General features: G+C 45.7%; 1 protein-coding gene across 2 annotated transcripts; it reads left to right on the top strand.

The window, feature by feature from the left end:
* The first annotated feature begins 87,234 nt into the window (after positions 1-87,234).
* On the top strand, positions 87,235-266,105 carry TLR7 (toll like receptor 7). 2 transcript variants are annotated; one of them, XM_069639432.1, is made up of 3 exons: positions 87,235-87,368; positions 233,903-234,129; positions 261,776-266,105. In XM_069639432.1, exons 2-3 carry the CDS (start codon positions 234,109-234,111, stop codon positions 264,923-264,925), a joined length of 3,171 nt encoding a protein of 1,056 aa, XP_069495533.1. In that variant the 5' UTR covers positions 87,235-87,368; positions 233,903-234,108; the 3' UTR covers positions 264,926-266,105. The 2 variants fall into 2 exon arrangements, with proteins under 2 accessions (XP_069495533.1, XP_069495534.1); XM_069639433.1 differs by lacking the exon at positions 233,903-234,129 and having other exon boundaries at positions 87,248-87,368.
* Positions 266,106-288,358: the final 22,253 nt, after the last annotated feature.

Genomic DNA, 288,358 nt, shown 5'->3' with positions numbered 1-288,358 from the left:
TCAAGTTTCTGTTAGTAAGAAAACTTTTAAAACGTGTGCAATTATTTTTCATGAGGGGGCATCCATTGAATCTGGACATTTCATTACATGGTGCTTACAGAAGTAGATTGGCTTGTTTGTAATGACTCTTTTGTCACACACTTGGCTAGATTGCCAAAGGGTTTAAAGAATGCTTACTTAATTTTGTAAGAAGCAAAGATTAAAAATATATGTTCAATATTATTTGTGAATATAAATATGCAAAATAGAAAAATGTTGAATAGAAAAATAAGGCAAATAAGTGTTTTATGTAAAATAGGACATCGTTTGTTACTAGGATGTTAAAATAAATTACTAAATACATGTCAAGGTAGTATTGTGAAGATTATATAATTTAGAAAAGAAAATAGTATTCTGCAATCTTCTACTTCTGTTTTATTTTGTAAAACACTGTATATTTGAATATGTACAAGTGTTCCCTATAAGTGCGAGGTTACATAAATGGCTCCATGTACATTATTTTGAGTGTGAGGGAGTGTTCAAGCTGATGACTGTTTACATATGAAACAAGTGAACAATAGGTTGTAGGCAATAAAAATACAAAATCAAAATAACTGACTGAAAAGTTTACTTTGTTAAATGTATAAATATGTTTTATGTGCAGTGTGAATTTAAAAGAAAATGGCAGATGATGTATTCAGTCATTAAACTGACCATATTCTTTCATTTTGTATGGTAAATTTAATATAATCGTGATTAGCTTCTAAGGTTTGCAGGTGGTCAGAGAAAGGATACACATCAAATTCTGAAGGAAGATATAAAATGGCAATGTAGATATCATTTTTATAATTTAGAATACATTTAATATAGTAAAAAAGGTATTCCACACTGTGTAGCAGTACCAGTGCTAACAGAAGGTTATTTAATAATTTGTTTTAAGCATTTTTAAAATATTATGTATATGATATGAAATGTCATTAAGAACTTCTCATGTGTTTAGGTGGGCAAACAAAGGAAACAGATTTTATAAGATGTATGAAAATGACATTGTGTTATGTTATTGGTGTAGTTTTTGATTAGTATTATGTTTATTCACAACATTTCGTTGTGTCTATATATTTATAATATAGGTTTGACTATAGTTTAAAAAGATCAATAATCAAAATAATGTTAGTGTTAGCATGTCTTCATTTATTTCTTTGTAGAACTGAAGACAAAGTTATGTTATGTCTTGGTGAAGTTTACATAGAGTAATCTTTGTATAGTATTGTAACATCTGTGCATTGTAGTGAAATGCATTTATTGGTGTACAAACTATGGATGTTGTAGGCAATTCTTTTTGAATTTGCTGATGCAAGAAATAGTTAGTAATGACTTAAATATTTAAAATAACAGAACAGAGGTTTTTTCCATTGAGAAGTGTTTCCCTCTATAGCATGATTAATTAACACAACTTGGCAATGGTTGTGTACTTGGAATCCAATCAGTATTCTTTTAGTATCATTATGAGATAACAAAATAAATACATTATTTATGTTTTTTTATGATGAACACCATAGTACCACTGCAGTGGTGATAGTGAATGGTATAAATGGCCTTTACCATTAATATTAAGTACATTTTAGTTATTTTCAGAGTTCATATATGGGAGAAATAGACGAGGGCATATAAAGGTATTTGGTAGGCGTTTGGGTAAATATGTGTAATATATATATGCACATAAAAATAATTGTTTATTTTTTTTTAATAATCTTTCTAGCTGCCACAAGACAATGTCTGCATTCCCCAAAATCATACAACAACTGCAAGGTTCTTGCCCTTTATAGACTAATCCTCATTCCTAAAGATCATTCACTGTATGAAGATATTAATGTCTATTTTTTGTGCACAAGAATTCCTATGTGATAAACTTCCATCGTGATGCAGAAGCAATCTTATGTAGCTGTGAATGTTATAAATCTATTCTTATAGAAAACCCAGACAAGATAAAGCGAGCATTGATGCAAGCAGACTGGATACATACTAGAGCTTTGATCAGTAATCTAAAAAACACTAATACATTTACGTTATGTGAAAAACGTAGCAAATATGTTCTCCCATACATAAGCCGTTTTCCCAATCCTGTTTGGAGAGCCGAATTGTTGCGCTTCTGACTTAATCTTATTAAAACCAATGAAAAACAGCAGAAATGGTTAAAACTCGATCCATCTGCAGATCAATTTACTCTGTATGGAGAAGGGTTAATTCAAGATCTGAGACATCTTGTCATAGTGTGCTCTTTTACCCTTGCCCTTAAAGAAAAGCACATCTCGCATTTTGTTCATAATCCAATCTGGCTCTCCACCCAGTACAGGATCTCATCTGGCAAGGAGATCCCTTTCTCTATCACTGTGCTTAAATGTCTGAATGAATTGAATCTTATAGTATTCTCACTGTAATTGCACAGATTGTATGTATCTAATAACAGCAATCATTTTGTCTTTCATATTTTAGATTTGTTGATAAGTAATTTAGTTGACATGTTATTTTTAAGCTTTTGTATTGTTAAAAAAAATGTTGTCTGAGATATACCGTTATGAAATTGGGATGTACCAGTGAATTTATTTTACCTTTCTGATGGAGACTCCGTAAAAAGTACTTTTTGTGACTATGTGTACAATAAACATTTTTTTTAAAAAAGTAATAGCCAGTGAATAGCAGGATTTTTTGGCGCAGCTAAGGTGAGCAACGACTGGAGAGCTTTTAATCGTGGCTCTGTTAACTGTGTATATAACTACATAAAATAAATTACAATAGATATTGTTATATATTTCTGCAGTCTGTTTAATTTTATTTTACCTTAAAAGGGCCATTTTGGGGGTTGGAAAGACGCAGGTATAATAGGGGAGGGAAATACATAAGCAAGAAACATTTAACAAAGGGAATTCAAATACAATCCAACGTATATTTTATTTTGAATTTTTTTAGAAAAAAAGGGGGGATAAATGCTCAATTAAAAAAAAACAACTAAGCATGACCGGTAATCTGATGTTTGGTGATTAACTTCAGCCGTTGCTCAATTATGTCATCTCCCTTGACTACCCATCCCCAGCATTTTGTACACATGACTTTCATCATGGTTATATTGGGTGTCGGTAACAGTGGTATCTGTGTCGTGGATACCACTGCTAATGTAGAGGCTTCATTTCCACTTGCCATTGTTGATGCACTGGTGGATGGTAGTTCTGCAGGTGGTGCTGATCTCGGTCTATACAAGGAATTGGTCCTATGCCTTTTTCTTTTGTGATGTTTATTGGCTATACGCTATTCAACATCAGCATCTTCCCAGTGGACTTTCACCAGATGGCTGATCATTATCCATGTGCCCAGACTTTGGGATGGAATATTTGAAGGCCCATGGCATAGTCTCTTTTTGCAGAAGGTGCATAGTACCTTCACCACAGATTAGTTGTAATGTCCAACTGTGGAGGAAAATATAAAACAATAAATATAACAACACGAAAAAGACAATGCTGCAAAAAATGAAAAAGTTAAAAAAAGAAAACCAAAAAAGTAACAAAAAATAGACAAACTAGACATATCACAAGAAAAAGGAAAATTGGATATTGGGAACACTGGGAAAAAGGGATGAAGATATTAAGGGGTAAAGTGCCAAAAGCGTTTGCAATTACTCAGATTCCCTTTCACTAGCAAGTACAGACAGCAATGATTAATGTAAAGTTATGTTTTTGTGGGTGTGGTGGTGCGCCATCTGATTAGACAGTCTTGTATGCGTGGATGTCAAACGGTGTAGGTATAGTCGCGTTGTTACAGCACAACGTGTGATTGGATGGTTCGTTGATGTGTATAAAAGTCACGTGTAGATGCGGAGCCGGAGTGCATGCCACGATTTGCTGGTGCATTTTGTGAGAAGAGGCATAGCCATGTTACAGGAGTTCTACGTCCCATTGCCTCATTCGTACATGCGGGTTACGTCAAACTACAAGTGCATACTAGTGTCCATACTCCTCAATGTGTCTATTGCTTCATTTGTTGGCGCGTATAATGTGTAGGCATGAAACTGCAGCACGTGAAACAATTGGCTGCAGTATTAGGCGTGAAGATGCGTAGCCAAGTCAAAGAATGCAGACATGCTATTGGCTCATTTCGCACACCTGGGTAGCCCACTTTCCCCAGTCATTGCTATGCATAGCTGCACATGTATCCTTGGTAGATGCGGTTATAATAGTTTAAAATACATATATTTATATAATGGCCTCCCAAAGGATTTGTTGAACATATTGGCAGATTTTTTGGTATTGGGGGGTCGGGTATTTCCTGTGCTAGCATATGCGGATGACACCGTATTGCTAGCCAGGACCCCAAGAGCTTTACAGACCTTGATTAATGCGTATGCAGCATTTATGAGCAATTTAGGGTTAAAAATTAATTCTAGAAAATCAGCTGTAATGACCTGTGTGGACAGAAAACGGCCAGCTGCAATGCGACCCATGAATTGTGCTGGAGAAGTTATCCCCAGGGTGAAGGTCTTTGACTACCTAGGGATGAGATTCTCGGAAGCCCTTACAGGGAAAGCACATCGAACTGAACAGTTGGCTAAAATGAGCTAACAAATAGGGGGCATTTTTCGTTTTATGTCCCGTTGTGAGGGTCAACCGCTTGATGTGGTATCTAAGATATATGTTGCACAATCAAAGGCAATTACACTATATGGAGCCCCATTGTGGGGTTTTCCGAAGGCTGATGAGTTACAAGTTAAGGAGAATATATTTGTGAGGAGATTATTGGGACTCCCGAACTCTTCAGCCTGCACTGCTATTCATAGAGAACTGGGCCTGGAATTCTGGGAGGATACGTGGGCATTGGCCTCTATACTCCTTTGGGTCCAATTATGGCCGAATGTTCATGCCTCTTTTTGTCACTTCATCATTAGTTCTGTTTTGGGGAGGACGGAGTGGCAAAAAATTCCTTGGCTGGATTATATAGCTAAAGCCTTAGAAGAGGCCAACCTAAGTATTCTTTCCTCCAGCTGCTCTTCCATCTAAACTAGAGGTGAATGGGTACAAACTTGTTCTGGGTGAAGCGTTTGCTAAGCAGAGAACACTTTTGGAGTATGAACATAATCCTGCCAAACTGCATGTGACGATTAGCCAGCCCTTTGTGATTCAACCGTATTTAATCTGGGGTGCCCATAAAAACGATTGTTGGTTAATCACTCGGGCAAGGTTCGACTGTCTCCTCTTGCGAGGGAACACTGTGAACTGGAAAGGTTATCCGGATTCCGCTGCTTGCCCGGTGTGTGGGTATAGTATTGGAAATATTCCACATTTGTTAATATTTTGCCTGGGGTACTTTGGGATCCGGAGAGCGACATTATTTCCAGTTCTTAGGGAGTCTAAGATTCGCCATTACATAGAGGCTATTTCATTTCTTTTAAGTGCAGATTCTGATTTGCTTGCATGGGCATTACTCACCTTTCTGAAAAGTGATGTATTTTAGAAAGGGGTTACTAAGGATTCAGTGTGAGGACTGCCGTTGATTCCTCTGTTCAGCGGTATTGAATAGGGCATATTGTTCTTTGATATGTTTTAAAATTTGCATCGATATTGGCAGTATATATTGTATTTTATGTTTTGTTTTGTTTTACTTTGTGACTGTTTTAAAAAATGTACTATGTGGTTTTTGTGGATGCTCCTAAAGGATGGGTTTTACCATTTTATGTATTATGTTGGTTTTATGTGTCTTATGGATGTTTGGAATCCGAAATAAACATTTTGACTGACTGACATATATTGACATATACATATATATGGGCAGTAGTCTTGTAAATATGTCTTGTAAATATGTATTTTAAAATATATTGACAGTTGCTGTAAGACTTTAATAACTATTCATGAACAGTACATCTACATGTAAATACTTAAACAAGTGAAGTACATATGCAAACTTATTGTAACAGCTTTATGTGGTTGTCCAATTGCTTTTTATTTTACTTTCTAGACATAATACAGTGTTTGGATTAGCTGAATTGTCTGTATTATTAATGTTAATTATGTATGCAATAATAAAATCCTTGAAATTCAAGGAAAAAACTTTAGTTGCTGGAACGTTAAGGTGAGAAACTTAATGCAACAAAACCCTGGAAATTCAGCTAAAGCCACCTTAACTTCATGCCCTCTGTTGCCCAGCCTATGACCACAATGATGACAACGTTCTCACCTTAACACCCCTGTAAATAAAGTGTGTATATATATATATAGATATATTGTCAAATAAAAAGGGCCTATACTAAAATAAAACTGTTGCCAATCCTTACTACCAAAAATCAAAAATAGTGTGGGATAATGTTCACCAGAAATGAAAGAAGTGTTCACAAAATGATAAGTCAGGATGGTAAGGCTGGGTCTCCCTTTCCCACGTTTGAAGCATGGGACAAGATGAGCACGGTACGCTCTTTGGCCTTGTCAGCACGAGGTGCATGGTTCAGTTCAATGATATCAAAAAACTTCAGAGGCTAAGTCTCCTTCTTGCAAAAGTCTCTTGCCTTAGAAGGCCCGTGGTGTTTCACAAAGACAAACAAACAAAAAGTTCTCTCTGTGATCTTGCGCCTTGTTTGATTGTTCTTCACCCCCCAGGCTTGGATCCTCCACACCGTTCGGGCCTCCCTCCATCGGATTCACTACGGCCTTTCTTTAACACAGTTCATGTATTTCTAATACAGTTCATGTATTGCTAATTGTCATCCGAAAGCAGGGTTTTCTTTCTGCTAGCTTTTATTTTTTGACCGGGTTTACACTTGCCTTATTTCACGGTTCACAATCTTATCGGAAAGCGGGGTTCCCTGCCCCTAGCTTTCTTTCATCATCCCTCTGTCGTGCTCATACTTGCCTTATTTAAAAAAAAGATTCCTATGTTCCATTCGCTTGTCGGTGGGGTGATGGCTTTTCAACCCTGGATCCCCCTCTTCCAGGCTCAGACCCTTCACCAATGTTTGCCTCCCTCTGTCGGGTTCACTACGGAATTTTTGTCAACTCAATTTCCCTTCTGGCATTCACAAATAGTAATGTTTTTTTTAAACAGTTCATTGTGGACATCCCTCTGTTGGGTTCACCTTTGTCAAGCCACTGTTCATTGGGACTTTAGGCTTCACCCCTTTCCATCAGCAATGTGTCAGAGACTTTATATTGTACAAAGGATTTGACATAACCGTTGTACATTCACTCTGACACCTTACACCACCCTTTTCTAGGACCTTCTGGTTCTTGTAGTTTCAAGAACAGGTCCCGCTCAGAGTCTTTCGAATTAACGGCCACGTGGCACCGGACCCCTCTGCACCTGGACCTCAACTGGGCTTTCTTTCAAGTTCACACACACAAGTTCTTCCTCTTGCAAATTCCATGTGTTCAAAATGTTGCTACTTGTAACCTTGGGCTCAATACAGTTTGGTTTGTTATCAGCTTTCTCTGACTCACCGGCTGTGCTGAACCCATTGGCTTCTTTTTTCTTTGGAGTCAAGGATAGTACCACGTTAGCCAGCTTGCCTATCCGCCTGTGTTATCAACATGTGAAGCCCCTGTGCACCATTGACAACTGCTGCTCTGCATGCCAGCTGTAACTCACAGGCTTATGATTTTCCCTTTCGGAGGCTTTGCAGATCTGAGTTAAAAAGGGCAAGGGCAACTACCCCTTCGCCAGTGGCGGCTGGTGAGTTTGAAACCTGGTGGGGCGTAAATTTCCCCAGGGCAATTTATGAGCGAGCGCGCAAGCCTACACCACCCAAGGGAGGTGGGGGGGGGTGGTTTCTCCATCATGAAATCTTTAGAAAAATGGCCTCCAAAATGTGCAATTTACTGTCCAAAAAACCCACCGAAATATGACAAAAAGCATTAGGTTTTACATACTAATGGTGGTACATTATTCTTACGTGTGCATTTGTGATGGTGTATTTTGCAGCAGCTGATCTGAGAAAGGGCAACATACACTCAGAGCAGTATTAAAATGGTTTTCAGACATGAAGGAGAGGGTTAACGGCTTGTAACATTGAAGCTGCACCAGAATACGCATTACAATGTGTAAAGAAAGTACCAGCAACTATAATGCTGCAATATATTAATTTCTATGTTTTCGTTCTGGGGCTTTAAATGTGTGCTTTGCGGAGTTCACATTACAAAATTCATTTGCTGCAGCCCTTCAGGCACCCGATTTATAAGCACTCTGCGTGTCCTTCACTGAAGTCCTGTTAAAAACAGCTTTGGCAAAGCCACTGAGGTCCTGTTTGAACACGTTTTTATTTCAGTCTCAGAAGAATACACAGATTGTGTGGCCATCACAAAACCAAGGAGGAGAGAGAGGGTACGTTCCGCTGCAGCTATCAAACTATGCTTGCCAAAATGACCAAAGAGATTGCAGGGGGAAGCACCCCATTGAGGGGTTGCACACCTTTAGGTGGTCTATCCACAGAACCACATCAGTCTGTATAAAAAATGTGGTTCTGTGGAAAGTCCACATAAGGGTGTGCAACCCCTCAGTGGGGTGATTCCCCACTGCAATCTATTTTATAAATTCATACGCCCATTAAGCCACATGATTTGCACAGATGGTTTTACACCCCCGAAATCCCTCTATTTCAATGTGAAATCCAGCGGGACTTCAAAATGTTGCAGGTTGCTTTTGGTCGCTATAAATAACATATCATATCAACTTGCACTGGAAAGAACAGCCAAACAGCCCCCTTTTCAAGCTCACTGCTTGTCTTCCCCTTTCTTACTGTCACTGCCATATTCCGCACACTGGCGGTGCCATAAAAAAACAGCGAACATTTTCACCAAAAGAAAAAGCCTTCAAACTATCCACACAGACCCTTGCCAGGCAATCCATGATGGATGCCATATCGTGTCCTGTGATGTCTTCCCAGAAATGCCCTTACTTGTCCTTCTCTTACGTGGTACACTTACTAGTCCAGCCACTCAACATTCGCTTAAGCAAAATGGAGTACAGCAGTTTCTTCCAGCTCAAGCCTAAGTAGGGATTTCGTCACAGAAACAAACTAGTGAGAAGTGTTTACGTCCAAGATAGGGAGTTCAAGGAACGCAGAACACCACGGAGTGTGAAACGTAGTAATAGCTAGCCACTGGAAGGGCAGTCAGCAAAAAAGAGTAAACATGGAAAAGCACGGAATAAAGAAACGACCCCCCCCCGCGACAATCCATGTACTTTAAGATAATACCTAAGTTATTAAAGAAACGTCATTTTATTCATGTCGCAACAAAGACCTAATTCTCCAAGTCTCGAGTGCTTTTCCATGTTTACTCTTTTTTGCTCACTGCCCTGCTCACTAGTTTGTTTCTGTGAATTCCAAAGCCCACTTCCTTGCTGCGCTTGGAAAATTCTACGGCAGCGAAGTGAATCTCTTCTGGCACGGGTCATTAACGGCCGCGGATCTCATCCAGCACACGTGTCATTCATCACAAGAAAGCAATGAAAACAGTCCTGGCCTGGTAATTCCGATTACATATATATAATATATATATATATATATATATATATATTGAACTCTCTGGGCCTCTGAAAGATCGTAAAGCACTACATGCTTTTGATTTATGATGGCAGAGTGCAGACTGCATGGAGCAAAACAGCTCGGCATGCTGGGATCCTTTCTGCGCCCTCCCCCGCTTAACACCACCAGGCCCTGCTAGGATGCACTCACTCACCTTGACCACACCAGAGTCGGAGAGGGCAAACTTCTTCGGCCTGCAGGACCGTTCTTTCTCTCTGTTGGGCAGCAGGGCAGGGCAGGGCAGCTCAAAAAGTTCCAACTACGAGGACGATGGAAGAGAGAGAGGACTAGTGTGGGTGGATGCAGCCTGGGCCATCACCCCACCCCCACACTGAAGTCATTGGCTGCCACCAGCGTAGATACTGTAATCTCATTGGCTGTTTGCCAGCCATTGGCAAACAGCCAATGAGATTACTGTATCTATGCAGGGAGGGAAGGAGACTCCCTCCCTCCCTGCATATTACAGATCTTTGCTGCGCTGTTTGCGCACATAGTGATACTGGCGGGGCCACTCCTCGAGCGCCCCGCCAGCATCCTACTTAAAAGGGTTACGTAAAGTGCGTGGAGCTACGAGCTCCACGCACTTTACTATAAGCAAAACCAATGCAAAACGGGACGCGCCCCGCTGTTGCAGCCGACCCATGAAAAGGAATCCTATTCAGGGGCCGGCTGCAACAATAGGAATGTAATTGCCGCCAGTGTCTCGCCACAGCGCCCCCATGAGGTGGAAAATACTAACAAATTCAGAAGAAGAACTTCTGAACTTCTTCTGAATTTGTTAACAGTACTCACACCTGGTGGGGGGCATAAAAGGGGGGGGCGGCGCCCTGCCGCCCTATGATAGCAGCCGCCACTGCCCTTCGCTGTCCTTCCAGGTCTCACCGCCTTTCTTCTCCGTTTGAACTTCCGGTTTGGTGTAGCTGTGTCTCTGTGTGCTCGGCCTTTCTCGAAGTGTGCTTTCATGCTCTGACATTTTATCCCTGTGGGGAAGGTAAAGGGCCGTCAGCTGTGCATGATTGTCAATTGCCTGACTCTGCCTGACCCGTGTGTTGAGAAATGTCAGGTAAACAGCTCTGGTGTTAGTCCTTTGTCAGTTACAGTGTAAGAAAGTGTTTGTGCGGGAAAAGGGGGCCAGGGGGCAGAGCTACTAAATATCCTACAGCGTTGGATGGGGAAAAGGTGTTACAGGGAAGGAGATACCGCCTTTCAACCCTCAGTGTCCCACTTCTACTCCCCGAAGACTCCTTGCCCAAGAGATCTTCCCCCCCTTGCTCCCCCCAGGAACTTTATCCAATAGCAGTGGCTGTGTCCTGGCCACCTGTATGACAGATCCCTGGGGACGAGTAAGTGAGACATGCTCGGATTTCTCACAAGTTCATGATCTTGCTATTATTGTTGGAAACATATGTATGTTTACAATGTCACAAAGCATTTTGTAGTGGTCCCAGGGCAGCAGCAGGTTGGTTGAATGTACAAGCAGAAGCAATCAAAATATGGGCAGTGAATAGGGAGGAAATTAGGGTGGAGCTCACTGGGTGAGGCCAGCATATGCACAAATGGGACAGAGAGTGGTTCAGTGCCCAGGAAGGGAAACATATTGCCACTAAAATATTCTTTATAGCTGTTCAGAAAATGTGCAAAACCCTGTATCTAGTCAAAAAAAACTTAAAATACTCAAATGGAATTTATACTGATGCTCCTTGTCTGTGGGTGAAAAACATGAGATAACAGAGGCTAATTACAGCAATGATCTTTTACCTCAGATGCTCAATGTCAGCTTTAACTAAGTATAGATTTGACTTTTGAAGTTTGATACATTGAATTATTATTTTAAATATATTGTAAGGGAACAAGTCACAACTAAGGTGAGATTCTATTATAAAACGTATCCAGGCATTGTTTCGAAAACATGGCTTCGAATGACAAAAGTTTTGAAAAAAATGCATCGAAAACATTTTTTCAACACATTTTTATTCGACACTTTGACATTCGAAACTATCACTAGGAACCTTATAAAAGTGTCAATGACAGCGGCTCTGTAGTTTTGGTTAAGTTGATCTCCACTGAGGAAGAACATTTTATCAGAGACTTATGACTTTGGTGCCATTTTATGAACCGCAACAAAACATTCCCAAAGAATACACCCAAAGGTTTTGGGAATCGGAGGGTCTGCCAAGGAAAGTCGAAGTATGAAAGGGTGAAGGGAACTGCCCTTATTAAGTGCATGTCCTGGATCTAGTGGTTACGTTATTGATTAGAAATGCAGTGGACATATATGGAGTCAAATAAAGTCCATCTTTAGTCATGGCATAAAAAAATGCTATTTGTTTAATCTTGTGGAGAAAAAAGCGCAGACATGGACATGAGTTTCGCACGCAGATCTTTGTCAAGGCTTTTGCAAATCAAATTGCTTGACCATTGTTTAGAAATACGTTACAGTGATTGTGTGGAACTTATTCCATTAATTCCCTATATATTGTGATATCAAGTCTAGCTATGTTCATCAGTATTCCTATTATTTCCTTTGAATGAACTGTTAGGAAAGTCTGTATACATTTTCAATTAACAATTTCTGGTTCTAGTATAGAATCCAGTATGTGCAGTTGAGAGACATTGTCATGTTTGATTTAGTCGTTAATGATACGTCATTGATTTGTAGACCTGCTTATGCTCATTGAAATAAATCTTCTTAGAAAATTGGATGATATTACCTCCTGCCGCAATCGGCATACTTTGGTTTTCAATGTGTGCCGATTTTGGCAGGATGTAATATCGATCACGTATCACTCGAAGGAAATAATGGAAATATAGATGAACATTGCTAGACTTGATATCACAATCTATAGGGAATTACTGGAATAAGTGCCACACAATAACTCAAATGCATTTCTACACGTCTATCTTGTTACTAAAAAGGACTTTATTTGACTCCATATGTGCAATGAATTTCTGATCAATAATTTAACCACTAGATCTGGGGCGGACATGCAAGAACAATCCACTTTACAAAAATAGTTAGAAAAGGGCACAGGGGTTATATGACATGCTCTTCAAGTTGCCCTGCAGCCCCATTCTATAAGTAGAACACTATTTAATACACATGTTTCAGACGTCAGGGAAGTCTAATGGCGCAGACATACAAACTGATGACCCACCTTTCTTGAAAAGTCTTAGAGGGGCCCCAGAAGTTGCATTGGAAATCCTTTATTTTCTGCCTCTAATTAGAGTAGGAGGGTTGCTGATTATGTCCCCTAAGTTATCTTTTATATCCCTGTAAACTTCACCCTGATAACCTAGTGCTGTATATGGTGTGCAAGTGCTGGCATTGTATAGTGTGTGATAATGCTTCCACCTGTTCAATTAGGTGAACAGGCACCCCGAGTATGTAGAGCGGCAGGTGCATCACTTTCTCAGTATAAGAAATCTATTGCACAACTGAGCAGGTCAATACATACAGGGCTTTAAGTGGGCCGGGGCCTGCCGGGGCTGGGCCCCGGCAGGCTCCAAAATTTCGTTTTGAGGCGGGGCCCTGCCGGGGCCCACTAATCTCCCGTGGCAGCCCCGGCCAATACACGAAAAGGCATTTTTTTCTACAGCCTGAAGCTCTCGCTCGTGTGCGAGAGATTCAGGCTTCAGAAAAAAATGCCTTTCAGCCATAATGGTGGCGCCGCACCTGCGAGACATCCCTTTAATTAAGTGATGCACGTGGGCCGGCGCCACCATTATGGAGAAAACGTGAGGCCGCTGGAAGCAGAGGCCTTGCTTTCTAAATACTGAAGCTCCCGCGGATTCGCGGGAGTTTCAGTATTTAGGAAAAAGGCCTCTGCTTTCTGCGGCCTCACCCTTTCAACCTTAATGGTGACGCTGCCCCTCCCCAGCTGGCGAGGGGCAGCACCACCATTAAGGCTGAATAGGCGAGGCGCTGTCCCCTGCCAGGCAAGCCTATAGAAAATAAATATAGAGATTAGCACCCTCTCCCCCACAGGGGAGAGGGTGCTAATCTCTACAAAAGGCTGCCTGGCAGGGGTGCCAGTAGGCCATTGAGCCGGGGCTCGTCAAGGGGGCGTGGCCTAACGGGCCATCAAGACCCCCGCTGTTAGGCCACGCCACCTCTATGAGCCCCGGCTCCATTTGTAGTGCCACTTAAGGCACTGAATACATATATACATCCTATGTTAAAAAATCTGGACACCACAAATGAAGGGCCACACAAGAAGTATATAAATCTATTTAGGTCTGTATGATTCACCATAAAGTACATTAGACTCACACTGGAAATACTTAGTTATCAATTATCGTCATATGTACAGGTAAAGTAAGATCTCGAGGACCTCAGTTTTTCTTATCAGACATGAGGTGACAACTACACCCAAGATATCTGTGGAAAATCAGGAGTTCAATACACACACATAGGAAAAGTGTATGTGGGTGGTTCTAATCATAATTTCTTTTGTATCTTAGGTTGAGATGACTGTACTATCTTGGAGAGAAACTGCCAGATGCATTACCAGATCATTCAGTGCAATCTCACAGACCAGTTAAAATGTGGGGCAGGCTCAGCTTTGTCAGAAGTTATAAAGGGCTGGCTTTGAAAAACATATTTCAAGCACTGTTGCATTTGGTTTCCTGAGGTAGGAACTAAAGTGGGCAGACCTCTAGAAGGACGGCTATTAGGCACAGCTGCATTTGGGTGTTATTAGACAGAGTGGACTGGGAAACAACACATGATTTCTTTAGCACCCTTAGATCAGAACAGTCTTAGTCAAAGGACTCGGCGGGCACCATAGTCTCTCCAGAGGCTCAGCAGGACTAACCCCTGCCCAACATCTTTCTCTCTTTCCTCTATCTCTAACTCGTGGCTCTTTAGTGAGTCAGTCATGCCCACGGCTAGTGATAGCATGAGTATGGGACCTCTTCCTGCACTAGTAGAAGGGAATCCATAATGAGGGGGGCTTCTGACACAAACTTAGCATTGGCCCTTAACTTAGTGTTGTGGGAACTGTACAGTGAAAAACTTCAAAAATGCCTTCCGACCTTGTTTCATTTTCTCCTTAACCAGATCTTACCTCTTTTGAAAACTAGGGCACTCCCGTTTGTCTGGATCATCCACCTCAAGAGGTGAGGAGCTACTTGGTGGTAATTGTTGGGATCCCCAGAGTCAGTATCTAATCAAATCGTATACTCTCCCTAACCTACTCTATCATGTATTTATAAACATAACAAAGTTAATCAAGGACTGCTTCGAAAAAGAGGAATCCAATGCTAACCACAAGTGGGAGCAATGGCTGCCACAAATTCAGAGAGATGAGGGAACCAGTCATGGATACAGGTCCCTTTTCAGAAGGAACATTTGCTTGGGCTATGCATGTGGGTCAGCAGTTACACCAGAAACAGATCAACAGAAGAAGAGTAACCACTTTGACCCTGCACTTCTTCACTCTCCTGGGCCAGAATGTCAGTGAGGAGGCATTGATTTGTGGGGACCTGGCCAAAAATGTTTTTAGAGCCACATACAGGAGGTTGGACTTCTGCCTGACTTCAAAATGTCCATCCAAAGCCTCTCAGGTACGCTCTTGGTGTAGAAAAGAAACAAACAGCTTAATTAAGCATAAACACATCTAAGAGTAGGACAAAGCTCCACAATGCATAACTATTACAAAGCATGGAGGGGACTGGGTGCTCTGTAACAGCTAGGTCCACTGCCACAGGGTTAGCATGGGCCCTTAACCTTCTGTTGCAGGAATTCTGCTGCACTGCCTTCTCTCATCGCTATATCCAGATTTCATTTCATTAGAGGTGCTGTACACTCTCCTTGGGCTTGGGCACTACACCCACCTTCTTGTATTAAAATAGGCTTTTGCTGGTGATGTCACATCATTCCGAAGTGTGCCAAAACCAGGGTATTGACAGGATACAAACACCCAAATAACATAACATAACTAACAAATTAAAATCATGTCTAATGAAAGACACATTTCCAATTGCAACATAGATTAGCCAATTGTTAATACCTTTAAATTCAAAGATACATAATACAAAACAAATATGATTCTTTGCAACAACTGTGAACTGTAAACAGATACTGGATTGGCTTCTTTTAGAAACCAATTAAAACAAACCATGTGAAATATAATTTAACAAACTGTATAATATCACAATCTCAGATGACTTCATTTACCATTTTAACTAGTAAAAGTAAGAGCTTTCCTTCATGCGTGCATGCCAGCAAAATGATCACCAATAGCATCACCAGAAACTGACTGTAGCACTCTTCTCTCTACTCAAGGTACAGCAAGGTCCTGTACTATAGATTGCCCCATTGTAAATATGAGCCAATTGTGAAGCTTGCGTAAAGCACTGAAACATCTCACAGCTACAACTGCTCTCAGGGACAGCTGAAGCAAATCGAATATTTTTTTTTACAGTTGGAAAAATTAGACGATCTAAAAGCTTATATGCTTGATCCATGGAGAGAGTTCAACCTTTCTGTTTGTTTTTTAGAAAAATCATTTTTGCTACAAGTGCTTCCTCAGACTTACATTCTATTTTGTAATTGTTTGCAATTTCCCTTAAATCCTCAGATAGGAAGTTTGGGGAGAGTGGATTGGAAGCCTGAATTTCTTTCATCATCTCTTCTTTGACATTAGAGAACTTCAGAGTTCAGAGATCAACCGACCCAAGCACAGGAAACATAACATTGTTCTAAAGTCATCTTTTGTACGGACATGTTCCAGAGAAGTATTTTGTTCAACCACAAAGCCTTCCATGCTCTTTTGCTTTTTTCTTCATTCAACTATTTTCTCGGCTTCAGTGTTGGTATCACTGAGCAAGGATTCTATTTATTGCAGTAGCTCCTAAACTTTCTGTAGTTTGCATAGATTTTACCGTATTGCACACAGCTTCTTTCAAATAAACTGCTTTAGTATTTTGTGGAAGCTCTATGTGGTGATAAAGAAAGACTGCAACTTAAAGGGGCACAAATAATGACTTTTATTTTACTCAAACAATAAACCAGTTGCTGTACTGGATTCGATTTCTGAAGGGCATGGATGGACAGTTGTGAAGTTAGTTATCAGTGCATTTACAGAGCGTACCTGACAAGACCAGTTTGTGTCTGGGATCAAAACAAGGTGAACTTGCCCAGCTTTTTAGAGTGTTTTGAGACACTTTGAATTTATGGTGATGAATAAGAGAAGTACTGAAAAATGTATATAGATTTTCCATTGTACTGAATAAATCCTTGGCATCCTTTATTGCTTTGCAGGTGTGACATAACCCAAGGGTAAGTTCATGGGCATAGCAATGAACATACATAGCTTCTGGATTGTATTTATGGAACTTTGCTTGTGCACCACTGCTTACTCCACTCATAACAGCTACACCATTGTAAGTTTGAGCAACACATAATGTACTGTCTACCACATGTTCTTTTAGGCATTACTGTAAAGACTCTGTGATAGCATCTGCATTCAAATCTTCCAATTACCAGAACCATAGAAATGTTTTTAATTTCACCACTTATTGGTAAAACATAGCAAACACAGATTGCAATTGCTCCTTGTGATGATCTCTTGCTTCGTCTGCCACTATTGCATACATGCCAGAAGCTTTAAGCGCATTTACTATTTTAAATGTCATTTTCTCAGAGCAGCTCTGGAATATTGAATTCTGAGATGATGGGCGAAGTGTAGGTATCCTTGTCAGGTGGTTTATACTTTTTAAGAAAAGGGTCAAACTTACAAAGTACATACACAAATTCTATGAAATGTCCCTTTTTCTCACTATCCTCTGACTCATGCCCCAAAATGAAATAGATTGTTTAACAAGGAGCTTTATTACTGCCACAATATGGAGAAGCTTCTGCGCCTTTCTTTGATTTGAGGTTATCTGCCTGTTTGCATCTGATCTCCCTCATTGCGATGCACTAGAGCATACTTGTACATTACCTATGCTAACCTACTTCATTTGTGCGCTGCTGTCATTTCTTGGTCTTTATGTGAATGTAAGGCACATTTCCAGTTTTTACATCCACTTGTACACAATGAATATACTTTCAACCAGTTATGTTTTGACAGAAAATATCTACAAGCAAAACAAAGAAAGGTATTTCCTTTGATGGAATATTCCAGCCAAGAGTATTTTAAAATGTCATAAGGATATTTTAGTAATTTGACCCCTACTGAGCCCTAATCAATATCTTCTACATCTGTGGCCTCACTAGATCTTACAGCCACAGGTCCGCAACTTAATCTTTCTGCAACTCTACTCTGACTTGTGTGAGTACTTGAGACATTCCTCAGCATGTTGCGAATAATCAACCTAGATACTCTGTACTGCACTCTCAGATTCTTCTTGGTGCTGCTGAGATTCATTGGATGAACCCTTACTGCAAAAGTACTTCCTAATATACGTTTCCTAAAATAAAGAAGATTAATTACAGATTCTGGCTTGCCCTTGTGTGTATTATCTCACTTTTTTGACAGTCTGTAAATACAGTCCTAATAATATGTAATCTGCATAGAGTATAGCAGTACAGACTAGAGGTTGTATCATTAGGAATTGTATGGTAAAAACGACTGCAGATCTCAGAAGGTGCACATAAAGAAGCAACATTCTCAAATAAGCAACAGCAACACTTCAACTGTTGCACATAGCTATCCATGGTGATCGGGCAGAGACCTTGTCCTACCAAGGAGCTAGAGATGCTGCAAATCTGAGATTACATGGTTATTGTGTTGCCCCCTTTTTGGCCAAGAGATGGTACCTCCAGCTTGTAGGCCTCTTTGAGAAAAAAACTCTACATTTAATCTTTTTCTTCCATATTTCATCATGAAGGACCCCCTACAGGGATTCAGCATCATTCTGAAACTGACGTTATGGCGCTGACACCTGGCGAGGGGGCCAGTGATTGTGTATAAGGTGTGCATAGAGATTGAGGCAAGTGGGCGACACTAAAAACGTAGGGATTTTGGCACCTACCGCGATTTACTGATGCACACCATTTTCGGCCAGGTGGGTGTTGCCCTTGTGGGCAAAGGTGGCATGATAAGGATGGTGAAAGGGGTGCCTAGGGTCTGCATATTGCTACCTTCCTGTCTCTGACCACATTTCTTGCTTCATTATAGCCCTACTCCACCTATAGCCCTCAGCATGAAGCTTCTGGTCAAGGGTGAAGTCTTCCCTTACCCACACCTATCCACCAATTTACATGCTCTTCTTGCATATGGGTTACAACATATCTATTTCGGGACCGAGACAAGGAGAGAGAGAGAGAGAGCGAGAGAGAAGAAAACAAGAGAGCAGTGTAAATAAAATTAAGTTTCCATCAGTGCAATCTTTAATAGTTCTGTGAGGATAAATTATGATAGAGATAAACTATGATGTGAATCTTCAAAATACCACATTCTTATCAGTTTTGCATCTCTTTTGACAATCTTCAGCTAAGATTTTAATTGGTACCTTGATGCACACTTAATTCAGATCTTCAATCTTGCCATACTAGAACCCCATCCGTCTGTTCACTGAACTACCATTACATTTTTAGTTTGGGCTATTAGGTGGCAGTGCCACCTATAGTTTGTTTGCTTGTATATCTAGGGAGAACTGGCATATGAGGAGGGACACAAAGCTTGAAAGTGTTTGGATATTTGCCCACCCATTGACCGTCCATGCCGTGCTAATCCCTATGGCCAATCCTGCCCATTTCCTTCCCCTCACAGCCCAAAACACCTCCTTATGGGAACTCCTTGTGCTCACTTTAATCAAGCATTACCATCAAACATTGCATTCGAAGAGCCGGACAGTGGTTTTTCAAAGCAGTCTGCTGAGAGTTAATGACTTATTTGGCGATGTAAACATGCTACTGATGTAATAAAGATGTCTTAGCAGGTCTGACCTCAGCCACTCTATTTATAGGCACCACAAACGTCCTTTATTGAAGTCATGTTAAACAAGTATTAGCAAAGCCAACAGTTTAGGAGGCTTGTGTATATGTATTAGGCATTTGCCAGGCACTGCTATTAGATGCACAGGTACTTGTACCATTTGCACCTGCTATCATCGATGGCCACTTAATACCACTATGGCAGTGCCTGACAAGTGCCTTTTGCTTGCTTATACAAAAGCACAAAAAGTTGGCATTGCCAATGCATGTTTGTAATGAGCTCCATAACATTTATCGATTGGATGCCAGGCATGGTGATCACATCTCACACTATGTCGGGTCACTCTAATGGCTTTATGTGGAATTCCTACCAAGGTCCTTTTAAAGGCTCATGGGGGATGATTCAAGCAATGGACTTGCATCCTGAATAATAGGTTTACAACCCACCATACGTGGCAGGCATTGCCTATCTCAGCACGTCACCACATCCATTCTGTGCAATGCTCTGTTACATGTAAATGGGTTCTGGATATTTTTCAGTCCTTTCATATTTATTAGGGAATTTCCTCTTTCATTCTTTATGAGCCAGAACAAACGTTGTGGTGCTCAGAAGAGTTTTTAAGAGAGAGCTCTTTTCCTTACCATTATGAAACTTCTAAACACGTTTCTGTCCTCTCTGGTTTGAGAGATGGAACTCATTTGCAATCTTTAATTAAATCATAATCCTTGTTAAGTCCTTGAAGATGCGACAGGCATGTACCAAGCATAGAAAGTGTGGGTTGTTAAAATAAATATTTACTATTCTGCTAGGGCTCAAGAGAGCCACTGCATGCTCTTTGCCACACTGGGAAATATATGCTTTTAGAGCTGTGAGTGGAGGTCTACTGAGCGCATTACCAAGGACATCAATATTTCAGAGTGGGATGAACTCAGGAATGTGCTGCCACTACGGTAGTTGTATGTTGCCATTCACTGCTAATTGCTTCACCTGGCCCAGACCAGTCATATTTTGAAAGTGAAAGGCAGACGGGTATCTTTTCAGAGCCATGCTTGTCCAAACTTGTTTTGCGTTCCACGCCAGAACAAATGGCGCAGTGTAAAAGAGGCATTTCATGTGACAAGTTGTGTTACACTGCCAATATGAGTGTTGTGAGTGTGGGTGTTCGGTATGAATGAAGGCTGCTATGTGCAGCACTTGCAGCCTTACCCTCTACTACATACAGATCCCATCTTTGATCCCATCTGTGTGTGGCTGCTGTTGGCCACAGCATGCAATGAGTTATCTCCTAATTGATCATGACTCAAACACAAGCGCCTGGGACCAATTCCATTGGTCACGGTGCGCTGTATAAGTACCTATAACATAACATAACAATGTAATGTTACCTTGGAAAACCATTTTTTGTAAATGTTGAAGCCTTGTTAACAAAAGCAACTGGTAGGACATTTCGGCAATCGGATTTCTTAAGGGAGATCTACCTCATATATAGAAATGTCACAGTAGATGTAGCCAAGATGTTGATGAGGGAGCAGCTCCCCTGCATCTTTCTGCTGTCCTTCCCCCTTTCTCTCTCCATTTCCAATCCAGATTTGCTCTGCTCTTCTTCATGGAATGTTCCTGTCCCTGTACGCTAATGTCAGGACTTGGGGCTAGCCTTTTGGTTGCAGCCCCTGAGCTTCTATCCGGGGCTACAAACAAAAGAACCCCAGCTATGGACCCCTAAACCACATTCGCTTAGCAACGCCTCTGTTTGCATAGAAGTGCAAACATAAGTGGTCCCCTACGAGCAATATATGCTCATTATAAAAATGAACTCCTATATGTATTTATATGGAGGATATGTTATTACCATTTTTATGCTGCTGCAATTTGTGTTGCCATATTTTTTCCCTTTGCCTCTCTATGTTCACTTTAGCCACAGACATTGTATTCATTCACTTTAGGAAATACATATCTTTCTAAGTATGCCGTGTGGATTTGGCATTGTGGCCTTGGCAGGGGAGTATATCTCTGCAACACTATGTTTCAAAATCGTGGTGGAAGTTTGAGTAGGGGGGGGGCATGGAGTATTTTTTGAAGTAGTGTGTGCTGCCGAATCTTGAAGTATGTGTGCTTAATATACATTTTGCGGTGTTTTGGTGCATGTCGATGAGCATACACTATGTCCCCTGTCAGTAACTATGAGGATTGTTTATTGGTAAATGGGTCAGGCATTTGGAACTGTGTGGGACTTCAGAGTATTTCATAAGAGTGCAGATTTCCCATAGGTATAGACCAGCTAACACTTGTAGGCATGTGTGCTGTAATGTGTGTGGCTGGGGTTTTGTTGAGGTATTAGTTGTCTGAGTGCTTTGTGGGGGAGTGGTTTTGCTATTTAGCGGTGCAAATGTGTTTGGGGAATCATTTCAAAGTGGGTTTGTTTGTGTTCATAGTATCGGGTGTTGTGTCGGTTGTCATGTTTTACGATTGATATTAGTAGGATGGTATGAGCGTATGTGGTGTGTAGGTGGGTTACAAGTGCATTAGTGGTGGTACCCTAGGTGAAGGTCATTTATAGTTGTACTTTCTGTTTTTATTTGTTCTGTTTGTGTTAAAAGGATTAATTAGATGAAATTGCTAGATTACGAATTCATGTAGGCCAATGCCTCTACTACAGCACACCGGCATCCAGCAACCTCAAAGGTTTGGGATTGCTCATATGCATATAAAATGGATCTGGAGCAACTTCGTTTGTTATTGACCCAGGTTCTGTTGTTAAAACTGATATAATATTGTTGTATCCTCATTGTATATGTTGGCCTATGCCCATTCGCTCTGCGAGGAAATCCGCATTGCAAGGTCGTAACCTTAAGTTAATCGAGCCTCCATTTTAGGTCAAAGCCGCCATTTTAGTTATTCGTGCAAAGTCACCCCGTGGCCTAAAATGGCCGACCTGTGTTCTCTTGTTCTTACTTAACCTCTTCGACCTCTGTAGATGAGTTAATGTCCAACCTGCCTGCAGGCTACATGTTAGGGTCATGTAGACCTTGTCCTTTGTTGACCTCGGGATCAGGGGATTACTTGAATTTGCGATTTTAACCTACAAGTATAAAAGAACAATATTGCTATCTATACATGACATGCAAAACATCTGTTTGACCTGCATTGAAACAAATGTGTAAAGAGTGTAAAGTTAAACCAGAGAATAATAGTGCTTGTTAGTAAAATGTATTACGAAGTAAACAGCATGCACGAGATATGCAAATTAGGAATGAACCTGGCGCGACCCTAGCCCAGTACATGATTAACTTGTAGGAGGCTGGACATCGTTATGAAGAAAACTGTATAAATATGCTGATGTCCAGCTAGCAATTCCTGTTCACTGCTCACATTGAACCTTCTGGTGATCTCTGTGAAGTACTGACAGCCAAATAGCTATTTGTGTACTTTGTTTTGTAAACTGCTCAGTATTGCAATAAAGATTCTGGGAATCTTTACAAGCCCGTGTTGGTGTATTTCTCTTTGCATGGTGTAAAAGCCTTAATATTGTATTGTCTGATTCCACACTGGGTTAATGTATTTTATGTTTTAGTTTTACTTTGTAACTACCAACAGTTTGTTCAGGCCTTACTGACTTTAACTGATTTAGCAATATTGTTTTTTGCTGTGGTTGCTGGATATGTATCCCTTGTATTATTTTAGGTATTCCAACTGTAGTTATTAATGTGTACTTCTGAGCTGTATTTATTGCCACTACTATGGCCTTTTGTGTACAGTGGATGATATTTCGTCAATGGTGGTTTGAATGTGGTGCACATGTGAAACTGCTCGCGTAGATAGATGTACGCATGATGCTAATGTTTACTGCTGTAGAGGTAAATTATTTGTAGTGTTACATAATTTTACTAAAATAGTTAAGCTTTATTATTCACACAGTTATGCTTTGCCACTAACACAGTTAGGGTTTACTATTAAATAGTGGCACTGCAAGCTTTAGCCATTTTGCGTTGTTTGGTAAAGGCAGAGGTTAAGCAGTGAAATGGTTTACTTACATGTATGGTGCTTGTGATGTGTTTAAAAAGTATGGCTATGGTGATTTGTTAGCTGTTGTACTCAGCTGGTACATCTGGCTGGTTTTCAGAACTGTAGTAATGTGTTTTGGAAGCACCGTTTAAATTGGGTCACTTTTTTGTGCATTTATCAATTAGTTCACTTTGTCACAACTGTCAATTGTTTCACACGTTTTGCACATTCTCAATTGGTTAACTTTTTAGACAAATTCTCAATTGTTTCTCTTGCCACAAACTATAACGTTAATATCTGTGACAATATTTATGTTGGTAATAGTGGGTTTGGTCTGGTGTTGGGTTTGTTTTTCCTGTACTCCCAGCTTCTCTTATGTTTCTTTAGTTGTATTTTTTACTTTTTTTCTGTTTATCAGAAGGAGCAGTGCTGTCATGTTTGAAATCAATTTTGGATGGCATGAAGCTATGTTCTTGTTTTGTAGAATGTTAATACACTGAAATTCTCTTGTTTCATCTTCGTAGAGGTTGCAAATAAAAATGTAATAGTTATTGCGATTCCACCTTCATCGTGCAACATTACTAAATGTTGCAAATTAAAATAAAATATTCACACAATATGTTAAGTGTGCATTTGTGGTATTCATAAGTGGTGTTATGTTTTATATCAATTTAGTGTACTATAGACCTGTGATTCATGTTTGTTTATTTATGCTTTACATTATGTTTGTTAGCTTCCCCCAGATTAATGACACATATAGTAAATAAAATTTGGTTACACAATGTTACGTTTGGGTGCTCTGTCGCTGAGCTTAGCGGGATTGTGACCTCAGTATGTTTCTAGGTCTTTTGTGCTATCTTAAGCGGTTGTCTGCTGATTAATTGCACATTCTGCTGCAGTGTTGTGTTTGCATGATGCAGAGGTTGCCAGAAGGATTTCCTGTCATTAAGTAATGGTGGCTATGGTTTTGTCTTGATGGGCTTTGAAGCTATGAATTCAACATGTTTGGAATTCTGTGTGTGAATTGTAGGGCTGTCCATTACAATCTATAAACAGAACTAAATATTTAATTTGCAATTTTTGGTGCAAAGTAGCTTTTTGAGGTGTGAGGGAATGTTGGTGGATGGTCATGAGAATTGTGTCATTACAAGTGTTAGAATGTTTGGGTGTGGTTTTAATGCAGTGTGCAACTATGGTGTATGTATCTTAAAATTGTCCACATTACAAATACATTTTTACACTGTGTTGCTATTTGGTGGGGTGTGAGTGGGTGCAGTTGGGTGTCACAACTGTGGGATTAATAGTACATGCCAAAACCAAGGCCTCAGTGTTCAAGTGTATTTATTAAACAACAGCAATGCTAAGGGATTAGGTGAATCAATGTTGGAGGATCAAAGTAACATAAGCAATTAACCTTTTCCTAGGGGACCACAGCCTGTCCATCTCTCCCTCATTCTCTGTCAACTGGCAGTCAACAAATTCACTCAGACCTTTTGGTTTAAGTGCCATAACATGTCTCTCTTGGCTATTGTGATTGAATGCATGGCATTTGTAGAAGTTGTCATGAGTCAATCTCCTCTTACAATGGAGCTCATACTACTGTTCTTGGTGCTCTGAGTCACCTGCAAGAAAGACATGCATCCGATTCCTCTGAATCTAATCAAAGATCATAGTGAACGCCTGTGAGGAATTGGAGTATACCCTTCTGAAATACTAGGATGGGTAGAGGCTAAAATGCCTACACAGCTTTCACACTGCTACAAACCAAGAGCCAACACAATTATAAAGGTAAAACAGGCAAAGTTAAGAGCAATAACTCCTTCACCTTTTGTGGTAATATGGGCCTAAGGTAGGCTATGCTTTAAAGAGGGGTGTGAATCTGATTCAGTAGCGAACCAAACAGTAAAGAATAACAGTCCAAAATCAAGGCAATGTCCAATCAAGGGTCTATAAAAATAGATATGCTTTAATAAAATGCATTAATAAAACACACCATCTGAAAAATAACTCTATAGAAAAACACTACATCTAACCCACCCCTGAGGGAAGACCAGAGAATAAGCAAAAATGGCACAATGTAGCATACTGGATAATGAATCAGGGATGTGAGGTCAGTTAAAACCACAACGTTATTGAAAAAGGATATGTTTCTTGAATGCAAAAAGGGATTTAGTGACCTAACCAGTCTATTGGAGCCATAACTGGATCAAGGGGGCATTTACCGGTCATTTGCAGTTCTTGGCTCAACGTTGTCAAACCTGGCTTGAAGCAATGGTGTGAGCTGATCAAGCTCAGTTTGGGTACTGTAGATCGTGTGGGCCCAACAAACAAGCAGTCGTCAAGCAGGTTTGAATGCTCTAGCTCTTTGCTGATCAAAGGCAGCATTCAGTGAATCAGGGCAGAATGCACACCAGGATCTCTTTGAGATCGAGCCAGGGTGAGTCGGGTTGTAACCGCCGGGATGGGTCGATGAGTGATGGCCTAGCGGTTTAATTCGCAGTGTGGCAGTTGTTGAAACACTGATCCTGTCGCTTCGATGTGTGTTTCGGTGAAGTAGCAGTTTGAAGTCTAAGCGGGTCGAGCCCTGGCTTAAAGGCATGGTCTAGTAAAAAATGTTATTGTCCCTACGGGTCGGCCATGTTTTTTAAGCCTAAGTGGCTGGATTTTAGAAAACTTTCCTATGGACCTTACCCGAGTTTTCGTCCATTAAACGCACGCGAAAACAAGCACCAGGGAGCCGAAATTTTCTGATAATACTATCTTTTCCCCGATCGCCCTGGCTGACCTGCTTTTGCGGCACTAAATCAATTCCCCCGCCCCTGAGCCTGACATTATCAAAACATTCATATTCCCCGCCTCTCCCCGTGACGTTACTGTCCTGCGTAGGCAAACGCACCCAGTCGTCTTCTGCGCGACTCCACACAGAACCCGGAAACCAACACAGATCAACTCACAACACAGCGCGCCAAAATTCGGAATATGAAACTGTACTTTAAAATGAAACGGCAACACGGTACATTTGGTAAAGTACATTTATTTCACATTAAATGTTTAGAGAATATTCAGCAATTGCCATATGAACTCCGGAAGCCATTTATTTTCTTTTATCTGTATCCGCAATAACTGTTCCGTTTCATCTTGAGTCACGCGCTGTTCCTTTATGGTACACAGGGTGTTCATTTTCGTAAAATGAATCACTTTGGAAGCAAGGTGAACCGCAAGGCTGTTCCATCAACTAGGCACTAGTCCAGCCTAAAGGTTGATATGTTGCTTCTAGCCACTAGTACAGCGTAAGGGCATGTGGGCCCTTGGCGATCGTCCCATAATATGGTGATCGTGCTCCAGTTGTTGACACGAAGCTGCAGGTGTCTGCTGAAGAATCCATCCGCCGGTGTCTCAAACAGATGGCAGTGGCAGAATGGGATCAAATACCTGTTATGAAAACAAAAAAATGATAATTAGTCTCGCTAGCCGAACTTCATTAATATTACTCATTTTATTTATTACGGCCGATCAGAAACTATTTGCTTGCAAGGATAGTTCAATGGAGTATGTTCGTCTCTAAAATCAATGCAAAAAGTAACGAGATAAATCGAGTCCAACACACAATGATAAACGACAGTTAGTCTACATGCGTGAGGAATGATATGATATATGATATGGCATTTGTAACGCGCCTATACTCAAGTGTTTCTAGGCGTGACGAGGCAGGTGGGGAACAAGGGCAGACAGACAACGATCCTACTAGGCCAGGTGTCTTTCTGATCGCGCACGGGGAAGGGCTGTACATGGGTAGTTGAATACAAATTAAATAATAGGGCCAGCTGGTGGCAAGTGCAAGGTAAATGCCGGGAGAAGGGGCTGAAGGATACAGAGACAATCCCGTAGTGCAGGTAGGCAGTGCAGGGAAAAGTGGCTGGGCCAAGGACCGAGATCGGTGAGACCAGTGGACCTGCATGCCCATGTGCCCACTACGAACAGTTTTACTTGCTTTTCCTAGCTCTTCATTCATTCATTTATTCATGCATCCATTCATTAAATCTTCATTCCGGTATAAAAGCGTGTAAAGATTTACTTACATTATATTTGAAATTTCCATTGTGTCTCTTCGTAATGCAGTCTGTAAAACGGACCGTGCTCTTGACAACGATTTTTCGTATACTGACCTAAAATGAAACTCGGTCTAGTTTCTGAATTTTCTGCCTTATCGTCTCTTACGTTATTGCGCACTCCCTTCAAATGTAGTTCTTCCGGCATGGTCCCTGTCTCAAGGTCAAAAAACAATAGACCCTTATACTTCCAGTGCGACTTGTGGGCCTCATCTGGGCGCTGTCCTTCGCATTCTTTATTTGCAATATCACGTAGTATAGGCATCTGTGAGAACTTGAAGTTTAGAATCCGTCTATGTAGTGCGCCTCAATGTGCAAATGCGAACTGGCTTCTCTCCCAGAATTCCACGGCCCGCTTGGCTGGCGCGTTCTAAGTGCCCCAATTTCGTCCCCGTTGTCTGCGAGCTTTGCAGCCCAAATTGAGACATTTAATTTTTGGCGGAAGGTCAGGGAAAGTATAAAGTACCACAGGAGTTGAGTTAAAAGTGAGGTTTATTGTTTGTTTGTTTGTTTTATTATTTGCAATACGCAAGCCTCCCCTCCGTTAACAGTGCGCAGCATTTACATTTACATGAGATGAGACATGAGAAAAATATATACATACACATATGTGAGGTGAATAGAGAGAATTCAAAGATGACACCCAGCTTGTTCGCCACCCATGATGGTGAAGGTAGGGGTTAGGTTTACAGGTACACTGTACAATAACATTTATTTACAAAAAGACAATCGTATTGCAATTATTTAAACCGGGATTTGTACTTCACAATCAGCTGTGCTTCGGGTGGGCATGGCACAGTCGCAATGTTCGGTGGCAATGGATCACTGCTCTGCACAGAAACGTCCAAAATTCCATATCTGTGCTTCTCTAACACAGGAACAATAAGGCCTTTCACAAAGTCGAACTGCATTTCATCATAGATTGGTTTGATCACCATTGCTTACTTTGTTTTGAAAACACCTTAGTGTAGCAAGGCATCCTTACTTTACCCCTAGTCCTAGATTGTTCACGTCCGACATTGCTGTTATGGGCCAAGACCGCTAGTAGAGTGCGATGTTTCATGCCCCGAAAGCTAAAATGCAAGCGCTTTGGCCTGTACTTTAGGCACATATTGTGGAACACCTCCAAATCTCCTGTGTGACAGAATTCTGTCAGTCCCCTCAAATCTCTTGATAGAGTTTTGTCGAAAACAATCTTCTCAATGGCTTTGTGTGTCGGTGAAGATGGAATCAACCACTTCTTCTTCCGTGCCTCCTCTGGGGACAGGGCCATGTTTACATTGGTGGAAATGTTCATTTGCTGTCCAGCGGTGAACGTTGGTACAGTGGTGCATCAGTGACCGCCATTTTTCAAGTAGTATTTCCAATGACCCCTCACAAGTTTTTGAGCTCCACCAAAGATGGTTGGTGATAGAATGTGACCACTGCAAAATACTTTCAAAACCTTTTTTTTTCCCTGCAGCCGAGATTTTCTTATTGATTGATTTAGCAAGATGCCATACGTCAAATTGATGTTTAATATGTGGGAACTGCTCTCTCATTGTCTTGGCAATTGAAACGTGTCTATCCCTGGCTATGAGGTCGATGTGCATTCCCCTCGATTGTAGATATTCCACTGATTTTATAAAACCTAGTTTCTCCATGGCCACTGAGGATGTACATTGTGTTACCTGCACGACCACCGAACTCACAATTTTCTTACTATCCATGTCCTGAAAGTGGTAGGTGCAGTACTTGGCAGAAAATCCAGGGCTGTCGCACTGTCCATCGCCGGCTAGCCTGAATCGTTTGCCTTCGAATGTACTTGCTAGAGACAATTGTTCAATTTTCCAAGCATCACTAATGGCGGGAAACAGATAATCACGTTGGTATATGTAGTACAGCGCTTTAGAAATTAAATGGAGTCCCACAAACTGAAAGAAAGCCTCTAACTTTCTAAAACTGGAGCCACTAAAAAGTGATGCAGCTGCACACAGTAGATTGCCTGCTGGCAGTTTCCCCAGCATCGGTTGTGCAGACAATGAGAACCTATGATTTAATCAACAGGCGGCATTTATTTTGACGTTACTGCCTTTTATTTGACGAGTCACATTAATCAATGGCTTCCCACATACTTTCTCTCTAATGGAATGCACACATTTCAGCATACTTATAATTTCCATCAAACAACTGTTGAATACAATGTATTTGCTCTCTTTCATTAGACTGTCATCCTGCGTCAACGTTGTTTCGGCCTGTGACGTTGTGGAGATTTCAACACATTGGAAAGTAATATCGCTGATATCAAGTTCTGATGCATCTATGGATGCTGCGGCTGGTTCATTCTCTGTCATTTCAACATCTATTACTTCAACATTGATGGGAGAACACAACAATGTCGACAGGTTTTTTGGTGGCAAATTTTTGGCGGGTGTAGATTGTGTAAATTGATTTGCAATTACTTCAGAGCTATCTTCAATACATTCCATAACATCTTCTTGTGGTGGTGCGGTCGCACTGTAGCTATGGCCCAATGCAACTTTGCTGTAGTCTCCAAACACAGTTAATTCATGTTCTGGCCATTGGACATGAGCATCTGGAGCCTGAACACGCCTCGCCTCAATTAATAGTTCCTCCATAGTGTACACGGTCTGGCAAGCCACATCTCTCATTTGCTTCACTGTCTGTGTGTGTATAGTTCTGACACCCACGGGTAACTGGAGGAGAGATTGGAAAAGGGATGTTCAGTTTAAACACAAGATGCAGTGTAGTAGAATTGACTGGAAAAAAACATAACATAGTCCCCAGCACAAACATTTTTTTAAAGTTATGAACTGTTTGTAACTAACCTTTTTTTGGTTTTTTGTCTTTGCAACTTTTTTCACTCGACCTTCAACATCTGCACGCTGTAGCTCCGATTCGTTTCCGCATGTCCTCCCTTCCTCTTGCGCTGCAACAACTATATTTTCTGTATCCGCATAGACAGCACGGAATGAGGCTCCATCATCTCCCTGAAACATAGTACTTTCATTACTATGTATCAAAATATTGTTAGCATAAAACACACGTGAGGACGAACACACAGGTACATCTCAATAGCCAAACACAATTTAAACATTGTGTGCAACAATCAAACGACAAGTATTCGACCAGTGATGATCTATTTCGATGGAACTGTCAGTATCCATACCTCTGGCTCTGCATGGACTGCCATGAATGGTTGTATTGGAGAGGAGGCATCCGCATCTCCCTGAAACACAGTACTTGCATTAGTATGCTTTTCAATATTGGAAACACAACACACACTTGGGGTCGAAGGCACAGGTACATATAAAGAGATAACCACAAATGATGCATTGTCCGAAAGAATCAAGGAAAATCCAAATATGATCACATTTCATCGACTTATTTCAACGATTCCTTTACATCTGCATCATGTAATCAGATGTTGTGATTGTGGTGGAAGCTCCGTCGTCTCCCTGAAACACAGTACTTGGATTAGTATGGTTTTCAATATTGGAAACATAACACACACTTGGGGTCGAACGCACAGGTACATATAAAGAGATAACCGCAAATGATGCATTGTCCAAAAGAATCAAGGAAAATCTAAATATGATCACATTTCATCGACTTTTTTCAACAAATTATTTACATCTGCATCATCTAAATTGGATGTTGTGATTGTAGTGGAAGCTTCGTCGTCTCCCTGAAACACAGCACTTGCGTTAATAGGGAAGAAAGTATAGCAAATGGAATCACGTTATATGATCACGCATGATGGAGCTGTCAGTATCCATACCTCGTGCTGCTGAAGAATATCTATGGATGTTGCAAATGTAGTGCGCACTTCCGAAAGCTGTTGCGCCGATTCGTATACATGAATGTCAGGCTCTGCATCAAGTGCAGGGGTTGACGCTCCATGAACTGCCTGAAACATAGTAGATTACAATTGTGAAAACATAACACACACCTGGGGTCGACAGCACAGGTACATATCAACGGCTAACCACGAATGAAACATTGTGTAGAACAATCAAACGACAAGAATTCCAGCTCTGATGATGACGCTCGATGGAGCTGTCAGTATCCATACCTCGTGCTGCTGAAGAATATCTATGGATGTTGTAGATGTGGCGGACGCTTCAGCATCTCCCTGAAAGACAGTACTTGCATTAGTATGGATAACACTAATTATAACTGAAAACAAACACCAGTGGACGATAACTAAGGTGTATATCTATTGGAAAGCAGTAACCAAACATTCGGTAAAATAATTACACGATAGAATAAAACTATTACTTGACATGCATAAAACAAGTATGTAGCGGATTAGCCTAGTAAGATTACCTGATACGTGCTAGAAGTGGTTGATAACTGCGACCACATCAAGGATGTAGAATGTTCTTGCTTCAGATTCAAGGGATAGTCAAGAAGTTGTAAAGGTCAATTAATGATTGATAATGAAATGCCAATATTAAAAATAGCCATGTAAGGCGACAGAATACTTGAAAAATGCTCAATACAGCACAGTTCCCTGTCCCCATATATATATACATTGCGTTTGTGGGTTATGAAATTGAAAAAGAATATATTGGTAAATGTCATTATTCAAAAAACTATACAATCATATCAATATCGAAATAATTACAAGGGATAGAACACCTACAATATCAATTAATCCGTTCGGATACCTACACACTACCCCAAGGCCTAAAGCTAAATCCGGACACTTGACTCACCGGTGGCGGAATGTGGACGAATAGAGTCGTTCGCCGTTTATTCTTCTTTGTTACCCAAGATGTTGTGTACATGTCCAAGGAAAAGTGCCGGCGGCAGATGCGGTATCGATCACCCCTCTTGTCCTGTAAGACTTGTTGGACGTTGGACTCTACTTTCCAGCTCATCCAGTGGATATCCGCAATGTCTGACCCATTCACTTATTCGATCAACAGTTTTCGGGAATACATGCATTGTAGTGCCTTCAGATTTCGCATGGGTCTTCGAAGGGCAACCGCTAATCGAACAGGCAGGCATTGTTGATAAATCTGAAAAGTAAATATTGACATTATTATACAATCTTCAAGAATAAAGATTTGATACAAAAGTAAATGAATCATACAATGATCAATGCAAGGTTTGTTTTGGTCGCAGGAACTATACCAGTTCATTATGTGCGGCTTAGTATTTGCATAAATTGCAGAAATGTATAAATGATGTGACTAAAAACTGAACATGTGACTCATTCCTTGGATGTTCTGTATTGCACGAGAAGGAAACATGCTTACATCATAGACTGGATCCCCGAAGGATGCAATTCGATGACAATTGACACAGAAGAAAATAAATAGATCTATTGATAGCATAGCAATGGAAATTCAAGTCAATAGCAATGAGACCAATGAACATAGCACTAATGGGTACTCTACTCGCAAATAGATAGAAATTTAAAAATCTGCGAAATATGACCAGGATACATGGCCTTACCTTGACCAACAAACAGTTGGATTCAGCAAGCAGAGCAGTATGCTGCGGGAGAATAGGTGGATGGCCACAGGTAGCGCACTGATGGGTATGCTCGAAGCGGTCACAGAAGTTCACGGATAGCACGACGACGAGCTGATTAGCATAGATCTCAGTGGTTCCCAGGTAGCACGTTCAGGAGTTGACTTGCAAAGTACAAAGATGTTCTCATGAGACATATCGAGTGGTTTTTAAAGTATTAGAAACTGGGGTGTGTTTGTGAATGAATGACGTATGTATGTCGTGGTATTAAGGGGGCGGCCTGCTTGAAGGGGAGGCCTGCATGGAGACACGGGGTCTGAGGAGGCCATGTGACCAATGGCCCCTTGGCGTGGGACACCTTTTGAAGTGTACATGTAGTTTGGCACCTTGGCCTTTCGCGCCCCTGACAGCCCCCATGCCAGCGCTCATCCACTGGCGCAAACCGCCTTTGATACAGGGGGCTGGGATGGATGGCCCTGGGGCGTGCAGATAAGGCACAGGAAGACTGCTGAATGGAGACACACTTATGTGGATTGCAGGGGGGCGGCCTGCTTCAAGGGGAGGCCTGGCTAGAGACACGGGGTCTGAGGATGCCATGTGACCGATGGCCCCTTGGCGTGGGACACTTTTTGAAGTGTACATGTAGTTTGGCACCTTGGCCTTTCGCGCCCCTGACAGCCCCCCATGCCAGCGCTCATCCACTGGCGCGAACCGCCTTTGATACAGGGGGGTGGGATGGATGGCCCTGGGGCGTGCAGATAAGGCACAGGAAGACTGCTGAATGGAGACACACTTATGTGGATTGCAGGGGGGCGGCCTGCTTCAAGGGGAGGCATGGCTGGAGACACGGGGTCTGAGGAGGCCATGTGACCGATGGCCCCTTGGCGTGGGACTCCTTTTGAAGTGTACATGTAGTTTGGCACCTTGGTCTTTCGCGCCCCTGACAGCCCCCCATGCCAGCGCGCATCCACCGGCGCGAACCGCCTTTATATCAATATACAGTATATCGCCTTTATATCAATGATAGTATATCGTTGCTTATCAATAACAAATGCCACATACCGGAGATTCTTGTGAGCACAGACCCACACTTTAACCGGTGTATTATAGTGGTCAAGACCCTAAGGCCTGTATAATCCAATGGTAATTGTTAGTATAGATATATGTGTGACTTTTATAGAGACATAACCTACTGAAAGACTTTGAACAAGTGTTATTTAGTGCATGCATTATCGAGAATATGTTATGTTAGCTTAGATAGATAGTGACCACCCTGCTTCACAGCGACCAGACCTTCACCCATTCGGAGCACAGATGTCTGACGTCCATCCTTGAATGGAGACACACTTGATTCATTTAAAAAATCGAGACAACCGTTGTTAAAATATATGTGGTGTTTTATTTTGTATCTTATTTTCATGACACAAAAATACAAGACTTTAAAGATTATACAGGTCAGGTTGCAGCACAGCGAGAGAAAATCCCCTGTACTGACCGCTGTCACTCGGGAATGTTTCTCTAATGGCACGAACGGCACAGGCGGGTATCACTCTTCGAACGCGGTGTCCAAGCCTCCCGTGAAGCCACCATGTAAAGGAACGATAGGCCACCAGCCTGTACCACCTGTGAAAAGTAATGAAACAAACTGTTTTTAAATGACCAAGATAAGTTTAATAAACGTTTGTTGTCAATGACAATTCTTGTAACTAATGGCATTTTACACGGACAAATGCTATCTAGACAATGCACACTATTGAACGACTTACATGCGTTACAATGATATGTAGATGTATTTTTGGATATAGTAGAAGAACATGAAATAGGAGTGGCATGACAAGCAGAGTGTACTTACTAGTTACTCGGATTACGAGGACGAACAGTTGCTCGAAGTTCGTGCATAAGCACCATCATTATTCTCAACACGGCCCGTGTGAGGCAGGCTGCCCTGAAGTCTGGCAGCTCGGTAATGCATTGCGGTCGTGGCTCGCCGTCCGAATTGTAGGCCAGGCATCCCGAGTTTTCTCGGCAGCAGCAGTTCTCGTCCTCAGTTGGCATTAGCTTGCACCGATTTGCATGTGCACCAGGTGGAGACGCCGTCCATTCGACTAGGCCCAGGCTCTTCATCTGTTGATTCGTCCTGCCAACTGCCGTCCGAATCCCCATCGTTTCCCTTTCCAGTAGTTCCTCCACGGTATACTCAGGCTCGTGCATGTAGGGCATTATTGTAGCCATTGTGTGTTAAACAAACTAAAATAATTTATAGCGGTGGTACTGGTATCTGTTCACACGGGCTACAAGCGGCGAAGGTAGCTGACCAGAGCACTGAAACGAGTCACAGAATACTCAAAGTAGCACAGAGAGAGGAATGGAATCGGAAATCTGCTGCTGTCTGTTTATACTTATTGAGGAAAGAGGCGTCCTGACATTTCCATGGCGACACGTCATTAGCTGAAGCGCAGCGAATGGTGACACGAGACGTGCTTTGGCGTTGTGAAATGGGCGGTACGCGTCTGCTGATGACAGGCTCAGGGGCGGGGGATATGATTTAGTGCCGCAAAAGCAGGTCAGCCAGGGCGATGGGGGAAATGATAGGATTATCACAAAATGGCAGCTCCCTGGTGCTTGTTTTCGCGTGCGTTTAATGGACAAAAACTCGGGTAAGGTCCATAGAAAAGTTTTCTAAAATCGAGCCACTTAGGCTTAAAAAAACATGGCCGACCCGTAGGGACAATAAACATTTTTACTAGACCATGCCTTTAACCCCTGGTTTGAGTCAGCTAGTGACCCTGCAGCAGTTTGAGTCGGGTCCCAGTGTCGAGCAGTTGCTTAGATACTAGCATGTGAAAGGCTCAACCAGGGCATGATACAGCATCAACCAGACTCAATATGCAGGCACTTGTTCGAAAGTTTGGCACAGTGGCAGGAAGCAGCACCTGCAGGATCCCTAGTTCAGGTTCGATGGCAGTAAAAACAGGTTTTAATCGACAGAGCAGGGCAGGGAGCCTTAACTGATCCGGTCCTCCAGATGCTGTGAGACCCAATTCAGGCACTTGGGGAAAGGGTGAGTCCGTTCAGGGTCTGGTGCAGAGTGGCAGGTCCTGGTCCACAGCATGGTTCACCCCAAATGTGCCCTCGGAGTGGATAAGGGGCAGGGCTCTGCTCTGCCTGGAACTGCTTTTCACTTCAGTGGTTGAGGGGTTTGGATTGTGCAAGGTAAAAGCCCACAGGTGATTGCAATAAAGCTGGCCTGCTTTAGGAGGGGTCCAGTCCCTGCTCCTAAAATAAGTGGACTTTGCCCTACTGACGTCACGCCCAAAGTGTTTTGTGCTACAAGAAGTGGGGGGGGGGGGACAAGGAGAGATAGAGGCAGCGAGAAACAAGATGGTGAAATCTTCCTTCATCTGTACAGAGCTCCCCCTGTCTACACAAACCCGCTCACTTCCATTCTCAATAGGATTAAAGGCCCTTTGAAATGCAGCACCATGGCATGAGGCCAAGCCTTTTGTGGGTAGGTGTTCATTTTGATTCCTGTTCCCAGGCCAGCGTCCTGTGGATTGGCTATGTTCTAGGAAAGGCGTTACCTACCTTTCCAAAAGAACAAAGACGGGCAATCCCCCAAGGCTACAGTCTTGTCAGGAGTGGCAAGGTACAGCTTGTCTGTGGACCATATACATAATCCTCCCACAGCCGAGTATGGGCTCACAGGGCTTACGCATGTGTGATATCAAATTGATGTGGCTGTAATCATTATAATACCATCCTTCATACCATAACTCGGGTATGGCTTATATTTACAGATTATTCTGCCACCAGGATGTAGACTCATAAATATGCAGTTTGGAACCGAGGTGCATAACTTAAAAGCAGCCCCTGCGCTGCAGAGACTTGGCTGTCACTGAATTTGTCTAATGGTCACATGTGACATCGGAACCTGCTCTATACCACTTGTAGAGCAGGTGCTGCAGATCAGGCTACTGATGCAGTAGGGGACAAGTACGCCCTGTGCCTTTTTTCATGGAGCTTATGAAAGGAGAATCTGAACAACAGAGATGGAATTACCTGCATCATTAAATCAATCAAAAAAGTAAGGGCTCATACACCCTAGCCAAATGGCAATCCGTCGCAGCCCCTATATAATCAGCCTTAGGTTGCAGGCTGATAGTCTCTCCCAGCCCCTGCATCTTGAGTAATTTGTTACCCTATTGCCCCTTGCCACCTCTTTGTCTTTAGCTATCTCTCACTTCTTAATGTTTTACTTTTTCTTTCCATTCTCACATACCTCCGTTGTCCTTCCTTCCTCAATGCCTCGCTATATTTGTGTCCTCTCCTCCTTCCCTCTTGAACCCTCTCCTCCTTCCCTCTTGAACCCTCTCCTCTTAACTTTTCTTCATCTCTCCCTGTTGTCACCACTGTTTCTCCTCCTACTTAGATTGTTTGCTCCCTCCTCGCTGTCCTAATCTTCACCCTGTTCCTCTCTTATTGTCTCTCAGCTCTGGTATCTTCTTATATTTTCTTTCTTACATTTCTACTTCTTTTTCTTCTTCTGATAGATCTTCTATGCTTCCTTCACCTGCAGTTAACTCTTTGTATTTTCCACCATCTACTGTTCCTTTGTTGGTCTCTTCATCCCTCTGTCTCCCCTTACCCTCCTTCACCACCTTTGTACTCTCCACTGTCGTCTTAGTTGTTCCCTGCTTGTTCTCCCCCTGAAAGCTCCTTTAACCTTTCACCTCCTCTTTGCTCCTTCTACTTTCCACCCGATTTACTCTACATATTGGACTCTTTGCCACATCCTACCCATTTCTCTTACTCTTTGTTATCTCCTTCTGCCTCTCTGTTGCCTTCTTTGTTGCCTTCTTTGTCTTTAACCTTTGTCTTTAACCTTGTCACTGCACCATCACTCACTACACAACACATTCCTCACTTTTATACCACTCCAACAATACCCCTTTTCAATGCCCAGCAAGCAAACAGGCTGATACTGGAATTTCCTGAATACCCTCAGCTGGGGTTTTGTTTCAGATGAGTCTTGTAATTGAATGACTTGCCACAGGAATTACAAGCCCCTCCTGTCTCTGATTCCTTGGTGTGCAGTGAAGGGTCTCCATTTTCTAGGTGGCCCTAGTTTTGGTTTCGTTCAGTCCAGGTCTGTGGATTATATTGTTCCTCTGAAGCTTGCAGTCCTGGGTCCAACTATTCGGTAAGCATCCACATCCTCATGCTAAACCTCCCTGTCCAAATATCTGCAATGTGGGCATGGCAACAGCTTTGAAGGGAGGCAGTAGGACCTGTACATGTGTCCATTTGAACCTGCATTCAAAATTCTGATTGTCCTGATCTTGGGAACTTGTCAACATATCTCATTCTGAATATGGCAGTGCAGTACAAAAATTGCGGTAATTCTATTAACACCACCTTTTTGGTGGTAACAGAATTACTGTCATGTTTACCACATCACCAAGTTCTGAGTCCAGATGTGTAGTGGAGGATTTAGCTCCAGCGTATAACTGGGGTTAAATCATCCACTTTGCTTGGAAAGGTTGTTGGCTTTAACTTGGCAGAATATCCACTACCAGCAAATCTGGCAAAACACCCCTGGACTTCAAATATAATGATTAACTTTGCTGTTAGCCCACCCACAATTTGGCAGTAAGTCCACTGAACCGAGTGCTGGTTATTGTAATTCTGTTAAGAAAAAAAAAAACGTGCAGAATTGTGACAAATTAGAATGTGACTGAAAGTATTTTCTTAAGTTTGACCACAACTGACCACTAAGGCTACATCACGTAACTAGCCGGTTCTGTGGCTAAGTTAGGATGGGTTGTTATGATGTGTTTATGTGGTCCTGTCCCTGTTGGCCATCTATGAATGCTGTGGGAATGTTGGTGCTAGGAGGGATTGGCAGCTCAGTAGAACGTTGATGAGTGTTGTTATGTGTGACTGTTCTGAGAGTGTCGGTTGGGGCTAAGCTGGGTGTGCTAGTGGATGGCTGGTGGGTGGTTTTGATCCATGTCTCTCTGTCCTTGTATATAGCTGAGAGTAACTGGAACCCTGCAATGTATATAGGTCAATAAAGCTTACCTGGTTTCCTACATCACAGTGCTCACAGCTTGTCTGTGCTTGGACTATTCCTGCCCACCAGGTTACAACACATGTGCTGGCATTATCAACATCTCTGATCATGGGCCACTGCTACCTTCTTATTGCCACTAGGGGGCTTCATGGGAGCCAGCATGTAGGTGTTTGTATCGGGATGTGTGGGTCTATGAAGGTTGGTGTCAGCTTCTCTTCCTGGGTCTGGTGGGTTATAGGATGTCCCTTGCTTAATCTTGGATGACAATGGAACGCTTTTGTGTTGGCTATGGATAAATGTGGAACCTTGTCTTCTTTTATGGGACTGCTAGTTAGTGGGCCCTTTCTGTTAACCCTTCCTTCCTTGATCCGTCTGCTGTGGGTACTTAAAGACCTGTAGGTGCTGGCAGGCTTGAGGGTTTCCAAAGCTGTCAGAGCTATGGCTTTCAGGGATCCAGACTTTAGGCTTTAGACTGAGGCTGGTGATGGACCAGGAAGTCTGTGGGATTCCTCATGAACAATATCCAGGCCTTGCAGTACAGAGCGGGTGTTGATATCCTGTGGCCAGTCTTGCCCCAGTACCATCACTTAGCCCGCAGCATGGAACTTCGTTACAGGGTGTAGCTGTGAGTAATTAGGTGTTGTAATGTTTTTGTATGTTTTTGATGTGGTGTGTACCTAGGTTTTTACTATATGAGCAATTTATTTGTGAGCAGTTGCATATAGAAAAATAACAGTGTTGGGAGGGCAACAGGTCTGGTAACAACCCCCAGCCAGAGCCAAAGTAGGCCAGAGGAAAGGAAGGGTTGCTGTAAAGGCTAAATGGTGGGGTGGAGAGCTGAAAAATATTGGGGGAGGTGCGAATAAGGCACAGGGACACCAGGCTAAAACATAATGGTTGACCTGCTGGGGCGGCGCACAGTTTGCCATGAGAACACAGGCAGTTACTCACAGATTTTGCCGGCGTTCCTTGCGATCTGATAGGTCAGCTAAACTCCCAGAATGCTAATAAGAGATGTTGTAGGCCTGTTACATTGGTGACGATGTGCATGCTTTAGTGTGGCATATTTTGTTTTTAGTGTGTGCTTTTTCATGTCATGTTTGTTTGTGATTTGCATGTGTGATGTTTTGGTAGTGGAGTTGTAGGCCTCCCTGTTTGTTATGGTTTATATTTTAGGGGACCTTTCTCAGGTCTTCACATGTTTCTAAGCACAAGTGTTCTCCATTCCATCCTCTTTGTCGATGTTGAAGTATGGGAGCGAGTGGTAATTTTGACAGAATTGACAAAATGGACATAAAGTAGAACTTCGAAGTTGCACGAGTTTAGGTGCCACTATCGCTATGAAGTTTGGGGTGGTCAATCAAGCTCCTGCATGCTGGGTACAGCCGAATGGACAGAGACTCTGATCAACTTACCAAGCAACATGCTATCTATAGCCGAGATATATTGCAAGGTTTACACTCCCACTACTAACTTAGTCTGGATATTGCAGATAAGCTGACACTAGCGAACCTTTCACCCATATCATCATATGCATGAGAGGATCAACTGATTACCTGTGGACCACTGAAGAAGATTTTAAACTGTTCTTGCTTAGTGCCAGATCATTATTAAAAAATAGCCGTGACTTATTCTTCGAAAAACTCAGATATTCAGAGGCCGATTCATGGAATAATTAGCGCGGCGCAAGTGGGCAAAAACGTGCGAATCGCAGTGGAATAGCGAAAATCGCAGTGCAATTGCGAAAATCGCACGAAAAGCAGCGCACGTCGATTCATGGAAGGCCGTGCGCGAGAAAACCAGCGGATGTGCGATAAAAAAGTGCGCGGCGCACGTTGGCGCACAGGCCATCTAACAGCGTGCGCCAGGTCACAGCGAAAATCGCACAGGCCACAGCGAAATTCGCACATAGCGCGGCGCACGCAACAAAAGTAGGCGGAACACGGGCGTAACACTCGGAATGGGGAACAACTTGCCAAAACGTGGGCGTCACGGGGGAAGTACAGGGCACAAGTGCGCGGAACGCCCACACGCTCGCCTACAACACGTATTCATGGAATAGAATAGGGGAAAAAAGCGCACGCTCAAACCAGCGCACAGGCACAAACACGACCGCCACAAGAAAGCAGGCGGTAGCGTCTCTGCGGCTGTAAGAAATGTGGCCCTCCAGGAAAAATGACGTGCAAAGGGGTACCCACAAACACGGACACCCGCTGACAAAAAATACGTGTGCGTGTATACCGGGGTGCGCGGGAAGTCTAACACGCGATTACAGCAGGGTACGTGCATCACAGGGGTTCGCGTGAAGTTATTCACGCGATCGGGCCTGGGGGAGCGTGCTACGTGTATTTCAGGGGTTCGCGTGAAGTTTCACACGCGATCGGGCCTGGGGGAGCGGGCAACGTGTATTACAGGGGTTCGCGTGAAGTTCCTCACGCGATCGGGCCTGCGGGAGCGTGCTACATGTATTTCAGGGGTTCGCGTGAAGTTTCACACGCGATCGGGCCTGGGGGAGCGGGCTACGTGTATTACAGGGGTTCGCGTGAAGTTCCTCACGCGATCGGGCCTGGGGTAGCGGGCTACGTGTATTACAGGGGTTCGCGTGAAGTTCCTCACGCGATCGGGCCTGGGGTAGCGGGCTACGTGTATTACAGGGGTTCGCGTGAAGTTCCTCACGCGATCGGGCCTGGGGTAGCGGGCTACGTGTATTACAGGGGTTCGCGTGAAGTTCCACACGCGAATAGCCTGGGCGCGTGTATTTCAGGGGTGCACGGGAAGTTCCACACGCGAATAGCCTGGGGGCGCGTGTATTTCAGGGGTGCGCGGGAAGTTCCACACGCGAATAGCCTGGGCGCGTGTATTTCAGGGGTGCGCGGGAAGTTCCACACGCGAATAGCCTGGGGGCGCGTGTATTTCAGGGGTGCGCGGGAAGTTCCACACGCGAATAGCCTGGGCGCGTGTATTTCAGGGGTGCGCGGGAAGTTCCACACGCGAATAGCCTGGGCGCGTGTATTTCAGGGGTGCGCGGGAAGTTCCACACGCGAATAGCCTGGGTGCGTGTATTTCAGGGGTGCGCGGGAAGTTCCACACGCGAATAGCCTGGGCGCGTGTATTTCAGGGGTGCGCGGGAAGTTCCACACGCGAATAGCCTGGGCGCGTGAATTTCAGGGGTGCGCGGGAAGTTCCACATGTGATTTGACAGTGTGGGTCCTCCCAAGTGTACCCTGTACACCCTCCACGGCCCCTGCAGGCAGCCCACACCACAGGGGACTACCCTGCATCCCTGGTCATGTCCCGCAGGCAGCCCACCCACCATGGGCATGCCCCCCAGCAAAGGCACATGTCTCCTTGAACTAATGAACACCAACTCATGTCCCCTTGCACCCCCACCCCCCAGCACTGTGGGGCACCTGCCAGCAGGCCCCCACCCATGTCCAACTCATGTCCCCCACCACCCCCACCCCCCAGCACTGTGGGGCACCTGCCAGCAGGCCCCCACCCATGTCCAACTCATGTCTCCCACCACCCCCACCCCCCAGCAGTGCAGGGTCACCCTCCACCAGGCCCCCACTCATGTCTCCCACCACCCCCACCCCCCAGCCACCAGGGGCACCCTCCACCAGGCCCCCACTCATGTCTCCCACCACCCCCACCCCCCAGCAGTGCAGGGTCACCCTCCACCAGGCCCCCACTCATGTCTCCCACCACCCCCACCCCCAGCAGTGCAGGGGCAGCCTCCACCAGGCCCCCACTCATGTCTCCCACCACCCCCACCCCCAGCAGTGCAGGGGCAGCCTCCACCAGGCCCCCACTCATGTCTACCACCACCCCCACCCCCCAGCAGTGCAGGGGCACCCTCCACCAGGCCCCCACTCATGTCTACCACCACCCCCACCCCCTAGCCACCAGGGGCACCCTCCACCAGGCCCCCACTCATGTCTACCACCACCCCCACCCCCTAGCCACCAGGGGCAGCCTCCACCAGGCCCCCACTCATGTCTCCCACCACCCCCACCCCCCAGCAGTGCAGGGTCACCCTCCACCAGGCCCCCACTCATGTCTCCCACCACCCCCACCCCCCAGCAGTGCAGGGTCACCCTCCACCAGGCCCCCACTCATGTCTCCCACCACCCCCACCCCCCAGCCACCAGGGGCACCCTCCACCAGGCCCCCACTCATGTCTCCCACCACCCCCACACCCCAGCCACCAGGGTCACCCTCCACCAGGCCCCCACTCATGTCTCCCACCACCCCCACACCCCAGCAGTGCAGGGTCACCCTCCACCAGGCCCCCACTCATGTCTCCCACCACCCCCACCCCCCAGCCACCAGGGTCACCCTCCACCAGGCCCCCACTCATGTCTCCCACCACCCCCACCCCCAAGCAGTGCAGGGTCACCCTCCACCAGGCCCCCACTCATGTCTCCCACCACCCCCACCCCCCAGCCACCAGGGGCACCCTCCACCAGGCCCCCACTCATGTCTCCCACCACCCCCACCCCCCAGCCACCAGGGGCACCCTCCACCAGGCCCCCACTCATGTCTCCCACCCCCCCAAACCCCAGCGGTGCAGGGGCAGCCTCCACCAGGCCCCCACTCATGTCACCCACCACCCCCACCCCCCAGCCACCAGGGGCACCCTCCACCAGGCCCCCACTCATGTCTCCCACCACCCCCACACCCCAGCCACCAGGGTCACCCTCCACCAGGCCCCCACTCATGTCTCCCACCACCCCCACACCCCAGCAGTGCAGGGTCACCCTCCACCAGGCCCCCACTCATGTCTCCCACCACCCCCACCCCCCAGCCACCAGGGTCACCCTCCACCAGGCCCCCACTCATGTCTCCCACCACCCCCACCCCCCAGCAGTGCAGGGTCACCCTCCACCAGGCCCCCACTCATGTCTCCCACCACCCCCACCCCCCAGCCACCAGGGGCACCCTCCACCAGGCCCCCACTCATGTCTCCCACCACCCCCACCCCCCAGCAGTGCAGGGTCACCCTCCACCAGGCCCCCACTCATGTCTCCCACCACCCCCACCCCCCAGCCACCAGGGGCACCCTCCACCAGGCCCCCACTCATGTCTCCCACCACCCCCACCCCCCAGCAGTGCAGGGTCACCCTCCACCAGGCCCCCACTCATGTCTCCCACCACCCCCACCCCCCAGCCACCAGGGGCACCCTCCACCAGGCCCCCACTCATGACTCCCACCACCCCCACCCCCCAGCCACCAGGGGCACCCTCCACCAGGCCCCCACTCATGTCTCCCACCACCCCCACCCCCCCAGCACTGTGGGGCACCTGCCAGCAGGCCCCCACCCATGTCCAATCCATGCCCCCCTGCACCTGGGTCCCAACATTCCCCAATCATGTCCGTAATGCCCATCCTCCCCTGCCAAAAGGCCCAACCAACTATCACACCCACCCACATATCAAAGGCAATTACATGTTACACCCCCAATTTAAATAATGCAAGTGAACACATGTCTGTCACACACAATGGCTGCAAGTGAATGACAAAACACCCAACATGACATGCCTGAAAGCAATGAGATGATACGACACATTGAAGAATAAAAAAAAATATGTATTGAACAGCAAGTACAATGGAAATGAAATAAGAAAAAACACAAAGCAAATCAAACAAAACAAGATGAATGTCCAAGAAAATTATCTGAAAAATTAAAATAAGCCAATGAAGAACCATGAAGAAGATCATCCTGGGTCCATGAGCCCAACCAAATTAAACCTAACTATGACTACTAACTAAAAACTGAACTATATACAAAAAAGTGGTGCATTGTCCAATCACAACCAAAAAAAAATCAAAAAAACAAAGGAAACCTAACCCTAACTATACAACTATATACAAAGGCAGCGGGCTATTCGGACGGCTCACTGGTTGTTGTCATGGGCCAGGGCATCATGGAACTCCTGGTCAATGGCTTGGAGGCGGGCATGTTCCCTGGCCCCGAGGTCCCGCAGGGATAACGCAGTGTCAAGCTCAAACTCCCTGCGAAGACCCTCGAGGCACTCAGCCCGCCTCAGCGCCCTCCGCATGGAGTCCTCCGCCCTGACCATCGTGAGCCGTTCCTCCTCTGCCCGCTGCCGCTCCGCACCTATCCGCTGGCCCAACCGCTCCCACACGGAAGCCACTCCCATTCCAGGGTTCTCCTGCCCTCCGGCCGATGCCTGCACCCCTGATGTTGATGGCCCCGAGCCATGATGCCTCCCACGTTGAGCCTGCTGCTGCCTCCGACGCAACTGCCTGTGCCAGCACGACGGCATCCAGGCTGATGGAAACCACCGACGCCGTCGTGCACGTGCCCTGCCCGATGATGCCGTCACATCCTCCATCTGCTGGGGTCCAGTTGCTGTGGTGTCCACCCCTGTTGGATCTCTGACTCCCGACTGTGGCAGGGATGGGATCCCCACCGAGCTGGCTGCATTGGTCGGGGCAGGTCCACAGGGGGCCCTGGTGGCATCTGGGCTGGAAGACGGCAAGGAGAACGACTGGTGGATAGCCTGCACAGAGGAGGAGAGGGCCGCCACATTGGCCAACACATGCAGGAAACCCCCGAACATGGCCGATCCCAATTGGGCCACGTCGGCACGGTGCACTTCGTGATGACGTGCGTGCTCCTCCCGGGAAGCACGCACGGCATCACGAATCACAGCCGTGCGCATCGCGACCCCAATCAGGACCTTCTCCGCACGGCCAGGGGTTCCCACGTCCGCAGGTGGAGGGGAGTCAGGTGACATGGACATCCCCTCTACCTGCGGACAGGCCTGGGACGGGGCATCCCTGCTGGTGCATGGTGGTGCACTCACAGGGTCAGGGACAGCGACATGCACAGGCCCCTCCACTGTGACCTGTGCTGCCTCCTGCCCCTGGCCCTGGACTGCACCACTTGCACCAGCAGGGATGCCCCCACCAGGCCCCATGTGTGCCCCAGTGGCGGCCTCCTCCTCCTCTGTGCAAACCACCAACCTGGATGGCTCCTCACCGTCTCCCACCGTAGCAGGCCCCTGTGGGGGCTCACCCACCCCTTCCGCTGCAGCCGTGGGGGCATCCCCGCCGCCTTGCTCCACAGCGCCGTCTCCGCCCTCTTCTTCACTAGCCGCTGCGTAGAGGGAGACAAAGAACACAAGCATCAGGGCACTGTACAATGGTCCCCTAGACAAGAAGCAATAGCAGATGAGCACCACTGTCAAAGTACACTTCCATCATGTCCCTCCACAACACATGGGTCAGTCCAGGCAAAACACACACAGTAACAGGCATGGTGCATGCCATGGACATTTCCATGCATGTCCAATGGACTCTTGAAACATTCAATGATATGTAACTCACATGCATCATGGCTCATGCCTATCACATGCACACACTTCACCTCAGTCACATCCATCTGGCCCCAAACACACCAAACACAGCGGATACAAGGGTAATTTGGCTGCTTTACTGAATCTGTGCATTGTCACACACATGTGTCATGCATCCATGGCATGCACAAGTCACAGACACGCAGGTCAGGCACACAGACATGGCTACCATATATGTACCTGGCATCAGCACCCATCCCTCACCCCCACCCATGTCCAGGTACAGAGAGTGGCATGCTCTCATGTTCAAAATCTGCATAGGGCTCCCCATGCGGCATTTCAACACATGCAACAACCATGTGCATCACACATCACTGGTCGCACATGCATTACCATGATGTCCCTGCACACATACATGCATACATGGCCTATGGCACACATACAGGCAAGTATCATAGAACCAGCACACCGCAACATGCCCTGTCTCACACAGTAATGCATGGACACTTACCGCTCAACTCCAGACGGGCCTCCCTCTCAAGGATCTGGGCGTGGAGCGCTGGGCGTACGCGTTCCAGGACCCTCATCTGGATGGAACTCATGCGGCCCCGGCCCCCCTCCACGAGGCGCCGGGCCTTCACAAGGGTCCTGGACCTCAAGTCCTCCCAGCGCTTCTTGATCTTCAGGACGTCGCGGGTTGCCACCCCCTCCGCGTTGATGGCAACCACACAGTCGGCCCAGATCCTCTGCCGTCCTTCCTTGCTGGCGCGGGACGATCCAAAGAGGGCATCATACTGCCCCAGGACATGCTCCACCAGGACACCAACTTCGGTGTCAGTGAAGCTGGTGCCCCTCTGCCCCTCTGGCCTGGGGTTGCCACTGGTGCCAGATGTGGAAGTGCCCGACATGGCAACCCCAGAGGCAGGTGTGGGTGGGCAACTGGGGCTGGGCTGTGGAGCGATGTAATCCCAGTCGGGAGTCTTCAGTTCCAGCAGGGGTGGACACAGCAACTGGACCCCTGCAGATGGCTGATGTGCAGGCACCAAATGGCAGGGCACGGTGGCAGCAGGCAGGCAGGCAGGCAGCAGCAGATGGCACGTGGGAGGCTGCTCGGGGCACTGGGGGGCAGTAACTCGGCCTTCTGGGCAGGAGCGTGGTCTTCCGTGTGTTTTCGCGTGGCCAGCTTGATACGGAGTGATTTGGCACGTGAAAATCCTGCACGTCAGCGTGAAATCCGAGGAAAGGCCCTTAGCGCGTAAGCGCGTCAGCACGCATACGCGATTCTATTGGACCAGAGTCCCTCAGCGCGTAAGCGCGTCTGTGACGTGACCCGCACGGGTGTTCCCCACTCAGCACGTGATGACGGGGCACACGTGGAGATACTGCACGTCAGAGTGTCACCGCGTGTAATTGGACAAAAGTGCGCGTACACGCGATTGGCCTATGTACGTGTATTTAATGGGTGCGCGGGCACTTACACACGCAAGTACGTCAGCGAACCTGTATCCCGTGGTGCGTGTGAATTTCCACACGCTATTGGACTGGGAACTGGATTCCAGGGGTGCGCGGGTCACACGCTGTATCCCGTGGTGCGTGTGAATTTCCACACGCTATTGGACTGGGAACTGGATTCCAGGGGTGCGCGGGTCACACGCTGTATCCCGTGGTGCGTGTGAATTTCCACACGCTATTGGACTGGGAACTGGATTCCAGGGGTGCGTGGGTCACACGCTGTATCCCGTGGTGCGTGTGAATTTCCACACGCTATTGGACTGGGAACTGGATTCCAGGGGTGCGCGGGTCACACGCTCGCCTAGAACACGCGCAAAGCATAAATTTGCGGACTTTAACAATAACAAGCTCAGACGCCAGGATGAACATACCGTTCCTAGCAGCAGTGGCAGTGGGCTACCAAAGGAGGAGGAGGAGGATAGTCAGGGCCAGAATATTCACACCCAGAACCAGCCTTTTCGGGATGCCTAATGACCAGGTGTATGGGAGGTACAGGTTTCCACCACACATTATACTGGACCTGGTGAGTGAGTGGGAGGATGACCTCACATCACCCACCCTGTGCTCCCAAGCACTCAGCCCCCTGGAGAAGGTCCTCAATGTACTGCACTTCTTAGCCACTGGATCATTTCAGCGGACAAGTGCCATAGTGGGTGGGGTGTCACAGGCCACCCAGTCACGCTGCCTACACCAGGTCTTGAACATCATCACTGCACGCCCATCAGTCCGCAGGCACATATACCTGCCCAGAACACCTGCAGAAAGGCATGCTGCCGCCCTGGATTTTTACGCTGTGGCACGATTCCCCAAAGTGCTAGGTGCCATCGACTGCACCCATGTGGCTCTACGTCCCCCCAGGGCATCTGAGCACATCTATAGGAACCGCAAGCACTGGCATTCCATCAACGTGCAGGTAGCATGTAATGCCAAGGGAATCATCACCTCAGTATATGCCAACTATCCCGGCTCCACCCACGACAGCTTCATTTACCGAATGTCCACCCTAAGCCGGGACCTAGAAGCTGGGCGGCATGGCGATACATGGCTGCTTGGTGAGTATGTATGCCACTGCACATGCATGCATGTTGGATACTGAGCAAGGTCACAACCCCACCAATGATACCAATCACCACCTCCACAGGGGACAGTGCCTACCCTCTCAGCCCACACATGATGACGCCAATTCGGAACCCCACCACGCCACCCCAGGTAAGATATAACACAGCCCACATTACAACCAGGGGCATAGTGGAGCGCACATTCGGAGTGCTAAAGTCACGCTTTCGCTCCCTTGACCGTTCTGGCGGGCAGCTGTTATACGCTCCCCCAGTAGTGTGCAGGATCATAGTGGCAGCATGTGTCCTGCACAACGTTGCAACACGCCGGGGCCTGGCCGTGGACATGGTGGTGGCCCCACATCCCCAACCACATGCACAGCCGCTGCGCATGGGAGGGGAAAGGGCACGGGGGGAGGCAGCCCGTACACAGCTAGTGGCTAATTACTTCACATAGAAATCACACCCCTGTGGAGTGCACACTGCCCTGGCACATTCCATCTGACAATCAATGATGACTCAACCTGACACTGATCCTGAATGTCTGGAGAATGAACCGGGAATACCAAGTCAGCCTGAGATTGTTCACCTGGAAGTGTCACAATGTGTGCATCCCTACCCACACAGACACCACCAATGCAGTTTTGTGAAGTTACACATTGAAGCAGCTAAAATGAATACCCACTTGCAAAATGCAACAAGAGGACAGTGCCATGTCAGCCAACCCAACCCCAGCACCGCCACACGACACACCGTGCCATGTCATGCTAATTGCAGGTAAACAAAGTAATCCCCACAACATGACATCAGTCTCACTATGTACAGTGGCACTATTAGAAACCTGCAACACCTGAAATGCTCACAGCAATGCCGGACCAACAACATACTTGAGCACGTAGTACCATTAACATGACATCACAAATGTTACATATTAGTAGTCTCACCACCTGGAAATGCCTGCACTCCCACCACTACCAACTGTGCAGTGTTGTCGCCATGTAGAGTTGTAGGTGCACTGCTGCCAACATGGACCCCATCTCCAGACTAGAGGTCCTTGTGTGGACATGAGGAAGGGACCTGCAAATTGGGAGGTAGACACAGAAGAAGAGTTACACATCAATGCAACATGCAGTGTACAACACAACAGCAATATGCACTAGGAATGTATACACAGTATTGACTACAGACTGGCCACACAGCTCATGGGAGTCCAACGTCACTGTGTAATTCACTGTCACTTGGGCACACCCTTTGCAAGCCCATGGAAACGGGAAGCAGGAGGGGTGTGTGTGACTCAAACCCAAGCATCTGAACCAAATACATTACAAGCCTGCATGTGCCCAGCCACAATGCAGCGTATGCCCACAGGAACCACGGAAGCCAACAGATCGTCCCAAAAAAATTGGGAATAAAAGAAATCAAAATAAAAATAAAAATAAGAAACAATCAAAAATGGCCATTGATGGGCCCGGGGGGTTGGGGAGGCCACCCAGGAGGTCCGAGGACAGGATGCACACCAGAACCCACCTGCGTGGATCCTGGGAAGATAAAACACCTCCATGGGCTCATGGCCCACACGGCTACCCTATTGTGGGAGTATCACTGCTGTCGCTATTATCACCCTGTGCAGCTGCATCCGGAGGTGGTTGCACTATGGGAGGCAGCCCACGCAAGGCCCTAGTCTGCTCCTCCATGGCTGCAAGCATGCGGGTGTGGTAGGTCTGGTTCTGGAGGATGAGTGTGCGGAGGTCCCCATGCAACAACTCACGGGATGCCCGGACCTCCGCCCTCGTTGCCTGCATCTCAGCTGAGAGCGTACGGGTGAGACACTCCAGCTGCTGTTCTGTCCTTTGGTGTGTTGAAGCCTCAAGCTCAACAAGAGTCGTCCTGAGGTGAAGGAGCTCCTGCCTCAGGGCTTCCCTGTGGCCCTGGGACTCAATGGAGATGGCCTCCTGCAGAGTCGCCAGTGCCGCCCGCCTGTCCCTGTTGGACCCCAACATGTCCTCCCTGTGTGACTGGCAGATGGAGTCGGTTGCCTGCTCTAGTCGCTCCATCAGCCTTTCTGGGGGGACAATGGAAGTGGCCACCCTATCCATGGCCTGAGCCATCATCTCGGATGATGCAGCCTGTTGGGTTGCCATACCGTAAATGGATTGCTCCCATGCGGTATTGCCGGGTGGCGTACGGCCACCACGTCGGCGGGCACCACACCTGTCTGGGGCAAGGCGAACTGCGCCTTGCTGTGCCGGCACTGCCTGAGGCTGCAGGACTGCATTCCCCCTCTGATCTGCTGGCCCAGGAACAGGATCAGATGTCGCGGAGTGTGACCCTGCATCCGTAACCACCGAAGGCGTAGCTGCCAACACTGACATCCCCATGGAGGGTTCTGACCCTGGTGCAGGTGGGTGAGACAGAACAGAATCCCTCCCTGGAACACTCACCTGCGACGGCACGTAGGTCTCATCCGAATCAACACCTGAGTACAGCTCGGGGGAGGTGCAGCCAGAGACACCCCTTGAGAGCACGACCTGCAGCACTTGTGGGTTCTCCCCCACCACCACACCACGTCCCTCACTGGTGGTTGGTCGGCCCTCGGACCCCTCCTGGGTCTGCACCATCTCCACAACCCCAGCAGTATCAGGTGCGTCTTCCCCTGCAAAGACATGAAAACAAAGAAATGGAAACAGGCATTAGCACCATGGCACACATTGAGGGCTGAGAAGCAAGAGAACCAGTACTTGATTGACACATGTCCCACATGACTAAAACCCTCCCATGCATGCACCCTCACTGCGTATGAAGTGCAGGCAAATGGCACACACTGATGACACCAAGATGGAAGATGAACACATTTTCTGCATGCTGCCTGGCAGTGGCATCACACATTGGCCTGTGATTGGCAGGTGAAACACACATGCCATCACACAGATGGCATGTACCATTGCTATTGAGTGAAGATGGAGAGGAGGGCAGCACCTATTCATTCAGTCCAGTTCCCGCATGTAATTGCTTTTCTAATTCTAACAGGTCAGATTTTTCACCTGGAGCTGCCAGTCTGAAATGGTCCAATTGCACAGGGACATGTGTGTACTAATGATATCCAGGTAACAAAGTCACTCCACTTTACCATACCCATGTCAGACATGTGACTAGTGGACAGCGACATGCCTAGTGAAAGTGGTGGAATGCAAACAAACTGACTGAATGAACAGTGAAAAAGAAGCAAATATGTTGTGGCAAGGTGACACTTCATGGGCAACTGGCGTGCAGTTGGGCTAGATGTCTACTGTTGGCAGAAGGGATACTGCTATGGCCAAATGCAGCTGCGCAGGAAGGATTGCATGAAGCACATGGCTGACCCATACGACTCAGGCGCACACACTCTCACCTGGCACCCGAACAGCAGCCCTCACACACACACCATGCACATGGATGACACACACATGCATGTGCACTCACCGGACAATGCCTCGTAATCAGCCAGATCTCCCACGCCTTGGATCTGTTCCTCCGTGACGTAGGTCCCAGCGACTGACTCATGTGGAGTGAGTTCCATGTCTACTACTGGAGACCCACCTCCAGTCACTAGAGTTGCGGCATGACTTGAGGCCAGCTTACTCTTTGCCCTGCGCTTTAGGTCATTCCAGCGCTTATAGCAATCATTGGCTGTGCGCCTCACGATTCCAAGGGCACTTACGATGTCCGCAACGGTCTGCCAGTGTGCCTGGCGTTGTGCAGGTGTGGTCTTGGATCCTGCAACAATGACCATCTCGTTGTCATGTCCGGACACATACTCGACAAGTGCATTCAGTTCGTCATCCGTGAAGCTGGGCTTCCTGGACGTGCCGGACTGTGTAGCCGTGTCTGGGGCATCAGCCTGTGCCGGACGAGCACTCTTCCTCTTCCGCTTGGAAGGTGGTGGTGATCCTGAGTGTCCTGCGCCGCTCTGGACACTAGGGGCAGGAGCCCTGGTGGACTCTGTATCAGGAGTGTGGGATTGCACACTCAGCATGGGAGTTGGTGCAGGCATTGGCTCTAGTGTGATGGTGTCAGGGGGAATGTCAGCAGCATGGACTAGGACCGACACTGTCCTGGCTGGGTGTGTGAGGGCTGGGGTGGATGGAGCCGCAGCTGCCCCTGCAGCCTCTCCGCCCTGCCTCCTTGGTGCAGCAGATGACCTTGCTGCCCCAGATCCGCGTGGCATGATGGCATCAACGTGCACCAGCGCACGTGTCGTAGCCCTGCTGACCTGGAAGTCAGCCATGGAGTCAGCCAGGTCTGGTGCCACAATGGGCTGGTCCAACAAGGGCTGGTCCAACAAGGGCTGAGCATGGATGGTGTCAGCCACATCAGCCTCAATGGGAGGGGGGGGGGGATTATGGGTGCCCGTGACTGGTCCTCCACACATGGGGGGACAGGCTCACCCTGCAAGTTACGACCACGTCCCCTACCGGATCCACCACGGCCACCACTTGTGGCTCTTCCACCTTTGCCACCCTTACGGAATCCTCGCCTCCCAGCCATGGCACTGATGTTAATGTGCGTATGGGAGTGGATGTAGACTATTGTCCTGGGCAATTGGGGGTCAAAGGGGTTGGGTACCAGATGGTAATTGTACCCTAGTGCTCTAGCAAGGCTGAATGTAACCCCTGGGGAAAGATGACGGGTCACGCAACGCACAGGAGGCCCAAAAAAGGGAGATGACGTGCACGCAACCCCTCCTAGACCACGTGTGCAGAAAGAAAAACCTGCACTACGCTGTGGCACCCAGAAACACAAGAATGAACGTATGCGTGTCACACGCAGCCTAGAATGACCTCTGAAGGGGTAGGCTACACACGGGGCAAGCACAGATGTTAGATACGTGCGTGACTCACCGTCTGCCTGGTAAACAAGCGTGTAAAAGGAGCACGTTTGGTTGGCAACACCCCCGCCAAAAGAAGATTTGTCCGCTGTCTGAGGAGACAGGACAACAGTAGAAGGGAACACTGTTTGAGGGAACAGGCCCAGGTAAACCAGTAAAAGAGAAAAAAGAGAAAAAGCTGTCAGAGGTAACAGGGAATACGAACTTGAAACGCCGTGAAGTAAATCGCGTGTGAAACGACAAGAAGTACAGAATTCACCCGCTCGCTCTCCACGAAAAGCACGTACAAGGAAATGGTGTTCTACACGTACCTTTTATGCAGGCCCACACGTCCAGCGTCACTTACACGGCGTGTACGCGCTAGGGCCATTTCCACCTATTACATGCTTTGTCACTTCTGCGTGTAGGGCCATTTCCACCAATTACACGCTTTGTCACTTCTGCGTGTAGGGCCATTTCCACCAATCACACGCTTTGTCACTTCTGCGTGTAGGGCCATTTCCACCAATCACACGCGATTACACTCTGACGTGCAGTCTTTCCACGTGTGCTCTGTCATCACGTGCTGTGTGGGAAACACCTGTGCGGGTCACGTCACAGACGCGATTACGCGCTGAGGGCCTTTCCTCAGTTTTCACGCTGACGTGCAGGATTTTCACGTGCAAAATCACTCCGTACCAAGCTGGCCACGCGTACGCACACGGAATACCACGCTCCTGCCCGGAAGGCCGAACTACTGCCCCCCAGAGCCCGAGCACGCTCCCACCTGCTGCTGCCTGACTGCCTGCTGCCCCTGCACTGCTGGGGGGTGGGGGTGATAGGGGACATGAGTGGGGGCCTGGTGGAGGGTGCCCCTGGTGGCTGGGGGGTGGGGGTGGTGGTAGACATGAGTGGGGGCCTGGTGGAGGGTGCCCCTGCACTGCTGGGGGGTGGGGTGCAGGGGGACATGAGCAGGTGTGCAGGGTAGTCCCCTGTTTTGTGGGCTGCCTGCAGGGGCCGTGGAGGGTGTACAGGGAACACCTGTGAGGACCCACCCAGCCTAATCGCGTGTGTAACTTCCCACGCACCCCTGTAATACACGTACCAAGCCAAATCGCGTGTGATAATTCCCGCGTACCCCTGTGATACACGTGCCCAGGCTAATCGCGTGTAAAACTTCACGTGTACCCCTGTAATACACGTACCCTGGCCAATCGCGTGTTAAACTTCCCGCGTACCCCTGTAATACACGAACAAGCCAAATCGCGTGTGATAATTCCCGCGCACCCCTGTAATACACGTACCTGGCCAAATCGCATGTGAGAATTCCCGCGCACCCCTGTAATACACGTACCCAGCCGAATCGCGTGTAAAACTTCCTGTGTACCCCTGTAATACACGTACCCAGCCAAATCGCGTGTGATAATTCCCGCACCCCTGTAATACACGTACCCTGCTGAAGTCGCGTGTAAAACTTCCCGCGCACCCCTGAAATGCATGCGCCCAGGCTATTCGCGTGTGGAACTTCCCGCGCACCCCTGAAATACACGCGCCCAGGCTATTCGCGAGTGGGACTTCCCGCGCACCCCTGAAATACAAGTAGCACGCTGGGAGACATGAGTGGGGGCCTGGTGGAGGGTGCCCCTGGTGGCTGGGGGGTGGGGGTGGTGGGAGACATGAGTGGGGGCCTGGTGGAGGGTGCCCCTGCACTGCTGGGGGGTGGGGGTGGTGGGAGACATGAGTGGGGGCCTGGTGGAGGGTGCCCCTGGTGGCTGGGGGGTGGGGGTGGTGGTAGACATGAGTGGGGGCCTGGTGGAGGGTGCCCCTGGTGGCTGGGGGGTGGGGGTGGTGGGAGACATGAGTGGGGGCCTGGTGGAGGGTGCCCCTGGTGGCGGGGGGGTGAGGGTGGTGGTAGACATGAGTGGGGGCCTGGTGGAGGGTGCCCCTGGTGGCTGGGGGGTGGGGGTGGTGGGAGACATGAGTGGGGGCCTGGTGGAGGGTGCCCCTGGTGGCTGGGGGGTGGGGGTGGTGGGAGACATGAGTGGGGGCCTGGTGGAGGGTGCCCCTGGTGGCTGGGGGGTGGGGGTGGTGGGAGACATGAGTGGGGGCCTGGTGGAGGCTGCCCCTGCACTGCTGGGGGTGGGGGTGGTGGGAGACATGAGTGGGGGCCTGGTGGAGGGTGCCCCTGCACTGCTGGGGGGTGTGGGTGGTGGGAGACATGAGTGGGGGCCTGGTGGAGGGTGCCCCTGCACTGCTGGGGGGTGGGGGTGGTGGAGACATGAGTGGGGGCCTGGTGGAGGCTGCCCCTGCACTGCTGGGGGGTGGGGGTGGTGGGAGACATGAGTGGGGGCCTGGTGGAGGGTGCCCCTGCACTGCTGGGGGGGTGGGGGTGGTGGTAGACATGGGTGGGGGCCTGGTGGAGGGTGCCCCTGGTGGCTGGGGGGTGGGGGTGGTGGTAGACATGAGTGGGGGCCTGGTGGAGGGTGCCCCTGGTGGCTGGGGGGTGGGGGTGGTGGGAGACATGAGTGGGGGCCTGGTGGAGGGTGCCCCTGGTGGCGGGGGGGTGAGGGTGGTGGTAGACATGAGTGGGGGCCTGGTGGAGGGTGCCCCTGGTGGCTGGGGGGTGGGGGTGGTGGGAGACATGAGTGGGGGCCTGGTGGAGGGTGCCCCTGGTGGCTGGGGGGTGGGGGTGGTGGGAGACATGAGTGGGGGCCTGGTGGAGGGTGCCCCTGGTGGCTGGGGGGTGGGGGTGGTGGTAGACATGAGTGGGGGCCTGGTGGAGGCTGCCCCTGCACTGCTGGGGGGTGGGGGTGGTGGGAGACATGAGTGGGGGCCTGGTGGAGGGTGCCCCTGCACTGCTGGGGGGGTGGGGGTGGTGGTAGACATGGGTGGGGGCCTGGTGAAGGCTGCCCCTGGTGGCTAGGGGGTGGGGGTGGTGGGAGACATGAGTGGGGGCCTGGTGGAGGGTGCCCCTGGTGGCTGGCGGGTGGGGGTGGTGGTAGACATGAGTGGGGGCCTGGTGGAGGCTGCCCCTGGTGGCTAGGGGGTGGGGGTGGTGGTAGACATGAGTGGGGGCCTGGTGGAGGGTGCCCCTGGTGGCTGGGGGGTGGGGGTGGTGGGAGACATGAGTGGGGGCCTGGTGGAGGGTGCCCCTGGTGGCGGGGGGGTGAGGGTGGTGGTAGACATGAGTGGGGGCCTGGTGGAGGGTGCCCCTGGTGGCTGGGGGGTGGGGGTGGTGGGAGACATGAGTGGGGGCCTGGTGGAGGGTGCCCCTGGTGGCTGGGGGGTGGGGGTGGTGGGAGACATGAGTGGGGGCCTGGTGGAGGCTGCCCCTGCACTGCTGGGGGTGGGGGTGGTGGGAGACATGAGTGGGGGCCTGGTGGAGGGTGCCCCTGCACTGCTGGGGGGTGTGGGTGGTGGGAGACATGAGTGGGGGCCTGGTGGAGGGTGCCCCTGCACTGCTGGGGGGTGGGGGTGGTGGAGACATGAGTGGGGGCCTGGTGGAGGCTGCCCCTGCACTGCTGGGGGGTGGGGGTGGTGGGAGACATGAGTGGGGGCCTGGTGGAGGGTGCCCCTGGTGGCTGGGGGGGGTGGGGGGGTGGTAGACATGGGTGGGGGCCTGGTGGAGGGTGCCCCTGCACTGCTGGGGGGTGGGGGTGGTGGGAGACATGAGTGGGGGCCTCGTGGAGGGTGCCCCTGGTGGCGGGGGGTGGGGGTGGTGGTAGACATGAGTGGGGGCCTGGTGGAGGGTGCCCCTGGTGGCTGGGGGGTGGGGGTGGTGGTAGACATGAGTGGGGGCCTGGTGGAGGGTGCCCCTGCACTGCTGGGGGGTGGGGGTGCAGGGGGACATGAGCAGGTGTGCAGGGTAGTCCCCTGTTTTGTGGGCTGCCTGCAGGGGCCGTGGAGGGTGTACAGGGTACACCTGTGAGGACCCACCCAGCCTAATCGCGTGTGTAACTTCCCACGCACCCCTGTAATACACGTACCAAGCCAAATCGCGTGTGATAATTCCCGCGTACCCCTGTGATACACGTGCCCTGGCTAATCGCGTGTAAAACTTCACGTGTACCCCTGTAATACACGTACCCTGGCCAATCGCGTGTTAAACTTCCCGCGTACCCCTGTAATACACGAACAAGCCAAATCGCGTGTGATAATTCCCGCGCACCCCTGTAATACACGTACCTGGCCAAATCGCATGTGAGAATTCCCGCGCACCCCTGTAATACACGTACCCAGCCGAATCGCGTGTAAAACTTCCTGTGTACCCCTGTAATACACGTACCCAGCCAAATCGCGTGTGATAATTCCCGCACCCCTGTAATACACGTACCCAGCCGAACCGCGTGTACAACTTCCTGTGTACCCCTGTAATACACGAAACCAGCCAAATCGCGTGTGATAATTCCCGCACCCCTGTAATACACGTACCCTGGCCAATCGCGTGTTAAACTTCCCGCGTACCCCTGTAATACACGTACCCTGGCTAATCGCGTGTATAACTTCACGCGTACCCCTGATATGCACGTTACCCGCTTTGCGTTCCTTGTTTGGAAGCCCTGTAAACTGGTCCAGGGTTAGCGCAGCCCTTTGCGATGATTTAGCGATTTTGATGGCTTTTCCTTGCGCGAGGGCGTTCTTGGGGGCGTTACTGGCGCTGCTGCAGGGTCGCTGCGATACTCTGCGCCACGGCTGGTTTGGGAGCCTAAAATCCATGAATACGCTGTGCGCGGAAATCGGTTTTAGCGCACGTGCCTGGCGCAGACAATCGCACGCGGACACTCTGCGTCAGCCGCTTGCGACACTTTTCTGCGAAATTCTATGAATTACCCTGTCAATGTCTACCCAAGACATGGTTGCCTGACAGTATCCTTTTTCCAACTGCTGACTTCGTCCCCTCTAAATAAAAAAGTGTGGCTCACTCCCATCATTATATAGTCAGAAGTGGAGTAGAAATGTATCTATAATCTCATTTTTCTCAAAATACATTTTCCAATGAACTAGAAGAGGTAATTGCAGGTTTATGATTTGAGAGCTATCACCTTGTAGTTCTGAGAGAGTTAAATAACTTGTGCAAGTAGAAAACGGACCCCTGGCACAGCCAATTTCTAGAACTCTCTTGTGGACCTGGGACTCACTGCCGTGGTCCAATACACTACGCATAAAGCGGGACACATGTTAGACCAGATATTTGATTCGATTCCAGGGGTCGAGATGCTTAATTTCCTAACCATTTCATGGTCTGATCATTCCAACATTCCTTTCATTCTCCCATTCATTAAATATAGAGAGGAACAGTTGAAACTTAAAATATGTCCTTGGAGCTTCTCGTGTGGGAATTGGGTGTTAAACTTGTAACTTCCTATTGGAACAATCAAAATTCAACTGACCCTAATACCTTTCTGGCCTTCTGGCCTTCTAGACTTTACAGTTCAATACAAATTAGTGCAAAAGAAAAGTACAAGTGAATGTGCAAAATGACTTTCTGAATTGATTACTTTGTTATGGTAAAATACCAGAAATATTGAAAGAAAATGGGAGGCTTCATATGCTTATAATTTGAAAATCTTACATAAAAACAAGATGGACTCTAAGAGTGTGACTTAGAAAGCTAGGAAGCCATTTACAGAAATAAAATGGATAATGCTTCTAACATACAAAAATAAATCGTCTCAGTCCTGGATGAATTCAGAAACCCGTTGGTTGCTGTTTCAAATATTATTCCCTCCCAAGTTCTGGTCAACGACCAGTCCAACATTTTAGTTAAAAAAATTGAAAATATTTTATCTTAACTATCTTCTCTCTCTTATGTTTAAACCTAAGTTGCTTAGGGCATAGTAGGACAGAAAAAGGTGTAGCCAACCTTTTATTACTTTAAATCCTTAAGCAGAAGATATGATTATCCTCCTAATTCAGTGAAATGGTCAGAATCTGCATATGATACATTACCACCTAATATAGCTTAGACTGTTTTGCCTCTACTTACTAGCAAGAGATAGCTGGTATTTAGCTCTTCCATAGGTTCTGGAAAATGTCCACTGGCCGGATAACATGCAATTGTTAAGATGACTTGGGAAAACCCAAATTACACAGAGGTTCTGGAGCCAGATCAAACCAGACTCAATAAAGGGAATAGACAAAGTGCAAGGCAAAACCAAGCTTTATTATCATCAAAATAAAGCAGGGACCGCATACAATCATTAAAATGTTGTCGCTCTCAGCGTGCTTATCAAAAACGGGTTTTATATTCAAGATTTGTCCTGACAACATACTGTAATGTTGGTTGCACAAACCTATGGGATATGGGGACTGGATCATAGTGGTGACTCCAAATACATTCTATAGAGGTTACATTTCTAATTGGGTAAAGCTTGTCTGATGGCTCCTCCTGAGACCACCTCTAAATTGATACTAGTAAAAAGACATCTATACAATAAACTTTTGGTTGGCATAATACATAATGGGCGGCATAACATTAGGGTTTTCATTGGTTGGCTTCATACTTCCCAACCTTGGACAACTGACAGGTCATCAAGACATGAGCTAGACCGGAGTAGGGGGGAGCGAGGTCAACAAACCGTTTTCCATCGAATTACAGAAGATATCACTCATTTTTAGGCTATGAGCCAGGGTGATCCCTTTGTATTTGGCCTTGTGTGGCGTCTTGTGTCTGGTTGTAGGGAGTGTAGCAGGTATCCTATCTGAGTTTGTGGCTAATGAATACACAGTGGTGTTCAATTATGGGTCACCTGTGATGAGACCATGTTTGGAATTATTTCACACTGCATTTATTATGATTTTAGCCAATATTGGTGCATGTGTTATGGTTTCCTTCAATACTGGGGACACTATTGGGCTATCCCCCGTAGAGGTTTTGGGCTTATAATTATCCTGTACCTGGCTTACAAAGGCTTGTTGTTCTCTTGTAAAACTTCACCCTGCACCCTGTGAATTGCTATCTTGTGCGCTCAAAGCAAGGTTCTAACCCTCCCTTAATTCATGGTAACCTTGGCGGTGGTTGTCGGCTCCTGTCTGAGCTATGCACAGATCTGTATTTTGTTATTTCAGCATTTTTGAGTATTATTTTTGAGTATTCTGCTGTTTGAGCTCTGCACAGATTAGTATTTTATTTCAGCATTTTTTAGCATTCTTGAAGCCTTTCATTTACTTAGAAGCATGTTGTGGCTTCCATTTTGGAAAAGATGGCTGCCTGCTACTGCTTCTGTTGCCTTTCTATGTTAGTGAGCCATATTCACGTACCGTTCATGTTGCATTCGGCTTATACATTGCTTCTGTTAGTATTCTTCATATCTTATAGATGACATGTTAATATTCTTCAAGTATTTCTGTGAAAGTTGAATTTAGAAGTGCATTTAGAAGTTGAATTTAGAAGTACATTAGAAATTGAATTTAGAAGTGTGCCCAATAGCCTCCCTGTGAAAAGTGCATTTAGAAGTGTGCCCAATAGCCTCTCTGTGAATTTAGAAGTGTGCCCAATAGCCTCTCTGTGAAAAGTGCATTTAGAAGTGTGCCCAATGAATTTGTGTGACGTAAATGGTATGGGTTGGAATGCATGGAACGTTTGAAAGAGCATATAACCCATCATATCTCACCTCCACGCTTACTCTCTTCTTTACACCACCACTCAACTAGAACACAGAGATACTATGACACCATTCGGTATAACTGTTCTCATACCAACATCCGCTGCTCACTCCCCATCATTCTAAGTAAACACTGCTGGTTACACACCCCCAGCCAGGTGTTCTCTTCAGGCCTAACGCAGCCACATTTGGTCTGGATAAATCCTGCCAGAACGAACACATACTACTAATCTCTCAACCACCACACCTACCGCTAAAAAGCAGCTATTACATGAATCCCGCACCAGCTGCACATATACCCGGTGCTCACATGCACCTCTCTCTACTGACCTGAACTTCGGTTCCCAAGGTCGTTCAACCTACCAGCGCCTTCAGACCATATCAATGGTATATAAGGCGCTATATAAATGCAAAATAACATAACATAACATAAATGCTTGTGCTACCTGGTGTTCGCTTTCATGTTGAGGGCACATTTGCTTCGTGTATAATGCATGCACATGTATTGTTGTAACGTTGGTTTGGTTTTACTCGTGCCATCTTTAGCTTCAGATTGTATCCATCTCCTCCTGTTCCTGCCTGGGATAAGGGCAGTATGGTTGCCTTAGTGAGTCACGTTTCGCACGTGACCTGTGCAACATTGAGCAGGGGGAGGGGCAGAACCTATAGATGATGTATTCATCTGCCTCTCAACACACTGGACAGACATATTTTAAGGAAATACTCCTTAGATCCGACCAATCTAGAAAGCTTCAGGCCAGTGAGTTGTGGTATGCCAGCTACAGATATTCGTGCAGAAATCTGATCTGTTAAAACCAGCCCATCTAGAATGAAAACTAGGCTGCGTTACAGACTAGTGATTGGAGTCACTTTGGATTGATTGAGAGAGGAGGATATTGATAGCGGTTCCAATGCGTGTCATTTTGCACACCTATCAGCCGTGTTCGGTACAGTTGACCATAAAATACCTGTAACCAGATTGGGCATAGGGGTGTACAGTGCACAGTACTAAAATGGCTACATGCTTTTACTTCCAATTGCACTCCACTAGAGGAATTGGGTCCATCTATATCTGAGCGTACACTGACCACACTATGGGATGTGTGTTATTACCTTTTTGATCTATACACGCACACTCTGATGCATATACTTTGGCAAAGGGCTCTTCTATTCTGTAAGTATACTGACAATACTCAAATTATGGTTAAACTGTCTAGAAATAGAGATCCCACTTTGGTTACGGTGAGGGATTGTCACCTGCTTTTAGAACAGTGGATGGATGAGAACCATCTCAAGATTAACTCCAGTAAAACTGAAGTGCCAGCCGTTGATGCCACCCTGAATCCATGGAACTCCTCCTTCTGGCCTGCCCCATTTGGCAGTTTTCTTAGCCTGGTTACCAGACAACCCAAATGTCTAACTCTTGCTTTTTCCATCTGAAAAAGTTGAAGGGTTTACTTCCTTTCCTGACTTTTTCTCACCAAGGACGGGCAGTAAATGCTTTTCTTTCCTCCCATTTAGATGCATTAGCCTGAGAATTCAGAACGGGTATGTGAGGATGTTGCTTAACTTGGTGAATATGATCATTTCTCAACAGGACTGACTTCTCGTCACTGGTCACGTTAAAAAAAGTTTTTTTTAAAGCCATTTAACACAGTGGCGAGCTTTCTCCTAAGCTGTTCTTTCTCTCACATATATTTCCCCATTGTCATCCTAGTCAGACACACACATTACAAGCTGATAACACTCTAGACACCTACCTATAAAAAAGAAGAGCCTGTTGGCCTTTCTTTTTCCGTTATTGCAACAAAGTTGTATAATAATTCACTCTGTTATTATTCTAAATATATCTTAACTCTGTGAAACTGTTATCCACTTTCAGAATTATTACTGCATATATACTTCTCCAGCGCCAAGATGCCCTCGATGTCAATGGTATGCGCTATATAAACTTCCAATACTTAGATATATATGCCAGAGTGCAGTTTCATATGTGTGATATAGGATGGAAGACACCATTTTTATGCAACACAGTGCATGGTCTGTTCAGCGTAATTTTTTATTTACTTCAAATCACTGCTTGCATGTGGTGGTGCAAATCCGTTGGCATGTGCAGGCTGGATGGGTGTGAGTAGATTTATGTTGTAAATGTGTTTTCTTTTCATATATCATGCATTAGAGTTTATTCCCTGTTTTGTTCCTCATTGAGTGGAACATGTTGCCTATTTGTTGTGTTGGATCCTGTTTTTCTGAGCAGGGGGTTGGCGCTCGGTGGGGTATGTGTGTGTTTTATGTTTATTTCGTGTTTAGTGCTGTATGAACAGTTTGTTTCATTCAGTGCTGTGCCGATGACTGGTTCATGGCGCAGTATATTCCTTAATTTGATTGTGTCCTTAACTTAATTGTTGGGTGTGCTATTTGCAGGTGTTTGTGTGTTGTCGCATAGGCTTAATTTTGTTTAGCCCTCAACATCTACTGCACACGTTTGGATACTTTGTTGGATGTTTTTATGCTTAGAAAGCCATTACCTCATTTTTGTGAGGTCCAATATTCACATTTTCTTTGGTGTGTACAACTTCAATGAAAGCACTATCTGTGTGCAAAGACTCAACACAATTGAAGTGGACAATTTTTAAATATGGGCTTTGGAAGTGTGAATTGTCTGACTATTGAAATTGAAGTACAAAAACAATGTTTGCTTAGCATTTACTGTGGACATGCAAATGTTTATGACAGTTTGCAAATTGGGTACGAATGTTAAGGCTTGGCCATATCAATTGCATGACACATTTATTGAACTTTCATAATTGTGAACAAAAGTTGCAACAGAAAGCATTCCTGTGTGTAAAGTAGAATGTGGTTTGGAGAGTTGGCATGTTCATCGTTCCATACGCACATGTATACACACCCTGCTTTGCCTCTCACACCTTCAAAAATTATGGCTCAAGTGGGTCCTAACTCCAAAGAGGTGACAGATGTCACATCCATTTTATCCTCACATGCAAATCTTTGCGCTGCCTAAACGAGTATACGAGTTATGTAGTTCATTGGTACAAACATCTTTGTTAGGAAAGTATAATGAAAAATCAAATGAGCACCAAGCCAAATGAGCATTATGTACTCAGTAATTCAGGCATACACATCTTTTATGATAGGCATATTTCTCATATATAAAGATATGGGTACATTCTTATGTTCCCAAAATTCTCCTGGATTTGGTGCAAATTATGCAGGAACCCATATTGGTGCTATTTGTCCCCTTCCCCTTCCCCTTTCTCATACAGATATTTTAAGAGTGCAATAGGAGGACCACAGACAACTTGGTATGATAACCTTCTATCAAATAATGTATACAGTTATTCTAGGTTTTATAATGTGCTTTGCCCGATAAGACAAGTGACATTCTTATTATGAATGCAATAAATACTAGAAGTGATCATTTAAAATGTACATTATAACATTTTAAAAAGAGATGGTTTACAATGGTAGTACAATTAGTTAATAACCTATTTTATTAGCTTCTTTTGGTGAATTAAACATATGAAAATAGGAAACAGTTTAAGGCCTTGCAGCCTGGTCCTGTGGCTGCTTAAATGGTTTCTCAGATCCCCAACAGCCCCTGCAGAGCCTGCCTCCATCCTTCACCTTCAGTCTTAAGGGCAATGCAGTCTCAGTGTGATGGTGACATTGCAGCAGGGCAAATGCGATTACAATGCATGTCTCAAAATACAAGGATTTTGCCCACCTCCGGGGGTGCCTATGCCGCTGATGGTCTTATTCTACTGTTAAGCATACAAAGCCCCGCCCTGTTCAAGATATGTTTGTTCCTGGCATTTTCTACAAGCACGGGTTGTGGTGACTCTAGCAAATGTACGCGGGACAGTGCACATCTCACCCTCAAAGAGACAGGGACATAGAAGAAGCACAGGGAAAAAAAGAGAGGGGGAAAGTTAGAAAGTGAGGGAGAGCCCTGGAACGGACTACGATACTCTTGGTGCAGCTACCTTTCATATATGCTAATAAACCATTAGAATACAATGAATAAAATAAAATCCTTAGTGGAATTTATTTCATAGCAGCTAAAGAGAGTCGAGAGGATATCTCAGGGGGCAATGCCTTACTTTGAAACAAGACTACACTGAGCAGCACAGGTTCGATACTGAGTGCCAGTCCCGTGCTTGGAGGCTGGTATCCGGCATGAAGCGTGATATAAGAAACAAATAACATTTTTTAAAGAGATGCTCCTAAACGCATAAATGAGCAATTGGATCCAGTAGAGCTCCTTGAAATATCCTGCGCTATAGCCAAATTGCAAGAATACACTATTGAACCATTCTTTGGTGATTCGGTGCAACCGTGCCACTTCGTTCATGGAGAGTAAGGGCGATGTAGAAAGTCTTACCACTTGACATGACTTGAACAGTCAAAATCGCCAAATAAAACCATCATGATTATGAATTTCACTCCTCTGTATTCTTCCATGTAAAAGTCACTGGAAAGAATATGGTCCTCAGAAGGCTTTACCAAACAAAATTCACTATTGCCTGCTAGGGACAGATTTCACATGTTAATGTTCCAGCGTTTCATTGACATGTAACTGATTAACACCGGAGATCATCCAGTTTCATAGTCACTAATATTACTGGCAAATCAATTTACATGAAAACCGGCGAGAGTGCAACACTTTTGTAAGTACCTACTCGATTTGTGGATCTTTGACCAGAATCCGAGAGAAATAATCAAACCGATGTATCTATTACTTCTGAAAACCAGCACATCCAACTTCTCACACTTCTTTTGTTCATTGGCAACAGCTAAATCAAGTTAACAAGACAGATTGGTTATATTTATAAACTGAATTTCAGAAACAAAGGTGTCTTTAAAATCTCGCTCTTTGTGAACCTGAATAACAGCAAAAACGAAACAATGGTATACCCTTTTTTGTAAGAGGCCACTAATGCCTACATAGCATAAGTCTGGAGCGGGTGGGAACATAGACAAAGTACTGACATCATCTGAGAATGCTATTCTTCCTGGTGGCGTAACACAGAATGTGGGGGCCCCCCTGGGAGACCTGCTGATGGCCTCCCTCCAAACTTCTTGGAGAAGCACAGGCCGCGACAGACTCTCGGAGCCAACTGGGCCACCAGGCATGTGCAAAGTGCAGGTGACCATGCTGCCTACGGGAGGAGCCAAGCACTGCACTAGATGAAAGATATATGTTTTTTAATCAAACTCTTCATCTTTCCCTTGTGTAGGAACAAGAGAGTGGCAGCGTCGTCTGGCACCCAAAAGTGCCATCCACCGCTCTGTGTAAACCAGTAAAATTATTATGCACATGCTAAAGGTAGAGACATGGTTCTGGAACCATGTGCGGGTACTGAGAGGGCATTAACATTGGAAGCTATTTACAGTCAGTGCTGGCAGGTGAATATTGATAGTGGAGGGGCATTACCATCGTCCACAAATTAGTGTGAGCGACTGAGTGTAGTGAGGGAGCCCCAGTAATATAGGAGGCATGGATGGGGGATATCTCCCAAGAAAATGTTTAAAATAGGGTTTTGAAATGGTCAATTTTACAGCAAAAACTTTGAGAAAATTGTAGTAAAAAGCCATACAATTTGTTCTCTAGGTTAATACATGGAAATAAAACAGTAGATGATATTACGCCAACACTACATGTAGGGATTCCAATTCACCAAAATTCCAGAAGTGCCATCACAGGATGTGATGTCATATGACCTATGACCCTTGTGACATCACACACAATGACATTTAACCGTGATATCATCCGAAGTGACTGACTGGTGTACAACATAAGAAAGCTTACATTTAATAAAATACCAAACCAGCATTAATACAAACATAAGACTTTTTAGAAACCAAGCACATTTTCACTAGGGTGTTGCCTTCTGTAACGCTCACCTGATTCTCGCAGAGGCGCCGGTCTTGACTGGGCGACTACCGTATCTTCAAAGGTGATGTGTAGCACCCGGTTGGCTCTTTGGGCTGGACCTCTGTGCACTGTATGCCTGACGTGTAGAGTAAGATGTCTTAGGTAAGTGAATGCCGAGCTCTCCATCTGCCTCGGGGCAGGGTGCTGTAACCAGTTTCTTCCCTGGATAGGTAGCGCAGGCCTCTTGACTTCAGAGGACTGCTGTCCGTCGTTTACTGCACGAACGGTAAGTTTCGAGTCATTCAAATGTCTTTAAAGTCTTTAGTAATGATGTCTCTTGTTTTGCAGGGTTCCGGCGATGGCGGATGACGGGCTGAAGTGAGTTGAAGATGGAGCCCGTGTGATGAATAGAAGCGCCTGGAAGCACGTAAGTAAGCGCTTGTTGCCTGCTTCACGATGCGCTCTAACTGTCTTTTTATTTTGCAGGTACGAGTTCGGAGCGGCTGCAGGGTGCCGGAATACCCACTGGATTAGATGTGGAAAGGAGTAATGGCACGTGAGTATTAAAGTTCCCCAATGTCTTTAAACGCACCTTGTTTTGTCTTTCAGATGCGGGATGCAGCGCCGAAGGCCTCCGGAGCGTGCAAAGAGTTGGTAAGCTTTTGTCTTTCAGATGCCGGAATGCAGTGTGAAGACCTCCGGAGCGCACGAAGAGTAGGTAAGCCTTTGCCTTTCAGATGCCGGAATGCTAACCTGTTCTTTCTTGTCTTTATAGGTGATGCTGAAGACTGGATTCAGAATGGTAAGCCTTTGCCTTTCAGATGCCGGAATGCTAACCTGTTCTTTCTTGTCTTTATAGGTGTTGCTGAAGACTGGATTCAGGATGGTAAGCCTTTTTCCTTAGGCCCAGGACCGGATGCAGAAGACACGATGAGCGTCCTGCTGCAGAGGTTGCAGAATAACGCAAAGCAAGATTCATCCACCGGGAGTGGTTTAAATAGCCTCCTGTAGTGCTTAGGTGTCTCCTTCCACAGCCACGCCCAGGTAAGAAAAGAGTTCCTGGTAAGAAAAGAGTTCCTGCCTTCCAGAAGAGTTCCAGTGTTCTGAATCTAGGGAGTGGCTCCAGCCCCACCCAACAGGAAAAGTAGTTCCAAACAGAAGAGGATCAGAGGCTCAACTGGCAGGCAAGTAAGCAGCATGGTCTGCTGCAGGTAAGTCCACCCAAGCATTATGAGCCCGGCGCTTCCAGCGCTGGGACTGGGCATATTTATGAGCCTGGTGCCACTGGCGCCAGGACTGGGTCCAAAAGGTCCCAATTGGGACTGGTTGGCACTCGTAACCTGGGTTATGGATCTGCTTCCAAGGGAGTTGGGAAAACCCTGACCTTTTGGAAGCAGAGATCATGACAGTACCCCCCCTCAAGGCCCCTCCCAAACCGGGCTTCTCCGGGGGTTTTGGCTTGTTAGGAAATGTTCGGTGAAATTTTTTGATTAGGCGAGGAGCGTGGACATATTCAGCAGGTTCCCAGGATCTCTCTTGGGGGCCGTAGCCTTTCCAGTCAATTAGGTAGAATAGTTTAGATTTGGAGATCTTGGAGTCCAGAATGCTTTTGACTTCAAACTCGAGTTCTCCATCAACTAGGATAGGTTTTGGAGATTTGGTTAGTCGGGTTTGAGGTTGCACGGGTTTTAATAGAGAGACGTGGAAGACCGGATGTATCTTCATGTGCGGGGGCAAGTCCAACTTGACCGCTACTGGGTTTACTATGGTAGTGATGGAATAGGGACCAAGGTATCTTGGGTTGAATGTGCGTGGCCCTTTTAGAGATAGATATTTGGTGGATAACCAGACTTGATCCCCTACTTGATAGTGAGGGGCTTCCTTCCGATGTTGATCTGCTCCTTTCTTGTATTGTTCTTTAGCCCTTTGAAGGTGAGAAACAGCTTCTTTAAAGGCTTGGGTGATTGTAGAATGCAGGTAGTCTACTGCTGGTGTTTCAAGATCTTGGAGGGGATCCAACTCCGAGGTTCGAGGGTGACTGCCGTACAAAAGAAAAAACGGGGTTTTCCCAGTTCCCGAATGGACAGAGTTATTGTAGGCATATTCGGCTATCCAAAGGATATCTTTCCAAGTTTTTTCAGTTTGTTGCAGCATGCAGCGTAAATACTGTTCCAGAGTTTGATTGGTCCTCTCGGTTTGTCCGTCGGTCTGAGGGTGGTGACTGGTCGATAGTCTCACATCAATTTGAGCCGACCGACAGCAACTTCGCCAAAAATGAGAAATAAATTGACTACCTCGATCCGAAATTAGAACCGAAGGAAAACCGTGCAGTCGGACGATGTTTTCGAGAAATTCTCGGGCCAGAGTTGCTGCTGTTGGCAAGCCTTTGAGCGGAATGAAGTGCGCCATCTTGGAGAATAAGTCCACGATTACTAGAATCGTATTGTATCCGGAGCATGGAGGTAGATCGGTGATGAAGTCCATAGAAAGCGTATGCCAAGGGCGAGGTGGGATGTCAATAGGGCGTAAGAGGCCTGCTGGTCTTTCCTTTTGACTCTTGTTTTGGGCGCATACTCCACAGGACATTATAAAGTCTCTGATATCTTTCTTCCAAGACGGCCACCAGAAGTAGCGCTTGATCTTTTCTGAGGTCTTGGCCATACCGGGATGACCTTCCATTAAAGAGTCGTGATAACAAGAGATTACTTTTTTCTGTAAATCTGTGCTGGGTAGGTATAATCGTTCTTGGAAATACAATAAGTTGTCCTTTACTGCAAAGTCCTTTCCCTGCAGATGCCAATTCTGTATGTCTGCTGGAGTTACAAGTTGCCTGGCTTTATCCTTAACTTCCTCTATGGATTCGGTGGCGATTACACCCAGAATTCTTTGTTCGGGAATGATTGGTACAGGTTTAGGGTTGATCAAGTGTTCTTCCACTCCCATCCGAGAAAGGGCATCACCTTTACCGTTCTTTGTACCAGGTCGATAGGTAATTATGAAGTCAAACTCGGCAAAGAATAATGCCCAACGGAGTTGTCTAGAGGATTGGGCTTTTGCGTTTTTCAAATATTGCAGGTTTCGGTGATCCGTAATCACAGTAACGGTGTGTCGGGCCCCCAGCAGATAATGCCGCCAAGCCTTAAAGGCAGACTTGATAGCCAGAAGTTCCTTGTCAGTAATCGTGTAATTGATTTCAGGAGGCGAGAATTTGCGGGACCAAAATGCCACGGGATGCAACTGATTGGTTACCGGGTCCTTTTGTGATAGAACTGCCCCCATGGCAAGGCTTGAAGCATCAGTTTCCACGATGTAGGGGAGTTCGGGGCGAGGGTGTTTTAAGATTGGTGCAGAGATAAATTTAGTCTTCAAATCCTGGAAAGCTTGTTCCGCCTCGGTAGACCATTCAAAACGTTTGTTTTTCTTTAACAAGGCAGTGATGGGCTGGACTATTCGAGAGAATTCGGGGATAAACCTGCGGTAAAAGTTAGCGAAGCCTAACATGCTTTGCACACCTTTTACCGAGGATGGTGATGGCCATTTGAGAACTGCATCGACCTTCTTTGAATCCATACGCACTCCGCCAGGTGATAATATGAATCCCAAGAATTCCACTTCAGTCACGTTGAAAACACATTTTTCCAACTTAGCGAAAAGTTTGTGTTGACGCAATCTTTCGAGGACCATTTTCACGTGTTTCCGAGGTTCAGATTCCGATGAAGAATAAACGAGGATGTCGTCAATGTAAACAACAACACATACATCTATGAGCTCTCTGAGGACATCGTTCATAAAATATTGAAAGGCGGCTGGGGCGTTGCAAAGTCCGAAGGGCATGACCTGATATTCAAATAGCCCATACTTGGTGCGGAAGGCCGTCTTCCATTCATCGCCCTCTTTTACTCGTACCAAGTGGTAAGCGCCTCTAAGATCCAGCTTTGTATATATGCATGCTTTTCTGACTTGGTCCAGGAGTTCAGGGATCAAAGGTAACGGATATCTATTCTTAACGGTGATCTGGTTCAGGGAGCGATAATCGATACAAGTTCTAAGGTCTCCTTCCTTTTTTGGAACGAAGAACAAAGCTGAAGAAGCAGGGGACTTGGAAGGACGAATAAACCCATTTGCCAGGTATTGATCCAGGTATTGTCGAAGGTGAAGGTTCTCAGGCTCGGTGAGGGCATAAATTCTACTACAAGGAGGAGTAGATCCAGGTATCAGGTCTATCTGGCAGTCATAAGACCTATGAGGAGGTAGAGAGTTAGCCTGATCCTTCCGGAAAACATCTTGGTATTCTAGGTATTCGGGAGGTAACTGGGGAGTCTCTGAAGAAATTGCGGCCAGTGCAACACCAGGTGGAGGGTGACAAGTAGAGACACATTCTGGAAACTGGACCGTTCTTGCTCGCCAATCGATCAGAGGATTGTGTTTCTCTAACCAAGGTATTCCTAGAATAATCTGAAACTGAGGGGCCTTGATCACATCGAACACGATCTTCTCATGGTGTCCATCTTGACTTACTAGCGTCACCTCTTGAGTGGTATGCGTTACTGGCCCGGAGGCTATCTCCGTACCATCCACCGTAGTAATGACGTCCTTTACAGCCTTGGGACAAAGAGTTAGATTCATCCTCAAAACCATTTCATGATCCACATAATTGCCGATGGCACCGCTGTCGACGTAAGCTTCAATTGCATGTAATCGATCCGGATTATCAGAGCTAATGAGGACCATAGGTATCACGAAATGCGAGGTCACGGAACTGGTTTTCACGCTCGGCAAGAGGACCTCTATTCTTGTCGGGCGAGGTCGTTTCCCTGCTCAGAGTTTGTAACTTTGGTAACTGCAGCTCCTACTGTCTTCTTGGCAGGTTTCACCGGACAGTCTCGAAGAAAGTGCCCTGAGTTTCCGCAATATAGGCATAATTGCAACTGTTTCCTCCTTTCCCGCTCCCTTTGTGTTAGAGGACCTTTCAGACCCCGTATTTGCATGGGTTCCCCGGAGTCTACTCCTTTGGAAGGAGTTGGCAGTTTGGAAAATACTCGAGCATCAAACTTGGAACGATCGGCCTTCCTGTTCTGCAGCCTGTGATCTATTTGAACGACCAAGTCTATATAATCCGAACAGTCTTGTGGGGGATTCACTACTTGGGCTAAAACGTCTTTGAGCTCTCCACGTAGACCTCTATAAAACAGCGTAATCCTTTTGTCCTCAGGCCATTGAGTTTCCACTATTAGTCTATTGAAAGATGCAATATAAGCCAAAAGGTCTTGATTACCCTGTCGCAACGAAAGAAGCTCATTGTCCAAGGCCTGCCCCTGTGAATGTCTTGCGAACAGTTTTTTCATACTAAGCTGAAAGGCTTGAAAATCATGGAGAACCGGATCATCTTGATTAACTAGAGGGATCGACCAGTCTGCCGCATTGCCACTAAGGTACGAAAGTACAAAAGCTACTTTTGCTTGATCAGTTGGAAAGGCTGCTGGCCGGCATAAGAAGTGCAACCGGCACTGATTGATAAATACTGCAAACCTCTTTGGGTCACCAGAAAATCGTTCGGGCGGAGCCAGAGGTACATTCCCAGGTAGGTTGATCTGCACTGGATTCATAGAGGATGTTGAAGGAAGATTTGCCCCTGATGCGGGTAACGGGGTCTGTCCGGCTTGTGACTGTAGCACTTGTCTAGCAAGATTGTCTGTTCTCTCCTTGGAAATAATGAGTTCCCTTCTTAGAGCATTCGTTTCCTGACGAGCTGCATGCACTTCTGCCCTTAGTTCCCCAAGTAACCGGGCTAGGGGGTCAGTATCCGAGGTTTCCATAGCGCCTGGGTGAGAGTTTTGCGGTAGGCTTTGCGTTCTGTAACGCTCACCTGATTCTCGCAGAGGCGCCGGTCTTGACTGGGCGACTACCGTATCTTCAAAGGTGATGTGTAGCACCCGGTTGGCTCTTTGGGCTGGACCTCTGTGCACTGTATGCCTGACGTGTAGAGTAAGATGTCTTAGGTAAGTGAATGCCGAGCTCTCCATCTGCCTCGGGGCAGGGTGCTGTAACCAGTTTCTTCCCTGGATAGGTAGCGCAGGCCTCTTGACTTCAGAGGACTGCTGTCCGTCGTTTACTGCACGAACGGTAAGTTTCGAGTCATTCAAATGTCTTTAAAGTCTTTAGTAATGATGTCTCTTGTTTTGCAGGGTTCCGGCGATGGCGGATGACGGGCTGAAGTGAGTTGAAGATGGAGCCCGTGTGATGAATAGAAGCGCCTGGAAGCACGTAAGTAAGCGCTTGTTGCCTGCTTCACGATGCGCTCTAACTGTCTTTTTATTTTGCAGGTACGAGTTCGGAGCGGCTGCAGGGTGCCGGAATACCCACTGGATTAGATGTGGAAAGGAGTAATGGCACGTGAGTATTAAAGTTCCCCAATGTCTTTAAACGCACCTTGTTTTGTCTTTCAGATGCGGGATGCAGCGCCGAAGGCCTCCGGAGCGTGCAAAGAGTTGGTAAGCTTTTGTCTTTCAGATGCCGGAATGCACTGTGAAGACCTCCGGAGCGCACGAAGAGTAGGTAAGCCTTTGCCTTTCAGATGCCGGAATGCTAACCTGTTCTTTCTTGTCTTTATAGGTGATGCTGAAGACTGGATTCAGAATGGTAAGCCTTTGCCTTTCAGATGCCGGAATGCTAACCTGTTCTTTCTTGTCTTTATAGGTGTTGCTGAAGACTGGATTCAGGATGGTAAGCCTTTTTCCTTAGGCCCAGGACCGGATGCAGAAGACACGATGAGCGTCCTGCTGCAGAGGTTGCAGAATAACGCAAAGCAAGATTCATCCACCGGGTGTGGTTTAAATAGCCTCCTGTAGTGCTTAGGTATCTCCTTCCACAGCCACGCCCAGGTAAGAAAAGAGTTCCTGGTAAGAAAAGAGTTCCTGCCTTCCAGAAGAGTTCCAGTGTTCTGAATCTAGGGAGTGGCTCCAGCCCCACCCAACAGGAAAAGTAGTTCCAAACAGAAGAGGATCAGAGGCTCAACTGGCAGGCAAGTAAGCAGCATGGTCTGCTGCAGGTAAGTCCACCCAAGCATTATGAGCCCGGCGCTTCCAGCGCTGGGACTGGGCATATTTATGAGCCTGGTGCCACTGGCGCCAGGACTGGGTCCAAAAGGTCCCAATTGGGACTGGTTGGCACTCGTAACCTGGGTTATGGATCTGCTTCCAAGGGAGTTGGGAAAACCCTGACCTTTTGGAAGCAGAGATCATGACAGTACCCCCCCTCAAGGCCCCTCCCAAACCGGGCTTCTCCGGGGGTTTTGGCTTGTTAGGAAATGTTCGGTGAAATTTTTTGATTAGGCGAGGAGCGTGGACATATTCAGCAGGTTCCCAGGATCTCTCTTGGGGGCCGTAGCCTTTCCAGTCAATTAGGTAGAATAGTTTAGATTTGGAGATCTTGGAGTCCAGAATGCTTTTGACTTCAAACTCGAGTTCTCCATCAACTAGGATAGGTTTTGGAGATTTGGTTAGTCAGGTTTGAGGTTGCACGGGTTTTAATAGAGAGACGTGGAAGACCGGATGTATCTTCATGTGCGGGGGCAAGTCCAACTTGACCGCTACTGGGTTTACTATGGTAGTGATGGAATAGGGACCAAGGTATCTTGGGTTGAATGTGCGTGGCCCTTTTAGAGATAGATATTTGGTGGATAACCAGACTTGATCCCCTACTTGATAGTGAGGGGCTTCCTTCCGATGTTGATCTGCTCCTTTCTTGTATTGTTCTTTAGCCCTTTGAAGGTGAGAAACAGCTTCTTTAAAGGCTTGGGTGATTGTAGAATGCAGGTAGTCTACTGCTGGTGTTTCAAGATCTTGGAGGGGATCCAACTCCGAGGTTCGAGGGTGACTGCCGTACAAAAGAAAAAACGGGGTTTTCCCAGTTCCCGAATGGACAGAGTTATTGTAGGCATATTCGGCTATCCAAAGGATATCTTTCCAAGTTTTTTCAGTTTGTTGCAGCATGCAGCGTAAATACTGTTCCAGAGTTTGATTGGTCCTCTCGGTTTGTCCGTCGGTCTGAGGGTGGTGACTGGTCGATAGTCTCACATCAATTTGAGCCGACCGACAGCAACTTCGCCAAAAATGAGAAATAAATTGACTACCTCGATCCGAAATTAGAACCGAAGGAAAACCGTGCAGTCGGACGATGTTTTCGAGAAATTCTCGGGCCAGAGTTGCTGCTGTTGGCAAGCCTTTGAGCGGAATGAAGTGCGCCATCTTGGAGAATAAGTCCACGATTACTAGAATCGTATTGTATCCGGAGCATGGAGGTAGATCGGTGATGAAGTCCATAGAAAGCGTATGCCAAGGGCGAGGTGGGATGTCAATAGGGCGTAAGAGGCCTGCTGGTCTTTCCTTTTGACTCTTGTTTTGGGCGCATACTCCACAGGACATTATAAAGTCTCTGATATCTTTCTTCCAAGACGGCCACCAGAAGTAGCGCTTGATCTTTTCTGAGGTCTTGGCCATACCGGGATGACCTTCCATTAAAGAGTCGTGATAACAAGAGATTACTTTTTTCTGTAAATCTGTGCTGGGTAGGTATAATCGTTCTTGGAAATACAATAAGTTGTCCTTTACTGCAAAGTCCTTTCCCTGCAGATGCCAATTCTGTATGTCTGCTGGAGTTACAAGTTGCCTGGCTTTATCCTTAACTTCCTCTATGGATTCGGTGGCGATTACACCCAGAATTCTTTGTTCGGGAATGATTGGTACAGGTTTAGGGTTGATCAAGTGTTCTTCCACTCCCATCCGAGAAAGGGCATCACCTTTACCGTTCTTTGTACCAGGTCGATAGGTAATTATGAAGTCAAACTCGGCAAAGAATAATGCCCAACGGAGTTGTCTAGAGGATTGGGCTTTTGCGTTTTTCAAATATTGCAGGTTTCGGTGATCCGTAATCACAGTAACGGTGTGTCGGGCCCCCAGCAGATAATGCCGCCAAGCCTTAAAGGCAGACTTGATAGCCAGAAGTTCCTTGTCAGTAATCGTGTAATTGATTTCAGGAGGTGAGAATTTGCGGGACCAAAATGCCACGGGATGCAACTGATTGGTTACCGGGTCCTTTTGTGATAGAACTGCCCCCATGGCAAGGCTTGAATCATCAGTTTCCACGATGTAGGGGAGTTCGGGGCAAGGGTGTTTTAAGATTGGTGCAGAGATAAATTTAGTCTTCAAATCCTGGAAAGCTTGTTCCGCCTCGGTAGACCATTCAAAACGTTTGTTTTTCTTTAACAAGGCAGTGATGGGCTGGACTATTCGAGAGAATTCGGGGATAAACCTGCGGTAAAAGTTAGCGAAGCCTAACATGCTTTGCACACCTTTTACGGAGGATGGTGATGGCCATTTGAGAACTGCATCGACCTTCTTTGAATCCATACGCACTCCGCCAGGTGATAATATGAATCCCAAGAATTCAACTTCAGTCACGTTGAAAACACATTTTTCCAACTTAGCGAAAAGTTTGTGTTGACGCAATCTTTCGAGGACCATTTTCACGTGTTTCCGATGTTCAGATTCCGATGAAGAATAAACGAGGATGTCGTCAATGTAAACAACAACACATACATCTATGAGCTCTCTGAGGACATCGTTCATAAAATATTGAAAGGCGGCCGGGGCGTTGCAAAGTCCGAAGGGCATGACCTGATATTCAAATAGCCCATACTTGGTGCGGAAGGCCGTCTTCCATTCATCGCCCTCTTTTACTCGTACCAAGTGGTAAGCGCCTCTAAGATCCAGCTTTGTATATATGCATGCTTTTCTGACTTGGTCCAGGAGTTCAGGGATCAAAGGTAACGGATATCTATTCTTAACGGTGATCTGGTTCAGGGAGCGATAATCGATACAAGTTCTAAGGTCTCCTTCCTTTTTTGGAACGAAGAACAAAGCTGAAGAAGCAGGGGACTTGGAAGGACGAATAAACCCATTTGCCAGGTATTGATCCAGGTATTGTCGAAGGTGAAGGTTCTCAGGCTCGGTGAGGGCATAAATTCTACTACAAGGAGGAGTAGATCCAGGTATCAGGTCTATCTGGCAGTCATAAGACCTATGAGGAGGTAGAGAGTTAGCCTGATCCTTCCGGAAAACATCTTGGTATTCTAGGTATTCGGGAGGTAACTGGGGAGTCTCTGAAGAAATTGCGGCCAGTGCAACACCAGGTGGAGGGTGACAAGTAGAGACACATTCTGGAAACTGGACCGTTCTTGCTCGCCAATCGATCAGAGGATTGTGTTTCTCTAACCAAGGTATTCCTAGAATAATCTGAAACTGAGGGGCCTTGATCACATCGAACACGATCTTCTCATGGTGTCCATCTTGACTTACTAGCGTCACCTCTTGAGTGGTATGCGTTACTGGCCCGGAGGCTATCTCCGTACCATCCACCGTAGTAATGACGTCCTTTACAGCCTTGGGACAAAGAGTTAGATTCATCCTCAAAACCATTTCATGATCCACATAATTGCCGATGGCACCGCTGTCGACGTAAGCTTCAATTGCATGTAATCGATCCGGATTATCAGAGCTAATGAGGACCATAGGTATCACGAAATGCGAGGTCACGGAACTGGTTTTCACGCTCGGCAAGAGGACCTCTATTCTTGTCGGGCGAGGTCGTTTCCCTGCTCAGAGTTTGTAACTTTGGTAACTGCAGCTCCTACTGTCTTCTTGGCAGGTTTCACCGGACAGTCTCGAAGAAAGTGCCCTGAGTTTCCGCAATATAGGCATAATTGCAACTGTTTCCTCCTTTCCCGCTCCCTTTGTGTTAGAGGACCTTTCAGACCCCGTATTTGCATGGGTTCCCCGGAGTCTACTCCTTTGGAAGGAGTTGGCAGTTTGGAAAATACTCGAGCATCAAACTTGGAACGATCGGCCTTCCTGTTCTGCAGCCTGTGATCTATTTGAACGACCAAGTCTATATAATCCGAACAGTCTTGTGGGGGATTCACTACTTGGGCTAAAACGTCTTTGAGCTCTCCACGTAGACCTCTATAAAACAGCGTAATCCTTTTGTCCTCAGGCCATTGAGTTTCCACTATTAGTCTATTGAAAGATGCAATATAAGCCAAAAGGTCTTGATTACCCTGTCGCAACGAAAGAAGCTCATTGTCCAAGGCCTGCCCCTGTGAATGTCTTGCGAACAGTTTTTTCATACTAAGCTGAAAGGCTTGAAAATCATGGAGAACCGGATCATCTTGATTAACTAGAGGGATCGACCAGTCTGCCGCATTGCCACTAAGGTACGAAAGTACAAAAGCTACTTTTGCTTGATCAGTTGGAAAGGCTGCTGGCCGGCATAAGAAGTGCAACCGGCACTGATTGATAAATACTGCAAACCTCTTTGGGTCACCAGAAAATCGTTCGGGCGGAGCCAGAGGTACATTCCCAGGTAGGTTGATCTGCACTGGATTCATAGAGGATGTTGAAGGAAGATTTGCCCCTGATGCGGGTAACGGGGTCTGTCCGGCTTGTGACTGTAGCACTTGTCTAGCAAGATTGTCTGTTCTCTCCTTGGAAATAATGAGTTCCCTTCTTAGAGCATTCGTTTCCTGACGAGCTGCATGCACTTCTGCCCTTAGTTCCCCAAGTAACCGGGCTAGGGGGTCAGTATCCGAGGTTTCCATAGCGCCTGGGTGAGAGTTTTGCGGTAGGCTTTGCGTTCTGTAACGCTCACCTGATTCTCGCAGAGGCGCCGGTCTTGACTGGGCGACTACCGTATCTTCAAAGGTGATGTGTAGCACCCGGTTGGCTCTTTGGGCTGGACCTCTGTGCACTGTATGCCTGACGTGTAGAGTAAGATGTCTTAGGTAAGTGAATGCCGAGCTCTCCATCTGCCTCGGGGCAGGGTGCTGTAACCAGTTTCTTCCCTGGATAGGTAGCGCAGGCCTCTTGACTTCAGAGGACTGCTGTCCGTCGTTTACTGCACGAACGGTAAGTTTCGAGTCATTCAAATGTCTTTAAAGTCTTTAGTAATGATGTCTCTTGTTTTGCAGGGTTCCGGCGATGGCGGATGACGGGCTGAAGTGAGTTGAAGATGGAGCCCGTGTGATGAATAGAAGCGCCTGGAAGCACGTAAGTAAGCGCTTGTTGCCTGCTTCACGATGCGCTCTAACTGTCTTTTTATTTTGCAGGTACGAGTTCGGAGCGGCTGCAGGGTGCCGGAATACCCACTGGATTAGATGTGGAAAGGAGTAATGGCACGTGAGTATTAAAGTTCCCCAATGTCTTTAAACGCACCTTGTTTTGTCTTTCAGATGCGGGATGCAGCGCCGAAGGCCTCCGGAGCGTGCAAAGAGTTGGTAAGCTTTTGTCTTTCAGATGCCGGAATGCAGTGTGAAGACCTCCGGAGCGCACGAAGAGTAGGTAAGCCTTTGCCTTTCAGATGCCGGAATGCTAACCTGTTCTTTCTTGTCTTTATAGGTGATGCTGAAGACTGGATTCAGAATGGTAAGCCTTTGCCTTTCAGATGCCGGAATGCTAACCTGTTCTTTCTTGTCTTTATAGGTGTTGCTGAAGACTGGATTCAGGATGGTAAGCCTTTTTCCTTAGGCCCAGGACCGGATGCAGAAGACACGATGAGCGTCCTGCTGCAGAGGTTGCAGAATAACGCAAAGCAAGATTCATCCACCGGGTGTGGTTTAAATAGCCTCCTGTAGTGCTTAGGTGTCTCCTTCCACAGCCACGCCCAGGTAAGAAAAGAGTTCCTGGTAAGAAAAGAGTTCCTGCCTTCCAGAAGAGTTCCAGTGTTCTGAATCTAGGGAGTGGCTCCAGCCCCACCCAACAGGAAAAGTAGTTCCAAACAGAAGAGGATCAGAGGCTCAACTGGCAGGCAAGTAAGCAGCATGGTCTGCTGCAGGTAAGTCCACCCAAGCATTATGAGCCCGGCGCTTCCAGCGCTGGGACTGGGCATATTTATGAGCCTGGTGCCACTGGCGCCAGGACTGGGTCCAAAAGGTCCCAATTGGGACTGGTTGGCACTCGTAACCTGGGTTATGGATCTGCTTCCAAGGGAGTTGGGAAAACCCTGACCTTTTGGAAGCAGAGATCATGACACCTTGACATGTCATGGAGGTGGTAATGTGTTGACAGAGGTCGACCAAGTAGAACCAACATGGACCTGGGGCACTCCCATGCATATGCCACTGTAGCCATTCACTGACAACGTATACCAATTATTGCTACACATGTCATGTCTAGTAACCATTTGCCAAGTAAAGCCCCACGTTTGCAGCCAGGTACTGTCACAATACAGTGTGGCTGATGTAGCCTTTGAGGATAACACCGTCCCATGTCTGGTATAGCTTTAAATCCTAGGTATTGTCAAAATATGTAAGCTAAGGGTTTGTATATTCAGTCACTTCTTTCATATGCCAGGTGCATCCTCAATTATCCAGTAATGCCTCCCAATGTAAGTTTATGCCCCAGACACCTGGTATGGGACAAAGTCAGAGGAATAACCAACTGCAACAAAACCCCAAACACTGTAATAAGTAGCAAAGAACCCTTTATTTCATTTTACCACAGAAAGACGTGCATCTAAATGTCAGGTTTATTGAGGCAATATTGATCAATCCATTTTTAATCCAGAAGTTCATAACAAACAAACTGAAAGACAACCCATGGCATGTTTCAATCCATACGTAGCTCATCATTCTGATGAACAAGAGGCAGACCCCAGAGCATTACACTCTTATTTGGTGCTGAACATAATTGCCATTGACCATGCATTCCTGAGCTATATGGTGAGCGTCATATACATTGAGTAGACCTTGCTACAATTCACACCTGTAACCTGCAGAACACACATAAATACCAGTAGTGATCACTTAACACGCTGAGCTATCTTACCAGCTAATTTTTCTTAAATGTGAATACCACAGCATTTGGTAATGCATTGGCTCTGGTGGTTACGTGTCTGAGCAACATAACACTTATATTCCTACTGTTTCTAAGTACTGTAATGAAGTGATAGTCCACTAGTAATCTTGATAACAGTAGTGCTTTATTTTATTTTAAAAATCACTGGAGGGGACAGGAGAGGGTGATGGGTACATATCCTGAAAAATGTTTTAACTGCACAATTGATTAAACAGCATTATGTGTCGCAATAGTATACCTCAGCGAGTTAAAAGCTCATCCCTGACACGTCCCAGCCTGCACTTTCCATGTTCATATTTCAGCATGGTGAAATCAGTCATTCATCCTTCTAAGATGTATACACTAAGTACTATTGCAGTTGGTACTAACACCGCCTGTTTTTACAGTGCTTAAAAACAGCAAGCATCAGGAGTCAGACATAACGTGCTATACATAAATATATGATATAATACTAACGATTTTACTTGGATATGGGAAAATCTATGCCACAGTAGCATCAAAATGTGGTGTATTTAAGACAAACAAGTTGACTCTAAATAAGTAGCTCTTTGTCTGGAGCATCCAGTCTGACTGGCTCATACAGGCAAATATGACATTTCTTGCCTTTGCGAATATAGCATATTAGAGAGAGCCAAAATTCCCAGTGTAATTTCCAAAAATAAAGCGTATTCTAAGAACCCACTTTATGCTTGTTTTCACACTGCCAGTGGTGACTAGTGAATCTTTTAATTGGTGAATGGCAACTATTTGCGACAAATTTGCAAGAGCGACCAATCACAGTAATGGAGCCTGAACCAACCAAAGATGGTCAAGGGGGTTCTCCCCCTGAGAAAATGTTTTGAATAATAGGTTAAAATGGCACATTATACAGCACACTGCAAGTCACCAACAGTGCATAGGAGCATTTCCCAACACATTTGTATGATGCCTTTCCCCACAGTATATGCTAGTGCTCCTGTGTCCATATATTTCCATGCATCTATATATGACAGTATTCCCATGTAAGAATATACTCAAGTTGCGCATAATGCCAGTAAGGATACCATAAGAAAACATGTCTAAACTGGCTGTACCAATATATGCCAGTACTCGCACATAACTCCTGTTGGCTTTGCCATTAGGAATGGCATGCCACAATAAGAAAACATGTTTCACCTGGCTGATACCATGCATGTCAGTCCAGCCACATAACACTTATCATGTTTGCTTTATCTTCGATGATCAGTTAAAAAATACCATGCCACAGTAAGATATTATAGCTAGTCTGCCTGCACCAAAATGTCAGTTTAGTCATACAATAATGTTTATCATGTCTGCTTTATCATTGATGCACAATAAAAAATGTCATGCCACAATAAGAAATGTCAAGACTAAAACTTCAAATTGACAGTGTAGCCATGTAATAACCCTCTTCATGCTTGCTTTATCATGCTTTTAAATCAAGCATGATAATTGTTATTATGTGGCTAGACTGCCATTTTGATGCAATCAGTCTGGCCATGTTTTACTGTGGTATGACATTTAGTACTGAGCATCTATGATGTGTATCATAGATGCCAATAAAAAATGCCATTCCACAGTCAGAAATGGCTAGAATGATTCCATCAAAATGCCAATCTAGCCACGTAATAATAATTATCATGCTTGTTTTTCTAATTTTTTTTAAACCAAGCATGATAAGTGTTATTACATATCTAGACTGCCATTTTGGTGTAGAATGTCTAGCAATTTCTTACTGTGGCGTGACATTTTTTATTACTGCCCATCTATGATACTGTATCATAGACATCCAGTAAAAAATGTCATGCCACACTAAGAAATGGCTATACAGATTGCGTGAAAATACCAGTCTAGCCACGTAATAATAACCATCGTGGTTGCTTCATCATGTTTTTAAAGCAAGCATGGTACGTGTTATTACGTGGCTAGAATGCATTTTTTTATGAAATCAGTCTAGCCATTTCTTAATGTGTCATGACATTTTTTACTGGGCATCTATGATCACGTATCATAGATGCCCAGTTAAAAAGCTCTCCTACTCTCCCCTCCTCCACCCCCCCCCCCTTCCACCCTGCCCATATCAGCCTCCCAGGCTGACACAAATCAAACACAAGCTCACCCACATTAATTCACTCATGCAAACAAACACACATTTATGCAACATTCACACAGCATTGACTTGCTCATTCAAACACACATTCACACATTCGAACAACATTCACACACCATGTGTTTGCTTATTCATTCATGCATTCAAACATCATTCACAAAGCATTTACTTGCTCATTCAAACACATACTCACGCATACATACAGAATTCATACAGCAATCGCTCGCTCATTCACATGCACCCAACCACCCATACATCAAATACTATCTAATTTGGACATGGATACATACCTAAAACTTGCACATACAAAATTACACCTTCTTTCCATGCCGGTCCGGATCATGCTTCTGAGCTCCTCTCAGCTCCTGCGCACAAGAACAAAAACCAGGAAACACAGTGCGCTTCCCATTTTCTGCAGTGGTCACAGTGGCAGTTGCAGGGGTCGCAGGGTCTCACCAGCACTTGCAGCTGTGATCCCAGGTGACACACAAATGACATCTCTGAATACATGGCAGTATATCACTAAATGTTCATGCCTGTATCCACAACATGTGCTAGAATTGCTACTGTAAGTCATTTATATTAAGCTGCAGCCACAATCTATGCCAGTAATGGTCACTATAAAAAGAAGTCATGAAGCTGCAGCCACAATCTATGCCAGTAATGGTCACTATAAAAAGAAGTCATGAAGCTGCAGCCACAATCTATGCCAGTAATGGTCACTATAAAAAGAAGTCATGAAGCTGCGGCCCCAATCTATACCAGTGTAGCGACTGGCTAATTACTTTCATGAACAGGCAGACACAATACATGCCAGTATGGTGACTGTTTTTGCAGCTTCATAAGAGCTTTACAATCTATGCTAGTCAAATAAATACAGTCCATAACAATCACTTCTCGTTTTCCCCCCTCCAACGAAAAAACACACGTTTATCACTCCTGCATGTATCGGGGCAATTAACTTTTTTTAGTCAAGAGGTCCAGTGCCTCGTGTGGCTCTGAGCAGCTGTCCATTGTTGAAGTCTTATAACACAGCAACATTTTCATTTAATTCAGGAAATTAAATGTGCCCTTTGCAGCATGCACATTACAGGTGGCCTCTGCTAGCAGCTGTAGGCCATTTTATCCCTTTGACCTCTTGAAGTATTCAACAACATTCAAATGATCTTGTTGCCTTTTTACTCTGGATTCCCTTACATTAGCACCCTGCTGTTAAAAAGTGGTTATTAGCTTTTCAGTGGGCATATAGTATTTCAGCTGCCTGCTGGCTGGCTATCCTATTATCCGCTACATTCTTTTGACTTGTTATAATGTAAGCGCTCCATGGGTGTTACACGTGAGCCACTAAAATTCAAACCACAACAAAATGGGCAATGAGGCCAAAAGAGAGTTGTTTTCTGATTTGTGGACATGATTGGGGAAAAGGGAAACAATTCAATCTCAGCCCATCAGTACGACCATGAAGACATTGCTCTATTACTCAAGGCTGTGCAGACTTGATTTAACAACAGGACACAATCTAATATATAAAGAAAAACAAAGATAGCATTATGTTTAATGTACACACACTCATATGTATATATTCCCATGCATAGCCTTCTAGCTCCAAGCACACTTTTTTTTGCTGATATTGATTGAGCTGCTAATGGATGACAGAAATTGTCAAATAGGTGGCAGCTAGAGGCTGCGAGAACCTCCACCCAGGTTCTACAAGTTGAATAGTTGCGTTAAGAACAAATGCTGAATCCCCTCCCTATATTTATTACACACATTAAAAAGCTACAAAGACAAACCGAGCAAAAAAGGAAAGGTGCAGGTATTACAAATGCCCTGCACGTTTCTTTGTTATTATTTAGATTGGGTGACCAGATTTTCAAAATAAAAAAAACAGAACGGCCACATAGCTAAACGTAGGACTACCTTGACACCATCCTCTCCCAGGTATCCTCTGTAAATGATTCCCATTTCCAACAATGCTCCTGGAATTACACAGTGTGATGTGATTTGGCTGTAAGACTGGTAAAACAAAAATGTGTTATCCTGATTCTTATAACAGGCCTTTTTAAATATGCTCTTTTCTAAAGCAGTCCTACTGACACAAGCAGTTGATGCAGGTGAAAGTATAATTTGTGGGGATAAGGGGCTTGTCAGGGCTCAGCCCTGGCACTGTTTTCAGAGCCCCTGCACTTATTGCTGATTCCAGCTTGATTATGTTCTGGTGTTTTGGCAACTTTATTATTTTATCTGGCAGTCATAGTAATATATCAACAACAGTGCAGGTTCAAAATGTCTGGGAGCTGTTTAGCTTATCATAGGAGAGCCTGGTTACCTTGAAACCAACAGTTTACCAGGAACTACTTTTGGCTCCCCAGTCCAGCTGGTGCCTTACACATATGCATATGTAACATTAACTTTTAGTGTTTGAAAATGTTAATACAGAACTATAAACATCTGTGACACATTTAAACATAATGGATTGTGTACAATAGCTAAACATGTAAACTGTGCATCTCGTGAACGATTTGTGGTGCACTGTGGTTGCCTAGGCATAACTCCTGCTTACTGGGTGACACATGACACCCAGAAGCTGGTTTTAGCTCCCGCTCATTGAAACGTAATTTTGAGCCCTGCAGTGTGCACTGGCCCGGGTCTCTGCATGGCCTGGCTCGTTGTTATTCATGAATCTGATGACTCTGGTTGGCTGGGCTATTCATCCACTTTCATGAATAACAATGAGTTGGACAGTGACAGTGCTGGGCACTGATGATGGCCATGTCTGCATACTGCTCCACTCAGCCTGCATGACATTGCTGCAAGTCTCTACTGTAATAACCATCAGGGTGGGTTGGCATCAGCAGGACACACGGCATCCCAAACATGGGCAAAATCAGCAAATAGGCCAAAATTGAGGAGGTGTTACCCTCATGAGTGTCAAGCAATGTAAGACAATCTTCCTTTAGTGTTTGATGGGCAAGTTCATCAGTTAAGTAATGATTTTGGCTGCATTTGTGCATCAATTCACCATAGTAGGAAAGCATACTTGATCTTTTTTCCGTGTGGATAGATGGTTAACACGTTCCACTTACCACTGATAGGATCAGAGCACAATGTTAACAATTGTGTTTTACAGAAAAACAAACATTTAGTTTATTTCAAGACACAACTAATATATTATATCGATTGATATGTGTAAATCGCCCACAATGAATCGGTGGGAGTTACAGCTTTAACCACAAATAAGTTGACACAATATGGAGCAGCCGTGGGTAGTTTCAACTGTGGGCAGGGAGTCGCCCACCCCGATGTGTAACAGGCGTGCTCGATAATATTCAGGCACTGGCACTGATTTCGTTCCAAGTTACGCACTGGACGTGTTCAATAGATTGCAGCAAAGAAGTGAACTCAAAATAAAATAGAACCGGGTTTCAAAAACCTCCTGTAATTGCTCAAGCACGAGATGTGCACATCCCAGGTTTTCCCCTGTTGTGCAATCCGTCATGTTCTCAAGACAGACCAGAGACATGTATTTACAATATTTAACACAAAAAATGTACGCTCTACCAGTCTATTGCCGGAGGAAAATATAAGTTCATTCTTCCTTCTTCGTGATGCTAAAGTCTTGTTCTATAACAGACAACTAATTCCATGTTCCTACACAATACAGCTGGACCGTGGCTCAGACCATAGCATTATTATGAAAGGTTCAGCACGCCTGGGATTATGCTAAACTATCAGATTCTGAATGAAAAGGCAGCACGAGAGTGATCCTAGCAGGCCTCATGTGATGCAAAACAGTATTGCTCAAGCTTCTCTTGCCTATTTTTAACAGATAACTACAACTTGAAGTAGCAGCGACTGAAACACGTGGACCGCCTTTGAGGAAGTGGGTAAAAGTCATTGTTTCATTGCATGCTGTCTGAGTTGTGGTCTTTGTCTTGGCTCCATCTGCGCCGAGGATGGATGGTCTTCTCCGAAGCCGCTCTTCTACCGCTTGGCTCAGAGTGTAACCAAAGGAGGCAACAACTATGGTAGGTGCCAATCCTTCTTTACCCAGAAATATACTCATAACTTCGTATCTTCTAAGTTCTATCAAGAATGTGCTCAGTGTTTTAGGGCCTAGGCAGTCAAAGACGTCCAGAGATTGCAGTGTGTTTAATACACCTCTACCAGTTGGGGAGCATCAGAAGAAATGTTAGATAACATGCTGATGTCATGTGTGCTTTCCTTGCATGCCTCGCCAAGTCACTCTTTGCTCTGCCCTATCGCAAGGAATTTCTCAGATAATCTTGCTAACTTTTTATGCTTTGCTCACAATCTTGAAATTCAGAAGGAAAGAGAATTCTGCCCGCTTTTTAACTAACAAACCAAAAATGCACTCATTTGTTTGACTGTCATTTACTCCCAAAATGAAAAGCATGACAAAATGTTGACTTCCAAAAAATGGATTGACTTTTGATGCATTCAGCCTTGTGGCTTTCTCTGCCAAAAGTGAACTGAAGCTCTGAATGTGTCATTTGCTTTGTTCACGTGGCACATATGGTGCATGCAATGGTTGCAAAACAGTAAAGGGGATTTTAGGTAATCTTCATCATGGATTCAGGTGTTTGCAGGGAGGGACTCTGGGGCCGTCATTTCTAATCTCGTTTCCAATCCTTTTGCTGTTCTACACGCTTTACTGTTTAATTCCCATGGAACATATCTCGGTAATTTGATTCAGATAATCCCGCTAACGGGAATTAGGAACGTTAATGGCAATGCTGTCAGATACAATGATTTGATTTTGTCTAGTATTAGACATCTGCACCAAAGTACCATTTTGCAGCACCGTTCTCTCTTTTCATGACGTCTACTGTGCGCTCGACAGCATGTTGTATATAAGGACTGCTGGTTCGCTTTTCTGCATAGTCATGCAATGTCCAGTGTTCCAGATGTGCAAGGCAGTGACTGCACCTGGCCCTCACCTCCAATCAGTCGTGCATGCATCACAAATTCCACAAGTTGTTTATAGTGAGGGACGTGAATTCAGAAAACCCTCTGACCCAGGGCTATTTCGATGCACTTTGGAACCGTTTCTGCATCACTCGTGTATGTACGAAGCAGATGTGCAGTAAATTCGTTGTGCAGGTAAAGGCAGGATATACATCACACACATATGTGGAAATACCCGACAAAGGCAACTTCGTGTGGGTGTTCGCCTGATTGGCTATGCATGAAGACCTCGCACACACGGACTCTCCTCACGGAGCACCATCGTTTGCTGACGTACTTTGTTTTGACATATGAATAATGCACACATTTGGTGCCCACGTTGCCCGCACATTTTCAGCCTTTGCAAGTATATTTCTCTACTTTTGAGTCATGGCCAAATTACACCCTTTAGAGGTGTAAGCCTATCTCCTTTTGTGAATCGTCTCCTACATTTATATCCCACCTCTTCCACATGGCTGGTGTCTGTTGAGTCCTGTCCCGGCCGAGGCATTGGCAGGAGACAGGGATAAAAGGCCTCGCTTGCGCAGCTCCAGCGGGAGCATTAAAGACACGGACACGCTCGGCTGGTTGTTCTGCCCTGGAACTGCCTCCGCGGCGCGGGGGCGGGGCTTTTATTGGACGCCTTGCGTCACCGCGCAGCGGGACACAAGGCAGACATAACATTCCGCCTTTATTTTAACTGAACAAGTAAACAAAACATACATTCTCAGCCAACGTGCTGCCCCCTTTTTATCGAGTCACTTGTGGGGATCATCTACCACTCATAGTCTCTTAGCCTGGTTGGAGGCCTGGTGGCGGTTCTTAACCCATATCTTCCACCCCTGGAACTGGGCCCCAGTGTCCCCTCGGGCTGCTCACCTTCATTGTCCTGATTGCCCGGTTCTGGTTCGCTCAGTAGTTCCTCGGCTCCTCCATCCATGCTTTCTCCGCCGTAAGGGTCCGCTGGTCCCTCGTCGGATCCTCTTTTTCTTCTGGGGGACACTTGCCGTCTGTCCACAATTTCCTTGGCACTGCCTTAAACCATGACGCATTTCTCGTCACTTGCCTTTGCCCCCTTTTTGCGGTTATCATCGTGCCTTGCCGTTTACTTACTGTCCACGGGGCTGCGTCATAGCGGGTGTCCAGTTTGGATTTAGACGGATTCCTCATCATGACCACTTGATCGCCCACTCGGTGATCGGACTGCTTGGCACGCTTCTTGACGCTCATGTGTGCGTTGGCTCCTGTCCTTCTTGACTTGGTTTGCTCATTGTCGAGCGTGTCCGGGCTCCTGCTCGGGTGATGTGGTATGGATGAGTTTATGATGGTGCCGAACATCAGGTCTGCTGGCGGTATGTCTGTCGTGCTGTGCGGTGTGACCCTGTAGTTCCGCCCGCAGGAATCGGTAGAGGTCGACCTGCCATGGGCTAGTGTTGACACGTGACAGGTGCAGTACCTTGTTAATTGTCCGCATGAAACGTTCCACATTGCCGTTTGCCTGCGGCCATCTCGGCATAATGTGGTGATAGCGGATGTTGAGCTCTTTGAGATATTGTTTGAACTCTTCCCCTTGGAAAGGTGGGCCATTGTAGCTCCTGATTCTTCTTGGCAGTCCGTGCGTTGCAAAACAATTTTCAATCGCGGGTATGACCGCCTCCGCTGCAGTGGAGTTGACAATCTCAACTTCCGGGTACCGGGAGTGGTCGTCAATGGCCACCAGTAGGTGGATGCCTTCCTGTAATTTGCAGAAGTCTATTCTTATTGCGTCCCATCTGCCGGACCCTCGCACTGCCGATTGGATGGGCTCTGGGTTGGGCGGAGCACCTGTTATCTGGCATGGGAGGCAGGTGCTGACCCACCGCTCGACTTTGTCGTCTATCTGGGGGAACCATACGCGGTGTCTGATCCGGGGTTTGGTTCATAATATCCTTTGGTGGCCCTCTTGTGCCAATGCCACGATCTTGTCTTGAAGGCTTAGGGGGACGATGATTCGAGTTCCACGGAGGATGAGTCCTTCTTCCGTGATGGAGAGGTCCTGCCGGATCGTGAAGACCCCTGTGAGGAAATCTTTCGCCTCTGCTGTCTTGTTGCGGATGTTCCGCAGGAACGACCTCCACTCCCCTGAGATGATTGTATCCTTTACAGGTTGCAGCAGGGGTCTTTTTGTGTGGCCTCAACTATGTCGTCCAGGCTGATTGCTCGAGGCATCATGGTGTGTATCACCTGGCGATGTGTTCTTCTGTCTCCTCTGCCACTTGGATTTCCTTTGGTGTCGCCGCACTCGGATGTCTTGACAGGAAGTCTGCCGGGTTTCCACTGCCAGGCTGGTATGCCAGTTCGAAGTTATATTGTTGGAGGTGCAATAGCCATTTGGCGATCCGGGCCGGAGGGTGAGAGGACGTGCCTATGAATATGGGGAGCAGTGGTTTGTGGTCTGTATAAGTTGTACATTTTCGGCCGTACAGATATAGGTGGAAATGTCGGCAACCCCATAGCACGGCTATTGCCTCTTTTTTGATGTGGGAGTATCGTTGCTCCATCGGTGTTAGTGCCCGGGAGGCATAGGCAATCGGCCTCTGTTCACCCGTTTTTGTCACTTGTGTGAGGATGGCCCCTAGGCCCACGGGGCTTGCGTCCACATTCAGTTCAGTTGGAAGTGCTGTGTCATAATAGGCCATTGTGGTGTCGGCTGACAATGATGCTTTTATGTGCTTGAACGCCTCTTGGCAGGCAGGTCCCCACTCCCACTTGGTGCTGGCCTTTGTGAGTTCTCGAAGGGGCTCCGAGAGCGTGGCCAGATTTGGGATGAACCTCCTGCAGTAGATGGCCATTCCTAGGAAACTGCGCACCTCAGTTGGTGTGGTGGGGGGGGTAGCAGCTTCGATGTCCGCCACTTTTTGTAGGTCTGCTGTGCTATTGAACGTGTACCCAAAGAACGATATCTCGTCCTTCAGAAATTCACATTTTTCTTTATGAATCGTCAGTCCTGCGCTTTCTAACCTGCCAAGGAGCATGTGGAGTCTTTTCATGTGTTCCTCTCTGTTGCTGGCATGAATCAGAATGTCGTCGCTGACATTTAGGACCCCTGGTATGTCGCGGATCACCTCCTGTATTGTTTGCTGGAAGACCTCGGTGGCCGAAGAGATTCCAAAACTCAGGCGCTTGTACCTGCGTAGGCCAATGTGCGTTGAGAAAGTTATGTACCGGGAGTCCTGGTGTAGCTTCAACTGGTGATAGCCAGCGTTCAGGTCTACCTTGGAGAATATCCTGGACCCGGTGAGGTCTGCCACTATCTCGTCCAGTGTCGGGGTGATATGGCGCTCCCGCTTGATTGCTGCGTTTGGTAGGCGCATGTCTATGCATATTCTGACCTTGCCAGGTTGTTTTGGCTTATTCGTGACCACCATGGGGGAGACCCAAGGCGTGGGCCCCGTCACTTCTTCGATTATTCCAGCTTTCTCCAGTGCCCTTAGTTCCTTCTCCACTTGGTCGCGCATGTGGAACGGCGTCCTTCTGTGTCGTACTGCTCTTGGTTGGACTGACTCATCAATGTGTAGCCTGATCGATTTTCCCTTTAGGCATCCTATCCCCTTGAGTAGGTTGGGGTATTTTTCTAACACGTTCTCGACCTCTCATGAGTCAGTCACTTCGCAGATGAAGCTCACCAGCCCCAGGTCTTCACCTGCGTCTCCACTCAGGAGGCATTTGATGCCTGCATTCACCACGTAGATTTTTGATTGTAGCGCCTTCTCGCCGTGGTTGATGGTAGTACGGAACCTGCCTACTATGGCTAGTGGGGTCTTACACCCATATGCAAATAGTGGCGTGTCCGTCGCTTTCAGGTCAGGTTGGGGCTGGAGTGTCCTGAACGTTTTCAGTGGCATTACGTTTACCAAGGCCTCGGTGTCTATTGTCATCCGTACCTTCTGGTTCTGGATCGCCACCTGGCATTTTCGTCTCCCGAGCTTCTTCCTTGGTGTGGCGTTTCCATGGTTGAGGGCTTACACCAGGTAGACTTTCCTCCGTTTCTTCCACTGTTCGTTCACAGAGTCTTGTTGGGCACGTGCTGCGTCATCACCGTCTTCCTCCGTGGAGGAGTTTGTGGTTTCGATTCGCCGGACGCTGGCCTGTTTCTTTTTCTTTCCCCCACTCCTTTCCTGGGGTGCTTGCAGTGTCTGTTGCTGTGGGCCTGACGACCTGCATACCTTGGCATAATGGTCTTTCCTGCCGCATGCACGGCATGTGGTCCCCTGGGCCGGGCAGTTGCGTCTTCCGTGGCGAAAGCCTCCCCATCCAAGAACACGGCCGACACCCACATGAGCATGGGGAATACAATTCTGGGCCACTGTCTCTAAGTGTCCACACTCCACTCCTGACTCTATCCTGCAGCCTTGCTGCCCCCATGATGAAGTGTCACAGCCATGAGCATTGGCAGCCGCAGCCTGCCTGACAACATGCACGAGACAGGCTCTGTTCCCCTGCCCCTGAGGGTTAGGAGGATGACTCACAAAGCCCCGGGCCAGCTTTGCAGGCCCATCCACAGGAGACATCGGCCCTCCCCTGAAGCAAATGTGATACACAGGCACAACATGAGCCGAGAGAAAGGCACAAGCTCAGCCTCTCTCAGCTTCCACGACCGGCCCACCCACCCCGAGAACAATTTGCAACGTGTTGTGTACGTGTTAAATCATTACAACAATACTGAAGGGTGAGCGGCTGCCTCAGCCTCCTGGTGCCACGCCGGCGGACCTGGGTGGGGCACTCTCAGTGTTAGCAGCCAGCACAGCCTAGCTATTGATGCATTCATCAAGGCAAAGGTAACACTTAGGTGTGTGAGTTGGCTGCTGGAGGGCCGCAGACCACAGGTAAGCAAAGTAACTTAGGTTACTGAAAGTAACGTATGTTACTATCTATGAAAAAAAATATTCTTAAATGCAAAACAGTCCCCAGGTGACCTATGAAACTGTTAGCCCAGTCCGCCCCTGGGTGTCGCAAGCGACACCAAATTAAAAAGGCAGATGCAGAGAGGCAGTTTTGTGCACACCCATGAACGTGCTGGGTTAGGTAATTAGAAAAGTAAAAGATATATCTTATAATTAGACGTGCATCAAAGTCATCTTTACATGGGGTGACAGTTACAGGAGAGCCCTCTACACTATGGCACTGCCTTGTTGGTTCCATGTTTTACAACTGTTTTACAACTGTGGATTTACATCTTTATGCATTTGCCTTGGTGCATTTCCATCTGTGCATTTGCATTGCTTTCTCTTTTTAATGCTAAAAGTATTCCCCCAGCCCCCTTTTATTTCTTCTAAACCTTCTTACCCTTTTTGCTTGTTTCATGAAAAATAACCAAAATTGATGTAAATGCATAAGAATGAAATGCACAGGTATAAAGATTCAAATGCATCAATGTGAATACATGGCAGTGTTTCATCAAAATGCAGCAATATTTGTCCTCTTTACTGCTGCAAGTGCCAGCAAAGAACCATACTAAAATAGCAGTTTTACACCACATCTCAGTGTGTCTTAAACATTGTTTTTCGGGCCTCTCTTCACACTTGCGTCTCCAGTGACAGTGATGCATTTTGCTTCTCAGCACATTTGTTTGACCGTTTTCTCGTGGTTCCCCTACCCTATACTTTCTGCCAAAAAAAGCTGCTGAGTTCTACACTTCTGTGTACATTCTCACGCCTTAAGTCTACCTTGGTTATTTTCTTTCAAAGCATCTTCCTCTTTCTTCTGTCTGAGGACTGCATGTTCCTTCTTTCACATTATGATTTTATATTTGTTGAAGTAGAGCGTGAAATTAGAACCAGAAATATTCTGCAAAGGAACAATGCAGAAGACAGAGGCAATCCATAAGTAGGGTGCTTTCACGATCATTTTAAGATAACTGAGTTTGGGTGACCATTTGATGTAGGGTTAGGGTGACACCTCACTGTACCCTAAACTTAATCTGGTCTACTTTCTTCTCTTGATTTTTCAATGCTCGTGCATTTAACCCATTCTTCACTTTTTGTAAAACATTTTTTGAAGATTTCTATAATGAGATAAGATGCACGTGAATCCAGGGATGCAGAACTAGAGTGTCCCTATTTAGAAATCCCAGCAGTATTATGTTAATTGCTACACTATTGTACATTGCTTTTGTGGAAGCGTCAGACCTGCTCAGATATGGCTGAAGCTGTGTTTGAGGCCCTTTTTAGGACTGGCCTGAGCGAGATTTGCTCACTGCAAGCGATTGTTTATAAAGATACATTGAAGAGTTTGACCACAGTGTCAGCTGCTCCTTAATTCTTAACCAGTGCATCCTACTCAAAGCTTCATTAGAGCAGTGGCCATTTTGTTAGACTGTTTAAGATGGTGAGAGATTTGCTGAATGATTCTTTAAAAGCATTGGTGTGTTTCCTTTCAGCTTGATTCAATGACATGTTTCTCATTTCTGTGATTCATCTTGTTTTTTTAACATTATGCTTATAGTGGGTATCCATTGAGCACACATCATAATACGTTTAGATATAGTAACACAACTTCTTTGTATTGGCGTGAATGGAAGTCTTTACACTATGCCTAATATTATTGTACTGCCCTCTCTAAGATGGCAGCTAGGTGTTGAGCTCTAGCATGGAGTCTTCACGGTTTTGCAATTGTCTTTAAAGTCGGAGCTGGCATCCTGCTTCCTCCTCTGCCCATCATGTAGCGCTGCAGCCATGGAGTTGAAAGTAGGGTAAAGAAGCAGACAGGCCCCAACCCTTCTTTATCATGCGCTCTGTAAGTCTTAGTTGCTTCTGACCTTTATGAAGATCTCAGTAAACCATACTAGAGCGTCCATGTCATTTTAATCAAAACCTGATGATTACACAGAATGGTGTCTAAATCTGCCTACCTCCTTAATGTGTTACTGCACCCGCCTCTCTCTCTCTCGAAATTCAGTCGTGCCACACCTCTTCTGTTACCCTTCTGGAATGTTTCTCTGTTCAGATGTAGAAAATATTGTGTCTGAAAAGTTCATGAACTTGACAACCGGTGCTAATGGTTTGGGTGCCTGGCCAGTTCTGCCACCAGCCCTGGAATGGGGCTGAAAAACAGGCCCAGCATTTGTTCTCACCAGAGGTGTCTGCAGCGGCCCATGAAATGGCGTCTGTCTGGCCAGCTCAGCTTAGGCGAGCTGGACAGCATACCTTGGGCTGCTCCTTTTATTCTGAAACAAATATGTATTATACGTAAACAGACAGTTTAAAATTGCAATGGGTGGTGAAACATTATTTAACTTCTCCCACTTATCCTTAGGGTCTAAGCACTGGCAACAAAAAGACAAAACTAAATCAAAGTTTCTGTAAATTCACAAAGAAGTACTTGAGTGGTCCTTAGTTGTAATTTTGAAAACAAACATGCTGTGACATCTGAAGTAAATTGATCCAAGTGACGTCCTCCAAACCACAAGCAGCAGCACAGTAAGTGATTAAAACAGCCAATGTTTGCTCCAAGAGCTGGCCCGCACTGGACCGGTTGGACAGGCAACTCTGGCATTATTCCTTTAACTATATGCCAGCCCAGGTCTGTTACTCTCACACTCTTTTTATGTGGAATGTAATCTTAGATGGTCTTGTATACTGCTGTTCTACCATTTGTGTTGGACTCGCTGTGCGTAGTGCAGTAAGAAAAGGTGGGTGTGTTAAGTGGGAGTGGCAGATGCGAAACGTGGTGTTGATGTATGCAGGTCTGACGTACCTGGATCATTGGGGTGAATCTGATTTGTATACTTTTGACAGAGATATTTGGCAGTATGTTATCCAAATGGGAGAGTTCAGGATCTGATAAACTACAACACTGTGTAGCCGCTTTTATGGAAGAGTGTGATGGGGTTAAAAAGATGATTTGGTTATAGTTTGATTTGTGTTGGTGCGCTGATGGCGAGGCCTGTGGGGCATTTGTGTACGCAGAGTAAGGTGGCAGTAGATCTTAGAGGGGAGTCGGTCAGTCGGGAGGGAGGAGGGGAGTAGGCCTTACAACGCAAAACACCCTGATGTCCTCTCTTCACTCCTATTACTGGCCTCCTGCAGACAGGTCCAATTTCACTTTCTTGCATTGCTGTTCTCAATTAACCTCTCTCTCCAACTCTGTCTCATTCTCTGTCTCTCAAATAGATACATTGTACCCCATGTGTAAAATGGATCTGGGTGCTGTCACAAGGTGGAAGTCTGGAGACTCCATTCATTACCAAAATGTACATGCAAAGTGCCATGTGAGGTAATAACATTTGATTTAGAGAAATATTAGCTTGAAACGTGAGAACCCGAGACATCCGTTTAATTTTCCTTAGTATGTTGGTTTGTCGACTGAGAGCCGCCAATGACCTCATTCTAACTTGCCATGGTACTCTGGCCTTTGGCCAGCTGGGGCTGTGCCTGTCCAGATATCAGATAGCATTCATCAGAGATTTGTCAATTTACTGGGTCGAGGCCATGCCAGAATCCTTGGTTGTTTCTCTGAGGTCTAACTCTGTGTCTCTGACAAGCCTCAAACTCCTCTCACACAGTGCAATTTGCCCAAGTTCCTTGTAAAGCTTTGCACAACAGCTAAATAATGGAACCGTTATAAAGCAATGATGCCGTATGCTTCTCATTTTAAGGGTTGTTTTACAGTACATGAAATAGTGATGTGTTTTCAAGTAGTGTCATTGTGTCTGGTGGGGGAAGGAAGTCAACGCCTCACATATTATGAACTCTTTGACTATAAAATGGTGTGGAAAGGGGAGACCATTCATGATTTGGTGTGGTTTTTGGGATGAGTGTACACAAATTGTTTGCATATATTTGAAGCTGGTACCAAAAGCTACACAAAGACACATGTTTCGGCTATGTGAGCTCTGTTTGGTTGCCTGGTCATATTCTGCCTCCTTGTGACACATGGACCCTTCATTGAACCCTGATCTTTTATAATGAGTTGTAAGTGTTTATTTACACACAGGCTGCTCCCCTCTTTCTGCACCCTGATATTTGAAAACAAGCTCTAAGCATTGCTTTGCACAACACCAGCCACCTTTTTGCTGTACCTTGATCTTTGATAACAAGCTGTAGATGTGTGTTTACACAATACCGGCCACCTTTTTTCTCTCGCTATACCTTGATCCTTCATAATGAGCTGTAGGAGTTCCTTTACACACAAACAGCACTTTCCCCTGCACCCTGATCTTTGCTAGCAAGCCTCAAATATGTACTCGCACACAACCAGGCACCGTCTCTCTATAAAGTAATTTAAAGGGGTGTTCTATAGCACCCTGCCATCATTTTGGTTGGTCTTGCTGTGGGTGGCTGTGTAAGAAGAGGGGACGTTCTTTAGTGGGAGAGGGTGCGGGTTGGTAGTGCCCGGGCCCGGAGTGTGGATCTATTTTCTATGGGTTTGGCAGAGACTCTTGGAAGGCTGTTATCCGAGGAATGGAGGTCAAGGGCCTCATTAATTGATTTTGTTCTAGTTAGCCACTGGTGTTGGAGACTGTGACAAGGCTCAAGATGAGTAGTTCAGTTATAGCTTGCTGAGTGTAGATGTGCTAACTGCTGGTCATGCAGTGTCTGGGGATTTGTGTTGTGGAAGGAGATCGTAGAGGGGAGTTGGTTAATTTGTGGGGAAGAAGGGAGTATGCCTTACAAGGCAAAACAACATGGTTTTGTTCCTGCACTCCTGCCACTACCCTCTTGCAGACAGGCCCCATTTCACTTTCATTGCCACTGTCAATCTCTCTCTCTCCCTTTCTCTCATGCTCTCCTTATCTAGCTCTAATGAATACATTGCAACCCATGTGCAAAACTGATCTGAGATTTGGCATATTAGGGAAGGGGCCAGTCGGGAGACCCCCCACCTCACCTCATTACCATAATCTACATGTTGAAGTTTATGGGAGGCAATAATCTTTAGTTCAGAGAAAGGCTCTCTTGAAATATGTCAGTGCCACACCACCACAGTGGACTGGCCTTTGTAGAGTCATACACTGTGACCTATAGACAATTTTGACCATTATCAACAATAGATGAGTTCTGGGGAAATGCGTATCTCGCAACTGACGTAGACTCGAAACTGGGTGAAATCTGATTTTCATTTTTGTGGGTGAGAGCCCAATGGTGTCTGTGGAGGAGTGTGGGGCTTGCTGTTAATATCAGCTGAGAATGAGGGGAGTGACACCTGCCAATTCAGGGTGAGTTGAGGGGTTTGGGTTTAAACTCAAGCAGTTTCAGCAAATATGAGAGGGCCTGATACACCTCAAATGCGCATCTTATGGTTGGACATTATCACTACTTACCTTTATAGGTGAAGCAAATGATTTCCCATTTGTGGGCACACAAGTCCTGCACTGCGAATTTTGTCAGGAAATCGGATGTCTTCGCAGGCAACTTGTGTATTTAACCATTCGGGCAAAAATTCAAAAAATTTTACTTTTTTTTTTTTGTAACGGGCCCAAGGATGATTTTTGGGCTAACAATGGAGAAAAGTGGTGTGGAAAGTAGTAGAAATCAGTTACATGTCTTATTAACAAATGAATTACTAAAGAATTCATCTATAACAAAAAATAAATTTTAAAAAAAAAACACGCGTTTATCCCAGTTAAAAACCAAGCCCAAATGGATCGCCACAAGATTTAACCCTTAATCCCACATATATTTTCATTATTTTTTCGTTATTTATTTTTCGTTATAAATTCATTTGTTATTTATTTTTCGTTATAAAGACTGTATACCTAGAAATCCTGGTTATGGAAACATGAGACCTGGACTTTTATCCCGGATGCCAAACTTGGTCACTCTGTGCGCTCTTGGAAACATTTCCCTTGAAGCCATGCCATCCAAAATGTGCAACCGCCTACATAAAAAGTGCACATTTGTATTTCTTCCGCTCTCTGTGGAATTCAATCACTCACAATTTAAGCCTTTGCGGCAGTAAAGTGTGCACTGGCAGCACACTCTGTTTTACGGTAGGGGAAGGTGGTGAAGGTGGCAGTCTCATGGTGTATCTGCCCAAAAAGGGTCAACCAGGTTTTCTGTCTCACAATATCAATAGGTAATGGCCACTGCCAAAATATTGATGAGGCACAAGCAGCAGCTAGGCCTCCCATCTAAGCGGGTGGCTGTGGAGTGGACATACATTAAGGCTAGACAGGGGTACCCGCTCAGCAGTCTCCTTCGTATCTGCGGCACTGCCTCTGGCACCTACCCTGTAGGCGATCACATTTAGATATCAAAGAGTGATGTCTTGTTTGTGAAAAACACTTTTGGCCTGAAAGAAATCACTTTGATTTTGGCACCCTGAGTGTTTTTCTCTCCTGTTCACATGTTCACAATTATGACTGCTTGTACAATGGGAGCCACCACCACAAGTAAATTCCGAAGGAATGCACACTTTGCTCAATTACATAAACTAAAGATTTCGCAAAATAGCACTTGCCCAGGCATCTTCAAAATAATTATTCAGTAGGGAGCTGGATTCTGTGTGGGCGTGTGTGTGTGTGTGTGTTATGTATCTGTGTTTGGAGTTTGCTTAATTGTGATTTTTTGATGTCTTGTGTGACCTTTTGGCATCTCCACTTGACACACAGGTGTGATCCTGACCAATACCTCATAGGACCTAATTTTCCTTAACCTCTCAAGCTAAAATCATCAATATAAACACAAAACAAAAGACTAAGGAGTCTTATCGAGAACGGACAAAGCACCTTATATCTCACCATGATTTAACCCCTTATAATATATGTCACTTCAGTTTGACCCTTCCCACCCCCAAAACATAACGATAGTGCTCCTTGTATAATTCCATAGTTCATCGTCCATTTCCATCCCGTCTCTTGTCATCACATGATCCCCTACTTTCGGATCGGTTTGCTCTGTTCTGACTAAATTAGGGCTTCATTGTCTAAACTGGTATAAGCCGGTGAAATCCAGAAGTGGTGGCTAAATGGCCTTCCCTGAGTCCCCCCTGAGAACTCCAGAGAGAACTGCCTCAGCAGCCCTACAGCACATTTCCCCTAAGAGAGCACTCACGGCAAGCATTACCTCAAGTCAACAAATGATGATTTCCTATCCAATGTTTGCTAGAATAAAAGAAAAATAATAAACACTCACCATATAAAAAAAGTGACACGTCCGGCATTCAGATGTTTTCCCAGACTCCTCTTCCCATATCGTTAACTCACATTTTTGATCACTTGTTATCTCATGCATTTATGGCGTTATCATAACAGAAATCCTGTTACCCCTACCCCCGATGTTCACATCAAGAAGTGAATCAGTTCAGTTTTCTCTATAGAAAAGTATCAAGCTGAATCATGTATCATGCTTTACATGTCGCAAGATGACAATACATGGGGGATTAAGACTGCACGTGGCAAATGATCACAGCTCTTGCGCATGTAAGATGAGATAATAGCTTGTATAGGATGGCTTTACATGGCAAATGAGGCTTAACCTGGCATATAATTATCATATTTATAGTAGTGACTGGCATGTGAGGCAGTATTTTTCCTATTGTAGCTATAATAATGTATCATGACTGCACCTGGCATGTGCGGTTTTACAAGATGTAATATGGCAGTAACCGATCTTATGAGGGTGTACTGGCATAATAAATAAGGCAGTGCTACTGGTGGCTCTGCTGGGTGTGCACTTGGCAGATCATCACTGCGCCCTTTACATATCTCTGCAGCACCATAGGTAATATATGGTTGAAAACTAAAATGTCTGTTTGTCCGCTTTTCCAACTTTTATCATACAGTTAGGAGTTCATTTCTATTTGAAAAGAAAAAGGGAATTGCATGCGGGAGACCGCCAAGGCTTGTATGTACGTGCTGTTGGGTTCCCTGCATGCAATTGCCATCACTCTCAAAGTGGAGTGGAAAACTGAGGAGTAAAATCACCCTTACTCTTCAGTTTTACTCTCTGCTTTGAGACAAATAAAAGGCTGCTTGAGGGGCATTTTACAATGGATTCCAATGGGATGTGTCTGCTATTGAGCAGGTGGAATTGAAAGGCGTATTGCACTGGAATCCATTGCTTTAATGTCTGCATAAAAATCTCATGCAGTTGTAAAATGATGTGCTCTTCTGAGAAAGACGAGGAAAGCAAAGCTGAGATGCAAACTCCACTTTGCTGCCCTATCACACCTAATGAGAGCTGTGAGACAGGCATGGTATCAAGAGAGACACAGACTCAAAGACAACAGTTCGAAAATCTTTATTCATGACCTTCGTTGGGTTAGTAGATGCCTAACTGGCCCTAACTCTAAAGGGATTGTTCCCTCAACTGATATTTCTAAGCACTGTTGATATCTAAACGTACAAAACCAAAATCAGTCTGTGTCTAAACCTATGCTTGCGCTCACTCTCTGACAAAACGTGATGGGAAATTTTCTTAAAGAAAATAGTTGTTCAAAGAAAAGGAAATGTAAACCACGACTAGTTTCACATAGTCTTACTAATGGGTGTAGTTCTGCCAGTGCAAGATGGTTCAATTCCAAAGAGGGGTCCTTAGAAACTTCCACACAGGGCTCTTGCAGCAAATCAGCAAAGTTCACAATATCCTTGGGTCTCTTGGGGTTCCCTTCCCCAAGCTTGGACTCTTCCAGTTCCAAACAAAAAGAAATACACAATTCTGGTCAGTCTTCTCAGGGTTCCCTTCTCCAAGCATTGGCCTCTCTTTACATAGTTAAACAATGTCTCTTACACAATTCTTGTTAGGCCTCTCGGGGTTCCCTCCCCCAAGCTTAGGCCCCTTTCGTCTTTAAACAAAGTTCTTCTAGTCAGGATGTACCTTTCACTGTACAGTTCTTGCATGGAGTAGTATCAGAGACTTTTGAGAACGCTGGGCTCTTTTCTCCCCCTAAGCGCGACCACTCTGACCTGCAACCACTCTCCTTGCTCTTTGTACCTTTCTTCTAACACCCTTTCTCTTCTGTGCCTCTTTCACTCCATTCTTTTCCACTTCACCATGCCTCCTGCATGCCTTCTTTTCTATTGTGCACAATTGCACCCTCTTTTTGTCTTGCCGTGCATTTTACACACTTCTCTTGCCTTTATCGTGCCCCTGGTACACACTGTTCTTTTAGTTGGCCACTCTTGCACCTTCTTGTCACTTTCTCGTGCTGCTTTCACTTTCTTGTTTTCACCTTTGGGCTGCTGGTACCCTGTTTTCACTTCCTCTCACTTTTACTTTCCCCCTTCAAATCTGTCTGGTCACTCACCCCCTCTTTCCTTCTTCAGGTCACTTGCATCCTTCTTTCTCTTATATTTCTTACAGTTAACTTTCCTCTTATTACAGCGTCCCTAGCGCATTTTCATTTGAGTTTTCTTTCTGACTTTCCGCATGTTTTATCGCTTTCTTGCATTTGGCTTTCTTTATTTCGTGCCACTTTACACTTTTTGTTTGCTTTTTTGCTTCATGCCTTTTCACAATCTGTCCCTTGCCTTTCACTCCGGGCCACTTTACTTCAGTGCCTTTCTCCAGCTCCACCGCAGTCAAACGCAAGCTCCCGAGTTTCTCTCTCATGAACTTTCACCGGGAAGCATTGTGTTAACGGGCAGGCCCTCCAGGATATGCGGGGGGCTCTCACTGCATGCCCCTCAGACACCTTTGGGGCCGACACAGATCCCAATGAAATGAGCACTCCACTGTACGCCACCAGCAGGATGCAGGCAGCCTCACTCCGGGTCCTTGGAGACATGGCTCCCACGCCACGCTGCAGCCTCTCCGACATCGAGCCAACGTATCTGCATGCCTTTCTCCAGCCTTCAGCTCCTGAGCCTCTCTGCTCCTTGGCTTCTCTGGTCCAGACGGCATCCCCAGCTCGCTCTCTGCTTCAGAGAAAAAATCAGACTGGGACTGAGAAGGGGTCCCTTGCTGGACTCAGCCACACAGCTTCCATTCTGCTCCTCCAACTGCTGCTCTGCCTGCTCCCTCAGCAGTCTCCTTTTATATACCTGTCTTGTATCAATGGGCTGCAGGTGTGCGGTCAGGGCTGGGTTTGCCTGACCTTCAATACTCCAATTAACAGGACACTGCCCTACAGTCCTGAAGATTCAATTGGAGTCAGGTGTAAGTGATTATTATTAAATGCCTGACCTTGCCTGACTCTAGTGGGACAATTTGAGTTTCTACAGTAGGTTTCCCTCACTTTCCCCATGTTGTTTCTATGGGTAATCCTACTACTCTCGGCTGCCTCTTATTCACAGTATTAGTTGAAAATAGGGAGGGGAGATGGAATGGGATTGGAAATATCTCATGAAGGCTGAGGAAGGGGGTTCTGATGGTAAATAGGGAGAGAGGGAATACCAGATCTCACCCTTTCGCCAATCCCTCGTGACCCTCCACTCAGGTGATCCTCCCTCGCTTGTCCACCCCCAGGGTCAGGATCCAAAAGCGGTGGCCCTTCACTCCTGGGGGAGTAGGCGGGAGAACAGTCCGTTTCTCACAGAGTACAAAAACGAGTTTGAGCAGAAAGTGAAAGCGTAAAGGCACTTTTTTGTTTTAATTTCACACACAAATTATAAAATGCCAGCCCTTATTTTAGTTTTATGTTTTATTTTAGTGATGTCACTTTTGCAAAAGGCTGTGTAACATAATTTCTTGTGATGTCAACTGTCAGGTGATTTCACTTCTTATGATGTTCTGAGTATGTGATGTGACTTCCGCTACCTCTCGAATTTTGGTGAATTAACATCCCCAGGCTCTGGTGATGTTGTGTGGGCACCGGGAGAACACAGGTTGTGGAGCCTCACTCCAAATAGGAGCAGGAACCTCTTATCTGCACAGGAATCATCAATTCACACCTTTCAAGCTGCCTTAGCAAGGAGTCCGCTACAAGCTTCACCAATATTTATTTTCTCATTTGTATTACTTTGCATACTATGAATGTTTACGGACCGAGATAATAGTAACCTAAAGTGCATCTATTTATTTAATTAGAATTTATAGTAGCGTGGAAAGCCTGTGGGCATCTATGCTCTGTTTACATTAAAGCAGGTAGACAGTTAAGTACATTGAGATTAGATAGCAAGCTGTCACAGTAAATAAAGTTGACAAATAAGTACAGTGAGGTTAGTTAAACATATGGGTTTTGAGCTTTTTGTTGAAATGTGGAAAGAGAGCTCCCGGCGCAAGTGAAGGGGGATGTTCCAGTGGGTGGCGGCGCAAACTGGGAAGCTGGAGCTGCCAGCTCTTTTACACCTAAATCTTGGTATGCTGAGGCAGCTGGGTGTGAGTGGATCATAGGGATCTTGCAGGAACGTGTCTGGTGAGCCTCAGAGCATTGTAAGACAGACATCAGTGGGTAATAGAAAGAATTTTGAATTTGATTCTTTCTCTGTTGGGAAGCCAGTGTGCAGATCTTCTAGCTTTGGAGATGTGGTCATGCTTGCCCAGGTCCCAGGGTGGCACTGATGGTGTTATTTTGGATTATTTGTTGTAGAGGCTGTGTGATGCCATCCAGGTTTGGATCGTTTCATAGATGGTGTTTACTTTGAGGGTGTCCTGTGCATGGTTTCCGGACAGGGGGATAAGGATTTGGGCATTGCAGGCATAATTTGTATAAGTGATACAAAGAGTGGTGAAACCAGGTGGTTGTGGGATCCCCCAAAACGATAGTGATAGTCCTTGTAGTTCCTCTGTAATCGCGCTCGGCGCATTCGCAAATTTAGCCGCGATTTGACATTTTACCGCGATTTGCAAATTTCTTCACGTGTAAAAATCTGCTGCTGCTTGCCTTCCATTTGCCAGAAATTCGTTTAACCTGCTAGTTACACCCTAGATCCTTGCTAAAGTGAGCCTGGACTAATATTAACTTGATTTCACTCACCCTGAACCTCCTAGAGGGAATTAAAAACAATTTAGCATATTTTTCACTTAATTGCCAGCACATATAAAAGCATTTTGCCTGTGTTTTCAACGTCTGTAGTCTAAGCTTGCTGGGGTGAACTGAATCACATTTAATTGCATTTCTGAGAACTGTGTGCCTCCCTTCCATTTCCTTGCATTGCATAAAAGGGGGGGTGAATTGTCCAAGAAAGTGATTACATTGTCTTTGCTGAAATCCTATCAAGTTATTTTCTTTACTGCATTTCATTCCACATTGCATCCATTTGAAACCATAAAAGTATTGTTGCTATCTTATCCATTTCATGTCAACTCCTTAGTGATTATCAAGAAGTGTGCTAGTGCCAGATTCTCCGTTGTTAATCTTTATCATCTCAGATTAAGTGTGATATTCAATTATTAATTTATTATAAAGCGTGATATCTATATATATATATATTGTTTAAATTATCAAATAAACCTTTTAAACTTGCAAAACAGAACTACTTCTTGGCTCAGTGGGGTCAGGAGGATTCCAAGAGAGGGGTGTTATATAGGGGTAGTCATCCAGAACGCATGAACTGGACATAAAGATATATCAATAAGGGTTTTCATTCAGTATTCTAGACTAGGTGTTGACTTGGCTGTAGTGCTGAATTGAATCCTCTTACAAATTGGGGGCTCGTCCGGGATGTTTGGGTTAGATCTACCATTTGTGCAGATTAATACAGCGTGCCAGCTGACCAGATACACATATCCGGTCGGATCACCACGCTGTGTTACGCTGTAAAGCACTCCTCATAGGAACGCTCTAAGAAAAAGGTCTGTTTTGCAAAAATAAAATACTAATTTCTGTAAGTCAGGACAGAGACCAATCTCTAGAATGACGACCTTAGTAGACATGAAAATAGCCAGAGAGCACCTCTTACATAAACTATTTGTGAGAGGTGAATGGACTGAACAGGGCCAGGATGCCTGGTTGCAGGCCATCACGCGACAGGTCACTGAAACAGGGTCAGACCTATGGAGAGATCAGGGTCCATTACATGTGGCCCTGAGTGAACTATATATGGCTCCTAAAGCCAAAGATGAACACAATAAGATTGCCAGGGTAGCGGCATATTTATATTTACATATGGGAGCCATGCAGGACAAATGTGCTGAAGGCCAAGATCTGGCGAGTAGGCAACTGCTGGCATTACAGAAGGCCCAATCTGAGCTGGACTCTTCTGAGCAGAGGCTGCTCAGGAGCCAGGAGTCAGAAAATGATAGTAGGCAATATATCATTAAAATAAAAGAGGATATGGGCATCCTACAACAGGAAAAGACAGACCAGGATACCAGATTTCTGGCCCTGCAGAAGGAGCACCAAGACAGTTTGGACTCCTTACTGCAGAACCAGAAAAAGTTGGAGCAACAGATCAATTTCAACAGGGCATGCGCGGAGCAGGTAGTCACCCTGCAAAGCCAGCTAGATAGAGAGAAAGAGGAGAGCAATAAACTGATTCTGAAAGACCTGGATACCCAGGCAGAGTTTGATGAGGAGCGCCAAAAAGCTGGTGCCTTTCAACGACAGAGGGACGACCTGGCAGCACAGATGCAGGATCTCAGTCAGGAAAGAGACACTTTAGGCCAGGAAGTCTGCCACTTAAAAAAGGAAATTGAAGAAAATCACCTGGCCCTCCAGGGGCTGGGTGACCTCCAAAAAGAAAACCAGAACTTGGTAGAGCACACCAGAAGGGTGGAAGATGCTCTGGCAAGAAAGGAGCAGGCCAGTAGGGATGGGACTCTTGAGGTAAACCTCCTGCAGCAAAGACTGGCCCAGTGCTCCAGGACCAATCAGGAAACGCAGAGAGAGAATGAGGCCCTCTGTCAACACAATGATAGGCTCCAACAACAGGTAGCGATGCAGGAGAGACTGATAGTCTAGTAAGGCCTTGACTGAGGAACTGAAAGCACAAATGCAGGCTCTTGCATTGCAACAGGGAGCAGGGGCGGATAGAGATGAGGTCCGCTGGGAAAGAGAGACTCCTGTCCATAACCTCAGTAGCCCTAACACCAGGGGCCTTCATCTCTCCCAGTCCCTGGACTCTACTACCCCCATGTCCCCTGGCGCACATGAGCACAGGGCCACAGGGATGACAGATTACTATCCAGCTAAAAGTATGGGGCTCATATGTACCACTCAGGAATGGAGGGGTGGGCATCCGGGTATGGGCACCCAAGTACAGTGAAATTTAGTGGGGAACCCCAGGAGAGTAGGCCCATTAAGGGCATCCTGAAAACCTCTGCCCAGTTAGGTCAGTGGAGGGGGTACCCATCAAATCCTGGCAGCAAGGAGGAATCTGAAGACTCCTCTGAACTGCGCAGGACACAGGAGACCAGGTCCCCACATTCTGCCAGCCATTCCCAGGCTCGCAGAATCCGGGAAAACCTGGAAGAGCAGACAGGAACCTCTGGGAGCAGTGCCTCTGAGTCAGAGGATGAATGGACAAGGGTTACCCAAACCAAAAAGGCCAATAAGGCAAAAAGGGCCTTGCTTAAGGACCCCTTAAAGCAGATTAAGGCGATCAGGAGCGTCATCACGCCTTACCATAAGAACGCTAAGTATTCTGTTTGGGAGCACTTAGAGTTGTTTGAGCAAATGATGGAGACTTTCCATTTGAAGGACAGCCAAAGCTGTATTCTATATGTAAAGTGGACCTTCTCCCCGGAATACTCCAGTTTCTTTGCGGGGCTGGAGGACCAAAATCATTTAAGATGGTCCACCTATAAGGCGGCCATCTTGAAACATTTTTCCATCCATAGAAATCCTCAAGAGGCTCTCAAGGCAGCCTACAATTTACAATGTGGGGAGGATCAGGCCCCACAAGAATTTGTGCAGGAGTTAAAGCGTGCTTTTGCGCAGACCACCAGAAGGGTGCGCACAGACAGTAGAGAATTCATTAATACATTTTTTCATGCCTTGCCCAAATACATAATGACCCAGCTCGTGAGGGATTTTCACGAGAAAAGATCTTTAGACTGGGTCATTGAACAGGCTACCCGGATCTATGAGGTGCAGAAACCGGTAGATAGCAAAAGTAATGCCCAGAAAAACCCCAAAGCCAACAGCACCCCTGCTGCTGCCAAGGTGGCAGAGGTAAAGGTCACCCCCGTTTTGGATTTGGAGATGGGGGGGCCTAAAAACCTACCTGCACCTAATAATGCTAGGCCCAGAAGGTCCTCGGGCCAGTCACAGACAGGGAGCCAGGGAGGCAGCCCCACAAATGGGGTCCCTCGCTCTCCTGATTATGTAAGTCCCCGTTACAAGGGAAATCGACCCATCCTGGGTTATGTGTGGACTCCTCCAGCCCAAGGGGGGGGATCCAGCCAAGCACCTAACCCAGGGAACTTCCCTCCCAACTTCCCACAGGAGGGCAGAAATTCTCCAAATCCTGGGCAGAACTTTTTCCCCAGGTATCCACCCAATTTCCAACCCCAAAATCCTCCATCCTTCTTTCCCCAATTCCCTGAGCCCAGACAACCTAATCCGGGAGAGGGGAGGCCAAGGGTGGAGGGGTACCCAAATCTTCCCAACCCGGGGTACTACCAGAAAAGGGATAGCTACCCTTCCCGGGATCAGCCCAGGGGAGAAAACAGGGCCCCGTATCAGCCTGAGCGGGTTTCCCAGTTAGAGCGCCAGGTTCAAAACATGGCGCGGGATCTGGGTCACATACTGAGGGCTCAGCAGAACATTCAGATCGGCATGCCGGCGCAGAACGCACCGAACTCTGGACCTGGTGCTCCAGAAAAATGACGGGGGCAGCACCCCGATAACACACCGGTTCCCAGGGGGGAGGCACAAGGGGAAGGGGGGTGTAAAGCTTTGGAGGAAGCTTCCCTCCTCACTTGTAAACAGCCCCTGGAAACCCAGGAACCGGAAACAAAATCTCCTGCCCCTGAAAGTCTGCCTCCTAAGGAGCAGAGGGGTGGTAGGAGAAACAAAAGACCCAAACAGACACAGTTTGAGGAGGAGGTACAGATCTTCCAATTTGAGGGAGAGGGATCCTCAGAGGATCCTGGGAAAAGGATCTTCTCCTTCAGAGAGGGGGGAACTCCTCCCAAAGAAAAATGGGTCCCTAGGGATGCAAATCCAGACTGGGGAGATGTGGAGACTGAGCTACCGCCGCCCACCATCTCATCCCAGAACCAACAGCATGAAAATCCCCTGGTTCAAACCCATCCTGGGGACTGCCTCCAAAAAGGAGGGGGCGGCCCGGAACCGGAGCCAGGGGAACCCACAATGGCTCTGATCTCCAGTTGCCAACTTTTTCTCTCAGATTCCCAAGGCTCTCCACAGAATTCTGCCCAAATCTCTTCTCTTGCAATGTCTAAAACCAGAAAATTAGCCCACCAGTTGTCCAAAAATGTACATTATCTGTGCCCCCTTGAGGAGAAGGAGGGAAGATATTATGCCCCGGTACAAGTACAGGGGCAGGGTACAATCTCAGCGCTGGTGGACACTGGATCTCAAGCTACCCTTCTGTCCAGAAGGGCCTTTGACGAACTGAATGCAGGAAGGGGAGAGAATTACCAAATTCCTCTCACCTCACTTCCTGGACAACTGCAGAACTTTGACGGGAAGGAAATTCCCGTCGAGGGGACGGCAGATTTGGACATTAAAATTGGGCGACACAAGTTGAAACACCCAGTCATAGTTGTGACTCCGGAGGGCACCCCTTGTTTACTGGGGAATGACCTCCTGAGAAGGTTGTCACCCCTAATAGATTGTGTAAACAAGGTCCTCTGGACCCAGACTAGCCGACCAATAAAATTAAAACAGAGTGTCAACCATGTTAGTTTGAACGGCACCTGCCACATGGTTGAACAAAAATCTGAGTAGAATTTCACTTCCAGAACAACCAAATTCCAGACGTGACAGTAATAGCAGTAGGACAACAGACTGGTGATGGGGGGTCCTCTCTATTTCTGAAAATCAACCTTCCTTCCAGTCTAAAGTGGTACTCCACGCTGGAAGGAAACACTCTGAAATTCTATACTAATCCACAATCAGAAACTCCCACTCCTATAGTCCAGAAAGATGTGAAATCAGCTCAGAGCCTGGCTGATATTCAGCAAATTGGAGAGCAGTTGTTCATCCCTGTCCAATTAAATGATGGGAAGGACTCTGTTCTCGCTCGAGTGTGTGTGAACAACGGTAAGAGCTTCATCAGCGAAGCCATGTTCCGCCAACTCCCAAAAGATCCAGCCATTCCCACATTCAAACTGATAGACAAATGGGAAATGGACCTGGAAGCACCCAATTCCAAACATCTCCTGCCAAGCAGGTGTATGCTCAAAATCTCCATTGGCAACAAGAGCATAGTCCATAACTATAGTCCATAGTCCCATGGGCTTTGATGATCCCGAAAAAGCATTTAGGTCAGCTCAATTGCTACCTTATGCAGTTGAAATTCAGATTAAAGAGGAAGTCACCATCCCAGAAAGGACCCGACAATTCTCCCTGGAAGTGAAAGCTAAAAGAGGACAATATTTGCAAAACCCTGATGCTTACATACATCTAAACGCTTCTCTCCCACAGCAAGGGTTGGGGGTAAACCCAACTCCATTAGTCAACATAGAACATGACATCATTCTAATAGAGGTGGATAACAGCGACTTAAAGAGTATTACTCTAGCCGCAGGCACCATTATTGGAATGGCGGTTGATGACCAACATTTTTCCATCGACTTAGTAAATGAACTGTTAGGACCAATCCCCAAGGACTGTTTTGACAGTGACAGTGAGGACAATACAACACCAGACAGGATTTTTACCCGGCATGGGGGGAACTTCCTGGTGTACACTTCCTGCCCCTATGGTAAGGAAGATGTGACTTGTGACTTCAGGAGGGATGAGGTGATTTTCCAAGTCCATGAGGGCTGCCTTTCCCACCTGAAGCCTCCAGTCCAAATCAGCACTCTGACCAGGGACTTCTCCGCCCAGCTGGAGGAGGCCGCTGAAATAGCCAAACCAGAAGTCTTTCCAGGCTTCAGGCAGATGGTGGAAGAGAGAGTCAACCTAGCTGATGTCTGTGTGACTCCGGAACAAAAGCAAAAGTTGAAACAAGTTTTCTTGGATTTCCAAGATCTCTTTGCGGTAGACTCATATGACTGTGGTCGCACTGACATCCACACAACCACAATCCCCACGGACCCTGGCATGACTCCTGTGTTTGTGAAGCAATATCGCTTGCCTCTCGCATCAATGGAGTCCCTTACTGAAATAATTAAGAACCTTGAGTCCAGGGGAATAATCCGTCCCATCCACAGCACCTTCAATAATCCGGTGCTGGGAATATTGAAACCAAACGGCCAGTGGAGACTCTGCGCCGACCTCAGGGAGCTCAACAAACGGGTCCATACTTCCCGATGGCCTCTGCCCTACATTGACCAAGGGCTGGCTAAGATCCAGGGGTCACAGGTATTCACTGCAATAGACCTGACCAATGGATACTGGACCGTGCCGGTCAGTAGGGAGGACCAATACAAGCTGGCTTTTACCTTTGGGGGCCAGCAGTACACATGGACCCGGACTCCTTTCGGATACCTTAACTCCGGTAATGAGTTCAACATTTTCCTACATAAGGCCATGCCCGACCTGGGTGCGAGGGGTAACCTGGCTTATGTAGATGATGTCCTCATCAAAAGTTCAACTGTGGAGGAACACATAGCGGAGATCCGTTATGTTCTGACCCAGTTGAGGGCCGCCGGAGCAAAACTTTCCTTTCAGAAAGCACAGTGGTGTAGAACCCGTGTTAATTTCTTGGGGCATGAGATTACTCCTCAGGGTCTCTGTCCCCAGGAAAGGAAAGTGGAAGCACTTCAGAAACTGAAAGACCCCACAACTCTGCGGGAACTAAGGAGCCTCCTTGGACTGACTAATTACAGCAGAAAGTTCATTGAGGGCTATGCAGAGATCACCAGACCCCTGATTCATCTCATGAAGGGGGGGGTCAAGTGGGAATGGGGTCCAGAACAAGCCGAGGCAGTAAGACAACTCAAAAGAAGCCCCTCACAAGCGCCTTGCCTAGCTTACCCTGTCAGAAACAAGGAGTTCTTCCTGGAGACGGGGTTCTCTAATACGTGCTTGACAGCAGTATTATACCAAAAGCATGACAAGGTCAATAAAGTAATCTCCTATGCGAGCAAAACTTTATCCTCTGTGGAGGAAAAATTCAACGATTGTGAGAAGGCACTCCTGGCAACGGTGTGGGCATTGAAGAATTACCGCCCGTTTATCCAGGGGGAACACATCATAGTGGAGACTCCACACTAGCCTCTGCAATATCTCCAAAGTGACAGAATCCGGGCCGGAAATGTGAGTAATTCCCGAATTACTTCCTGGATTCTGTCAATGCAAGGCTTTCCTGTGGAGGTCCGATATGGCCAAAACAAGAAGAGTCCCCTCGCGCAAGGTCTGGCTGACTTGCATGATTGTGCCAGAGAAAACTGTCTCGAGGACGAAAGTCTAAAAATCAAGGACAACACGGAGGCATACCTTAATTCCCCACACAAAGTCTTTGAAGAGGACAAGTGTGAGGGAATGCCCACTGTCTATGTGGATGGATGCTCTTACCATGTTGACAACGACGGGGAGAAAGAACTGGTGGCCGGCGTAGGGAATGCATGGGTGAATGAGTCCCCAGAACCCTCTGCTGGATACAAAATTGGTCCCCGAAGTAGTCAGGTGGCAGAATTGATGGCTGTGCATCAAGCCATCCTCACTGCTGTCCAGCATCAACTCCACGAACTGGTCATAATCACAGATTCGGATTATGTACGGAACGGGTTCGTGGAGCACCTGGTTAATTGGAAAACCAGAGGCATGTTATGTGCTAACAACAAACCCTTGAAACATGGGAAGTTGATCCAAAACATTGATGATCTGGTCACCTCGAATGAGGTGACCATCTATTGGAAAAAGATCAAGGGTCATTCCAAAGTAGAGGGACCAGACAAAACTGGAAATGACTTAGCTGATCAGCTGGCCAAAACCGGGGCCATCCAAGGGGATCTAATTGAGATTGAGTCCCTGTTGGGGGAAATCCAGGTCACTGCTATCACTAGGTCCCAGACAAATGCTCACAACGACCTTTCAATTGCACAATGGAGTAAGGAGACCCCTGATGCTGATTTGATTACCGCTCAGAAGGGGGATCCAATAATTGGTAAATTTTACCAACACCTTGAGGACCCTGAGAACTTTCCCCTGACGGATACCGATTAAATTAGGAAAGAGGACCTAAGAGTGTTGATGAAATGTCCAAAAATGTTCCGAATCCAAGACGGTTTGCTGGTAAGGAAATCCAAAGCTGGCCACGATCAGTGGGTGGTTCCTACCTCATTCCGAAGCCTGATGTTAAGTCACGCCCATGATGCGGCCACCGCCGGTCATAGGGGGTTTCACACAACATTGGAAATCTTAAGAGAGGTTGCATACTGACCACACATGGGGCAGGACCTCGACCAATATTTGAAGGGGTGTCTTGTGTGTGCACAATTTTAGCCATCATCCCTCACGCACTGTGCGCCTCTCCAAAAGAGGGGGATGACACTGCCATGGTCAGATTTACAAATCGACTTTGTAGGCCCCGTGATACGCTCTGCTAGTGGGAATAAGTACATGTTGACTGTGACATGCTTGTTTACCAAGTGGGTGGAATGTCTCCCAGCCCCAAATTGCAAGGCAGAAACGGCAGCTGCCCTGATGATTAACCACATCTTTTCCCGTTTTGGTCTACCTCAAAGGATTGAGTCAGACAGGGGTAGCCACTTCACCAGTGAAGTAATGACAAAGATGAGGGAGATACTGGGGGTCAAAAGGAAGTTGCATATTGCTTATAGACCAGCTTCTTCTGGAGCAGTGGAACGCTACAACCAAACCATTGTGAGCATATTAAAGAAGTGTGTGGCAGATTCTGGGCCAAGTTGGGATATCCGATTACCTCTGGTCCTAATGGCCATCAGATCTACCCCTTCATCTGCAACCAAAATGTCACCATTTGAGTTGATGACTGCGCGCAAGAGGGTGCTTCCGCCGCATTTGCTCTATAGGACCCAAGAGCAGACCCTAATAAATGCCTCCACAACTCACGAGTACGTGGAGAATTTAAGGAAACACCTCCAACATGCTTTTGCTTACGCTCAGCGGAATCTAGAAAGATCGGCTGATAGCATGAAGACCCACTATGACCTGAAGACTTCCAGGAAGGAATATCAGGTGGGGGACCGGGTCTATCTATACAACTTCCAAAGAAACCAGGCAAAACAGCGGAAATGTTTGCCTACGTGGAAGGGACCCTTTGAGATCATCGACAAGATCTCCCCTGTGGCCTACAAAATCCACATTCCCAAAGGTCCTTTGGCAGCGGGGGAAGACAAGTGGGTCCACATAAACCAGTTGAAATGTTGCCATCCCAGGCACACTCTGCAACAACTGGAGGAATCCTCTGGAATCCTAGCGGGTACTGTCTCAGATTAATTCAGTTCCAACCATAAAACATACCACATCTAGTCTCTAAAATATTGTGATTTGCATGAAACTGTCTCTTAGTTATACTGTTTTTTTTTCAAAATAAGAATGCAATGTTTCGTTATGATGAAATGCATATGCTGCCCCACTATCTTAACAGTGGTGGAAAAACGTCTATGAGTAGGTATTGCCGCTTTTGCTTTATCATCCTAGGAGAGATGAAACCATGGAGAATGACCAAGGAGGATGATCCGGAGACTGGGAGGATGACGCAAGGGGGCCCGGGGTACCGCCCAATATTCCCATCAGGACCGGCGAGAAGAACCGATCGACCAGTAACGGATGGAGGAAAAGATGCTGAACTGTGCCATCTATTGGAAGAAGATGAGGAAACATCCCAGATCTTGCGAGTCCCATCAGTGAAACCGAATGGCCATCGCAAGAGGGGGGCTTGTGGGATGTATTTACCCATGCATCCGAGCCCTACCTCAAAACTGTGCAGTATTGACATGGAAAACATCATGATGGCCAGAGCTTCCCAGAAAATGCACAGGGAAATGCATGAAGAATAGGCTGCCGCTCATTTTTGCCGATGTTATGGGCACAGAAGGACACTGCCTAAAACCACCATTGGACTACCCACACAGTAGTCTGAAACCATTGGGAATGGCAATGCTGATTGCCAAAAGCAAACCCATAACTGTTGGGAATTCATTTTCTTAAATCCCAAAAAGGGGTGCAGTACCAGTACTCACCACTATCCAAAAGCCGGCGTTTTAAAACCACCAGATTTTACTTTTTTGTAGAAAACTGAATAAATGAACCCAAAACATGCCAAAGAAAGACTTACTGAGAGGTGGATCCAATGTAAAGTTATATTCTGAAGTGACTTGAAGGTTTATAACAAGACTGACTGAGCTGTGGATTTCAGCAGTTTAAGTAAATTTGGACTGAAAGACACTACAAATCTAAATGTTTAAAAGAAATGAGTGACCTACTTTGAGTGTCACATAGGTTGCAATTGTTTAAATGTCATAGTTTTAAACTTAGAATCAGCATTCTAGCTGCATATGTAAACATTGTCTTGACTTAAACTGGGTAACAAAAAGTGACATTTTATCTGAAACCTGGCTTAAGGAACTGAATTCTGCCTGGCAACTACCCCCATCAGGAGTGAAACTTGAGTCACAGCTGTGTTCCCAGGCCTATCTGCCTTTTGCTGGCCACACTAAGGATATGCCATCTCTCTGATAATTGAATTAAGGGGAGCCCCCACAGAATACAGGAGCTCTGAACAAAGCCCTGTCCTGACTCAGGCAAATGTTTTATTGCAGATGTCGTAAAACAGCTTCCTCTTGGCAGAAGCTGGGAGGGGCAGGGTCTCTGAGCTTGGCAGAAACTGGAAAGACTGGTTTCTGTACCATGTGACCTGAAAAGACACACCTCTATAGCCAGAATATGGTTTTAGAAAAAGATGAATAACTCATAGTACGGACTTGTGAAAATTATTTAAATGATACCATAATTCTTGTGATTTTTCTGCCCACATTTTAAGAGGTTTTTAGAACCGGTGGCATGTTCAGGGGGGTTTTAGCGGAAAAGAGGATATTACTCAAAATGTGTGCATGTGAAAAATCTGACACTTCATCAACTAATGTCCATACTCCTTGCGCACATGTGTGTAAATTTGGGGTAATGTCCGGTATTGCCAACCAGTTAAAAAGTGCAAAATATTGCCATTTCTGAATGCAAGCTCCCAGGAAGAGCAGATTTGGACAGGGTATACCTCCTGTGATATGTGAGGGGTGCGTGTAATTTTAAAACAATATGTACCTCTGCAAATATGTATTTGGTTCAAATCTAGATTTGTGTGCAAGTTGACAGGAGGAGTGGACTTTCTGCAGGCTGTAAAATGACATCACTCTGACACAACTTAGCTCCCCCAATCAGGGGAGAAATGAAAGCTTAGCCAATGATAAGTGGAGAGGGGCTGGCTAGTGATGCTGCTCACACACACCCATTTTAAAAACACATAAAAGCAGAGAGACAGGACAGATAGAGACCTTCAAATCCATTTGCAGCTGGAAGCTCTGCCGGGAAAATCCATACTTTACCTCCATCAACTTCAGAGACCCAGACCAGACCAGCAGAGTAGAGCTGACCTGTTAGCAGAACCAGAGAGAGCTGACCCAGATCACTGTGAAGTTCAGAGACCACAGTTCAGTCTAAAACCTGACCAGATCCGTGGCGAGGCCCAATTAACTCAAGAATATAGTGTGAGTACCTAGAAAACTGTGCAGAACCAATCTCTTAGTTAAAATAATATAATTCAATCCTATTTTAATCTAAGTAGAACTGCCTCCTAACTGTCACCTGTCATTTGTAAAGCTGTCACTTGTCATTTTCTAGTTGCAAGCTGCACTTGTCTTTTTGAACTTTAAAATTTCAAATCTGAAAAACGACCTTTATTTAATCGCTCATATCTCCGTGACCGTTTGTGCTAGAGACTTGCAGTAACTTTCATCTGGAAGCTGAGATCCTAGGCTTTCCTAGGACCCCAAAAAGATAGTGATAGTCCTTGTAGTTCTTCTGTAATCGCGCTCGGCGCATTCGCAAATTTAGCCGCGATTTGACATTTTACCGCGATTTGCAAATTTCTTCACGTGTAAAAATCTGCTGCTGCTTGCCTTCCATTTGCCAGAAATTCGTTTAACCTGCTAGTTACACCCTAGATCCTTGCTAAAGTGAGCCTGGACTAATATTAACTTGATTTCACTCACCCTGAACCTCCTAGAGGGAATTAAAAGCAATTTAGCATATTTTTCACTTAATTGCCAGCACATATAAAAGCATTTTGCCTGTGTTTTCAACGTCTGTAGTCTAAGCTTGCTGGGGTGAACTGAATCACATTTAATTGCATTTCTGAGAACTGTGTGCCTCCCTTCCATTTCCTTGCATTGCATAAAAAGGGGGGGGGTGAATTGTCCAAGAAAGTGATTACATTGTCTTTGCTGAAATCCTATCAAGTTATTTTCTTTACTGCATTTCATTCCACATTGCATCCATTTGAAACCATAAAAGTATTGTTGCTATCTTATCCATTTCATGTCAACTCCTTAGTGATTATCAAGAAGTGTGCTAGTGCCAGATTCTCCGTTGTTAATCTTTATCATCTCAGATTAAGTGTGATATTCAATTATTAATTTATTATAAAGCGTGATATCTATATATATATATTGTTTAAATTATCAAATAAACCTTTTAAACTTGCAAAACAGAACTACTTCTTGGCTCAGTGGGGTCAGGAGGATTCCAAGAGAGGGGTGTTATATAGGGGTAGTCATCCAGAACGCATGAACTGGACATAAAGATATATCAATAAGGGTTTTCATTCAGTATTCTAGACTAGGCGTTGACTTGGCTGTAGTGCTGAATTGAATCCTCTTACATGGTCAAATAAATGCTTTGTGTAAACGTTAGAGAGGAGGTGAGACACAAGAGCCTTGTGGGACACCGTAAGGGATTGTAGTGGGAGGGGCAACAATGTTGCCAGTGAAGACTCTGGAGGTTCTGTTGGCCAAGAAGGAAGCAATCCATTTGGAGGCTTTAGGAGAGAAATGGGCCAAGGACATGAGGTGTTGGCAAAGTATCAGATGGTCAACTATGTCGAAAGTGTCAGTTAGGTCAAGGAGTAATAGGTTGTCAGCATCCAAAGCATCATCAAGTTGGTTCTTAATTTGCAGGAGGGCAGTTTCAGTTCCATGTTTGGGGGAAAGCTGGATTGCCAGGGGCTCAGATGAGATGAGTTTCAATGAAGTCTTGAATTTTGAGGTAGGTGACTCTGTCGATGATTTTCAGGAGAAGGGGCGGTGGTGAAAGGCTGGTAATTGGTAGGAGACAATGGGTCTAAGGTGGGTTTTTTGAGCAAAGGGAAGATGGGGGATTCTTTGAGGGCAGCAGAAAGGATAGAGCAGCGGGCAAAGGAAGAATTGACAATGGCGGAGATGAGAGGGAGTAGAGGATCTAAACATTCCTTTACCAGGGATGCTGTGCATACGTCGCTTTTGATTATGGTGGTCAGGGCAGGATCAGTGATGGGTTAGAAGGGCCATGTGTAGCTTGGGTGAAGTCCCCCCAGGAGATTACTGCCACAATAGTTGAATATTAATGTGGTAATGGTATATGTGCCATATTTCGTCCCTTGCTATGTTTGTGTGCATCAACATGCTTCGGGTCTTTCAAATGTAGTCTTCCTTGAAAGTTGTAGAAAGATGCTCTGAAAGAGGTGGCAGTTGAGCTGCGCGACAACAAAGGTTTTTCAGAGAAAATCTAACCTTTTACTATTCTATGGAAGTTCTCAGACAATTCGAGGGCATGTTTATGTGGGATCGCCAGCTACAACATTTGGTGTACATGTTCAGGCCTATCAGAAGAGCTATTTTCAGGCCCTTGCATAGACAAATGTCTGTTAAAATAGCTACACATTTCTAAACTCTGAGAATAGAGGCAAATCCACGAATTTCAACGCAAAAAGAAGTTCAGAAACGTAAACACATTGGCATTAAAGTGTAAAACATGCATCTGTTGCAGGAGAAATGTTATGTTGAAGTGGCTGAGGGCCCTACGGTCCGCACTTATCAAATTACCTTGCCACTAAACAGGCTCCACTTTGAGCAATCACATTGCCACCCCTATGTGTGATGCTAGGGTTCCCACTTGCTAAGCTCACTGGCTCCTTGAGTCTGAAATGGCTGGAACATCTGGGGGTGCCTTCTCGTTCAACCTACAAAACAACTGCAAACCTTAGCCCAGCCCTGCCAGGGCTGTGCCAGCACCACCACAGAGCTAATCTACCAGGAACCTGACCCATGTGATTTGAGGACTGGACTTTGAGTGAGGAAGTAATGTTAGGAGGAGTCAGAGGACAACTAGAGGTGATGAGTGAGTGACTGATGTTATCAAAAGCGGAAATGTGTATCCTGGCTGGAGAGGTGGTTGGCAGACACCAAACCTACTACTATTGTGCTACTATGGCCCTGGGCATGGATGCATGCACGCTTCACTCCCTGGCTCGGCTGCCAGTGTCAAGGGTGGAATAGGTTGTATGTGCAGCTATTGATGCGTTACCCATGCAGGGCCCAGGACTTTTTGTGGCCCTTGTAAATACACACATGCATACATGCAGAGCAGGGTGCCCATTTACATGCGCTTAGCACTTCTAGCCAGGCAGGTTTTAAGCCTTTCACCACGGACCAAAACGTGCAGCATGGTGCGGGAGAATGGTTGGCTGGTGGGGATATAGTTTTGTTAAAGTCTAGACTGTGATGACTATAGAATGCAAATTAGTTCTCTTAATATCTGCATCATTATGGTGTGATACCTCTGTTTCAGCGCTCATATGAAACTTTCTAATTGTGTTCAGAAAACAGTTGTTCTGTACATATTAGGCTAACTTGGCGACATTCAGGAATACCCCCATACCTAGTGATGGGAGAAGGTTTTGTGATGGGACTTTGCATATACTCTTACATTTTGCATTTGCAAAGCCACAGCTAATGGCCTTGACAATAGTGCTAAATTAAAGCCCACACACTGTGATGGAGGCAAGGGGGGGGCATTCCAACATTTGCACGGTGCATACTCTTCATAGAAACATTTGAATTCCCTTTTTTTAATATAACTTTATTGTTTTTAAATGAAACACATAACACAACAAACAAATATAAAGATTGGTTACATGGCGTCGAGAGTATGCATTGGATTCAAGTACAAGATCACAGTAACACAGGGAGGGGCCATCGTCAGTTACCAGTTCAGTGCATTCCCTTTTAACCATTGCATGCTTCCATTTTCCCGTATGCAGAAAAGCAAACAACCCATGGTACAGCTGCTTCATGACCGTCCCCCAGGAAGTGGTGGACAGGTTGTTCCCATAAACACCAGACAAGGGTATACAATCCGCAAATACTCTGAATTTAGTTGTGGCTGCGCTCAGATTTTTCCTTGCGCACTGTACAAGTTAAGTGACTAGAACATCTCTGTTGGTGGACAATTTCAGATCCGGGTCCAGTCCAAGAGATTTTACTCTCCTCCGGGAAGTAATGATATATGATAAGTCATTTATAACGCGCCTGTACACAAATGTTTCTAGGTGTGGCAAGGAAAGGGAGGACAGAAGGAGGACAAAACCACAATCTTACTAGGCCTTGTGTCATTGAGATTGCACAAACGCGGGGGAGTGGGGATGGGATGGGACAGTGCAAAGTAGCTAGTAAAGGCAGCCGGGAGGTGGCTCATAAGTGTAGAGAGTCAGGGGACTGCAGGGTTGCAGATACAGTCTCTTAAATGGTTGGAATGCCTGGAGGCAGTACAAGGGCAACCAGTCGTAAAGGAGCCTGTCCTCTAATTTCAGTGGGTGGCCAGGTAACCAGTATATGCAGCAGACAGGAACATCAGCAACGGAGAGGGATGATAAAGCAGAAGCAAAAAGGAAGGTCTTGAGTTGCTTCCGGAACCTTAGGTGGTCTTGCTCAAGTTTGAGAGAGGCAGGCCCCAGCCGAGGACAGAGATCTACCCCCCACTCTCTGCCTGACCCTCAGAGAGTTGGAGGTGGATGAGCAAAGGGCTTGAGAAGGAAGATGCTTAGGGAGAGAAATGTGGAGGTAGTGTGGTCCCCACCCCCAGAAAGCCTTGTGGGGGATGCAGAAGGTCTTGAAATTGATCCTTGCAGCCACAGGGAGCCACTGGAGAGATTTCAGGGCTGGAGAGATACATTCCCTGGGCTTGAGGTCAAGATTAAATTATATTTTGTTACTCTCTTGTTAAATGGGCCACATCTTTTGCTTGTTGTAAACAATCTGGCACTGCCTGGAAGTGGCACTCTAGGCAGCCATCTTATAAAGTGAATGCCTCTGGATGCATTTGGGGATATTGGGAAGGTGAAAGCCACTGCATATCTGCCTTGACACAGCACCGGGATTCATAACACAGACAGGTGGACCCTGTGTCTCTGCTACTTTCAGCTACTGTACTCCAGAGTAATGATGAAACAAGGAAAGGTGTACTGTTGTTTCTCGGTGTACATCATTGAATATCTCACTGGATTTGAGAGTTGGTAGTATAGAACCTTTCATTCAGACCGTTGGTTCTTTCAAGAGGGAGGAAATGTGCAGCATGTACAAACTGGCGTATACACATTGTTTCAAAGAGGATGTCCTGGATAATATTTTAAATCAAGAGAAACATTTTAGGAAATGGAGGCAGTAGCTGAGGATTGCAAGTTGGCTCTGTGGAGCAATGATGTAGACTAATGAGAGACGTTAGCTTTCTCATCCTGTTTCTATGTACAGACACAGCAACATATGCCTGACATAGGTGCTCGTGCGCAAGGAGCGGATTCATCTGTGCCCATAAATTGCTGAAACCATAGAGGTCAGTACCTCTTGCGGCCGCAAGTGATTATAGCCATAGGAACCGATGCCACTGTTTGTAAAAGTGACTGCTGCTAGTCCCCGTATGTGGCTGCCCTCTTTGTGCTCGTTTCTCAGTTCTCAATAATGCCCTGTCTCCGTAAGTGACAAGTCCACCAAACTCTGAGTCTGCAAGGTTCATTAGTGCATGTCTTGAAAGTATCAAAACCCACAATGTACAGAGTGATCTTCAGTAAACACTTCCCATAATCCATTGCTGATGGGATCTGCCATATTCATACATTCCTGGATCACCAGCCTACATCAGTAACATTAGCCCGGTTGGAAGCCATCGTCAGCCATGGCCAACTCTTCTGGGGATTCCAGCAGCCAATGCGATTTTCAACGCTGCCTTTAGTTCTGCTTTCTACAAAGTGTGTTCCATAGAACTCTAGGACCATGAGTCCTGGTGCCACTATCTTCAGAGTTAATGCTTCCAGCGCCCATATATTCCAGACTCCAACTGGAAGTACGCGGTCCTTCTTCTCTTGTAGTGTTCCAGTACCGGGGCACCCATTGATCATATGTCCGCCCATGGTGGTTTGATTCCGGTGAGGCTTGAAAAGTAAAGTCTGAATTGATTTGAGCCACTGAAAGATTTTAACACGTGTTTGTTGACCAGTTCAAGGCTACTGACTCCTCGAATTGTGATGAGTTTGAAACTGGTCTGAATTAAGAACACAAGAAATGCTCAGATTGTGCGCTTCACCTTTTGGAGCAAGTTCAAAAGCACAGTTGGTGCTGAAATGCATCTGATGATATGTTGCACCAAACACACTTTAGCACATTGGAATCTCAATTGAAAGTGGTTTACTGAAACCAGGCTGCCACAGATGGCTTCAAAGATGAGTTCCAGTGAACCTCTAATGGCTTAATTCATTAAAACTGACTCAAGCTTCGGTTTGAATAATTTGGTGTCACCATTTGAGCCAAATTCCAGGTCACCAAACGATATTTACTGCCAGGATTGGTATCCCCACGCTGCCATAGTCCAAATCACCCGCAGATGGGATAGCTATCTCCTCACACATGTATCAATGCATTAAATTAGTTGCATTGCATGTTTGCCTGCAACGTGTTACAATAATCCAGATATTCTGAAAAATGATAGAGCTAGAATGCAATACTAAACATTGAGTGCATGGAATGTCTCTCATGCGTGTGTGCGACTGCTGGCTTCTAGCAATAAAAACTGTTCAGCTTCCCCACCTCTTGCATGGCGACTCAAACAAACATCCTTCTGGGGGTATTAATGATCAACAATTTGCTGCCTCATGCAAATGTAGAGGACTGTATATTAACATACATGTACAATTCCTAGGTGTAATTCCTAATGTATTGATGTCCATATCAGAAGTTATATGCAGTAAATTGCCCTCTGGGGAGATATTTCGTCCTGGCTCTTATCAAAAGGATACCCGTGCAGCTTGCAGACAGGGATTTAGCCCAATATTAGGAACACTAAACAGATTACAACGGGGAAACCCAACAAATGGATTCTGATTGAATTTGTTTTTCAAGAGCCAGACGACATATCTCTCCAGAGGGCAATTTACTGCATATAACTTCTGATATGGACATCAATACATTAGGAATTACACCTGAATGGAATTCATGACTGGATCTTATTATCATTGATATAGAATATACTAGCCTTGAGAACGACGCCTATGTCGAAACACGTGTCGGCTGATACAGAGTGTTAATAAATGTCATTAATATATGGACTTTTTGATAATTCTCCATAAAGATTTGAATTGAGTACTAGTTTCATATATTCAGGAGGAGCGTGATTTGCGGGTCATCACCCACCTAAATGTTTAACTTTACTGTGCATCAGTAGGCATACACAGTCAGTTGACCATAGCAGAGCAGCTCAACTCCCTAATTTCAATTTCTGAGACGTGTAGAGCGCACACATCAGGCCTTTGCCTACCTACAAATTGCCTTTATACAATTCCTAGATGATCATGATCATGCAAGACCGTGGCTGGTTGCAGACATCACCTCTAGCAGCACCAGTGCCTAAGAAGAGCTGCCCTGTCTTCCAACTGTTGCCACTACATTACCTATCGACCAGCTTTCTTGCCATACAGCCAAAAAGACCACCACACCAAGGGCCCAGACCCTCTCAGCACTCACAGGGCCATAATTGAAACCACATGGCAATTCATTGTAAGTTTGTGTTGTCTGATGAAATTGTATTATGACCTGAAGAAGTAAATTCATCTTTTATCACATCCTTAATACCGGAGACCAGTCTCCAAGCATGGGACTGGGATTCGAAACTGTGTTGCTCTGCGTTGTCTTGCTTCCAAGACAAACACGTTACCCCTGAGCTATCCTCCAGGTCTAGCAAAAGTGTGGGGGGGGGAGGCTTCTATGTGCTATGCTCAAACGTCTACCACAACTTGTCTTAGACATGTTTCAGTCATACATTTGAAACAGAAGTATATACTCCTTTGCTTGGTTTGGTAACATTTTCCAAAGGCAGTCTATACACTCCTAAAATGTGGATGAACAGTGGAGGATTGAAAACAATGCCGTATGGAAAATATCCAGTGAAAGTAACTTCCAAGCATGGTTTCACAAAAAGTAGCGTTTACATGATTAAAAACATTACTCACCTCTCCTGGAAGGGCAACACCACACAGCAAACATTGGGTGAATACATGTATATATATACACACACATCGATCTGCAGGAAATAATTTTGCAGGAAGTAAATGTAGGCACATAATGTAAAAACCGAAAACACACACATAGGGCCTCATAACAAGGTTGGCAGTAACCCGTAACACCGAATCTGGCACGGAAAGTCAGGCGCCAGATTGTGTAAGTCCCCATTCCCATGGAGTCCAATAGGAATCCATCGGATTAGGGAGACTGGAGCACCGGCACCGTTGTTAATGGTGGTTGTGCTTCCGGGATGAATCTGCCTACAGGGGCTGCTGCGCCCAGCAGGGTCAGTGGTCCCGGCAGGCAGCCTCATTGTGGGGCAGTCCAGAAACAAGGGTGCCAGTTAGCTTAGCGGAACCCTTATTTTTGGACCGCCACAATTGTAATGAGGCCCACAGTCTTTGAACGTCTTTGGCTGAGGTAGTCAAATGGGGACAATAAGCAGTCCTTAAGCCCAGAGGTTAGGCCAAGGGGTCAGGTTGCCTAGGATGTCTGGGACTGACTCCTAACTCACACGGTTGCCACCTTAGTTCTTTGTTGAAGGCTTGACAGTGTCAATCAGGCCTTCTTGGGAATTGCTACAGGTACAAGATGCGGTTTGAAGGTCGGGCTATCAGAATGTTCAGTGCAGGTATCTTGCAGTTGGGGAACGGCTACTAGGTGCTCAATCAAAGCCTAGACGGCTTCGAGCCAGGGTTGCTCAATAGGATATCCCCAGCATCTCAGCAGGCTTACCAGTAATTCAAAGCTCAAAAAGTGCTCAGGTGTATGAAACAGTCTCACTGTTTGATCAGGTCTTGAAGAAGCTTTACGTCTCAAAACATGCTCAAAGTCCTTGTCTTGGTTTGTGGAGCAACAGCAAGTGTCAGGGGAAAGTCTCCTCCAGAGAACCACACAAAGCTGGAGCACCCTTCTGCTAATCCTGCCACCCCCTCAGGCTGAAGTGTAATTTAACACCTTTGAGCACACTATCTTCAGTTGTGTGCCTAGTGGACCTGGTCTCCTGGAATTCAGCTAGTGGAAAGCTCCAATGTGTTTCCAGCTAATGCCCCTCTGTAACCTACAGCTGTTATGTGAAGGATTTCTTTCACTCCGTGGATCAAGGGTTTTCACTCCTGCACAAAGGGAATTTGAACTGTCCAAAATGGTTGAAAGGATCTTTCCTGTACAAGAGTTCCAATGCTGATTTGGCTCCACCCATACCCTGCTTCCTGAGAACAAAGGGATCTACCGCCAATTATGTCCTGTGTCCAGAGCATCCAATTCTGAACATACTCCAAGTGTGTTCAATAATTTCAGCCTAATCTGTAGGAGCTTTGCCACTGAAACCATGTTGAGGGTGAAAATGTCACTCGGGCTCATATTCTAAACCAATTAGATCGGAATGATGACTGTCTACGTCATTAGTAACTCCCGTTGTTAAAATAAAATGGCATTGAACACTTTTGAAAGGACCGGGGCCCAGATTTTAACTTCATTTTTAAAGAAATCAGAAGGAATTAAGTCTGGACCTGTGGCCTTGCCCATTTGGACATGGCCAAAGCTACTTCCACTGTAATAGACAAAGGAACTGCTTCATTCAAACTGGCACCAGAGGCACCCAAGGGCAAGAAAGGTAAAGGATCACGATATAATCCTGAAAAGTGACATCTCACCACTGATAAAATGTGACAGGGACTCATCAGTTTTCAGGTCTCTATTAGAGACTGATTTCCAAAATAGAGAAAGGTCCCCTGCTTTATGAATATTATGCAGTGCCCTACAATGGTCCGCTGCACATTTTCTTTTTTTACACTAGCAGGACTTTAGGGTTGGCCCTTAATAAACGTAATCCATCCCTATCCACCCCTACTGTAAGGCTGACACTTTTTATTATCTCTCTCTTCTCTAAGCAGCAGGTATCATCATACCAGTCTACCTTTCTTACCTGGCCCCTCCTTAACACTTTAACCGGAGTAGTTACCCATGGCCGAATCTTAGCCATCATTATATCAAATCTAACCAACACTGCGTTATCGTCAATGTTAGCCACCATAATTGATTCCATAATGGGGAGGATGATACCATAAATTTGGGGTTTTACATCTTGGTCAATTAACTTTGCCCAGTGCAAAGATTTTCGAGCATTACCTTTTGCCCTAATCTGTTGGGAGCGAGAGGCAGTGCAGGAGCCAATGCGTGGTACATAAGACATTAAAATAGTATGCAATAAAGGAATGTGGTCCCTTTTCATTCTCTGGTGTATCACAAAATGTTCAGCTCTGGCCCAGTCTCTAGCTGAAATTAAAATATAGTCAATGGTCAAACAGCTGTTATGGCCATTAAATGTGGGGCGAGCAGGCTGGTTATTTGAAAACCTCTGATTATAGGCCCTAAGGTTAATATTAAACATTGTGCAGGAGGACTTAACGCTAAAGCGGTGTCTTCTAGTGGGAGCATTGGCATTAAGGGGAGAGATATCCCAGGCTATCGTCCCAAAAACCTGACAGCTCCCTTATGGGTTCAATCTGGAGGTTAAAGTCCCTAGTCACAATGACAAATGTTTCCTTGGCCACTATTGGTGCAAACCTTATGTTAATTAATCCTGCAGACTTGCCAGGGTTGACATACCATGGGATAACCATGGCTGGTTGTAAATATTGATTCAGCAGAACAGTGCCTTGTCACCAACGCAAATGAGCATCATTTGGAGGTCTATGCAGTTAGTTTGTATGTCCTCTAGCCTCCCATCCAGTGACACATCAATCCAGATCAAAAGTCCTCCCGACAATCACCCCTTTGGACCCTTGATAGCAGGGATAGAAAAGGGGAGGTAACCCTGTAAGACAACGGGGTCAACCACCCAGTTCTCCTGAAAGACAACTATGTGGAACCTGAGAATATAAGAGCGCCAAATCATCCAGGTCTTTACAAATCCCCACAATGTTCCAGGAAAGGAGTCTAAAGCACCTGCAGGACACAGGACCACCATCCTACCCACCACACCTGATATTCACAGGGCAACCTTTGGGACCCTGATATGATATGATATGGCATTTGTAACGCACCTATACACAAGTGTTTCAAGGCGCGATGAGGCAGGGAGGGGGAACAAGGGGAAGACCGACAACAATCCTACTAGGCCAGGTGTCATTTAGATCGCGCAAGTGCAGGAGTAGGGGGGGTGGGAAAAGTGCAAGGGGAAGGGGAGGGGGGAAGTGCAGTACAGGGTAAGTAGAATAAAAAAATAAATAATAGGGCCAGCTGGTGGCAAGTGCAAGGTAAGTGCAGACAAGTGCTGGGGAGGGGGGCTGTAGGGATACAGAGACAGTCCCGCAGTGCAGGGGTTGCCAGGGAGGCAGTGCAAGTGGAGAGTGGCTGGGCCAAGGACCGAGGTCGGAGAGAGAGGCCCAGTTGCAGATTCAGTGCAGTTACAGTGAAGAATTTAGCAGGGGAGAGGGAGAGAGAAAGCAGAAGCAAAGAGGAAGGTTTTGAGGTGCTTCCGGAACCGGAGATGGTTCTCCTCAAGTTTCAGGGAGGCAGGCAGGCTGTTCCAGAGAGAGGCCCCTGCCGCGGAGAGAGATCTACCCCCAGCTCGTTGCTTAGAGAAGCGGCTGACCCTGAGGGAGTTGGAGACGGATGAGCGAAGGGCTTTATATTTAGGAAGAGAGAGTTGAAGGTATTTAGGCCCCAGGCCCCAGAAGGCCTTGTGGACAATGCAGAGGGTTTTGAACTTAATCCTTGCAGCCACTGGGAGCCAGTGTAGAGATTTCAGACCTGGAGACATACGGTCCCTGGGCTTGAGGCCAAGGACAAGTCTCGCAGTCCTGTTCTGGATGAGTTGCAGAGGGCGGAGAGTGGAGGCAGGCAGATTAAGATAGAGGCTGTTACAGTAGTCCAGCTTCGAGAGAACCAGGGTTCGGGAGACAGTGAGCTTCTGGGGGAAGGAGAGGAAGGGAAGAATACCTCTGAGGAGGTGCAGCTGGTAGTGTGACTTCTTAGAGACGTCAGATATGAGGAGAGGAGGAGAGTGTGGAGTCAAAGATGACCCTGAGGTTTTTTGCCTTGCAGGTAGGAGCAGGAAGAGGGCCAAGAGAGGCTGGCCAGAGAGCTGCAGGGAAGGAGGGAGTGGGTGTGCCGGTGAGTAGAATCTCAGTCTTACTGGCATTAAGGCAGAGGTCATTGGCGGCACACCATTCCTGGATAGCAGACAGACAGTCAGAGACACCACAGGTAGAGAAAAAGATGTCAGAGAGGAAAGACCCCAGTTGGACCTGGGAGGGACGATTGGAAAGGAAAGAGGTCAGCCACGCCAGAGCCTGACAAGTGATACCCAGGTTATCATGGAGACGGTTGAGCAGGATGGCATGGTTGACAGTGTCAAAGGCAGAAGAGAGATCGAGCAGAATGAGAACACACGGAGTGCTGGAGACGACGTTCGAGAGCAGGTTCTCACGGATGTTCAGGAGAGCAGTTTCCGCGCTTCTGGCAGCTCTGGAGCCAGATTGATGGTCATGAAGACTGCCAACAGATTCAGCATGGAGGTTAAGCTGGGAGATGGCCAGTTTCTCCAGGAGCTTGCCCAGGAAGAGGGTGCACAAGGGAGTGCTTAAGAGGGGATGGGAAGACTCCAGAGGCGAAGGAGTGGTTGCAAAAGTCAGTCAGGGCAGGAGCCAGGGAGTCGATGTGGTCCTTGATAGTTTTGGAGGAACAGGGGTGAACCAGTTTAGACAAGACTTTCATAGATCGGACTTGTCTGGAAACCTCGTCAGCAGAGAAAAGGGGAAAGGCAGGGAAGGAGGGAGGAGGGGTGGCTGCAGAATGGCCGGAGGAAGAGCCGGGAAGGGAGGGAGGGAGGTGATAGGAGGAGAGTGAGGACAGGATGTCCTGAGTTTTAGAGATGAAGTGAGAGGCCAGTGCAGTGCAGAGGGCCTGGGAGGGGACAGGAGAGGTAGAGACTGCAGCAGGGTTGGCAAGCTCCTTTCAGATTTTAAAGAGTTCGGACGAATTGTTAGATGCCGCAGAGATGCGGGCTTGGATAAGAGCTCTCTTCTTGGTGAGAACGGAGAGACGGTATTGCCTTTGGAGCAGGCGGCAGGCCAGTTTGTCAGAGGATGAACATGAAGCACACCATTTCCTCTCTGCCACCCTGCACTTGCGTTTTAGGGTGACGAGATCCGAGTCTTACCATGAGTTACATTTGGCTTTGGGCTTCAGGCGGATTCTCATGACAGGGGCAAGGATATCAAGAGTATCGGATATAGCAGAGTGGAGCATGGAGAGGGCTGTGTCAGGGTGGGAGTCAGCCGAAGGGGGGGGGCGAGAAGGTGGCAGCGAAAGCCTCAACTGACACGCGCTTCATGGGTCGGATGACCGAGAAGGTGGGTGTCAGTGATGAGGGTGGCTTTGCCTGTGGGGTAGGGAGGGTGAGGTGGGAGGATAGGAGAAAGTGATCACTCCAGGAGAGAGGAGTGGAGAGAGGGACGGAGAGGGGAAGGTCAGAAGAGATCAGAGCATCAAGAGTGTGCCCTGCAGAATGAGTAGGCCCAGACGGGAGAATAGAGAGTGAGAGAGAGTCACAGAGGTCACGAAAGAGTCCAGAGGGGGGACAGGAGGCATCCAGGTGGATGTTGAAGTCACCAAGAAAGAGGAGTTTAGTGGTTAAGGACAGGAGTGAGGAGGAGAGATCAGCCCACTCAGAGAGGAAGGAGGAAATTTGACCAGGTGGCCGATAGATAGTAGCCATGGTAAGGGAATGGCTAGGAGAGAGAGAGAGAGTCAGCAGACAAGACATTCAAAAGAGGAGTGGGTCTGCGTAGGAGTGACAGTGGCAGGAATCCACTCAGGGAAGATAAGGGCCACACCCCCCCTGAACGGTTGGGCCTGGGCACTGAGAGGATCTTGTAACCGTCAGGTAGGATTGTGTCAAAGCTGGTGACAGAGCTGGCCGTGAACCATGTCTCAGTGAGACCGAGGACGTCAAGGTCCAGTTCCTCAAGAAGGCGACAGATATTAGAGGAATGTTTGGTGGCAAAGCAAGAGTTAAGAGTGGCAATGTGGAGAAGGTTGCCATCCTTGAAGGACTTCCGGGGAGGGGTACAGATCAGAGGTACGCCCTGCGGAGGTGAAGAAGGAGGTGAAGAAGGAGCAAGAGAGGGGGCAGGGAGGGAGGGTAGAGGCAAGGTAGCCGAGGACAGAGGAGGGGGGACAGCAGGAGAGGAAAGCAAGTTGATGAGGCGTGGGAAGCGTCTATCAAAGAGGTGAGGGTTGGCCTGAGGGCCTTGGACCAAGACGGTCCCATTAGCGTAGACATTAATGATGGCCTTAGAGGAGTGGAAGGGGGCCAAGAGGACATCCCAATGGGTGCCACCATTAATGGGAGAAGAGGAGAAAGGAGAGGGCACAGAGACCATATGCGGCTCCCATTGTGTCTGCAGGTGTCCGCAGGGGACGCTTGGCGCCGGTCTACCTGGTTAGCTCCACCTGCTCCCTCGGCCCGCTGCACCTACAGCTGTTCACTTCATTCGCATGGTGCCTTCACTTCACTGTGCCCTGCTAATTGTGGTAAATTAGGGGTTTTCTCCCCTCGCAGGATTCTCAAACTTAGGTGGCCTCTCCACTGGGTACCTAATACGCATTTACTGTTGTTCTCTGAAAGGTGGTAAATTAGGGTTTTTCTCCCCTCGCAGGATTCTCAAACTTAGGTGGCCTCTCCACTGGGTACCTAATACGCATTTACTGTTGTTCTCTGAAATGTGGTAAACTAGGGTTTTTCTCCCCTCGCAGGATTCTCAAACTTAGGTGGCCTCTCCACTGGGTACCTAATACGCATTTACTGTTGTTCTCTGAAATGTGATAAACTAGGGTTTTTTCTCCCCTCGCAGGATTCTCAAACTTAGGTGGCCTCTCCACTGGGTACCTAATACGCATTTACTGTTGTTCTCTGAAATGTGGTAAACTAGGGTTTTTCTCCCCTCGCAGGATTCTCAAACAGGACCCTGATAACATGGTAATGAAGAGTATTGAGGCCATCCATGTGAGAGTTGGAGGTACAACTAGATTTATGCGATAAAGGAGTCCCACTTGGATGTATACAATGAGTGCCAACAAACTGCTCTAAATAAGGAGAGCGATAGCTGCAGGTATTCCAGCAAACCCACTGTACATTGTCAAGAAAATGACATTGCCATTGCTTATCCATACAAGAGAGTTCTGGAACCCAACGTAAAGTCTCTCTTGCCATGCATGGATTATAAGATGTTTCTACCAATGAAGGCCTCAAGCTAGAACTCTCAGGAGGTTGGACAGTGACAGGACTAAGAAAGCACAAGCAGAGTATTAACATGGCACAAGGAGTTAACGTCGTCATAGAACTTAATCGATCTCTAAAGACATATAGTAAATTGGAGACCCAGATTACGGAGCAGGCTAGATCACATGTACACATGTATAATAGGGAAGTCACTGCAGGTGATGCAAATTCTATTAGGACCCAGTTTGTGGGGCTATACAGGACATGGAGTTCAACTCATACTACGTCTTCACTAGTGATAGCTGAGAGACCCGCAAGCTGCTTCCATAGAGTTTACAAAAAAGATCTGTTTAGAAACGACTCTCAGCTGTCTGATCCATTTCCTCAATTTTGACTAATAACCCCCAGGATGACAGTTACAAATAGGGACAATTGGTGCGTTCGAATTAGTACAGGGGGTTGAAAGGGGAAATGAGTCCTTGCATTGAGTGAGTTAACATATTAGGGGGCTGAGAGGGGGAAAACATCGGGGGATCCTGATTTAGCAACAACTTCCCATTATTCGGGGATGATCGGGATGGCACCATCACAGGTGGGGCTGCAGAAATAACATCTGGGTGGAGTCATTTGTCCATGGGCCCATTCAGGACCACCTGTCTAGTAGTGCTGTCACCTTGGTCTCTGGTAACCAGTTTATACTCCGAAAAATGGGAGGAAGTTTGCATGAAACCAGATCAGAGTAGTGCCGAGGGGTAGTAGGAACAGGTGATTCAGGGCAGCCCACTGTACATGACTTATTCGTGGGTCAACGCTTTTGTCGCACTTTTTTCCTTTTACCCGCCCGAGAGGGACTCTCCATCATAGACAGCTCGTGCATAGCACAGCTATGGCGTGCTCCTCAGTTTCCTCAGTTACTGTCACAGAGACCTGGAACATTTGAATATCACCAGAAGGGGCTGTAGCCAATAGGACCATGGGCGATAGTCCTGAAGCACTAGGACAATCCAAATCCCCTAAATTTTGAATGGGTTCAGGGTTACAACCCAGAATGACATTGACCACCCTGTCCAAAGTTTTCCTTAGATAAAATTGGTCCTCCTCCAGGTTAGTTCATAATAGCAAGAGCATCCAGCTTGGACATAAGGACTTTTGACATTGAAGCTCTGGGTATATCCACGCTGGATGAAAACAGTGCTGGCATGTCTGGAGTTCATAGTAGTACTGACACTGTCAGCGTCATTCTTGCTGCATGCATCTTCGGAGTAAGGGTCCGTTTTTCGAGGATATGGCTGACGGAAAGGCTGGTACCAATAATGTTATCATGTAGATCCCAGTGAATTTCTCAGCAAAGTACGACAGAGGTATACAAGAGATTCATTGTTATCTAAGAGGTGGGAAGAGTGTTTTTCTAAGGTTCAGGGTACTCCCAGGAGATAATTGGTCCACACTTTGCCCCGCTTCAGTCAATAGCTTTGCCTTCTCCTGGTTGCCCATCAAATAGGGATAGTTTGACTTTTTATTTTTGCACAGAGAGACTTTTAGAGTTGGCAATCGAAATACAATGTTTCAGTCATATCACCTTCGATTAACAAAGCTAATGGGCCTCATTATAAGGTTGGCAGTCTGTAAACAATTGTACCGGTAAGCTTGCCAGTAGCGTTGTTTCTGGACCGCAAAGTACGAGTTCTGTGAGCGGGTGCTTTTTCGTGGCGGGCGTAACAGCACCTGCTAGCAGACCTTGACGGATGCATCAGCACCATTCGTGAATGGTGCTGGTGCATCCGTCCTCTCCATTTCCATGGAGTCCAATGGGACTCAAAGGGCAATGGGGAGTAATATTTTCTGGAACCCGACAATGAGGAATTACCAGGACCGCCAGGGCTGTAATGCCCGGTAAGACCCCATTGCCGGGCGTCAGAAAACAATTACTCCGGCGGCAGCCGTACCGGTATTTACCGGCGTGGCTACTGCCGGACTCATAATGAGGCCCAATGTGTCTAAAATTCAGGACACAGTTACAGGTATAACTGAGACACCTGGCCCAGTCACTCAACCCAAGCTCCATTTAGAGGAGGCAAGTATGTCTACCCAAACTTCCTGACAATGATTCCCCCACAATGGTGGGGAATCTTCTCATCCCTGGGAATGTGGTTTTGGTAGATCCCAACTTAGCTGCCTTGGAACATAGCAGGGACAACAAAAACAAATTGGAAGGTCTTATTTGTTTACTTATAGAGCATGTAAAGCCGTAGGCATCAAAGCACCATGATATCACAGAAGACACAACCACAAACATAAAAGAATGTGCCAGAGGTCAATGAATAAGGAGACTAACAGAAGGACCCAGAGTACACCTACGTGAAATATTTGGAAAAGAGAAAGGTTTTCAGTCTTTTCCCAAAGGAAGAGAGAATGGAGTCAGATCTGACACACATTGGTAGTACACTCCATAAGGCAGGTGTGAGAAATGGAAATGACCTACCACCGTCCCCATGAACGCTTAGTGTGTTTGTTGAGGAATAGCTGCTGCGAGCCAGAACACGTGACCAGGGGGTGGGCGGGGCCTGAACCACTGTAGGCCGTCTTTAAGATAAACTGCTGCTTCGCTGTACAGACATGTGTGGGTGATAGTCTTAAACTTGGTCCGCTGCACAGTTGGCAACCAATTAAGTTTATCTAATTGTATTTATTTATTGTGTGTTACAGTTTAAAAGGCAAACAAAGCAAACATTTCACAAAAAATATCATATTTAAAACACAGGTAATACAAGTAAATATTAAGAACAAATTCATTTAGAACAAACTGAGAACAATCATCAGTACAACAATTCACGCAATCAAAATAAAACGGAAATGTGTATTAAAGATTACACCAATCAACACAGTTCATTACAGTACAAGGGATCAAGATATAAAACATCCACACATATTTCAACACCTGTCAGAAGCGGAAGTAGATTAGTAATCGACAACACATGGTGTCGGAGGCGGCATCGTTGTGTTTGGTTTTGTTTGGACAGGTGCGCTTGACACTGTGCGCAGGTGCGCGTCGAGAGGTCCTCTGTCTCCTTCCTTTCCTCTCTCGCAGGGTGCAGGGAGCAACAGCCCACATGTGCCAGTGAAGGGGGAGCCTGCCTGTCAGCCAGCACTGCAGCTGTGGTGAAGCCGGGGGTTTTCTGTGGACCAGTATTACGGAGCTTGTGGAGTGGAGATGGGCTACATTGTGTGCTGTGCATCGCCTGGGTACTGCTCCAGGAGTGTTTTAGCAGTCCTGTGTCGAGTGGTGTCAGGGTAATTACAGGGGCGCGTCTCCCCAGCTGTCCCTAGAGGTCTCTGGAGGCTATCCCTACTGCACACAGTGCTCACTCTGTTTATACCACTGCTTATTTCACTCATCGTGCTCATTGCCAACTGTGGGAAAGTGGGAGAAGGAAGTGTCTCAGTGAGCTATTTTATTAGCTAAGGGGAGTGCAATCTGCACCTCACTAAAGCAAGCTGGAATAGGTGTAATCATTTCTGTTTTTTTTGTTGAAAACTTGAGCCAGCCTCTGATGTTAGCGGTGATTGGCTCTTCCCTACTCTTCATTATCGGTATTGGGAATTGTGGGGTGTTTCCAACAGGTCTGAACGCCACTCACTGCTTCTGGAGACAGGACCCAAATCACCCAAGTCATCTAAATCGCTCCTCTCACGGAGCGTGTGTGCACTCTGGTGTTTGGGTGCAGGCGGTGTATGTGTTTCTTCAACTCAACAGAGTTTGCTTTCTAGGACCCGCTGTAGATCGTTTTCCGTACCTCATGCCTTCCTGTCTCAATATCCTCTGCACTGGGAAGCACTTGTTGACATTCTTGCTATTGTTATGACGAACCCCAAACATCATCGCTATGTTTCGATTGTTTCGACCTTGCTTAGGTCTTTCAAAACTGGGCTCATTTTCCTTATGGATTTTTGTGAAAAAACACAGCCGGGGCGCAACAGAAGCACGTTTACGCACCCTAAGCAAAGGGGTGAGGACTAGAAGGCGCAAGGGAACTATCCCATGTTTTTCTGTTCTAGAGAAATTCCTCAAATCTCAGCTCTCAGTGTCAATATATGGGCGTTTGAGAAAATAAAGTCTAAATGGCATATAAGTCCTATGCTCTGTTGCATTGTTGGAATCAGAGACAAATTCAACTGAGGGACTGGCACCACACAGGGGTACTCTATCCGCATATTAATCCAATAAGCCCTGGGTTCTAAATGCAATTTATGAGCCACCTTTCCTGGGCTTTTTGACAAACAGACCATCCAGTTGGATGATAGCCTTTCCTTTGCCCATTGGATCCCAGAGCCAATATTCGCCAGGCCACAAGGAAGGTAGGAGTTCAAAGGCTTACTGCCCGCAGTCACCCCCTGGGATGGCGACAATTACTCTGGATATAAAACTTAACAGAATTTTGTCCAAGTCTTAGTGAGAAGATAAGAATATAGGAATATGGCAGTCAAATAGAAAAAGGGTGCCTGATTGTATACTAAAAAAAAAGAAAAATAGTTGAAAATGTAAAAACCATGAACACCAGTAGGCCAATGCCGGGCTTACATGGGAGTCAGATCAGCGCTCTCTCTGTTGCTTCTAGGACTTCCGTAGGTTGCCGTGAATCTCGGACAAATAGAGGCCTGAACCAAAAATGAGGCCGCTGACTGCCGCCCATCTACAAGATGGTCAGAAAGCTGGGAAGGCGAAAGGCCAAGAAGCATGAACCAAATGTGCTTACAACACCAGTGCTTGAATTAAATAATGCCAAAATGCTGATCACATTCGCCCTAAAGGTAACCAGCTCAACCAGTGTGACCCGCAGGATCAGCGGGAGCAGCCCACTCTGGCCCTGCTTCACCCCGCTTGAGTGGCATGGGCTTTTGTGCATATGCCTGACACTTAGTTCCGCCTCCAGCCTCCAGGCACCAGTTCCCCAACTGCAACCGGCCTACAGCAGGAACAGCTGGCTCCAGCCCCACTCCGCTTGAGCAGCGAGGTTTGGCGTGTATCCGTCCAGTGACGTATTTACTAGAACATATGTTTTAATTACTTTAACAAGTTTTCATCACTGGACTTCAATCTTTGATAGCAGAAATGCATTCTCGGAGTGAGGATGCTGCTCACTCTAGAAAGGGCTTACCTGATCTAAAACATGGCACCGCATGGGTGACGTCCTCCTGGCATACATGAAAAGCATGGGAAGCCTGGGCAGCAGGAGCCTCCTCTTAGGTCAGCATGGAAGAAACAGAAGCAAGCTGCAGCATGTTCAGCAGAAGCGGTATACTTGGACAGGAGCACCAGCAGAGAGGAGCAATGTCTTCCAGCTCAAGAGCTGCTATGGTTTTGGCCCTGCTCCTGCTGCTTAGAAGTGCTTAACGGGTGACTGCCACTGGATTATCTATCGTTGCGTGCGTTAGTGCGTGAGATATTTCAATTGGAGAAATGTTTTTATTACAAAAGTTATAGATGCATCGTGGATATGAACCGGTCATGTGCAGTTGTATATTTTGGTCAGATATGACGTTTAGTACGATTCTGTGTGAAAGGAGATATGAAAGATGTGGTAATGCCGAGTAACATGAGTTGAAGCTTTGTTGTGGTGTTACTGCTCACAAGGAGGTCACCCATGTACTAATTCAAAACGGGCGTGCCTGCAATTCTACACTGGTTGACTGACATGCACATTCCCTTTCTGTTAAAGTCTGGGATGAGTGAAGCAATTAAATGGCAATAGAAAAAAGTCAAGACTCAGAAGTCAAAACTTTCAGAGCACAGTGGGCAGAACCAGCTAACAAGCGATGGGGAAATCATTTCTTTCCGCTCAAAAGTAATACTTGTGTTTCTATGGGCCTCATTACGAGTTTGGCGGTAGTCGTGCCTGCATCCGGCACCGCCACCCGCGAATGGTCACTTACTGGCCCTTTACGAGTTGAATGGGCCGGTAATTGCCCATTCGCTGGTGGCGTTAATGCCGGGCTCCTCATTCCCATTCTGCCCCAAAGGTCAGAGTGGGGATGAGGAGCATGGATGCACCGGCACTGTTTATAACAGTGCCGGTGCATCTATGTGTTTCCCTTGTGAGTGGCGCACAGCCCGCCAGGTCAGACCTAACGGGCAGTCAAAGACCCACGAGGTAAACTCGGAATAAGGTGGTACGGTATGGACGGTGCCGGTGTTTGTCTTTTATGCGTGTCTTCATCGCCAAGACCATCACCTGGTCCCGCCTGAAGGTACCAATCTCCCAACTGCAACTGTAACCAGCTTACAGTGGGAACAGCCCACTCTGCTCCCTAACTAAATATAAAGCAAAAGAGGAATGTTATGATGTGACTAGAAACAAAGTTATAACCAAATCTGTTTTTACCAGAACAGGCTGGTAAACTTATCTTGCGCTTGTTGTTTCTCATGAAGAAGGTAACATTTGATGGGGAAAAAGCCCCCCTTCAAAATTGACACAAGATGGACTCAACCCAAAGTGGGAACACTTTTCCAGGCCCGGTTGAAACCAGACCCTTATCCAAAAGAAGGCGGGATTAAACATAGCCAGGCTGCCCATGGGAATTATATAAAACTCCAAGTGAGCAGGAGCAGAGGGCGCACTGCTGGGGAGACACAATCGTCGTTTTAAAAATGTATTTTTTTTCATATTCAATTGGCCAACCTTTGCATGACCCAAAAGCACTGACCCACACAGCACTGCAAGCTGAACCTGCTTGCTATATAGGTCCAGAGCCGGGACACAGCACCACTTCCATGGTGGCAAAAATACGACCCAACAGTGCCACTTCGTCCAGATTGATCACCACTTTATCAACCTGGAGAACCCAGTTCGGATGCTCCTGCTCTATATTGCCCACTTTCGCAAGCCATGCTTTAAGCAGCATTTGGACAAAGTCTCACCGCCATTTGAAAGATCTTTGTATATGCGACTGCAATTGGGTATCTGCCCAGTTGCTGTGTGGACCCAGGCCTGGTGTTCCTCAGCATCTGATATCTGTCCTATGTGGGGTAGCATAAGAGAAACAGTGTCACACTTCTTTTTGTTCTATGAAAAGTCAAAGAGGTTCACACTCGTGTTCTTTAAGCCGGTCCTTGGAGACTCTGTTAAAAACACCATTGCCTGATTCGCACAGCCAATCAGGCAATGGTGTTTTTAACCAATTCTTCCTCGCCCACTGTGATATTTGCAACAGCTCAATACAGCCACGGGGTCTGGCTGATTAGAAAGACATTTCGGGTCAGCATTTAGGATGATGGAGCCGTTCCTCTTTTCGTTTGTATGTATGCGCCAAGGCTGCAGGCATCGCTTGCCTTGTTTTTAACAATTTGGGGAAGGCTCAGACCGCTGTAATGTACTTTTTATAACCTGCTCTCTTTGAAAAGTTTGTTTTTGATTGATTATGTATTTTGTAATGTTTTATGACACACGTCGAAATAAACTATTGTTGTTATTTATAAATGAAATTATATTTCACAATTAAAATCTCCAACACTAATGTTTAATAGGACAGTTGGTCGGGAGCATTCATAATTAAAGTGTTTTAGTACAGGAGAGATATCAAAGCGTATAGCAAAGTTGGCCACTTTCCTGGCAGCCAAGTGTTGACTACTTTGAGCCAAGCCACTTCACAGCCTGGAGCCCCTAACATCAGGGCGTTTCCATTGTCTAGTTTAATCCACATATTTTTTCTAGCAATGATGGCAGCTTTGGTATTCTTGTTTAAGGGCTTAATCTGTCAGAGCAACTGAAGGTAAAAGTGGCACTCACTATTTCTGTCTGTGTGTGATGTTGAGTTTTTAAATAAGTTTGATATAATACTCCTGCAGGAGACATGGTTTATTGATCTTGTTTTGGATGGTTATTCAAATTAAGGCACAAACCAATCTAGAGGCAGATATTTTGTCGGAATGGCTATCTTTGTTAAGGCCATACTAAAATGTGTTTCCATTACAAGGTGTAAAAATAAGAGCAGAAAACAGTCATCATAAATATAAAGAACAAAGTTGTTTTAAAAGTCTCCTTGACAAGTTATTTCTCCAACCCCGGATGAGTCACAATGTAGTTGTTTTGGAGGCGATTTCAATTTAAAAATAGGCAATGACCCTCCACCCGAACCTTTTGATGGTACTGAAGACATGTTGAACGCCATTCCGGATCCTTGCATGCTAGACAACCACATGTACTCCAATGGGCTCAACTTGTATACCTGGTTGTATGAATGGGGCCTTGGGACCATGATTGGGTACTTACCAAATGACATTCCCGGGAAGTATACATTTAGAGAACAGCATGGTAGTTCCTCTATTGATTACCTTTGTTTCCTGATTTCTCACTGGGTTATGACTGACGATTTCTTTATTGTTGAAGATTTTCTGTGTGACCACCACCCTATTGTTCCCAAATGTAAGTGGAAACAAAACATGAAGTCAAATAACAATTATCCGCGTTTGATGCTGGCAGAAGTGAACACATTGCATATAGATATAAAATGGCCGTCAGTTGGTAAACTCCTAACTCAGAGTAAGATGGTTAACACTAATCTTTTGCTGATTAAGTCTATTCTACAAATGGAGTACGAGGACCTTGATGACTTGCTAGCTAATATTTCTAAAGTATTTACTTACTCTACCTCAAAGGGTTCTGTGCTAAAGGGATGGTTCAACAGGGATCGCATGAAATGCCAAAGGCAGGCTGCTCTCTCTGTTCAAGAATCCCAACCCATTAAGACCTGAAATGATAGTAGCACGGGCAACTACAAGAGAGTTATAGCCACCAGAAAACTTGAAATTGCTTGGGACGATCTAGTTGAGAAGTGTCTGAAAAGAACACAACTACATTTTGGGATTTGGTGAAAAATGTGCAGCTACTTACCGAAGGGTAAATGGCCCAGAAACTACTGTGCCTGATCATCTCTGAATTAACCATTTCTCATCGCTATGTAGCGACATTTCTAATGTAAATGATCAGGTCATAACTCTAAGGGTTGAAAAGAAATGGAATAATATTGGGTTAGAACAGGTCGGGCTGCCTAGCCTCGAATGTTCTATTATGGAAATAGCTTATGCAGTGTTCAACCAGAGGCCCAATCATTGCCCTGGTCTGGACTGAACCCCAGCGGACCTGTTCCCAGACCAGGTGGTCTTAAGGGCCCCTGGTTTGACTAGTCGCTATAATGTGGTGGTTAGGCTGGGTCTGACTCCGCAAACATGGAAATTAGCTTTTTTCCAGCCCATATGTAAACAAGTATTGGCAACGGCAACAGTTTGGTCTTTTGTTTAGGGATGGGATAGGCATTTGCTAGGTACTGAAATAACGATCCTACTTGACCATAAGATCGTATGATGCTGACAGAAAGGTCATTTTATGCTTATTGATATTGTGAAAAATGTGTTATGATCTGTATTATTTTTATTGTATTGTGAATCTTTTGTAAAGGTTTTTAAAACCATAAACAATTAAAAAAAAAGATACTACTTGACCATAGGATCGTAAAGTCTGGAAAATGAAGCAATTAACTTATGAGGTTGTACATTGTTTTATTGAAGTGTATTACTTTGTTGGAATTCACTTCGATGCAGTTGCTTCCATGATTGTGTATCTTTAATGGAGGGTTCCACTGACCCACCAACCACTCCACCCTCATACCCCTTAGCCCCAAATATACATTTGTTAATTACTTCTCCATAAAGTAAAAGCATGAAAGAGAATTTCAACAAAGTCACTGCGACAAAACCACTGAATACTGCATATGAGTTCAGTATCTGGCAAATACTTATCTAATACCTCAAGCCAAAACTGCTCTCTTTCTCAGCGCTTGTTTTTAATAGGATTTCAGTAGCTGAAGGCAAATTTGGTTGAGACATCTTAACTGCACCAGTAGCTATCTATCTATCTATAGCTGCAATTAAGCCATCAACTCTTGGCAGACTGCTTACAAAAATATTGGCAGGATAAAGTTTGTTGTTACTGCTTGACAGAGAAAGCTCAAAGAGATTCCAGGAGGATGTGTTTAGAGTGGGGGAGGGGCAGGTAGTGGGTGGGAATGACCGTAAGGATTAGCATGGCTGTGGGCTTTCAATGGGTAGGTAATTAACCAAACAACCACCAGCTGTGTGTGCCTCCTCACATGAAATCTCCCTCTTACTGGTACTTCAATGCAATAGTTTCGGCTAATAAGGGGTGCTTCACCGCCACCTAATAGCCAAACTAAAAAGGGAGTAGAGATAGTCTGAAAGTATGTATACCAATTTCAATGCTGGATTCCCTTTTTAAAATGTTTGGGCTAGGCCATCTGGTAAATGATAATTTTATCCAATATCCAATATTTAGTTGGGGTTTCGCCCTGGTCTACGTACATGTAAACAGCCCTGATCTTGACCCCGATTTTGGCCCATTCATTGTATATACAACGTGAACCGATTTATCTGTGGAGAATGATTTCATTAAGAAATGACTTGGTTTCCCACACTCTGCATCTAACTATGCTTCCCATCTGGAGCTAGGTCTCAACTTCGTAGAAGATGATCTGCTTCTCCAGCTTGGCATACACTAACTGCACATTTGGTCGATCCAGAACGCTGTACTAATCAAACTTACGTTAAAGGCCATTTAATGTACAAGTGGAGGACTTTCTATTCCCTGGATCTGGCATGTAAAAACATTCCTCTGTAAAATAAATGCAATCACCTTTCTTCTTCAAGCATTTCAGACCAGAGATTGGTAAAGCTATTAAAGAAACAGTCTCTTTTGCACATTCCATGTGTATGCTAAATTGTTAAAAACCTGTAATCGAAATGATGTCATTTTATCATCTAAATCAGTTGAACAGTATTGAGCCTGGTCATGTTAGTTACATGAGAGAAGCATTGTAACTAGAGCAAGGTTGATGTGTCTCCATCTTATATCTGTTACAGTGGTATGATCAGGTCTGGCGACTGGAAAATATTGTCTATTGTGATGAGGATCTAATCATTTCATGTTTGTCCAGCCTTTAGGGCAAGAAAACATAGAAGCCTATACTAAGGGACCAAGGTTTCTCTCAATGTCACCCAGCACTATTGTATTTCTTAAGACTAGACACCCCACGGTTTGGTTGGTTTTTATTGTTGTACCATAGACAAGCTACGAATAGAAGGAAATACTTACTTGCACTTTTAAATTTCTTATTTTAGAAGTTTGTATTGATGAATTTTGTATTGTTTTCTTTTTATGGATTTCATAATTCCAAAATAAACATATGATTTGTTGATTTAGTTGCACCTAGCATCTCTTTTTTAGTGTCCTAGACATTTACATTGGGTATAATTGACCCTTGGACATACCAATGAGATTTTTTGGACCTTAGACTTTCCTGATTACCATTATACCTCTCTGTCGCCCCTTATTTAGTACTCATAGGGGTACATGTGTGAACATATATCTTTATCTTCCTGATGTCAATGAGATCTTGAAGGAAGAGAACATAAAAAAACACTTCATGGTTTTCCTCATGCACATTTGAAGTTGCATTAACATCCATATCTGAAACGTGCCCATTTCGCATTACAGCTGCTGGATATGTCTTTGGAATGTGCACAGTAGAAGCATACATTATCCACTATCAGGATGACCGCGATTGTGTTACTCCTTTCCTGAGACAGATGTCAGCGCAGGTGCAAACAGTAACACCATTTTTGTAATCCCAGAGCATATGTAGAAAGAGTCTGTTCAGAAGATCAGCATTTTCTGTGGTGAACCTCTTTTGTATTGCATTACACCTGGTGGCCTCAGTAATATCCAGCACCTGCAGTTGTATACCGGGGTTACACCATTTGATTGCATCCAGCATTTTTCAAACGTATACAAACCAACTATAGAGGCTGATGCTAACATGCTACTGATGATATTAGACAGATCACTTCTGCGGCAGACCGACATCATGAGTTTACTGTGGATGAAGCATTAGGAGTAATTCATCTACAATCAACCCTTAATCTACAAACATTTAGGACCTGATTAAATACCTCTTGATCATTTTAAATGAAATATGGAATTGAGGGTGCCCATTTTTACCAGTGCTTTTAATGGTATTTGGGAAACTGATAGAATACCCTTGAGGTGGTGCACTTCACACTGAATTAAAATATCTTTCCGAAGACATTTCAAGGGTAAGTGGCAATCTAATACTGGTAAGTACAACATTTTGGTTTTGGTAGCTAGAAAAATGGACCTCCAGTATAACACTTAATGAGCAGTGTGCAATGCAATTGGAGCAGGTGAAGAGTGTTAAGTACCTGGGAATAACATTCTATGATAGTTGGTCTGGTTGGGCTCATGCTATTGCACATAATGATAATGATGTGTTATTTATATAGCAGCTTTATCCAAAGCGCATTACAGGGCACATATTTACATACAATGCCACCCAACCGAAATTGGTACTCATTTATCGACCTCGGAAGGATGAAAGGCTGAGTTGGCTTTGCCGAGATTCGAACATGTGACCTGCAGATCATGTTCATATCGCAGCAGCGAGCGCTCAACCCCGCTGAGCTATTCTACCGGCTTAGATATAGAAAATATTAGAAAATTATATTAGAAAATAGCTTAGCTACAATCTGCTGAGATCCTTTTGAGAGTAAAGCATTTTCTGGAATCCAGCCAACTAAAACAATGATAAGGTATTATATAGTCAAGACTAAGGCAGCTGCTTGCTATGGGGCAGAGATATTGGGCTTGAGGGGCCCTGATAGTTTGCAAACGAAAGAGGATGTCCTCCTGAAACCTTTCTTATGCTTACCTTTGTCCGCCTCTGTCTTTGCTGTACATAATGAATTACATTTAGGTTATACAGTTGATGAATTTAGTCTCAAACATATAGCAATGTGGCATTCTGTCTGGACAAATCCATTGGCTAAATTAACAACATATGTATAGCACGCTATCTTGGAAAAAGATCAACGAGCTAAAATACTCTGGATTTACTACATACAGAAGATGCTTGCAGAGATTAACCATGTGATTAAATATTTTAATCGAATGATGCTTGTGAAGTAGGATAAGAACAATATCTTCTCGAGTCTTGAGCAAAGCTGAAACATCACACGTGAGGAGAGAGAAGGAGAGAGAATTTACTAAAAATGCTAACAGATCACATTTTATAATCACTGCTTATGGATCAAGAGAACTGTGTTGAAAGTGGATTCTGCTGTCCAACGATAGATTTTACTTAACAGTGGATCAAAATCTGGCTCTCTGAAAAAAAAGATGCAATGAGCCCATTCCCCTTCTGTCCCATGATTGAGGAGACTCTGGTGCACTTTGTTTTGCTTTGCCCAATGTATACTCTCAAGGAAGAGGAGGCTGATTTCAATTCTATGTCAAGAGTGGAGGCTCCCATTATGCTTCTCTTTCTTTTATTCGACACTAAAGAAAAGAGCTCAGCAGCAAGATATTTGTGTACCAAAAGTAAATGTGCCATGAGTAATGTGCAGAAAACAGGTGCACCAAATATATATAATGAACATAGCAATATAACAGTAATATAACAGTAATATCTTAACATAAAAGGTAAGAGACTCTGGAGAAAACTACATTTCCCAGGGAGCTCGGCTCCAGTTCATTTAGAAGCCATCAACACGTGACCTAGTCCACCAATAGTAGTTCAGATCCCTTGCATAAACAGTCATAAACGTGATGACACTTCCTCTTTCTTCGCTGCTCACAGCAAGAGATAAGTACTCATGTTTAGCACTGCTTACGTCATGATTTTATATTTTAAAAGGTAACGTTACAAAATGTCATAATATATGTTTACTGCATAGTAATAGACTTAAACGAAATGTACCTTCAATATTTATTTCAAAAAATAAATAAAAAATAAATAAATAATAATAATTCGTACTTTATGTTAGACACCGACGTCAGTACTCCGACCTCGGAGACCGCTTCACAGTCATTGCGGATCATCAGTTATTTATTTCGCTCGTCGAGCGCATTCTCCGACGGCTCACGCTGGCTTCCCGCACTTTTGTTGCACTCCTGGGGATCCGGCGCGGCCTAGTTGGACCATGCTGCACCGCATGCAGGCTGCCAGGGGAGCTCCTGCTCTCTAGGTCCTTTCCTCTACATTCCGGCTTTCGAGCGTGCATGCCCGTTATAATATAACGGTTTTTTGCAGCTCGAGTGCCGGAATCTTCCTCAGAGTGACCATTTCTTCTCGCTGGTTTTTTGTCACCGCGCATATATCAAAGAAATTTTCTATTCAGCATATAAGAACAATTACAAAGCTGAACTGAAATAACATCACTGGGCAGTGAGAGAAGGCGTTCGGAGGCCCAAAAAAAAAAAAGAAAGTGAGTAAGGTGCATTTATTTTATAATGGCAGAACAGTACTCGCCTCAATCAGATCATGCTTGGTCTGAGGCTGAGGGCGATCACTGTTACATAGATGAAGTGGCAATGGCTAAGAGTTTACAGAAGCTTCTGGGATCCTCGGTGGAGACCAGTGTTAAGAAAGCTGTAACGGATATGCTCATTCCTATACAAAATCATCTAGACACTATGGAGGAGCATTTCAGAGGGACCTCCCCTCCTGGGAGGAAGAGAACACAGAAAAGGAAGCACCTTACCGAAGGGGAATGTACACCGGCTCGCAAGAGTAAAAGCTCTAGGACCCCCCCCGAGCCAGCCATCTAATGCCACAGCTGCCGTAACGGACGCCTTCTCAAGGCTGAAACAAGCCTTTATGAATAGGAAGGTAACCCCTTCCCAGCTACCCTCTTATCCCGAGGAGGAAACCAGGGGAACAAGACCCTCAAGCCCGGAGGGACATGCACAGGGCTCGGAAGAAGAAGATCATAACAAAAAAATCTACGACGCTGATCTTTCTCACTCCTCTTCAGACGAGGAATTTCATTTCGAGGATGCAAGACCCTCTGCGTCAGGGATTGTGGCAGACCCCATCCCTAATGACATAACCGGGACCAAACCTTCTACTGAAGGTACATTTACCCCGGAAGACTTAATACACCCCAGGTCCACCGACTGGGAACCATCTTCCAAGACATCGAGCTACATTCACCTTAGGCTGCGCAAGCCGCTTTATAAAGAAGTTCGGGCCAGACTACGTGCTGAATGTCCACAACCAGACATTGAGGATAAAGTAGCTCTGACTCCAGAGCTCGATTCTAAAATGATTACCTTCTTGGGTAAAAACGTTAAAGACCCCATGAAGGGTATTGATCGTGCCTGGAAGGCCTGCCAGGACAAAGTACTGGACATAGCAGGTCCACTAGCAAAAATCTCCGATCTGGCGAATGAAGCCATCACCTCCTCGGACCCCATCGACCCAGTGATACTGTCCGGTTGGGTCCAGAGGGCTATCTGCCTCTTGGGCAACGCCAGTTGCGCCATCTCAACAGAGCGGCGGAAAGGCATCCTATACAAGATAGATGCCAAATTAACCGAACTAGCAGACACAGAATCTGGCCCGACGGAGCAAGGCCAGCTTTTCGGAGACCCTTTCGTGAAGGAGATGACAAAATTCATCGGGACATTCACGGCGTTGGACAAAGCACAGGCTTCCATAAAAAGAGTATTTGCAACCAAGGTTTTCTCCAGGGCCGGACGAGGAAGAGGTCGCTCTTACGGCCGTTACTTCTTCGACAAGAGACCTCAACAATCTCGAGGTCAGCATAATTCCTGGCAAGAACGCCCCGACACTTTCTTCCCCTCGAGAGGTTGGGGAAAAGGGCGTCCCTGGAGGAGAGCGGCTAGATACCTAGCCCAGCAACAACCCACAGGTCAGTGTACTGATTACCGCGCCAGCGACACAAACTCCTATAGGGGGGAGGTTAAGGATGTTCGCAAATGCTTGGGATACCTTATCGGGAGATGCCTGGGTCAGGGACACAGCTCAGGGTCTACACCTAGCGTTTTTTACACAGCCCGTTCAGACATATCGCCCCACTCCCATAGTAATGTCTCTCTCAGACCAAACGGCCTTAGACAGCGAAATGCTCAGTCTCCATCAGAAGCAAGCGATTCGCCCCTGCTCAAGTCAGGGAGGCTTCTTCAGTCCCATTTTTCTGGTACGCAGGAAGCAAAAAGTGCATCCAGTCATAAACCTCAGAGCGCTCAACGAGTTCATCCTTTACCGCCATTTCAAAATGGAAGGTATACACATGCTCAGAGATCTTCTCAGACCGAACGACTGGCTTATGCGCCTAGACTTAAAAGATGCTTACCTCGCAGTACCGATTAATCAAACACACATGAGTTACCTCAGATTCTCCTGGAGAAACCGAGATTGGGAATTCACAAGTCTCCCATTTGGACTCTCTTCAGCGCCTTGGGTATTCACCAAACTCTTAAAACCTGTAGTAGCTTGATTAAGAGAGCAAGGTGTCCGTCTCATAATTTATCTAGACGACATTATTTTCATGGCCCAATCACAGGAGTTAGTTCAGAAACAAACCGAACTAGCAATAAACTTGCTGCACAGCCTACGTTTTCTTATAAACTGGGAAAAGTCAGTTCTACTTCCATCCAAAAATATGGAATTCCTAGGATTCATAGTAGATACACAGAATTTCGCAGCTTCGACTCCCATCAGCCAAGATTCACTCTACCAAAAGAGAAATACGCAGACACTTACAGAAGAACATGTTCTCCCTTCGAGAACTAGCAAGAGTGATAGGGCTACTTTCATCTTCCATTCAAGCAATATTTCCCAGCCCTCTTCACTATCAAGAGCTGCAAAGACTAAAAGGCCAACACTTAAGGAGAATTCTTTCTTATTCTCAACTACTGACACTGTCTCCTCAAGCGAGGACAGAGCTCAACTGGTGGCTCTCTCACATGGAAGCATGGAACGGCAGAGCCATCTTCGGCTCCGCTCCAGATATTATTATCGAGTCGGATACCAGTCGCTCCGGTTGGGGAGCGAGATGCGTTCCCATAGCCACAGGAGGGACTTGGTCCCCACAGGAGCTGGACCTTCATATCAATTGTCTAGAGCTACTTGCAGGTTCCTTTGCAGTGCGCTCTTTTGCCAAAGACAAAGCGAGTTGCTGTATTTTACTAAAGATGGACAACATCTCAGCGGTAAGATACAAAAACAATCTGGGCGGCACCAAGTCAAGACCCCTATCAGAATTAGCCAAGGACTTCTGGCATTTCTGTCTGGATCACCAGATTTCAGTTACAGCGGAGTACCTTCCCGACCTCTCAAATGCAGGAGCGGACTGGTACTCTCGCCACTTGACAGATTACAGCGATTGGAGGATCAACAGAGAGGTTTTTCCTCCGCCTTCAGGAGATCTGGGGTCCGATGTCCATAGACCTCTTTGCTTCCAGACTGAACTCCCAACTACCAACTTTCTACAGCTGGAGGCCGGACCCCGCAGCAGCTGCAACAGATGCATTCCCACAGTCATGGTCCCAGGGAATACTGTATGCCTTTCCTCCTTTCACTATGATAGCGAGGACCCTGGCGAAGGCCCATCTGGAGCACGCAAATCTGATCCTTATAGCGCCGGTCTGGACATCTCAGACTTGGTATCCAGTTCTTCTGGAACTTTCTACAGATTCTCCAATCCTACTACCCCACTTTCCGGATCTCCTACTAGATCCTTCAGGTCAGCGTCATCCTCTCCTCCCCAGCAGATCTCTGACCTTAGCAGCCTGGAGGATTTCAGGTCAAGATGAAGAGTCCCAGGCATGTCTCACAAAGCGATCAACCTTATCGAAGAGAGCTGGGCTCCTAGTACCCGGAAGAGATATTCCAACTCTTGGAGCATCTGGAGCTCCTGGTGTCGTGAGAAAGGATTACATCCAATTTCAGCACCTGTAGAAGAGATTTTGAATTTTCTAGCATCCCTAGCAGAAAAAGGGCTTGCCTACAGGTCTGTGAACGCCTACCGTTCAGCAATTTCCGCAGGTCATGACCTTATCCAAGGAGTACCAGCAGGAGAACACCACCTCGTCTTCAGGTTGCCCAAGGATGTAAGGCTTATCGTCCCACCTCCAGCTCGCTATGACAAGCTTTGGGACATTAATAAAGTACTGAACCTTTTTCTGGCATGGCCTAGTAACGAAAAACTATCACGTACAGCCCTATCTGGCAAACTCACTACTCTACTCTGCTTGGTCTCCTGCAGGAGAGTCTCAGACATCAGAGCTCTAGATCTTGCAGGCAGAACTTTTTCTCTTGATGGCATTGTATTCCATATTCATAGAAGAACAAAATGCAATTCCAGGTCGATTTCCTATCCCGCCTTTAGAGATCAAACGAAGCTCTGCTTGGTTAAATGCCTGAAAGTCTATGAAGAAAAGACGGCTTCACTCAGATCCTCCCCTAACGGGCAGCTACTGATCGCTCTGCGTAAACCACACAAAGCAGTATCAGCACCGACTTTAGCACGTTGGGTCCGGTGGACGCTAGCTCAAGCTGGGATAGACACCAAGCATTTCGGAGCCCACTCAGTTAGAGGAGCCATGGCCTCCAAAGCCTTTCAGGCGGGAGTTCGCCTAGAAGATATCATGAGGATGGCAGACTGGGCTAGTGAATCAGTTTTCAAACAATTTTATCTAATGCCAGTAGATCAGCCGGCATCTATTGTAGTAAGTAAGCTTTAAAAAAGCATAATGGGAGCCTCTGGTCTTGACATAGAATAAGGATTTTCCATAATAACTTACTAGAAAGTCTTAATTCTATTAAAGACTCGGAGGCGAGCATTATCCCACCCGGCGAGAAAATAACAACATGTTACCTGATGTTAATTAACAATGTAATGAAAAGGTTAATGTTCTGAAAGTCACATGTTCCCTATCGGAATAACTACAAGATTTTCTCCCACCCTGATAAGGGATCTAGGGTTGTCATATACAAGACACTAAAATGTTCCTTTTTCTTGACAGCGCCTGCAGACAAGTCCGCCTGATCACGGCCCGATACAAGTTCTTCTTCTTCAAGTTAGCTGCAGTTATCTTCTACTATGGACAGCCAAGTTCGCAGCCCAGAAAGAGGAAGTGTCATCACGTTTAGGACTGTTTATGCAAGGGATCTGAACTACTATTGGTGGACTAGGTCACGTGTTGATGGCCTCTAAATGAACTGGAGCCGAGCTCCCTGGGAAATGTAGTTTTCTCCAGAGTCTCTTACCTTTTATGTTAAGATATTACTGTTATATTACTGTTATATTGCTATGTTCATTATATATATTTGGTGCACCTGTTTTCTGCACATTACTCATGGCACATTTACTTTTGGTGCACAAATATCTTGCTGCTGAGCTCTTTTCTTTATTGTCGAATAAAAGAAAGAGAAGCATAATGCTCCCCTCCGAGTCTTTAATAGAATTAAGACTTTCTAGTAAGTTATTATAGAAAATCTTTATTCTTCGATCTACAGGCTTTAGAGAGCACAGATTACCCCTGATGCTTTTCTTTGCAGATTTCAGATACAGCAGTTGCTTTGGAAATACAAATGTACCTGTAAGCTTCATCAAGAGTAAGGAAAAGAATCAGACAATAATTTTTAGTGCCCCATTTATAAAAATGTTTTTACAGGAGAAAGTCCCATTGAATGTTTTTTTGTAAATCGGTCCCTAACGCTCTTATAGATTTTTATTTTGTATATGTACCTGTGGAGATTGGATACATTTGATGTGGTTTTATCATTATATATATTGATCAATTTATAAATTGGTTTGTTCACAGATTGACCTGTACATTTTGTATTTTACGTAGGTGCATAATTATTTACTTTTATGGCTATTTGCCGAAATGAAGTATTTCAACTTGGACCACTTTTTGGGTTTAAACAAAGGAAAAAACATCTTCACAAGAGAACATTTTTGTGGATGGTATTCTGTAACACTTTGATTTTTTAGCTTATTAAAGAAATCCTCTCTGAGAACTGTCATCATGAAGCAATACAATAAGACTACACTGCACATCTTTAAATAACCATTTCAGGATGCAGCCAGTGTGGTATGCCTGAGCATATGGCTCATGAGTTAAGTGCTCGACGTTGACATAGGATGAGCAGTTGAGTCGCTGTTTTGAATCCCAAAAGGGCCAATGGAGTCCTTCATCCTTCTGAGATTGACCAATTGGGTGACCTTACATTGGGTAATAAAATCAGGCACTGTTACAGTGCAGAGAAGCAGAAAGTATGCAGGATGAAATGTTATATGTAATCATAATATTATATACATTTTTTTAAAAAGGTATGTAGTTACAAAATTTCGTTCAGAGAGAGCAGTGAAAAAAACATGTCAAAAACAACCTTCAGGATCAGGGTAAAGTAACAATTCACGACAGTCCATGCTTGCGGAGGGCACCTCACCTCAATTGTCGTATCAAACCCACCTCAGTCAAGATTCTGTCCTTGTTCTCTGTGATGTTTGCCAATTGTTTTCCCTCCTCCCACCCACCCGATCCCTCCCTTCTGCCTTCTCTCTGCCCCCTTTTGCAAATAACCACCATGGGTAGGGTGAGAGATTTCGGCACCAGCGGCGCGTCTGGTTATTTCCTGTCTGGGAAATATGTGTTGGAATCCGTGTCTCAGCTGGAGAGGTTGAGCGGGCACTACATGTTTCTGTCATAGAATTCCTGGAAAGGAAGCCACATTGCGTCTATATGGGAGTGGGATCCCAAGAGGGCTGCTGTAAGGCTTTCCATTTCATATATTTTTTGAACCAATTCTTTTTAGTTGGTAGTGAGCTCCCCTTCCATTATATGGTGATGCATGCCCGAACTGCTAAGAGTAAATTCCTGGGCATATGTGCCAGCAACGTGTACTGGTCGTCAATCAACTTGACGCCACATAAGACCAGAAGTGGGGTCATGTCTCTCTGAATGCTGTCTATGTCGTGGGTCCAGGCCAAGATTTCCTTCCAATAAGTTTGGATTTGGGGCATTCCCACCATGGATGTCATTAGGTACCTAGTGCTGCACAACCCCGCCAACAATAAGGACTAACCCCTGTGTACATCTTGGCTAATCTTGGGGCATAAGGTTCCACTGCATGAGCAGTTTAAAGTTGTGCATTTTGTACTGGACTGTGATGGTTGAGCTCCAGATCGCTCTGTAAATGGCTACCCATCCTTTTGAATTATCTGCCCAACCCAGGTTTTTCTACCACCGATACTGTGTGTGCGGTGCTTGTAAGTGACCCCTTGCTAGCAGAGCGCTGTACTGTTTTTAGTAAGGTACAGCCCGTCTTTCCACAGTTGCCTGAACCACACCAGCCCATGCTCATATTGTGGCTGAAATTGAATGGGATCAACTATAAGATCCCTAAAGGGGGGTGCCCAAATGCAGCTTAGGGGAGATGACCATGTGGTGACACCAGGCATAACCAGTTTGTTTTTTCCAGAGGAAAAACAAGACCGCAAGGATAGGGTGCTGATTCATTTTTTCGGTAGTATCTTTTGCAGGACCCACAGCCATTTCCCTAATGTTACCGGCGCATAATGTCCATTCTCTAGATGGACCCATTGCTTTTCGCCTGACTCCCTGAGATGATCTAATAACACCCTCAATTGTGACGCCCTGCAATATTCGTAGATATCTGGGAAACCAACGCCTCCTTTCGGGAGGATCAATGTTTTGTATGCAATACAGGGCTTCTGCCCTTCCCATAAAAAAGTCAAAAGGGAGTGCTTAAACTCGACCAGGAACGATACTGGGAGAGCTACTGGTAGTGATCGAAATAAGAAGAGAAACCTTCATTGTTATCGTGGTGAACCGCCCTGCCCAGGAAAGTGTCCGTTTTGCCCATTTCTGAATATCTGCTTTCAATGTGGCCCACAGTGGGCTGAAGTTCGCTTGGAATAGGTCCCCTAATTCTTTCGTGATGGTCACCCCCAAATATCGAATGTTGTTGTGTTCAAGCATTATGCCACAGGTGTTGAGTGAGCTAGCGGGAGGGGGTGCTTCATCTAATAGAGGGAGGGTCTCAGTCTTGCTCAAATTAATACGAAAACCCGGATGGGTTCCGTATTCGGTGAGAGTTACCAGGAGGGCTGGGATGGACTGGGTCGGGCGAGTCAGGTACACTAATATGTCATCTGCGAATAAGGCCAATTTGTATTCTTTACCAATCCTGGTAAGACCACTGATTGCACTCGGCTCCAGGATCTTTTGAGCGAGAGGTTCCATGACCAATGGAAGTATCAAGGGCGAGAGTGGGCAACCTTGCCTGGTCCCTTGACTTAGGGCAAAGAGGGGAGACGCTATGCCATTGACTACTACCTTTGCTCTTTGTTTTGGTATAAGTCCTGTGCGCCTTTTATCCAGTGTGCCCCTAGGCCTGCCTTCTGTAGCACTGCCATCATGATCAGCCACTAGTACATGTCAAATGCCTTTTCGGCATCAATCGAGACCAGGGTAGGGTTGTCATCCTGAGCGGTCAGCGACGCCATCAGATCTAATGTTTTGCGAATATTATCTGACCCTTGTTGCCCTTTGACTTAACCCACTTGGTCGCTGTGTACGAGTTTTGGCAGAGCCGTGCTTAACCTATCAGCCAGAACGCTTGCATAGATTTTTGCATCGAAATTGATCAGGGAGATCGGCCTATAGGAGGCACATTCCTGCCTGTCCCTCCCTTCCTTCGACAGAACAATTATGCATGCCTCCTTAAAGGAGTCAGGAGCTGACCCCTGTTTACATTATATGGATAAAGAGAAGGGTCAAGAAGGGTGAGACGGCCCCACTATAAGCCTTGTAGAAGGCCGGGGTGAAGCCATCTTGACCTGGTGCTGAGCCTGGTTTCAGTTTTGAAATAGCTGTGTTAACTTCTTTGAGTCTTATAGCGGCATTTAGGTGGTCTGTGTCATGGCTGTTCAGCTTCTCAAGCATTATGCCACTCCAATATTATTTTGTGTCTTTACTGTCTGCTTCACTATCTGAGGTATATAGCTGTTCATAAAACTGTGTGAACCATGCAGTGATTTCGCTGGGGTCATAGAGTAACTTCCCATTTGAGTTCCACATTTTGTAGACTGCCCTTTCTGCTCTCTGCCCTTTCAATCTCGCCGCTAATAACATGTGGGCTTGGTCTCCCTTTTCATTAAATTTTTGTTTCGTGTATCAGAGTTGAGTCAGTGCCTTTCCCTTCCATAGGTCTTTTAGCTCTTTCCTTGACTCCTTTGGCCTCTAAAGCTCCTGTGCAGTCCCCCTCCCCTTTGGTTTAGTCTGCCTTCTTCGCTCTGATCTCATTTTTGAGGGCTACCTCTTGCTGCATTTGCATCCTTTTCATTAAGGTTCCTTGCGCTATCAGTATCCCCTGGATTGTGGCTTTTGCTGCTTCCCAAACTGGTGTCGTAAGGCGCTCGCCCATGTCATTTCTTTGAAAGAAATCCCTAATCTTAGTGTCCAGTGTGTTTTTCTAAAGACTTGGTATTTGTATAGGGTGTCTTTACAAATGCATCGCCAGTCTGTTGATGTGCCCGGCCCTAGGTCCAAATCTGTTGTTCCCATGTCGTGATCCGACCATCCCACTAAGTCAATGCCCATGTTGATTATGTTGTGTTCTTGCGCCGCGTCTATAAATAAGTAATCAATCCGGGAGAACTTGCGGTGTGGTGGGAAATAAAATGTGTATGCTTTACTGTGTGGATGTTGTGTTCTCCAGGTGTCTATTAAATAGTGTTCCTGTATGAGGGTTTTGAGCGACTCCTTTCCTGGCGGCGATGTGGCTCCCACTCTATACAACATCCAATCCAACGTGGGATCGAGCACTGTGCTAAAGTCCCGGCCACAGATTAACATCCCTGTTTTCCACCCGTCAAGGAAGGCTAAGAGTACTTTACAGAAGGGGATCTGGTGGCTGCTTGGAGCGTATACAGAGCATAACGTGACCACTTTGATCTGATGACCCCATTAATTGCCAAGTACCTCCATCAACATTCCTATGAATCTGTACAATTTGTAGGCCTAGTGAGGCTTGGCATAGTATACCCACCCCCCCTTTATTTGCTGGTCCTGATGCCCACACTGTCACCCCAACTGCTTTCCTTTATTGTTAAACTGCTCTCCTTTGCGGTATTTTGTCTCTTGTATGAACATCATGTCCAGGCCTGATAGGTTGAACGACCTGGCTGGCTAGCATGGATCGCTTTTGGGGAGAGTTCAAGCCCTTCACATTAAGGGTCCCAAACCGGACAATGTCAGTTACCATTATTCTGACCCTTCAATGTGCTTGCACCAACCCGCACCCCAAATCTCCAAACCCACTTTCCAACCTCTAGGGTCGCTAACTGCTTGTCACCTACCCATATGCTTTTTTCTGTAACCTTTTCCAGAGAGACCCATCTAACCGTGCCCAAATGTGTGTCCTGGTCAGTTGTCCTGTGTTTCACCTGTTCTCTCTTGCCCTTTGCTGGTTTTCCCTCTTGATTTCCCTCCCCCCAGACCCCTTTTGGTGGGAGACGCCCTAAAGAAAAACATAGGGCCCCACAACAGGGAACGCCTTGGAACCTGCAACAGGGTCAACTACTAAATAACAAACTCTTTGCCGGCGAATATAACTCACAATCCGCCAATAAGTGTTTCAGTAAAGGGGTGTAGCATGATGCCTTCTGCCGGCAGGGCACGCCCGTTCCATTCTGAGAGCCAAAGTACTGAGGTGGCTTTGAGTGCTGAGGAGCAAAGGTTTATGTGATGATCATCTAGGGCTTGCTAGTTTCAGTCTCTTTTGGTCAAGGCGTGTTTAGCCACTTGAATTTTCTGGTCCCCTTGGTGTGGCCTCTTCTGGACCAGTGGCCAGCTGGTTTCCTAGTGGTTCAGAGGAGCATGGGAGTTCCTCCATCTCTGCATTGTTTGTCCCAGCAGTCAGGCCTTGCAGCACGCTGTTGGCCTCCTCGGCGGTGACAACCTGATATTCTTTGTTGCTGTGTTCGAATGACAGCGGAAAGGGGAACACCCCCCTGAAATAAATTCTTTGCTCCTGCAGCCAGGTGGTTAGCAGGCGGCAGTCTCTCCTTTTGGCCAGTGTTGCTGCTGATAGTTCTTGGAGGATTTTCACTCATGAGCCCTCGAAGTCTATGCGGTCACTCTCTTTCACCCATTGCACAACCTCCATTTTGTGTCTGTAGTGGTGACACTTCACCAAGACTGATCTGGGGCCTCCCGGGGTGCTCCAGCTTGATGCACCTTGTCAAGCTCTAATTTCAGTGTTAGGGGGGAGTCGAACAGAGAGTCCACTAGTGATTTCACCTGTCTCTCTAAGCTTAGCAGTGTTTCGTTTGGCATCTCTTTGCGGCCGTGGATGCAAATGTTGGACCTCCTCTCACGGTTTTCCAGGTTGTCCACTTTAGGGCTAGGTCCAGATTCTCTGTTCCAGATCCTGAAAGTGCCCTTCTGCTCTCATCTCTAGCAGGTCAGTTGATTGCTGAAAGTTCTCTGGAGCCTCAATTTTGTCCTCCATGTTGTCAATTCTGATTTGCCGGGCCGTTACCGTTGTCACCACACTGCTTTTAATGGATCGTATCTCCTCCAGGAGCAGGCAAATATCTGCTTTTGTGGCCGTGTCTCGATCTCCCCCCTGTGATGGCTGGTGGGGATGGAGGGGTTTCCATTTCCGGTCTGGAGCCGGTCTGGAGCGACGGAACTCTTGCAGTTTGAGTATGACTGCTGGGTCTAGGCTGGTTGGAATCCAGGCACAGCGCTTGGTGGATCTGGATCTGTACTGGTGCTTGTCAGGGTGTCCACATCGTTGTGTGGGCGGGCCTCCGTTGAGGCCCAAAGGACATGACGGCCCGGACATGATGTCAGGGGAAGGGGGAGGGACGGGGAAGGCTTTCGGCAGTTCCGCCACTGTATTAAGTAAAGAAGGTTGTAGCATACCTCGGCTCCCACGTGTCATTGCTACGCAGGCAAGGGCCTACCCAGGGGACGCTTCAGTGAGAAGCAGAGCCCCAACAGTGCTCTGTTCTCTTTGCTCTTGTGTGCAGTTAGGGGGGCAACAGCAAGGCTGTACTGCCGTGAGGTCTTTGACTCAGCCCCCCCTGTTGATTGCTTTGGGTGCTTGGTGTGGTGCTGCGGTTCCGCCTTCCGCATCGCATTTTACTGGTATCTCCCTCCTTTAGCCGGGGCTCGCTGTTAGCTCCAACACACCCTGCTGGGCTAGGCTTATAGTGGTGTGGCGTGGGCCTCTAGTGCCCCAGAGTTTGCCCAGAGGACTGGTCTTGCTTGGTTTCCATGGCCATGCATCGCTTTTGCCTTTTTGCAGGAGGAGCATTCTGGTGCACTGACCTGTGGTGGGGTGTTCACCCCACTGCTTTGACGGTTAATAGCTTTTATCCCTGCTCCAGGCACTGGTCAGTGAGGGCTGTTTCCTTCTCTCAGTCCTTGCCTGCTAGAGAGGAGCTGTCCCTCAGATCTCGCACGCACTTTTAGCTGTGTGGTCTGGGCCGTTGCTCTGTTTAGAGGGATGCAGAGTGTAATGGAACTGTCCTGAGCCCGCTGTTGTTGTGCTGCCCCACGCTGCTCTTTGTCATCTGCTGCACCTCCCGGCCGTGGTGTTGCATGTGCCAGTGTGGGGCCTGCTGCGCACTTCACATGCAGCAGAGGCATGCAGAGATCTGAGCTTACCCCAGAGACATGGATGGGGCTGTGCGTTGTTGGATGCCGTGTCCCAGTGAGCACACAGTCTGGGGCTCCTCCTCGGTCCAGCTGCCCACGTTTATTACAGGGTTTGGATGGCGGGTCGAATTCTGCTCGTCCCTCTTTCAGGGGCATGTGGTGGCGGGTGCCATACGGGCGGTTGCCTGGGTTCCTTGCTGTTTTTCCCCAACTGCTGCATCCGTGGGGCGCTTCGCAGCCCACGTGCGCGGGGTGGTGTGGGTGGCGTGGTCTTAGATGGGCTCGGTCTTACCACTGATCTGAGGCTTTCTTGGGGGATGTGGATCCGGGCGATGTTCATTGGTTTCTCCTTCCCATTTCAACTTGGGACTCGACCTCCAGCTGGGCAACCACTTCTTCTTTGCTTTACGCCCTGTGTGGTTCTGATGAGCAGGGTTAGCTGTTGTTCATCGCCATTCCCTCCGGATATTCCAAGGACAACGAGGCTCAGTCATCTGCGCCCCCTGGTGGTCTCCTCCTCTTCAATATTATATTTTTAACCTATCAGCAAACCATATTTTTCAGCACCTTTCAGGAATGAGAGATCATTTTCAATTTCATAGGGAGTTTTACTAAGATCCACCTGTGGAAGGACTGTTGAAAACTCACTCCTAAATGTGTACAGGGCTTCAACTCTTAGGTTCGACCGGAACTACCCAAATGGTTTGGTAGCAATTGTTGAGCGGCTAGGCTTGGCCTAGGATGGAGGAGGGCTGTAGTTGAGTACAAATACCTTTGAGATCACTTATATTCAAGGAAACACTTGCACACGGTTTATATAAAAATAGGATTATTTATTATACTAACTCAGGCAATGTTAAGATCAAAATGCAATTCAGGTAAGTAAGGAAAGTTTCACACATGCCTACAGTAGGACATTTACTGTAGCAATACTCAATTCAATACTTGTCCCTTGAATGAGAAACAGGTAAATATCAAGAGTAGCTTTAGGTTAGCAAATCATTCATCAACCAACATTTTTGTTCTTTTATGTTTTATTGGTTTCAAAAGTTAGACATACAAGATAGGAAGTCAGAAAGAAAAAAAAAGTAAACACATTATGAGTTAAACATTTATTTCATTCATTTGCTCACTTTCCTCTCTATAGATGTCAACCCAGAATACAAACCTTTAACATTATTTACATTTTCCTCATTCAAATTTCCCCTAACAGAAGAGGAGACTATTTTATGTATCTACATCACTCCTTCCACTGATGTTGGTAATACTGCTTCTAACATTTTCATAAAAGCTATCACCAATTTGGTTTGGTCCCTGATTAGCACTCAATTCCACCTTTCCCTCACAGAGTGGCTCCCATCGATTTAAATTCATCCAAGAAAAAACTTATTTTATCATGTAGGCCCCCACAGAACATTACCAGATGCTCATGGGTTTCCACCATATTTTCATTTTTGCAATAGCGACAGGCAGCACTCTCCACCCCCAATGTTTTCCTCATAAACATCACCTCTCTAGTATTTAGGATATTTATCCTGCACCTCAGCAAGAGATCTCTATATTTCGGTGAGGGAATCTTTAGCAGAAATGTTGGCAACACATTTACTCTTCCACTTTCCAGAGTCAACGATTGCCTAGATTTCAGCCTGGTACATTGATCAACCGTAAAGATCCAATCCCGTAGCAGTAGCATTTTTTTTGCCAGAAGGAGATTTTTAATCAACACTTCCACCCTCACATCCTTTTCCTCAAGGAAGACTTCCATCTTTGCCTTCCAGAGCTCTGGGAAACACCTCTGATGTTTTTTCCCCTGATCCAAGGATTTCAAAAGGCTTTTTAACTCCCCTCATTACACATTTCCTATAGAAGGAAATGGTCTTCCAAATCGCCATTGATTCTAAGGATTGGACCCTTAGTTCGAATCTAATCGCACATGGTGAGAGGCTTCTAGGTAGTTTCAGCACAGAGCACCTGAACTGGCCTTCCAATTTATCCCACCATTGCCAGGAAAAATGAGGTGCAGATTCTGCTCCAAAGACCAATATTTGCGCCACCTTCTGTTTATAGAAGGATATGATTGGTGCTAGCGTAAATTTACCAAGTCTACGCCGGAATATTCTGCCTTGGTTGATCAAGGGAGCCAGTCTGGACTGCAGGAACTCCAATTGGGCTGCCTCATTGCTATTCTTATTCAGTGTTACTCCCAAATATATTATGGAGTCCGCCTTCTCCAGAGGAATACCCTCCACCCGCCATATGAATTTTTCCTTACTTGATTTCCCTGCTCTGTTCAAGGCTGGTATTTTAGACTTTTTGGAGTTCATTTTCATGCCATTCAAATTTAAGTATAGTCGAAACGCTTCTAGACAGCGCTGGAGCCCTATTGGAGTGCGATCAAGAAAAACCAAATTGTCTGCAAAAAGGATCCATGGGACTACTATTCCATTAATCTTAGGGGGAAAGGCTCGGACATCAGCCTGGGACATTGCTAAATCTGCAATATAAAGGCAGAATAGCAAGGGCGTTAGTGCACATTCCTGCTTCAGGCCCCGATAGGTGAAGATCTTATTGGATAGGTTGCTCTTTGGGGATAGCCTAATACGGACCGAGGTGTCAGTTTATAGTGCTTCCATGGCCTCAACCAGGTCCACTGGAAAACCCCAATTTCACAGTTTAGTCCACAGGCGGCCTCTCAGCATGCCATCGAAGTCGTGTTCAAGGTCCATAAAGGCCATGAACAGGGTAGATCCATCTTCAAAGACTTTTTCCTTTATAAGGGTAACTCTGAAAAGGTCTAAGGTCGTGCCCACCCCTTTCACAAAACCTGTCTGTCGGGGATCCAAAATTTCACTTCCCTCCGCCCAATTTCTTAGATCCCGTAGCAAGACGGTTGCAAAGATTTTTCCTATGGAGTCCAAAAGGGCAATAGGGCGGTAGTTTTTTGGATTCACCCTATCACCCTTTTTAAAAATAGGCACAATGAGTGCCTCCTTCCATGGTGGTGGGATCATCTTATTTATCATAATTTGATTGAACATGGTCACCAGTGCTAGGCCCCAAAGATCTTTATAATTTTTTAGTTCCTGGTTTGAGAGACCATCGGGCCCAACCGCACAGGAAGCATTCAGATTACCAATCATTGAAATTGCATCGTGCTCATCAAACTCCCAAACCTTCCCAAATCTGATTTAATGGGGTCCTCTCTTTTTTCCCCCGGATCTGCAAACAACATAGAATAATGCCGAATCCAGTCCTTTTCAGCTACCATGGTCATAGTTCTGGCTTCCCTAAATACACCACCATTATTGATCAGTTCCCAGGTGTCTTTGGAATTTTTCACGCACATCGCCCGTAGGATACATTCTGCATCCTTTTGAGAGCGCAACATCCGAGAGCTCTTACACCAGTTTTTATATGCTTGCCGTACTTTCCTGTCATGATCTCTGCTTCCAAAAGGTCAGGGTTTTCCCAACTCCCTTGGAAGCAGATCCATAACCCGGGTTCCGAGTGCCAACCAGTCCCAATTGGGACCTTTTGGACCCAGTCCTGGCGCCAGTGGCACCAGGCTCATAAATATGCCCAGTCCCAGCGCTGGAAGCGCCGGGCTCATAATGCTTGGGTGGACTTACCTTCAGCAGACCATGCTGCTTACTTGCCTGCCAGTTGAGCCTCTGATCCTCTTCTGTTTGGAACTACTTTTCCTGTTGGGTGGGGCTGGAGCCACTCCCTAGATTCAGAACACTGGAACTCTTCTGGAAGGCAGGAACTCTTTTCTTACCAGAAACTCTTTTCTTACTTAGGCGTGGCTGTGGAAGGAGACACCTAAGCACTACAGGAGGCTATTTAAACCACATCCGGTGGATGAATCTTGCTTTGCGTTATTCTGCAACCTCTGCAGCAGAACGCTCATCGTGTCTTCTGCATCCGGTCCTGGGCCTAAGGAAAAAGGCTTACCATCCTGAATCCAGTCTTCAGCAACACCTATAAAGACAAGAAAGAACAGGTTAGCATTCCGGCATCTGAAAGGCAAAGGCTTACCATCCTGAATCCAGTCTTCAGCAACACCTATAAAGACAAGAAAGAACAGGTTAGCATTCCGGCATCTGAAAGGCAAAGGCTTACCTACTCTTCGTGCGCTCCGGAGGTCTTCACACTGCATTCCGGCATCTGAAAGACAAAAGTTTACCAACTCTTCGCACGCTCCGGAGGCCTTCGGCGCTGCATCCCGCATCTGAAAGACAAAACAAAGTGTGTTTAAAGACATTGGGGAACTTTAATACTCACGTGCCATTACTCCTTTCCACATCTAATCCAGTGGGTATTCCGGCACCCTGCAGCCGCTTCGAACTCGTACCTGCAAAATAAAAAGACAGTTAGAGCGCATAGTGAAGCAGGCAACAAGCGCTTACTTACGTGCTTCCAGGCGCTTCTATTCATCACACGGGCTCCATCTTCAACTCACTTCAGCCCGTCATCCGCCATCGCCGGAACCCTGCAAAACAAGAGACATCATTACTAAAGACTTTAAAGACATTTGAATGACTCGAAACTTACCGTTCGTGCAGTAAACGACGGACAGCAGTCCTCTGAAGTCAAGAGGCCTGCGCTACCTATCCAGTGAAGAAACTGGTTACAGCACCCTGCCCCGAGGCAGATGGAGAGCTCGGCATTCACTTACCTAAGGTGAGAGCGTTAACCTTTGGGGGTCTACAGGAGAGGAGAAGAGGAAAGAGATAGGGACACCCCAATAACCCCAGTTCATTAACCCAATATTTTCTATCTGCAGACATCTTACTCTACACGTCAGGCATACAGTGCACAGAGGTCCAGCCCAAAGAGCCAACCGGGTGCTACACATCACCTTTGAAGATACGGTAGTCGCCCAGTCAAGACCGGCGCCTCTGCGAGAATCAGGTGAGCGTTACAGAACGCAAAGCCTACCGCAAAACTCTCGCCCAGGCGCTATGGAAACCTCGGATACTGACCCCCTAGCCCGGTTACTTGGGGAACTAAGGGCAGAAGTGCATGCAGCTCATCAGGAAATGAATGCTCTAAGAAGGGAACTAATTATTTCCAAGGAGAGAACAGACAATCTTGCTAGGCAAGTGCTACAGTCACAAGCCGGACAGACCCCGTTACCCGCATCAGGGGCAAATCTTCCTTCAACATCATCTATGAATCCAGTGCAGATCAACCTACCTGGGAATGTACCTCTGGCTCCGCCCGAACGATTTTCTGGTGACCCAAAGAGGTTTGCAGTATTTATCAATCAGTGCCGGTTGCACTTCTTATGCCGGCCAGCAGCCTTTCCAACTGATCAAGCAAAAGTAGCTTTTGTACTTTCGTACCTTAGTGGCAATGCGGCAGACTGGTCGATCCCTCTAGTTAATCAAGATGATCCGGTTCTCCATGATTTTCAAGCCTTTCAGCTTAGTATGGAAAAACTGTTCGCAAGACATTCACAGGGGCAGGCCTTGGACAATGAGCTTCTTTCGTTGCGACAGGGTAATCAAGACCTTTTGGCTTATATTGCATCTTTCAATAGACTAATAGTGGAAACTCAATGGCCTGAAGACAAAAGGATTACGCTGTTTTATAGAGGTCTACGTGGAGAGCTCAAAGACGTTTTAGCCCAAGTAGTGAATCCCCCACAAGACTGTTCGGATTATATAGACTTGGTCGTTCAAATAGATCACAGGCTGCAGAACAGGAAGGCCGATCGTTCCAAGTTTGATGCTCGAGTATTTTCCAAACCACCAACTCCTTCCAAAGGAGTAGACTCCGGGGAACCCATGCAAATAGGGGGTCTGAAAGGTCCTCTAACACAAAGGGAGCGGGAAAGGAGGAAACAGTTGCAATTATGCCTATATTGCGGAAACTCAGGGCACTTTCTTCGAGACTGTCCGGTGAAACCTGCCAAGAAGGCAGTAGGAGCTGCAGTTACCAAAGTTACAAACTCTGAGCAGGGAAACGACCTCGCCCGACAAGAATAGAGGTCCTCTTGCCGAGCGTGAAAACCAGTTCCGTGACCTCGCATTTCGTGATACCTATGGTCCTCATTAGCCCTGATAATCCGGATCGATTACATGCAATTGAAGCTTACGTCGACAGCGGTGCCATCGGCAATTATGTGGATCATGAAATGGTTTTGAGGATGAATCTAACTCTTTGTCCCAAGGCTGTAAAGGACGTCATTACTACGGTGGATGGTACGGAGATAGCCTCCGGGCCAGTAACGCATACCACTCAAGAGGTGACGCTAGTAAGTCAAGATGGACACCATGAGAAGATCGTGTTCGATGTGATCAAGGCCCCTCAGTTTCAGATTATTCTAGGAATACCTTGGTTAGAGAAACACAATCCTCTGATCGATTGGCGAGCAAGAACGGTCCAGTTTCCAGAATGTGTCTCTACTTGTCACCCTCCACCTGGTGTTGCACTGGCCGCAATTTCTTCAGAGACTCCCCAGTTACCTCCCGAATACCTAGAATACCAAGATGTTTTCCGGAAGGATCAGGCTAACTCTCTACCTCCTCATAGGTCTTATGACTGCCAGATAGACCTGATACCTGGATCTACTCCTCCTTGTAGTAGAATTTATGCCCTCACCGAGCCTGAGAACCTTCACCTTCGACAATACCTGGATCAATACCTGGCAAATGGGTTTATTCGTCCTTCCAAGTCCCCTGCTTCTTCAGCTTTGTTCTTCGTTCCAAAAAAGCAAGGAGACCTTAGAACTTGTATCGATTATCGCTCCCTGAACCAGATCACCGTTAAGAATAGATATCCGTTACCTTTGATCCCTGAACTCCTGGACCAAGTCAGAAAAGCATGCATATATACAAAGCTGGATCTTAGAGGAGCTTACCACTTGGTACGAGTAAAAGAGGGCGATGAATGGAAGACGGCCTTCCGCACCAAGTATGGGCTATTTGAATATCAGGTCATGCCCTTCGGACTTTGCAATGCCCCGGCCGCCTTTCAATATTTTATGAACGATGTCCTCAGAGAGCTCATAGATGTATGTGTTGTTGTTTACATTGACGACATCCTCGTTTATTCTTCATCGGAATCTGAACATCGGAAACACGTGAAAATGGTCCTCGAAAGATTGCGTCAACACAAACTTTTCGCTAAGTTGGAAAAATGTGTTTTCAACGTGACTGAAGTTGAATTCTTGGGATTCATATTATCACCTGGCGGAGTGCGTATGGATTCAAAGAAGGTCGATGCAGTTCTCAAATGGCCATCACCATCCTCCGTAAAAGGTGTGCAAAGCATGTTAGGCTTCGCTAACTTTTACCGCAGGTTTATCCCCGAATTCTCTCGAATAGTCCAGCCCATCACTGCCTTGTTAAAGAAAAACAAACGTTTTGAATGGTCTACCGAGGCGGAACAAGCTTTCCAGGATTTGAAGACTAAATTTATCTCTGCACCAATCTTAAAACACCCTCGCCCCGAACTCCCCTACATCGTGGAAACTGATGCTTCAAGCCTTGCCATGGGGGCAGTTCTATCACAAAAGGACCCGGTAACCAATCAGTTGCATCCCGTGGCATTTTGGTCCCGCAAATTCTCGCCTCCTGAAATCAATTACACGATTACTGACAAGGAACTTCTGGCTATCAAGTCTGCCTTTAAGGCTTGGCGGCATTATCTGCTGGGGGCCCGACACACCGTTACTGTGATTACGGATCACCGAAACCTGCAATATTTGAAGACCGCAAAAGCCCAATCCTCTAGACAACTCCGTTGGGCATTATTCTTTGCCGAGTTTGACTTCATAATTACCTATCGACCTGGTACAAAGAACGGTAAAGCCGATGCCCTTTCTCGGATGGGAGTGGAAGAACACTTGGTCAACCCTAAACCTGTACCAATCATTCCCGAACAAAGAATTCTGGGTGTAATCGCCACAGAATCCATAGAGGAAGTTAAGGATAAAGCCAGGCAACTTGTAACTCCAGCAGACATACAGAATTGGCATCTGCAGGGAAAGGACTTTGCAGTAAAGGACAACTTATTGTATTTCCAAGAACGATTATACCTACCCAGCACAGATTTACAGAAAAAAGTAATCTCTTGTTATCACGACTCTTTAATGGAAGGTCATCCCGGTATAGCCAAGACCTCAGAAAAGATCAAGCGCTACTTCTGGTGGCCGTCTTGGAAAAAAGATATCAGAGACTTTATAATGTCCTGTGGAGTATGCGCCCAAAACAAGAGTCAAAAGGAAAGACCAGCAGGCCTCTTACGCCCTATTGACATCCCACCTCGCCCTTGGCATACGCTTTCTATGGACTTCATCACCGATCTACCTCCATGCTCCGGATACAATACGATTCTAGTAATCGTGGACTTATTCTCCAAGATGGCGCATTTCATTCCGCTCAAAGGCTTGCCAACAGCAGCAACTCTGGCCCGAGAATTTCTCGAAAACATCGTCCGACTGCACGGTTTTCCTTCGGTTCTAATTTCGGATCGAGGTAGTCAATTTATTTCTCATTTTTGGCGAAGTTGCTGTCGGTCGGCTCAAATTGATGTGAGACTATCGACCAGTCACCACCCTCAGACCGACGGACAAACCGAGAGGACCAATCAAACTCTGGAACAGTATTTACGCTGCACGCTGCAACAAACTGAAAAAACTTGGAAAGATATCCTTTGGATAGCCGAGTATGCCTACAATAACTCTGTCCATTCGGGAACTTGGAAAACCCCGTTTTTTCTTTTGTACGGCAGTCACCCTCGAACTTCGGAGTTGGATCCCCGCCAAGATCTTGAAACACCAGCAGTAGACTACCTGCATTCTACAATCACCCAAGCCTTTAAGGAAGCTGTTTCTCACCTTCAAAGGGCTAAAGAACAATACAAGAAAGGAGCAGATCAACATCGGAAGGAAGCCCCTCACTATCAAGTAGGGGATCAAGTCTGGTTATCCACCAAATATCTATCTCTAAAAGGGCCACGCACTTTCAACCCAAGATACCTTGGTCCCTATTCCATCACTACCATAGTAAACCCAGTAGCGGTCAAGTTGGACTTGCCCCCGCACATGAAGATACATCCGGTCTTCCACGTCTCTCTATTAAAACCTGTGCAACCTCAAACCCGACTAACCAAATCTCCAAAACCTATCCTAGTGGATGGAGAACTCGAGTTTGAAGTCAAAAGCATTCTGGACTCCAAGATCTCCAAATCTAAACTATTCTACCTAATTGACTGGAAAGGCTACGGCCCCCAAGAGAGATCCTGGGAACCTGCTGAATATGTCCACGCTCCTCGCCTAATCAAAAGATTTCACCGAACATTTCCTGACAAGCCAAAACCCCCGGAGAAGCCCGGTTTGGGAGGGGCCTTGAGGGGGGGTACTGTCATGATCTCTGCTTCCAAAAGGTCAGGGTTTTCCCAACTCCCTTGGAAGCAGATCCATAACCCGGGTTCCGAGTGCCAACCAGTCCCAATTGGGACCTTTTGGACCCAGTCCTGGCGCCAGTGGCACCAGGCTCATAAATATGCCCAGTCCCAGCGCTGGAAGCGCCGGGCTCATAATGCTTGGGTGGACTTACCTTCAGCAGACCATGCTGCTTACTTGCCTGCCAGTTGAGCCTCTGATCCTCTTCTGTTTGGAACTACTTTTCCTGTTGGGTGGGGCTGGAGCCACTCCCTAGATTCAGAACACTGGAACTCTTCTGGAAGGCAGGAACTCTTTTCTTACCAGGAACTCTTTTCTTACTTAGGCGTGGCTGTGGAAGGAGACACCTAAGCACTACAGGAGGCTATTTAAACCACATCCGGTGGATGAATCTTGCTTTGCGTTATTCTGCAACCTCTGCAGCAGAACGCTCATCGTGTCTTCTGCATCCGGTCCTGGGCCTAAGGAAAAAGGCTTACCATCCTGAATCCAGTCTTCAGCAACACCTATAAAGACAAGAAAGAACAGGTTAGCATTCCGGCATCTGAAAGGCAAAGGCTTACCATCCTGAATCCAGTCTTCAGCAACACCTATAAAGACAAGAAAGAACAGGTTAGCATTCCGGCATCTGAAAGGCAAAGGCTTACCTACTCTTCGTGCGCTCCGGAGGTCTTCACACTGCATTCCGGCATCTGAAAGACAAAAGTTTACCAACTCTTCGCACGCTCCGGAGGCCTTCGGCGCTGCATCCCGCATCTGAAAGACAAAACAAAGTGCGTTTAAAGACATTGGGGAACTTTAATACTCACGTGCCATTACTCCTTTCCACATCTAATCCAGTGGGTATTCCGGCACCCTGCAGCCGCTTCGAACTCGTACCTGCAAAATAAAAAGACAGTTAGAGCGCATAGTGAAGCAGGCAACAAGCGCTTACTTACGTGCTTCCAGGCGCTTCTATTCATCACACGGGCTCCATCTTCAACTCACTTCAGCCCGTCATCCGCCATCGCCGGAACCTTGCAAAACAAGAGACATCATTACTAAAGACTTTAAAGACATTTGAATGACTCGAAACTTACCGTTCGTGCAGTAAACGACGGACAGCAGTCCTCTGAAGTCAAGAGGCCTGCGCTACCTATCCAGTGAAGAAACTGGTTACAGCACCCTGCCCCGAGGCAGATGGAGAGCTCGGCATTCACTTACCTAAGGTGAGAGCGTTAACCTTTGGGGGTCTACAGGAGAGGAGAAGAGGAAAGAGATAGGGACACCCCAATAACCCCAGTTCATTAACCCCATATTTTCTATCTGCAGACATCTTACTCTACACGTCAGGCATACAGTGCACAGAGGTCCAGCCGAAAGAGCCAACCGGGTGCTACACATCACCTTTGAAGATACGGTAGTCGCCCAGTCAAGACCGGCGCCTCTGCGAGAATCAGGTGAGCGTTACATTTCCTAAGTCTTTCCAATTTATTATTCTTAGCATCACTTCTGATTTCCTTCACCATCTTTCTCATTCTTTTTCTCCTGTCCACAAGCTCAGGGTCATACAAATGCTTTTGTATCCAATGTGGGGTGGATCCCCTAAACTGTTTCTGTGAGAATTCTTTTAGCAAGCCGGTGTAATCAATATTAGTGTGGTCATTACGTAGCTGCGCTTTATAAGCTACATTAAATTTCCTCAGATCCTGCCCTTTTAGTCACGGGAACCCAAAGCCACCTCTCCCATGATTTCCCTAGGTCCATGATCATACCATGTTCTCAAATGGATGGCTAATAAATCATGATCACTCAGTTGTGGAGGGAGAATAGAGAAGCTCTCAATCCCCTCCTTTAGATTTTCCTAGACGAAGCAATAATCTATACAGGATACCATATCCCCACTGCGCTACGTTGGGGACCCTGGAATATCCCCATATATTTGACCATTAGCCATAGATATATCTCTGGATTCCATATTCAACATCCATACTCCTTCTCTCTCCTTCCATTCATTCTTTTCCAAAACTCACCCTTCTTTATCAAGCAGTTTTAGGTTTAGGTTTCCACAGATAACAATCTTCACCCCTTCCATTTCACACATGGGTTCATCAATAGCGTCAACAATCTATCACATGAAATTCGAGTCACTGTCCATATTTACTTTCCAGTAGATGTTCATCACGATCAAGGAGATGTCTCTAGGGTCATTCTCGTGTTTTAGGTAGAGAATCTGCACAAATGGGTTGGGACATTTAGTATTAGACATCGACCATCCCAAACCATTTTTCAATAACATCAAGAGGCCCGAGAATGGGCGTCCCATCATCCCCTTCGGTGCAGGATTTAGAAAGGCAAGATAACCATCACATTGTGGGGGGTTTCTTAACCATGTCTCCTGAAAGAGCAGCATATCAAACAGATCCAAATCAGGGATTTTTTCACCAAATAAAGTTTGAAAGCTTAAGTATTCCAACATCCAATCTTCAACAGCGGGCAGGAATCATTCCTTTGAGTCTAACACTCTTCATGCCGGCTAAGAGCTCTGGCCAGCCAATCCCAAGACGATTCTTCGGTGTTCTTAAGATTCACCCCCTTTTTTGAGTCGTCCATTTGCTTATTCACCACCATAAATTTCAAAGAGTGGAGATCTTTTACTATGAGAATCGATCTTTTATGCTTTCCGGTGTTCATTTCCTCATGTTTTTCCCTGTCCAGCTTCATTATCAAATTTTCCTGGGATCTCCCTTTCAGTTCTTCTTTTACCATCATTGCTTCATTCCACTTAACTTTCAACGGTGCATGATAGTCTGTAATTTCACACCCCAAGTGTAAGAATTTTTGTTTCGATGCCATAACTAGGTCCTTCTAAGTTTGGGAGAATAAGTGCAATATGACCCAGCCGGTCTTCCTTTCCTCAACAAATTCAACGATTTTAATATCCCTTGATGCAAATTTGCCATCTGCTATAATACAGATGAATAATTGCACTACATTCCCTCTATTCAGGACAATCATATTCTTATCAGTCTTAATTCTTTCCAGGTACAATTTTGGGTTCTCGAGGGCTCACCTCCAATGGCCGGTTGTCTTTCAAAGCGAGATTCTCGAATTACCCTGGGAAATCTTCATTGATTTTCTCTCCCAGTTTCATATTTATCCTTTTGTGGTTTATCCGGCCCTTTTCGTCTGTCCTCAAGGGTTTTGAAGGAGCCATCTTCCTTTAAAGATTTCTTGTCCGTCAGTTTCGTTGTTGCGGGCCCATCACCCTATATGTTGTTTTCTTTGCACCCTCTTCCCTAGACACTGGACCTGGGCCTTTTTGATTCACCCTAGAACAGGAGTCACTCGGGGTTAGATCCCTTCTGGGGGCCAGGAGATCGAGCTCTCGAGTTAGCCCCTCCAACTTTTCCCATTCAGAGTTTTTGACATCTTTCCATTTGTCATCCTCATCAACTCTCTCCAATTCTTCAACCAACAAGCTCAGATCTCCCACAGGGGACGGGCTCCCTCTCGCTTCAAGTGTAGCAGCCAATTCCAATGCTGTCACCTCTTCACTGTCTCTTAGAGGGGGCAATTCTATTCTTGATTTCTTTGCTGCCGGTAGACACAGAGGTTCCGGGTGAGATCTAATATTCCTTAGGCAGACCCTAGACCCCTTTGCCTTCTGTCTTGTCCTCGCTGGCATATTCTTCGTTTTCTTTGTCAACTGTGGATTTGTTTTTTCTTCTCCTCCCTTATAGGATCAGTTGAGGAGTCGATCTTAGGTATGCCCTTCTCTCCCTCTACTACCATACCACTCAGTTTAGAATCCTTCTTTACAATGAAGACTGAAAATATATTCTTTTCCACAACACCCCTGGGTCTGGTGTCAGGGCCCACCGTCAGATCCACAACAAGTTTATTACAAGCCTGCCTTTCTTCAAAGGGTTTGGATTCACTCTTTTTTTTCCTTTGGCAAGCTACTCATATGGGATACACCTTTCATGTTGGATCTCATCCATTGGCAGTCTTTGAGAAGTGCCTCCCTCATTCTCGCTTTGTCAGATGTTTCACGTCTAGCCAGATCACATAGGGCCTCACTACAGGTTAGGCGGTAACCATGGCGCTATTAGCACCATGGTTGCCGCCGGTATTTTACTGTGTCCGCCTTGATGGATGGCGGAATTACCGCCCTACTCCAAGGTGAGCGGGGGCGGTAATTGCCCATTCACCAAGGCCCTTCCCCATTCCCATTTTTGCCCCCATAGGGCATAATGGGAATGGGGAAGGTGCTAATTACGGTACCACAAATTGCAGTACCGTAATTAGCACCAAGGTCCCTTTGCGGCACGCGACCTTAACGGCTGGAAAAACCAGCCGTTAAAGTCGGGTCCCGCAAAGGGAACTCGTAGTAAGGTGGTAAGGGTTAACGGTCACCGGTAGCATTACCGGTGACCGTTAACCCTTACCGCCTTACGTGTAATGAGGCCCTATAGTCTGTTCTGCCAGGTTGATGCCGTTTCAGCTTCCTTGTCCAACCTTTTGTCCACTCTTATTGCCAGTGACTCGAACTGTAATGTTTTTCCGCCAAATCCGCAATACGAGCAAATTGATCCCTTAGGGCACAGTTCAAGCTTTCATAAAGCTTTGTAAAGGGAATTAATGAGGTGGACACTGACGCAATCACCAACTGCTGCAGGTGATGCATCTCCCTCGCCCTAGCTTTGCTTCTACTTTCGGGTGGGGTAGACCTGCAGTCTGATGAGGCAGAGGAATTCACCGAAGTATCCTTTTCCAACGGAATGTCTTCATTTCCTTCCTCACTCTCCAAGGGCAAGCTTCTAGATAGAGATTTAGGAGAAGCAGTCTTCTTATTTCCTAATGTAGAATCCTCCTTTGCCAGCAAGATCTTAGAACTTCGGTCCTCATCCTCGACTCTCTGCACCTCAGCCTTATCAACTTTCGGAGAAGGACTCTCTTTTTGCTCCTTTCCCCTATCTAATGTGGGCTGCATCATTAAGCTCTCCTCCCTCTCCACCTCCCTTTCTGCATTCCTTAAGGATTGGTTGAGAAGTTTAATGCAATCATTCACTCTTGAGAGACTTTGTCTGTTGTGTCTTGCAATTTTCATTGTTACATCCGCCAGCTCATTAGTCAGTTTATTAGCTAAATCCTCTGTGGTTTTTGGCAGAGCCACTCTATTTTGTCCGGCCCCCTCACCACATATCAGGGCTGATTCAACTTTTTCCAGACAATTATCACTTTCTGGTTCCTTAGCCGTGGTCAGAGCCTCACCTAAGTTGGAATGGATTTCCAACTCAATTAAGCTACTAGTCGCTAGCAATCTTGTTTGTTCACCTAAACTGTGCATCGAAAGGGCAGCTTCATTTGGAGGTGCCGTCAGTATAACCTGTCCTTTTTGCAATTTGGGCTCATCCCCCTTTTCAGTCCGGAGATTCAGTATGTATCACCGATTCCTCCACCGTGTCACTGACCGGCGCTGCATGAATGTTCAGCGCAAAATCAACATCAGAAGCACTATAATCATCCCGCAACATAAACCCTGCCCCGCTCTCTTTACCTGCAAGTGCGTACGCGCGCTGGGCAAGCACAGAGTTTTTAACCTCTCTGACATCAATGAGAGGGTGGGAGGGGCTTGCAGGGCTGTGGTAACGGTTTGAAGGAGCACACCGTTGAATTCAGGTGATGATTTCCCTTGTCGAGATCGAAAGAATAAGGATCCAAAAAGAACCAAGAAGAACGCAAGGCAGAGTTCCAAGCTTCACTGGAGTACCACACACACACAAAGAGAATCCTCCAATCAGCTCCTCTTGCCTCTGCTGTGTTTAATTCGGTGGACTCGTTAGGGCAGCAGAACCTGGGTCAAAGAGGAGAGCCACACGGCAAACCCCCGCAGTCCCCAGGGACTATCACCAGAACCGGCAATAAAAAAACTGAAGGCAGTAGTAGCTAGATGAGGCCAGAGAGCATAGGGAGTAGGGCACAGCGGAGGACACAGTGGGTAGAAAAGAACACCGTTCGAGGGGGGAACAAGAGGCTAACCTGCTGCAGCTAACGGCCGCTAACTGCCAGTAACTGCCTCAACTCTGCTGACTCCGCTTTCGCTGCAGTACAGAGTGAGGAAAGCACTTTTCCACAAGACGTGCTACCAGTACTAGTAACTGCCTCGACTCTGCCGACTCCGCTTTCGCTCCGCTTCACTGGGAATGCAGGTTTAATAGGCTCCGCCTCCGATGGAGTAGAGATTGAGGAAAGCACTTTCCCACAAGACGTGCTACCAGTACCAGTAAATGCCTCGACTCTGCCAACTCCGCTTTCATCAACCAACATTTACTAAATAACAATACTGGTAAGTTAAATACCTTTGTGTAGGTCTAAACTTTAAAAGTCCACCCCTATCTGGGGAATGAGAGTCTGAAAAGTTAGATGGAGGCACTGAGTAACCAGTGACCAGTGGGCAGCAAAACAAAAGAAGGCAGACCCTATCAAAGTTGTCAAATTCACAGATGCTTTTCGCAGCAAGTTAGTAACGAAATTGGATTCAAGGGGTTCCGGGGGCTAGGTTAGCCACCTGTAGGATTTCTGCTTCTAAGACGGATGTCATTAGGCAGGGGAGAATACGTTGGGTTGTCCAACCCAACATGACTCAGAAAGCTCAGTAGGAGCGAACAGCAACACAAAGACTATCTAGGTAAGGTAAGGACCGAGGAGTTAGATACTACCTTCGATTATGAACAGCGATGTCACTGGCGGGTGTCCAAGGTAAGACGACAGTAGCTCTGTTTGGGGTTTCAGGCCTTTGTGGCTGGAGGAAAACCTTTTGCAGGAGCAGGTGGTCAGACTTGGTCACAGGGATCCACAGCAGATGATCTTCTTGGCACTTGGTTGTAGAGGCTCGACACAGGCTTTGTAGACAGTTGTCACCCGGGAGACTTTTTTCTTTTTTTTTTCTTCTCTCTGGCCACATCTCTTCTGGGGGGACTTCTATAATTGGGATGGAGTCTTTGTAGGGTCAGACCGATACCCACAAATTTACAACCAGAACCGTGCTTGCCGAGATGATGCACCGCAGCAGTGCCAGAGATCCCAGGATATTGGGATATTGCAGGCCTGGAAGGTCACAGCTCGTCATGGGATGGCTCAAACTGTAGCTGGTCTGGACTGGTTAGGCCCACTAGTCCAAGGGAGGAAGTCATAAAGTCTGGATCTTCCCTGTCGCACAGAAGAAAGGGCTGGAGCTGCAGCAGTCACTTGTTTGGCTTGGCGGTTGCTGGAGGTAATTGCAGACATCCTTCTTCTTTCTTCCTCAGAATGGATCACCCAGTGGTCGACTATGGCTTCAGCATCAAGACCCTCACCTTTTATGAAGGAACCCAGCCAATCACCATGCATGCTACATCCAAATCTTGGGTGGTGGCTGTTTCAAGGGGATAGTCATCCACCCAGTCTGAACTGGATCCAAGCAAACATACTGTAGGGCAAAGACCTGAGGAGTTTTGGTATCCTCCCAGTGTCCTGTCCTCCCAGACACACACGGTGCCTCCACAAGGAAGCCCGGCAAAGACAAAAAATGAGCAGGACCTCCCCCACCCATGTCAGCAGAAGAAGGCTCAAGAAAGGGAAGGAATTGTGAGTTACTGAAAAAAGTAGACGGGCACGGTCTATGGATCAAGGTGACACAGGGGGCCCTTACCGCAGCTGCAATTACAGCCTGTGATGTAAGTTTCACAAAATTGGTAGAAAATCATCCACTGACACCAGCCACTCAGCTTACTGTCACTGTAACTAGAAAGTTACAGGATAAGTGAGAAAAGGGATACAATGTGTCCCCTCAACACTCCACATAAGGTGTGATGTGCTGTTCTCACAAAAGAAAAACATACGTAGGATGAAAAGTATCCCCTTATCCTGGTAATCATAAGTTAGCAAAGGAAAATAAAAGAAAACCAAAGAGGGAAGCTCAAGGAGCTTCACATAAGATGCTGCATGCTGCAATAGGAAATTACAGATGCCATAAAAAGATGGAGGAAAGCAAACTCCATTAAAATAACCAAACGGGCTTCCCAGAGTTACTTGAAAAGGATGAATGAGTGAGGAAAACGTTTTCCACTCTCAGGAGAGTTAGACAAAATCCAATAGTCCAGCAAAAAGTGTTGGAGGATTCACCAAGTGGGGAGAATTGCACAAAAGATGGAAATTCTACCTAACACATTTGTCACAATAAAAGGATATGGACCCATAGTGCATCCATCTTCCTACTTTGCAATGGAATTGTGCAGGTTATTTAATCAGGGCTGTAAAGGCATTGAGGCAATTCATATTTGCAACAGTGCCATATTTGCCCCTATGCAATCGATAGCGAAAAATTCCACTACACCGGTGAAAAGGTTCATTAATATGCACTTTGGCCATCTTGAAGCATTGCATCATCATTGACTCTCACACTCATCTGTAAGGCTTTGATGCAAGTAACTGGTTATGCATCAGACAGTAGCAGGAAATGGCAGTGAAGAAGGGGAATGGCGGCCAAACCACATCCCCTAGGTGTCTGTACAGTAGTACGCTGAGACCCCTTACAGTGACAGATGAACAGTGCACAGGAAGTTGCCATAATGTGCTCTGTTGGTCTTGCTGAATAAACCTTTCTGTGCTTTGTGTCTCATGTCAAAGGGCCTGCTCGTTATATCCAGGAGCCCTTTATCTACTTCCTGTGCATGGACATACGTGTGGCCATATGTGCACGAGAATGTGGCTGCGTAAATAAGAGAATGGTTCGTTCTGTGTACCCAAGTATGAAACGAAAACAAGTTCTACACTATAACAACGGCGTGGAAAAGACGAATTAATGATGTTGATAGTGAGACTGTCTCACCATGCTGAAGTGAAACCTACGTATACAGGAAACAATAATTCTCAGAGGCGTTGCGGGGGGATTGCGGGGGGGGAGTGGGCTTAGGTGGGTATAGCCCTGGTCTTTTGGTTATAGCCGCGGATAAAAGCTCCGGGACTACAACCAAAAGGGTAGCTAGCCCCAATTCCCACCAGTCCCAACATTAGATTAGCGGCCCCCAGATCTTTTCCAGACCTAGCAACACCCGTGATAATTCTCATTCTTTTAAAAGTAGATATATTTTATTTTTTAACTCAGTTTGACACAGAATACAACAGACATACGTGCTTTCGGACAACCCCATATTAGGACACTCATATAAGGTTTTAATTAACAAATTTGCACAATAAAGTAAAAAAAAAAGATTAGGACACTTGGAAAAGGGAAATGTGTGTAAATAAACCAACTTGGTGGCATATGGTAGGTTTGTATTAACCCTGCCACACAAACCCTTGGCGCACAAGGAAATAAGAAAAGTGTTTGAACATGGGGAATATATACTTCACAAAATAACATGCACTACAAACTAGAAATTAAAAAAAAAATCAACCTTCAGAAAGCGTGGATGATAATTTTGTCAGGTGAGGCGGATATGTAACTGGCAAAATACATGAAAGGTGAATTAAATCATTGTAAAGAGATGGTTTATTACTGGTAGAATGATAAGTATTGTCCAAGTTTCAGACTATGTATACAACTAAACAAGACGCATCCTCTGGCCTATTGAAAATACCTTTATCCAACTGAAAATGGTACAATGGGGTGTAATAGTGACAGTTATGCAGCAACCTTTTCAAATATGGCACAGTCCATGTGTATGCCTTTGCGCGTGTGCATGCACACCTCCAGACTGTGCACTGCATGAGCAAAAACTAAAGCTGACCGAAGGGTGAAGGGGTGTGGCTTGGCATGTACAGGAGATAAGGGAGGCCTTCCTAACCTATCAGCAGGTACTGCGTTTGCCCATAAGGTTGAGTGCAGTCTGACATTGCGCCTACCTAAGTGGGCACCATGGGTTCCTTCAAAGTTTGGTGTTCAAGGTGGTGCTACGCTTTCAGTTCAGCTCAACTTCTGCCACACTGACAGTGTCAGGGTGCGTGTAGACTCTGCTTCCATTAGAGGGGTGTAGGGCCAGCCCACTGGTGAAGCATCCTGTGACCACCATTGCTGGGTGGGAAACCATAGAAGCCCTACATGGGAGCCCAGCACTGGACTGGGCCACAGGGAACCCTGGAGATCTCGCGGTGGAGCGCTGCACCTTTAGCCTCTTTGTGAAGAATCTGTTATAAAGCATCAACTATGTTGTTCCTTACACTTAATTATCTATTTTTGAAACATTATATAAGGACATATTTGCCTTAACATTTTTGGACCCATGTTTCCACATTTTATTGTTCGAGAACCCCTCAAACCCTACTTACAGGGGTTTAACTTGTTCAAGAGGTGTATATGGGCTCTCTTTGAAAAACATATACAGGCCTATTTTTTTTCTTCCCCTTCCACCTCTTGAGAACCTCCTTATCCCCTTTCAAATGACACCCTCCCCAAGCACACTCTAGAGGTTCTCATGAAATATAGGTGGGGGTGCTAAGGCTTCCTTGCACGTGAACATTGATCACAAATACACTAGGTTCACAGGTGATGGGGATTATATAATTTGACTACAGGCCACACATGCAAAGGAGGTAACACACTTGGCAATGAGCACACTGACCATTAGCTGGTACACATTTGGTAATACAGAATGCACGTATTGGCCTGTTTGTTGTACCACGATGCTGCTCAAGCAAGACACATGGGGCCTCATTAGGAGTATGGCGGTAAGGCAACAATGGCGCCGGCACCGTACCACCATACTACGACTTCTGCTCGTGGGTGCCCTTGCAACCACCTGGTCTGACCAAGTGGCCGTACCGGCACCCGCGAGCAGAACATGATGGTAGCAAGGGTACCGTTATAAACTGTACCGCTGCTACCATCCTCCCCATTCCCATTGAGCCCTATTGGGGCTCAAATGGAAATGGGGACGTACCGGCTCTGGTACCCGCGCAAGGGGAATTACTGGGTCTGCCGAGGTCAGAATGGCCCGGTGATTCCCCTTTTGTGGGTGCCGGAGCCGGATGCGAGTTTGGGGGTAACCTTGCCGGTTTAACCGGCAAGGCTACCTCCAACCTTGTAATAAGGTCCCTGGAATAATGTGTTGCTTGTGCTGTGGCACCACACTTGCTAAAGTGCCAGCTGGGAAAGATTATGAAACATGGTGCATGGGGACGTTTATCCGCACACTGGCAGTGCCTTGCACTTCAAGGGGCTGTACACTATATCAAATGTGTGTTCCCATGCAGTGAGCTGTTCACAGGAATGGACAGGACACAGTGCCTGATTGACTGACCACCCTGTCATTGCATGTTTTCTGCACCCTTGCAATATAATTCACTGCAGGTTTCAGTCTGCGACCCTCACCTCTCCATGTGGTCCACTGAGGTGTGTCCCTGGAGACCTGGGTACCTTCTTACCTCCTCCCAAAGGGCAATCGTGCGGCAGGGGGAGGGCACACTAAATGTGCATTGCATCATGTATGGGACACATGCAGTGCATTACCCCAGAGTCTGTCTACTATTGTAAATTGCCCACCATCCCCATCTTCTGTTGTTAGTTCCGCATTCCCTGGTTTCTCTGTGTCCCTCACCATGTTCCTCCCCTTTGATTGTAGAGCACTCTGCAGCTTCCCAAAGCAAGGTCTGTGCTCAATAAATATAATAATAATTGTTAAATGCTTTATTAATGCAAACAGTAATCATATGTTTTTGGGGAGTGCTTCATGCCAGTTTTGTCCCACTTCTAAGCGTTGTAATAATATAATTACCCAATTGAATGTTACATTTTTATTGACTGCAAAATGATGAATGGTGGAGTTCACCCTTCCATGATTCGAACTCACAAAGTGCAGACTTCTCCCATGTCTAAAGCAAGTGCTTTACCTATAAGGAATGCACCTGGATACGGATTCCCAAGGACCATAAAATGGGAGGAAGACACCGCTCAATGGGTTCCTACAAGCACAGCAGGTGTGCATTCATTTGTATAGCAAAGCCTTAATAGCTGGTCTGCAATACCAAGCGTCATTCCCTGCAGGGCAAACGGCACCATCTGACATTGCAAAAAGGGACTACGTTTAGGTAATTTGTCCAGAAGAGCAAACCACCTTAGCACAGGTGGTGCTACTGTAATGAGCAGTTTATTTAGATCCTCGTAGTAATGCACAGTCATGGCCAACAATGATCTTAGAGTGCTATAATGGCTCGTGGCAAAAGGGATTTCCTTAACTTTAAATTCACCCATTACCAATGGTATTTTATTTTATTGGTTAAAGCGTGGACTGTGAGGTCTGCTCGTTGGTATGTCCATCCATTGAAATTAGTCCTTGGTTAAGTGTTGTTGAAAGAGCCATGTTTTGAAAGATTTAGTGGAATTGGAGAATTGTGGGGGCATTCCCAGCCAACACCAGCATCGAGTTCCAGAAGGTGGGTGCATGACAAGAGAAGGATTGTTTGCAGGTCTTTTCTTTGCGGATGAGTTGTGATTCAAGCCGTTTGGTCCATTTGCTGTGCCAGGAGCATGTGCCACCAGATATGTGCAGCTTAGCCGCCAGGTACGATGGTGTGCTACTCGTGACTCCTTTGTAGATGATAGATGCAGTCTTGAACAGTATACTGACATGGAGTGCAAGTCAATGTAGTTCGCATAGGATGGGGGTCATTTGGTCAAATTTCTGTGCTCCCATAATAAGACATGCTCAGCATGGTGGACTTCTTTTAGGGGAGCCAAGTGAGCAGCTAGGAGCTCTGTCAGGAGAGCATTTCTGCCATCAATGTTCGAGACTAAAAGGGCCTGCACTACGGTCCAGATGTCCTCCAGCAGAATGAAGGGTTTGATTTTTCGAAGTGTACAAATTCTGAGCCAGGCTATTTGGTCCTTCTTGGCTATGTGTTTCTGGAAGGACAGGTTGCTGCCAATGGAGAAGCCTAATGATTTTGCTTAATCTGAGAGTTGTGGATAAAATCCTTCTAGACGCATATCATTGAGACATTGTTGGACACGTTGTTTTTTTAGCAGGAGGACCAATGAGGATGAATTCAGTCTTGGATGTGTTTAATTTGAGGTTGGTAGTCGACATCCTGCGCTAAATAATGGCTAGGTAATTGTGGAGACAAATTATGTCCTGTGCGCTATTTACTCTCTTGTACCACTGAGTATCGTCTGCATATTGGTAGAGGGCTACATAGGGATCTTTGAGGAGAGTGCCCAGAGGCTCCATGCAAAGGTTAACAAGGATTGGTAAGAGGATGGAGCCTTGGGGGACTCTGCAGGAGACCTGGAGTCAGTTAGAACACAACAAGTTCATCTGGACAGCCTGTTGTCTGCCTGAGAGGTAGAATGTAAACCAATTCAGGACAGTGCCAGAGAATCCCATCCTGTCAGCAATGATGGAGAGAAGAATGCAGTGGTTGACGGTGTCAATTGCAGCCGAGAGGTCAAGGCAGATGAGGAGGCATGAGTTGCCCTATCCATGATTTGGAGAGCATCATCCACCACCTGGATGGTGGCTGTCTCGATGCTACACTTTGGTTGAAACCCTGAATGATAGTCATTTAGGAGGTGGAGTTGTATGATTCAAGGGAGAAGTTGTGTGGCAACTACATTTTTAAAGATTTTGCAAATAAACGGGAGGCTTGTAATGGGGCTCTAGTTGGCTAGGCTGTATGGATCTAGGATTGTTTCTTTCCAGAGGTTCTTTGAGAGCAGTCTTGAGGGTATCCAGGAATGATCCTTTGATGAGGGAGGCATTGATGAGGCTGAGTAGCGCATTGAGCGCCCGACTAGTCAATTGTTTAATGATGAAGGCTGGAATTATATTGTCATATAAGAAGTAGGTTTGAGGGAGGCAATGATTTTTATGAGATCTGGACGAAAGAGAGGAGAGAATTCAGTCCTGGGGGCAGTGTGCATGCCAGGGTGCAGGGGATGCTAATGCTGTGAGAGGTTTGCTCCTGTTAGACACTGCCACAATTGTGGCAGAGTAGTGAGCAGCTCTGGCCTCGATAATCAGAATCCTACGGTTAGCACGCAGAGATTTGAGGTTGGTGAGGTCTACCGAGTTACAGTGTTTGCGCATTTTCTCTAGGGCTCTGTTTCAGCATTTGTTGGAGGCTAGCTCATGGGTGTAACATGGGTCGGATGGTTTTGTCTTATCCAGGCTGGATTTTATAGGGACATGTGTGTACACCAGTTTTATAGCAGAGTTGCTGATTAATTCCAGGATGCCCAAGGCATTCCCTGTGGTGGGGAAGTCTGCAAAGTTTGCTTCTAGCTCATTGACTGGGAAGGTTTTGAATGAGCAGAGTTGCGTGAGGGGGCCTTTAGCCTTACCTTTGTGAGCCATAGTTGAGTGGGTGACTGATAATGGGACGGCTGCGTGGTCAGATCAGTCAAGTGGTATAGGGTCTGCACAGGTGATGCAGGGGGATGATGTGAAGCCTAAGTTTAGGCTGTTGCCTTTGTTGTGCGTGGGGGAGAGAACAATTTGCTTATGCTCCATGGAAGTGGTCAGTGTGAAAAGCATGCTTCGAGTGTGGTTGCCAGCCTGTGACACAGGGATGTTAAGATCACAGAGAAAGAATTTATTTGAATGTGCTAATTTGTTAGAGGAGAGGAAGTTGTAGATGTCTGAAATGAAATAGTCATTCCTGTGAGGTAGTCTGTAGATAATGTGGAAGGTGATGGATTCCTTGTGAGGTAAAGGGGAACTAGCAGGTGAGTGACTCAAATTAGCTTGTTCTGGGAGAAGGGATGATGGAGCATGGCCCATAGCTCTTGTGGGTGATTGCCATTCCGACTCCTGCCCTTCCTAGCCGGTCGGCATGTTGGATGCAGTAACGTTGGGGAAGGAGGAAGTTGAAAACATGTGGGGAGGATGGGGTAAACCATGTTTCAGTGATGAACAGGACATCACGGTTGTTGTACGAGATGAGGTCAGTGATCTCTTCAGCATGATTGACTGCTGACCGAGCATTGATCAGCATGAGCAGGCGTGTGCATGTGGTCCGTGGGTGTTGGATGGGGCAACCACAATATTGATGAGATTTGCTAGGGAGCTTGCCTGGGCTGCCCGGGCACTTGGCCATTTGAACCCTAGTGAGAGTGGGGATGGGCTGTGGAGGAAGGAGACACATGGTGATGTTGTTTGGTGGGTAGCAGTTGTCTCAAGTTGTTTGTAGGTGAAATGCAGGATAGCAGGTCAGGCCCTTGGCCCTACCAGGCTCGAACAGGCACAAACAGGTGATATGATATGGCTTTCATGATTCCTGCCCCTCATGTCCCCAGCCCTCCAAGATGTCAGGCTGGAGCCAGGCCACGATCACCTACATGGCCCTCAAGGGCCTCTCCATCCCTCCAAAGACCCACTTGGAGTCAGACTTGGCGCTTGTGGCACCAGACTCACTCACACCCATAGGATAACATTGGGGATTGGACTTGTAGTGCATTGATGGGGACAAGATGGATGCCCCCACATATTTCAGTTCCCACAACTGCATGTGCAGTCTAGTCTTTTGGGTGTGGTTCAGCCCAGAGACACCTGGGATACCCAGAGACTATTTAAGCCACGCCCAGGCTGAGAAACATGCTTTGTGTTTTCGGCACCTGCAGCGTGACACTCACCGTGTTCGGATCGGTCTCCAGTAGGCCTGCATCTTTTTTCTGCGCACAGCTCCTGCTAGAACAAGAACACTGTTAGGAACTGCCTTAACTTGCGGCGCTTCTGCCCATCATTCATCGCCTCTTCTGTTCTGCGGGCATCTTCGGCGGTGTCATTCCCATCCTGGCACGCCGCTTTCTAAGGAAAAGGGAAAAGAACAGAAAAGGCATTAGTAAGCATTTAGCAAATCTTCGCTTATTTTTAAAGACTGTACAAGCTTCTAACGCTTACCTGAATCCCAGCTGCTCTGGGGGAACTCTGTCTCCGGAACTTCTCATCCATCTGCAAGAGGGAAAAGACACTCCAGTTTAGCGTGAAAACATCTAGAGGCGCCGCATACCGCGCTTACTCACCGCATTTCTTCTTCATAACCGGCATCCATGCTGAAAATGTCGCGGCACCTAAAAGACACAGAAAAAGAACTCAGTTCAATACAAATAGGAAAGGGTCGCATTGCGCATCGCTCTCTCACTCACCGTCAGCGCTACTCATCTCAGCAGCACATCGCCATCCCCAGACGCCTGCCATCATCTAAGGAAGGAAAGGAACGAAGTTAGAGAACTGTTCAAAAGACTCATTATACTTACCTGTCAGACTCTTGCCAGTGAAGTAACTAGGCAGCAACGAGCCCGCATCAATCAACACGCCCCTGCGCTGAAACTAGGATGGAGAGCACACTTTCCAAGAAAACAAGGTGAGCTGTGGATCAAAGGGAAGGGTTGGGCCCCGGGGAAGAAGGGGTTCGAGCACACAGAGACAATAGGGAATTAAACTCTACCAATCCTGTGTTTCAGGCCCAGTCTCCAGTCGAGTAGACTCCAGGGAAGGGTCCGAGGTCGTAAGAGGTCAGAACAAGCTGAGTGACGTCCCCGTGGATACCAGGTGAGCGTTACAGAACACAAAGCCTCACATCAAAATCCACCTGGGCGTCATGGAAACGTCAGAAACCGATCAGTTAGCCCACATGTTGGGGCAGCTACGTTCCGAAGTACATGCAGCCAGGCAGGAGACCAACACCCTGAGGAGAGAGCTGATAGTAGCCAAAGAACGCACTGATGATTTAAGCCGGCAACTTCTCCAGTCACAAGCAGGGCATGCACCATTGCCGGGAAGCATGCCCTCAATGCCAGCACCATCAGCCAATCCCGTTCAGAAAACCCTTCCTGGGGCAGTTCCCTTGGCCCCGCCTGAACGATTTACGGGGGATCCCAAGAGGTTTGCAACGTTCATGAACCAGTGCCGCCTGCAATTCCTTTGTAGACCAGGGGCCTTTCCGAATTACCAATCACGGGTCTCTTTTGTGCTATCCTACCTGAGTGGTAGCGCCGCGGACTGGTCTGTACCCTTTGTGGCCCAAGATGATCCTTTGCTGCATGACTTCAGGGGCTTTCAGCAGGAGATAGAAAAGCTGTTCGCCCGTCGTACTCATGGGCAGGCATTAGACAACGAACTTCTGTCCCTACGCCAAGGGAATCGAGACCTATTAACATACATAGCCACGTTCAATAGACACGTAGTTGAAGCAGAATGGCCAGTGGAGAAGAGAAACACGTTATTTCATTGTTGGTTGCGGGGGGAGCTCAAGGATGTTCTCGCACAAGTGGTGAACCCCCCGAAAGACTGCTCAGAATTCATTGACCTTGTTGTTCAACTGGATCATAGGTTGCAGGACCAAAGAGCAGATCGAACCAGACCGGACCCTCGCCCTATGTATGTGCGTTCAAAGCACAATATTGCCCGCACAACGGAAGGTTCAGGAGAACCAATGCAAATCGGGGGGGGTCAGATCCCCCTTGACTAAAGTGGAAAGGGATTAAAGGAGACAGCAGCAGTTATGTCTGTACTGTGGAAGGTCACGTCATTTCCTTAAAGAGTGCCCTGTGAAGCCACCGAGGAGGACGGTAGGGACCACGGACATGGAAGATACCATCAAGGAATCGGAAAACTCCCCCGCCCGGCAAGTGTAGGGGTCCACTTGTCGAGCGAAGAAAGTGAACTACAGACCTCCCATTTTGCACTATCTGTGGTCTTGATCAATCACCAACAACCATCTCGGATGCACGCAGTAAGAGCGTACGTTGACAGTGGAGCCGTTGGGAATTACATCGACCAGGATCTTGCGGCAACGATGGGGCTTCCGTTACGCCCTAAATCGACCACCGACACTGTTACCACTGTCAAAGGCACGGAAATAGCTCCTGGTCCAGTATCCCAATACACTTCAGCCTTAACACTTCTGTGTCAGGATGGACACCAAGAATCTATCGTTTTCAACCTCATTAAGGCACCACAGTTCCGGTTGATTTTGGGAATGCCATGGTTGGTAGCTCACAATCCTCAAATCGATTGGCGAGCAAAAGTATTGGTCTTTCCCGAGACTTGCGCCCACACATGTTATCTCCAAGAGAAACAACCAATAGACACCAGAACCTCCACGCTTGCGACTGTGGCAATCGGCACACTACCAAGTGAATACCAGGACTTTCAAGTTGTCTTTCAGAAAGAACAGGCTAATACACTGCCACCGCATAGGCCATACGATTGCCAAATCGACCTGATACCCGGCACACAAATCCCTTGTGGGTGAATTTACGCACTCACGGAACCAGAAAACCAGCACCTGAAGGCCTATCTTGACCAATACCTGGCCAACGGGTTCATCCGTCCCTCGAAGTCTCCAGCAGCCAGTCCTCTATTCTTCGTACCGAAAAAGGAGGGGGACTTGAGAGTGTGCATCTACTATCACGCACGGAACCAGATTACTGTAAAAAACCGCTACGCCCTGCCACTGATCCCTGAATTGCTTGATCAAGTCAAAGATGCCCAAATCTACACAAAACTAGACCTGAGGGGGGCATATCACCTTGTTCGCGTAAAACAGGGGGACGAATGGAAAACCGCTTTTCGCACCAAATACGGCTTGTACGAATATCAAGTAATGCCCTTTGGCCTTTGCAACGCGCCTGCAGCATTTCAATACTTCATGAACGATGTCCTATGGGAATTGATTAATGCCTGTGCTCTAGTGTACATCAACGATATTCTAGTATATTCCGCATCAAAGCAGGACCACGTTAAACACGTCCAATCCGTATTGGAGAAACTCTGTCAACACCAGCTCTACGCCAAGCTCGAAAAGTGCTCATTCCACATCTCTGAGGTGGAATTCCTGGGCTTTATTCTCAGCCCGAATGGAATCCGAATGGATGAACACAAGGTAGATGCTATCCTGAACTGGCCATCCCCAAATTCATTCAAGGGGGTTCAAAGTATGCTGGGTTTTGCAAACTTCTACCGCCGGTTCATCCCAGGATTTTCGCAAATCGTGCATCCCATCACGTCATTGCTAGGAAAAAGCAACAAAAAGTTCCAGTGGACAACAGAAGCCGAGGAAGCTTTCCAGGAACTCAAAGCAAGATTTACATCTGCCCCAATCTTACGCCACCCCTGCCCTGATCTCCCATACCTTAAGCATGGTGTTACGCTCACCTGGTTCCCACAGGGGCGACGGTCGGACCCGGACTGCTGCGGCCTCCACCAACATGATGCGTAGTGCAGAGATGACAGACTGGACTGGCCCTCCTAATCTCATCTGCTTGACCCGTAGAAGGATTCTCCTGCAAGTGGAGAGAGGAATTTAGCCACCTGTGGATTCTAGTGATGGCACCTCCCTGCTCTCCCCACTAATCACCCCCAAAATCCCCTTTCAGTATCTCAACTTATATTCTTAAAAGATGAGCTCTCCATCCTGCGTGGATTGCAGGGGGGCATAGATACCAGTTGCTTCACTGGTTAAAAGGCATTGGGGAGTTCCGGACGAGAGTTGACTCTAAGGTTCCTGGCGAAGACCAGTAAGTATAGAGTTCATAGAGTTCAATATGTCCGATGTTCACTCGTATCCCATTCCTTTCTTATCTTGCAGTGGAGTTCGAGAAAAGATGGTCTCGTGGTGGTAGATGGCGTTCAGGTAAGAGTCTGTATTACCCGATGCTGTCCGGTAAATGATGCATGTATTTAACGTGTTGTTTTCTCTCCGTTTTCAGATGTGGCGTTTGAAGATGTGAAGAGTTAAAGAATAATGCCTCCGGTGGTAATCAGGTAAGTCTCTATGGTGGTAAGAGAGATTGTATTTGTTGGCTCTCTCGGCTCACCTGGTTGTTTCTTTTGTCGCCAGATGCCGGAGCTGGCAAAGAAATGATGGAGGCAGCGCCGGATCGAAAGGTGCTGTGAGGACTGGTGAGTTTGGCGCAGCGCTGCAGCTGGCATTGCGACACGGGTAGAAAGAATGTCCTTTCCAGGTGGTGAGACGTGATGGTTCCGGAATCAGGTGAGAAACTGGAATAAAGTTCGTTTTCTAACCTTGCCTTTACTTTCCTTCTTCTCTAGGAGCTCCGGATTCAGGACGGGCGTGGCAGAGGTCTGGAAGCTGACTTGCAGGCACGGTGAGCGTTACGCTGCTGGATGCAGAATAATGCGAAGCGTGTGTTGCAGGTCGGGCGTGGTTTAAATAGCCTCAAAAGTAGTCCCAGGTAAAAAGTCCCTAGAACCACACCCGAGTAAAAAATAGTCCCTGTAGAAAAATAGTCCCTGTAGAAAAATAGTCCCTTTCAGGCTTCATGTTGAATTGGAGTCATTTGCAGAATGGTCTGCCTGAGGTAAGTAATGACTATGAGCCTGGCGCCTTAGGTACCAGGACTGATTTCTACTATAAGCCTGGCGCCTAAAGCGCCAGGACTGAACCCAGATAGCCCCTAGCCGGGGCTGCTGAGGTTTTACTAAATGTCTAGATGCCTGCTCCCGGGGCTGATGGGCTTGGTCCGGATGCCTGTGGGTAGGCATCATGACACATAGCTATGGGAGCCGTCCTCTCACAAAAGGACCCCGAAATGGGCCAGTTACACCCTGTTGCCTTCTGGTCACGTAAATTCACACCCCCTGAACTCAATTACGCTATCACAGACAAAGAACTCATGGCCATTAAGTCAGCCTTTAAGGCATGGCGGCACTACCTCTTGGGCGCCAGATACACAATCACCGTAATAACTGACCACCGGAACCTCCAGGACCTAAAAACGGCAAAGGCCCAATCCTCACGACAACTACGTTGGGCTCTTTTTTTTGCTGAATATGACTACGTGATTACATTTGGACCAGGGGTGAAAAACAGGAAGGCCGATGCCCTTTCCCATATGGGGGTGGAAGAGCAAGGGTATCAGACCCCTGACCCAATAGCAATCATCCCGAGTGACAAGCTCCTAGGAATCACAGCAACCATAACTCAGAAAGAATTACATGAAGAAATCCAAAACCTGATGAGTCTGGAGCAATTACAAGCATGGAGTGCACAAGGAGAACATTACATGATAAAAGATCAGTTGCCCTACTTCAGGAATCGTTTATTCTTACCAAACAAAAGAACTACGAGAACAAGTCATGTCCGGTTATCATGAATCCTTGATCGAGGGCCACCCCGGAATCGCTAAAACCCTAGCCAAGGTAAAACGAAATTATTGGTGGCCCACGTGGCGTAAAGACATTATCCAATTCATCCTATCTTGTGGTGTGTGTGCTCAAAACAAGTCATCCAAGCAGAAACCGGCTGGGCTATTACAACAATTGGAAATCCCACCAGCACCCTGGCACACGTTGTCCCTCGATTTTATCACTGACGTACCAACCAGTCAAGAGTTTAACACTATTCTTGTGGTCGTGGACCTATTTTCAAAAAATGGCACATTTCATTCCTCTTAAGGGGCTCCCAAATGCTTCCACTCTGGTAAAGGTATTTCTTGAAGGCATCGTACGGCTCCATGGGTTTCCTTCAGTTTTAGTCTCAGACCGAGGTACTCAATTTGTATCTAACTTCTGGAGAAAATGCTGCTCCATTGCCCAGATCGACATCCGGCTATCCACCAGTCACCATCCCCAAACGGATGGTCAAACTGAGAGGACAAATCAGACGCTCGAGCAGTATCTGCGTTGCATGTTACACCAAGCTGAAGGAAGCTGGTTTGACCTATTATGGATAGCTGAATATGCTTATAATAATTCCCTACACACCAGCACTGGGCAGACACCCATTTATACCATGTATGGCAGGCACCCACGTACTTCTGAGTTGGACGTTCCTACAACCCTGGAAATGCCAGCATTCAAAACCTTGCACACAGCCATTTCTCAAACCTTTAAAAGGGCAGCTGAACACCTACTTCAAGCTAAGAATCGGCAAAAGAATTTTGCTGATCAACACCGAGCAAAGGCCCCCAACTACCAAGTGGGAGACAAAGTCTGGCTGGCGTCTAAACACGTGTCCATTAAAGGAACCCGAAATTTCCGTCCAAGATACCTGAGTCCATTCACAGTCACCTCCGTGATGAATCCTGTGGCGGTCAGACTAGCTTTGCCATCAAAAATGCAGATTCATCCTGTGTTCCACGTGTCTCTCCTTAAACCTGTTCAACCTAGGACCCGGGTAGCAATGCCACCGCAGCCAGTAGTAGTCGCCGGGGAGCCAGAATTCGAAGTCAAGGACATCCTGGATTCAAAGTACGTCAGATCCAAATTATACTACTTAGTAGACTGGAAGGGGTTTGGTCCACAAGACAGGACATGGGAGCCTTTTGAGTACATAAATGCCCCTCGCTTGCTTAGACGATTTCGTCAAAACCATCCAAACAAACCAGGACCAGACAGAAGAGCCACCTTGAGAGGGGCCTTGGGGGGGAGTGCTGTCATGATTCCTGCCCCTCATGTCGCCAGCCCTCCAAGATGTCAGGCTGGAGCCAGGCCACAATCACCTACATGGCCCTCAAGGACCTCTCCATCCCTCCAAAGACCCACTTGGAGTCAGACTTGGCGCTTGTGGCACCAGACTCACTCACTCCCATAGGATAACATTGGGGATTGGACTTGTAGTGCATTGATGGGGACAAGATGGATGCCCCCACATATTTCGGTTCCCAGAACTGCATGTGCAGTCTAGTCTTTTGGGTGTGATTCAGCCCAGAGAAACATGCTTTGTGTTTTCTGCACATGCAGCGTGACACTCGCCGTGTTCGGATCGGTCTCCAGTAGGCCTGCATCTTTCTCTGCGCTCAGCTCCTGCTAGACCAAGAACACCGTTAGGAACAGCCTTACCTTCCGGCGCTTCTGCCCATCATTCATCGCTTCTTCTGTTCTGTGGGCATCTTCAGCAGTGTCATTCCCATCCCGGCACGCTGCTTCCTAAGGAAAAGGGAAAAGAACAGAAAAAAGGCATCAGTAAGCATTCAGCAAATCTTCGCTTATTTTTAAAGACTGTATGAGCTTCAAATGCTTACCTGAATCCCAGCCATTCTGGGGGAACTCTGTCTCCGGAACTTCTCATCCATCTGCAAGAGGGAAAAGACACTCCAGGTTAACGTGGAAACATCTAGAGGTGCTGCATACTGCGCTTACTCACCGCATTTCTTCTTCATAACCTGCATCCACGCTGAAAACGTCGCGGCATCTAAAAGACACAGAAAAATAACTCAGTTCAATACAAATACGAAAGGGTCGCATCGCGCATTGCGCTCTCACTCACCTTCAGCGCTACTCATCTCAGCAGCACGGCGCCATCCCCGGACGCCTGCCATCATCTAAGGAAGGAAAGGAACAAAGTTAGAGAACTGTTCAAAAGACTCATTATACTTACCTGTCGGACTCTTGCCAGTGAAGTAACTAGGCAGCAACGAGCCCGCATCAATCAACGCGCCCCTGTGCTGAAAGCAGGACGGAGAGCACACTTTCCAAGAAAACAAGGTGAGCTGTGGATCAAAGGGAAGGGTTGGACCCCGGGGAAGAAGGTGTTCGAGCACACAGAGACAATAGGGAGTTAAACTCTACCAATCATGTGCTTCAGGCCCAGTCTTCAGTCGAGTAGACTCCAGGGAAGGGTCCGAGGTCAAAAGAGGTCAGAACAGGCTGAGTGATGTCCCCGTGGATACCAGGTGAGTGTTACAATGGCATTTACAACTCACCTGTACACAAGTGTATCTAGCCGAGACAAGACAAAGAGGGGGAAACAGAGGTAGGAGAAAACATCAATTTTACTAGGCCTTGTGTCATTCAGATTGTGCAAGCACAGGGAAGGGGAAGGGGAGAAGTGCAAGGGGGGGATGGAGAAGTGCAGGTAAACAAAAGTGCAGCCAACAGGTTGTTCATAAGCGCAGAGAAATGGGACTGCAGGGTTAAGGATAGAGAACAAAAGTGATGGGGGAGCTAAGAGGCAGTGTGAGGTGGAACTGGACAGGCAGGGACCTTGGCCCAATTTCAGAGGGTGGCCAGATGGGTCATCAGCAGGGGAGAGGAAGAGAGAATGCGGAAGCAAAGAGGAAGGTCTTCAGTTGCTTCCGGAACCTGAGATGGTTCTGCTCATGTTTGAGAGAGGCCGGGAGGCTGTTCCAGAGGGAGGCCCCAGCCGAAGAAAGAGATCTTCCCCAACTCTCTGCTTGGAAAATCAGCTGACCCTCAGAAAGTTGGGAGTTGATGAGTGGAGAACTTGAGATGGGAGATACTTAGGAAGAGAGAGTTGGAGGTAGTGCAGTCCCATGCCCCAGAAAGCCTTGTGGACAATGCAGAGGGTCTTGAACTTGATCCTTGCCGCCACTGGGAGCCAATGAAGAGATTTCAGAGCTGGAGAGATACGATCCCTGGGCTTGAGGCCAAGGACAAGTTTCGCAGTCTTGTTCTGGATAAATTGTAGAGGATGGAGAGTAGAGGCAGGAAGATGTAGAAAGAGGCTGTTGCAGTAGTCCAGCTTTGAGAGGAAGAGAACTCTGGAGACGGTGAGCTTCTGGGGGAAAGTAAGGAAAGGAAGAATACCTCTTGGGATATGCAGCTGATGGTTTGATGACTTAGAGACGTCAAAGATGTGAGGAGAGAAGTAAAGGGTGGGGTTGAAGATGATCCCAAGGTTCTTAGCCTCACAGGTAGGAGCAGGAAGAGGTCCCAGAGTGGGTGGCCAGAGAGAGAGGAAAGGAGGGAGCTGGTGTTTCCGATAAAGAGGATCTAGATCTTAATGGCATTAAGGCAGAGATCATTGGCTGCACACCACTCCTGAATTGCAGACAAACAGTCATGAATGAGAGAAGGAGTAGAGGTGGCTGAGGGGAGCCTGAAAGAGAACTGGATGTCATCTGCATTACACGGAAAGTTGGAGCAGAGCACCGCGATGCTGTGGGTAAGAGGTGCCAGGTATTGGTTGAACCATAAGGGAGAGCAGTTAGACCCCTGGGTAACACCACAGGTAGAGAGAGAGATAGAAGAGAGGAAGGACCCCAGTTGGACCTGAGAGGGTTGGCTAGTGAGAAAGGAGGTCAGCCAGGCTAGGGCCTGATCAGTGGTACCCAGGTTATCATGGAGGCACTTAAGCAGGATGGCATGGTTGACCATGTTGAAAGCAGAAGAAAGATCGAGGACAATGTGGACAGAATGAAGGTTAGAATCAAGGTTGGAGAGCAGGTCTTCACAGATGTTCAGGAGAGCAGTTTCCGTGCTTCTGGCGGCTATGATGCCAGACTGATGGTCATGGACACAACCAACAGATCCAGTATGAAGGTAAGCTGTGAGATGGCCACATTTTCCAAGGGTTCGCCCAGAAAAGGAGTCATAGAGATCAGGCGATAGCCAGAGAGGAAGGATCGGCAGAGGGCTCATGAGGAGGGGGTGCACAAGGGAGTGCTTCAGGGGGAGCACAAGGTTTCAGTGGCAATAGTTATTGCATAAATCAGCCAGGGCTGGAGCAAAGGTGTTGATGTGGTCCTTGATGGTTCTGGAAGAACAGGGAAGAACCTCTTTTGACGGGACTTTCATAGATCGGACTTGTCTAGAAACATTGTCAGGGGTAAACAGGGAAAGGAAGTTGAGGGAGGAGTAGAGGAGGCCACAGGCAGGCCAGAGGTGGAGGAGTAGCTGAAGGAGGAGGAGGAGGAGGGTGAGGCTCTTGCCTTTGCACATCCTTTGGTGACGCCTAAGGAAGACTGATTAAATAGGTGGTGGGTGGAGGAACTGAGCTGCAGGGCCTGGTCGTGTGACCAGCAGCCTACTCAATGATGTCTGTCTGGAGCTGGCCTACAGTCCCTAAGTAGAGGCTTGGAAGGTGCGGAAACTGTAGATGGGAGGTGGTAAATCTACAATGAGTGCTGCTGCCCCAGGACTTCGTAAATAAACCCTGCCAGAGCAAGTATTCACACAGAGCATGACACCTTTTATATGTTTGTGCCAACAGGCAGAAGGGTCAGCAAACACACATAGAGTTTGATTTAAGAGTCGAGGAGATGCACAGACATTTCATTGAAATTATCCAGAGAATTTGCTTTCTGATAAAATCTGCACTGTCACAGAACCTAAAATCAATCATCAATGCACTAACTTTCACTTGCTGGCTTTGCCAGAAACCCTTCCATTACATGAACACAACAATCAGAGCAAAGGTTGCAGCGCAGAGATGTCCTGTTGCTACAAATGTAGGACTACATTCTAAGGAGCTGGTTTTGGCATCTTGGTGGAATGTGAGAAGATAGTTTGGGCATGGGGAGCATGGAATTTACTGGTGGTGTAGAGCTGGGGGAGAACCCCAGGCGGTTAGTTCCTCTCAGTGGTATGAATCAGTGTCATGGCTCCTACTCGCCCCTGCGTAACATTGACACCAATCTGTTAGCAAACTGCATATGATCTGTCAGACAGGACATCAACATACTGAGACCTGGTCTCAAGGGAAGATGATGCTTTGGCAGGTAACCTAGTTTCAGCACATAAAGACTTGCTAAGTAACAAAGCAAGCACCCGTCACTTGCCCTTGAAGACCTGGCCGGCCTCTGTTGATATAGTTCACACGACAAGTGAAACCGACAGCCATCAGCTGCATGTGCGAAGTGTTCAGTGGTAGTTCTACCTAAACGCAGATTAAACTTTAATACCTGGTCATTTGGAATCAGTGAGAACAACAGTGGCAATCACAAACGTATTGCACCTTCCCTTCTGTAGGGTCAGCAGATGAAGATAAGGTCGCCAAGGCCCATCAGATTGTCCAATTTAGGCAAGGGTTGGACAGGACAGGACTGGTCTGGATGAATGGTTAAGGTTCAGATTAAACGAAAACATGCAATATACTATGTTTAATTCTGAACCCATGTTTCAGTAACCTCATCTACATATTGAATAGGTAATGTTTATATGTAATTCACTAATTGTTGTCCAAACCTGCAATTTTGTGACCCTAGAACAAGATTTTTCTCCAAGTTTGTGACACTGTTAAAAGAAATGTGGCTTTTATTTGAAAAATGCTAATTGATGAAGATTTGGAGGGGAAACAAGTTGTAGATTAATTATTATGCCAGCGGTGACTTACCTCATCGGCTGGTTCCTTCTCTTTGTTCATGCTCAGCAGATGAAGATGACAGACAAAACCATTCTTCACAGCAACACACAACGTTATGCCTGCTAGTACCACCAGCTCGTATTCCGCTGCCAGTGAAATAGCTTGCTCCGGTGCCAACATGGCGCTTTTGGAGATGGTGCGGTTTACACCTTAAATAGCCCTTTCCGGGTATGTAAGTAATGTTAGGTTCAATAGTGGGAAAGGGGTAGCACTAAAGGACCCCGAGCAGTACAGTCTTGAAATCTAGGCATATGCAGTAACACAGACACATTCCAGGAACAGGTAAGTCTCCCACATCAGGCACTCTCCACCAAGATGAGCAGTTACTTCCCTTGCAGGAAGGACAGCAAGATTTGCTGCTGAACAGCAGGACATGTGCTCGTTGCCTTTTTATCAGATACGCAGAACCGATAAGGGATCCTTGAGACACAAATTCCTGAAGACTTCTCAAGCTGAGCCAGAAAAGGGTGGAAGCATCAGTTATTCCAGGCACTTCATTCGTGCATTTGTATTGGTAAAATGCTATTAAGGGCCACATGAAATTAAACAGAGCCCATACTTTTATTGTAATATCGTCTAGTTCATTCATCTGATGAGCATTGCCTCAAATATCATAGATTGTCACTGGTGGATTGATGCTTTGAATCCCCTAACCAGTTTGATTATATTTTGATTGGGTTTTAATTCTTGGGAAGGTCGGGATTGGCTCACTGTCATCTGTAGAACTATACAAATAGGCAAATATATCTGAGGATGTGCTAGCCCTCGTGGGACTTACTTGATTAGCACACCTTCAAAATTACCCAAATACAACAATATACATAAAATCATTGTTATGCAACCATGGACTGGGACATATTCCAGTGCCCTTCACCCTTTATCCACATCAATGTGGCGCAATAAGTAGAACCTGCTGTAGCTTTAGAAAAATGCACTTGGTATTCTGAAGTTGGATGTGGGCAACACTGGGCCTCATTACAAGTATGGTGGTAAGGCAACAACAGTGCCGGTATAGCTATCGGCACCGTTGCTACCGTACCGCCATACTAGGAGTTCTGCTCGCGGGTGCCCTTGCACGGTTAGCATCTAATCCACTATCACTGATCATTACAAGTGTTATGATAAGATATAGCAGGTCACAGTATCACTAGAAACACTGATCTTACATATTTGAATCATAGCATGTTTGTGCTGATTTGACCAGTTCCTATATTTCTGCCAGCTGGCTTTCACCAACCTTAGTTCAATTTGTATATCATCAGTAGCCTTTCAGAACGGTCTAATCTCTGATCTCGTTTTACGTTTTTTCTCTTCAATCTTTTCATCATAAACATATATGTGCTTAGAAACTAAGCATGGCCTCTTTACCTTGCGATTGTTAAGTATATCAATTAGGAAAATATTAAATGGATCAGGAGAAAAAATTATATATTTTTATAACTAAGTAAGAACAGTAGTAGAGGAGGAATTGTCAGACCGATGAGTGGGAGAATAGGACTAGCTAGTGCTATAGTAGAGAGAGCACCCATAACAAGAAGCATTGCAAAAGGCAGGGAAGTAGAGTGGGTGCAAAGGTTCAAAGGAGTTTGCAGGAGGTAGCAACAGTAAGAAGTGATAGAGTTGAGAAGTGAGAGGAAAAGTCAGATCAAAGGGTGGAAGTGCAAAGGCGGAGAGAGAGATCGGAGGGACAGTAGTAAAGTGGGAAAAGAACATCTGCAGAGACTAATATAAGTAAAGGGTCAGGTACAGGCAGGTGTGAGAGAAGTAAGAGTGATACCGGGTAAAAGAAAGCACCATCCTTAACTCCCTGAGACTACTAATAGTGATTGGTCAAGGAAAGCTAGAAGACCCCAAGGGAGATAGTTTGCCCATATTTTAGCGAAGTCATAATTAGCCCCAGAAAGAGCGGAGACACCAGGTGTAACAAATCGATAGTACTAACACCCGTTAAGTACCTCTGAGTTAGGCAGGAGGGTAACAGCTGGGGTAGTTGAAAGAGAGAGGGATGACCAAGCGCCAATTCCCCAAGACACCCCGCTCAGCTCCGAGAACTACCAGAGAACCCTTGGCTCAAGATAATTGTAAAGTTCTAATAAACACCCTAGCATTTACTAACAAAGTAAGTGTGGTTAGTTGTTGTCGGCCACCCTGCCACATGTGGTGTCAGAAGTGGGATTGGTCGGATCCTGAATCAGAGATCGCCTAAGCCATCAGAAGACTGTGGCCACTGCTGTGAAGATGCTGAAAGTAACGCGCGTTACCCGGACCGTGAGGCTTCCCACCAGAACTGCAACACTAGCCGCAGATTAGGACTTATACAGAGATGAGGATATGGTGGTCCCACCTGGGAATAAGGTGCTGCTAAGGACCAGCCTGCAGATAGAGGTTCCCGAAGGCAGACATGGCCGGATTACTACAAAATACGGTCTGGCACATAGGCATTCCCTAGAGGTGGGGACCGGTATCCTCAAAAGAAGTTACACTGGTGAGGTCTAGGTTACTCTCTTCAACCTGGGACTTAATACCTACCGCATCCAAACAGGCCAAGTCATTACCCAGCCGGTATGTGAGAGTGCCCTGGTTCCAAATGTTGATAAAGTCAAGGCTTTCAGAAATTCATTGCAACATAATACCATGCCAAGAATTGGGAGGGTTACCTCTAGGAGAGCCCAAACTCAACCGGTCTGGCTAAGCTGGTGAGAAGCTGCAGGGAAGCGAACAATGGAGGACCAGAGAAGGAACCTACAGATAAAATCTGTTCCAAAGACAACCCTGGTTTTGACACAAACCATGAAACCTTTGTCTTTTCTTCTGAAGAGTAATTATTGGTCCCAAAGGCCTAGGCGGCGATTTAGACCATCATAACAGTTCCTGCCCAGAGACCATCGAGAGCACTCAGTTCCCTAAGGAGCCGGGGGTCCAGACCTGATAGCTAAATCCAATTTTGAAGGACGAAATGCACTGAGACCTCATCAACGAACCAAAGAACGTGATGGTCAGAGCAGGTGTGAAGCCAGACTGATTGAGTCACCATCTCTTGAACTGGATCCCGCGATAACATCCTCAGAATATGAGGACAGCTTGACATTGGAATGTGATGAGGAAGACATGGAAGAACCCCAAACAAGAGACCACAAATTAATGGGTGACCACAGAGAACAGCTGGTCGGTTCTGGATCAGGAAATTGCCAAGTACAAAGGGTTGTCGTGAAAGCTGTGAGAGGTCAAGGAGGAAGAGTGGAGGTACAGAGGAAAGTCCCTGGTTTAACCAGCCACATAATGGCAGGATGATCTGATTGAAAATAAGGATGCTTCCTTGGGGTCCTGGTGCCGATATTGTTCAAAGGAAAAGTGACAACAGCAGTTCCATTGACAACAGCCAAGGAGACAATGGGTTCCCTTGGACATCTGGAGCCAAGCAGAGGGAAGGTGGACTGGAGCAACTTGCTTAAAGTTGTAATCCAAGACATACTTACAAACACATTGCTAGTCCCAGAGAGTAAAGTGTTTGCCATCGATCCAGAGACGATATTACCTGTAGATCTATACAAAGAGAGGCCTTGGTGCAACAAGAGTACTGGAGGGGCCTTTACCGGTGCGTCTTGTGGGGCCTTGTTGCTAGTCAGCTAGCCTTCGCTGTGTTCCTACTGCTGATCTGGGTGCCCCTATACGGACCCTGTTGCAGTTTAAGGTACCACTTGAGGGGTCTTGCTGCAATTCACTGCTTTTGCTCAGGTCCACTGTCACGCAATGAACCCTATGGCTGCACATTAATTTAAGGCACAAGTGATGTTGGGAAACTGCTGCACCTCAAAATGCCCATCTCCAGCCCAGGGGACACAAAGCCCTTTTGTTTCACGAAATTCAATAAAATTGAATTGCGTGAAACAAAAGGGCTTTGATGGAATTGCTTGTTTTCCTAAAGTGGTGAATGTGTTGGATTGCACACACGTTTGCCTTGTACTGCCACTAGGGCATGAAGAGATACTCTGAAAATATAACATGACATACTCTATAAATGTGCGTGTGCAGCAAACATGAAAATGATGCACTGTTGTGTGAATTACCCTAGCTCAACCCATGACTGCTACATATGCCAGCGACACACCCTGCTTGTAATAATAAGATATTTCTCACAGGAAGGTGGATGGCTGTTGAGTACGTGGAGCAGTAGAGAGAGCTTGCATGTGCTGATATATGTGTGTCCTTCACTTACAATATTGCATGCCTCTCTAGAGGAGAAAGCCTCATTATGAGTGTGCCAGTCCGGTAACAACGGTGCTGGTAAGTCTACCAGCACCGTTGTTACCGGACTGGCACACTACGGGTTTGCTTGCCGGAGCCGCTGTGCCCGATAAGGCAGACCCTGCTGGACACAGCAGCCACCGTAAGCAAGCCGCAACGGAAGCTTCTGTGTTCCTCATTCCCATTAAGTTCTGCGGGACTCAATGGGAATGGGGAATTACAAAATTACTGGTGCCTGACTTCCCGGCCACTGGACTCGGAATAGCCCAGGAAGTCAGGTACTGGTAATTCATTACGGGTTACTGCCAGACCCGTAGTGAGGCCCAGTGCCTATCAAGTCAAACCAGATCTGTTGATACCCATTCTCAACCCACCTAATGCAGCAGCAGTAAGATACAATGAGGCCCACATAAAGACCTGGGATACTATTGAGTATATCGGTCTCATGAAAGTAAGCTAAGATGCCATAAGGCACAATGTTGCACTCCCGTTTTCCTGCAATGAAGAGGACAAGATGAAGGAAGTGAAGAGATGAAGGAAGTGAAGAAGAGGTAACAGAAGTAGGCCACAACCATGATGGAGATGGGTGTGATCAAAAAGAGGGACTGGCAACGTGGAATGTGCTAGTGAACAATGTTTTGTTAAATTAAAGTGTACCTCGTATTTTCCGGAACAGTGCAAGAGCACATAAAAGCCAGCACCACAGGTGCACATGGAAAATCAGTCAACAAAGCAGCACCCATGCTAGGCCTCAGAGAAACACATTTTCTTGTTAGTTCCAGGTACATTTTTAAATGTTATCAAAATATAGAGATTGCAGGGCCAGGAGGCAGGGTATGGGGAAATTGATAAGAAGCAGAGGCTTTGGGGGAGCGGGTACAATAAATGCTTTCGTAGCAACAAAGTCAAGGAGAGTGCCCTTAACATAGACTAAAAATTGGCACACAACTTTAAAAACCAAGACTTGTATTTACTGTTTGTGTACTCTGAGGAATTACCGCAAAGTTCTTGAATCACAATATAATAAAGCCTTTTTCATTTGTATAGCAGTAACTTATTGATGTTGGGTAGGAGTTATTTAACCTTGGAGTGCAGTTTGGTAGTGGCATGCATGTTGGGGGAAGGGGGCGCTTTTAAGTGTTTCATCCTGGGCACCAAATGGACTAGAAACTGCCCTAGTCAAGGTAATATGGTTTGTTGACATGAAAAGGTGGCAACACTTAAGACTTATTAGGGTTAATAAACATTTGCTGAACAACGCAATTAGATCTGTTAACAAATATGGAAGCGGTTAACAACAAAATCATATATACAAAAGGTCTGGGAGCCCCTTTACCGAGAATGAACACAGCCACATAATCTGTTCTCTGTGCAGAGTCTACGGCCACGTTTTAGCTCACTGTACCTTTCACAGAGGAGAAACACCCATCTGCATATCAGTCTGGTCCCACCCATTTGGGCAGTCCAGCACCGAAATGCTAGGCAATTATCCTCTGATCAAGAGTACCAACAGCCACCCCAGCCACGTGTTTTGACCTAGTCAGACCTCATCAGTGAGATGAAGCTGTGACTCTCTAAGCACAGTGAGCAAGGGTCCACGTCTGGGTTACCCAGTGAAACTTCAGGTGAACCTCCAAGTACCTAAACATATCATCATTATAGTAAAGTTTATTTGGATAAAATCCATAAACCAGTGCAAAGCAATACAAATATAAATGATTCCAGATAACAAAATGCAGTACTCATGATCACAATAAAACACTCCTTAGTTAAAATCTGATGGTAAAAAAGCAATATTCATAATCACAATAAAACACCCATTATTTAAATATGATAACATCCAATAAAACATTTTAAGGTTGGGTGTCCACCAGGCATTTTCTTCTATTCCATGACTTTCTTAGAAATTCTAAGGAGCACGAGGCAATGGCTATATGTTCAGCTCGCAACAAGAATATAAGTGCCGGTCAACATTGATTAAAATTAGCTTCTCTCAACTGTGGAGTGATAGTCCATTTCCTGATGTCATAATAGCATGGATAGAACAGAATAACGTGTAACAGATCTTCTTTTATAGCACTGTAACCTGGACAGACCGGGGCAGCTCATAACCCAGCCAGCTCCTTGTGTTATCTCTTAGCAGCATAATGTTAAAGAGGTCTGGTCGCTGCCCAGTGGTCTACAGGTTTGTTGCTGTATGGCAAATAGGGCTGAATAGCGTCCGTTTTTGTAAGTAGCACAGGTTTTCTGTTTAATTTCAATAAAACGTGAATCCACTGGGCTTTCTCTTGAGGCAAAGAACAAAAGGCCCTCTTGTACATATTACTCTCGACTGTGGTTAGCAAAAAATCTGGCCACTGCACACTTGGGGCATTCAGCTGTCTCAGACAAACAGAGATGAAATTCAACCATGGTGCTTTACGCCAGAGAGAACCTGAGAGTAAACTTTTGATAATATCATGGGACAGGCTAGCTCTTGGGTTGGACCATATTCCAAGCCAGTGCGTAAGTGGTGCCACATACCAATCATCCCCAATATGGGGTATGCCTAGTTCTGTGTGAACAGTATAATTCGGAGCAGAACTAGGGAGCCCTAATAACGTTTTCAGAAAAGTATTCTCAATTACCTCAATGGATACTAAATTCTCATTCCCCCACGGTGCTGCCCCATAGTTAGTAGCTGACTTTGATTGTACGTAATACACTTCCAGAATTATATTGAGTGCTTGACTTTGGCACATGTTCCTAAACCAAGAAATGCACCCCCCCAATGACTGTTTCATTTTAATGCTTTTCCTCTGAACATGGGCCATCCCCCGCCAATTTTCAGAAAAGCAAATGCCTAAATAATACAATTTTGACAGCCGTGAAATGTTGGCACCATTGCTTACCATACTTTTTTGCCTCTCCCGGAGCTGCATGCCATCACTGCTGACTTGCTAGTGTTTACTGTTAGCTTCAAATTGGATATAAAATCAGTGTAGACATCTATTACCTTCTGGATTGCTTTTCGGGGTACGAGCAATTAAAATTGATATGTCAGCATATGCTAACACTGGGAGTGCTTTCACACCTACACAAGGATAATCTCCCTTAGAGTCCACCAGGGCCCTGTACAGGTCATTAATGTAAAGACTGAACAACACTAGCGCTAGGACACAGCCCTGATGGACTCACGATACCATCTCAAAATAACCCGTACACTGCCCCTCTTCCCCAAAGCGAACACAAGCCCTAGTGTACTCTTGGATCATTTGTAGCACTTTTAATAACTTGGCCGGGCAACCCATGGACCCAAGCACCTGCCACAGCAGTGCCTTATCCACCTTGTCAAATGTGGTTCTCAGGTCCATGAAGGCCAGATAAATCATTTCACCCTTTGAGAAAATGGAGGATGCCCCTACCAAGTACAAATTGAGTGTTTGATCACGAGTGTCCAAACCTGGCTTAAAGCCATATTCAATCTCCAAAAAAGGACTTGGCTGTTCAGGATCCAGTCCTCTAGGTGTTGTAACATGACACATCCAAAGACCTAGAAGGATGTGTCCAACAGTGAAATTGGCCTGTAAACCAGAGGGCACCCAGGGTCACTCTTTTACAATATAGGGTAGATGATTGTGCCTTTCCAGGATTGCGGGTAAACACCTGTTTCCAGGAAGAAATTAAAACAAATTGTCAAGAGTGGGTCCCACACTTCTGGTTCACCCTTATATAGATCTGCTGGGACTGCATCTGTGCCTGGAGCATACTTGTGCGATTGCTGATTACCTGCTGTTGCTACCACCTTCAAAGTCAGCTGCATCGAAGAACATTGGTCTTCATCTCCATATCTACTCTCCTGGCCCTGATATAGGGGCGAATAGTGGTCAAACCAAGATTTAGCTCCCACATGATTTTCCCTGTGTGTCTTCACTCTCTTGCATGGTGGTCCTTTCGCAACAAAGTCCCAACGTTTCTTGGAGTCTTTGTTGGAGACGGCTAGAAGTGTTTCCCATGCATCATTCTTCAAATAATCTTTCCTGAGTTCCACTGAAATTTGGTAATTAGCCCTAGCCCTGATGACCTCTCCCTTAGGGACATCCTTGCAGTTGCGGCTCCATATGTAGGGTGTGGGGGCGCCGCCCCCCTGGAGTGCAGAGAGAAAAGAATCTGTTTGTACACTGTACAGCAGCAGCTTGCATTTATTTAAATTTGCTGTGTGGCAGCAACATGTAGTCATAAATAGACAAATAAATAATGATATTCCCTTGTCTCGCTCTGCTCGTGTGGCTGGCTGGGCCTGAACACAGGGGCGCGTCCCATTTAACGCATTTTTCTTTTGTTTATACTGCATGGAGCTTCTAGCTCCATGCAGTTTACGTAGCACTGACTAATAGCAGCTTTATTGGGAGCCTGGCGGGGCGCAAGAGCAGTTGCCCCAGCCCTGCCAGTATAAATCTATGGTCTATGTGCAAATAGCGCAGTATTCAGAGTGTCCCAGTCTCTGCATAGAAACAAGAATGTAAAGTTTTCATTGGCTGTTTGACAGCGAATGAAATTCATTATTGTCACGAGTGTGGGGTGGGTGATGGGCACAGCGCCACTTGTTGATGTATCCAGGGCGTAGTCGAGACTTCCTCCTCTTATACGAGCAGAGCCTGCCTGAGCCCGCCCAGCAGCCTGCCAGCCACGTGTGGTGTGTGCTGCGGCCTAGTAGCCCTTTCCATTAGGTAGTGGCCCTGGCCCACCCCCAGCCTGAATCGGACAGTCCACTCGATAGTCGACTCCCACAAAGGTAAGTGCTGTGTGTCTGGGGGGAATGGGGATGAGCAGGCTGCCACCACTTCGGTTGGGTGGGTGAGACATTCATATTCTAGACAATACGCAATTCAATATATGCCACGTTTGCTAATCTTTCTATGAATCCGTTTATATTTTACTGCATAGAATGTGGAAGGTTCTGTGAGGAGAAGCGTGTGCTGGCAATGCTGAAATATGTCTCTAACAAGCAGCTATTATTGTGCCATGTATTCTTTGCACTCGCTCTCACCCTCGCTTTTTGTACTAGTCGCACTAGGCATTCTGCCACAGTGGCACCTCTGGCGCACGCTGTCTCTGCTGCAGAAGTCTCCAGTGAAAGGAACAGTGAGAAATGTATTTATTTTACTGAAAAAGATTCGGGCGACAACCAGGGGCTTCATTATTTTACCAGTGTGTTTGTTTCTCTCACCCACTCACAGCACCCTGTCAGTCTACCCTGCTCCCTCCTGCAGTGATCAAGCTGCTTTAGGGGCAGAAGGTATGTCTTACCGCTGTGAATTCAGTCAAGGCCTGCTGCTGCCTGAATAGTGTGTGTGTCAACTCCCTTGCCCATTCCCACGCTCTCGCGCCTCTCCCCCAGGGGATGCCATAATAATGTCAGCCCCTTCAGCTCCAGCACTCCGGGTGTTTAGCCTACATCCTCCTCGGCATGGCAGGGACTTAATTGCAAATCACAGAACATACGAAAAGGGCAGATTATAATAGGCTCAGGTGAGTCTGCTCCTTGAAAACACCTTTATAAATAATAAAGAAAGGCGTTGAATGTGACAACGTGTGGTTTATTTACCATGGTGTGTCAGATGGATCCTGTGAGCAGAGAGTGCCCGCTGATCTTGCGAGAAGACCAGTTAATCAAAGCCTGCATGCCATTGTTTCTATTGATGTCTTTATTTTTGCTACCACTCGTACTACTCTTTCCATTCACCTTCCAACAGATCATTTCACAAGTGATGCCACGTGAAAAGCACTGTTTCTGCTTCAGGTTACATGTGTAGGCCAGCCCAGCGTGAGACAGACATTAAGGTGACAGTGGGCAGAACACACGCTTCATGCTCACTTGTGATACTGCCAGTATGCCATATTAGAAATGAGCATTAAGCGTATGTTGTCTCCACCCCATTTTAGAAAGATACTTGTTAGGCCTATTGTTCCAGATGAGACATAGAGGAGATGACTCACTCCAATGTGTTACGGGAGTCAAAACTTAAAGCCACAGCATCGTGGCTGTCTGGCTTAGTCCCTTGAGTTACTGGTAAAACGTTCCCTTCCTTTGACAGAGTCAGACTGGTTTTGCGGCTGTAAGCTACTTTTTGTTAGTCAAAAAAGTATACATGTTTTAGATCATAAATGAGTCGGGCGGGAAGAGTGTGTGACTGTTGCCTGCACGGTGTGCAAAATAAACACTTAATGAAGGTCGGACTTATTGGAAGGAAAAGCTGTTGCCATTCCTGTAGTTCCCTTAAAACCCTTCACCCAGAGTCATTAATTGTCCGGTGCAAACTGAAAGGCATTTTCTCTTACACAACACTTGTAGAAAGTATCTACAAGTGTTAAGAGCTTTTCAAATCTCTCACCATTCCCTGCCCCACCTTCAACCTGACAAAATCGGTCTTGTTCATTGTTCTGGTTAGAGCCTTTGAGCGTGCGCAAAGTCGGCGGCACACAGATCAGGCTCCTTTAAATGCAAATAAATTAGCCAGCACATCTGAATTACAAACATTTTGCACTAGTGCCATGCAATTTTTTCACCTCATATGAATTGTTACAATAATGCATTAACGTTAATGCAATCCATAAATACAGCCGGGCAATATTTGCTGCTTTGCAAATGTGGGTGCAAAATTGCACTGCATCAGTCCAACCTTTATCTAAATCTGAACTGTTTTTGGAGAGAGCCATTGAATATTAGGGAGATAAGGAATATAAATGGCACCCGAATAAATCTGAGTTCACTGTTCGCTGGGAGTGGAAAAGCACTGTTTGTGCATAGGCTGGCACAGGCTAAATCCCATTTTTCACTAACAGATTTGGCACAGCTTTTAAAAATAATAAATGTGGCGTTCAAAACGCATGACATGTGCACTCCACACAACATCTGTGTGTCAGTTGACGAGACGAGGAAAAATGACTTCTGTTAGCAACCACTCTTCAAATTCCCTTTTTTTCTTTCGACATACAATGCACTGCAGTTATGCCCTTCGAAAGGTCAGTCTGCCCAAGCTTGTTTAATGTACCAACTTTTCAAACAGGCAAAACCTAAAGAGAAAGACTGTACACATACACAAGTTGTTATGGTTTCGATGCATGCCAAGAGTGGAGAACTGGTTAAGAGCCCTTCCCTTTCACACTTGATAACTGGGAACAGAGCAGGATGAGGTAGGACTCATGTTGCATTAATTAAGTGGTAAGTCATATTTTAGTTACGTTTCTCCCCTTTTAGATAATGCCTAAAATCCCACCTTAGTAATATGAATGCCAGTAACAGCATAACAAAATGACATTTTTCCATATTTAATGGATATCTATATAATTAATTTCACTATGCATACAAAATAGTACCAGCTATTCTCAATACAAGCTGCTGCAAAATACACCATTACACTTGCACACGTAAGAATAATGTACAACCATTAGTACCTAAAACGTAATGCTTTTCAAGCAATATTAGTGTGTGTTTGGACAGTAAATTGCACATTTGGAAGCTATTTTTCCACACTTTTTGTGGGGGGCATACCCCTCGCACCTCTCTTGCTGGGGCTTGAGCTTGCTCGCTGCGCTTGCTCACTTCCAAATTCGCCCTGATTGATTTACGGCCCACCACCTTTCAAAGTCACCAGCCGCAATTGCATTCTTGTTTCTTAAGAGCCCCTTTAGATAGTTTTGCGCAGTCCTACACGAGTCATCAAACCAGCTAGTCAGCCTCCTTTTATTTTGTTTAGAATCATGCTGAAATGATTACATCAGGGACCTCCACAAATCCTCTGAACGGAGGAGAATCTGGTTTGAATGAGTGTACTGAGCAAGAATAGACAAGATGTACACCAAATTAATAGACACCACTTTGTTTTGGGTTGCTATGGGGTCACACTTTGCCCACTGTACTCTGTGTTTGCAGTGTGGATTAATTTCACATAGGTCCAGGTGTGGGAAGACAGCAACAGGAAAATGAGGGCGGTCCTGTCCTAGAACAGGTCTCAGCAGGAGGTGGTGGCTAAAAATGTTTTGTACAACCATGAAATGCACTATTAAGTTCCAGTGTTGAACGTGCATACAGAAGTAATCAATGGTTGAGGACCCCTACACATTTGTGAATGTCTTGCCATTGACATCGGAGTGCGTGCGTCCATTCAAAGAGTGCATTCCCCATTCCGTGAACCACATGCTAACTTGTAAGACATCTGCGGGCATGTGATCCTGTATGCCAAGTCCTCACCCGAGTCAACCAGGTCAGTTGGAATCCTGGTGCCCAGTTTTACATTTAAATCCCCCAAAACCAAAACCGTGTGCTCATCCAGTTGGATTAGGATAGAGCAGTCTAGCAGGTCTTTCAGTTTGTCTCGCTCACTCACTCATGTAGAAGAGCCAAGTTGACAGTGGTGATTATTTCCAGATTTACAAATGTTACTTTCGATATAAAACAGGCTCCCGACTATCCAGGGCTACTCAATTATAGTCTTAATTTCCATAATGGGCCAATGTTCTGTGTTACCAAGCTATGCGATGGCAGGGATTTTGCACTAACCAGGGTAGTTTAACCAAAGTAGTTAGACAAACAGTTGCACAGACCATTTAAAGCAGCTTAAAGCGTTTAGAAAGCGTTAAAAAAAATAATAAACAGTTTAAACTGCAGTCCTCCGACGTGCTTCTAAGCCAGTGGAGTCACTAAAGTCAGTCATGGGCTCTGCGCTCGATCAACGCCCTGGCAACCTGCTTACCAAAGTTTTGGGGCTTGAAGCAGCAGTCTCCCCCACCTCCCCAGACTCCAACTGACCACAAGAGACCACTTTCCTCCCCACGTGCTTCCTGTGCAGCGCTGTGCATGGTGCAGAGGGTTATGTAGTGAGGAACAGCAGCCAGGCAACAGGCTTGTCCTCCTCTCCAGCAATAGAAATGAAAATAGTCTAAACACATGGGGGAGAGCCACAAGACACCAGTTTCCTCCCCACTTGCTTCCATATACAACATGTCTGGGAGCCCCTCTACCGAGAACAAACACAGCCAAATAACCTGTTCTCTGGGTAGGTTCCCACTCGGAAGGGTCTACAACCACGTTTCAGCTGACTGTACCTGTAACAAAATCATGTCGCAAGGAGGAAGTGAGTGTGAGGGTTCTGCCAGTTACTATAACGGGTGTAATATACGTTAATCTAGAAAGGAGCATTGAGCTAGTGCCTAAATTATTTTGCTACAGATACTGGGAACGATAAAGCTGCACAAAACAACTGTCAGCGGACAGCAAATTAAAGTGTTTACTTCTCCTATCTCGAAGGAAGAGTGCCCCATGCTTACCATCAAAGCAATAGGGATTATCTGGGAGCTTTGAAAGCGCACAATTACAGGTACTTAAGCTGCTAAATGTAGCACATCTTCTGCAAATTGTTACATTATGAGTGACGCTTGTAGACACAGCACATGTCATCAAGGTTGAAATTCAGGATGGAACGAGGAGCAGTATCTTTGATCATGAAAAAATAAGCTAAAAACAATAGTCAGCTTGTGAGGTAAAGAGAAGATGCGGCTTAGTATTTAAGGCAATATGGAGAAAGACTATTTGAATAAAACTAGCGATTGAACCCTTTAGTAGCAAATACATGGCGGTTGTGTTGAAAAGAGAGGTACGAGGCACCCGCGAGAATAAACATATGGAATTATCGGCGGGAAATTCCTTTTCTGGGCGCCATTGGACCAATCACGTTCCTCCTCCCACTCCATGGGAGGATTGATGAATAATGGTTGTCAAACACAAGCGTTATGTCAAGTACATTTTAGTGAATTGTGGACTTCTAAGTCGAAGAGTATTGGAGGAAGTATGAGCTAAGTGCATGTAGACAGAATATATGTATTTCTACGCGGAGTGCTCTCTGACATATATGTGCGATTAAAGAAGACGTTCGCAAACTTGTTTATGCTGAGCCCGCATTGAATAACAGTAATGTTGTCAGGGCCGCCCAAAGCCAGAACTACTTTTAATTCCTGTTAAAAGCAGTACCAGTCTTCTCTTTTGGAAGAGCCTGAGTCTCTCACTGATCTTTCTTTATGTGCTGGGAGTGGGGACAAGTCCCAAGGCGGAGGACCATTGAACTAGACAGTATGATTAATCAATTCGAGATCTTTCTAAGAAGGAGAGGGGCTGCCCACAGCCAAATGCCTGTGGGAGAGTTGAGCTTTAAACTAAAATGATCACAGACACGTCAACGAGCAGTTACATTTTAGAAGATAACATTTCATACCTAAAAGATGAGAGTAACAAGAAATATTCTGATATGCGGGTGTCCTCTAGGGGTTGAATAGGATCATTATTAAATAAGGTGTTAAACTAATTCAGTGACCACTAATAAGTAATTATAATTTCTCATTTATAACAGGCTTGATAGCAGAAACAAGTTTCTAAGCGCGAGTCCGGGATTTGAACCTACGTTGCTATGGGGTGTATTGCTTCTAAAACAAACTGGTTTTCCCTGAGCTATGCTCCTGGCCTAATTAGAGGCCACAAGCTCAAATGTCAGCAACTTAACTTTCAATGATTACAAGAACTCTATAAACAAGAAGTATTCTGGCGCGAGGGTGACAAATAGTGGTGGAAGTGGGTAATACAAGTTCTTAGGAGTCGACTAGAGATTAGTTAAGAGAAGGTCCAAAGATCCAGCAAAACATAATCAGTCCAAAATGCCAAAGAAACAGACCCTGAAAGCTGAAATTGAATTTCATATACAGAAACGGTAATTCAAGGTTTCGATAAAAAAGATATTCAGACCAAAAAATGAAAAATAGTAAAGGCCTCTTTAAGAGTTCAATGGCAAATAGGAAAAGTGGTGGGAACAGAATTGCAACCAATTTTACCACTCTACCGACTTAGGGGTTCCAGAAAGTGGTTGCTAATTCCACTGGCAGAATTAGCCCTGGTGGCTAAATTCCTCAGGTAGAATTTGTGCGCAAAACCAGCGGAATTACCATCATACATTCAAATAGTAATTCAACTGCATTACAAATGGAAATACAGCCAAAATACTGCCAAAAATGGGTGGTTATTCCACCTAAAATGCAGTGTAGTTACTTCCACCTAAAAGGTGGTGGTAAAAGCATCCAGTTGATGAAAAAGAATGAGCAATTGCCAATTATTGCCAACAAGAGGATATTTAAGGCCCATACCTTCCTCAAACACACTTCCAAGCAATATGCAGGGACAGCCAGACATGAATTATGCCATCCACAACCTGCTACTGTTCATTGAGCTACTGTGGCATGGAAGGCCACAGCAGGGAAGGACAGAGGCAGACAAAAATTCAGAGGAGACATGTGCAGCGGATGCTGCTGTACCACATGTCCGTCCTTCCCCCTGGACACTGACTGACCAACAATTAGTACCAATGTATAGCTGGACTGGCACCCCATTGCAGACATGCTGACCCTGATGGAGGCAGACCTTCGGAAGGCCATGGTCATCAGAACTGCAATACCGCCCCTGCGGAAACTGGTGTCTGTCTTTCACTTCTGTACCACAGGTGCACTCCAACACACTGTTGGGACGCTGCATGGCATGTCCCAGTCAAAATTCTCCAAATTGCTGGAGCAAGTATTTGATGCGCTCATGAGGCATGCCCATCAGCACATGCACTTGCTCACCACACAGGCTCAGGTAAATGCAACAAAGGCACAGTGCTACGCCATTGCACATTTCGCCAATGTCATAGCAGCACTGGACTCTACAAATGTGCATTAGTGTCCCCCCACAGGCACTGGAGCCAAAATATAGGAACCGGAAACAGTATAATTCCATGAACTTTCAGGTGAAAGGCCCGATTTCCTGGGTCCATGATGCCATGGTCTTGGGGAACAGCACCCTCCCATCTTACATGAACACCCACAGGGACCAGTGTACCTGGCTTTTGAGTAAGTAGTCAATCCAGGGGTCATGTCGTTTAAAATATTTGGGGGGACTCATTATCATACACAATGGGATGTGAGGTCATCAGAAATGAGCATATCAAGGGGAAATATGCACATTTCATTAAATTGGCTTTGCTTAACCATACAAATTGCACACGATGAATGGCATTTACCTTTCATAAAATCAACACACATAAAAAACAAGGTAGGATATTATCTTCTAATATTGTTTTGAAAACGTTATAAGGTGTGCATGTTTTAAACTCCAAAAACCAATGCCAATGTTTTCCCTTGAACATGCAGTCCCAAAATGTTACATTTCACCTTTAGTTGTGTGCTGGTTTTCATCAGGTTATATTGTGCAGGGGTAAAGTGCCCTGCCTTCAAGGCCGCAGTTCGAGTCCCAAAGTCGGTGTATATTCAAATAAGACAATCAAGGTTTCCAGTTTTATGCCCTGCTTCTAAAATACCTGAGGGTGGCATCCGCACTCTGAAAAAAGTGGGTGGACGCCTCTCACTAACGTGTACCCTCGACTTGAGCCCTGAGTCAATCTGATAATGATTTGCCACAGAGGCACAAATAGAGGCAGTTATGAGAACAAATATGAACAAACTACCTCCTTTAATTTTGGTCTGAGATGCATGAAATGAGCCGTGGCCTGCTACCAACACATCCAGGGGGCACAGTGTGATCTAAACTCCACAGGTAATTCCGGTATGCATGAAAGCAGGCCCACAATTCCTTGCATCAAAACAGGCCCCTGTGAAATCCTGCAAGCCATTCCCAGAAAATGCATGAGGATAGGTCAATAAATGCCCTAGCCCCATTGCAAAAATTAAGGTTGATGCCCAAACATACTTAAACCTAGGAACTATGATTTTGAGAGCTAGATGCAATTGCACAGCGAAAAGAGATTTTTTGAAACAGGCACAAGACTTGAAGGAACGGTTTAAACAGAGAAGGTATCTGACCAAAGTCATCAGGAATACAAGGAAAAGAGCAGCAAACACAGATAGGGAATTGTGCCTTATTCCTAGACAAAAAACTGCTGCAGACAGATTAGTATGTTTCACTACATTCAGGCCCATTTGGCATAAACTAAAATGCATCATACATAAGAATTGCCACCTGATTACTTTTCAAGGGACTTTGCAAAAAGAATCCCCTTTTTGCTCTAAAACAATACTGAAATATAAAACAGCAATGGGCACAATGAGGACAGGTCCATATGTGCCATATGGGGCCTACCGCCTGTGAGAGGACATTATAAATGTGGGTATTGTGTGGCGTGTCAATTCCCCGAAACAAAACACATTTTTGCGTATGGAGACATTAGGTGGACTCTTACATCACACACTAATTGTAACTCCAAGAACGTTATCTACGTCATTGAATTTCCATGTAAATTACTTAATGTAGGTAAGACTGAGAGGCCAATCAAACAAAGTATCTCAGAGCATAGATCATGCATCCGCAATATGGTTGCAGACAAACCTCTGGTGCAGCATTACTGAGCATAAAGTTATACTGGCTGAGGCATTAATTGGTTTGTGGTACAGATGATTAAATCACATCCCAGAGGAGGGAACATCGATAAACTGCTCTGTATGTTATAACAGAGATGGATTTATCGATTAGACTCAGCACATCAAGGATTAAATATCTGTGTGGAATGGAATAACCTTATCATTTAATTCAACAAAGGTAGCAGGCGCCCCTCTCTCGGAAGAACAAGGCATGATAACCTGTTCAGTGGTTGTTAACCACATTGAGAGTTCGCAGCCATCTGCTTTTTGCTCACTGTACCTTTCACAGATGGGAAATATCCATTTGCATATCAGTCTTTGTCCCACCCACATGGGCAGTCCAGCACCGAAATGCTATGGCAATTCCTCTCTGAACAAGAGTACCACCAGCAACCCCATACACGTGTTTCAGCCTAGTTGGGCATCATCAGTGAGGTGAAGCTGAGCCTCTCTAAGCACAGTGAGCAGGGAGTCCACGTCTGGTTGCCCCCAGGTAACCTAGGGTGACCAACCCCAAGTTCCTTCAACAAATTCAACAAAGGTAGCAGGCGCCCCTCTCTCGGAAGAACAAGGCATGATAACCTGTTCAGTGGTTGTTAACCACATTGAGAGTTCGCAGCCATCTGCTTTTTGCTCACTGTACCTTTCACAGATGGGAAATATCCATTTGCATATCAGTCTTTGTCCCACCCACATGGGCAGTCCAGCACCGAAATGCTATGGCAATTCCTCTCTGAACAAGAGTACCACCAGCAACCCCATACACGTGTTTCAGCCTAGTTGGGCATCATCAGTGAGGTGAAGCTGAGCCTCTCTAAGCACAGTGAGCAGGGAGTCCACGTCTGGTTGCCCCCAGGTAACCTAGGGTGACCAACCCCAAGTTCCTTCAACAAATTCAACAAAGGTAGCAGGCGCCCCTCTCTCGGAAGAACAAGGCATGATAACCTGTTCAGTGGTTGTTAACCACATTGAGAGTTCGCAGCCATCTGCTTTTTGCTCACTGTACCTTTCACAGATGGGAAATATCCATTTGCATATCAGTCTTTGTCCCACCCACATGGGCAGTCCAGCACCGAAATGCTATGGCAATTCCTCTCTGAACAAGAGTACCACCAGCAACCCCATACACGTGTTTCAGCCTAGTTGGGCATCATCAGTGAGGTGAAGCTGAGCCTCTCTAAGCACAGTGAGCAGGGAGTCCACGTCTGGTTGCCCCCAGGTAACCTAGGGTGACCAACCCCAAGTTCCTTCAACAAATTCAACAAAGGTAGCAGGCGCCCCTCTCTCGGAAGAACAAGGCATGATAACCTGTTCAGTGGTTGTTAACCACATTGAGAGTTCGCAGCCATCTGCTTTTTGCTCACTGTACCTTTCACAGATGGGAAATATCCATTTGCATATCAGTCTTTGTCCCACCCACATGGGCAGTCCAGCACCGAAATGCTATGGCAATTCCTCTCTGAACAAGAGTACCACCAGCAACCCCATACACGTGTTTCAGCCTAGTTGGGCATCATCAGTGAGGTGAAGCTGAGCCTCTCTAAGCACAGTGAGCAGGGAGTCCACGTCTGGTTGCCCCCAGGTAACTTAGGGTGACCAACCCCAAGTTCCTTCAACAAATTCAACAAAGGTAGCAGGCGCCCCTCTCTCGGAAGAACAAGGCATGATAACCTGTTCAGTGGTTGTTAACCACATTGAGAGTTCGCAGCCATCTGCTTTTTGCTCACTGTACCTTTCACAGATGGGAAATATCCATTTGCATATCAGTCTTTGTCCCACCCACATGGGCAGTCCAGCACCGAAATGCTATGGCAATTCCTCTCTGAACAAGAGTACCACCAGCAACCCCATACACGTGTTTCAGCCTAGTTGGGCATCATCAGTGAGGTGAAGCTGAGCCTCTCTAAGCACAGTGAGCAGGGAGTCCACGTCTGGTTGCCCCCAGGTAACCTAGGGTGACCAACCCCAAGTTCCTTCAACAAATTCAACAAAGGTAGCAGGCGCCCCTCTCTCGGAAGAACAAGGCATGATAACCTGTTCAGTGGTTGTTAACCACATTGAGAGTTCGCAGCCATCTGCTTTTTGCTCACTGTACCTTTCACAGATGGGAAATATCCATTTGCATATCAGTCTTTGTCCCACCCACATGGGCAGTCCAGCACCGAAATGCTATGGCAATTCCTCTCTGAACAAGAGTACCACCAGCAACCCCATACACGTGTTTCAGCCTAGTTGGGCATCATCATTGAGGTGAAGCTGAGCCTCTCTAAGCACAGTGAGCAGGGAGTCCACGTCTGGTTGCCCCCAGGTAACCTAGGGTGACCAACCCCAAGTTCCTTCAACAAATTCAACAAAGGTAGCAGGCGCCCCTCTCTCGGAAGAACAAGGCATGATAACCTGTTCAGTGGTTGTTAACCACATTGAGAGTTCGCAGCCATCTGCTTTTTGCTCACTGTACCTTTCACAGATGGGAAATATCCATTTGCATATCAGTCTTTGTCCCACCCACATGGGCAGTCCAGCACCGAAATGCTATGGCAATTCCTCTCTGAACAAGAGTACCACCAGCAACCCCATACACGTGTTTCAGCCTAGTTGGGCATCATCAGTGAGGTGAAGCTGAGCCTCTCTAAGCACAGTGAGCAGGGAGTCCACGTCTGGTTGCCCCCAGGTAACCTAGGGTGACCAACCCCAAGTTCCTTCAACAAATTCAACAAAGGTAGCAGGCGCCCCTCTCTCGGAAGAACAAGGCATGATAACCTGTTCAGTGGTTGTTAACCACATTGAGAGTTCGCAGCCATCTGCTTTTTGCTCACTGTACCTTTCACAGATGGGAAATATCCATTTGCATATCAGTCTTTGTCCCACCCACATGGGCAGTCCAGCACCGAAATGCTATGGCAATTCCTCTCTGAACAAGAGTACCACCAGCAACCCCATACACGTGTTTCAGCCTAGTTGGGCATCATCAGTGAGGTGAAGCTGAGCCTCTCTAAGCACAGTGAGCAGGGAGTCCACGTCTGGTTGCCCCCAGGTAACCTAGGGTGACCAACCCCAAGTTCCTTCAACAAATTCAACAAAGGTAGCAGGCGCCCCTCTCTCGGAAGAACAAGGCATGATAACCTGTTCAGTGGTTGTTAACCACATTGAGAGTTCGCAGCCATCTGCTTTTTGCTCACTGTACCTTTCACAGATGGGAAATATCCATTTGCATATCAGTCTTTGTCCCACCCACATGGGCAGTCCAGCACCGAAATGCTATGGCAATTCCTCTCTGAACAAGAGTACCACCAGCAACCCCATACACGTGTTTCAGCCTAGTTGGGCATCATCAGTGAGGTGAAGCTGAGCCTCTCTAAGCACAGTGAGCAGGGAGTCCACGTCTGGTTGCCCCCAGGTAACCTAGGGTGACCAACCCCAAGTTCCTTCAACAAATTCAACAAAGGTAGCAGGCGCCCCTCTCTCGGAAGAACAAGGCATGATAACCTGTTCAGTGGTTGTTAACCACATTGAGAGTTCGCAGCCATCTGCTTTTTGCTCACTGTACCTTTCACAGATGGGAAATATCCATTTGCATATCAGTCTTTGTCCCACCCACATGGGCAGTCCAGCACCGAAATGCTATGGCAATTCCTCTCTGAACAAGAGTACCACCAGCAACCCCATACACGTGTTTCAGCCTAGTTGGGCATCATCAGTGAGGTGAAGCTGAGCCTCTCTAAGCACAGTGAGCAGGGAGTCCACGTCTGGTTGCCCCCAGGTAACCTAGGGTGACCAACCCCAAGTTCCTTCAACAAATTCAACAAAGGTAGCAGGCGCCCCTCTCTCGGAAGAACAAGGCATGATAACCTGTTCAGTGGTTGTTAACCACATTGAGAGTTCGCAGCCATCTGCTTTTTGCTCACTGTACCTTTCACAGATGGGAAATATCCATTTGCATATCAGTCTTTGTCCCACCCACATGGGCAGTCCAGCACCGAAATGCTATGGCAATTCCTCTCTGAACAAGAGTACCACCAGCAACCCCATACACGTGTTTCAGCCTAGTTGGGCATCATCAGTGAGGTGAAGCTGAGCCTCTCTAAGCACAGTGAGCAGGGAGTCCACGTCTGGTTGCCCCCAGGTAACCTAGGGTGACCAACCCCAAGTTCCTTCAACAAATTCAACAAAGGTAGCAGGCGCCCCTCTCTCGGAAGAACAAGGCATGATAACCTGTTCAGTGGTTGTTAACCACATTGAGAGTTCGCAGCCATCTGCTTTTTGCTCACTGTACCTTTCACAGATGGGAAATATCCATTTGCATATCAGTCTTTGTCCCACCCACATGGGCAGTCCAGCACCGAAATGCTATGGCAATTCCTCTCTGAACAAGAGTACCACCAGCAACCCCATACACGTGTTTCAGCCTAGTTGGGCATCATCAGTGAGGTGAAGCTGAGCCTCTCTAAGCACAGTGAGCAGGGAGTCCACGTCTGGTTGCCCCCAGGTAACCTAGGGTGACCAACCCCAAGTTCCTTCAACAAATTCAACAAAGGTAGCAGGCGCCCCTCTCTCGGAAGAACAAGGCATGATAACCTGTTCAGTGGTTGTTAACCACATTGAGAGTTCGCAGCCATCTGCTTTTTGCTCACTGTACCTTTCACAGATGGGAAATATCCATTTGCATATCAGTCTTTGTCCCACCCACATGGGCAGTCCAGCACCGAAATGCTATGGCAATTCCTCTCTGAACAAGAGTACCACCAGCAACCCCATACACGTGTTTCAGCCTAGTTGGGCATCATCAGTGAGGTGAAGCTGAGCCTCTCTAAGCACAGTGAGCAGGGAGTCCACGTCTGGTTGCCCCCAGGTAACCTAGGGTGACCAACCCCAAGTTCCTTCAACAAATTCAACAAAGGTAGCAGGCGCCCCTCTCTCGGAAGAACAAGGCATGATAACCTGTTCAGTGGTTGTTAACCACATTGAGAGTTCGCAGCCATCTGCTTTTTGCTCACTGTACCTTTCACAGATGGGAAATATCCATTTGCATATCAGTCTTTGTCCCACCCACATGGGCAGTCCAGCACCGAAATGCTATGGCAATTCCTCTCTGAACAAGAGTACCACCAGCAACCCCATACACGTGTTTCAGCCTAGTTGGGCATCATCAGTGAGGTGAAGCTGAGCCTCTCTAAGCACAGTGAGCAGGGAGTCCACGTCTGGTTGCCCCCAGGTAACCTAGGGTGACCAACCCCAAGTTCCTTCAACAAATTCAACAAAGGTAGCAGGCGCCCCTCTCTCGGAAGAACAAGGCATGATAACCTGTTCAGTGGTTGTTAACCACATTGAGAGTTCGCAGCCATCTGCTTTTTGCTCACTGTACCTTTCACAGATGGGAAATATCCATTTGCATATCAGTCTTTGTCCCACCCACATGGGCAGTCCAGCACCGAAATGCTATGGCAATTCCTCTCTGAACAAGAGTACCACCAGCAACCCCATACACGTGTTTCAGCCTAGTTGGGCATCATCAGTGAGGTGAAGCTGAGCCTCTCTAAGCACAGTGAGCAGGGAGTCCACGTCTGGTTGCCCCCAGGTAACCTAGGGTGACCAACCCCAAGTTCCTTCAACAAATTCAACAAAGGTAGCAGGCGCCCCTCTCTCGGAAGAACAAGGCATGATAACCTGTTCAGTGGTTGTTAACCACATTGAGAGTTCGCAGCCATCTGCTTTTTGCTCACTGTACCTTTCACAGATGGGAAATATCCATTTGCATATCAGTCTTTGTCCCACCCACATGGGCAGTCCAGCACCGAAATGCTATGGCAATTCCTCTCTGAACAAGAGTACCACCAGCAACCCCATACACGTGTTTCAGCCTAGTTGGGCATCATCAGTGAGGTGAAGCTGAGCCTCTCTAAGCACAGTGAGCAGGGAGTCCACGTCTGGTTGCCCCCAGGTAACCTAGGGTGACCAACCCCAAGTTCCTTCAACAAATTCAACAAAGGTAGCAGGCGCCCCTCTCTCGGAAGAACAAGGCATGATAACCTGTTCAGTGGTTGTTAACCACATTGAGAGTTCGCAGCCATCTGCTTTTTGCTCACTGTACCTTTCACAGATGGGAAATATCCATTTGCATATCAGTCTTTGTCCCACCCACATGGGCAGTCCAGCACCGAAATGCTATGGCAATTCCTCTCTGAACAAGAGTACCACCAGCAACCCCATACACGTGTTTCAGCCTAGTTGGGCATCATCAGTGAGGTGAAGCTGAGCCTCTCTAAGCACAGTGAGCAGGGAGTCCACGTCTGGTTGCCCCCAGGTAACCTAGGGTGACCAACCCCAAGTTCCTTCAACAAATTCAACAAAGGTAGCAGGCGCCCCTCTCTCGGAAGAACAAGGCATGATAACCTGTTCAGTGGTTGTTAACCACATTGAGAGTTCGCAGCCATCTGCTTTTTGCTCACTGTACCTTTCACAGATGGGAAATATCCATTTGCATATCAGTCTTTGTCCCACCCACATGGGCAGTCCAGCACCGAAATGCTATGGCAATTCCTCTCTGAACAAGAGTACCACCAGCAACCCCATACACGTGTTTCAGCCTAGTTGGGCATCATCAGTGAGGTGAAGCTGAGCCTCTCTAAGCACAGTGAGCAGGGAGTCCACGTCTGGTTGCCCCCAGGTAACCTAGGGTGACCAACCCCAAGTTCCTTCAACAAATTCAACAAAGGTAGCAGGCGCCCCTCTCTCGGAAGAACAAGGCATGATAACCTGTTCAGTGGTTGTTAACCACATTGAGAGTTCGCAGCCATCTGCTTTTTGCTCACTGTACCTTTCACAGATGGGAAATATCCATTTGCATATCAGTCTTTGTCCCACCCACATGGGCAGTCCAGCACCGAAATGCTATGGCAATTCCTCTCTGAACAAGAGTACCACCAGCAACCCCATACACGTGTTTCAGCCTAGTTGGGCATCATCAGTGAGGTGAAGCTGAGCCTCTCTAAGCACAGTGAGCAGGGAGTCCACGTCTGGTTGCCCCCAGGTAACCTAGGGTGACCAACCCCAAGTTCCTTCAACAAATTCAACAAAGGTAGCAGGCGCCCCTCTCTCGGAAGAACAAGGCATGATAACCTGTTCAGTGGTTGTTAACCACATTGAGAGTTCGCAGCCATCTGCTTTTTTCTCACTGTACCTTTCACAGATGGGAAATATCCATTTGCATATCAGTCTTTGTCCCACCCACATGGGCAGTCCAGCACCGAAATGCTATGGCAATTCCTCTCTGAACAAGAGTACCACCAGCAACCCCATACACGTGTTTCAGCCTAGTTGGGCATCATCAGTGAGGTGAAGCTGAGCCTCTCTAAGCACAGTGAGCAGGGAGTCCACGTCTGGTTGCCCCCAGGTAACCTAGGGTGACCAACCCCAAGTTCCTTCAACAAATTCAACAAAGGTAGCAGGCGCCCCTCTCTCGGAAGAACAAGGCATGATAACCTGTTCAGTGGTTGTTAACCACATTGAGAGTTCGCAGCCATCTGCTTTTTGCTCACTGTACCTTTCACAAATGGGAAATATCCATTTGCATATCAGTCTTTGTCCCACCCACATGGGCAGTCCAGCACCGAAATGCTATGGCAATTCCTCTCTGAACAAGAGTACCACCAGCAACCCCATACACGTGTTTCAGCCTAGTTGGGCATCATCAGTGAGGTGAAGCTGAGCCTCTCTAAGCACAGTGAGCAGGGAGTCCACGTCTGGTTGCCCCCAGGTAACCTAGGGTGACCAACCCCAAGTTCCTTCAACAAATTCAACAAAGGTAGCAGGCGCCCCTCTCTCGGAAGAACAAGGCATGATAACCTGTTCAGTGGTTGTTAACCACATTGAGAGTTCGCAGCCATCTGCTTTTTGCTCACTGTACCTTTCACAGATGGGAAATATCCATTTGCATATCAGTCTTTGTCCCACCCACATGGGCAGTCCAGCACCAAAATGCTATGGCAATTCCTCTCTGAACAAGAGTACCACCAGCAACCCCATACACGTGTTTCAGCCTAGTTGGGCATCATCAGTGAGGTGAAGCTGAGCCTCTCTAAGCACAGTGAGCAGGGAGTCCACGTCTGGTTGCCCCCAGGTAACCTAGGGTGACCAACCCCAAGTTCCTTCAACAAATTCAACAAAGGTAGCAGGCGCCCCTCTCTCGGAAGAACAAGGCATGATAACCTGTTCAGTGGTTGTTAACCACATTGAGAGTTCGCAGCCATCTGCTTTTTGCTCACTGTACCTTTCACAGATGTGAAATATTCATTTGCATATCAGTCTTTGTCCCACCCACATGGGCAGTCCAGCACCGAAATGCTATGGCAATTCCTCTCTGAACAAGAGTACCACCAGCAACCCCATACACGTGTTTCAGCCTAGTTGGGCATCATCAGTGAGGTGAAGCTGAGCCTCTCTAAGCACAGTGAGCAGGGAGTCCACGTCTGGTTGCCCCCAGGTAACCTAGGGTGACCAACCCCAAGTTCCTTCAACAAATTCAACAAAGGTAGCAGGCGCCCCTCTCTCGGAAGAACAAGGCATGATAACCTGTTCAGTGGTTGTTAACCACATTGAGAGTTCGCAGCCATCTGCTTTTAAAACTATTTGTTAAGGAACCTGGGATTGGTAACCCTAGGTCTCCTGGGGGCAACCAGACGTGGTCTCCCTCTCACTGTGCTTAGAGAGGCATCAGCTTCACCTCACTGATGATCCCCAACAAGGGTGAAACACGTGTATGGGGTTGCTGGTGGTACTCTCGTTCAGATTGGAATTGCCATTGTATTTCGGTGCTGGACTGCCCCTGGGCGGGACAAAGACTGATATGCAAATGGATATTTCCCATCTGTGAAAGGCACAGTGAGTAAAAGCAGTGGCTGCGAACTCTCAAGTGGTTAATAACCACCGAACAGGTTATCATGTCTGTTTTTGCGAGAGAGGGGCGCCCGCTACCTTTGTAAAACTATTTGTTAAGGAACCTGGGATTGGTAACCCTAGGTCTCCTGGGGGCAACCAGACGTGGTCTCCCTCTCACTGTGCTTAGAGAGGCATCAGCTTCACCTCACTGATGATCCCCAACAAGGGTGAAACACGTGTATGGGGTTGCTGGTGGTACTCTCGTTCAGATTGGAATTGCCATTGTATTTCGGTGCTGGACTGCCCCTGGGCGGGACAAAGACTGATATGCAAATGGATATTTCCCATCTGTGAAAGGCACAGTGAGTAAAAGCAGTGGCTGCGAACTCTCAAGTGGTTAATAACCACCGAACAGGTTATCATGTCTGTTTTTGCGAGAGAGGGGCGCCCGCTACCTTTGTAAAACTATTTGTTAAGGAACCTGGGATTGGTAACCCTAGGTCTCCTGGGGGCAACCAGACGTGGTCTCCCTCTCACTGTGCTTAGAGAGGCATCAGCTTCACCTCACTGATGATCCCCAACAAGGGTGAAACACGTGTATGGGGTTGCTGGTGGTACTCTCGTTCAGATTGGAATTGCCATTGTATTTCGGTGCTGGACTGCCCCTGGGCGGGACAAAGACTGATATGCAAATGGATATTTCCCATCTGTGAAAGGCACAGTGAGTAAAAGCAGTGGCTGCGAACTCTCAAGTGGTTAATAACCACCGAACAGGTTATCATGTCTGTTTTTGCGAGAGAGGGGCGCCCGCTACCTTTGTAAAACTATTTGTTAAGGAACCTGGGATTGGTAACCCTAGGTCTCCTGGGGGCAACCAGACGTGGTCTCCCTCTCACTGTGCTTAGAGAGGCATCAGCTTCACCTCACTGATGATCCCCAACAAGGGTGAAACACGTGTATGGGGTTGCTGGTGGTACTCTCGTTCAGATTGGAATTGCCATTGTATTTCGGTGCTGGACTGCCCCTGGGCGGGACAAAGACTGATATGCAAATGGATATTTCCCATCTGTGAAAGGCACAGTGAGTAAAAGCAGTGGCTGCGAACTCTCAAGTGGTTAATAACCACCGAACAGGTTATCATGTCTGTTTTTGCGAGAGAGGGGCGCCCGCTACCTTTGTAAAACTATTTGTTAAGGAACCTGGGATTGGTAACCCTAGGTCTCCTGGGGGCAACCAGACGTGGTCTCCCTCTCACTGTGCTTAGAGAGGCATCAGCTTCACCTCACTGATGATCCCCAACAAGGGTGAAACACGTGTATGGGGTTGCTGGTGGTACTCTCGTTCAGATTGGAATTGCCATTGTATTTCGGTGCTGGACTGCCCCTGGGCGGGACAAAGACTGATATGCAAATGGATATTTCCCATCTGTGAAAGGCACAGTGAGTAAAAGCAGTGGCTGCGAACTCTCAAGTGGTTAATAACCACCGAACAGGTTATCATGTCTGTTTTTGCGAGAGAGGGGCGCCCGCTACCTTTGTAAAACTATTTGTTAAGGAACCTGGGATTGGTAACCCTAGGTCTCCTGGGGGCAACCAGACGTGGTCTCCCTCTCACTGTGCTTAGAGAGGCATCAGCTTCACCTCACTGATGATCCCCAACAAGGGTGAAAAACGTGTATGGGGTTGCTGGTGGTACTCTCGTTCAGATTGGAATTGCCATTGTATTTCGGTGCTGGACTGCCCCTGGGCGGGACAAAGACTGATATGCAAATGGATATTTCCCATCTGTGAAAGGCACAGTGAGTAAAAGCAGTGGCTGCGAACTCTCAAGTGGTTAATAACCACCGAACAGGTTATCATGTCTGTTTTTGCGAGAGAGGGGCGCCCGCTACCTTTGTAAAACTATTTGTTAAGGAACCTGGGATTGGTAACCCTAGGTCTCCTGGGGGCAACCAGACGTGGTCTCCCTCTCACTGTGCTTAGAGAGGCATCAGCTTCACCTCACTGATGATCCCCAACAAGGGTGAAACACGTGTATGGGGTTGCTGGTGGTACTCTCGTTCAGATTGGAATTGCCATTGTATTTCGGTGCTGGACTGCCCCTGGGCGGGACAAAGACTGATATGCAAATGGATATTTCCCATCTGTGAAAGGCACAGTGAGTAAAAGCAGTGGCTGCGAACTCTCAAGTGGTTAATAACCACCGAACAGGTTATCATGTCTGTTTTTGCGAGAGAGGGGCGCCCGCTACCTTTGTAAAACTATTTGTTAAGGAACCTGGGATTGGTAACCCTAGGTCTCCTGGGGGCAACCAGACGTGGTCTCCCTCTCACTGTGCTTAGAGAGGCATCAGCTTCACCTCACTGATGATCCCCAACAAGGGTGAAACACGTGTATGGGGTTGCTGGTGGTACTCTCGTTCAGATTGGAATTGCCATTGTATTTCGGTGCTGGACTGCCCCTGGGCGGGACAAAGACTGATATGCAAATGGATATTTCCCATCTGTGAAAGGCACAGTGAGTAAAAGCAGTGGCTGCGAACTCTCAAGTGGTTAATAACCACCGAACAGGTTATCATGTCTGTTTTTGCGAGAGAGGGGCGCCCGCTACCTTTGTAAAACTATTTGTTAAGGAACCTGGGATTGGTAACCCTAGGTCTCCTGGGGGCAACCAGACGTGGTCTCCCTCTCACTGTGCTTAGAGAGGCATCAGCTTCACCTCACTGATGATCCCCAACAAGGGTGAAACACGTGTATGGGGTTGCTGGTGGTACTCTCGTTCAGATTGGAATTGCCATTGTATTTCGGTGCTGGACTGCCCCTGGGCGGGACAAAGACTGATATGCAAATGGATATTTCCCATCTGTGAAAGGCACAGTGAGTAAAAGCAGTGGCTGCGAACTCTCAAGTGGTTAATAACCACCGAACAGGTTATCATGTCTGTTTTTGCGAGAGAGGGGCGCCCGCTACCTTTGTAAAACTATTTGTTAAGGAACCTGGGATTGGTAACCCTAGGTCTCCTGGGGGCAACCAGACGTGGTCTCCCTCTCACTGTGCTTAGAGAGGCATCAGCTTCACCTCACTGATGATCCCCAACAAGGGTGAAACACGTGTATGGGGTTGCTGGTGGTACTCTCGTTCAGATTGGAATTGCCATTGTATTTCGGTGCTGGACTGCCCCTGGGCGGGACAAAGACTGATATGCAAATGGATATTTCCCATCTGTGAAAGGCACAGTGAGTAAAAGCAGTGGCTGCGAACTCTCAAGTGGTTAATAACCACCGAACAGGTTATCATGTCTGTTTTTGCGAGAGAGGGGCGCCCGCTACCTTTGTAAAACCTTATCATTTAAACCTGGGGTTACATGAACACACACAGAAAGTCAGAGTTTATTCACCATCCACTGGAGACGGATTGGATATCCTCCCTACATTTTGGGCAATACCATGTTAGTACACTTGAAGTTATATTTGAATTCTCTGAGTGAAATATATTTTAATGTTTAGTACATGCACCATACGTGTGTAACATTTGGTGCTACACAACTGTACATCATCCTGATAATTTAGGCATGTATATGATTTTAATAAGGGATTCCTTGAGAGCCTGATTGACATATGTTCTGGATAGCTACTTTCTCACATCTGGGTCGTATTTGATTGAGGTAACCCTTAGGGAAACAGATGGCTTATTTCATGGCTCGCTAGGTGTATAGTCGAGCCAACAATAGTTGGGACATATGGCAGAGTAATACTCAAAACATGTAATGGAGTAGGCCTTTTGCATTACTCATATTGCCTTACTTTTTCAAATATGGCTGCCATGGTAGCCCATTCAGAACGCTTTCGGGACAGTCCCTCATTTTTGTTTAGGGATTATTTGATAAAGTCAGAGTGGAGACAAGAGTACGGTTCACTGTGCTAGTCTGAGACCTGTGACAACTATCAGTAAATTGATTCCGATTTTCATTTGAAATAGTGCTGTAATGCATGGATTTAACACTGTGTGTCGTGCTGTGTCACGTAGGTGCACTGGAGGCAGCATCAAGCAGCATAGAATAGCGGTGACCCACATATGTTAACCATTCTACGAGCACTGTAGGGCTCGTATTTACACCTGATCTTTTTAGACATGTTTTAAATTGGACTAATTTAGTTAGGACATCCACATTTCATATGGACTAAGGAGATATTAAGGGTGGCGGTCTGTGGTTTAAGTTGACACCAAGAATCATGCATGCTGAGCACACCAGCCAACATACAATGTCCACAGATAGTTACCCGGCTTTTACACAGCTAGGCCGTCAGAAAAGTCCCAGTGTACACCTGTACTTCTATGTTCAATAGTAGTGCAGTGGGTCAGTGAAAAAACATTCATCAATTTTATTGAAAATCCATCCACAGAGCTCCCTGTATTAAAAAGAGGACTTCTTTTGCTCAGTTTTGCTTATCCTGCTGAGCACACCATGCACACCATGTGGCTAACATCACTGGTGATCAGGTTTTATCATCACTAAACTTAAAACAACCATTAACATATACTACACGTTTGAAATGTGGGCAAATGTTGATGCCAACATGAGTAAAAAGAATGAATTCTCCGTAGGTTGGCGTTCTCTCAACCACACAATAGAAACAATGAAGCTGCAAGGCTTTTCATGACAACTTCAGAAATTCTCATTTTTTGAGCACATTAGGTGAGAAAACCGTTAAAGGTTTTTACTAATGGTAATGGCTAAGTAGCACTCACATTATAGAAGTGACACATGACTATTTCATGTTGGTATTATTATAGGAATTACAGAACACCTAATCTTTGGGAAAACTTACACACATGGGGCCTCATTACACGGAAGGCGGTAGGGGATTACCGGCACCGGTAAGGGCACCGGTGCCGGTAATCCCCACCGCCCTACTACGAGGTCCCTCAGCGGGTCCCGTCCTTAACGTGTGGTCAGACCACACGTTAAGGACGGGACCAGCTGAGGAACTTCAGTGCAAATAACGGTACCGCAAATTGCGGTACTGTTATTTGCTCCTTCCCCATTCCCATTGAGCCCTATGTGGGCTCAAATGGGAATGGGGAATGGTTCCCGAAATGGGGACTTACCGGTCCCGCAAAGGTCGGAGTAGGCCGGTAAATCCTTATTCCGGGAACCCGGCCTCCGACGGCGGTAAGGGGGTAGCCATGGCGCTAACAGCGCCATGGCTACCACCTTCCGTGTAATGAGGCCCATGGAGTCCTGAACATAACACAAGGTATTTGGCCACATCACACAAATGGTGTAAGGAATAAACTTTGTCTATTGCTTAGATTAAAACTATTTTAGTGATGGAGTCTCAAAAATATCTATTTTGTCTTTAGGGACGACATTGCTCACAGGAATCCATTGACAGGAAAACCAAAATTGCTTCCGCCCTGATGAAAGCTAGAAACACAGAGAGATGGAGCACAAAAGTGGCCGGGGGAGGAGGAGGGCAAAACACTGTGTGTCGTCCTGTTTTCCTCACAATGTCAAACTACTACATTGTTCAATGGGCCAGCAATTTGGGTTGTGAATAATTGTACATCTCCAGTAAGAGGATGGTGTGATGGGAATATCAATAGGGTTTCCCTAGAAAAAATGTGATATGATTCACACTGGAATTTGTCAATGCAATTTTTTTGTATGTTCATTCCGATATTAGATTACTATGTCTCTCAATACTTGATTTGTAGGATTTATAATGGTGAAAGTATGTGGAAAGTGTCTAGGACGTGTACTTGGGTTGTTCTATATGGTTCACCTGTTATCACTATGCGCAATATGTGTTTTTTGTGTTGATTTTAAGTGATTATGGTTGACAAATCGCTTCCTGACATGGGCCTTCGTACCTGCAGACTGTGAAACTGTGGAAGCTATTTCAATATTCCATGATGCACAGCTCAAGCATTTCCCGTGAGAGATCATTGAGCTGTGCATGTGTGATCTTACATGGGGAACATGAAATGCATGGCGAACTGAATTGGATTGGATGTCCACATGCCAGGCCCTTAAACAGGAAAGACCTAAAAAGTAGCCTTTGGTTAATGTCAATTCAGCCTATCTGTGCCCCCACCAGCCCCAAATGAACCATCACATAACAAAATGAAAAGTGTGTAACAAACAAGGCTGCCCTCACCACACTGCACCTGGGTGGAGGACAGACCTTGTGTGCCACATGGCGTGTAAGATGTAGTGCATTGAGCACTCAGATGAAAGGGTTATCTCTGAGTGTGTGAGGATTTTTCTAGAACATACTGCCTATGGATGCATGTTTGGGAGCGGAGTTGCCCCTGGCATCACCCTGCGAGAGCCCCGCGCACTGCAAGATTTCAGCACACTTCCTTGATTTTTCCACTTGAGAAAATGGTTTCACTGAATGTTCCCAAGTGCAATTCATAGCCTATGCTGCAGATTTCTGAAGACAGATGGATGCGTTTGCCATTTGTAAGTGGCCTATAAGCAGCAGTCAAAGTGGGCGGGAGCTGTTGGGAGGGCTGCATCTCTACTTTTTTTGTATTATGTTTTACTGTTCCTATAATTTTATTTTAAAAGAAACCACTCTGGAATGGATTCATTTTAAAATAAAAGTGTAGGAAGAAGTTAAAACACAGCCTCCCTAACATGTCGGTGGGCTGGGGGGAGGCGCTGAAAGATCTGTCCAGTTTGCGGCTTGGGAGAAGAGACAGTGGTACACTTTCTGTTTCTGTGCAGTGCCTCAATATATTTGAGAGTGAGATATCTGTGGCCCTTGTTTACGGAAGCCGGTTTTGTACGATCAGACTGAAAAAAAAGGTCTGTCTATACAAAACGACCGAAAAATGCTACCACCATACTGTGTGGCATAGTGAGCGGGGTGTTGCGGGGGACACCCCCGCAGCACACCCGCAAAAAACCCCAAAACAAAAACAAAAAACGGGGGCTGCAGGGATGTCCCCCGCAACCCCCCGCTCACTATACTTTGCAGTATAGTGAGCGGGGGGTTGCGGGGGACACCCTTGCAGCCCCCGTAGTATGTAAGAGTGTTCGCATGAGAAAGGTGCACATTTTTGGTAGTTTGCACCTTTCTCATGCAAACTTTCCGGCCACGGCAACATCAGCTGTGGTCGGATCACTTAGAATCACGGAAGCCGGTGTCTGCTCAACCAATGAAACAAAAAAGAGGGGCACTTGGCTCTTCCCCGACCGTTCCAGATACTGTAAGGTATGTGTAAAACAATTGGTGAGGGCGAACCCAGACAGAACCACAGTTGAGAAAAAAGACTATCTTTTGAGTCCATTTTTCAAACAATCGTTCCTGTGTATTTATAGAAACAGATGTAAATCACATGACATACCATAAAGATGTAGTGAACCTAATACATTCCTCATAAAAAAATGCTAAAACATTTAGTACATGTTTCAATCATCTGGTGACTTTCAACATACAAAACCTTGTGTTGTTAAGGGGTTACACTGGAACAATATAAAGTAAAACATGAAATGTTTTTGCCTAATTGACATACTGAAATAAAGAAAAAAATTGAAACAATAGTGTTTCGGCCTATTGCATTTTGGCAGCTTCAAGTGTAACAGCCTTCATCAGGATGAGAATTGTGGAATAGATTCCTCACAGCCTGTGGTATGTGTCGTGCTGTATAGGCGTAGCGCATAAAGTTTGGATTGCCACCAGGACAATAGCCATACATGCATTGAACTGTGGCAAAGAGGCAAGTGCTCAACTTGTGTTCACAGAGGGCGAAGATCCTGACAGGGTAGTGCTTGAAATCTCATGGGTGGTTGGATATGCAACTCACAGGAAAGATACAGCAACTTAGAGGGAAGTGGGCATATCCAACCACTCATGAGATTTCAAGCACTACCCTGTCAGGAGCTTCGCCCTCTGTGAACACAGGGTGAGCACTTGCCTCTTTGCCTACGCCTCTTCAGCGCGATACATACCACAGGCTGTGAGGAATCTATTCCACAGTTCTCGTCCTGATGAAGGTCGTTACACTAGAAGCTGTCAAAATGCAATAGGCCATGGGACAGCGCTCCCCTTGTAGTCTCCTTCCAGTTGTTTTGCTAATTCTTTATGAGTATGCTGCAGGGGTGTTGCTAGGTCTAGAAAATATCTGGGGCTATGCTAATTTTGGGACTGTCGGGACTGGGGGCTATCTAGCCTTTTTGGTTGTAACCCCTGAGCTTCTATCCGGGGCTACAACCAAAAGACCTGGCGCTATAGCCCCCTCAGCCCCCCCCCTAGCAACGCCTCTGGTATGTAGAAATATTTTCCCATTTATCGACTACTTGCAGCAGTGATTACTGTATCACAGTCCATTGTTGGCATCACTATTGCAGGACATTTCGTGTCTCTCTCTATACATATGTGGGTGTCTGTAGTGTTATTAGTGCATGTGCAAAGGATTTGCGCATGGCAACATTTGATAAAAGGGTGCCTCCAAAATGAGTCCTCCACTGTCATTAGCTGTTACCTCAAATACAAAATTGGGGAAGGATGGGTAAAATAATGTAAGGGGACATTTTATGCCTACTGTAAACACAATTCTTTAAGAAGGAAAATGTGTTGGTTCCTACTAGTGGTGTTTTCCAAAGTGACAGATTCACATAAGAAAAATGCATTGTAGACATGCACACTTTGGTTTATTTAAATTCCCATATTTCATGCAGAAGGATAAATACACCCATTACATGGAGATGTGTCCTATGCTTAAAATCTTATTTTTGCAAGTAAGACAGTAGCTTTTCAGGGCCTGCTGGTCGAAAGGAATGTGTCTTCTCCATAGATAAGTCATAAAACGGGCTTTTGTGTTAACAATTCAAACACATCTCTTGCACCTAGCTTCAGTAGAATTTTATAGCCTAGAGAACTTTGTATTTTGTGAACAAGTGTAGGCAGAGAGCCCCAAATCATCTTTCATTTTGACAATTAACTTTAAAAAGCTAAATTCAATCTTTCCGCTGGTCCATCTGACTATGGCAAAGCCAGATCTGTCCGTTTGGTTGATAGGCTAATACCACAAACATATCAAGTACTTTTGAAGTGAGGGCTTGTTGAAATCTGGTGGCACTAAGATGTTGTGTATTCTGTTTCCAGAGAGGCGACTTCTTGGGATGACCAGCTCCAGAGGAGAAAATCTTGGGACATGTCATCTTAGCTTGAATTTAGTATGATAGATAGGAAAGTAGCGGCGCTTCAAACGAGCGGTTACCTGAACTCCAGATAAAATCGGAATGTTTTGCTCTCACATGTAATTTTAGGGACGAAGAACATAAGTGCTTGACATGGGAAATGGTGGAGAGAAAACACAAATGCATGTTATCACAAGGACTGCTTTAAATGTTAACAATGAGTTTAGAAAATATGGTAATAAATCAGGATCTGAAGGTTGTAAAAATCAGTGAAATATATTGGCTAGATGAGAAGGAATGTTGGGCTGAATCTAAAAATGTAACAATAATCAAAATGTGGGCAAAATTGCTGCCATAAATGATAAAATGTTAGTCTGGTGTTTTCAAAGTTAGAGTCCAGTGCAATCATATTAATTTCCCTTGAAAGAGACACGCTTCACCCATTAATGTATGTACCTGTGAGGCAATTAGAAAGTACATTTGTAGAAACTATGACTATTTTTTTCCAATAGAAGACCAAATGTCATCATGACAGGTGGTGAGGTGGAACCGTAGCCTTTGAAAACCCCTTCGGATATGGAGGGCCTCTGTCATATGAGAAACAGAGGGTGTTTCCCACCAGTGACATCACTAGAATAAGCTACCAATCCAATCGATCCTCCAATGAGAGCTCAGATCAGGACAACACCTTTAGAAGGTGGAGTCTCCAGTCCATATACGCCCCTAGACAGATGATTATGGGGTGATCCAAGTAAGCATTGTGATCCAACTGGATTGATTGCAGACAGTCTTCTTGTGGGAGAGAGCAGAGAGGATTTAACCCAATGCCTTGTTCATCGGACTAATTGCAGAGAAGATCCCAGAGCAGGGCAGTGTGCCCCAACAGAGAGGCACTTGATGCACATATCGTGGGCCAGGTGCCCAAAGAGGGAGAACACTACCTGGTGCCAGCTGGTGGTCCCCACATGCCTGTCTTCCTTAATTTGAAAGAGACCCCCCAAAGTAAGTATTTGTACTCTGTGATCAGCTTGCTTAACTCCTTAAGAATTGAAATAAAGTCCATATCCATTTTACAATTATTAAAAGTATTTTTGATGAACTCTGATTAAATATATCTCACTTGGAACCAGGAGATATGTTGAGCCACTGGCCAGATGCAGAGGCATGTATGTTGGCACAACTCCTTTATTAAGTATCCATTATGAGCCCAAGCTCCACACCTCCAGTCGCCAGTTCTCCAACTAACAAGATGGAGCCCCCACTCCAACATTACCATACCTATCTCACCATTGCCCACCCACCCTACAACCCAACTTGCACCCGCCCACCCTTGCCAATCATCCTAGCTCACCTCTGCCTACCCCCATTCATCCTATCTCATCCATATCGGATGTCCATGAATTAATCGAATGGGAAATGTCAGAAGGAGAAGAAACCGAAAGTAATCTGAACAAAAAGAACTTTCGGTTTTGACTCCTCTGGACATTTCCGACAACACACTCCCCAACCCATTACTCACCTTCTGGCGGACCACAGCGAAGTGTGCCGCGCCGCCTCCGCCATCCCTCTGCGATGCCAGTTCTCGTCATGCATTTAGATAGGAACTTGCGCTGCAGGGTCCTTTGCTTTTCTTTTTGTTTTTAACTTTGCTTGTCCCCTGCTTTCCTTTTTATGGAAGCGGGGGACACCCCCACAATCCCAGAAGTCCCGGAATGTCGATCAGGTGGAGCGGGGGACACCCCTGCAGCCCCCGCTCCACTTGATCGACAGTTTTGGGATTCATTTTTTTTCAATGCTGTGTTCGCCATTTTCTTCCTTTTGTTTTTTTTCTGGTTTTATATATGGATACATGCTAAACCCTGCCTACTGACTGCCACCTTATCTCACCGCTTTATTATTATACCTTAGCCCAACTCTTCCCCCACCACCCTAGCTCACCCTTAAAGTCACCTTTGTTGACCGGAAATATTACAAACATTTCCATACCTCGCACTTGCCTCAGGGCCCTACACACCACCCTCCTTCACTGCACTTGAAAAATAATCCAATAGAGTGTCTCTCTCTGCACTTACCTCGTCTCCACCAACCGGGTGCACTTGGACCTACCCCTCCCTGTGACCCTATGTGCACTTGCACGTTCCGAATGCATTGTGCCTGAAGATCGTCTTTCTTTTTTCCCTTGTCTTCACCCCCTAATTGCACTGGTAAAACTGCAGAATCTCCATCAGCCCTATTTGCTGTGTCCTCTATTGTTAATTGTATTCTTTGCACTTACTCTGCCTGTTGCAGACTATTATCGCTGCATAAATTCTAGGGCTCTGAGCGACTGTTGTTTTTTCCCCATGTTCCCACCCTCCTTGAGCGCTTTGAAACACTTGCCTGTGTATAGGTGCTTTATAAATAAACAATACCATAATGTAGTGTTTGCTGACACTTACCGTTAGTAATGCACATTGCCGAAAAAAGAATATCCTACACTGCAATGAAGACACTTCTTTCTACTATGCCTCTTACCAATGTTATTTGTCTTTAAACATTAACTTGAAGACATGTTTGAAATTACTGGGTAAATAGAGTCACATTATTTACTGCCTTCTTACCTATAATTATAAAATGCAATCCAAAACTGCAAACTCCAACACTATTCCACTGACAATATTTGTTTCATGTGTTTCAGTTGGGAAAAGCTGATCCTAAATACTTGCAACTCAATTGATATTTTGGTGTTAAAATTGTCCGACCCTTCAATGTTTAGTTTAACTTCTTCATGGATGGCTTGAATAAAAAAGCAGGGTTGTCTGGACAGAGCTGATAGTGGATCGATACTTTCATACCAAAGTCATGTATTTCTGATTCAAATAATGTGCCTACATCTAGACCTGCATGCTGCTGAGGCAGGATTGGATTGAAGCAAATTTACAAAGCTGACCTGAACATTTGACATAAATCTCAGTGTCAACTGTACCGGAGTATGTGACAAAGCAAAATATTTCAAAGGAAGATGTAAGGTAACCGTTAAAAATGTCTGACAAGAGGGGGGATACCTGTGGGATGCTGCTTGTCTGTGGTACATTCAAGGAGTCAAATGATCTGCTCTTGATGTATTCAATTCTCTCTTACAGGAAGAAGCAAAAGTGGTTGATGATCTATGGGAGACACTTAACAAACCTCCCATCAGATGAAGGAGAATTGGATGGTCGCTGTTGGAGGTTGCCAACAAATCCAGCATCACCTGTTCCAAGCCCCTACTATCACCCACCATCCAAAGTGCATCACCTTATGACACTTTAAGTTCTGTCTCTTTCCTACATCTGGGATGTAACCCAGAATGACTTCTCAAAAGGCAATGGTTAGTATCCGGGAATGTTTGGCATTCTTTTAACATTACTTTCTTTCATCTTTTAACCACTAGTGACAGGCAGGTGACATGTCTGAAGTTTGCCAGTCGAGACAGTGTTTCTATAAGAAGGGAAGATAATACACTTCTTAAACCAGAGTGGAACTAGTTTATGAGGGTGAGATTGACAGGAGAGCAATGAATGAAGTGGGTGAGGAGTTAGAGGCGTTGGGCCATCCAGGAAAAAAAAGTGAACATGGGCCTCATTTTAAGCTTGCTGGTCCAGTAACAACAGTACTGGTAAGCTTGCTGGTACCGTTGTTACCAGACCGGCAAACTACAAGGTCTGCGAGCGGGTGCCTTTTTGCCTGCCAGGTAATACCTGGCAGGTGGATCGTCACCGGCTAGCAGACCATGTCAGATGCACCGGCAATATTTATGAATGCTGTCGGTGCATCCAACCTTCCCATTCCCATTGAGTCCAACTTTATACTTCCTCCCAAAGGTACACAAACCATTCACTCACTTACCAATGGTGAGACCAATAATGAGTGGCTCAGGAGGGGCCACAGAGAATTTTGCAGAGTACATTGATTCAAGCATCAAACACCTAGTACCAGAGATAATCACATTACGTTCTTGTTACTCTTGATATAACTGCTCTATATACATCTATTGAGAATACACTGGCTCTTGAGACTATTAATTATTCCTCTAGGACCTATTCAGCATCACATGCTACACATGTAGTCTGGCGTTTAATCCGATGAAAATGAAAGCACCATATGTAATTTTTGACTTATTCATTCTACTAGCAATCTCTTTGATAACATCTAACTGGAAGAATTTCAGAAGGATTACAATAAAGGGATGGTGGAATAATATATGCAATATTCATAGAATGGATGAATGCATTGCTAATATACCTTTTCTTTCTATCCAATATGAGAACAAATTGTGTTTCTGTATTGATTATTTAAATGGCAACAATGCATAATAAAATCAAAGTACGATCTGAATTAACCTTAAGTAATTAATATATACTCAAGTGACTACAGCTGTCATTACATGAATTGGAATGAAAATGGATATATCATACATTCTGTGTTATTAATAGTTGTCCGTTTTTGATGTAATCATTTATGCCATTTGTGATGTAATCTTGATGTCCTGGGTGTTAGTATTAGCAGTGCATGGTGGTGGCGTGAGTTATGGTTGCACAGTTTACCATAACTGGCAAATTGCTTTGGATTTTACCTTGCAACCATAATGCCCCTTTAACAAAGTTTTTTTCAGTGAATTTCGTAGGTTTTTCTTATTGAAAATGTTTCATGATTCAGCAATGTATATACATTATTGATAATTCCTCTTTTAAAATATATGAAAGATCTATAAACCTCCTTTAACAAACATATTTTTTGCATCACATACTGATGTGTGTGGTTTTCAGCAGCGCATGCTGGGATGCCAGCTGTGGTTGAATTGCCTAGGGTAGGAGGCTTGACCATGACCCTAGCCCCACAAAACAACTTCCGTTATCCACTTTACCTAGCCTGCATCCTAGTCCAGTGTCCACCATACCCCCTTATTGTGACCAATGGTCAGTGCTCATGGCTTGCAGCCATGGCCAGTCTCCACAATCCATAGGTCAAGGGCTTCGGCCATGCTGCATGCCCCTATAAGGAAATCAGAGTAGACACATGTCCTTGCCGAGGCCGAGGCCCAGGCCCACTGCCCACGCACCAAAGTTATACAACTATTGTTTATATTTGCCTTTTGACACTTCAGAAAAAATAAAACAAAAGACAGATTTTCAAAAGCATGCTTTCAAGTCCTTGCTGATGCTCCTAGTGCATGTTTGCCGCAATCTCGTCCAGCATTTCAGTCTGTAGCCATGAGCAGAATTTATTTTCCCATTGAAACCTATCCTGATTCTGAAAAACCTTACCACATAGCCAGTCTCTGGTGGCCATGCCCACTTTAACCACATTGCCAGTCCCTGGTGGCTATGGCCAAGCCACGCCCCGGACAATCAGGCGACTGGTCATGGCCACAGGTTATACCTCAGTCACCAAAGGTATATGTCAGGCTGTTCACCCTCACCACCCTTCTCCTCACCTGTGGCTTCCTCTTGCTTGTCGTTGGAGTGTTTGGAGGATCTTCGGGGGGTTCTGTTATCTTCCTTTGTAGACTTGTCTCTGGACCTCCTGTCATGCAAGTAGGGTCTGGCTCCCTCGGAGGCCACCTCGACAGGAAGTGGGACCTGTCTTGGGGGGCCCCGAGGAGCCAAAGCCCCGCAACAGGGAAAAGACCGATGGACGGTAAAAAACCCTGTGTAGTCTTCCTGAGATGGTATTGAATATGAGACTCTCCAATAGCGGATGTGGTAGTGAGAGATCCGGAGTGAACCCAAGAAACAAGTGGATCAAGTAAGTTTGTTCTGTCCACCAAATGAAGATGGCTTGAAGAAAAGAAGGCAGGATCCGATCCGTCGAGACTTGGCCGGATACAAGGTAGCAGCAACGAGAAGCAATGCGGGAGGAAAGAGGAGAGGGAAAGAGCCCGGACGGGGACACGGACCGAGCAGAGAGAGAAAGGTAGGAAAAGAGGGAGAAGCAGTTAAAGTCCCTACTTACCAGAAACGGTTGGATCCACGAAAGGCACAGGGAGGAATACGTAGATACGCGAGGATGGCGGAGGACCGCTAGTACGAGTGGCAGGATGCCGAAAGCAAAGGGAAAGACTGAAAAGGCGTAACGGACAAGAGCCGTGAAAGGACAAAGGGAGTAAGGAAAGGCAGAGGTAAACGGAGGTAAGGCAAGCGGGTAGGAGAAAATACTACGGAGGGGCACTGAAGGAGCTAAACGAAGTAATTAGCTGAGCGCTGGTATCACTAGGAGTAAAAACACAGATACAACGCGCCGGGAGGTGGGCGGGGCTTGCTTAAATAACAAAGGCAGCCATGTTGGATGAGGACTGGACTGCTAAGTGAAGGTTCTCCGCGGCGAAAACTTCCACTTCTGCCATAGCTTCCAGGGATGGATCCTGACAGTATAACCCTTCTCCCTCCGAAAGCCCCCTGGTTTTCCCGGGTATCTTTGGTGAAACTCTCTCAGTAACCTTGGAGCATGCAGGTGGTGTCTGGGTTCCCAGGTTCTTTCTTCAGTGGAGAAACCCTTCCAATGGACAAGATATTGGAGACTGCCTTGATAATACCGAGAATCCACTAAGTATTCCACTTCATACACTTGTGGTTCTACTGTGGTCGGAGTCTTGGTTTTCCGAAACTTTCGTGAGAAAGGATCCGCATTATATTCTTTAAGCAGTGATGTGTGGAAAACAGGGTGTATTCTCTGGAGGTTCTTGGGCAGGCGGATTTCGTATGCCACTGGGTTTATTTGTTTCACTACAGGATAAGGACCCAGATATCGTGGAGCAAACTTGCCGGTGTGTATCCACTTGGGTAGATACCTCGTGGATAACCAGACCCTTTGTCCGGACTTCCAATCCGGGTTGGGTCTTCTGCTTCTGTCGGCCCACTTCTTTTGTGCGAGTTGGCTGTCCTCTAATGCTTCTCTTGCCAACTTATGTACTTTCTTTAGTTCTGATAACCGGTCATCAATGGCAGGAGATTTGGTGGGTTGCATTCCGGACCAAGGCATCTGCTGAGGATGGTAACCATAAGTGCAATAGAAAGGACTCATTCTAGTAGAGGTGTGGTAGTTGTTGTTATAGGCAAACTCGGCCTGCGCGAGGTAGGAAGACCAGCTCTCCTGTCTGTTGCTGCAAAAACATCTTAAGTACTGCTCAAGACCTGCATTAAGTCCCTCTGTCCGACCGTTGCTCTGTGGGTGAAAGCCGGACGACAGTGCTCTGTGAATCCCCAACTGTTGACAAAACGATGTCCAGAACCTGGAGGTAAATTGGGTACCTCTATCCGAAACTATGGTTCAAGGCAGGCCATGCAAGCGTACTATATCCCAGAGGAAGACTGAAGCCGTCTTTGGAGCTAACGGAAGACCTTCCAATGCTGAGAAGTGAGCCAGCTTACTGTATGAATCAATAGTTACCATGATTGCGGTCATTCCCTCTGATTTCGGTAGATCGACAATAAAATCTGTAGACACATGTTCCCAAGGCTGGGTGGGTAGGGTAGGTTGTTGCAGTTTGCCCAAAGGTTTGCCTGTTTGGTATTTGTTGGTGGCACAAATCGGGCAGGTCGAAACGTATCTCTCTACATCCTTGTGGAGTTCTGGCCACCAAAACCTTCGGCTTATGAGATCCTGGGTCTTCTTGATACCGGGGTGTCCAGCGAGGGGGGTATCATGACACCAGGAGAGGATCTGTTCCTGACGTCCTTTAGACGGGAGAAGCAACCCAGTACCGTGGTAGTACAAACCATCATCGGCCAGATTGACAGTGGTTGGAATGGTTGATAGCGAACCGTATTGGGAGGTAAGTTCTTGCAAAAAGAGAGAGACACCTGCCGTGATCTTAAGGTTGGGAAACAAGAGATCGTGATCCTGATTATGGTGGGTTTCTTCTCCTGGACATCTGGAGAGGGCGTCTGCCATCTTGTTCTCTGACCCTGCTAAATAGGTGATGTTAAAGTCATATTGAGAGAAGAAATATGCCCATCTAGCATGTCGGGCGTTGGTACACTCCATCTGTTGAAACACTCTGAGGTTACGATGATCAGTTCGTACTTGAAATGGGTGTGTTGCTCCTTGTAACAAGTGCCTCCACTCTTGGCATGCCAGTTTGATGGCCAGTAGTTCTCTTTCTAAAACAGAGTATTTTCGTTCGCTTTTGGTCAGGGTTTTGGAATAATACGCTACTGGTTGCGTGAGACCGTCTTCTGCCTCTTGCAATAGAATGGCTCCCACTGCTCCCCCCGAGGCATCAGTTTCCATTATAAATGGTCTTGTTTGATCTGGTTGAACTAGTATGGGAGTGGAGGTAAACAGCTCCTTGAGCTGTAAGAAGGCTCTTTTCTGTTCTGGTCCAAAGGCGTACTGAACCCCTTTTTTAAGGAGACCTGTAATGGGTAGCATCAAGTTAGAAAAGTTGGGGATAAATTGGCGATAGAAATTTGCCAAACCTAGGAAAGACTGGATCTCTTTGACACTTCTTGGCTCCTTCCAGTCTAGGATAGCCTTTATCTTTCCGGGTTCCATCTTGATCCCTTCCTTCGAGAGGACATAACCTAGATAAGAGACGGAGGTCACGTCAAACTGGCACTTTTCTGGTTTGACCAAGAGTTGATTTGCTCGGAGTCGATGTAACACTCTTTTGACTTGTTCACGATGGTCCAGTAGTTCTTGAGAATATATCAATATGTCGTCTAGATAAACGACCACCGAGACAAACAACATGTCGGAGAAAATCTTGTCGATAAACCTCTGAAAGACCGCAGGGGCATTTACCAGGCCGAAGGGCATAACCCTGTATTCATACAATCCGAATGGGGTCCGAAATGCGGTCTTCCACTCGTCACCTCTCCTCACTCTGAGGAGATGGTAGGCTCCTCTAAGGTCCAATTTGGTGAAGTAAGAAGCCCCTCTCACAGCTTCTAGGATGTCCCTTATGAGTGGCATAGGGTAGCGATCGCGGATTGTGATCCGATTTAACCCTCTGTAGTCTATGCAGGGACGTAGTTCGGTGGTGTCCTTTTTAGGAATGAAAAACAGTGAAGCCCCCCCTGAAGACCTTGATTCCTGTACTAGACCGTTCTGCAGGTTGTCATCCAGATATTTTCTTAAGGCCTGTCTTTCGGAAACAGATAGGGGAAACATCCTGCCAAATGGAACAACAGACTCCGGGGTCAGTTCTATGGCACAATCCTCTGGCCGATGAGGAGGTAAGAGTTTGGGTGTAGTGTCTTCGAAGACCTCAGCATATTCTTGGTACTGACGGGGAACCGATGAGACCACCTTGAGTAGAGGGGTTCCCTTGTCCTTGTCCTCTCTCTTGACTCGAAGGGCAGATTGACAATACTGTTCACAGTAGGAAGAATCAAAACGCACACAGTTGGTAGTCCAGTTTATTTGCGGATTGTGTCTTCTTAGCCAGGGTATTCCTATCACCAAGGGAAAGTGGGCTGCTCTAATGAGATCGAATACTAGCAGTTCCTGATGCTCTCCCAAATCCAGACGTAAGGGTATCGTCTCGGATTGGATTGGGCCTGAGGACATGGGGGTATCATCCACTCCTTCTACCGGAATGGGCCTATCCTTCTTCCTAAAGGGGATCTGTTGTTCTCGAGCCCATCCTTCGTCCATAAAGTTCCCTGCGGCACCGCAGTCCAGCATGGCTAAGACCTCCACACATGAAGTTTTGGTTGTCCAGAGTTTGACTCGAAATACCATCAGGCTGTTATCCTCTCTTAATTCTGTTGGTCTGGTAAGGTTGCAAGGACTGTATCTTGTCCCCCCGAGACCTCCCTTGCAAAGGACCGAGGGTGGAAGTTTTCCTTCCTCCTTGGAGGAACTTCCGGACAATCTCTGAGGAGGTGCTTTGAAGAGCCGCAATACATACAGAGGCCTGAATCCCTGCGTCTTTTGCGTTCTGCAGGCGTGAGAGGGCCTCGGGTTGCCCCTATCTGCATAGGTTCCTCTCGGGTGGACGGTTCCCTCGAAGGGTGAGGAGCCGGGCAGGATGAGGGCTGGCTAAGACGAGGTCTTCTCCTTTCCTGGTGGTGTTCGTTGAGACGAAACTCTAATTGGAGAGTGAGTGACATGAGATCTTGAAAGGACGGAGGTCGAGCTACTCGGGCTAACTCATCCTTCAACTCATCCTTAAGTCCCCTCAGAAAGATCGTCTGTTTGGCAGATTCTGGCCAATCTGTTTTCGCCACCAGTCTCAGGAAGCGAGATATGTAGGTCTGTACATCCGTGTTTCCTTGTTCTACATCTAGTATTGCTTCAAAAGAGGTGTACAGAACCTCAGGACCATCGAATCTGGCCTTGAAAAGGTCCACAAATGAGTCATAATTAGCCAGTGCAGGATCATTTATTGTTACCAACGGGGTGGCCCCGGCCAAGGCATTTCCGGTGAGATTAGCTATGGGGAACCCCACTTTAGCTCTGGCGGTTTCAAAGGCGTGGGGACGAAAGGCGAAATATACGTGGCAGGCGTCTAAGTACTCCTTTAGACCGCCTGGATAGCCATCATATTTTCCGAAGGATAAAGGCATGGGTGGTAGGTCTCCTTGGTCGTCCCTATGTAGGACTACTTGTTGGCGTAGGGCGGCATTTTCGGTTTTCAGAGATTGGACTTCTAGAGTTAGCCCCTGCAATGCTGCCACCAGCTCTTGATACTGTTCAAGGGAAGCCATGATTCTGTCTTGGTGTTGTATTCTGTCAGGCTGTTCACCCTCACCACCCTTCTCCTCACCTGTGGCTTCCTCTTGCTTGTCTTTGGAGTGTTTGGAGGATCTTCGGGGAGTTCTGGTATCTTCCTTTGTAGACTTGTCTCTGGACCTCCTGTCATGCAAGTAGGGTCTGGCTCCCTCGGAGGCCACCTCAACAGGAAGTGGGACCTGTCTTGGGGGGCTCCGAGGAGCCAAAGCCCCGCGACAGGGAAAAGACCGATGGACGGTAAAAAACCCTGTGTAGTCTTCCTGAGATGGTATTGAATATGAGACTCTCCAATAGCGGATGTGGTAGTGAGAGATCCGGAGTGAACCCAAGAAACAAGTGGATCAAGTAAGTTTGTTCTGTCCACCAAATGAAGATGGCTTGAAGAAAAGAAGGCAGGATCCGATCCGTCGAGACTTGGCCGGATACAAGGTAGCAGCAACGAGAAGCAATGCGGGAGGAAAGAGGAGAGGGAAAGAGCCCGGAACGGGGACACGGACCGAGCAGAGAGAGAAAGGTAGGAAAAGAGGGAGAAGCAGTTAAAGTCCCTACTTACCAGAAACGGTTGGATCCACGAAAGGCACAGGGAGGAAAACGTAGATACGCGAAGATGGCGGAGGACCGCTAGTACGAGTGGCAGGATGCCGAAAGCAAAGGGAAAGACTGAAAAGGCGTAACGGACAAGAGCCGTGAAAGGACAAAGGGAGTAAGGAAAGGCAGATGTAAACAGAGGTAAGGCAAGCGGGTAGGAGAAAATACTACGGAGGGGCACTGAAGGAGCTAAACGAAGTAATTAGCTGAGCGCTGGTATCACTAGGAGTAAAAACACAGATACAACGTGCCGGGAGGTGGGCAGGGCTTGCTTAAATAACAAAGGCAGCCATGTTGGATGAGGACAGGACTGCTAAGTGAAGGTTCTCCGCGGCGAAAACTTCCACTTCTGCCATAGCTTCCAGGGATGGATCCTGACAGTATATCACTATTTATTGTACCTACATTATGACTATTTTCAAAAAATAAAACACAGACACATTTGCAAAACCATTGCTGCACATCTGTGTTTTATTTTTGAAAAGTTTCAAAATGTAATGTAGGTTAAAAGAATAGTGATATAACTTAGCCCCCACAAAATCCATTCAAACATTGCACACGCATTCAAAGTTCGGTCTGTAATCTTTTTGCAAACATTCGTGCAGATTTATCAAACAGCACCAAAGTTATAAGCCTTGCAGATATGTTGGTTCCCCCCTCTTGGACAAAGTCCTACCAGATGTTCAGTGATGCCATCACTGTGGTCATAGACTGTGTAACAGGGGGCGCAAAGTTAAGATGACTTTAGCTGAATTTCAGGGATTTTGTTGCGATAAGTTCTCACATTAACGTCCCTGCAACTAAAGCTTTTTCCTTGAATTTCAAAGGTTTTGTTACAATGTATTGCTCACCTTAACATCCCTGCAACTAAGGTTTTTTCCTTGAATTTCAAGGGTTATGTCATTCCATAGATTTTTTCTGGCTATGGCTAGTGCCTGCTATCCATTTGAACAAACTACCACACCACTAGCCATGGCCATTGGCCATGGACAGAGGGCACGGCCTACTAGCGTGCCTATTGTCCATTTTAAAACACTACCAATCCACTACTTTATATTTTAAAACAATTGCAACTCATCACTCAAAGACGTTTTCATCAATCACAAACTGATTTTGACCTGTTTTGACATTGGTATTGTTAGGTATAAAATAATCCAGGCTTTGAGAACTCACAAAGTTTTTAGGCAATGTGCAGTGAGATTGAATTATTTGCAGAGGATCACACACTTTGGTTAAGCAGCATGCTACAAGCCCCTTTTTTATGGCTAGTCTCTTGGTGACTGTTGTGATACATTGCACAACCCCAACTAACCGCATCTAAGCAGCACGGAAAAGGGTAAAAAATGACCCGCTGCAAGAATGAAATATGCTCAGGTAATTTTGCCACATAGCAAAAATCAAAAGCAGGCATCATTGACCATATAAACAACTGACGTTCACAAGAGCACAACAAGTTATAGAAAAATCACACTTAAAGGTAAGGTATGTATTAATTAAACACTTAGGTTGCGGGGGAGGAATACAGGATCTGACACAGTCTGAAATATTCAAAGAACAAAAGATAAGGGTCTAACTCTAGAGACACTCCCGTCCCCTGCACACCATCAAAGCCGAATAAATCAGTCAAATTGAATTCATAAAGGATTAAAATATATATATTTACTTATTAAGAGTAAAAAGTTTAACAAACAAAATTGATAAATATCGTACATCACATTCATGAAATGTAAAATACATCAGAGAAAATTAACAAAATATAATTGCTGCCCTGTCGAGGGCAGGGTAGAATTTGATGTAACAGAGTTCCAAGCTCAGCGCATTTCGGGGTAACAGCCTCTTCTTCAGGAGCAAAATATCTGTAAAAGTATATATAAAGAAAGGCTCTCAGTATTATATACATTACATATTTGTCACATTACAATTAGGAATTTTCAGAAAAACATCTAAATCCAATACAACTTCAGTACAATCTCTCAATAGAATAGAAGCTAAACCCAGAGACATTGTTAATTAGATGGTGAAGTATAAAATCAACTTCAGCTGGTAAAATATACTAATCATGTAACCACACAATAAAAACTTAAAATAGAGAGTTAGAAAGGTATTGGTCCATATGTAGTGCCAGTCACTCTGGAGCATTAGCGTGTAATGCAATGTAAATTATTTCTCAAGAGAATACTCCAAAAGAGTAAAAGGTGTTCTGATTATGAAATCTAACTGGATAGATAATGTAGTAGTGTATATCTGGCCTATGGTAACAAGTGTAGACAAATTGAATTTGTTCTATGATAGCAGAAATCCACTGTAGTGCAGGATGATGGAGTTTATGAGATGAGTATACATCAACTGGTCCCTCATAGAGGTGTGTAGGATACTCTCCTGGGGTTCATACTAAAACATATAGTACCTACAAATAAATGTCAAGCTAAGAGACATTGAATCTATATTCTAGAATGCTCTACCAAGTTCAAGGTAGATGAGGTATTTGAGCTTACCTAATGTACTGCAGGCAAAGAGAATATAAAATGAAAAAGGTTTGGATGTAGCTCATCTAATGGTTCAAATATATCGAACAGTTATCGTCCACCAAGGGGATAGTTCCAAAAATCAGCGTTGATCAATCTACTCTGTGGAATATATTCAAGGATGAATGTTAAATTATGCCCAAGATACAGAGATCGAGGACTCAACTATACTTTACGGAGGGAAAAAATATCTAATAGTCACAGAAATAGATATCACTTTCCAATTACTATTGAAGAACCATGATATTTTTCAAATTAATAGGTTGAGTCCAGTGGGGGTAAAAAAAAAAACTTCTGCTTACCTAACACTCTATATGTAAATTTGGTTTAGAGCACAGTAATCCGGCGTGGAGCACAGTGTGAGCAAGAGGTAAAGGGGTAGAGCCGTTCACGAAAGGAAGGATTCCAAAGTTTGGCGTGGGTCAAAATACACTGTAAAATGAAAAAATATTTTAAGGTGAAATACACCCATGTTGCAAAGCTAAGTGGATAAACACTGAAATAAACAACTCAGTAGTGCTCTGGAAACTGAAACAAGTTTTTTAAATAACCGAGTGGTGCTCTGGAAACTGAAACAAGTTTTGTAAAGAAGAATAAAGGAATCACCACTCACAGTAAAAAATATGTGTAGCAGCAATTCCTCCAAAGGATTCTTTACCTATAATGGACACGAATGTTCCAATAAGATGCGCTCTTATGTTGGAAGAGATGGTAAACTGAGCATAGAGAGTGAAATCAGGATCAACGGTGCACAAGAAGGTCCGGCCAGAGCTCTACCAATACAATGGCTGGTCACGTGAGACACTGTGTGACTCCTAATATATATGCAGTGCGTAAAATACGTGTAGTGCGACACTAGAACGTTACCCTTAGATGACTGAATCAATATTCCAAGATCGCCATAAGTCAAAATAGTAACTAAAATGTGTTACTATTAAATACTAAAACTTAAATCAACTAAGGTTGACAAACTTTAGAAAGTTAATGTTCACTATAAATATGTGCAGAGATAAATATCTATGATCGTGCGTAAGTTGAAAAGAGGATGTAAAAAAAGTCACGTAACCAAGCAATCTGTTGTCAGGGAAACGTACGCTAGAACAAGTTCAGCAAAGAGTTGATAACAGCTCACATTCCATACAGACAAATCTACGGCTAAACTGAATATATAGTTTAAAGAGAAGAGCGCAAGAATGTCATGGTGTTTATTGTCCTGTTATACCAATGACATGAGAATGACAGTGCATGTTGCGCTCTTAACAAGACTGATCAAGATAAGGGACCGCAGATTAAGATCGGAGGAGGTAATTTATCCTTACATAAATGTGCCATGCCCATAGATAGGTATACTGAGAAAGAATCAAAATAACCTAGTGTGTGTGAGGGTGATCAAATGTGAGAGGCACTAGAAATGAAAGTAAACATTTTTCAAAATTAATAATAAATAATAATACAAAAATGGTGTCTAGTAATGAAAGGATGTAAAAAATATATATCAAAATTGTAGAGACAAGTGCATCGGTATCTCTCCAACCCAATATCGTAGAAATAACTTTTCAAAAGATCTGAACAATTTAATACAACCATCTAAGACAATCCCTTAGAGTGTGTGGTTGGCAAAGGCAGCAGAGTAAAATGGATCAAGAGATGTTCTGTCTAACTCAGGATGATAGGTAACTGATTTCATAGACCACAGATAGTTAAGTATAGTCATCCAAAATCAGACAAATACAAATATATGGCTAACTCATCTAATTCAAATGTGTGCCTGTTCACAGCTAGGAAAAGGTCTAAATAAAGCAATTGAGTGCAAAATCTTCATTAAACCCCTTTGGATGGACAGTGTCCAGGCTGTCGATCCAAAACATCTCTCATTCTGAGAGTAGCTTGTTATAATCACCTCCTCTTGAGGATCTCCTTACTACCTCTAAAATGTAAAACTGAATTTGGGCTATAGTATGTTGTAATGTTGTAAAGTGTCTTGCGACAGGAGATTTTTCATTTTCACAGCAGATATTTGATTTGTGTTCTGTCCTCCGTTCACGGGCGTACCGTGCTGTTTGGCCTACATATAGAAGACCAGGTACCACAAGTACCTCTTTGCCTCGGGACGCTGCTTGTGGATCCTGGATCAGGTGCTGCATTTTTTGGTTGCAGCTTCCTACGTGCGACTGCTATTGGATTGACGTGTGTGAAGCCACGCCCCCTTAAACGCTGTCCTCAAATACAGACGTGCGCACGCACAAGCGCGGGCACTAAGCAAGTACCACAAGTACCTCTTTGCCTCGGGACGCTGCTTGTGGATCCTGGATCAGCTGCTGCATTTTTTTTGTTGCAGCTTTCTACGTGCGACTGCTATTTGATTGACGGTAAAGCACCGCTCTTGGGAAGAACTATAGACGTGAAAAACGTTTAATTTGGACAATCCTTACTAATATAATACTAATTTATCTTTGTGCAGTGTGTGAAGCCACGCCCCCTTAAACACCGTCCTCAAATACAGACGTGCGCGCGCACCAGCGCGCACGCACCAAGCAGGTACCACAAAAACCTCTTTGCCTCTTCGCCTCGTCGTTGAGGCGGGAGGTTTATCTTGTGGTTCTCAAATCCACAGTGTTATTTGGGGATAAATAAACGTGAGGGGCGTGGTCTAGTTCCCTATTAACACGTTTGCCATAATGAGAGCACTCAGTTTAAGAAATGGAATGCTGCCGTCTATGAGGTTGGCAACGGCAACGGAAAATCATGAAGATCTGCAGCAAACCTCCTCGAATATGAATTCAACACCTATCAGACCCAAAGGTATTAAAGGGGGGCTGCCCAATATGGACATACGGTCATTTTGTAGTGGTTCTCTATCAGCGCATAGAATAGTCTAGATCAGAGAAAGAACAGCTTATAGAGGAAAAGAAGGTTCCTAGTGCTGCCTCTTCCGGTCTTGTGCTTAAAAAAATGGTCATGTTACCAGATGCCATGGAATGCACACCAAGAGTGCAACTTTTGAAAACTCTGTCGTGTCAATCTATATCAGACACTGCTTTACTTGAGAATATACCTGCGACTGTCCAACCTGTTGCTCCCATTTATCTGACCCCAAGCGCTAATGATTTAGCGGTAATTGACCTGGATCTTAATGACTCTGTATTTTCAAACAAAATGATGTCTGAAAATCTATCTAAATCCCCTATAATGTTTTCTGAGGTGACTCACACCTCAATAGAAACTGTTTCCTCTATCTCTATATCAGAGACAAGTGTCGTACAGACCAACTCACAGGGAATGAATACATCATTTTGTTCGGAAAAAAGCGATTCATCTATAAATATCACATTACAGGCTATGAATTTAGCTATCCAGGCACTAGGGAAAATATATCAAACCATAGACAATCGAATGATAATGCAAGAAACACTTATGCAGAAAATGTTAGCACTATATGAATCATCTAATAGTGAATCTCAATTACAGATGGTTTCTTACTATAAGAATGTGTCACTAAAGACAGTCACCAATTCTATAGCATGCCAGACTGATAAGGTCTCTGACCAAGACAATTTTAATGTGACCGCTGTGGAGCTTGATGAAAGTGGAACAACAACCAGTGCGTTACCATACATTGCCTCAATCATATATGACCCATTAGCATGTATTTCAAATTTGTCTAATGACATATACACAGATCCACCAATTAAATCAGCTGTGGTTTCAAAAGGTGCACTATACCCGATGTTTATGCCGGGAATCCCAGATGTATACAAACAAAAAAATAAGGAAAACTTGAAAGCAATGACTTCCAGTGAGGAGTCAATACCTCAAGTAGTGAAAAAGGGAATCAAGAAGGCCAAGAAAGTGGATTTAAAGTTATCAAAAAATGAATGCTCTTTTAAACACACAGGAGCCTCTTCCACCAAACAATTTTTAAAAGCTATTACGCTCCCTAAAAAGAATCAAATACTCACCTCCCAGGCCATTAAGAAAAGGTATGCTCCGCAAATGCTCATCAAAAAGAAAATGGAGAAATTAAATTTTCAGCCTGTACAAGCAATGAAATATCCTCCTTTGAATGAGCTCTTACAGGCGTTAGGATCTCAAAACACTGCTAGCCCCCCTCCACCTTGTGAACTAGAAAATTCTAATATTCCTAAACCAAATGTGAGTAAGAACTCTAATAGTAAGATTATGTCAAGTGTTGATCATGACAGATCTGAAATTAGGAAAGCGGTTGATGCTTACATGTCTAGTCATGTTCAAACTCAGATTGAAATACCTAAGAGAGCCTATGAATGCATTGAGAGAATGGTTAATCAGAGTCAGAGTGGTTTGAATTCAGTACTAGAACAGGCAGCACAATCAAGGTTAGAAAAAATGAACTTACCCTCAGATCCTAAAAAAACAGTTCTTGAGTCCTCTAAAAAAGGAAATGTCTATTCAGATGAATGTCTCATGGTCGATGCACGAGAGAATGACACACTTCCCTTGAATGATTTGTCGTCTGCTATCATACGACTAATTGAGGGTGCATTAGGGAAAGTACAATCTACTCCCATAATAGGTAAGGAAAGAATTGAAACTAAAAAAACCAATAAAAGAACTCTGGCTGATAGAAGCACTCCCCTAAAGGTGAAACCAGCCCCTCATTCATTAATCTTGACCTGTAAACCACCCCCAATCACTCAATACGATTTAAATCGGAGAGCGGTGATGGCGATATTTTCAGACATCCCGCAGTTGGAAGACATTGTATCTGTCGATTTAGCATTGGTGGAGTTTGTGGAGAATAAGAACTTGAATACAGTAAGGTTCTGGATACAATGCAGGGTAGTGCAAAATCTTATTTGGCAGTCGAAAGATGCCCTGGCTGCACTGGGCTTTGATCTCACTATCGATCATTCTATCTTGCAAGGAGATTTAATGAAAAGCGGCCAATTGCCCCATGTGTCCGTACCCCAGAGACAGCAATCTAATTTAAATCAGACAGAACATCCAATGCCCAAGAAAACAAAAGGTAATGTCACTTTCAATATACCTTGCTCTTGCTCGCACAATACTGAGCGAAGATAGCGAAGCCCAAAAAGTTTGCAAAAGCTTACCCTGGTCAGTTGGAATACTAGGGGCCACAAGCATCTTGCCAATAATGATCAGCATCAGTTAAACAGCTATGATTTGGTGCTTTTGCAAGAAACTTGGCTGTCTGCACCTCCAATCTGGGACCGTTATGAGGTGTTTTTAAATCCAGCCATTAGAACGACAATGGGTAGGCCAATGTCTGGACTCCTTACAGCTGTTAGGAAAAAAAATGGCCTATCCTCAGAACTGTGGGCTATACCCAATGAATTTATGATATTGATCAAAGTCTGCACTCCTGCTGATAACTTTGCCGTGTTAAATTTGTACTGGAACTCAGCGGCAATAAGTGATGACTGTTTCTTCAGAGACCTGAATGGTCTATTAGACATTGTGACTGGTGATCGGCAAACTAGATTTCTTATTCTCGCTGGCGATCTAAACTTGAGAGGCTTGGAAAGCGTGAACGAGCAAGCTAATCAAAGAAATGTGCGCTGGAGAGCACTAGTACAATATAGAGGTCTGCATGTTCTGAATGGAGCTTTTACATCTGACATACCAGCTGCTCCGACTTGGCACAGAGGATCTGTGTCGTCAACTATAGATTACATCTATGTAAATGTGACTCTGTGGCCAAATGTTCAAGATTTCACTGTTATAACCTCAGAAGCCAGTGACCATAATATGTTGACCGCCGAATTGAATGTTCATATGCAAGGTGATCATGGTGAAAAGAAAACAACTAAGGGATGTTTAGTAACAAAGTCAGGCAGGTGTCGTCTCTGATGGTCGGAGGATGCCTTAATGTATTTCTGCGAGCTCCTTAAAGAGTCGAATATGAGCAAGGGTGATAACTCAGATAACTCTGGCATTGTGTACAGCAATATGCTTCAAATATTTCAGCAGACAAAAAGTCTTACTAATTCGCAACAGAGTCACTTACACACATTTGACAACTTGGTACGTATGAGAAAAACTGCCTATCGGGCAGAGGTAAGGAAGCTCGCCAGGCATCCCCCCGCCATCAAAACAAAAATGGTAAAGAAGTTGCGTAACAGCTTTAAGAATTGGGTTAAGTGTCATCGAGGATTGCTTTATCAGAAAGACGGAGCTGAAATGTTAAAAACGCTTGCTAGTAAAAATATTTCTAAGATGTGGGCAGCTTTGAATCAATCCCTTGGACAGCATCAGGTCTGTATTCAGTCCTCTGCAGTTGATACACACACATGGGTTACGCATTTTAGTGAACTCTATGCGGCACTAATTAATAGTTCCCCCTCGCACACATCTGGTATCTTAGCACCCTTCAACCTTTCGTTCGATGAGTCGGAGATACTGCAACTCATAACTACGGCCAGTAAGTCCAAGGCAGTTGGCCCGGATGGTTTGTCCAATTTTGCCATGCAAAGGCACCCTAAATCATGGGCTTCCATTCTCTTCCACATCTTCACAGCTGTCAATTATCATAAAAAATTACCACCTACATGGACTCAAGCAATAACGGTACCAGTTTATAAAAAGGGCGACCGACTGTCTCCGGATAGTTATCACCCGATCTCATTATTGGACGCCCCAGGAAAAATCTTCTGTAGAATCTTATTGAGAGAACTGAATGAGTGGGTTGAAATGAAATCATTGCGAGATCCGTTCCAGTCAGGTTTTGTGAGAGGTTTGGGGACCATTCCAAATATTTTCGCTCTTACTATGGTGCAAGCCCAACAACTAGCGCAAAGACAACCGTTATATCTGGGATTTATTGATTTTAGAGCCACTTTTGACTCAATTGATCGTGAGCGACTCTTTCTTAAACTCAGAGAACACGATTGTCCTCACACCCTGTTATCCTTAATTATACTGCTCCACTCAAACACATCCATGCAAGTGCGTATAACCCTTGATGGGATACTATCACCAAGGATAGTTACTCAAAGGGGTTTAAAGCAGGGATGTGCCATGGCTTCCTTCCTGTTTAATTTGTATATATTAAAAATCAGTGAATTTTTGACCAATTGTGTGGGAGATCCACCTAAGATAGGTACACAAAAAGTCCCGTATTTCTTATATGCGGACAACTTAGTTCTACTATCACAGACCCCACGGGGATTGCAAAACATGCTAGAACAACTTGGCAGTTATGCTCAGGCCAACAACCTTAACATCAATACACAAAAAACTCAAATAGTTATCTGTAATCCGAAGAGAAATTTTAAGGCAAGCGATCATAAATGGCAATTGCAGCAGTGCAAAATTCATATTGTTGACCAGTATCGATATCTAGGTGTAATTATACAACATAAAAAGACACTATCACAATACAAGTGCGAAGTAAGAAATAAGCTACAGTCATTGGTATCACAATCGCGAATACTTCTTTGCAAGGTTGGGAAGTTTTCAATGAAACACATCATTATGTTCTATAAGATGAAGGTAACACCCATCTTATTATATGGTGTTGAAGCTTGCCTCCCTAAAGATCATATATTCTGGGATGGCATAGAGTCCTCCTATTGGAAGCAAGTAATACAACTCCCGACATGTACACCCATAGCGCTGATTCGCTTTGAGCTGGGTCTCACATCTCTTTATTCACAGGTGTTGTGGAAACAATGCGCTTTCCTTCGAAAAGCGCTTACTGGTCTAGAGATTCCAACTATTCTGAAGGTTGTAGCTCACAATTTACTTACGTCAAACAACCTCTTTCCATGGAAATGGCGTAATCATGTTTTAAATGCTCTTAGTGATGCAGCCATATCCATTGATTTACTCATATCGAATCCCAATCGAGCAAAAGTTAAAATATTTCAGTACGACTGTCTCCGGATAGTTATCACCCGATCTCATTATTGGACGCCCCCGGAAAAATCTTCTGTAGAATCTTATTGAGAGAACTGAATGAGTGGGTTGAAATGAAATCATTGCGAGATCCGTTCCAGTCAGGTTTTGTGAGAGGTTTGGGGACCATTCCAAATATTTTCGCTCTTACTATGGTGCAAGCCCAACAACTAGCGCAAAGACAACCGTTATATCTGGGATTTATTGATTTTAGAGCCACTTTTGACTCAATTGATCGTGAGCGACTCTTTCTTAAACTCAGAGAACACGATTGTCCTCACACCCTGTTATCCTTAATTATACTGCTCCACTCAAACACATCCATGCAAGTGCGTATAACCCTTGATGGGATACTATCACCAAGGATAGTTACTCAAAGGGGTTTAAAGCAGGGATGTGCCATGGCTTCCTTCCTGTTTAATTTCTATATATTAAAAATCAGTGAATTTTTGACCAATTGTGTGGGAGATCCACCTAAGATAGGTACACAAAAAGTCCCGTATTTGTTATATGCGGACGACTTAGTTCTACTATCACAGACCCCACAGGGATTGCAAAACATGCTAGAACAACTTGGCAGTTATGCTCAGGCCAACAACCTTAACATCAATACACAAAAAACTCAAATAGTTATCTGTAATCCGAAGAGAAATTTTAAGGCAAGCGATCATAAATGGCAATTGCAGCAGTGCAAAATTCATATTGTTGACCAGTGCGATATCTAGGTGTAATTATACAACATAAAAAGACACTATCACAATACAAGTGCGAAGTAAGAAATAAGCTACAGTCATTGGTATCTCAATCGCGAATACTTCTTTGCAAGGTTGGGAAGTTTTCAATGAAACACATCATTATGTTCTATAAAATGAAAGTAACACCCATCTTATTATATGGTGTTGAAGCTTGCCTCCCTAAAGATCATATATTCTGGGATGGCATAGAGTCCTCCTATTGGAAGCAAGTAATACAACTCCCGACATGTACACCCATAGCACTGATTCGCTTTGAGCTGGGTCTCACATCTCTTTATTCACAGGTGTTGTGGAAACAATGCGCTTTCCTTCGAAAAGCGCTTACTGGTCTAGAGATTCCAACTATTCTGAAGGTTGTAGCTCACAATTTACTTACGTCAAACAACCTCTTTCCATGGAAATGGCGTAATCATGTTTTAAATGCTCTTAGTGATGCAGCCATATCCATTGATTTACTCATATCGAATCCCAATCGAGCAAAAGTTAAAATATTTCAGTATGACTGGGCAGAAAACATAACAAAATGTACAACATATAAAGACTTCAATGTTCTCCTGTTTGGAGTGAAGAAGCATGGGATAATGGCAACTTATCTTGGAAAATTTCCATGCCCTCAACTCAGGAGGAAGTACATGAAATTTAGGTTGAATTTATACGTCACTCATGATATATTATGTAGGAGACAAATTATTACAAATGAGCAAAACTATTGCCGGTATTGTGCGAACACAAATCAGATGGAAACTGTGCAACATTTGCTGACAGATTGCGAAGCAGTAAATGAGGCAAGAAGCAGATGCTTCAAGGATAAATTGATGTTTCAGAATCATCTAACCCAATTTCGAAAATGGCAAACACTTTTCTCCAACCCAAGAACTTCAATACAAATAGCAATTGTCCAATTTTTAGACCTGGTATTGCCGGATACCCTCCTAAGTGAGGATGAAAATCCTGTTTTCTAAATCATAAAACAATGACAAATGTGATTCAATGTTATTCCAGGGATAAGGGAGTAAACGTAATGCTGGTGATGTAGTATTTCATTCCTTTTGCTTTTTTTTATTCTATGACCTTCTTTTTAATTTGGTTGATTTATCAGGAAGTGTCATTATTATCAGTAACTGTTCTTTTATTGTTCTAATTGGTGATTATGTGATATTTCATTTTATGGTCGTTTTCTATCATATCATAGATAATGTTGATAGAAAATGATTTGTATTATGAACTGAAGATAAATGTTGGTACACATTGTGTAAATAATTTGAAAAGTTGTTATACGACTAAACAAATAAAAAGAAAAGAAAAAGAAGACCATAAGGGCATTTGATACTGTAGATAATGCCAGTTGACCTAGAGGTAGCAAAGTCTTTCAATACAATTTTAGTGCCCATATGTGGATGCACAATATAGTCGCCTTTGACTACATTGTTGCAATGACTACAGGACAAGCAAGGGAATGTTCGCTTTTTCAGACCCCCATCCGCTTTCACAAGTCTGTCTCTGAGATTAATACTGTGCTTGTAAACCATCATGGGAGGTAGTGGGAAAAGTTTTAGAACGGTAGGGTCATGGTGAAGGATAGGCCAATTTATTTGGAGTATTCTCTTGATATGAAAACCTTGCCTAGAGTATTTTGATATATGCAAAATGGAGCAAGCTTCCTTCTTAGGTTTAGGGGTAAGCAGTTGTTGTTTAGTGATAGGGGCCGCCCTAGTTTGAGCTTCTTCTATAACTTTCCCAGGGTAAACTCTAGTGGAGTATTTATAAGTAAATATATCACATTCTGTATTGAAATCGTAAACATCTGAGATTATTCTTTTAAGCCGTAAGATTTGGCTGTATGGTAAACCTGACATCATAGCTTTAGGATGAAAACTTGCAAAATGCAAGAGATTGTTAACATCAGTTGGTTTATGGTATAGAGATATTTTGATCCGATTATTAGCAATCATCAATTGAATGTCATGAAAGTGTAATGTTGGCTCACCATAATCTAGGGTAAATTTGATGCGTGAATGTACGCTGTTCAAATATGTGAAAAACTCTTCCAGTTCAATTTTAGAGCCACACCAAATACCAAAAATATCGTCTATGTAACGTTTCTAGATAATAATCTTTGAGGACCATTCCAATTTATCTAGTACATGTGTCTTCTCAAATAAGTACATACAAATATTTGCATAGGCAGGGCCATTTCTGACCCCATAGATGTTCCAGAGACCTGTTCATCAAATTTACATTGATATCTGAAAAAACTGTTATACAGGATAATAATGATAAATTTGATGAGAAGTTGTGGTTCACATTTAACATCTTGTGACTGTAACAATAACCATTCAACTGCATCTGTCCCATCATTATGAGGAATTGAGGTGTACAGACTACACACATCTAAAGAGAATAGTATGCATTCTGATGACAAACATGTAATGTCATTGACATTAGTAAGGAAAACAGTAGCCTCCCTTAAGTAGGTTGGAATGGATTGGACCAGAGGTTGAAGGATCCTATCAACGTATGTAGCTGGTGGGTCCAGGATGCTGTCAGTCCCGTTAACTATCGGTCTTAAGGGAGGATAATGTCTATCCTTATGAATTTTTGGCAGTCCATAAAAGACTGACATAATTGGGTATCTTTTAAGTAGGAAAAACGTAGTTTTCTCGCTAATCCAATCATTGTCAAAAGCTTTGTTAACACAAGTTTCAATTACAGTGCTAGTTGCCGGTGTAGGATCCTGGTCCAATAGAACATACATTGTTGAGTCACTGAGCATTTCCACCATTGTTTATGGTAAAATCTGGTATCCATGATTACCACAGCTCCACCCTTAGCAGGTTTCAGAGTAAATTCTTCATTTTTTGACAAAAATTCAATCTCTCTTAATTGGGAGTCTTTGATGTTAAATGGGGTTTGTTGGGTGTAATTGATCTTCCTAAGGTCACGTTCCACATTATGTTTGAAATGACCAGATTCTGTATTAGAGGATCGAAAAAAAAGATTAGGCTTTATTTCAAGTCAATCATCAACCTCTTCATCCATAAAATCAGACATTTGTGTAGCAAAAAACTATTTAAGTTTGATTTTATGCAAAAGTAGGTGTAGATTAACGAGGCAACAATTATTCTTTGTTAATGTTGTCTGATGTATTTGACATTTCATTAATGTGATGTACGATATTTATATATTTTGTTTGTTAAACATTTTACTGTTCATAAGTAAATACATACATTTTGATCCTTTATGAATTCCCTTTGACTGATTTGTTCAGCTTTGATGGTGTGCGGGGGACTGGAGTGTCTCTAGAGTTAGACACTTATCTTTTGACCCATGAATATATGCACAGAAAGTGAACATATATCTTAATGTGAAATATACAAATGTCGTTCAATAGAATGACTCCTTAGATGAAAATAGCATTGGACTTTTAAAGAAACTTATAAACACCAGAAAATTAACCTGAGAGAAGGCATCTTCCAATAAATATGCTGACAAAGTATAAAAGGTGCTCACCTTTTAAAACCAGCAATCTGTGGTGAAACATTCCCTGGAAAACAAAATCCCAATACGAAACAAGTGCTTGTGGTCTTGTGGGTGAGCGCCTGCACTGGGAACATGACAACCTGAGTAAAATCCTGATAGCCAAATACTTGAACAAGCTTGCCAACCTAAAAAAACCAAAAAAAAACCAAGAGGTTATATCCGCCCTTTGATTGTGTCCTTTACTTGTGCCCTAAAAAGCGGCCACAATCGTGGGGAGAAAAACTGCACTAGTGTCCTGATTGCAAACTCTCTTGCCACATCGTGGGCAAATACTCATGACTTACTTTCCCTTCCATCATTTCCCTGCCTCACCCCCATGTCTGGCTTTCAACAATACTCTGATTTATAAAGATAACTTGAAAAGTACACATACCACAGTGTCACTCAAATATATAAATCCTTATAGAACTATGTTAGGCAAAAAGTGTCCAATTGTGGCATTATTCTCCCCATCTTGACTGGGAGACTACAAATACATGAATGCAATTCAGCAAAAGGCAAAAAATTGTCACTAAGTCCAAAACGTTCAAGGATTGACAGTAGCACGGTTTAAAAAAAAGAATGTGGTTGCCGTCTGTTATTTGATACTAAAAATAAGAACACACATGGCATTTGGCAGTGTGGACTGTCTCCCATCCATTCAGTAACTGGGACCGATCCTGGTTAGTTTCAAAATTAGGAAGGATCCAGCCCCCCTTTAGGCCATGTTGCTCTAAGCAACCATCTATGTTGGTCTTGTAAGGTGGGCTCATTTATTAGGCAACATGCCCTTAGTGGGCTGCCCACTTCCTCGCTTTGAAGGTAAGCAGACTTAGTCCAAGTTACTGCATGCATGGAAAACCAACTGTAGCTTTAAAAATATCTGTGTTGTGTTTATTATTGACTCGGGGACTACTCGGGGACTGCAAATACCAGAATTCAATTGTCTATGGGCCTCATTACACGGACGGCGGTAAGGGTTAACGGTCACCGTTAATGGCAACGGTCACCGTTAACCCTTACCGCCGTACTACGAGGTCCCTTTGCAGGTTGGAGGATTTAACGCCTGCTTCTTGCAGGCGTTAAAATCCAACCCACTAAGGGACCTCAGAGCTAATTACGGCACCGCAAAATTGCGGTGCCGTAATTAGCGCCTTCCCCATTTCCATAGAGAAATGGGAATGGGGAAGGGCAATGGCGGAAAGGGGATTTACCGCCCCTCCAACCTTGGAATGGGGCGGTAAATCCCCTTTCCGCCAAGGTGGTGCCGGTATGGAGCTAATAGCGCCATGGCTCACCGCCTACCGTGTAATGAGGCCCTATGAGTGCAAATCTTTCAAGAACTGAAAACAAAATTCTAATGCCCATTTGCTCGCCTATCCATGCAGTAAACGGTACTGACTCTGCTTAGCTTCAAAGCAGGACTGACCATGCTTAGCCTCAATGCAAGCGAAGGGACGACCCGTTTCTCTAAGTGGTCTTGTAAGATTTAACTATTTATCAAGCAACATGGCCTGAGGGGGCAGGCCCCTTCCTCACATTGAAGCTAAGCAGGGTCTGTCCTAGTTACTGCATGGATGGGAGACCTGGATGGCTATTGAGTCACTGGCCATGGTCAGTGATTTTTCACGCACCGCTGTTTCTGTGATGCAGTTTGCTTTGAGATCACGACTATAGGCTACGTGTTGAAAACTCAGTCCCTTGACCCTCAGCAACTCCCAAATTCCACTTGGTGCATCTTTTTTGACCTGCAAATGGCTTTTTTCCTACGTTTCATTTTCCCATAGCATCAGCTATAACCTTGGCTATCTCTCACATAGAGAGAAAAACGAGATGGCGTCTGTTTCATTTCTAAAAACACCCAGTTTTGGCAATTTACCCAAGATATAGCTATCTATTTTTGTGATGGGGCACCCATTTCTCCGTCAAATATTTAAATAACTACTCCACGAAAAAGAAACGACAACAAACAGCACGCTTTTCAATACTTTGTGTCCAAATTGTTTCAGATCTGGTCCAAATCTGTCCAGCGGTTTGAAAATAGACCTTGTTTATCTATGGGAACATGAATGGGAAGTAGGGCAGAAAACTTGGCAACATTTTTTTTGTCTTCTTAACTTTTTTTTTATTTTTTAACAAATCTTTACAAAGTTTGCAGTCTGGGGGCGTGGGGTGCAAGTCCCAAATCACTTTCAGAATGACACCCAAATCTGTTGCGCAAATCAAAAGTTATTAACAATAGAATTTTCAGAGGTTCCTATGAGAGTCTGATTAACCTTAACTATATTGCAGGGTCTGTGGTAGTTATGAACCCTGTAGTTATGGTTAAGTTGCCCATTTCAAGAGCAGTTTTTGGGTGGCTTATGCATATGCATATGTATGCATTGATGCTCTACATATACTCTTTATACTTACACGTGTGTAGTAATTCTTGTATTGTTAGCTGCTAATTCCAAATTTAACATTAGTCAAGATTCTGATAGGCTTGGACTTATGATTCTACTGGCCAAACATTCCAGATTACAAATACTCTACATCTATTGTCCAAGCTGCATCCATTCCCTATGTGTATGTATTATTAGATTGCCGTATTAACAACAAAGCTTCAGTAGAACGTTTCTGTTTCAATAAGTGCATTTTGTGATCCATGGAGTAGTTTATAAGAGCCCTCCAGATCACCCTTCATATGTTGCTAGGAACACTCTAAACAGAAATCCTGATCAGGATTGTTACAGAGGAGTGATGTTATATGGGATGCTTTCATTGATGTAATCGATGATGCCATTTGTGATGTAATCTTTGAGCTCCTGGGTGTTCGTCTTAGCAGTGTCTGATGGTGACTTGAGTTATGGTTGCATAGCTTACCATAACTGGTGAATTTTTTCGGTTTTTCGATTTTACCTAGCAACCGTAACGTCCCTTTGACAAAGTGTTTGCCAATGAATTTCATAGGTTTTAATTAGTGGAAATTAAAAATAGCATCCCTTTAACAAAGTTCTTTCAGTGAATCTCATAGGCTTTAATTAGTGCAACTTCACCATAACATCGCTTTAGAAAAGTATTTCAATGAATTTATATTTTACATTCACTGAAAAAAACCTTAGTTAAGCTGCAGTTAAGTTGCAGAGATTTAAGGCAAAAAAAACCTTGACATTCACTAGATGTGGGAAGTCATGACCAGCTTAAATCACCGCTCTCCGTTTGAACAACCCAAAATGCTATGCCCTCCATAAGGCCATTTTGTATGCCATTGTGAATCTGTTCCCTTATAATACATATGTGCTTATCAGCTTTGAAACAGGAATGTGGCGAGTTTAGCTGGTCATGACGTCCCACATCTGCTGAATTTCAAGGGTTTTGTTGCATTAAACCTGTGCAATTTAGCGGCACCTAAGCTACATTTTTTTCAGCGAATTTATAGGGTTTTGTTATACCACCGTTTATTTATGGGCCACTAGGCATGGCCATGCCTTCGGCCATGTCCACTGTTCACTGTACATGTTCCCCCAACATATTTCTTTTGAACCCACTAGCCAGTGCTGTGCCAAATTTAAATTTGAAAACACTACCGGGCCACTAGCTTCCGGCCGTGTCCACCATACATGTTTCCCCACTGTTTCTTTTGGACCCACTAGGTGGCCGTGGCCTCTAGCCACTATACATGTCTTACAAGTCCACTACCCAAAGCCTTTGGACCTGGCCAATGAGCAAAGCCTTCGGCCATGCCGACTGTACATGTTCCCCCAATATGTTTCTCTAGGACCCACAAGGTGAAAGGCCTTCCTTTGGCCATGTTAACTGTACATATTTTCCCAATATGTTGGCCGTGGCTATTATACATGTCTTTTGGGCCCACTGACAACTACTGAGACAAAGTTTGCCGGAGCTCCGCTCTGTCTATTTCTGGCCCATTTCCTAACCTGCGCATATATCTATCTTTGCATCTCATTTATTTCAATCTGGGTACATTTAAATAAGTGCAATTTTGCATAAATCCATGTAGCAATATGTTAGAGATGTATGCATCTCCAAAATATTGCTTTAAGGATTTATATATCTGTCATGCTTTTTATTAGGATTTCTGAATTGCTCAAGCCATTTCTTTATAAAACAGTATTCTTAAAAGCCAAAGATTAACACAAACTCCTACCAATTACTCCTAAGAAGAAGTGTAGTCAAGTGCGGCATCTTAAGCACTTGACTGCATATCTTCTTCTATGTAGTTGGTATGAGTATGTGTTATTGTTTGGCTTTTAAGAATACTCTGTTTTACAAGCAGTTCCATTCTTATAGCAATATGTAAGCAAAAACAGTATAATTGTAGCTTACCCCCTGTATCCTCCCTTGACAACAGTTTCACAATGCCTTCTAATAAAGTGATTGTAACATTTCAAAAAGTGGGGGATAGAAAATGCCTACACAATGACTATGCAAACACTAGTGTCTTTGCCAATGCTTGATCTATTAAGTAGCATAATAAAATTCGAAAACAATCAGATGTACATTTGCAGTGTACATCTCTGTTCTATGTGTTTTTACAGTGTATTTTTTCACCACACCTTTTTTACCACTGATTCCTTTTTACATTTTTTGCCACAAAATGTGCGAAGACACATACCGCACCACCCTTTTACCACCCCCACCATCTCACTCCCCAACCCATACTGCCTCATGCAAACACCACCCATGCATTTTGAAGCAAAACGCATTTGTAAAAAATATGCGGCGTAAAAAAACTGCAATTAAAATGATGCTGTAAAAATACTGCCTAGCCACATCACCTGCCAATGTTTTTCAATGTCCTTACTCTCTGACACGCCCTGGTTTGGGCATGTCTTTCAGGGATTGTCCCAACATGTGCATGGATCTCGAACTCCAAAAATGTTTGTTCACTTGTGAAATCAGTACCACAGAGAAATCATGTTTATGATTTGAGCGCACAGAATCTAAATGCTGATATGATGTGTCCCACATGTCTCTACTTAAGATCTTTCATATTTTTCTATACCTCTAGGTACCTGCACAAAGCTCCTGGGTCATGCTGCTCCACTTTGTTGTTCTGATATCGCTGTATCCAAATGTACCTGCAAATTCCTGGTATCCCAAAAGCCTCCCATGCGATGTGGCAGAATTTGCACAAGAAGGCGTCTTACTGGTGGACTGCACTGATCGCCGACTTACAACAATCCCAGGAGAAATTCCCTCCAACGTCACCAACTTGACTCTCACCATTAACCACATCCCAAACATTTCACCCTCATCCTTTCACCGCCTCCAGAAACTAGTGGAGATTGATTTCAGATGCAACTGCGTGCCGGTCAGATTGGGGCCAAAGGACAATGTTTGCACTAAGAGACTTCAAATTGAGAACAACAGCTTCATGCCACTCACACATTTAAAATCTCTGTTTTTGGATGGAAACCAGCTCTTGGCAATCCCTCGGGGACTACCTCCGAACTTGGAGTTACTAAGTCTTGAAGCAAACAATATTTTTTCAATCACACGTGACAATCTAACTGAGCTTGGAAATATACAGATTATCTATTTGGGACAGAACTGCTATTACCGGAACCCTTGCAATGTGTCATTTTATATAGAGACTGATGCTTTCAGCAATCTTACAAAATTATCAATTTTGTCACTTAAATCCAATAACCTTACTCGTGTACCAGGAAGGTTCCCTTCTACCTTAAAGGAACTATATTTATACAATAACATGATTCAATATATCCAAGAAAAAGATTTTCAGAATCTTGCCGATTTGGAGATTCTTGACTTACATGGCAACTGCCCCCGGTGTTACAATTCCCCTTTTCCCTGTACCCCGTGCCCAGACCATGCATCAATTGAAATCCATGATTCAGCCTTTCACTCCCTAAGAAACCTAAGAATCCTGCGGCTCCAGAGCAATTCATTGCGCAGCATTCCATGCACCTGGTTTAAAAACACTAGAGGACTCCAAGTTTTAGACCTTTCCCAAAACTTTTTAACTCAAGTAATGGGTGAAGCTAATTTTTTGCCTTCTTTGCCCAATCTAAAGGAGCTAGATTTTTCTTTTAATTATGACCTACAGTTATACCCCACATTTATGAAACTGTCAGACTCATTTTCCACTTTATTATCCCTGGAAACCTTTCGAGTTAGGGGGTATGTGTTTAAAGAACTTGATCAAATTCATCTTCGTCCATTGCTGAGTCTAAAAAATCTGACAGTCCTGGATCTGGGAACTAATTTTATTAAGATTGCAAATTTAGGCCTATTTATGGATTTTCCTTCCCTGCATCTGCTAGATCTATCGGTAAATAAAATATCACCATCCAGTGAATCCGATCAGGGATCTTGCTCAAATTCCAGGGATTCACAAAACATCTACAGCACCAGTGGGCTTAGGGAGGCTCATTATTTTAGGTATGATGAAAATGGTCGCAGTTGCAAGACCAAAGAAAAAGAAAATATACCCTTTATACCATTTGTTAATGAGGACTGCCGCAAATTTGGAAAAACCTTGGACTTGAGCGTCAATAACATATTTTTTATCAATGCCAAGGATTTCCAACACCTCACTTTTTTGAGGTGCCTCAACTTGTCAGGCAATGCCATCAGTCAATCTTTGAATGGAAGTGAGCTTCAATATCTACGACAATTAAAATATTTGGATTTTTCAAATAATAGGCTTGACTTTTTGTACCCGACTGCATTCCATGAACTGACACAGTTAGAAGTGCTGGACCTCAGTAACAACAAACATTATTTTCTATCAGAAGGGATCACTCACATGCTCAATTTCACAAAGTATTTGCCCTCCCTGAAGAGGCTGCTCCTAAACTGGAATGAAATTTCTACATCTACCAACAAAGACATGGACAGTTCATCTCTTCAAATCCTTGAGTTTAAGGGAAATCGTCTAGACGTGTTATGGGCAGATGGAATTTTGGAATATCTGGATTTCTTTAAACCGTTAACAAATCTAAGGAAGCTAGATATTTCCTACAATCACTTGTCTTTTGCCCCTCCGGGTTGCTTTGAAGGCATGCCTCCTAAACTTCAAGAACTCTACTTAAACAACAATGGTCTTAAAACATTCAACTGGGGGAAGCTTCCCTTTCTTCAGAATCTAAAAGTCTTGGACTTGAGCTACAACATGTTGACCACTGTTCCCCGGGAGCTTTCCAACTGCACATCAACCCTTGCTAAAATGATTTTGAAAAGTAACCACATCAAGAGACTGACTGAACACTTTCTACTAGGAGCTTTCCAGTTGAGATATCTGGACCTTAGTGATAACAAGATTGACATAATCAGCAAGTCCAGCTTCCCGACAGATGTGATCAACAACCTGGACATCTTGCTACTTCAGGGTAATCCTTTCAAGTGCAATTGTGAGGCAGTGTGGTTTGTTTGGTGGATAAATCAAACTACTGTCTATATTCCCCGTCTTGCCACTGATGTTACCTGTGCAGGTCCAGGAGCGCATAGAGGCCAAAGTCTGATTGTTTTGGACCTGTACACTTGTGAAAAGGAATTTTCACTTGTCATACTACATTCTGTGTCAGCATCCATTATACTCTGCCTCATGGTGATCACGGTCTCAAATCACCTCTTTTACTGGGACATGTGGTATAGTTACCACTTCTGTGCTGCCAAATTGAAAGGTTACCGGCGTTTGGTTTCCTCAGAAAAGTGTTATGATGCATTCATTTCCTATGATACGAAAGATGTGCCTACATCTGAATGGGTTTTTGAAGAACTAGTTCCAAATCTTGAAGGCCGTGGTGGGAAACAGATTAATTTATGCCTGGAGGACAGAGACTGGGTTCCAGGCCAACCAATATGCGAAAACCTCTCCGAAAGCATACGTATGAGTAGAAAAACTGTCTTCGTGCTGACACACAAGTATGCACAAAGTGGCCATTTTAGGATGGCCTTCTACATGGCACACCAGTGGCTTATTGATGAAAAGAAAGATGTTATTATATTCATATTTCTAGAGAAAGCCCTGCGGAATTCAAGATACTTAAAATTAAGGAAGAGATTGTGTAAAAGGTCAGTTCTGGAATGGCCGACCAACCCCCAGTCTCACTATTATTTCTGGCACTGTCTGAAAAACGCCTTAAAAATTGACAATCATATGGCATATGACAAACTACTAAAAGAGATTGTTTAGCCCAGGAACTATCTAGGAATCCATGCATAATATTTGCACATACATTTCTTGGCTTTCCCTTCAGAAGGACATTTTGCATTGGAGGTGTCCACTTTGCTCGAACCTCTATTTGTGTGAAAGGTCTTGGCAATAAATATCTTACCTATCAAATGGGAAGACACATCCATCTTCATTTTCAGAGCATTTAATATTGGTGTTTAGCCTGATTAAAAGTGCCCGCTTGCCATGCTTACGCCATCGTCTTTTCACATGTTTGATTTTTAAACGTGCACTTTTGCGCCTATGTCGTTTTTTCACCTAATTTTTTTAAAACTATAAATCTGTTGAGTGTTTGAGGGTAGGGTATTGGGGGTGATGGTGGCAGGGTGGGGTGGTGGGGGTGCGCTAAATGGTGAAGGGAGACACCCATCATTTAAACAAAAAAAGTGCACATTTAAAATGAAAACGTGCAAAAAAACAGTGACAAAAAAACGTGGATCTGATTGTGCTATTTAATATTGGCACATGGTTTAGTTGTAGGTGTTCCCAGTTTTGGCAGGTAGTGGATGTCAAGAAGAAGCGGATGATATCATCTGATCATGAACACACATCGGGGTTCAGTGGGAAGGATGAGATTAGGACCCTGGATGCCTGGTACTACATTCAACAACATAGCGTCAAGCGCACATCACGTATCACGCCTGATTCATGCAGCTTCTAAGTGCTGTAAAAATCAATGCCAATATCACTACTGATTAGTGCTCCTCAATGTATTGAAACAAGGCGTGGTAAAAGACTGGGTGAGCCTGACTGGGGTATAAACCTCATGGTGCACAGCATCCTCCTGTTGTCATGGAGCGCACTGTGTGCACTTGAGCAAGCCTCTGATGTGTTATATTAATTATTCCACAGCAAAGAACAATGTTTTGGGAAACTGTCATTGTTTTCTGTCACAGGTCTTTATTCTCAGTTGTCATGATACCTAACGACATTTTGCATGATTTGCACAAAACTAAAAATGCCCCAGCGTAACAATATTGCATATGGGTCCTGGTGTTTGTAGTGTCGAAACTAAAAGTCCTCTGGAGAAACATTGGTCTAACCAAACATGGCGATTTAAGCTGGGCGGCTCTGTTGATCATACATTAGTTACACAATGACCTTGTCAATAAAATAATAAATCACTCCTCTGTTTCTCAAATCCTGTGTCGAGCAGTTTAATGCTACACTTGTTTGCATTATCAGAGTGTTTTGTGCTAACCTAGGGAACAAGGCTTTAATAGCCTTTAAACAATTCGTTTTTCAACACAGGCTGGTTCAACCATGAGGCTTATGATCAACCAATTGTATGCTGCAGAATTAACTGACATTTTTTATGTTTATCCATTGCCAATGAGAAAATGTCATTCCACTAATTTGGGCAAAATGGCGGTGCAAATCAACCAAGCAGAGTTGGAAACGAGAAGCTGTTTAGTTCATTTATATATTCTAGTGCTTAGTCCATTCATAAGGTATATCTTTTTTAAAAGAGTTTAACGAGTTTAAACACCTGCTCACAAAGGATGCCAGCATCATATCAGGTTGCACTCTTCCATAAAGTCAAGCCTTTCAACCCATCCCCAATTTAAGAACAGATATCCAATCCCTGGTCGTCTCCCACATGGACAGTGGCAATGCCCCTCTCGTAGGAGCCTGAGATGCCACATTGGCTCCTCTGAAAGACATCCATTATCAAAGGACTCAGAAAATTCAACCACGTCATCTTCATCCTCAAGGCGCTGCACCAGGCACCTCTTGAAGAATTGATTAATTCATATTTTATAACATGCTTAATAGTAGGGGCCAGCTTCTAATCACACATATGGGATTTGAACCTATGTTTGTTACGGCGGGTGTTCGGAAGACCTCGCTCTGGCATCGTTGGAGGTTACAGCCAAGAACGAGGGTCTGTACCTCCAACATGGAGCCCGAACCGAGAAGGAGCGGTATAGCTTTTCAGGACGAGAGCGAGGCTCCTCCCCCCTCTCTGGAAACACTATATGGATCTGAAGCGGCAGGAGTACGGCGCGTTGCTACTGTTTACAACAGCTACGCTCCGTGAGTCATCATCTCTGCGATACGCGTCTCACACTACGTTGCTTTTTTGCTTCTACTTGTGATTTCGTACTCCCCTCTGCTTACATTTCTCTTCAGGGACACTCCCCCTTTCTGTTTCGCTTGTCCCAGCCTCGCACACACTACCGGCTCGAATACGTGGACTAAACACGCATCAGGCCATTGAAAGCAATCCCTTTCTCTGACTTAGCATACACCAACAGTCTGTACTTTCCTTCTATTAATATTTGCTGTCTCCCCTGTCAGTATCCAGCACATACAAGTCATGTTCCGGTGCAGTCACAACTCCCCCGAGGTCCCATCCTCAAAGTACCTCCGCCAGCATTCTCCCAGGTAGGACCCTCTGGCAGTTTTATCTCCTTTCCTGACATCTCCGCTTTAATAAATTCTACATAAACCCTTCCTTTTCTTTTCTTTAAACCTGCACAGACTGGATCCTGTTCTTAGCGACCAGAGTCTCTTCACAATAGCCCTCGAGAATTCCTCTCAGGTACCTTCCCTGCAGTGTCCCTATTTACCCTAGAGTGGTTATTTCTAAAGACTATTGGGGTAACACTATTCATTCCATCCCTCCAGAAAGGGCTGTTCAATTAACCATTCAAGAAGACTTATTCCGACACTCCCCTGCAAGACTTTCGTACTCCATCGCTAAGGATCAACGAGGCCAGTCACCCCTTCAACTCTCGACACCGGGTTTTCTTCCCGCAAGAGGGTTTCCCAGAGGCCTCCTTTCGGCACCTGTGTTGGAAGGTGTGGCAAGGGAGTTTCCAGTAAGCTTACACGCACTCCTACAAACCGAAGACAAGGTAGGAAGTTTCTTGTTGTGGCCTGTAAGGTTGTTTTGGGGTTTCTCCAAAGAAAAAGAGGAAACATGGTTAAAGAATAGTGTAAATCTGTTACAATGTTGCTCTGTGTTGTCTTGTTTCCAAGATAAGTGTGTTGCCCCTGAGCTATCCTCCCAGCAATAGTAAATCATGTTAAAAGCCTGCATCACATACAAAGCAGTTACAAAACCTCTTTACATGGCCGAGAGACTCCCCTTCTCTGGATGTAAGCACACCACCAGACGCCATGGCCAGATTGGAAATGAGGAAGTACAAGAGAGAAACAGGCCTGCCATGGATCCTCTCTCCCTGGTACAAGTTACCAATGCAGAGAAGACTAACCCACCTCTCTCCTACACTCCAGATAGGACATGAATATCCTGCTCTTCAAAGAACATTTCAACAAACGCTGATCGCTCTACTGAACCCTAACTTCCCCTCTGGCACCTTCTCTGTCTCCCCTGCCACCCCTTCCCATCTCAAATGTTCTACTGGCGCTGCACTCTTCTTGTAACCCCCAGGGTTGCGGCTCCTATGTACAGGGATCCATTGCATCCCAGCTTGGTTGATGCTTCATAAAGTGATACATACATATTGATAATAGCTGCAGTTGTTTCTATGCACACTGCCAGCTACCGTTTAAGTGAGATATTGCATCAAGAAACAGGAAGTCTTGTTCATTTTACTTAATTTCTAGCTAGAGTTTGTAGCTTGCTACTTTCCCTCATTTCGGAGACATTTTTACTCGACGCATTCCTAAAAGTGTGAAACCGGGAAAAGATAGCCTGAAGATGATGGTGTTAGTCTTAGAAGACATTGCGGAATCACAGACACAAACTGGCATCACATTCCTTTGTCTGGAAGTTTTTCAGGACACATGAAGGACTTCTGAAAGCTGAGGCTCAGCTTGTGCTGCATAGATGTGTAATCGCCAATGAAGCTGTGAAGGAGAAAGTTACTTGTCCTATTGTACTTCATTCAATCATGACACATTTAAAAGGGTAGTGGAAAAGATCAGTGTGTGAATACCAAAAACCCAAGAAACAGTTTGTACAGTACCACGAACACCGTCAAGAAGCACAACAGCAGAAGCTAATAGGTGAGGAAGCTCCTGCAGCAATCCTACAGGAAGAAGACGACAGTACGCACCTACTTGAGGACACATGTACATACTGCACACAATGGAAACAATCGTGGCAGTATGTGTACAGCATATCCACACGTTTTTGGAAGCGGTTTGTATTCCCACCAACATATGTTCTGCAGTTTAAGATTATTTTCTTTATTTTAGTATGTAGAGAAAAACTCAAGAGAGGCACAGCTCCACCTCACTGATGAGGCCCGACAAGGCTGAAACACGTGTATGGGGTTGCTGTTGGTACTCTTGTTCAGAAGGCAATTGCCATAGCATTTCGGTGCTGGACTGCCCATGTGGGCGGGACAAAGACTGATATGCAAATGGATATTTCCCATCTGTGAAAGGTACAGTGAGCAAAAAGTGATGGCTGCGAAATCTCAAAGTGGGAAGAAAACCACAGAACAGGTTATCATGCCATGTTCTTCCTGGAGAGGGGCACCTGCTACCTTTTTTGTAAAATGTTGAGAAAAACTGCCTCCCTTCTAAAGCCTCTTCTTGTTTACTTTTAACAGATTTTCAGACGAAAGCTAACCGTTTCTCCTACCCCCAAAAAAACAGACATGTTTCGGGTCCACCAAATACACAACGAGAAGAGCTTTTTGTGATTGCTATTAATAAAAATATGAAAAGATTAACCATTTCACTTAATGACGAGTGCCTTAATGAATTATTCTATAATATTAACTAACACATATGTCTGAGGGTAGCGGACTGCAACAGCCATAAGTGAACCAGGCATTACACCAAACCTAATACCAGGCTCTGGTACCATTACAAAGTGGTGGATCCCACTGACACCGATGTGATTGCTAGTTGCAGCCCTGAGCTAATCCCATGATATCAGTAGAAAGGGTGTGTTAAAATAGTCGCACCCTGAACTTCTTTACCATGGGATTGGAAGCCGTGGGGCTAGATCCACTGCTTTTCCGTTTCCATGACCCGTGCAAGAGGAGCGTGAAATGCTGCTGCATGGGGCGGAGAAGGAGGAGCCATCTGTAACGTACATTACTTGGACAACAGACATACAATGTATCAAGGTGACACTAGACACAAAAGTGGGCCAACGCTGCCAGTAACAGATTGCAGCATGCGTTTAGGACCCACATGGGTGGCGGTGGCATTGCTGGCATGATCAGCTTTCTGGCATAGATTGTTTTCAGAAGTGGATTGTGTGTGTTCATAGGCATGATGTCCTCAGCACAGAAAAGAGATGCAAGAAGAAGTAGAAAATTGACAATTCTTTAAAAAAAAAAATGCAAGGTTTTGTGTTACCACCCGCATCAGTTCGAACAGTCACAGCTCTCAAAACACTCGCTTTTGGCCGGTGTCCCCCGCCTCACAATCAGCTGACTCACCCGCCAAGCCCCCTATATGCCCATTCACTTCATTGGGCCCTCACCCGCCTAAAGAAAATCGGGTATTTTCACCCACCTTGCGATACACAAGGTTGAGAGCCATGCACAGATGCTCATTATACGTACTATGCACGATCAATGTGCTATGTTATCTTTAGGCAAAGTATGAAGTAACTTTTTCACTGAAGAATGCCAGAACTAAATATGACTTTTATTTGAAAGTTTATTTTTTTTTTATACTTTGTCATCCAAAAACAAAAATGGGAACACAAATCTGGAACACAAACGTTTGCATAGCCTACAAACCAAAATCAGGCTATACACCTATTCACAGAAAAAAGAAATAAGAAAAGTAAACAAAAAAAATAGGTAGGGGAACAAACTCAATTATGTTGTTCTAAAACAAGGAAATAACGTCTCTAGATTATATTCACCAACAGAAAGAACCTTCTAGCAGTCCTTAAAGAAATCTACTCTATTCCTAAGAATTTGAGTCTCCTTTCTAAATGCCTCCAAGGCTCCTCCTCGTCTCCTAGCTGTACCTCCATAGCTCGATTCTCTTCTACACTTCCCTCAGCTTCCACAGTTTCCCTTTCTTTGCTTCTCTCCCGTAATATTGACTTAAAGTCCTCTTATGTTGCATTTGCATGTGCTTCCTCTTCGAGAATGTCCTCTAGAATTCTGCCCCCAATTGGCCTCGGCTCATACTGCAATGTCATTGCTGACACACAATCCTTCCGGCCTTCTTTTTTGGTAGATTATCTTTGAAGTGAATACATGGGCGCACCCAAGACTCAGTGTAATGCCTTCCACTAGGTGGTTCTGCTGCCTCCTCACATTCCACTTCATTGGCAACAACAACCTCCTTTGCTACTAAAGAGGAGAGGAATTCTGAAATGCTGCTCCCTGATCCAAATCTTCGGCATAGTCTTGGGCACACAAGTAACTCCTCTGAAGATCTGGGAGCGATAGAGTGTAGAATAATTGAACAAGCAATCAGAAACCTGTACTATTAAAAATGTACCAATGGTGGCACATTTTTACCTTCTTCCAATATCTAGGAACATTTTCTGAGGGTTGTGGCGGAAGGTATGCAGTGTTTTCTTCTAAAACTGCTTCACACGTGATCATGTCTTGCAAAGTTCTCCAGTGCCACGACTTTCATTTGGTGGATTCGTCACACTTTAGAGGCCAATATCACCATTGTAACTTTACAGGATCCACAGATAAATATTGGATGCACAGCTCCGGTGACCTTAGATACACACTGTTGATCTTTCTATATACACTGCCACCTACAGTTTTATAAATGTACTACACCAGTAAACAGGTAGTCCCACCACATTTAACCTAATTTTCAGGGATAGTGGGAGTAGGGTTTTCTAATATTTGAGATAATTTTCCACATTTTAATATGGATAAAGATATTCTGGAGTTGGAGGAGTTTGTGGTAGGCACCACTTAAACAATGATAATTATTATTATTATGGTTTTTATTCAGCATGGACCTAGCTTCGAGAAGCAACGGAGCGCTTTACAGAGGTATACAACATTACAGTTGCATAACAGAGCACTTTTCAGAGGTAATAACAGAACAAATGTACAGTGTGGATAGGATACAGAGGAGGGATTCATCTGTACAGGGTGCCGGGGAGGAAAGGTAAGGACCTCTTCTACCGCGACAGGTGGCGTGGATGGTGACTTGATGGCCTAGGTGTGGAGGAGGAGAAACCCCTGAAAGAGGTGGGTCTTGAGTTCTTTTCTGAATTGTAGGATCATGGGGGAAAGTCTGATGCTGACGGGGAGAATGTTCCATGGTCTTGGGGCATTTGCATTGCCAGATTTCAAGTCTGCATGTGTCCTGCCTTCTGGTGGTGCACTGCTCGCCAGCGATGCTGAGTTTCTCTGCAAGATAGCTGGGGGACTTCAAGGCGACTGCCTTGTAGATGATGCAGCAAGAATTGAAGGCGATTCATGTATGCAGTGGGAGCCAGTGAAGGTTGATGGGGGCTGGGGTCAAGTGGTCCCTTCTGCATAGACGAGGTGTGAGGCCGTATGTAGGACACTTCTCAGGAGCAGAAGGGTGGACGACGGGAGGCCTTCGAGGAGGGCATTGCCCCCATCCAGATGGGGTAGGACCAGTGCTTGAATGGTGGATGTGGAGCTATCCAGAGGGAGGAAGGGCTTGACTTTCCGCAGGAGGGAGAGATGATAGAAAACTGTTTGAGTGTTCTTAGCTATGTGTGTCTTGATGGAGAGGTGTTTGTCGATGTGGAACCCGAGGGACTTGGCGCAGGAGGTGAGCTCTGGTGTGAAGCCCTCAGAGTTCAGGGTTGAAAGCCAGGTCTGGATGTCTGGGTGTTCCGTGTTGTTGGTGAGGAGTAGGAATTCGATATTGGAGGGGTTGACCTTCAAGTATGCACTGGACATCCAAGACTAGATCAGCGAGAGGCAGGTTTTGAGACTGTGGATGCCCTTGATAGAGTCAATCTTGAGGTATAGCTGTGTCTGTTGGTGTATTGGTGGATGTGGATGGTGTGTCTGGCTAGGAGGATTGAAGATCACTGCGGAGAGAATGGAACCCTGCGGGACTACACAATTGACTGGTAGAATTGGTGATCTAAAGGAGTCCATCTGAACAAACTGCTGGCGGTTGGCGAGGTAGGACATGAACCAGTGTAGGACAAGGTCGCTGATCCCATCCACCAATGTTGGGTGTCCATGAGAACCTGGCGGTCTACTGTGTCGAAAGCAGTCGAGACGTCAAGTAGAACCAGGAGGCAGGGGTGGCCATTGTCAACCATGTTGAGGGTGCCGTTGACCACCTGTATGGTTGACATCTATGTGCTGCATTTGAGTCAGAACCCAGATTGATTGAAGAACTACACCTTTTTACAAATCACCTAGGAGCACATCATATAAAAAACAAGAATATGTTGTATTCAATATTTGAAAAAAATAAAACAAGAGAGACTCCCGAAAATTGCATGCACAGGGTGTTTCGTTTGTAAATTGGGTGATCATAGTTTAGGAAGAGATGGCTCTTATTTAAATGGGGCATCTTCCAGGGCAAAGCATTAAAAAACTTAGCACAAGAAACCTGTGTGAAAACATACACACCTGAAAAAACAGCAAACCCGATACCATGAAGATAAAGAAATAGAAGAAGCACAACTCCGGGCAGGGGATGAACTTCCTGTCAACATTCCAAAAGAAGAACAAGAGAATGACAAGCTACTAGACGTCACAGGTACATACTGTACAATGTGTAAACAAATAATAAAACTCCATTAATGAGCAATATCTTCCACCATTTTTAGCAGCTTTTCATGCTGACAAGGAGACATTTATACAGTTTAAATGTATCATTATTTGTCATTTTTATAAAGTGCCATATATATATATATATATATATATATGGCACTTTATAAAAAATATGGCACTTTATAAAAAACTTGTATAAAGTGCCATATATATATATATAAGGCATCATCCTGTTTTTTTTATAAAGCGTTTAAGAAGACATGTTAATCAGCATTATTGTTTTTGTATCAAGTAAGGGCTTCTTCAAGGCTACCAAATACACCACAAAAAGGGCTTGTTGCTACTTTTCCAAAGAAATATGAACATATTATCAGTTTAGGCAAGTATATGCCTTAATGAACATTAGAGCCAGCATCAGGAGGTTCCATTGTTTGGTACATAATTCCCGCCACACATAGTGGTCCCGAGACAAACATTAAGGACACTTATGAGGACAAATGTCACCTGAGACATAGCATAGCCTAATGGGAAGAGTTCTAAAGCCATCAGAGTTTCCCAAGAGGAGGAAAAGGAAGCCTCAACTTGGGCTTCTTGCAATAAAGTTGGCCCCAGTCTCTTTGGGTAGTGCCCATTCTGTATGCATGATAAGGGAAGCTTGCAATGTAGCTTTACTGGTGGTTAGACGCCCTATGTCAAGCCTAGTGAATGGGTAGATAATGGAAACTGTGACAATAAAACAGGATACGCATTAAATGCAGACCTCTACAGTGCTTGAAGCCCTAATACCACACTTGGTGATAGTCTAAAGAGAAGACAACCTGTTCTAATAAAGTTTAGTAGAACATACAATTAACACATAATATATTTTTTTTATTTGGTTAGCTGATATAATCAACTTTTCAAATGTGTTTTAATTAATCATTTTATATACATTCAGATAAAAAAACTAACATCATACTTTGTCTCTCATGTTCAAAAAGACATTTTCAAAACAAGATCAATCTAAATTAGAACTAGATTAAAATAGCAAAAGGAGGTAAAAACGGTAATAGAACCAAAGTAAACACAAATTATATCATAATCTAAAGAGAAGACAACCTGTTCTAATAAAGTTTAGTAGAACATAAAATTAACAAATAATATGTTAGGCACGAGGCTACACCAGCAAGACACGACCCAGGTGTTTAGTTATAGTGCCACCCAAAAAAGAACTATGCCACCACACTATAGTGCCATTAGAAGGCAGTGAACACACTGGCACAGATATTCATGTTATTGGCAGACTGGACTAAAACACAAAATGGTAATAATGTATGCAAATGGAAACCATAGCTGCAACACAAGCTGCTTATCCATTTATGTTTACGAGTAGTGCAAACGGAGGACCCACGATACACAATGTGTCATGAAGTCCCATGGCATGAAGAAGAATAGTTGTTTGTGATATATAGGCATCAGGTAAGGGGAATGGGATGGAAGGACACCTATAGGCAAAAGCAATATCAGACTGACAGATTACTTGGTGACCTGGTTTAAAATAGAAAGCAAGTGACAAAGTACTTAATTCACCCAGCATAAGAGCTGCGATCAATATATTTCACCAACACTGTCAGAGAGAAATGCCAAATGAACAGAGCAGCCACAGAAATGATAGCCTCAGCAGCATCTGGCACATCAGAGGACTGTAAAAGGGCTAGGAAAACATGATTCAGGACTACGAATAAAACATTTGACACAATCATAATCACTACATAAAGGTATCACATTGTGTTACAGACACACACACAATAGAACACAAATAAATCACTGTACCATACACGAAGCATCATATTATGTCAGATGGATCCAAATAGTTGTCTTTATTTTCTTCTTTTGGTATTGCTCTTTAGATTACTTAAATCTTTTTTTATATTTATTTTCGAAAGTAAACATGACTATGCAGAAAGAAAACATGCACTTCCAATCTCATTGTAAAAACCATCCACTTTATCTTTGTGTCATATACCTAAAAAGGAAAATCCAATCCTTTTTTTGTCATTGTCCTTTTTCTGTGTGGTTAGTTTGGTAGCAGGTGGGCTGCTTAGTATGTTTGTGGGGGAACCTATGGAGAAGTGGAGGATATGATATGATATGATAAGGCATTTATAACGTGCTGTTAAAATGGATTTCTGAACTCTGTCCTGGAGGGGCAGAGGTTCAGAAGGCCAGCCTAGTTTCTTGGAACAGGGTAACCTCTGGACAAGCCAGACCAATCAGGGTAGCGATGGCGGCGGTCAAGACTAGGTCTCAAGAGGGGTGAGGGTGACTGAAAGCCCGCAATGAGCACACAAAGCAAGGACGCTTACAAATTACTCCAGGCAGGTGGTATATTAAAAATATAGACACATTTATTACAAGACCTTTGTAACATCGACCATAGTAAAGAATCACGATAAAACTCCAGTAAACCAACACATCACAATCAATACAATATATATACAAGACCAAGGGGTCTAAGGAATTAGAAGCACGAAATATGCAGACCACCTAGATGGGGGGGGGAAACAGGCAGTGCAAGCAATCGTTAGACCCAGTTCGACATCAGAGGCCACCTAACTAGAAGGAAGTCCGAGCCCTACGAAGAGTGGAGCCTTGTGCTCAAAAGTACCTGCACACGTGGGTGCCAACGGCAAAGGAGAGTCTCTTCAGGAAAATCAGACAGTTCAGAGAGGTGAACGAAACGATGATGAACAAATCCCTGCTACTCAAGCAAGGCCTCCACTTGTGGGCAGAAGCAGGGCGTGAGCGCGGGAAAGGATTGCGGTATACACCAGCGATGGAGAGCCACAGGCTCCTGTGGGAGGGTGACCGGTTTAGGGTATTGACTACTCACCGGTCCCCGATGCAGGCAGACCCAGGATTCTCCAGTTCAGTTTCGGTACTGGCACGTTCAGATGCAATCAGGAGGATGTCTCGACACTGTGTAGATTCCACAATAGCAGGAGTCAGGGTCGAGGGTGTCCCAAATGCAGCGAAAATGCACAGATTGTTACCACAGCAGGACAACACGGCAGCCGCGTGTATTCCAGTCCAAAAGCACACGTCTCACTTCAGACCTGGGAACGCCAAGTGTACGAATCGTGTGAGAGTGTCAAGGACTCGGAATTTAGCAGCAGCCAGACGGCAGTGACAGAGCAAGATTCCTGTGTAGGCTGGTCAGTCCAATGGATGGCCCAGGGACGCTTCCGAAAGCTAATGTACAGGATTTAGTGGCGATGCCGAGAATAGTTGTTCCCACTATTCTAAAGGGTCGAAGCGCCTTTGCAGACCTTCTCGTACGATCAGAGGCCGAGTGGTCTCGCAGGTCGGCAGCAGTGCAGGGTGCCAAACCTTCAGCGGGTCACCAGCGATTCCTCGCCTCACCTTCTTAGTTGCAGGATACTTGGCAAATTTCGGCAAATTTACCCACCTCGATACATGGACCCTCGTCAAGACGTCGTTCAGGGATCGGATCGTGCAGTTTCGTCGAGGAATTTGCTTCTCGTCTAGAGTGGCCGTTTCTGTTGGCACCATTCGATCCCGGTACGATAGCCGAGCCAACCTTCAACGAGACAAAGTCAATCTTGAGGGTCCCTATTTGGGCGCCATCTGTGGAATCAGAAAAATACAATATTACGGCTGTTACACCAAGCAAAGGAAAATACACCGACACGGGCTTGTAAAGATTCCCAGAATCTTTGTTACAAAACTGAACAGTATTGCACAAAGTACACAAACAGCTATTTGGCTGTCAATACATCACAGAGACCACCAGCAGGGTTCAATGTGAGCAGTGAGCAGAATTTGCTAGCTGGACATCAGCGTATTTATACAGTTTGTTATAATGATGTCCAGCCTCTTACAAGTTAATTTTACACTGAGCCAGGTTCGCTTCCTAATTTACATATCTCGTGTATGCAGTTTACTTTTAAATACATTTACTAACAGACATTATTATTCTCTAATTTAACGTTACTTTCTTTACATATTGCTTTAATACAGATCAAACAAATATTTCGCATGTCGTATTTGGATAGCATTACTGTTCTTGTATACTTGTAGGATAACATTGCTAATTCAAGTAATCCCCTGATCCCGAGGTCAAAAAGGACAAGGTCTACATGACCCTAACATGTAGCCTGAAGGCAGGTTGGACATTAACCCTCCTACAGAGGTTGAAGAGGTTAAGGCAAGAACAAGAGCACACGAGACGGCCATTTTAGACTATGGAGTGACTTTGTACAATAAACTGAAATGGCGGTTCTAACCGAAAATGGAGGCTCGATTCACTTGGGGTCACCACCTTGTAATACGGATTTCCCAGCAAAGCGACTGGGCATAGGCCAACATATACAATGAGGACGAAACAATATTATATCAGTTCTAACATAGGGGCACAGGAGGGTCCGCACTGCTCCGTGGTCTTAAGGCGAATAGTGACATCACTCAAGTCAAAGCCACCCTCATCATTGCCACCCACCTTCTCGGTCATCCGACCCATGAAGCACGTGTCAGTTGAGGCTTTCGCTGCCACCTTCTCGCCCCCCCCCTTCGGCTGACTCCCACCCTGACACAGCCCTCTCCATGCTCCACTCTGCTATATCTGATACTCTTGATATCCTTGCCCCTGTCATGAGAATCCGCCTGAAGCCCAAAGCCAAATGTAACTCCTGGTATGACTCGGATCTCGTCACCCTAAAACGCAAGTGCAGGGTGGCTGAGAGGAAATGGCGTGCTTCATGTTCATCCTCTGATAAACTGGCCTGCCGCCTGCTCCAAAGGCAATACCGTCTCTCCGTTCTCACCAGAAAGAGAGCCCTTATCCAAGCCCGCATCTCTGCGGCATGCAACAACTCGGCTGAACTCTTTAAAATCTGCAAGGAGCTTGCCAACCCTGCTGCAGTCTCTACCTCTCCTGTCCCCTCCCAGGCCCTCTGCACTGCACTGGCCTCTCACTTCATCTCAAAAACTCAGGACATCCTGTCCTCACTCTCCTCCTATCACCTCCCTCCCTCTCTTCCCGGCTCTTCCTCTGGCCCTTCTGCAGCCACCCCTCCTCCCTCCTTCTCTGCCTTTCCACTTTTTTCTGCTGACGAGGTTGCCAGACAAGTCCGATCTATGAAAGTCTTGTCTAAATAAGTTCACCCCTGTTCCTCCAAAACTATCAAGGACCACATCGACTCCCTGGCTCCTGCCCTGGCTGACTTTTGCAACCACTCCTTCGCCTCTGGAGTCTTCCCATCCCCCCTCAAGCACTCCTTTGTGCACGCTCTTCTCAAGAAACCCTCTTCCAACCCCTCCTGCCCGGCTAACTATCGCCCAATCTCCATCACTCCCTTCCTGGGCAAGCTCCTGGAGAAACTGGCCATCTCCCAGCTTAACCTCCATGCTGAATCTGTTGGTAGTTTCCATGACCATCAATCTGGCTTCAGAGCAGCCAGAAGCACGGAAACTGCTCTTCCGAACATCCGTGAGGACCTGCTCTTGAACCTCGACTCCAACACTCCATGTGTTCTCATTCTGCTTGATCTCTCTTCTGCCTTTGACACTGTCAACCATGCCATCCTGCTCAACCGTCTACGTGATAACCTGGGTATCACTGGTCAGGCTCTGGCGGTGGCTGACCTCTTTCTTTTCCAATCGACCTTTCCAGGTCCAACTTGGGTCCTTCCTCTCTGACATCTTTTTCTCCACCTGTGGTGTTCCCCAGGGATCTAATCTCTCTCTCCCTGGCTGTTCAACCAGTATCTGGCACTCCTTGCCCACCGCATCGCCGCTCTCTGCCCCTACTTTCAGTGCTATGCGGACGACACCCAACTCATTTTCAGGCTACCCTCGGCCTCCTCCTCTCCTTCCCTCATCTCTGACTGTCTGTCTGCCATCCAGGAATGGTGTGCCGCCAATGACCTCTGCCTTAATGCTAGTAAGACTGAGATTTTACTCATCGGCACACCCACTCCCTCCTTCCCTGTAGCTCTCTGGCCAGCCTCGCTTGGCCCTCCTCCTGCTCCTACCTGCAAGGCAAAAAACCTCGGGGTCATCTTCGACTCCACACTCTCCTTCTCTCCTCATATATCTGACGTCTCTAAGAAGTCACACTACCAGCTGCACCTCCTCAGAGGTATTCTTCCCTTCCTCTCCTTCCCCCAGAAGCTCACTGTCTCCCGAGCCCTGGTTCTCTCGAAGCTGGACTACTGTAACAGCCTCTATCTTAATCTGCCTGCCTCCACTCTCCGCCCCCTGCAACTCATCCAGAACAGAACTGCGAGACTTGTCCTTGGCCTCAAGCCCAGGGACCGTATCTCTCCAGGACTGAAATCTCTACACTGGCTCCCAGTGGCTTCGAGGATTAAGTTCAAAACCCTCTGCATTGTCCACAAGGCCTTCTGAGGCCTGGGGCCTAAATACCTTCAACTCTCTCTTCCTAAATATCTTCCCTCCCGAGCCCTTCGCTCATCCATCTCCAACTCCCTCAGAGTCAGCCGCTTCTCGAAGCAACGAGCTGGGGGTAGATCTCTCGCCGTGGCAGGGGCCTCCCTCTGGAACAGCCTTCCTGCCTCCCTGAAACTTGAGGAGAACCATCTCCGGTTCAGGAAGCACCTCAAAACCTTCCTCTTTGCTTCTGCTTTCTCTCTCCCTCTCCCCTGCTAAATTCTCGACTGAATCTGCACCTAATCTGCAACTGGGCCACTCTCACCGACCTCGGTCCTGGGCCCAGCCACTCTCCTCTTGCACTGCCTCCCTGGCAACCCCTGCACTGAGGGACTGTTTCTGTATCCCTACAGCCCCCCCCTTTCCCAGCACTTGTCTGCACTTACCTTGCACTTGCCACCAGCTGGCCCTATTTATTTACTTTATTCTACTTACTTGTACTGCAATTCCCCCTCCCCTTCCCCTTGCACTTTTCCCTTCCCCCTCCCCCTGCACTTGCGCGGTCTGAATGACACCAGGCCCAGTAGGATCGTTGTCTATCTTCCCCTTGTTCCCCCCTCCCTGCCTCGTTGCGCCTTTAAACACTTGTGTATAGGCGCGTTACAAATGCCATATCATATCATATCATAAGTCGCTATAGGAGATGGCAATCCATAGAATGCCTCATGACACTGCATTCTGATATTTTGCGCAGTTCCCAAAGTGTTGAGAGGAAAGGACCCATGTGCACTTTGCATGTGTGATAAAACACACGGATGAGGTGTGTGTGTTTTTGGGTGTCAGAAAAGTGTGTTCCATCTCAGAGTGGTCAAGTGAATAACGTGGCATAAAGGAACATACTGTTCAGCATGTACATTCAAGGGTGTAAACGGCAGCTGGGTGCTGAACCGCTAGATATGGAGGTACTGTAAAATGAAAAGAGAAGATCTACAGTACCTATTGACTGAGTCCAAAGCCCTGCTACTGCAGCGCCAACAGCACTTTAAAGCAATTGTAGATCAATACGACGTTAAAAGCCCTACCACTTTGTGGCAGATGATCTACTCTGGTTATTCTGTTAAAGTAAGAATTCGATCCTTAGCACTGCTGTGTGGTCTCAAATTGCGAGAGAACAGTGGTGCGCCAGACGCAGAAACCTAAAGTGAGTCTCAAGACTTGTATGCTCTGTCAACAATAAATGTATGTTCTTTGTCTATTCTTGCTCCATTTTTTATTTGCAAAGGAAATCAATTTTATGCTGTGACTTCTTTTCTTTTGTTATCTTTTATGCTGTGACTTCTTTTCTTTTATCATTTTTTTCTTGTTTACTTGAAAAATATTGTAAAAATGTTTAGATGTTTTTTCCTTCTTTTTCTTTTCTTTTTCTGTTTTTATTTGAAATGTTATAAAGTTGAAATTTTTCAGCTATTACAATAAAATAAAAAAATGAATCGTTTGGTAGCACGATGAGGGGAAACGTGTCTTCTCAGCCGGGCATGCTATCAAAGTTCTTCCTGCATTGCAAATAACTATTCCTCCTAGCATTGGAAGTAAACAGTGTTTTTTTTTCTCTACTGTGACTTTGAATTACTTTAGGTCTGTTGTAGGAAGAGGGCCAGTAGTTTACCTTCTTGCTTTTATGGGTGGCAGGCTGGTGATTTATTGCCTGCTGATTTACGACCGTGTGCTGTTTCTTCAAATGGATATCTAATACTCTATTCTTGTACCTGCTGACGCAAGGTCAGATAACAGTACAAAGCGAAAGTACAGTGTACAATGCATCATTGTGAGTGGTTAAGAAATGGCAGTACAATGTTGATGCGCTACTGTTCCTGTTCACCCATTTCCCATGCACGTATGACATTGAGGATTGCTATGTGTTACTCTGTGTTATTTAAGGAATTTAGTGCCTGATTTTGTGTGAGGAAGCGGTCTGTGGTGGGTGATTTAGTATCATCTACTTGATCTGTTATTAATCATAGTGAGGATGTTGCTGGTGATTCAGCATATCAATGGGGAGATTTTCTTTAGTTTCATGTGCAGGGCTAAAAGGACTTTTAGCTCTATGTCAAAATGTAAATTGCAAAGGGCGTTCAGCTTTGGATATTTACCAAGTAGATTAGGATATATGTGATGGAATTGCAAGCTTATGCCAGTATATATATAGAGTGAGCATATTGGGCTATTAGTACTTAAGACAAAAGGGTCTCATTACGAGGTTGGAGGTAGCCTTGTCGGTTTTACCGGAAAGGCTACCCCCAAATTCGCATCCAGCTCCGGCACCGCGAAAGTAGAATCACCAGGCCATTCCAACCTCAGCAGACCCGGTAATTCCCCCGGGGCCGGTACGTCCCCATTCCAATTCCCTGATAGAGCTCAATGGGAATGGGGAGGATGGGATCAGCGGTACTGTTTATAAGGGTACCGTTGCTACCATCATGTTCTGCTCGCGGGTGTCGGTACGGCCACCTGGTCAGACCAGGTGGCTGCAAGGGCATCCGCAAGCAGAAGTCCTAGTATGGTGGTACGGTAGCAACGGTGCCGGTAGCAATACCGGCACCGTTGTTGCCTTACAGCCATACTCCTAATGAGGCCCAAAGTGTTTGTGAACGTAGAGCTGCAACATTTGTGTTGGACCTTTACGATGTGGTGAAAGTTCATTGTCTAAAGTTAACGTCTGGTCACAGGAGAGAAGAGAAGATACACAGAGTGTCTACTATAAAATGTGGAGAATGTAGGTGGCAATAACAGATTTGAGGCATTTCATGTTAAAGCTGGCATCAGCTAAGGACTTTTAACCAAAAATGTGTCACAATGATAATCTTTGCACATATTTGAGTGCATGTTTAGCAGATGTGCTGAGGGGTGAGGGTGTTAGAATAACACATTTGATATATTTCGGGATTAAGGCTAAGAGAGAGCCATGCACTTGTAGCAAAATGTTCTAAGATGTTTACAGATGCACATGTTACATGGATATGGTTTAATACATTGTGAAGCTGGGAGTTTTGAAGAGTGATTTTAAAAGAAAAAGAAAGAAAATCCCAACGTGTTCTAGTATTGATGTCTGCACGAGGAAATTGGTGTGGCAGTGTATTTCTACCCCAATTGTAGTGTGGATCCGCGAAGAGTGCTGCGGTATCTGCAGAGCGGCACCACTCACTAAAATGGTGTGTGTATGCTGTTGACTACCATCAGTAGTATTCAGAGTTAGCCACAGGAGAGGGGTTGATTATATGCTTTTTTTAATCCAGAAGAGAAAAGGGGTGCGTCCTCCACATTGTTGAGAGTTGCACCTCTTGTAAAAAGAGGTGAAAGATGAGAATTGTGCAGTGTGGATTTAGAGGGACTTTATGTCTGGCTATGTATGCTGTAGTGTGCTAGGGAGGAGTGTTATTTCATGAAAGGTGCTTGCTTGCTTTGTAGGAGGGTAAATACATATGTGCACCCAGCGTGCGGTTGATATTGATAGTGGTGAATGTGTGAGGTGTGTGTCTGATGGATGTTGCTCTATGTGAAGAAGGGAGATGTGTTGTGATGTGCTTTGTTATGTTGTGAGATCTGGAAGGAAGGGAGATGTGTTGTATAGTGCTTGGGATGAAAGCTGGGGATGCAAGAGAGAATGTTCAGTGTGACTGAGAGAATGTTTGTGTGAGTGAGAGAATGTGTGGTGAGAAGGTTCTTGAGGCCGGCAGTTGGAGAGCCCCTGCCAGGGTGATGGGAGCCAGTGGTTATCTCTGTAACATCTTAATGTAACCGTCTGAAGATGTAATAAAGGAATTATACATGAACATACCTGTGAGCCTGGGGATCCTTCATTATTTCAGTTTTTATTAGTGCAACATAAACATAACGTCCCTTTAACAAAGTTTTTTCAGTGATGTTCATGGAATTTTACCAGTGCACACTAATTTCCGACAATTTACTAATGTCATACTTACCCCAATATAGCATTATTTTTGTCGAATTTACTGTTTTTGCATTTGACAACGTCTGATGTCATTGCAGACTGTCTGGACAGTGTCACATGACCTCATGCGAACGGCATGATGACGATCCCTGAATGTGTCTGCACTTTGCGATCGGGTCCATGCATTGCAGAGAGTTCGGGACTGCATTTGCTGCTGATCTAGCAACTTTCAAGTTCAAAATTGACTCTTACACAACTCCTACACCTATTCAAACTCATTATCCATTGAGAATCAAGCACAGAGCACATACTTCAAAGAATATTAGCAAAACTGCTATTTATCTGAGAAATTGCATCAGCTATTGCCATCCCTCCTCCCCAAGAGCCACCACGACCACCACCAGCTGGAGGACCTACACAACAAAAGAAGCACAGTACTTCAAAACACAATGAAGAGGACCAAGAAGATGAGGTAGAGGAGGTGCCTACCTCTATCACCCAGAGAGAATCATGGGTTTGGCAGTTCTTTACCACTGTTGGGAATGTACCAAAGGCTAAAGCTACCAAAGTGAAATGCACCGAGTGCAACGTTGTACTCAGTCGCAGGCAGACTATCTGGACAGTACTCCTATGGGACCACCTCCATGCGCTGCCACACCAAATCCAACCACTGAATTCTCTCAGAAAGGTTTTTCCTTTCTTAGCAAGTACTAGGCTGTTTTCCTCCACCTCATCTTCCTCAACCAATACTGTAACCACACAGCATACTTCTGTGGGACACAAAATCCCACCAGATACCTTGAAAGTAATAAAAGAGGCTATAGATCCATATCTTTCGGAGACAACAGTGCTCTGTATATATTGCAACACACAACTCTGCAGGGGGAGCAATTTCGAAGTGCTTTTGAAGCTGTAATCAAGGAGCATTCGATGTAACACATGCACAACATCTTCTCCTGTCCACCTGCCCCTCCATATTACTGCTTGGTGCCTCTTCCCTCATTTCCCATCCCACCTTACTTTCTCACCTCTTCTGCAAAAAAAACAAAGAAAAAGAAAAGGTTCCTTTAGAAACCACCTTTCAGAGTAAAAAAATAGAAGTAAAAGGTACGAAAGTGAGAGAAGCATATTTACAAACATGAACAGGTCATTAGAATAATAAGTGGAGGCCACCAGGGGGCGCAGGCGTGATGGCCGCCTGATCTTTGGACTCCCCTGAAGCCCCGAGAGATTTGTGGAGTAAACTGCGATAAAAGGAATGTTATCCTCCTATAAAGGCTGAATCCAGGTGGGGGAACTCCTGGGGACTCCGGAGATACCTTCCCGAGTCTTGGGGGTGCCCGGGTCCCCGGGATATTTGACTTGGAGCATCCGCGCTTCCCCTCCCCCCTCCGGGCCCGTGCCACGCATGAGGTGAAGCTCTGTGGCCGGGCTCCTCCTCTCCGCGGATGAGCATCTTGCCGGATCAATCTGAGGAATCGACACCCTGCACCTCTGCAGGCATCACTGAAAGCCCGTGGGAGTCCCTCTGAAACTGGGGCCCTCGCCCGTGGGGGCCTCCTCAGACGAGCCCACCCTCAGCTCCCGCGGCGGCGGCTCTGGACGTTAGTACGCTTCAGGCCTCCACGGCTGGACCCCGGCCTGCCGCACACACATCTGTGTATCTCAACCCAGGCCATCGCTGGAGCGCGCCCGGGATCCTTCCTCTCCTCTCCCCCCAGGCGTTGGGGAACATCTTCGTAACAATTACCATAAGGACTCCCCCCGGCTGCTGCTGCGACACAACTCTTAGAGGCCTACACCGAACAGGCCCGGGCCGACGCGAGAGCGCGCCTGGGCCCCTCTGCGACCTTTGAACGCACCCACCGGCCCCACGTCGGAGCAACCGCGAGTAGTGGCCTTCGGGGGGATGGGGCACGACCCGCCCGTCCTAACCACCATACCTCATCAGAGTTGGCGCGGATTGAGGGGACCGTCTCCCCGAGCTCCAGGGGGAGATCTCGAGGAACCACAAAGACCTAGAGGGGGAGACACCCCATGAGTTGGAAAGGAACCCTGGCAAGATACCAATTCACTCCCCGAAAACAAGAGATGGAGACCAACCCGCCGCCCACGCCGACCCCCGACATGAACACCATGCAGAGCAATATCCAGACACTCCTAGACGAAATCAGGGGGATGAGAACGGACATGGGGGCCAAGCTGGCCGACCTCACCGCCAAGGTCTCCACGTTGGAGGATAGAATGGAGGGGGTGGAGAACAACTAGGCATCCACCGTCTTCCTGGAGGCTCAGATGGAGGCGAGGTTCAAGGAGATGCAGCGGCGTGAGGGAGAGCTCCGCTTCAAAGTGGACGATATGGAAAATCGTGAACGGAGATGTAACCTGCGATTCTTCGGCCTGTCGGAGGTGGAGGGGGAGACCCAGACCGGCCTGGAGGGCAAAGTGCAGGAGATCATTAGGATTGTCTTGGGATCCGACTCCGGAGAAACCATCCAGATCGACATGGTTCATTGTGCTGGCGGAGGCGGTAGGGGCCCACGCTCCGTGCTTGCGAAGTTCCACTATTACAGGGACAAAGCAAAAATACTTGAAAGAGCTAGAACCCTAAGAGAGATACAATTCGACAACTCCAGGGTGGCAATATACCAGGACCTGTCCGCCCTCACGCTACAAATGAGGAAAAAATGTGGCCCGATCACCAGGTGGCTCCAGGAGAAGGGGGTCCGGTACCGCTGGGGACACCCATTCTACCTATCCTTTGAGTGGCAAGGGGAAAACTTTCAGCTTGTTACAGAAGAAGACATCCAAAGAGGCATCAACAAACTGATTGGGGTCCCTCCGGTGCCCTCGGGGGAGAGCGGCAAACCCGACAAAGACCCGAGTTGGGCACCACGGGGCCCTGACCACAGCCAGGGGAAACACAAAGTGAAGGGCACACGGACATTCAGGAAAACCAGACACCCCTCGGAGGGACGTGGAGGACCCGCTTGATTACGGGATAGAGGGGAGAAGAAATGGAATGCAGTGCTGATCGGTTGTGGTTCATTCGCTCGCTCGCCCTCGGCGGCCGCCGGCAAATTGAGGAGAAGCATTTGTTCCACTTCTGCGGATGCTAAAGCACGCGCGGTGGATCCGAGTGACTGAAAGGGAAAGAAATGTGATGTTGTTATGTTGTTGTGTTGTATTGCATCTGACCACAGGGTCCTCACGGGCCCCTCATGTTTGGGGGCGATTTATGTTGTGTTGTGATGTTGCCACGGTTGACGAGGCTTAGGCCGAAATTGAGGGCTGAAGGTTTCGGGTCCCACCTGTTTGAAACACAGAGGGGGGTTGTTCTCGGTGGTCGGAGGGTGGCCAGCTGCATCCCCCGAGGCCTTCAAAGATCCCTCCAAATCACATTGGAAGCTGGTTCACGGTTGGATCCAGCCCCATTGAGACACATGGCGGGAGTAGAGGGGACTGGGGTAGGGGAGGTCTTGTTGAGGGACTGGACCCCGACTAAAGCTGTTGAATGTTCCTAAGGGTAAAAGTTGGAGGGTACGCTCCACACTATTTATCTCTAGGAGCCCAGGCAGCGGCCCTGGTGGTTTGTTGACTAAACCCGATGTCTGTCGGGCGATGGAGACGGACGCCTACCAAAATGGATAAGGGAAATGGGGAACTGGGGAGGCGGGAGGGGAAAGAAATAGGGAACGCCACGCCATGGTTCTGGGGTTCAAGCCAACAGATGATAACGGGGGCACTCACTGAGGTTTCACAGGGCAAGGATAGCGACAACCATGGTTGAAGGTCAGATCGGTACGCTCAACATTAAGGGTCTCAACTCGCAGAACAAGCGGTCTCTCACAAGTAACTTATTCCGCAAACAGAAACTACTGGCCCTCTTCCTACAAGAAACCCACTATAGAAGGGGGGCCGAGTCAACGATTAAGTGAAAGGAGATAGGCAGAAACTTCTGGGCCTCGCACAAATCCTCTAAGAAGGAGGGAGTGGGTATCCTCTTGGGTAAATCGCTGTATCTCACCGATGTAGAGACGAAGAGGGGCTTTGGAGGCAGATTTCTGGCGATCAAGGGTTTAGCCCAGGATGCATGAGTCACACTAGCCACAATATATGCACCAAACGCCGGCCAAGTCAAGTTTATTCGCAGGGTCTTTGGTGTCATGGATGGGTGGGCCGAGGGAGCCACAATCCTGGGCGGAGACTTCAATCTCATTACAGACCCCCATCTGGACTGGTGGTCGGCCAAAGGGATGGGACCAAGAGCCCCCACAAAAGATAATCTCGCCTTGAGGGACCTCCTACAAGAATACTACTGGGTTGATGTATTGCTCAAATGCTGGCAGACCCCTGGGGGTTACACGTTCTTCTCCCCTCCCCACCAAACTTACACTAGAATTGACTTACTGCTGGTCT

Source organism: Ambystoma mexicanum, chromosome 7q, assembly GCF_040938575.1.
Source record: "Ambystoma mexicanum isolate Mex_15411 chromosome 7q, UKY_AmexF1_1, whole genome shotgun sequence".
NCBI lineage: Eukaryota > Metazoa > Chordata > Amphibia > Caudata > Ambystomatidae > Ambystoma > Ambystoma mexicanum.
This window is presented reverse-complemented; position numbering and strand designations above follow the sequence as displayed.

Excerpts from the sequence above, each read along its gene's own strand:
- TLR7 (XM_069639432.1), top strand. The coding sequence starts at position 234,109 with ATGACTTCTCAAAAGGCAATG. Across the intron at positions 234,130-261,775 it reads TGACTTCTCAAAAGGCAATG|GTACCTGCACAAAGCTCCTG; the intron begins GTTAGTATCCGG and ends CTATACCTCTAG.